General features: G+C 44.5%; 1 protein-coding gene across 3 annotated transcripts; it reads left to right on the top strand.

Moving 5' to 3' along the window:
* The first annotated feature begins 59131 nt into the window (after positions 1-59131).
* On the top strand, positions 59132-251797 carry GNB4 (G protein subunit beta 4). Of its 3 annotated transcripts, none has more exons than XM_082249000.1 (10): positions 59132-59225; positions 213053-213161; positions 215039-215077; positions 215165-215271; positions 223325-223388; positions 223831-223993; positions 240261-240327; positions 244548-244749; positions 249012-249228; positions 250607-251797. In XM_082249000.1, the coding sequence occupies exons 2-10, from the start codon at positions 213105-213107 to the stop codon at positions 250711-250713; spliced, it is 1023 nt and encodes a 340-aa protein (XP_082105126.1). In that variant the 5' UTR covers positions 59132-59225; positions 213053-213104; the 3' UTR covers positions 250714-251797. The 3 variants fall into 3 exon arrangements, with proteins under 3 accessions (XP_082105126.1, XP_082105127.1, XP_082105125.1); XM_082249001.1 differs by having other exon boundaries at positions 59162-59221; XM_082248999.1 differs by lacking the exon at positions 59132-59225 and adding an exon at positions 179414-179694.
* The last annotated feature ends 5128 nt before the right edge of the window (positions 251798-256925 follow it).

The following is a 256925-nucleotide window of genomic DNA, read 5'->3' as shown; positions in this document are numbered from 1 at the left end:
ACTGAGGACATGATACAGGAGATGATCAGAGACTGTGGACATGATCCAAGAGATGGTTGGTCAGAGACTGAGGACATGATCCAAGAGATGGTCAGAGACTGAGGACATGATCCAAGAGATGGTCAGAGACTGAGGACATGATCCAAGAGATGGTCAGAGACTGAGGACATGATCCAAGAGATGGTCAGAGACTGAGGACATGATCCAAGAGATAGTCAGAGACTGAGGACATGATCCAAGAGATGGTCAGAGACTGAGAAGAGCATTAGGGGGGCCGGAGAGCACAGGGCAAGCAGAGAGCACTGGAGGAGCTGAAGGGCGCGGGGGGGGGGGACTGGAGAGAATTAAGAGGGGTTTGAAAAGCATTGTAGGGGGGTTGGAAGGCGCAGGGGTGGAACTCACTGAGGGGGGAGGCAGGGAGCACAGGGGGGTGGAGAGCACTGGGGGAGCCAGAGAGCATAGGGGGGAGATGAAAAGCACTGCGGGGAGCTGAAGAGCACTGGGGGGGCTAAGGAGCGCTGGGGGGCAAGAGCACTGAGGGGTTAAGAGCACTGAGGGGTTAAGAGCAAGGGGGGTGTTAAGAGCAAGGGGGTGTTAAGAGCAAGGGGGTGTTAAGAGCAAGGGGGTGTTAAGAGCAAGGGGGTGTTAAGAGCAGGGGGTGTTTAGAGCAGGGGGGTGTTTAGAGCAGGGGGGTGTTTAGAGAAGGGGGGGTGTTAAGAGCAGGGGGGGTGTTAAGAGCAGGGGGGGGTGTTAAGAGAAGGGGGTGTTAAGAGCAGGGGGGGTGTTAAGAGCAGGGGGGGGTGTTAAGAGCAGGGGGGTGTTTAGAGCAGGGGGGGTGTTAAGAGCAGGGGGGGTGTTAAGAGCAGGGGGTGTTAAGAGAAGGGGGTGTTAAGAGCAGGGGGGGTGTTAAGAGCAGGGGGGTGTTAAGAGCAGGGGGGTGTTTAGAGCAGGGGGGGTGTTGTTAAGAGAAGGGGGTGTTAAGAGCAGGGGGGGGGTGTTAAGAGAAGGGGGTGTTAAGAGCAGGGGGGTGTTAAGAGCAGGGGGGTGTTTAGAGCAGGGGGGTGTTTAGAGCAGGGGGGGTGTTTAGAGCAGGGGGGGTTAAGAGAAGGGGGTGTTAAGAGCAGGGGGGGTGTTAAGAGCAGGGGGGTGTTTAGAGCAGGGGGGGTGTTTAGAGCAGGGGGGTGTTTAGAGCAGGGGGGGTGTTTAGAACGGGGGGGTGTTAAGAGAAGGGGGTGTTAAGAGCAAGGGGGGGTGTTAAGAGCAGGGGGGATGTTAAGAGCAGGGGGGGTGTTAAGAGCAGGGGGGTGTTTAGAGCAGGGGGGTGTTTAGAGCAGGGGGGGTGTTTAGAGCAGGGGGGGTGTTAAGAGCAAGGGGAGGGGGGGCTGGAGAGCACTAGGGGGCCAGCAAGTTGTATAGGAGAGAGGATGCGACAGCTGCATATAGATGATTTGATCTTTACATATTCCTCCTGCTGCCGCTAACTGACTGCAGGAGGGAGAGGAGAATCGGCCATTCAACGGCAGCAGGAGAAATATGGAAAGATGAATCCCTCTATATCCAGCTGTCCCATCTCCTCTCCAGTCCAGACAGTCACACAGACACACAGGAGGAGGCTGCTCAGTGCTCACCTTCTTCCCGCCGGCCGCCGCCCCCGCGAGCAGCGCAGACTTTAGAAACTGCAGCTCCTTCACACTGACTGATATTCCGAGCAGCCTGACACCCCCCCAGTGCGTGGCACCCGGGGCGGCCCGCCCCCCCGCCCCCCCCGTAGGTACGCCACTGCTTGACGGGGCCCTATTCTGTCTGCAATTCCACAGGAAGTTCTCTAACTGCCCCCTAACCTGTCTGCAACCTTCTGGGACATGCCACAGGTCTCAGGAAGCTGTGGGACCATTTACAAAGCGCATCACGGTCTGTGCATGCACAGTGGGGAGCTGGCTAATAAAGAGTCACAGCTGACTTCCCACACTAAACATGTTGGCACCAGGGACCATAAGACCGGTGAAGAACCGGCCCCCCTGATTGACACTTTTGGGGGGACCAGTGACAGTGACATTACTACTGTAATCAGTGCTAAAAATATGCACAGTTACTGTAATAATGACACTGGCAGGGAAGAGGTTAACATTGTGGGGGATCAAGGGGTTAAATGTGAGCCTAGGGGAGTGATTCTAACTGTGGGTGGGCGTGGCTTGTGAAATTACCATAGAGACTTGTGTTCCTATATAGAAGGATCCCAGGGGCTCTATGATCATTCCAGAGAGAAGTGTTTACAACAGCTGACCGTTCTTCTCTCTCAGCGGGGAACGATCGGGGGTGTCAGGAGGCAATCAGAGCCGCCTGCCCGCTGCATTGGTTTTGCGGCATCGGCTTCACGCTCTCCCCCCTAGCCTCCTGTTTGTGACCGACGTACAGTTACGGCGGTTTGCGCAGGAGCGGCTGCCTACATCTGGGGCGGGCGGTCATAAAGAGGTTAATGTAAATGTAATAATAATTTAATGGTAATGTAAATTGGTAGACAGCGTCAATTTGTTTTATTTTGTTTTTTTGTTTCTTTTGCAGGCTAGCTGGTAAGTGTGCGGAAAATTTTTCTGTTTGTGTGTACAGTGCAGTGCCCTTCCATGTGCACCTTACTTCAAAAGCTAGTTCTAAATTGAGGTGGTTGCAATTTTTGTATAGCTTTGATTGGTGGATTTGGTGTAAGGATGCACTGGTCACCTTCAGCTGTCATTATGCTCCTGTTGGGCTTGTACTGTAATATGTCCCTGTGCCTTTAGGGGTAATGGGCTTCCTCCTGGCATACCTGACATAAATTTTACACAGGAGCCTTAGCGAGGTAGTGCAGCCACATATATCTGCAAATGTATGCAACTAAAACCTCTAAATTGTTAAACAGGGTTCTTTTTTTTTTTCTTTTCTTTTTTGCAGGCTAGCTGGTAAGAGTGCTGAAAAATGTTCTGTTTGCGTGTACTATGCAATGCCCCTCCATGTGTATCTTACTTCAAAAGCTAGTTGTAAATTGAGGTGGTTGCCATTCTTGTATATCATGACATTATTGACCTATTTAGGTGATGGATGAGTCTGTGAAATCTCTATGAAGACTCCTTTCCAGGTAGTTTTTTTTTTCAGGTCTTTTCTTGCCTCTTTTGTACATCCCTGCTGGTGTGAGAAGAGCATTATCCAGATTGGTCACCTACAAGCCTGGGGCCCAGAATGACAGTACCCAGATCCTGCAATGGAGGTTCTGGGGCAGCCTGTAATGGGACCTTAAGGGCAGCCATAACTGGAATACTGCGTATTAGACAACCTCACTGGCTGGGTACTGCACAGGTCCAGGGTGGTAAACGCCTGCAAAGAAATCATGTCCCTGATGGCCCTTTAGAGCATGCTGTGGTGGTTGAAGTTTGGGCCCTATATGGCCCTGCAGCCAGATGGTAAGTTTCCCTACCAGTGGTGTAACTGTGGTGATTCCTGGGTGCTCCTTGTGTGCTGGCTGGTACATGTTATACTGTTGTTGGGTGGCTGTGCTGTCAAAGCAGTTCTATACAGCAGTAACAGTGTTTGAAAAAGACAGGGCTGCACCAGACATAAGCAGCTGTCTGACATCATCACGCCAGTGCATGCATAGGCACCATCTTGAGTATGTCAGACACATGTGTATTCCAGCGTGTCTTACTACAGTATCTTCTACAGCGACGGAAAATCCATCCAACACACAGGCACAGAGGCTGATAAGAGATCCACAAGTAGAACAGCTATAGTGGGGTTATGTTTAAGGTGTCTTGGTTCTTATTCTCAGCTGGGGGCTGCTCCTATATTGGGACATATGAATCTATTACCTCAGCAAGCCATGGCAAAGAGGTGGGAGGGAAGGACCAGGGGGTGAGCTCCCAATGAATGCCCTCTATCTGGTAGAGAAGTCCCTCTGTATAGTCTGCCCTGCAATGGCTCCTCTAAGGGTCAGCCTAATTCTGAATCCCTGCTCTTATTTCTTATTTCCCCTGTTTCATGGGCACAGTCATTCAGTTCCTTTATGTCTACAGAGGACTTTTCAGCAGCCATTTCTGATTTGTATAAACTAAACAGCTCTCATGGTTCTCACCGGGTTGGAAAGTCTGAAATGCAAGAAGAGGCACACTCCTTCCTCTCCCCTCCTTTTGTGGGAGAATGAGGTGTTAGGGGAACATCTGTTGGTTAATGAGGGTGTGGACACCGGGGAAGAGGATTTTTAAAGAAAAATGGGGTTCTTCATCTGTTGACCCAGCCATTACCTATTTGAAAAAGACTCTGATGGTCCCAGTGGAGGAAGTACCGGACTTAAAAGATGCTACATACAAGGGGTTTTAGGGCCCTTCTCTCTGGTGGGTGCAGTGCTGCCTCTGGCAGTGCTGCCTCTGGTGGTGCCCAAGCCCTTCAAGTCTGGGCAAAGCGTTTGTTTCATTCCAGAGAAGCCCAACCAAAAGGACCCACCCATTTGACAATACCTGGAGGAATTCCCAAAAGCTTTGAGTTTCTCAGTTTATGCCTTATAGGACTCCATATGGCAGCTGTCTAGCTTGGGCATTACGTCCATCCATATGAGGAGGATCCTGTGGCTCAAATGCTGGATGGCAGAAGTTCACTGTAAAAAGCAACATTAGAAGACATCCTTCGGGGACAAGGGTTTGTTTGGGCCATACTTGGATGCCTTTGTTCAGAAGGTGATTGTGGGCAAAAGAGTGTTTAATTTTTTTTTCTTTTGCATTTCCTTTTTATGGTTATGTGGATCCATGTATTATTATCATTATTATACTTTTTATTGTACGGCTAGAAGAGCAAATTATTTTATTAGTATCCGTACAAAAATATTGTATATCCTAATGGAATGGTGCCTAGAGACCCATGGCCATCCCCGTGTAATCTGTATAGAGACGCTAGGTGTGTATAACAGGGGCTTTAAAAGAGAAGTTTAGGAACTGAAAAAAAACAATTGTACTCACCTAGCTGGATCTGTACCTGCCCCTCTAAGACTGAACACTGAGCGATCAAAGACAACTGAATAATCAGTTCCCAATCTTCAGTGAGCACAGCACCGGAGACTGTCAGTTAGTGCCTTTCTGCTCTGCCTCTCCAGCGCTAACTGAAGCGCCAGGCTGTGGAGGGGGTGGGGGCATCTGGATCAGGCTCTCAGCGACTCTTCTGACATTAAAGTCAGGGATGACCCAGATCCTGGACCAACTGATTGACATTAGTCTATTTTTTTTTCTTGATGCGGCTAAAAACGAGTCACAGGAGTGAAGAATGAAGTGCACTCCTGTGACCTACAGGAGAAACAGGGCCCCAAGAAATTTGGCCTTACTTCTCCTTTAAGGTGGTAGTAAACCGCATCAAGAAAAAAAAGCAGGCATCTGCATTTTAAGTCATAATGTGCTAGTAATTCTGTGCAGGTGATGTCAGGGAGCTCCGCTCCCGCTGTGATTGGACACAGTGGGAGCCAATCAGCGGGGTCCGGCGGTTGCGATGGCTGCTGGGACCCGCTGAGCGTTCAATGGCATCACAAAACGGCAGTCTGCCTATGTAAAGAAGGCAGACCGCCGTTCTGTCACAGAGGAAGAGCGAGCTAAGCTGAAACACAGATCTCACTTTTCCTCTAGTGCATCCACTCCCCCTACAGTTAGAAAGCACTCCCTAGGAGCACACTTAACCCCTTGATCACCCCTGGTGTTAGCCCCTTCCCTGCTAGTAACAGTTCCTTTTTGTTTATAGCACTGATCACTGTATTGGTGTCATTGATCCCCAAAAAGTGTCACTTAGTGTAAGATTTGTCTGCCACAATGTCGCAGTCCCTCTAGAAATCGTTGATCACCGCCATTTCTAGTAAAAACAATTAAAAAAAATAAAAAGTCAATAAATCTATCCCATAGTTTGATGCTATAACTTTTACGCGAGCCAATCAATATACATTTATTAGGATTTTTTTTACCAAAAATATGTAGCAGAATATATATATATATATATATATATATATATATATATATATATATATCCATAGCGCGGTACATTTTTGTTTATATAGAATATATATTGACCTAAACTGATGAAAAAATTAAATTTTTACAATTTATTTTATTGGGAATGTTTTATAGCAGAAAGTAAAAAATATTTATTAAAATAAAAACCGCAGGGGTGATCAAATACTACCAAAAGAAAGCTTTATTTGTGGGGGAAAAGAGACGTCAAGTTTATTTGGGTACAGTGTCGCACGACCATGCATTTGTCAGTTAAAGTAACGCAGTGCCGTATCACATAAAATGGCCTGGTCATTAACCTCCCTGGCGGTCTGATTATGTCAGAATTTTTGTGCTAAAAGCGGTACATTGTTTTGCATGGAAATCTGTTGTTTTATATTTTAGGCCTGTAATTCTTAGGAATAACTCACTTAAATCTGTCCAGACAAGAGTCTAGTAGACATCCCGGGTATGATAAAGTTTGAAACACGAAATTATAACTTAGTGCCGGTTCACATTTGTGCGATGCGGGAACGCTGCGAATATGCAGCGTGATCCCGCATCGCATCCGCACCTCTGGCAGTTCACACTGCCATATGCGATACACAGGGGGTGTCAATTAAAAGTTAACGACACCCCCCAGTTGCGATCGCATATCGCAGTGCGATCTGCAAGTTCACACAGAATCGGATCGCACAAGTGTGAACCACTATGCGATCCGATTCTGCTGCGGATAAAAAATGTGCGAGTTTAGTGCGGATGCGGTGCGAATCCAGCCATACAAAGTGTACGGCTGAAATTTGCACCGCACATGAGATCGCATTTAATTTAGGAGCAGTGCGCTCAGAATTACATGCGATCTCCGTAAACGCACAAATGTGCACCGGGGCTCAACGTAATAATAAATTTCATCCAATTCTTCATTGTTTTCGAAGTGGAGATATTTCATTATGAGGGAGAATCTGTACTCTGACATGACCGTGCCAAAGAATGGAGTGGCAAGTAATGTATTGTTTGTCCAATACCACTTCTGCAGGGGTTTTCCCACCACTCCCTGAAGAATTATTAGGCCCAGAAATTTCCAAATGTCATCTTTGGTCACTAGTTCCCACTTTCTGCATCTTGAAAACTTCAGATGCGTAGCGCATTGTTGCTCTTTGTACCGGTTGGTCTCGGTAACTATTTTTTCAATTACCTCATCGGTCAGAAATAATTGTAGGTATGCCAAGGGGTTGTCATGGTTAACGTCAACTTTCATACCAGGTGCTCCAGTAAATGGGAATCTTGGGGGCCCTGCCTGATCCGTAGCGCAGTCAATGAGCACCAACTCCGCACATCGCTGAGCTCAGTCGCAGAATCGTCACTGTTGTCACTTTTAGTACCTGATGACGAATTTTCCCACAAATCGTTATCGCTCAGTTCTTCAAATATTTCCGATTCACTGTCGCTGTTTTCCAGTTCGTCCAAAAGCATTTTTGAGCTAAAAGAACGCTTTTTGGATGCCATGGACGTTATTCATTTTCCAGGCAAAAGTACCACAAAAAGTACAGGCAGGGCACTGAAAAAGCCTCTAGGTGAAATGGCATGATACAAAGTTGTAACCCTAACAGATTACATGGAATCATGTCGTTTTTTTTTTTTAATCTCTCGCTGGTTCCACCCCCTGCGACACGACGCTCACAGGGAAGGGAACCGGAAGAAGGTGCCGGCATCGGCCGAGCACACAGCAGGAGGATAGCTGGAGGATGGCTGGGGAGGATGGCGGGGAATCACAGGGGAAGGTGAGTTTGATTCTTGGGTAATCCCGAGTGTGGCTCGGGGTTACCGCTTTTGGAACTGAATATTGAACTGAATAATGAGCCACACTCGGGAATACCGCTAGGAAGGTTAAGGGGGTAAAACCTTCCAGAGCTGAAGTGGTTAAGCAAATCATGCCCTTTGGTGTTTAATTATTTCATGGTCAAAACATTAATTTATTCTGGCCATTGAGATGAAGTAACACCCAAGCATTTGACGCGCCTAGCGCTTAAGCTCATTTAGGTACTTTTACGTATGTTCAGGCGTGTCAGGTGGTTTTTCTGCCAATACGCTTCTGCTCCCGAACGAGTTGCCAGTTGTTTATTCTTTCTGCCTCTAAATGCCTTTGTGTGCATGGACACATAGGCCAACATTAAGGAGAGTTTAGAGGCAGAAAAAAAATGCAAGACGCCTCTAGAAGTAGCTTTTAAAATGCCCAGTGTACACAAGGCCTTAGGGACACCCTAAAGTCTTGGTACTGACACCCTTGTAGTTCTCACCTTCGTTGCCTTCTTTGGCCTCTGTAGTGGAATATACACGGTTTTATGCCATACCTTTTATGTGATACCTGTTATCTCCTGAAGAAATTGACCTTAATCCATGAACTGCTACTCCTCCAGGGGACCTTGCAAAAAAGCTATTGTGTATATTTGTGTGTGTGTGTGTAGATACAAAAGTATAAAATATAAATTTTACATATATATATTTCTATATATCTTCCTATATACAGTATATACTATATATATATATATATATATATATATATATATATATACATATATAGATATATAGATAGATAGATATAGATATATAGATAGATAGATATAGATATATCGATAGATAGATAGATAGATATAGATATATCTATCTATCTATCTATCTATATATATATATATATATATATATATATATATATATATATATACATACACAAAGTATATACTGTATATATTTAGTACGCTTTATTAATGTACTGTGGGATATTGTACTGTATGTATTGCTCTATGCAGACCACAAGAGGGCAGCATATTTAAATGTCTAAGGCAGCAGAGACTAGAGGAACACTGTTTACAGTCTATTATTACAGACTTATTTTCTTTATTGTTTTAGCTGTAGGATATATATCTCTTAACTGTCCTTCCTATGCAACCCAAACTCTGTTGTCCTTTCTTGTACAACTGTCCATATTTAGGATAGATAGATAGATAGATAGATAGATAGATAGATAGATAGATAGATAGATAGATAGATAGATAGATAGATAGATAGATAGATAGATAGATAGATAGATAGATAGATAGATTATGGGCACTCTAGACTATGCTCAGCTATGAAATTATTACATTGATTATATTCAGATGCTAAGGCCTCTTGCACAAGATACTCCTGTTTGAGCATCTTCCTTTTTGTCTTATTGAAAAGTGCGCATTTGTGCGTATTTTCGCGCATATGCGTTTGCGCAAATTCACGTAAATTGGCGCCTCTGAATATGCAAATTTTTCAGATCAACAGTATGATTGTGTGCGTTCATTTGATCGCATTTGTGCGTATTTGCGCGTATTTGTGCGCAAATGCGCGCATTAGGCGTAAATTACTTTCCAAAAATGCAGATTTTTCTATTTTGTTCTTACTGAAGAATACACGGCGCTCATTTACGCGCCTGTATGCATAGGCACATTAGAATGAATTGGCTCTATTTTAGCTCATAAAAAAAATAAGCTGCAGTGTGCAAGGGGCCTAATAAAAAATAAAAATAATTAGAGGTAATAGAAACACTTCTGTGTGTTTAATTAACAGCTTCATGCATCAACTAAAAGTATTCACTGAGCTATAATGGTATTCAGTAAAACCTGGGACTGATCAGCAGAATCAGGGACAACTATGCTCTTGCTGCTAAAGCAACATTTTTGAGGTTGCTATAACACTCCCACATGCCACCTTGGCTCTGCCCCTGGGAATTTAAAACGCGCATTTTATGTACTTTTTTGTTGCATCTTTCGTTTGATACACATAGGGCAGCCAATTGATTTCCATGGGCTGCCTTACATGGGACAAATGCAGGAAAAAATAGCTCATGGAGCTTTTTGCAAAGTCCTGGTTTGAGCAGTTTTACTACGCATTTTGCTGCATTTGTTGGATTTTTTTTTTTTCACGTGCAAAAATGGGATGTTTGACTTGCTGTAAAATCCATTTCATTGATGTCCATTGACGGACACAACTCCTGATATTCATCAATGGGTTATTCTTCCCCCTACAGGAGTAGGACACTAGGCAAGAAAAAAAATTCTGGCTACACCCATGGGCAGTCCCAGGGGATATACTCCCTCTTTTTGCTATACTCAGTTTTGTAACAAGCAGTGTCAGGAGAATTACAATTCCACAGAGGGGTGGGTGCTGTGTCTGTCAGGGATAATCAGAGAAATGGATTTTACGGTAAGTCAAAAATCCCATTTTCTCTTTTGTTCATTGCCAGACACAGCTCCTGATATTCATAACCATTGGGATGTCCCAAAGCAGTGTTAAACATGAGAGGTGGGAACAACCAAAAAATTCCCAAGGCAAAACATTAGACAACCAGGCAGCAGGGGCTCAACCAAACAACCGGGGCCCACCTGAAAAAACAATGCACCCTCAGAGAGAATCAGGTCCTCTTAAACAACAGCCTGCAAAACCTTGCAGCCAAAGGAAGCATACGCAGATGCCAACACATCCACTTTATAAAGCTTTATAAAAGTGTGCACCAACAAACAGGTGGCCACTTTGAAAACCTGCGTCACTGACCCCTGATGACAGAAGGCCCTAGAAGAACTAAGCGCCCTAGTAGAGCGTGCCTTGACAGGGAAAGGAGGAACCTGACCCCTGATGGAATAGGCCTGAACCACGTCCTTCTGATCCATTTGGAAATGATTGCAGAGGAAGTGGATAACCCTTTTCAAGGTCCATCAGTGAGCACAAATGGAGAGTCTGACTTCCTGAAAGACTCTGTAGCTGCTAGGTACACCCTAATTGCCCGGACCACATCCAAGGCATGCAAGGCAATTTCCTTCGGATGTTTAGGCCTGGGACACTGGGGTGGCAACACAATGTCTTCATTCATATGAAAGTCAGAGAAAGTTTTTGGAAGGAACGACGGACAGGGGCGAAGAACCACCTTATTCCTGTTAATCACCAGGTAAGGTTAACGACAGGATAACGCCGCCAGTTCCGATACCCTGCTTGAATAAGTGATAGCCAATAAAAAAGGCCACCTTCTGGGATAACGTAAGCATGGGAATCTCCCGAATATTTTCAAAAGGAGGCTTCTGCAGAACTGAAAGCACCAAACTAAGATCCCAAAGCGGCAAGGGGGCCCACATTGGAGAAACCAAATGTCGGACACCCTGAAGAAAGGTATGCACCAGGGAGTGTGTGGCCAAAGGTCGTTGGAAGAAGACCGCCAAGGCAGACACCTGGCACTTGATGGTACTCAAGGCCAATTTCTATTCAACCCCCCATTTAAAGGAAGGTTAAGATCCACGTAATGTATGTCTTCCACGTATGATGGTAGATCTTCCTAGAAGTAGATTTCCTAGCTTTCAACAGGGTAGGAATCAATGACTCAGATAAACCCCTATACTTCAGCACTTGGCGTTAAATAGCCAAGCTGTCAAAGCCAGTGACTGTAAATCAGGATGGAAGATTGGACCTTGGGACAGAAGATCCTCCCTGAGAGGAAGCTTCCAAGGAACGTCAGTGACCATCCGCACCAGTCGGCGTACCAAGCCCAGGGAGTCCAGTCCAGAGCCACTAAAATGACTGGAATATTCCTTCTGCCTCAATCCTGCATAGAAGTCTGGGCAAAGCTTGAGAGGAAGGAAGGCGTAAATCAGCCAATACTGACCCATGGGGACACCCGCGCCTGTGGAGTCCGCCAGAGGATCCCTTGACTAGCTACAAACCTCTGCATCTTTCTCTTGAGCCAAGACGCCAGCAGATCCACCTCAGGGGTGCCCCACCAGAGACACAGCTGATGAAATACCTCCGGATGAAGGGACCACTCCCCATGGTCCAGCGTCTGCCAACTGAGATAATCCGCCTGCCAGTTTTCCACCCCAGGAATGTTTACGGCGGAGAGGGCTGGAACTAACCGTTCTGCCCAGCTTAGAATGCCCGCTACCTCCAGAGCCGCCAGGACACTTTTTGTACCCCCTTGATAATTGACATAAGCCACAGCAGTGGCATTTTAGTCTGATTGAATGCACACTGGACAACCCTGAAGAATGATCCATACAGTCAGGGCCGGTGCTTCCACTAGGCAAACTAGGCAGCCGCCTAGGGCGCATTGCCACCTAGGGGCGCAGCCAGGAGTCAGCACTCTCTCTCCATCATGAATGATTATTGTGAGCTGAGGGGAGAGGTGGCGGTAGGGGAGGAAGAAGGGACAGAGAAAGATGCCAGGTGTCTTGGGCAGTGGCGGAACTATCAGGCCCTGGCTTTCCACCACTGTTGGAGGGGCCCCAAAAGGCAGGAATGGAGCCCACCAGAGTGCTGCCTGCATGATGATCCTCTTCAGCTGGAGCTGAACGGCGTTAACCCCAGGCAGGAAGTGACTCTCTGCACTGAGCTGGTAGGCAGCCGTTCATTTCCCTGGGTTGGTATTAAGCAGGGAGCGGAGGAGAGCTGAACCTGAGCCGGAGCTCGGCACTGGAGGGCGGAACCTTTACTGGGGCAGAAGCAACAAGGCACCGGAATGGTCTGAGGAGGTTGGTGATGAAGGACATGCGGAGCTCTCTGACTGCTGCTTTTCCCTCCACCAGGAGCAGGTTGGAGCTGTGGTGACCACTGTGGTCCAGGAGAGGAGCGTCCTGGGAGAAGGAATCAGCAGGATCACAGTGAAGGAGGGCAGAGTGGGAGCCACTCTCTTCATACGGCCCAGTTAGTGTCCCCAGAACAGGGGATCGAGGTCCCTGGGTGTTACATGGAGCATCACTGGTATGAAAGAGAATCGGGGTCACCAGGGGTGCCATGGGGAATCAGAGTCACCAGGTGTGACATGGAGGATAGGGGTCACCGGGTGTAACAGGAGTTCGGGGTCACCAGGTGTGCCATGAGGAATTGGGAATTGGGGTCCCTGGGTGTGCCATGGGGGATTGGGGTCCCCAAGTGTGACACGGAGGAACATCAGGGTCCCCAGGTGTGACATGGAGGAACATCAGGGTGCCCAACTGTGACATGGAAAAACATCAGGGTCTGACCTAGAGGAACATTGGGGTCACTGAGTATGACAGCATGACATGAAGGAACACGGGGGTCCCTGAGTGTGACATGGAGGAACATCAGGGTCAGTGGGTATGACAGCATGACATGGAGGAATATTGGGGTCCAAGGGTGTGACATGGAAAAACATCAAAGTCCCTGGGTGTGAAACGGAGGGACATTAGGGTCCCCGATTGTGACATGGGGGAATATGGGGGGGTCACTGGGTATGAAAGCATAACATGGAGGAACCATCGGATCAGGGTCACTGGGTATGACATAGAGGAGTTTTTAACCCCTTCCCTTTTTTTTTGGGGGGGGGGGCGCAAGTAGCTGGTCTTGCCTGGGGCGTAAAATAGTCTAGCACCGGCCCTGCATACAGTCTGATCGTTCGGAGTTCCAAGACATTGATCGGTAGTTTGGACTCTTCCAGCATCCAGATCCCCTGAACAGATCACTTGCCAAGGAGGCCTCCCTAGCCAGACAGGCTGACATCAGTGAAGACCACTGTCTAATACAACGGGAGGAAGGATTTTCCCAGCCAAAGCGCCGGAGAACGAAGCCACCATATCAAGGACTCCCCTGCTCCAAGACTCATGCGGAACTGATTTTCCAGAGACTTGGGAGTCTTGTCCTATTTGGTCAGAATCTCCCTTTGCAGGGACCTGTGCAAACGGAACCGCCTTGAAGGTAGACACCATCAGGCCCATCACCCACATGCAAGTCCATAGGGACAACCATCTGTTTCACAGCAGGAGGCGAATTGCAGCAGTTGAGGAAGGAGCACTTTGGCTAAGGCCGAGTCTAGAGTCAGGCCCAGATAGTCCAGCTTCGTGGACAGAACCAGAGCAGACTTCTGAAAGTTCTGAATACAGCCAAACTCCCACAGAGTTGTATTGTGATTTCCAGGTTGTCCACCAGAGCAGAGGGAGACTCCGCTTGCAGAAGAAGATCGTCCAAGTAGCCCAGTACCCCTTTTGGCGTAGTAAGGCTAGTACCAGGGCTAACGCTTTTTTGAAGACTGGAGGAGCAGAGGTGAGACCAAAGGGTAACACCACAAACTGATAATGCTCATCTTCCACAGCAAAGCGGAAAAAACGCTGGTGACTGGCACATATTGGAATGTGAATATAGGAATCCTTGATATCGATAGAAGCAAGGAAATATCTTTGACGCAGGAATGCCACCACCGTTTGAATGGACTCCATTTTGAACTTTTGTACCCGCACAAAGTAGTTTAGTGCCTTGAGGTCCAGGATTGGACGCACTTTGCCTTCCTTCTTGGGGACTGGGAACCGGTTTGAGTAAACATTCTGAAGTCGGAACCGGGACAATCACCCCTTGAAGGAACAGTTCTTGTACCGCCCCAAACAGGCCCTGTAAGCGGTCTGGGGACAGGCGCAAGTTGGAAGGAAAAAACCTTGCCGGGGGGTACAAGAGCGAAACTCGATCTTGTAGCCAGACCGAATGACTTTGTGGACCCACTTGTCTTGCACTAGGGAAGTCCATGGGTCCGGAAACCAGTGAAGACATCCCCCCACCCCTGATATGGATGAGGGTGCACCTTCATGCTGAAGGAGCCTTGTCCACAGGTCTGGAGAAGCCCGATCTTGGCTTGAGGCAAGGTTCGTTTGGATCCTCCTGAAAAGGGCCCTGAAAGGCTTCAAGCCCTTTTCATTCGACCCTGTGGGACGAAAAAACTTCTTATGAGCTGAAAAGTAGGGCCCACATCTATGACAAGGTTCCTTTCACTTAGGAGCATGCAGAAGAAAAGTACTCTTCCCCCTGTGAGACCTTTAATGATGTCATCCAAGGTAGCTCCAAACAGGCGATCTCCTTGGAAAGGAAGATCAGTCAAGATTTTTGAATTCTGATCCGCAGACCAACACTTGAGCCAAAAGGCAAGTCGAAAGACTACTGCCAAAACAGAGAGGTGAGCCATCAGGGGAGTTGCATCCAAAGAGGCATCCCGGATAAACTGCAGCCCCTAGACCAGCTCAGCAAAGGCAGGGGGAGCTGTTCCCCCCTCCAGGTTATGGCGTAAGAGCTCATCCTCACTATCAGAGGATTCCAGGCTCATGGTTGCAGACCCAACAGGGTGACCCACGTTCGCGGCGGCCAAATCAGATTCAGGATCTGATGAGACAGATGAGGCAGGGGAAGGCGGGGAGAGTGCTTTTTGCAAGCCAGTCGTCTGCAAGCCACCTCCACCCGGGACTCCAGGACACCCGTCAGTGCATGGATGGATGGGACCCGGAGGGCCCCACAGCCTCAGAGAGGGGATCAGGTGGGGAAATGTACTCCAAAGACTCCATGAGTCACCAGGGGGACCCCAAAAAAAGTGAAAAACACTGCTAAGGGACATCCCCCACCGTGTTGGCAGCACAACCCGGTCGCCAGGCACAAAGCACCAGCTATCCTCAGGAGAGGGAGAGGAACCCACCAGACTCACCACCCGCAGAGACAAGCACCTGCAGCCACCAGGATAATCTGCACTGCACTTGCGGCGATCAGGAAGTAAAATGATCCAGGAGTCAGCACCAGGGGATGAGGAGGTACTCCACTGTCATGACTGCCACTATTTTCAATGGCAAACCACAGCAAAATGGCCGCTGGACTACACAAACATGGCCGTCATGTATAGAACACACAGGCTACAACAAAAAGGCGGCCCTGCCCAGGACCACGAGGCTTACAGGGACCCAGGATTAGGAGACCAGGCCTCAAGAACAGATCCAGGCAGGCCGGGGGACCCTGGCTGGAGCCCCCACCAGGTACAACCCCCCCCCCCCGGTCGGCGTCAGCGGCGCACCCAAACAGCCCCAGTGTATGTGGAAGGGGGGGCAAGATAAGAGATTTGACAAGGGGGGTGCCTGCAGGAAGGAGGGGAACACGGGGGCCTGACCATCCCAAGGAGGGGCCCACGTCCACCCCAAAACCCTCCAGGAGGAGAAAGGGGACAGCTACTCACCATACCAGGAACCAGGTTGGCACCGCTCCAGACAGAACCCTCTCCATCGAAATGGGGGGGGGGGGTGCTGTCACCCAGAAGAAACGCTGCGACTCTGGCCGAGACCCGGTCATATGCGACCTTGTGAGGTATTTAACTCACAGGCCTGACCCCGTCCAGTGGGGCAATGTCACAGCCAAACTAGCGCAGAGCTGAGCCAGACTGGGGTGACCATTGGATCTAGTTATCCAGCCCGTCGCCCAGTCCCGCAGTTAATTATAGATCTCACAGGTAAAATCTAGGAGGAAAAAATTTCCTATCTTAAAAAAAAAGAACAAAGATCCCAGCAAGGAACTAGGTCCTTACTCCTGACTAGGCAGAAAGAAACGTGTGGCTATAGCAGAGAGAGGGAGAATACCCCCTGGGACTGCCTACTCCTGTAGGGGACAGTATAACCCAATGGTTATGAATATCGGGATGTATGAAATTAACGATAGAGAAAACACGTGTGCTTGCTGCATTTGGGAGCCTGAATCTTATTGGAGACTGAAGGAAACTTCTTATTGCTGACAATTTGACTTTAAAGCCCAACTCCAAGTATTGTGCTCTCACAACTCACCAACACTTGGCCTCTGGAGGTCTAGAGTAATGGCAGTTTCTAGCCTGACAGACTACCTATTAAAATATATTGTATGGTAAGGGTACCTGCACTTATGATAAAAATAAATTATAGAAATAAAATAAATAGTGTCTCAAAATTGTATAAATGATTTAAATCAATATAAAGTGCTCTAATGTGTCTAGAGCTGCTGCTAGACAAAAAGGGGGTACCTTTAGATGAATTATATAAAACATGTGTCTGCGCTGCTCTTAAAATGATAAAATATTTTAGTGTACCATGTGATTGTAATAAAGTGCAAAAGTGATATGTAAACAGTGATACTCAAACCATATATCATTGCACAAATATAAATTCAAATAAGTAAATCTCCAGCACAATTAGAATATGTAAAAAATGATATATAGTCTATAATCAGCAGTCTGTTATAGAAAAAAGTGCTCAGTGCAAGAAAAGTGCTTCTTATATTCTTCAGTGACTTCTTAAAAGTGCTCTGTGCTCAGATCCTTCCACTCAGTGCTCCCCTCTCAGTTCCCCACTCACCAGATATAGGAGGGGGAATCGCCTTTCAAAGCATTTAGAGATGGTGGAGGTTTTTGCACACTTCAATTGCAGTTGAGATCGTTATACCTATGTGGCTGAGGATTATAAAGATGGTCTCCCAAACGATTCACTCCAGAATAGCGGTGGTTGGAACGCAGGAAGCGGAAGCAGCATCCACCACCAGGAAGGAGTATTGGCGTTCTTATTACTTTGGTTTTGTAAGTGTTTTTTTGTCATTTATGAGAATAAAAATTGTGTTACGGTACTTCACTATGGAGATATCTTCTTTTATGCTTCTGGGGTGAATCGTTTGGGAGACCATCTTGATAATCCTCAGCCACATAGGTATAACGATCTCAACTGCAATTGAAGTGTGCAAAAACCTCCGCCATCTCTAAATGCTTTGAAAGGCGCTTCCCCCTCCTATATTTGGTGAGTGGGGAACTGAGAGGGGAGCACTGAGTGGAAGGGTCTGAGCACAGAGCACTTTTAAGAAATCACTGAAGAATATAAGAAGCACTTTTCTTGCACTGAGCACTTTTTCTATAACAGACTGCTGATTATAGACTATATATCATTTTTTACATATTCTAATTGTGCTGGAGATTTACTTATTTTAATTTATATTTGTGCAATGATATATGGTTTGAGTATCACTGTTTACATATCACTTTTGCACTTTATTACAATCACATGGTACACTAAAATATTTTATCATTTTAAGAGCAGCGCAGACACATGTTGTATGTAATTCATCTATTAAAATATATGTCCAGCTAAAACTTTTTTTTTTTCAGTTTTGAAAAGTATTAGCATTCGTTCACACTGAACCGATTTGTCATGTGATTTGACAGGGCAAATCGCATGACAAGTGGCATCCTATTGCCGGCAACGGCATGCTCCAAATGTGACGCCGACTTTGTGCCGCAGCACTTCTTTTGACGATTTTGGATGCAGCTTCAATAAATATCTGTGCATGAAGCCTCACAGATGTCTATTAAATTTGCACCCGAAGTCCCATGGACATGCTGCTTTGAAACCGTGCGGCTTCAGATGAAGTTGCGTGATTTCAAACCCATGTTCAATGTGAACGAGGGCTTAGGAAGGATTAGACACCCTGTAGGTTTTTTCTGCTCTCTGGGGCCTGTTCATCCTATGTGCGGTTATCTGTGTTTTTCCCTGTATGGAAGAACATAAGTAGGTAATTGCAATGACATATAGGAAAAAAAATGTATGTAATGTCTCTGGCATGTGCTGAAATAGTTGTACCAATAGTTGTGGTACACTGCAGCAAACTGAGGAGATTAAAATCTGTGCAAAAATATGGGGCTAACAGTGGCAAAGAAAAAAATGCCCCTGTGTTTTTAGTGTCACTGGAAGGAAAAATGTCCCTGAGTTGGTGGTGTCACTGGAAGGAGAAAGTGTTCCTCCATTAATGGTGTCACTGTAAGGAAAAAATATCCCTATATTGATGTGCCTAACAAGAAAAAAGTCACTGCACTGCTGGTGTCAGTCTAAAGAGGACTGATTGGCATCTTTGTCAGTGGGATGAAGAAGGGAAGGTGAGGTGGGCTCTGAGGGTTACTAAAGCAATCTAAAGGGCCTTTGAGTGTGGAAGGGGGAGTGAGGACTGGTTCACACCTATGCATTTTTTAGTGCCTTTTCAGTTTTGCAGAAACGCATTACAGTCCATTTAACATGGTTTCTTATGGGTCACGTTTACATCTGCATAGCTCCCAACTGTCCCTAATTTTGAAGGACTGTCCCATATTTGGAACAAAGTCCCTCTGTCCCTCATTCCCCCTCATTTGTACCTCATTTTGGTCTGATTTATATAGCTGTATATAAAATGCACTATTTATCTTTCAAAAAGTGTTTCGCAGTACTAAAACTTTCATCCAATTTCTAAATTGCTGCATTTGTAAATGTCAAAAGCCAATATAAAGAAATAGTAGAGGGGGAAAAAAGCACTTGTGGGTTTAACTAATCTTTTTTTTTTTTTTTTTTGGATAATTCCTCTTTAATGGGGCGTGGCATGGGGTGTGTCCTATGCCTACATACTGGTAGTCCCCCGTTCCCATGTCAAAAAGTTGGGAGGTATGCATCTGTGCATTTAATGGAAAGGGCCGGGGACCAGCAGGTTGTGTTTTTGGTTCCATAGATTGCAATGGATCAAAAATGTGTAGTGAATAATACAAAATGTGCCTGGAATTTGCATCAGCTGCAACCTGCATAGGTGTGAACCAGGCCTTAAAGGACTCTAAGGGCTTGTTCAGGCATGTGACTAAAATTGCTGCCCCTCTGAAAAACAATCAACAGCTAGTGGTGGGGAGGGGGGGGGGGTCGGTAAAAATGCAACTGAACTGCTTGCTTTTGCCACCCTCTGTCTGCCCATGTGAACGAGCTCTAAGGCCTTGTCTACACTTGCGGTCACTTGCGGTTGGGGTAGAGCAGTAACAAGGGCAGCAGTATTGGGATATTCACGTTTGGCAAAAATTATCCCCATCACTTTCCATGGGCAGTACTGCCTGGTAAATGCAACCCTTGCAAGTGAAAGAAGGCGAGCTGCAACTGTCCCACAATCGCATGCAATGCACACAGTTTTGGTGTGGTGGAGTGGGATTTAAGGGGTTAAAACAGGCATTGAAGAGGTGACATAATGCCTCACCACTGCCTGTCAAACTTTGCATTAGTTCGCTTTTCAGAGAGTCACTGCAAGTGTAAACTAGCCCTAAGACTCTGTTCACACCTATGAGATATTTTTGCGCAACACAGTTAGGACAGCCCATTCATTTCAATGAGCTGCCCTACATGCAAAAAATGTACCAAATTGCATGACTTTTTAAAAATCACGCCGCACTAAAATGCATGGTACTTTGTGACCATGCATCTTGGTGTGAGCAAACAAGCGTAAAAGTGAACATGTTAGCAAGGTGCGTGTGGGGGTTATTAATGTAGTTGTAAACTTCCCTTTGGCGTTTTTCCCTTTAGGTAAGCCTATAATAAGGCTTATCTATATGTACTGTAAATATATCTTAAATATGCACCGTTAGGTTTTATGTACTGTATACTGCACCGATGACGTCATCGGCCCATGCGCTCTGAAGGAACGGCTGCCCATGCCATTTCTTCAGAGCCCTGTGCCATGACCAGCATGTGCAGGAGTGATGTGACACGGAAGGCAGCAAGGAAGACAGGCGAAGATGGATGTGGCCTCCAGCGGGGACAAGTGCGAAGTGCACTTGATATCACTCTGCCTGTGAGCACTCCGCCTGTGAGCCGGTACTACGGAGTAAATAGCGGCTCCATTCTCACAGTCTTGACAGATGAGCTTTGACTCTGCCGCCCTCAGCCCTGCCATCATATCCACAACATACCACAGAGACTGGCACCACAGAGCCCAGCATACCACAGAGCCCGGCACCACAGAGACCGGCACCACAGAGCCCAAGGCCACAGAGCCCAGCATACCACAGAGCCCATCATACCACCGAGACTGGCACCACAGAGACCGACACCACAGAGACCAGCATACCACAGAGACCGTTACCCCAGATATCCCAGAGCCCAGCATACCACAGAGACCAGCACCACAGAGACCAGCATAGTCTGCAAAATAAGTAGAAAAGGTATGTGCATTAATGTGTGTAAATTGTTGCAATGTGTTTTTTAATACCTAGCTGTGTTCTGACATAATTAAATGTCATGTCCATGATCATACATGTATGAAGAAGGACATGACATTTTCTGTCCGCCTAAGTCACATGTGCTAGGAGTGCAACTAGCCCCCAGCACATAACTGTAAATATACCAACATGTGCAGTGTTTCTGTCTCCTGCCACCATGACCACTTCAAATCATTGAAGTGGTCATGGTGGTTAGAGTGTTCCTTTAATATCTCCCAGATGGAGTAAACCTCTGTATACTGATTACATTTCATTTTATTATTCTCTAGTTGTGTTAAATTGGGAAGGGGGGCGCGGCGGTGTGCGTGCGCGGGGGGGGAGGAGTTTTTGCAGGTTGGGATGTCTGAGTGCTGCACATTTGATGTGTTGTGTGTGTGTCGTGTGAATGCACGCGATTTATCACACGTTCCTGCAACACACAAATATGAACCTAGCCTAAGAGGGAGAAGGCTAAGGGGGTCTGAGGAGGAGAGGGGAGATCTGGGGAGTTCTTCCCCACCTTCCCCCTTGTAATCACAGATCACACAGTGACATGTGAAGCCCGCCGCGATATTTAGGTATCTTCTCCTTCTTCCCCTCTCCAATCATGTGATATGTCACATGACAAGGGGAGACAGGAATAAGGGCAGTCTGCCCTCACTCCCCAGTGGCACTGGGTCTTTTCCACCCACAGCAGGCAGGAGGGAGGAGAGAGAAGAATCCTCCCTCCTGCAGATATCAGCTTCTGTTTCTTTGACAGGACTAACGCTGCAGTCATTCCCTTCTGTGAGAAATGGGACAAGTGGCTGAATAGCCTAGCATGCACCCCCCCCCCCTCAAGTGCCTGGGGGGGAAATTGTCTCTCCTGCCCCCTCCTTTTGTCCTGGTCCTGACTGGCAGTACCTGATATAAGGGGAATTCTTCCTCCCAAAGTTTTAGTAACTAGAATCACTGTTACTGGACTATGCAAGTTTATAATGCATTATTATTGTTACACTCCCTGAATGCAGTTCCCCTTTCTCATCACAAGATGGAGTTTCTATGAACTTTGAGTTCCTGATCCTTTTAAACATGGAACACAGAATGCTGGGAGATATAGTTTGGACTAAGAGTGATGCCAACACCATTGCATGCAAAATAAACTACAGGATCCTGAATGCCTGGAGGCAAGGGGAGCCATATAAATAGAAAAGCCTGGAAAAAAGAGGTGCAGTTCACTGCCAGTGTGTGCAACAGGGAAGAACCCATTGGAGAGAATAAGGGAACTGGGTAGGCTGGTTATAGACTGAGTGCTGCATTGGTGTCGGGACCTGTCAGCTAACTGCTGTTGGTCAAATCCAACGCAGAGGCCTGTCAAATGCGCCGCTGGGGGATTCAGAGCATAGAACCCAGCCTAGCTGCCTGTACTACTGCCATGCAGAACTCAACCAGAGACCACTGCTGTGTCACAGAGTCCATTAAATATCAGATCTCTGCAGTAAGCCATCTGAAATCAATATCATCTTAAAGGGGGCCACCTCTTTCGGAAGAAAAGCTGCTACAACAGATACAGTGGAGCTGGTGAGTGTGTCATAGACCCATTAGTAACCTCCTTGTTGAATTTGTGCATATCTATTAAGATTATATACAGTATATGTAATATATATATAGATATATATATACATATACATACATATATATATATATATATATATATATATATATATATATATATATATATATATATTGTGGAGGTCATAGAGGTTGGGTCCTGGATGGGTGTTACATTTCAACAATATTTGGGCTGTGGTCCCTTTAAGGGAAGTATGGGATCACAGGAAGGCAAGGGTTTTAAGCCCTCTCCCAGAGAAACCAGCTCTTAAAAAGACAGGAAGTAGTGTCAGTGGGGGTGGAGAGTAGGAGCTGGAGATACACCTGGGAGACTGAGCTGCTAAAGACAAGTGTGTTTGTGTGCTGCATGGTGGCTGGAGACGACATACCTGGGGTAAAACCCCCTGCCAAAAGCCGGTATTGTTTTATAATTTCCATTTATGCTGAAGTTAAGCGGGCTTTTAAGTTATAGCTGTTTTCTGGACTGTTTGCTGCTTGAAGCTTTATTTCTGTTTTGAAGAAAATAAACCACTTCTTGATTAAGTTTACCCGGCTTGTGCACGTGATCCCTTGGAGCTTTTACCCCAAATATCACTATATATATTGTAAGGGATTAGCTCGGTGGTAGGCGTGGATGACCCCTTTGGGGGTGCGTTTTCACAGAGAGATAGCCGAGCAGAGGTTGAAAACAAGACTGATTTATTCATGCAATTTACTTCACACAATTGCAAGCGTCAAAACAGCCAAAATAAAATAAAAGACAAAATAAATCCTTGCCTCTGTGGGCGGCTACCTTCTCACGCTGGAACCTACCTAAGAAGTCTTTCCAACCTACTGTTGGGCCGACACTGCTGATCTTACAGCAGACACTCAAATGTCCATTTGTTTGCTTTTCACACAGCACAAACATTGTCCATTGAACATGTCCCTTTGTTTCTTTCACATCAACACATGTTCATTTATAACAGGATCCTTTACTCTTCAGATTCTTCACATGGAACACAGTTCATTTAACAGGTCCCTTTACTCTTCACACTCTTCACATGGAACACTTCTCTTCACACTCTTCACATGGAACACTTTGTCTTCTCACCTTTGAGACGTCTTCACTCGTGGTTACCCTCCTTAGCTTCACATCGCTGTAGGGGGTCTTCTCCCATGCTCACCAGCTTGTCGGGAGGCACACATCCGACTGTCCCCCTCTCCCAGCCCACACGGCGACAGGCGGCAGCAGTCCTTCTCCCATGCCCACACGGCGTCGGGAGGTACACGTATGTCTGTCCTCCTCTCCCAGCCTACACGGCGACAGGAGGCAGCAATCAATAGATTTTCTCTGGACAAATTATAGAGGCCTTGATCTCCTCATTCTGAACAGCTGAATGGTTTTCAACTTCCTGCTGGCTCTTTTTTGCAGCCAACACCCTATAGTATCAGTGAACTTTTCAAAGCAGGTGGGAATGTGTCTCCTCTCAGTGACTACATTCCCAGATTTACCTGACTTCCTGTCACATACCCCCCCCTCTTGTTTCAACCCTAGGGTTGGGACACATATTTCCAGGCACGCATGTGTCAGGCACTGCTGACTCACTGATAAGCCTCCTATTATCCTCAAGCTTCCGGATGAAACTGTTTCTGTCATCTTCACTGACAGATTTCTCATAAATGCCACACAGTTTGTCTCTCATCTCATATACACATTCTTCAACTGCATTTTTGGCATAATTTTGCTCCTTCTCGTTTTTGTCATCTTCATTGACAGCTTTCTCATAAATGTCAGACAGCTTGTCCCTCATAACCGTCTGTCCAATCCACCATGGAGGACCGTGATCCATAGGCAACTCAATTGGGCTAGTCTTAATGTCTTCAACATTCTTAAGACGCCTCTCTCTGCAATCCATAAATGTTTTCCACAAAACTTTGAGAACCTTTGCTTCACTAAGCTTTGTTCCAAGTAGGGACTCTTGACATCCCTCTGTGACTTGAGTTGCCTCTCCATACAGCTGTACACAATCATTGACTTTTTGTTGTAAAAGGGAATGATCTTCCTTCTTGAGCTTTGCTTGCTCTAAGATGCTGTGCAGAGGATTTTCCAATTGAGACAACAGGCTGTCACACATTTCTTCAAAGTGACCCCTGTTCCTTTTCCCAGAGACATCAATATCATTCACCAAACATTTCATATTCATAGGCAGATCTGAAGCATTTGCACTCATCAACTTCTTAAACTTTTCGCCCTCCTGAGCGAGTCGCAGTAAAGGCCTACTATTTGATTTGATATTCAGTTTATATTTCTTGCCAAACTCTTCACAGAAGTAGCCAACCAGAACATCATCAACTTTCCTTCCACCAACATAGGGGTTAAAGGCAACAACACAGTTGAACCCAGCGATCTGGGTGGTATCCATTATAGACCTCCTCTCTGCATCAGTGAAGAAGCATGGAACTGCAACACATTCTTTTACAGGTTTCTTCAATGCACTTTCTGCTGAACTATTTGACCGCTCAAGGTCACCTAGTTCTTTTTCTCTATCTGAATTCCACATGGAATGCATCTCAAGATCACGATCAAACTTCTGCCACCCGTCTTTCACCAGTTCCATTTTGGAAACACTCCCTGAAAGGCACTTATTCATTTGCTTCACGTTTTCACCAACAGCCTTAGTTTTCTCCACTAGGTGGCGTTTGCTTTTTTCTCCCAGATTTATATCACTTGCTTTAGTTTTCTCCGCTTTAGTTTTCTCCACTAGGTTTTCAGCCTGAACTGAGAAATCATCACATTTCTTACACAACTCTTTTGTTTGCTGAAGCTCTAATGATACATTTTCCAATGCTTGAAGTTTTTGAAGGAACGGTTTATTCCAAAGGGGTGATTCAAGCCACGTGTCATCACATTTCTGAGGCTCAATCAGGACAGACCCCAAAACACTGATCCTTTTAAAAACTGCATCAGGCACACTATCCCCTCTTTGGGACAGATCCTCTGTTGCCTGGAATTCCTCTTCCAGTTCCTGCAACGGAATATTCATCTCTTCTACTTGCTGTTCTAAGGCTCGCTTAGACTTTTCTAGCTCCTGAACGCTTTTCACAACATCATCCTTGGAGCTGACCAATTCTTCCATTTCTGTACGCAGCTGTTTGTTAACACTTTCTAGTTCAGCCTTACACTCTAGAGCTTCCTCCAAAGAGCGAGCCAAGAACAGGGCTTTGCTCTCGTTATCACGCACCTCCGTTTCTGCACGTGCGCGTTCTTCTGCATATTTTGCAGACACAGTCTTCTCTTCACCAAGCATCTGATCAAACTTCTTTTTCACATCTTCAACACACTGTAATGAACCAACGCTTTCTTCCATGCGTTTTTTCATATCCGCTATCTGAGCTTGCAATGTTGCGACTTGCTCTGATAGGTTTTTCTTTGCTTCCGCCTCCTCTTTTAATTGTTCCAGGAAGCCATTTTTCTCATCTTCCATTTGTTTGAGCTTTGTGCTAAAACTCAGCCTTTGACACCTCTCTTCCTGTAAGAGTTCCTGCGTGTCTTGCAGCTGCGATTCCAAGATAGAAAAATCTTCCGCAATTTCTCTAGATTTGCTGTCTGCTTGAGAAAGCTGATTTGTAACATTGTCCAACTCAACCTGCAATCGGGTTGCCTTCTCTGACAGTTTAGCACACACTCGGTCACCTTCTGACACCTTGACTTGCGATTCCTGCAGCTGTGCCTCTACTTTTTTTCTCTTGTGTTCAGAATCTCCTTTTCCCTGCATAAGAGCTTTCACCTCACTGGCTAGCATCTGGGAATAAGAATGTAATTCTGCCACACAGGCTTCTTTCTCCTTTAACTGCTGCTGGACACGTTGGGCTTCCCCTTTCCAACTTTCACAGTCCGCACGCCATTCATTTACCACATTGCTCAAAGTAGTGAGCTCATACACAGTACTCAGTAATTTAGCCTCTCTTTCACTTTTCTCTTTGTCGCTGAGAGACAATGTCGCTTTCAGAGCGACATTCTGTTCCTGCGACTCCTGCAGGTCTATTTTTGTAACTTCCAAACACTGAAGACTTTTTTCCAGCTGATTACGCAACTCCAACATATCAGCCATACTTTGCTTCTGCAAAGTCTGAATTTCACTTTCCTTTTCCATGAGGATGGTATCTTTCTCCATTATAGTCTCTCTGCGTTTTTGCAACTCGACCAAAAGAAGAGCAGTGGATTCTTCCCACTGTGACACATGAGACTTCAGTAGTTCATTCGTTTCCTGCAAGTTTCTATGCTCCATTTTAAGCAATTCCAAGGCTTGTTCCTTTTCTTCCATTTTCCGTTGCAAGGCATCCAACTCAGCCCTGCACACATACTCGGTTTCCTCCAAACCGATGGCCTCCATTGGCTGCTGGCGTCTCTGTTTCCAGCCTGCCATGCTCTCTTGATGAGCCTTTTGTTGAGCTGCAAAGCTCTGCTGAAAATCCGCATTTGCCTGCTGTTGAGCTGCATTTGCTTGCTGTTGAGCTGCATTTGATATAATCAGATGTTTCAACATCTCCTCCATTTTGAGCTTACTTTTCATCTGAGCACACTGCGTCTCCATAGCAGTTTCATCAGTGTTGCTAGGGACAACAACCTTCCTCTTTAGTAGACTCTCTTTAGGCATGGATGGGGCTGGTTCAGACGGTAACATCCCCTCCATCCATAGAATCCGGTCTCTCATTTCATCTATCTTTGCATTCTTCAGGCGTTTTGAACGCCCCATCTTCAATAACTCCACAAACAAATTTTTCACAGTCCAGCAAAAAATTTCAGACCACTGTCTCTTTAACACATGTAGTTTTTCTCTCTCTTGCAAGATCTCTTTTCCTGCACACACAGTTTGTGCAGTCACTTGCACCAGACACAACAAAGTTCATCAAATAATTTTGAGACCGCTGTCTCTTTAAAACACTTTTTTTTTTCTGTCAGGATCTTCTCTCCTGCACACATAGATTGTGCAATCTCATGCACCAGACAAAGTTCATCAAACATTTGCACTTCCTTGCAGGGATCTCTGCTTATGCCCACTGCATACCTCCACCATATGTAAGGGATTAGCTCGGTGGTAGGCGTGGATGACCCCTTTGGGGGTGCGTTTTCACAGAGAGATAGCCGAGCAGAGGTTGAAAACAAGACTGATTTATTCATGCAATTTACTTCACACAATTGCAAGCGTCAAAACAGCCAAAATAAAATAAAAGACAAAATAAATCCTTGCCTCTGTGGGCGGCTACCTTCTCACGCTGGAACCTACCTAAGAAGTCTTTCCAACCTACTGTTGGGCCGACACTGCTGATCTTACAGCAGACACTCAAATGTCCATTTGTTTGCTTTTCACACAGCACAAACATTGTCCATTGAACATGTCCCTTTGTTTCTTTCACATCAACACATGTTCATTTATAACAGGATCCTTTACTCTTCAGATTCTTCACATGGAACACAGTTCATTTAACAGGTCCCTTTACTCTTCACACTCTTCACATGGAACACTTCTCTTCACACTCTTCACATGGAACACTTTGTCTTCTCACCTTTGAGACGTCTTCACTCGTGGTTACCCTCCTTAGCTTCACATCGCTGTAGGGGGTCTTCTCCCATGCTCACCAGCTTGTCGGGAGGCACACATCCGACTGTCCCCCTCTCCCAGCCCACACGGCGACAGGCGGCAGCAGTCCTTCTCCCATGCCCACACGGCGTCGGGAGGTACACGTATGTCTGTCCTCCTCTCCCAGCCTACACGGCGACAGGAGGCAGCAATCAATAGATTTTCTCTGGACAAATTATAGAGGCCTTGATCTCCTCATTCTGAACAGCTGAATGGTTTTCAACTTCCTGCTGGCTCTTTTTTGCAGCCAACACCCTATAGTATCAGTGAACTTTTCAAAGCAGGTGGGAATGTGTCTCCTCTCAGTGACTACATTCCCAGATTTACCTGACTTCCTGTCACAATATATATATATATATATATATATATATATATATATATATTATCTACTGTTACTTCCCATCTGCCTGCTACTGGGCACCGTTAGACCTATTGGTCAGAATACACATCTCTACCGCAGAACTTTAACGCCAAAGGCTGGCCCTTTGCACTCTAGTGTTCAAAGAAATCCATTGTTTCCTAAAACTATTTCACTGAGTGCAGAAATACCCCACGTTGCATCTTTCATTAAGCACACCAATGTCTTCAAGGACCCCAATGTAGCTGGCAGAAGACTATATTTAGAACTGTACATATGTCACTTACTACTGAGGATAGTTACCGTTACGTTGCAATCTTCTTTTCTAAAAGGCCTAGCCTTAGCTCCCTCGTCACAAGAGCCCATTGGCAATTTAGTCTACAGTATAGCTGTGTTTGGTACTTATCTTGGTTGCCTTTTACTGCTCATTTAGTGAGAACAGCTGCAGTTTATGCTGGTCAGATATGAGTTTATTTCAGTAGCATAAATATCTCAAGAAACCCTTTGTGTATTGTGTATGGCGTTAAATGTTTTACTCTTACCTTTTTCACCTGATAATTATTTGTCAGTATACTTTTTTTTGCTACAAGATCTAGAGCTGCATTTCAGGATCACTGTAAGATATTAACAAAAAATAACTAATTTATCTCTAATAACATGCATGTTGAGGTGTAAGTGGTGCTGACGCACATGCCAAGGTCAAGATAAGGACAAAGGATCCAACGTAACCAGTGTCTTTAAGGGGGTGATGCTACATGTGGAAGCTCGTCCCGGATTCCTCTGTTCTGAGTTCCAGTGACCTATTCAACGAGCTAGACCACATGGAACCTACTGCAGCTTTTGAGTGGTGCCAAGAGCAAAATGGCCAACTAGAACTGTGTGTAATTGTTAATATGCCGGTGGGCGAATGGACTGAGGAACAAGCCCAACAGACACTAGTTGCTTTAGCCCTGGGCCAGCGATTAGTCTTTCTTGACATGAAGGCAAATCCAAATACTCCTCATACCTACAGTATGTCCTCACAGAATGGAAAAAATTAGTCCCTGCCCTTCTACAAGGAGACAATTTCCAGCTGACTGATAAAGTTGAAGTTCATCTAATCCAACTGAACAGGCCAAGATCCATTCTGGAGAGCTCTGAGTGAACTACACCAAACCCAGATGTAGTCACCATGGCACCGACAAATTCTTCTAAGGGCTCTAGTGATTGAGCTTAGGAAGCTAGTGGAAGGTCTTCTAAAGAATCCAGTCATGTCAACCAGCTATGATTACCGCAAACTAGAATTATTTTCTAGCAGGACCCCCACATCTTCTGAGGAGAATGACTTTGTACATGGATAAATTAGGTGGTGCAGGCAGTCAAAAAGTGGATAGTAGCTGATGCTGTCAAGAGGCAGAGAGTGATTGAGAGCCTATGGGCTCCAGCTTTAGATATAATTAGGAACCTGAAAAGAGACAAGCCAGGTTGCACCGGACCGAATGCCTAAAGGCTCTTTGAGAGATCTACGGGGAAGTTGAAAACTGCACATACTTATTAGAAAGAGAACGAGAAACTGTTAGACTATGTCATGCAAATACTGTAGATAAGATCCTTTATCAAGTTATTAATGGTGGGATAGAAGCAGAGCCTGCATGCAAGGCCCTATTATCTCAAGTCCAGAAAAGGGCACAGCTTTTAGACCCCATCGTGCTTAAACTTAGGGCAAGGGATCAGGATGATCCACTCACAAATTCCAAATTAATGAATATTATTAGAGAGGAGGAACCCCTAATTCTGCCAAGACCCAACATATTCCAAGGGCACAAGGTCAGTGTGGCCACTTATCTTACCCAGACAAGTGCTGATGCAAAGACTGACTTGAAAGTTGGTACTTCCACTTCTATGGATGTTTCGACTCAAGTCATAGCTCAGATAGCCCAAGCACAAACTACTTTACAGCAAGCTTTCTGTTAGGTTCAGAAGACAGAGAGGCAAATGGCATTAGCTTACACTAACATGCAAACGTTCCTGTTAAAAATTAAACAGACTGTATCCACTCTAGCAGTTAACAGAGGGAGAGCTTTACCCACTCCAGCAAGGGAAAATTATCATTGCAGGAAGTAGGACACTTCAGAGTACAGTGCACTAGCGGGGAGAAAAGTGGCAGATCTAACTGCAGAAGTTTGGAAAAGAGTTACGGAAGTTGTTCCTCAGAAAGCTGGACGAATACTCCAAGAAGCCAACTAAGGGTCCACAAACTACTAAGAGCTCAAAGACCAAAGAAACCCGAACACTGGAGCTGGGGGCTGGAAAAATGGCCCCTAGTTGCCCTTCTGACGAACAACCCAAATCTGTTCCCTGGAAAACAGGCATGGGAGATTAATGCACACCATTCTGTTAGGCCCAGTGAGAAATTTCGAAATTTCGAAAGAAGCAAGCATAAGGCAGGAAGGGCACACAGATATAGAATGCAGAACCTGCCCCAAACAAACTCCCTGATCAACTAGTGGGCCCTTCACCAGTAATTCCCATTGGAGTAGAAGGAGTCTACACTTAAATGCTGTTGGATATGGAAGCACAACTGGTATTATATTACTGAGTTTACTTATGATGGCTACATTCCAATTAAGTTAACCTTCGGTTTTACACTAGTAGGGAAATCTGAGACCTTCCACACTTTAGCAGTCGGATGCTTCCATCCTCCTGGGGGGAACAGAGCTCTCTATTGATTGGAATGAACACTGAAATTGTAAAAAGACTGCTCACTTCATGAAGAATGATGTGTCTGCAGGGAACATCCACCCTCAGCTGCATCAGGCTTATCAGTGAGTCTTACAGGGACAGAGAGCCCCTCGAAGGAGAAGTGGGGAAACTTGGCTTCTAAGAAAATGTACTCTAGTCTGGTGAAATAGCTTGTCTGGAAGCCACAGGTTAAATTAACTTGGGATCAACCTGGGCCATCATTGTCCTTAAGCCGACTCTCGGGGAGAGGACACTGGGGTTGAGGTGATCCCTGAAGTAGTCTCCACTAAGTCATTGTGCCAAAATCACAAAAAAATGCCTATCAGTATTCAAAACAATACAGAATTTTCAATCAAGTTAAAGCCTTGGCAGGGGAATATAGCAACTCCAGTAGACGCATCCAGTCTAGTAGGGGGAGCCTTGGAAGAAATATCAGAACACAAGATCTATCCTCAAGACTCCCCACTATCACCTAAGTGGAAAGAGAGGGTAAGGGAACGACTTTTGAAGTGGCGAGAAATGTTTTTAATAAATGTTTTTAATAAATGATTATGATGTTGGCTGTGCCAAGAGTGCTCAACAACAGATCCAGCTGAGGAAAGATAAGCCTTTCCGTGAGAGTGCTTGATGTATCCCACTGGCAGAAATAGAAGACCTCCGAGAGCAACTGGCGGAGCTGAGGAAACCAGGGGTTGTTAGGGAGTCACAAAGTCCTTATGCCTCCCCTATAGTTGGGGTGAGGAAGAACAACTCTCTTTTTCTGTGCATTAACCACTTTACCACCGGAGCATTTTGCTGTCTTACGTCTGGGCCACTTTTTGCGATTCGGTGCTGTGCGACTTTAACTGACAATTGCGCGGTCGTGCGATGCCGTACCAAAACAAAATTTACGTCCTTTTTTTCCCACAAACAGAGCTTTCTTTTGGTGGTATTTGATCACCTGTGCAATTTTTAATTTTTGCGCTATAAACAAAAAAAGAGCGTTTATTTTGAAAAAATAACAATATTTTTAACATTTTTTTTATATGAAATTCCCCCCAAAAAAGATGTAAAAACCAATTTTTTAAAAAAATTTTTGGCCAATTTGTTTTCTGCTACCCATGTTTGGTAAAAAAAAAATCACAATAAGCATATTTTGATTGGGCGCAAAAGTTATTGCGTTTACTAACTAAGGGAAAGATTTATGTCATTTTTGGTGTTTTTTATTTAACGTGTAATGGCGGCGATCTGCGATTTTTGTTTTGCAGGACTGCAACATTGCGGCGGACAGACCGGACCCTTGACTGACATTTTTGACACTTTTGGGGGTACCAGTGACATTACTGCAGTAATCAGTGCTATATATATGCACTGTTACTGTAAAAATGACACTGGCAGGGAAGGGGTTAATTTTATTGGAGAGGGAGGGGTTAATGTATGCCTGGTGCTTACTGACATGCGTGGGGGGAGGTGACTGAGTGACACAAGGACAGATCTATGCTGAACCCTGCAATCTGACCCTGCCTGTCACTTAGGAGATCCGCCCGCTTGTGTTTACAGGCGTATCTCCACACTAGATCCCCGCCGATCGGGGAAGAGCGGCGGCGATCGCCGCTGCTCCTCCCCTGGCCCGACTCCCGCTGTGACTGAATACAGCGGGAGCGAGCCTCCGGCGGCGTGTGCGCACCGCTGAGAAAGGGGAGTGTCTGACGACGTAGTACTATGTCGTCAGACGATAACGAGCCACTCTGCCGCAGTAATATTACTGCAGGCAGACGTAAAGTGGTTGATTAGCGAACTGAAGCACAATCCCTGACCAATACACAACGCTGCAAATAGAAGATGCACTGCGATGCTTGTCCGGAGCCAAGTGGTTCAGTGTGCTGGATTTGAAGTGTGGATACTACTAAATCCCCAGTTTGTTCCAAGCCTTGTATGGAACATACATGTTAAATAAAAAATCATATACATATTTAAATAAGCATGACAAAAAAATACCACAATAAAAACTAAAAGCTGGCAGTGCTGGAGATCAGCTGTTGCCAATATAACAGTTGATATACCTATCTACATTTAGTTCAAAAGGACCAAACATTTTAATAATATGATAATAAAGGTAATGTTTGGAGAGACTACAAGGCTTGGAACAAACTGCCTTTTTTTTAATTGCCATTATACCCCTCTCAAAGCACTGTGTAAAAATACACTCTGTCTGTGGCACATGCATAGTGCAGTGTATGTCCTGGTTTATCATGCAGGGATTGCGCAGAAGTTACATCAGAAGCTACCATCCAGTGGGAGGAGATGAGTGATGTTGCCTCTGGAAGACACAATGACAAAGTGGCAAGATGCAGATTTTATCTGTCACAGCTAGAGGTAGGTGAGTGTACAGCAATGAGAGAAAGTAGGTACGCCTGTTGGAAGTTGTTGAATTTTTCAACAAATAAAAAAAGGCAAACATTAGATGTCCAACCCAACAGTGCTTACAGATAATATACGTAACTAAAAACACAAGGAAAATATGCCTTATCAATTTTTTATTTAATAAAAATATCAATAGATGTAATGATGTACTGAGTTAAAAAGAAGCTGGTATTGCCCCTTTGTTAGGAACAACTTCTTGTACAGTATCTCACAAAAGTGTGTACACCCCTCACATTTTTGTAAATATTTTATTATATCTTTTCATGTGACAACACTGAAGAAATTACACTTTGCTACAATATAAAGTAGTGAGTGTATAGCTTGTAAACCAGTCTAAATTTGCTGTTCGCTTAAAATAACTCAACACGCAGCCATTATTGTCTAATCCACTGGCAACAAAAGTGAGTACACCCCTGAGTGGAAATGTCCAAATTGGGCTCAATTAGCCATTTTCCCTCCCTGGTGTCATGTGACTCGTTAGTGTTGCAAGGTCTCAGGTGTGAATGGGAAGCAGGTGTGTTAAATTTGGTATTATCCCTCTCACTTTCTCATACTGGTCACTGGAAGATCAACATGGTACCTCATAGCAAAAAACTGTCTGAGGATCTGAAAAAAAGAATTGTTGCTCTACATAAAGATAGCCTAGGCTATAAGAAGATTGCCAAGACCCTGAAACTGAGCTGCAGCAAGGTGGCCAAGACCATACAGCAGTTTAACGGGGCAGGTTCCACTCAGAACAGGCCTTGCCATGGTTGAGCAAAGAAGTTGAATGCACATGCTCAGCGTTATATTCAGGGGTTGTCTTTGGGAAATAGACGTATAAGTGCTGCAAGCATTGCTGCAGAGGTTGAAGGGGTGGGGTTAGCCTGTAAGTGCTCAGACCATACGCCGCACACTGCATCAAATTGGTCTACATGGCTGTCGTCCCTATAGGAAGCCTCTTGTAAAGATAATGCACAAGAAAGCCCGCAAACAGTTTGCTGAAGGCAAGCAGACTAAGGACATTACTGGATTACTGGAACCATGTCCTGTGGTCTGATGAGACCAAAAGTGTGGGTGGCAGCAACCAGGTGAGGAGTACAAAGGCAAGTGTGTGTTGCCTACAGTCAAGCATGGTGGTGGGAGTGTCATGGTCTGGGGCTGCATGACTGCTGCCAGCACAGGGCAGCTACAGTTCATTGAGGGAACCATGAATGCCAACATGTACTGTGACATACTGAAGCAGAGCATGATCCCCTCTCTTTGGAGACTGGGCCGCAGGGCAGTATTCCAACATGATAACGACCCCAAACACACCTCCAAGACGACCACTGCCTTGCTACAGAAGCTGAGGGTAAAGGTGATGGACTGGCCAAGCATGTCTCCAGACCTAAACCCTATTAGGCATTTGTGGGGCATCCTTAAATGGAAAGTGGAGGAGCGCAAGGCCTCTAACATCCACCAGCTATGTGATGTCATCATGGAGAAATGGAAGAGGACTCCAGTGGCAACCTGTGAAGCTCTGGTGAACTCCATGCCCAAAAGGGTTAAGGCAGTGCTGGAAAATAATGGTGGCCACACAAAATATTGACACTGTGGGCCCGATTTGGACATCGTCACTTGGGGGTGTACTCACTTCGTTGCGAGTGGTTTAGACATTAATGAGTTGAGTTATTTTGAGGGGACAGCAAATGTACACTGTTATACAAGCTGTACACTCACTACTTTACATTGTAACAAAGTGTCATTTTTTCAGTGTTGTCACATGAAAATATATAATAAAATATTTACAAAAATGTGAGGGGTGTACTCACTTTTGTAAGATACTGTAGGTGTTGTGCATACCTGTCCACTAGTCTCTAACATAAGCTAACTTCAAGACATCTGTGGGTTTTGGATGTGCTTTGGATCATTAAAGTGGTTCTAAACCCTTAATGTAAGTGAATGTAAAGTCTTATTTTTTTCCTATAAAAATAACAAACATGTTATACTTACCTCCTCTGTGTAATGGATTTGCACAGAGAAGCCCGGATCCTCCTCTTCTCAGGTCCCTTTTCTGTTCTCCTGGCCCCTCCCTCCTGTTCAGTGCCCCCAAAGCAAACAGCTTGCTGTAGGGGCAACCGAGCCGAGTCATAGTTCCCTATGTCCATTCAGACATGACCATGGCTCCGCCCCCTCTCTCTTCTGATTGGCTAGCTGACTTTGAAAGCAGCGATAGCCAGTGGTGCCACTGCTGTGCCTCAGCCATTCAGGAGGGAGAATCTCGGATGACTGAGACACTTGTGGACATTGCTGGACAGAGAGGGACCTCAGATAAGTGTTAGGGGGTGCTGGGGAGACTCCTGCACACAGAAGGTTTTTTTATCTTAATGCATAGAATGCATTAAGATAAAAAAACCTTCTGACTTTAAAACTCCTTTATGGCCTCATGCACACTGGACATTCAGGAGAAGAAAAAGCAATTTTGTAAATGTGTTTAGGTGCATCAAGTAATTGGGCGTTCATTCATTCCGTTGGCCATATTCTGGCCACTGGAAAAATTGAATGACTAAGCGCTACACACGCCTAGTGCTTAAGCGCGTTTAGAGTTTTGGCGCGTCAAGCGTTTTTACACTGAAATGCTCCTCTCCTGAACGTGCTGGCCCTGGGGTTATTGTTCTGCCTCTAAATGCCCCTGCCTCTAAACACCTGTATATGCCTATGTGTGCATGGACACATAGGTTAACGTACAGGGGCGTTTAGCGTTAAATGCCCTTAAAAGCGCTGTGTTTGATGACTAGTGTCCCTAAGGCCTAATGCATTCTATGCATTAAGGATAAAAACATTACAGTATAAGCTCCCCCCAGACCCCCTAAATGCCTATCTGGCTCCTCTTTTAATTCAGCGCTGTTCCCAAGAGCAGCATCACTGCTCTCTCTCTCTCCTCATAGGCACAGAGGCAGCAGCAGGAGCCATTGGTTCCCCAATCAAATCCTGTGGGGAGGAAGCGGAGGGGGGTGGGGCTGAGCCATGCTCTTTGTCCGGCTCGGGAGCGAGCCTGCACATCTACCTGCATAGTAAGCGTTTGCTATGGGGGCAGACACAGAAGAGGAAGAGCCAGGGGCGCCGGCAGGGGACCCTAGAAGAAGATACCATTGTACAGGGCAGGTGAGTATAACATGTTTGGTGCTTTATTAAAAAAAAAAAAATACTTGCTTTCAATAACGCTTTTTTTTGTGTTGAAAAATCAATTTTCTGTAAAACTTCATATTTTGAACAGATGGCCTTATATTCTCAGCTGGCTTAATGACTGCAAGCTGCTTAAACCCTAAAGCCATAAAGCAACCACAAACCATGATATTTCCACCCCATGCTTCACAGTTGGTTTTAGGTTCTTCCAAAATGCTATCATCGATTTTCACTAAACATGTCTTCTGCTACTCTGGGCAAAGAACTCTTTGCTTCAACAGCCCACAGAATATTGTTCAAGTAGGCCTAGTCTTTTCCTACATGTTCAGTGGCACATTGTAGTAATTCCCTAGTGTTCTTTGTGGACATAAAGGCTTTTACCTAGCATACTTCCCATGCAGGTTAAATCGGTGCAATCTCTGATTGACAACAACTGTTATTTGCATATTTGCAAATCTAAAATTAAATTTTAGGGGTTCATGGAGACTACTTTTAGCATCAAACTGTCAGCTCTTCAGCTAAATTTACTGAGCCAGCCAATCCTGGACAAATCAGCAGTTGTTAAAAAACACCACCACCACCACCTTACAGTGAAATTATTGATATTAGTCCTGTCTATTACATACATTATGGTTCAGTCTGGATCTGCCTGAAAAACTGACAGATCCAGACTGAATGCCAGTGTGAAAGGGCAGTGACACTAACAGTTGGGATGCATTAAATACGTGCGGTCGAGCTACGATTTCCTGCCCTGCAACCGCTCCAGCTTATGGTGAAGTTACACTGGAACGCAGTGCTTTTGACACACACAGTTCAGCTGTCAGGGATACAGCCATACTGGCATTTCTGCCAGTACAAGTCATGGACGCTCTTGGCTCAATCGACACAGCCCTCTGCTGGCCCGTCAGGGAAATGGCCGTAGGAGAACTGGCAACATTGCCAGTAATAGCAATGGTCGTTCTAGCCTCAATTGACACTGCCCTCTGCTGGCCTATAAAAGGTGGCCATAGGAGCAGACTCATTGCTGGATTATCTCTCAGCTTCCTGTGTTCTTGTGCTTCCTGTTTGGACTTCCTGTTGTGACCCGGCTTGTTTCTGAACCATCTGATCTCCTCCTGGTGTTTGACCCTCGGCTTGCCTCTCGGACTTTGCTCTTGCTACTACCTGCCTGTTTTCCCAGTGTATGACCCCGGCTTGCCTAAGGACTCTGTTTCTGCCTGCTCACCTGTGTATGACCCCGGCTCATCCCTGCTCTGCTACTTACCTTGCTCTTGGACTGATCACCGGTGTTTGACCCTCGGCCTGGCTTTTACTACTCCTCTAGTTGCCTGCCTTACCCAGAGTTCCTGAAATCATCTGGTGGTCACCACAGGCGACCTGTGCTACTTGGGACGCTTCACCTCCTGTACCACTTCCAGGGGTGACTCGCACTGAGCTGCAAGGGAAGCCCTCTCTGCACTTCGGCCTCCATCCAGATTGTGACATCAGCTCAGCCTTTTGCCCCACTTCCTTTCATACAGGATTTGATTGACAGCAGCAAGAGCCAATGGCTCCCAGTACTGCCTCCATGTCTGTAAGAAGAGGCTTGCTGTTCAGAGTTGTGTTTCTGTTCAATCCCGCCGGGACTTGGCGAATGCGAACGCACTAATGCGTGCACGCAAGTATGCAAGCACGCAACATGACAGATGCTGGCGCCAAATAGGCTATTTAAACCCAGCCTTTGCTCAGCTCCAGTGCTGCTTTGTCTTCAGCCTTGTTGACCTGAACCTACTACCTGTATCCTGTTTACCAGTACCAGACCCGGCTTGTCCTGACTATCCTCTGCTCTCCGCCTGCACCGACCTCGGCTTGTCCCTTGACCTCCGCTCCAGTCTGCTCCTTCTGGCTCCTGCAAGAGGGCTATAATTGACTTGAGGGACGTGTCCAGTCATTAACCCTGTCATCTCCTGCAGCTCCTGCATCTCCTGCTTCTGGGCGATCTTCTGCCTCACCGGCTGTAATGTTTTTGCCACCAGAACCCCGGGTACCAACCCCGGAAAGGTTTTCAGGTGATCGCAGCAAATTTAGATCCTTTCATAACGCCTGTGAGCTATACTTTGCCCTACAGCCCCATACCTTCTCCCTGGAGGCTACCAAAGTAGGCTATGTTATTTCCCTTCTGCAAGGAGAAACCCAGTCCTGGGCCCACCGTCTACTTGAACATAAGGATCCTTGCCTATCAAATCTGAACTTGTTCTTCGGAGCTATGGCTGAGTTGTATGAGGACCCTCAGAAGACCAATACTGCCGAAGCGGCCCTTCATACCCTTCAGCAAGGCTGCAGAACGGCAGAAGATTATGCGTCAGACTTCAGACGCTGGAGTGCTGACACCGATTGGAATGACGCCGCCCTCCGCTATCAATTCCGATTGGGACTCTCCGATCCTCTAAAGGACGAATTGGCCCGTGTGGGGGTGCCAGGTTCTCTGGAAGCTCTAATTAATCTGGCTATCCAGATCGATCGGCGCCTAAGAGAACGCCGTTCAGAAAGGGCTGGTGAGCAACTTCGACCTATGTGGATGATGCCGCGAGTCTTCCGCCCTTCAGGGCCTACACCCTCAGTCTTTGCCACACCTGCTGCTGACATTTCAGAGCCGATGCAGCTCGGCATGCTTCGGGCTTCTCTCTCCAGAAGAACGCCAACGCCGTCGGTTGAACGATCTATGCCTGTACTGCGGAGAGAGTGGACACTATGTAAGATCCTGCCCCGCCAAGAGCCGTAAGTGCTTAACTCTCTCTTCCATCAACCAGGAATCGAGTTCCCACAACTCCTCTCACCTGACTGTCCTTGTCTCCTTACAGCTTCCAGAAGGGGCTATCCGGGTACCCGCCATTATTGACTCTGGAGCCTGTAGCTGCTTCATCAACCAAGAATTTGCTAATCAATTCAAGGTCCCTTTACAGCCGAGATCTAATGGAATGGCAATCCATTTGGCAGATGGGTCACGTATTAAATCCGGGCCTGTCACTCAAGAGACTCTTCCCTTACCTGCCATCATATCTGACAACCACAAGGAACTACTACGCCTGGATGTTATCACCTCTCCCTTATTCCCTATAATTTTGGGAATGCCATGGCTACAGGCGCACAACCCCTGTATCAACTGGAAAAAAGGAGTGTTCCTATCCCCTTACTGTCGACAACTTTGCTTCTTCCTACAACCTCCTCAACCATCTTCACTGCTATGCATGGAAGCTCGTTCCTCTGTTCCTATGGTCTACCACGACTTCTTAGAAGTCTTCAGTAAGAAAGGTGCAGAGACTCTTCCTCCCCACAGACCATATGACTGTCCAATCGAGCTCCTCCCTGGAGCCGAAATACCTTTTGGACAAATTTTCCCCCTCACAGAGCTTGAACTCACAGCTTTAAAGGAGTACATTGATGACAGCCTAAAGAAAGGTTTTATTTGCCATTCCACGTCCCGGCAGGAGCAGGGATTTTCTTTGTGGAGAAGAAAGACCACTCTCTCCGACCCTGTGTGGATTATCGGGACTTAAATAAAATCACAATCAAAAATCTTTACCCCTTACCCCTGGTACCAGAACTATTCCAGAGACTTCGTTCTGCTACCGTGTTTACCAAGTTGGATCTACGTGGGGCGTATAATCTGGTACGAATCCGGGAAGGTGACGAATGGAAGACTGCATTTCGCACTCGTTTCGGGCACTTCGAGTACCTTGTAATGCCCTTCGGACTCTGTAATGCCCCGGCCACCTTCCAACATTTCATAAACAACATTTTCCGAGACTTTCTGGACTTATTTGTCATTGTATATCTTGATGATATCCTGATCTTTTCTGTTACCTTGGAAAGATCATCATGGGCATGTAAGGAGTGTTTTGGCCCGACTCAGGCAACATGGCTTATACGCAAAACCCGAAAAATGTGAATTTAGCTGACAGGACATTCAATTCTTGGGTCTGATTCTTTCTACAGAGGGCATCAAGATGAATCCGCAAAAGGTATCTGCCATTCTAGACTTTTTACCAGAAATTCATCAAGAATTTTTCCGCAATTATTTCTCCTATCGCTCAGTTGACCAGACAGGGTATTCGGTTCCAGTGGACTCCTGAAGCACAAACCACTTTTGAAACCCTGAAGACCCTGTTTACCTCCTCACCTGTGCTTCGACATCCTGACCCTGCTTTGCCCTATGTCCTGGAGGTGGACACTTCTGAGTCGGCAGTTGGAGCAGTATTATCCCAATGCCAAGGAGCCAAGGCCCTGTTGCATCCCGTTGCTTTTTTTTCACGCAAACTGTCTCCTGCTGAAAGGAACTACGACGTGGGTGATCGGGAACTCTTGGCAATTAAAGCAGCTCTAGAAGAATGGAGGTATCTTCTAGAAGGAGCAGCTCATCCAATCTTGGTATACACAGACCATAAAAATCTGGAATACCTGCGAGCTGCGAAACGCCTAAGACCACGTCAGGCCAGGTGGGCTCTTTTTTTCCTCAAGATTTTCTTTTCACGTAACCTATAGGCCGGGGTCAAAGAATACCAAACCTGATGCGCTCTCTCGCATGTTCTGTGAGGCGGAAGGATCTGTGATCCCGGATACAATCCTGTCTTCGGGGAACTTCCTGTTGTTACAAGAAGACCTTCTACTCCAACTCAAACAGGCATCTAGAGGAATGCCGCCTCCTCTTGGAACTACCCTACAAATTAAAGATGGACTTTTGTGGCACAACAATAAAATCTTTGTTCCTGAAGAGTTTCGGGTCAATATTCTGGGCCTCTGCCACGATCATACACTCGCGGGTCACTTTGGTATCCGCAAGACCACTGAGTTGCTCCAGCGTACCTTCTGGTGGCCTAGCCTGGAGAAGGACTGTAGGAAATATGTTGAGACCTGTGTCACCTGCATTCGAAACAAGACAACCAGGACTAAGTCTTGGGGTCTACTCAGACCTTTGCCGGTTCCAGACAGGGCCTGGAAAATGATATCCATGGACTTTATTGTGGAACTGCCCCCATCCGAGGGTCATACCACCATCTTTGTAGTAGTGGATCGGCTATCCAAGATGGCACATTTCTTACCAATGAAGGGTACACCATCAGCCGCAGGTACTACCAAAATGTTCATCAAGGAGATTGTTAAGACTCCATGGAGTTCCTACCAACATAGTGTCTGATCGTGGGGTTCAATTTACCTCCAAGTTTTGAAAATCCCTTTGTGAAAAATTGAAAATTCAACTATCTTTTTCTTCAGCTTACCACCCACAGACCAATGGCCAGACAGAAAGGACTAATCAGACCTTGGAGCAGTATTTACGCTGTTTTTCCTCTTACTCACAGGATGATTGGGTAACACTGTTACCACTGGCTGAGTTTGCTTACAATAATTCTGAACATTCTGCTATTAAGCAGACCCCGTTCTATGCCAATTATGGTTACCACCCTTCCTTCCTGGTCACCACAGTTCCCGAGGGCCCTGTTCCTGCTGTCCAGGACACAGTTAATTTTTTTACATCCAACAACAGATTACTGCAGGAAACTATGGCCAAAGCTCAGGAATACAACAAGAAATTTTATGACAGGAAAAGAAGAGGAGAACTGATCTTGGAACCCAGTGACAAGGTATGGCTGGCCACGACCAACCTACCCGTGCAGGCAAAGCGACGTAGTACTACGTCGCTCGCTCCCGCCGGTCTGGGGCGTGCTCCTACGCGCCCGCGGTCCCGCTGATGACCTGATTGGGTTCAGAACCAATCAGTAATCCGGTCCAGGCCAATGATTTTTGGCCTGGACCTGTTGATCGATCCTGCCCAATCAGATTCTATGCTGAGCCTGTGTAATGGAAACACAGGCTCAGAAAAGACCCACTCTCTCCTCCTATGATCCTTTTTGGATTCATCGAGAGGAGAGAGCACATCTAACTGTGAGTACTGCACCAAGCACATACATACACACTTAGATAGGCATATTTCACCCCCGATTGCCCCCCCCAGTTAACCCCTACACCCCCTGTCACAGCACACACTGTATACTGTATATAACATTTTCCTATATACCCGTATAAGTGTGACTTGTGACCAGGTTTAGCATTTGCGGCCCTTCCTTTTACACTTAAAATACCCGCCACCCCTCCCAATAAAGATTTAACCCCCTGACCCCCCCCCCCCCTGATCACCCCCAGTTAACCCCTTCCCCCCTGTCACATTGCACACTAATACACACGAAAAATTGTGTTTTTCTGTATTTTGTATTAGTGCGATTGTGACTTGAGCTAGCGCTAGCGAGTTCGTTTCTGTCACAAGGAGGTTTAGGGTCCCCGCCACCCCCCCCAATAAAGATTTAACCCCCTGATCACCCCTACACTCCCTGTCACAACACACACTGTATACAGTATATAGCATTTTCCTATATATCCGTATAAGTGTGACTTGTGACCAGGTTTAGCGCTTGCGGCCGTTCCTTTTATCCTTAGGATACCTGCCACCCCCCCATAAAGATTTAACCCCCTGATCCCTCCTGATCCCCCCTGATCACCCCCAGTTAACCCCTTCCCCCCTGTCACATTGCACACTAATACACACGTAATATAGTGTTTTATTGTATTTTGTATTAGTTTGATTGTGACTTGAGTTAGCGCTAGCGAGTTAGTTTTTGTCCCAAGGAGTTTTAGGGTCCCCGCCACCCCCCAATAAAGATTTAACCCCCTGATCCGCCCCGATTACCCCCAGTTAACCCCTTCATTGCCCTGTCACAGTGTCACTTTTATAGTGTACAGTTTTTTTTCTGATCACTATTATTAGAGACACAGGTGACATTAGCAAGTGTTAAAATAGCGCAGATCCCCGGCGCATAGTCAGAAATAACCCCTTGATTACCACACACACACACACACACACATACACACACGCACGCACGCACATACACTTCCATTACTAGTATAGTGTTTGAACAGATCAATATCTGATCTGATCAGAACTATACTAGCGTCCCCATAGTTTAGGGTTCCCAAAACGCGGTGTTTGCACGATCAGCACTGATTCCTGCCAGCACCTGCGTTTAACCCCTCCGCCCAGCCCACCCCACCCCACCCAGGCAAGTGTAGTAATCAATAGATTACTGTCACTCACAAAAAAAACAACAGACAAAACCGCTGTGTTAGCGGAGTCAGGCCTGATCCTTGCTAGCATTAGCATTTTTTTTTGGTAGCGGTTGAAATAGTCCTTGACAACCAGGTGCTTTTATTACCTGTGAGTCACACTACTGTACCGGAAAATTTAGTTACTAAAATGTCCAAACGTTGGTACAGTAGTGCAGAGGCTTACAGTGTACTGATCATGTCAGATGAGAGCAATGGGGAAGCCTCACTGGCAGAAATAGGGTCAGTATATGAACCTGATGACAGCAGCGGCTCCCTGACAGATAGCTCCGACGGCAGATGGGTCCCTGTTAGACCCAGGTGTACCCGACCGCATTCTGGAGTTGTTGAGATGCAGGAATCGCAGGGTGCTCGTATGGAGCAGAGTGTCGGTACTAGTGCCGCTTATCCTTCTGGTGGCCTGGCAAGTGCCAGCGGCCTAGTACACCCTGGACCTAGTACAACGAGTACTGCAGTAACACTTGGTGACGTGGTGAGTCCCATAAGTGCAGTTGAAGCTGGTGCCGTGGCTAGCACGAGTAGTGGCCCGCAGCCACCGCGTATTCGAAGACAGGCCCGTAGAGCCCATAGTGCCCTCCCTGATGCGCTGGCATATCCCAATTGGCAACCCACTGATTCTACAGCGCCAGTACTTCCCCCATTCACTGCCCAACCTGGAATCCATGTGGAGACAGCTGGTTTTACGCCCCTGAACTTTTTTGAGTTGTTCTTCGCGGAAGATCTTTTTGGATCTATTGTGGATCATTTAAATTTATACGCACAACAATTCATCGCCGCCAACCCAATTTCGCCCCTTGCCAGACAATTCGCCTGGAAACCTATAACGGTTGCCAATTTAAAAATCTTTCTGGGCCTTTCCCTGAACATGGGCATAACCAAAAAGAGTGAATTGCGGCTATATTGGTCCACTAGCCCACTTCACCATATGCGTGTGTACTCTGCCTCCATGTCCAGGGCGAGATACAAGCAAATTCTGCGATTTATGCATTTCAACGACAATGAAATCTGTCGTCCTCGGGGAGACCCTGGGGAGGCTCCACAAAATCTGGCCCCTCATAGACCACTTCAATCAGCGGTTTTCAGCCCTGTTTACCCCCCGAACAAGTTGTCTGCGTTGATGAGTCCCTGATTAAATTTACTGGCCGCCTTGCTATGAAACAGTACCTCCCCAGCAAGCGTGTCAAGTACGGGGTCAAGCTGTACAAGCTCTGTGACAGGGCCACAAACTATACAGTTAGTCTCTGGGTCTATGAGGGAAAAGATAGCTGTGTGAAGCCCCCCAACTGCCCAGACTACATAGGGAGCAGCGGCAAGATAGTTTGGGAATTGGTGTCACCATTATCTGGAAAGGGGTACTATTTGTACGTGGACAACTTTTACACAAGCGTGCCACTATTTAGTCACCTTCTCGATTTACAAATTGGCGCATGTGGCACCGTGCGACCTAATCGCCGGGGCTTCCCCCAACAGCTTGTAAATTCCCGACTTAGTCGGGGGGAGAGAGCCTGCTTGAAAACGGACAAATTGCTTGCAGTGAAGTGGAGGGATACACGGGATGTTTTCGTTCTGTCCTCCATTCACCCAGACATGACAGTCCAAATTTCTACGGCAACTAGCGTTATGGAGAAACCCCTCTGTGTCCACGAATATAACCTTAATATGGGAGGGGTGGACCTTAACGACCAGCTTTTGGCGCCGTATTTAGTTGCCCGTAAAGCCAGACGCTGGTACAAAAAAGTGTCTGTTTATTTATTCCAATTGGCTATGCTGAACGCCTTTGTCCTATACAGGGCGTCAGGATGAACTGAATCCTTCCGAGAATTCCAGGAAGAGATCATCGAAGCTTACCTGTACCCAGGATGTGTTCCTGTTCAACTTCCCCTTCCAGATGCAGTGAGCCAGCTGCATGAGAGGCACTTTCCACAAGTCCTCCCGCGTAACCCTTCCCAAACTCACCCCCAAAGAAGATGTTGTGTCTGTAGCAGGCGCGGATTTAGGCGTGACACCCGCTATTATTGTCCCACCTGTCCTGACCAACCTGGTCTCTACATCGGGGACTGTTTCCGTCGCTACCATACACTAGTAGAGTTTTAGTGTAGGGTACAGCACGACACAGTGTAGGGCACACAAACACAGGGTCTCGAAAGATGTTCGATGGCTATCGACATTTTGAGAGACCCAAGCTGGAAAATCGTAGTTCACAGAAAAAAAGTGTTAAGAAAAAATTATGAAATAAAAAACCAAAAACAGTTGTCGTTTCAGTTATTTTTATGTTCTTCTACCGTACTTTTACTGTACTTTGTTTTTCATTCTTTTGTTAACCTGTTTCTCTTGCAGGTACCCGTCAGCTGCCACACTGATTTTATATATTTTGACACAAACAGCGTTTGCGCTCAGCATATATGGATACCTCTGATGGCAGCAGCTGTGGTAGGCTGATTTCACCACTGCAGTTAAAATACCTTTAGGTATACGTGGAATATTGTCATGTATACCCACCATTAAATCAGTGGGTTTGGTTGTTGGGCGGTTAATGGTGTGTAATACTACACAATATTCCTGTGGTGATTTCTGTTAGGTTCTCTTTTTTTTCGTTCAGCCCACAGGCTGCATGAAAAAAAGAAAAACCTACACTATATGCCAAACAAGGACCAGCAATGTACTGGTACGTTGCATGGACTTAGAGTGGTTATACCAGGATGATGCCTGCAGATTTAGGCATCACCTTGGTATAGTTTTTTACAGCCAGCGGTCGGCTTACATGTAAAAGCAATCCTAGCGGATAATTGGCCGCTAGACTGCTTTTACATGCAGTGGGAGGGGACTCCCCCCCCCCCTACCGCCTCCTTCCGCCACCTTCCGTGGTTTTTCTCGGGCTCTCCTGTCCCACTGGTTAACTCGAGAGTGCAGCCGGTGGTTCAATTATCTAACCATAGAGTTGATTGGAGATGAGAATGGCTCCAATCATCTCTATGGCCTAAGATACCAATTTTGGTGTGGTCAGATGCGTTAAGGTCAGAGGAGAGATCTAGAGTCTAAAAGACCCCAATTTTTTTTAAAAAAGAGTACCTGTCACTACAGATTGCTATCATAGGGGATATTTAAATTCACTGTGATAACAATAAAAATGATTTAAAAAAAAATGAAAGGAAAGGTGTCAAAATAACATAAAAAAGCAAAAAAAAAAAAAAAAAAGAATCAAGCCCCCCCCTGTCCCCCCGTGCTTGCACGCAAAGGTGCACGCAAGCGTTGGTCTAGAGTCATATGTAAACCGCAATTGCAGCATGCATGTGAGGTATTGCTGCGAACGCCAGGTCGAGGGCAGTAATTCTTGCAGTAGACCTCCTCTGTAAGTCTAAAGTGGTAACCTGTAAAGACTTTTAAAGGCTTTTAAAAATGTACATAGTTTTTTGCCGCTGCACAGGCGTGCGCAATTTTTAAAGCATGTCATGTTTGGTATCTATGTACTCGGCATAAGATCATCTTTTAAATTTTACCAAACAATTTGGAATTATATAGTGTATTTGTGCATTAGATTTCAAAAAAAAATATTTTTTTTTGCAGAAATTGCGTTTGGAAAATCTGTGCGCAAATACCATGTGACCAAAAAATTTGCAACATCCACCATTTTGTTCTATAGGGCCTCTGCTTTAAATAAATATATAATGTTTGGGGGTTCAAAGTAATTTTCTAGTAAAAAAAAAATATTTTTTCATGTAAACAAAAAGTCACAGAAAAGGCTTGGTTTTCAAGTGGTTAGAAGAGTGGATGATGTGTGGCTAAGATTGAGCATGAAATTCCGGGACAGTTCAAACACCCCCCAAATGACCCCTTTTTGAAAAGTAGACACCCAAAGCTATTTGCTGAGAGGCATATTGAGTCCATGGAGTATTTTATATTTTGCCCTAAGTTTCGGGAATGTGACAATTTGTTTTTTTTTTTTTACAGAAAGTTGTCACTAAAGTATATATTACTCACGCATGCCATGTTTATATGTGAAATGACACCCCAAAATACATTCTGCTGCTTCTCCTGAGTACAGGAATACCACATGTGTGAGACTTTTTGGGAGCCTAGCTGTGTACGGGACCCCGAAAACCAATCCCCATCTTCAAGTTTTCTAATGGCGTAAATTGCTTATTTTACCTCTGCACTTCCTGTCACAGTTTCAGAGGCCCTGAAATTTCAAGATAGCACAAAACCCCCCCCAAATCACCCCATTTTGCAAAGTAGACACTCTAAGCTATTTGCTGAGAGGCATGGTGAGGCCATGGAATATTTTATATTTTGCCACAAGTTTTGGGAAAATTATTATTTCATTTTTTTCTTTTTTTTTACACAAAGTTGTCAGTAAATGATATAATGCTCACACATGCCATGGGTATATGGGAAATGACACCCCAAAATACATTCTGCTGCTTCTCCTGAGTACAGGGATACCCCATGTGTGAGACTTTTTGGCAGTCTAGCCGCTTACAGGACCCCGAAATCCAATCCGCACCTTCTGGCTTTCTAAGGACGTAAATGGTTGATCTCACTCCTTACTACCTATCACACTTTTGAAGGCCATGAAATGCCAAGATGGCACAAACCCCCTCCCCCCCAAATGACCCCATTTTGCAAAGTAGACACTCCTATCTATTTGCTGAGAGGCATGGTGAGTATTTTGCAGCTCTCATTTTTTTTGGAAAATTAAGAAAAATCAGGAAAATGCATTTTTTTCCTCTTTTTTTAAATTTCCAAAACTTTGTGACAAAAAGTGAGATCTGCAAAACACTCAACATGCCTCTCTGCAAATAGCTTTGGGTGTCTACTTTCCAAAATGGGGTCATTTGGGGGAGTTTTGTGCTATCATGGAATTTTAGGGCCTCCGAAACTGTGACAGGTAGTGCGGAGGTGAAATGTTCGATTTACACCATTAGAAAACCTGAGAGTGTTGATTGGTTTTCGAGGTCCCGTACACAGCTAGGCTCCCAAAAAGTCTCACACATGTGGTATCCTGTACTCAGGGGAAGCAGCAAAATGTATTTTGGGGTGTCATTTCACATATACCCATGGCATGTGTGAGCAATTTATCTTTTAGTGACAACTTTGTGTTAAAAAAAAAATGTAATTTTCCCGAAGCTTGTGGCAAAATATAAAATATTCCATGGACTTACCATGCCTCTCAGCAAATAGCTTGGGGTGTCTACTTTTACAAAATGAGGTCATTTGGGGGGGTTTTGTGGTATCTTGAAATTTCAGGACCTCCTAAATCGTTATAGGTAGTGAGAAAATGCAATGAAAAATGTACGCACTTTGAAATTCTGATGGTGGAGATTGGTTTTCAGGGTCCCGTACACAGCTAGGCTCCCAAAAAGTCTCACATATGTGGTATCCCTGTACTGTAAATTTTGTTTGGGTACAGCATTGCATGACCGCGCAATTGTCAGTTAAATTCATGCAGTGCCAAGTTGAAAAAAGGGGTCTGGTCTTTGAGCAGGAAAATCCTCTGGGGCTTAAGTGGTTAACCACTTGTCGACCGGGCCTTAGCCAAATGACGGCTACAGCATGGTTGGTTTATTCTTGGAGGGCGTACAATGACGTTCTCCCAGAATCGCACTTCCCACGCACCCCCTGGATGCGCATCACAAATCATGGTAAAGGGCCAATGACAGCGGCCCTTTACCACGTGATCGCTCCGTCCAATGACGGAGTGATCAGTTGTCAATAAACCGGCGCATGTGCGAGCGTGCGAGGAGAGGAGGGAGGCTGCAGCGGCGCTCATCCCCTGCCTCCTCCATGCCTCAATCATACCTCAGTCATGCCTCAATCATACCTCAGTCATGCCTCAACCATACCTCAGTCATGCCCATCCATGTCTCAATCATGGCCATCCATGCCTCAATCATGCCTATCCCTACCTCAATCATGCCCATTCATGCCATATCCATGCCTCATCTGTGCCCACCCATGCCACCTCAGTGCACATCCATGCCACGTCAGTGCTCATCCATGCCACATCAGTGCTTATCTGTGCAAAATCTGTGCCACATCAGTGCTCATCCGTGCCACATCTATGCCACATCAGTGCTCATTCATGCCACATCCATGCCACATCAGTGCTCATCAGTGCCACATTCATGCCACATCAGTGCTCATTCGTGCCACATCCATGCCACATCAGTGCTCATTCGTGCCACATCCATGCCACATCAGTGCTCATCGGTACCACATCCATGCCACATCAGTGCTCATCCGTGCCACATCAGTGCCACTACAGTGCTTATCAGTGCCCTACAGTGCCTCACAAAAGTGTAATGGGTAGTCAGGAAATGACGGTGCTCCCTGCATGTTGGGCCTCTGTATGTGGCCAGGCTGTGTAAAAGTCTCACACATGTGGTATCGCCATACTCAGGAGGAGTAGCAGATTGTATTTTGGGGTGTCATTTTTGCTGTGTACGTGCTATGTGTTAGAAATATCTTATAAATGGACAATTTTGTGTAAAAAAATAAATGCGTTTTCATTTTCTTTCCACATTTTCCAAAAACTTGTGGAAAAAAATGACATTTTTTCAAAAGACGCATTAAGCCTCATAGATTATGTGTTGGTGTATTTTCTTTCCAAAATTGGGTCATTTTGTGGGCGTTTCCATTTTCCTGGTGCTCTGGGGCCTTCAAAGTTGTGATAGGTTGTCAGAAAATGATATGTGAAATTTTTGCTCCTAGAACACCTGGAGGTGCTCATTGGATGTTGGGTCTCTGTATGTGGCCAGGCTGTGTAAAAGTCTCACACATGTGGTATTGCTATACTCAGGAGGAGTAGCAGAATGTATTTTGGGGTGTAGTTGCAAGCATGCTTATACAGTGTGTGAGAAATAACTTGGTAATATGACATTTTTGTGAATAAAAAAAATCTTCATTTTGCAAAGAACTGTGGCAAAAAATTACAACTTAAAAAAACTTACCATGCCTCTTACTAAACACCCTGGAATGTCTACTTTCTAAAAATGTTTTTTTTTTGGGGGTATTAGTACTGTCCTGGCTTGTTAGTGTCTCAAGAAATGAGATAGGCGTCAGTACATCAGGTGTGATCAATTTTTAATAATTGGCATCATAGCTTGTAGACTCTATAACCTTCACAAAGACCAAATAATATATACTTATTTGGGTTATTTTTACCAAAGATATGTAGCAGTACAACTTTCGTACACAATTTATGAAGAAAATTTTCGAAATGTAATTTTCAGTCTTTTTTCATTTATAGCACAAAAAATAAAAAAAAACCCAATGATGATTAAATACCACCAAAAGAAAGCTCTGTTTGTGTGAAAAAAGGATGAAAATTTCATATGGGTACAGTGTTGCATGACTGAGTAATTGTCATTCAAAATGTGAAAGCTGAAAAGTGGTTAATGCAGAGAATGAATTAAGGTTAAAAAAAAACCTTAAAGTGGTTGTAAAGGCACACGGTTTTTTACCTTTAGGAATTCTATGCATGGAAGTAAAAAACCTTCTGTGTGCAGAAGCCCCTCCAGCTACCCCTAATGCTTACCTTAACCCCTATCTTGACCCAGAAATACTAAGAGAGCCTTGCCTCTCCAGGGACTCGCACTACTGATTGGCTTTTGGCAACATCAGGTCAGGAGCCATTGGCTCCCACGGCTAGCAATCACAGCCAGTGAGCCAATCAGGAGATTGAAGGGGCAGGGCAAAGCTGCGGCTCCATGTGTGAATGGACACACAGAGCATTGCGGGTCAGGAGCATGCCTGCTTGGGTGCCCCCAGAGCAAGCAGCTTGCTGTGGGGATACGCAGCAGGAGGGAGGAGCCAGGAGTGCCGGAATGGGACCCGAGAAGATGAGGATCGGGGCTGCTCTGTGCAAAACCATTGTACAGAGCAGATAAGTATAAGATGTTTTTTTAAAAAACAAAGGGGTTTAATATTACTTTAAGCCTGTACAACCACTTTTATGTGGCTTTGAGGATCCAGTGAGTTCAATTTAGGAACCAGGAATAATGGACCTGTCATTAAATATCACACTTCACATGAATCAACAGGGAACATATCAGTTAGCATGTGAGCTAATGGTTTCATCTGGTGGGGATCTGCGGCATTCTTCTATATTGTGTAGTCCACTCCCTAAGGGGCCGTAAGTAACTGTGATCCTCCACCCTCCACAGCCAGGCACATCAAATTTTCACAGGCACTCCAGAGAACAGTCCACAGCTTTGTTTTTGTTGTTTATTGAGGGTTAATGACCTGGATGGGGATGGGAAGTTATGGGATGCCCACTTGACTTCAGCAACAAACTTGGCAACACTTCAGGGACATCTTTCCCATTGACAGTCTATATACACTCCTCCAGCCCTTCACCTGCTTGCAGTTCCCAGCTGAAACACTGTTTGTGGACCTAACAGGCACAGTCAGATTTTTAGCAATGGCCCTTTACAGGCAGGAACTCAAAGCCCCTTGCTGTGCAGAAATTACAGTGATCAACTTGCATTACTCCTCCTGTGGCTTCTGGTCCCCGCACCACCTCTCCAAGCACTGCCAACCCACCTGGCTGCAGTTGCCCCTTTCACTAGCCCTCCAGGCTAACATTCCTCCACAGTCCTTCTGACTGTCTCTCACCAGCCCACATGGCTGACTTTTCTCCAGCCCACCTGGCTGACTCTCAGGAGATCTCCCAGGGAAGTGATGGAAGATTTGGCTCAATGCAGTCTTCAGGGAGAACTGGCTATGTGTGGTAGTCTTCCCCGTTGTAAGACCCCAGTAGTGCTGCTGTACCCACATTGTCCTCATACGTGCTCCTGTGCCTCCAGGAAGGGCTTCCTACTTGTGTTATGGCAAGATCCTTCTAGCACCCAAGCCCTGACCCAAGGCAGTATTTTATCTCCATTTTTCACCTGACAGCCCCTGCTGGCTTGGCCCATGTCTATTTCTAGGGTAAGCTCTGCCCCCTGCCGGCCCATTGCTGTGGATTGGTTGAGGCCTTTTTATGAACTTCCAGACCAGTAGGAAGTGCCAGCGAGAGCTGTCAGATGAGTTACCCAGCCCTGCATCACTGGATCCTGACCCAGATTCACTGCTCAGGCTTAACTGAATTTTCCTACACTAACAAAACTACTCTAACAAACCTATCTTACACCTAGCACACACTAGAGCAGCCTTTCTCAACTATTTCAACACAGAGGAACCCTTGAAATAAATTTCTGGTCTCAGGGAACCCCTGCTAAAAATGAAAAATCTACAATTCATGACACATTAGTGTGACAGTCAGTGGGAAGAATGCTCCTTACTCTTGTCATCATTGGGGAGAATTACCCCCCTTACAGATAGCTAAAAGGAACAATGGTGTCATTGGCAACTTTAGAAATCTGAGAGGCAGAAATTGCCCATTGCTCAAAAAACCCCTAGCAACCTCAGGAGGAACCCTAGTTGAGAAGCCCTGCACTAGAGGGCAGAGGCGTAACTAGAACCTTCAGGGCCCTGATGCAAGTAACCATGAAGGGCCCCCCAGACCCCTGGCCGGGGCCCTTACCTTCAAGCCCAGGGCTCTTCCCACTAATCCTGGGGCTCTTTACACTCGTTGCATGGCCTTTTATTACGGTCCCGCAGCAGGATTCTTTCACAAGTTCTGCAGTGGGCCCCCTTCCTGCAATCTTGTGGGCCCACTTCCTGCAATCTTGGGGCCTCCCCACAGTGGTGCAATGCCAGGGTCCGGTCGCAAGTGTGACCTTTGCGATCCTGGAAGTTCACCCACTGGTTTGCTACCGGGCCCCCTGGAGCATGGGGCCCGGTAGCGATTGCAACCCCTGCAACCCCTGTAGTTACGCCCCTGCTAGAGGGTGCTACAATTGAAAACAGCCATGATCTATTCTATTTCACTCTAAAATAGAAACTGGCAGAGGTGGCACAGATAGCCCGTAAATTGGTATATCACTGGCACGAATTTCCTGTGCCATTATAACGGACCAGAAGTTTTGTTAATTTTCCCCTAATGTGTCTTCATTACGTACATATGTACAATAATTACAAACTGCAAAAAAGTGTTTTTTACACTAATACAATAAATAATAAAGTTCCTCTTCATATAGGCAGGTAAACTATGCTGCCATTAGCAACAATTGCTACATTGTAGCCCAAAAAAGGGCCTAAGTCCAAATCACTCTTGTCCAGCCTTTGTGTGGACTGTTGTTGGGTTCAGTTACACCCCTTATATGTAAAAAAAAAAAAGCCTCTAGGTCGCCTTGCTATGCTCATGCTACAGCTGTCTGGCGTCTGTTGAACAGAGAGGGCTAACACGGATCGCAATTCGGCCAGTTCCCGCTGAACTGGCCAATTTTGTAAGTGTATGCCTAGCTTTACCATGTGCTAAAGAGACACCTGTACATGCTCCCTTCCTCAGCCAAGCTGTAGAGTGTGGACAGGCAGGTAAGAAACTTTAATGTAGAAAAGACATAGTATGTCTCTTTTGCTAACAGCATGGCCATGATTTCTTTGGTTAGGGTGTCATGGTTTCCAGGTGTGCCTGCTGAAGGGGAAGTCTCCCCACTGGCTCATGTGAGAGGCTTCTCATAGGGCAGTGGAGGAAGCCCAATCAGGGGACACATTCAGGCTTGTAACTAACCCAGAAGGCAGATTATGCTGCAAAGGATTCTGGGAGTGGGTATAAGTTTGGAGGAAGCGCGTGACCCGGCGTCTTTGGCCGGAGCAGAGTCCCAGGAGAGAGAGGACGGCTGTCTCTCCTCCTGTCTGAGGAAGAGGATGTCTTGAGGTGTCGCTCGAGAATCCAGAGGGTGCTGAGTTGAGGTGAGGGGGATCCGGTGTGCCGAGAACCAGCGGAGAGCGAGAGGGGTTAAGTCCCAGGAAAGCCTACACAGGTCGTGAGTACTGAGGATTGCCCCTGGGGGTCTGCCTGGAGAGTTAGAGACCACTCCATAGGAGGTTCTGGTATCCAATGTCAGCTAGTAGCAAAAGGGGGTACCTAGGTTGAGGACCCTGAATTAGCAAAGGGGGTACATAGTCAGTGGACCCTGAAGAGCTAAAGTGTAAAGGGGGCGCCTGCGGTTTGGGCCCTGAATGGTGCAGAGTCCCAGTTGAGATTTGCGGCTATACAGTAATTCACAGCAAGCTACCTCAAGCCATTGCCAGGTTGGAGAGAGTGGTCAGTGACTTTGCAGTGCAGCAGTGTCAGTAGTTCTATGCTTCACAGTCCTGAGTCTTCTGGACCTAGAGTCGAGGATTCAGAACTTCTATCAAGTTACAGTGTGTTCTAAGCGCCAGTGAGCGCTGGCTAGCGTCGGCTGGGGGCAAGGCAGCGTTAACAGACATTTTCTTGGATAAAGTCCCGAATTGTATTTAGTTAAAGCGGAGTTCCGGCCACAGATTCGGTTTTTTTTTTAAATACCTCCCAAACAGTGATCCACCGCCCTTCTTACATCCGCTAATCCGATTTTATACAATTAAATAATAGATTGGCAATACTAAAATCTTACTTTATACAATTTTTGCAGAGCGCCGCCATCTTTTCCATGGTCCCCTGAAGCCGCAGTGTGCACAAATATGCCCTGCTTCCTGGTTGTAGATGGAGGGGGGCCGATCAATGCAGCGCGAAATCTCGCGCATGCCCAGTACAAAGGAAAGTACTGGCAATAGGCTGGCGCCGTCCGCGCTGTGCTCCGCCTCTCATCGCGTCATTTTCTGTTTGGAAATAACGTGATGAGAGGAGCGTCCGGCCACCTACGTCACTGCCCATTGCCTCCTGGGAGTGATCAGTAAGAGCTCCCAGGACGCATTGCGGGACAGAAAGTGACGGCGCGGGCCGCGGCCGCACAGGGAGGAAGTGGAAGGAAAGGTGAGTATATTTTCTGCTGAAACAAGGTAAGTAAAAAAAAAAAAAGAAAATCGGGAATATCCAATTCTTTTTCAGGGTACAATAAGGAAGCGGATGCCACAAAATCTAAAATAACGATTTTGCGGCCGGAACTCTGCTTTAAGCCTAAAGGAGTATCCCACTCATTCCCTTCTCCCATCCCCTTTATCCCCTAATAAAACCACAAAAACCAAGATGCTGGAGTTGTCAATGTCTCAGTTCTCACACCCAGGGTGGCAGCTCACATGAGCTGGAGAGGTAAACCGGTAACAATGGCAGACCCACATCAGGCCACAGGCCTGGAAAACCTGCTACACAAATATTTGTTATAAGGCAGCTTACCATTTCTTAGATGTGGTGGTTGCATTAGTTTTCTTTTTTAGATTTTTTTTTTGCCTTTATTTTCACCTGGTGATGCAGCCAGTAAGTCTATTGTTTTTCAGAGGAACAAGCTCTCCTGCAAATGTATCGGTTAGAGGGTTGAGACAAACCATTTACTACTGACAAGGGTGCTTAGAATGATCAGCTTTTATTTTGTTACATAAAAGCTTTATAACAAAAAAAAAAAAAAAACAGTTGCTCTAACTGCAGTGTGAGCTGGAGTTTGGCTTCAATTTGTTAGTGTATTTAAATCTGCTAGTACAGCTAACATTCCCTTTCCCCCAGACTGGCAATGCTGCTATCCATAGGTGCCCCTTCAATCCATCCTCCAGAGTGGAGGCACTCTAATACAGGAGGTGTGTTACTGGCCAGATCACCAGATGAAAATAAAGGGGAAAAAGAAAACGAATGTAGCCACCATTGATTGGTGCAGTATATTCCTATTTTGGTTTGGGTTTAAACACCACTTTAAAGTGGTTGTAAACCCTTAACTATACCCAGTTAAGTGGCCGGTGATACCCGGAAATGAAACAAACCCTCCTGCATGAGTTGCACCTGTTTATCTGCATCCCTCTCTTCTCTACATCTGTTCAAAGTGCTGAATTTTAAAGCTTTCCTGAGAGTTAAAAAAAGGGGGCAGAGAGCTGAAGCTACACGCTGCGGAGCTCATCGAGGAGAGCTCTGAGAGCTGATTGGAGGGAAGAGAAACACCCCCCTCTACACAGCACACAGGAACAGAGCTGAGGCTGTCAATCTGCTGGAGGTCCCTCCCCTGTCACCTTTTTTTCTCTTGGTGTCAGGAAAACTTGTCAGAAGTAATTCATGCTGATAGCAGAGGAATGAAGCAGCAGACAGAAATTACACTCTTAAAGGGGTTGTAAAGTCAGAAGGTTTTTTATCCTAATGCATTCTATGGATTAAGATAAAAAACCTTCTGTGTGCAGCAGCCCCCCTAATACTTACCTGAGCCCCAACTCTATCCAGCAATGTCCACAGGTGCCTCTGTCATCTGTGACTCTCTTTCTCCTGATTGGATGAGACACAGCAGCTGCGCCATTGGCTCCTGTTGCTGTCAATCAAACTCAGCCAATCAGGAGAGAGATGGGGCAGGGCTGAGTGGCAGCTCTGTGTCTGAATAGATACACAACACGGCTTGGGTGCCCCCATAGCAAGCTGCTTGCTGTTGGGGCACTCGACAGAAGGGAGGAGCCAGGAGAGCCGAAGAGGGACCCGAGAAGAGGAGGATCCAGGCCGCTCTATGCAAAACCACTTCTCAGAGCGGGTAAGTATAACATGTTTGTTATTTCTCGTGTCTCCCCCCTCGGGCGGACATCACTCTGTCGCCCTGTAGGTTGCGCATATCAGATGGAAACCAAGATGGGGACCATGCGGTGCACTGGGCGGTTTTTGCCTGTTCCATATCAGTTTATGCTAACTGGCCTGAGAGTACTGTACTCGACACCCCTTCCCTTGTTGGTCCCTTGATTTGGCCTCCTGTGGCCGACCTGGGTGCCATAGCCTTCTTTGTGTGGCTCTCTAGGGCTATCCACGGCATCGGTAAGGCGATCAGTGTCCTGAATTCACGGCCTCATTTCAATGAGATTCTATGTAACTTGTCCACCTGGGATGTCAAAAGTGGTCTTTGAAAAAGCTAGATTGCGAAACGCGTCAGACCCGTCCCTATCCAGTTGTGACTACAACAGTTACATGTATTATGTATCATGTCAGATTTGGACTGGTTTCAGTCTAAAACTTTTTAATGGTTTTTGATATTTTATTGATTATTAATAAATGGATGTTATATTTAATTAAAATATGTTGTTCAATTTGAACCCAGACTCACTTAATTAGTAACCCTCCTTACCATCCCATTCATTTTATTGGGACAGTTGGGGCCCTCCCACGGCTTGTGGTTTGGACCTCACCTCGCCCATACTTCATTTATCATGTTTGATATTTTAATAGAAAAATAAAAGAGACTTTAGAATCACTTTAATTGAGATAAGAACACACTATAGAGGAATATGCTTTGTTCATATTTCATGTCTGAGGTTTACATCTACTTAAAGTGGAGTTCCACCCTAAATTTATACTTACCTCCATCTTCTCGCTCCGGGTCCCCTGAAAAACAAATGGATAATCGCATATTTTTTTTTTTTTTACTTACCTCGTAAAGAAGTAAATATACTTACCTTACTTCCTTCTTCCTCCCTCTGCGGCCACGGCCCGTCGTCACTTCCTGGATTTGCAATGATTCCTGGGAGCTGAACGTCATCGCTCCCAGGAATCATTGCGCCTGCACCGGCCCGGACGTCAGTTCCGGGGCGCGCGCGTCATTCCCTTCTAAACAGCTTCTGGGCATGCCCAGAAGCTGTGGAGGGATGACGCGCGTGCACCGGAAGTGACGTTGGGGCCGGCGCAGGGCATCGTGGGACCGAAGAAGGCGGAAGAGGACGCCGAAGAGGATCGCTCTGGCTTCAAGCTGCCCACACCTGAGATGGCAGCGCTGGAGAATACTTTTTCAAGGTAAGTATTTCTCCTAAAAGGTAAGTGCAACCCGGGACAGATCAGAGGCTAGCCATTGTGGAATGTACTAGCCCTGACTGTCCCGGGGGTATTTTTTTAAAAAAATTTATTCCCAGGGTGGAACTCCGCTTTAAAAATGATAGAACTGCTTGCATTGCAGGGGGCTTCATTGCAAGGGTAGATTTAAAGAAAAATGTAATGCTGTAACAATACCTAATGCAAGTACAGATGGTTACAATAATATATAATATAAAGTGGAACTCCAGCTAAAATTTCTGTTTTGAGTAGTGTAGAGAAGGGATAGGACCGCAGGGTTTTATTGATGAGTCCCGACAATAAGCCAAATCATTGAGAATGCTATCAGTTGGATGATTGTAAGATATTTCACAATCCATCCTTGGAAGATAAAGGTAACATGCTAGGAATTTTGTGCAGCTTTCACCTCCTTTGTAAAGAAAACCATGTAGCTTTAGAATGATCAGTATGATGTGTCTTGAAACTACAAAGACCAGCATCCTTTGCAGCATGGGTGGGTTGAAGTAAGAAAGCATCCCCAGCCACAGCCTCCCTCCATCAGCTTCCCTTCAGCAGACAGGGAGACAGGACAAAAGGATCTCAGCTGGAAAAAATACAATTACATGCGATCCACAGCCCATCATTTAGCCTGTAGGTAAGTGCTTTCATTGCACTGCTTTCCTTTACAATCCTCTTACATTTTTAAATCCACTAGTGCTAATGAATCAACCATTTACTGATCATATCATAAGATTAACATTGATATATTTTTCATCTGATCCATGACAGTCTGTAGAGGTATATGGTGCTTTTTATTTATTTTTTCTATCTCCACCCTATTACTGATATTCAGATTACACAGTAATACTATCGATTGCATTGAGGCTTCAGGAAATGTTCTACAGGGAGGGACTGCAATGCTGGGTTTGATTTATGTAATGGGGAGGATATCCTCACTGGGGGGGGGAGAGGGAAGAGATCTTTCCTGCTGCTTATCACAGTAACACAGTGGCGACACATGAAGATGCTCTATATTTGTGTGTCGCTGTGGGTGTGCCTTATGTGGATGGTGCCACTTTAGGAGGCTGGAACACATCCCTGAATGTGAGATACATATTGAGTCATACGCTTATCCTTTTTGTTGCCAGGCTAACTAAGCACTAAATAGGTTAAGCTTTACGGTTCAGGATAACCATATTATTGGTGATGTTCTTCATTTCCCATTCAGTGATAAATATTATTGTATCATTATCTTGGTTCCTTTTTGTATTTATATACACACACAGCTAAAAATTAATTCTCATTGACTTTGATTTCATTTTTTTATATGAACTGATAATGCTTAAAGTTGAATTCCACAATGCTCGAACCATCTCCCCCCTCCCCTCCCCTCCCCTCCTCCTCGCTCTTATGCTGACTAACCTGTGTAAGAAAGATCTGTACACCTGCCTATTTTTAGCCGGCTGGGGTCTGGTCACGTGATCATTCCCTGGTGTCAGCCAGCAGCCGCTGCAGGGGAGAGGCAGGAGCAACGACACTGGATGGGCAATAGGAGCCTTAGGGTGATGTCATCTCTCCCATGCATAACCAGCTGTTGTCGAGTGCTCTTTCCTCTCCCCTACAGCCGCTGACACAGGGGAGATTATGGGACCAGACCAGAGCAAGCTAAAAATAGGCAAGAATACACATCTTTCTTAAAGCGGAGTTCCACCCTGGAATTTTTTATTTTTTTTTTAAATACCCCCGGGACAGTCAGGGCTAGTGCATTCCACAATGGCTAGCCTCTGATCTGTCCTGGGTTGCACTTACCTGTTAGGACAAATACTTACCTTGAAAACGTCTTGTCCAGCGCTGCCATCTCAGATGTGGGCAGCTTGAAGCCAGCGAGATCCTCTTCAGCGTCCTCTTCCGCCTTCTTCGGTCCCACGATGCCCTGCACCGGCCCCGCCGTCACTTCCGGGTCGTGCGCGTCATCCCCAGAATGACATGCCCAGAAGCTGTTTAGAAGGGGATGACGCGCACGGCCCGGAACTGACGTCGGGGCCGGTGCAGGCGCAATGATTCCTGGGAGCTATGACGTTCAGCTCCCAGGAATCATTGCAGAGCCAGGCAGTGACGACGGGCCGTGGCCGAGGAAGAAGGAAGTAAGGTAAGTATATTTTCTTCGCTACGAGGTAAGTAAAAAAAAAAAAAAAAAAAATGTGATTAGCCATTTCTTTTTCAGGTGACCCGGAGCGAGAAGATGGAGGTAAGTATAAAATGAGGGTGGAACTCCACTTTAAGCTTGCTACACATGGCTCAGTTTTTTTAGTTCAGAAAAACGAAACCGATTTTCCCCATCCACACATCGGGGGTGAATGCGGGAATCCTCCCTGCTGTGTCATTGTAATCTGAGAGCAGGGGAGTCAGCCTGCTGTCAGAATACACTGATCAGCACTGCAGTCTATTGGCTTAAAGTTTTTCAGCAAGCCCGTTTGTGAGCAGTAGATGAACTGCTCTCCAACAGGACCAGCCATAGATGAATTGAAATTTAGCTGGTCCCTGCTGAACTGGCCACATTTTGATCCATTTATGGCCAGGAGGGGGAAGAGATTGTCTTCAAAAGTTGTTGGGAGAAACCCGGAATTCTTCTTTAAAGCAAATCTAAACCTAAAATCCAAATCTGATAGCAGTGCAGCTTACCAGTTCTTGGATTTTATTTTTAGGCCTCTTTCACACGGAGCGGACCGTATTGCGATCCGCTCCAGCACTTTTTTTTTTTTTTACGGACACGGATGACACTTGTGTCATCCGGTCCGTATGTCCGCATATCATCCCATTTGTTTGCGGATGATATACGGACATAATGTATGTCTATGGGGATTGCGGATGTCAGCGGATGACACCGCTGACATCCGATTTTGCGTCCTTTCCGTTTTTTAAACGGAAGAAAAATAGGGTTCTGTTCCGTTCCAAAAACGGAACAGAACTGAAAGGAAGAAAATCAGAGGCAAATCATCCGCTGACATCCGCAATCCCATTGACATGCATTATGTCTGTATATCACCCGCAAACGGATGGGGTGATATACGGACATACGGAACGCCCGTGTGAAAGAGGCCTTACACTTTTTTTCCTTTATTTTAACCTGGTAATCCTGCCATTAACACATTTCCTTTCCTAGAGTGACCACTGTACTGATCAGTGTTGTCACCCCAGGACAGGGAGTATGGTAAGTTTACATAAGATCACCCTCTCTTATTCCTAATGGGGGGGGAGGTGTTTTGTAGTCCACAGAGATACTAGGTAATAATGCTAACTAATAACCATTCAGGGGAAGGGACTACAAGTTAACAGCACAAAGGATTTCCGGCTGAATGAACTCCCTTTTTTTTTGTACAGGTATAATAAAACTTTTTTAATGCCATGTTTACCAGAGCAAATAAGTCCCCGTTCACACTAAGGCGACCTGTGAGGCGACGCCTCCCATAGGGAAGCTGCGGACCCGTTCTAATAGGAGCGACACAAGTCGCTCCGACTTAGAAAAAGGGTCCGGAGCTTCTTTGGGGCGACCCGGAGCGACCGTCATAAACTTCAATGTTATGAAGTCCGTGGCGGCCGCTCCGAGGTCGCGGCGCGCTGCTCGCACCGCGACCTCGGAGGTCGCCCCCCCAAGTCGGATCGCCCCAGTGTAAACGGGGCCTAAGGGATTTTTTTTTCTCCTTGTTTTTTGTTTATTTGTTTGTTTTTTTACAATCTCTTTATTAATTTAAAGGCACAAAAACAGTATCAGGTGGCCCAGCACAAGCTGGTGCAGGCCATCCTGGACCACTGTTGTTCTCACAAACCAAATCCTAAACCAAAATAGGTGAATAAGAAAAACAATGAAAATGATGTCCCAAAATAAAGGAACAGAAGTATGTGTTGGCTCATGTTAAAAATTTGCTAGTTTACATACATTTTATTGCTGTTCTGTTGGGGGTGTGCATTTAAAAACCTAGATAATAAAATGTGAAATTAAAATCACTTTAGACTGTTAGCTAAATGCATTATACTATAGCCATTACCAGGAATTAATATTTAATGCTAAGAGTTATGTTGTTACCGGAAAGCAGGAGAATTCCTAAGAGAATCTGGAGGTTATTTAATTTTTCCACTGTATGTACAAGATATTTCACTTTTTTTCTGTACTGCACCATGGTGGCTAAATACAGTAGGTAGGACTCTTGTCTTGAAGCACTGAGGCCCTGGACTGATTTCTACCAGAGATATTAGTCTGCATGGATTTAGTATTTTCATGACTTGGATTATAAATTACATAAAAAGGGCAGCACAGTGGCTTAGTGGTTGGCACTCCTCCTTAGCAGCACTAGTGCCCCATGTCCAAATCCCAACCAGCATGCTACCTGCATGGAGTTTGCATGTTCTTTCTGTGCTTGCTGGGTTTCTTTCAGGTACTCGGGTTTCATCTCACTCTCTGAAAACATGCTGGTAAGTTAATTCGTTTCTGTCTAAAATTGGCCCTAACGTGAATGTATGCATGTGTGATAGTGACCCTATATTTTAAGTTCCTTGAGAGCAGGGACTGATGTGAATGTAAAATATGTAAAGCGTTCATAAATGGCTGGTGCTATATAAAAACCAGTAATAAATAAAATATGTAGGCCTTTTCTCGGATGAGTGTTTAAATTAGGAGTATGGCAGACAGTCTTGAACAAATGCAGGACCCTGCTAGAATGCGATGAACACAGGGTGACCAGTCATAAAAATATATTAATCCTGCGAGCTACTTGCTTCAATAAACAGACGAGCTGAGCTCCTGACAATGATCGCAATCCCATTTATGTGCTAAATTAACTCAACATACACTGTAATGGCGCCCTATTAGTGCTTAATATAAGTAGTGTCAAAAACTGGTGTTATAAATAATTGCAAGTGTCAAATGTCATAATAAGCCAATCCATATATCACAGATTTTTCCAATATACTAAAACAAGAGTGAGTGCAATCTAACATAAATATAGTGCAATCCAAAAAATGTTTGTTTGAGTAATCCCCCCCCAAAAAATATATATCATATATGTCCATGCAAACATAAAAATCCACAAATGGTGCTTCTCAACCACTCAACTTCTTTACAGTGCTTAAAAAATTGTGTTTCACCACGGAGAGCTCCCCCCCACCAGGAATAATCTCACCTGTGGTTGTGTGACCACCACAATCAAGTAGGGTCAGAAAAAGCCTTTTAGCCTATCAAGGGCTACATCCAGCTCCTCCAACTCTCTACTCTGTTATATCCTCATAAAGTAAAGCCCCGTACACACGTACCGATTGTCGGCCGTAAATATTCGGCCGACGACCGTTCGGCCGATTGTAGGCTTGTTAGTATGATGCTTCCGACAGCCGACAGCGCATTTTCGGCCGAACAGAATCTGTCGTGCAGACTTTAAAATTTTTGTTGGCCGAACCGATTTTTTGCTAGTCAGTACAGATTTCGGCCGACAGACAGCAGATTAGCAAGACTGGGCATGCTCAGAAAAGAAAGACAAGGAAAGTTAACCATCACATGACATCACTTCTGCAGTCGGCTGTTGTTGGCCGACAAAATTCGTGTGCAGTCTTTTGCAGTTTTCAGCAGACACGACAGCCCTGGACAAAAGACGGCCGATCGTTCGGCCGACGATCAGTACGTGTGTACGGGGCTTAAGAGGAGAGGATATATAAAGGTAAAAAGACCAATAGTGCTTATATCCTTCTAAAAGCTCTTTATTGAAACAACATACTCTGGGTACTCCACTTTTATCTGGTACTTCCAGCGCACCAGACTAAACCAGGCATATAGACTTTGTTTCTGGGAAGATTCTGTTGCTCTTATACAAAATCACAAGCCTCACAGACACTCTCTGGCATCCAGCTCCATGCTGGTTCCTGGTGTAGTCCCCCTGAGGAAGACACGTGACCCTGTGTCAAAACACGTAGGGGAGTGGCCAGGACAGTGACAACACCAGGAACCAGCGGGGAGCTGGATGCCGGAGAATGTGATGAGTACCCTGTGTATATTTTTTCAATAAATCTTTTTTAAATCGATATGAGCACTATTGTTTTTTTTACCTTTTTTATATACAGTATCTCTCAAAGGTGAGTACACCCCTCACATTTTTGTAAATATTTTATTATATCTTTGACAACACTGAAGAAATGACACTTTGCTACAATGTAAAGTAGTGAGTGTACAGCTTGTATAACAGTGTAAATTTGCTGTCCCCTCAAAATAACTCAGCACACAGCCATTAATGTCAAAACCACTGGCAACAAAAGTGAGTACACCCCTAAGTGGAAATGTCCAAATTGAGCCCAATTAGCCATTTTCCTTCCCCAGTGTCATTTGACTCGATAGTGTTATAAGGTCTCAGGTGTGAATGGGTAGCAGGTGTGCTAAATCTGGTGTTATAGCTCTCATTCTCTCATACTGGTCACTGGAAGTTCAACATGTCACCTCATGTCAAAGAACTTCCTGAGGATGTGAAAAAAAAAAGAATTGTTGCTCTACATAAAGATGGCTATAAGAAGATTGCCAAGACCCTGAAACTGAGCTGCAGCATGGTGGCCAAGACTATAGCAGCAGTTTAACAGAGCATGTTCCACTCATAACAGGCCTCACCATCGTCGACCAAAGAAGTTGAGTGCATGTGCTCAGTGTCATAGCCAGAGGTTGTCTTTGGGAAAAAGAAATATGAGTGCTGCCAGCATTGCTGTAGAGATTAAAGGGGTGGGGGGTCAGCTTGTCAGTGCTCAGACCATACGCCGCACACTGCATAAAATTGGTCTGCGTGGCTGTTGTCCCAGAAGGAAGCCTCTTCTAAACATGATGCACAAGAAAGCCTGAAAACAGTTTGCTGAAGACAAGCAGGCTAAGGGCCTGGATTACTGCAACCATGTCCTGTGGTCTGATGAGACCAAGATAAACTTATTTGGTTCAGATGGTGTCAAGTGTGTGTGGCGGCAACCAGGTTAGGAGTATAAAGACAAGTGTGACTTGCCTACAGTCAAGCATGGTGGTGGGAGTGTCATGGTTTGGGGCAGCATGAGTGCTGCCGGCACAGGGGAGCTACAGTTACTTAAGGGAACCATGAATGCCAACATGTATTGTGACATACTGAAGCAGAGCATGATCCCCTCCCTTCGGAGACTGGGCCGCAGGGCAGTATTTCAACATGATAACGACCACAAACACACCTCCAAGTTGACAACTGCCTTGCTAAAGAAGCTGAGGGTAAAGGGGATGGACTGGCCAAGCATGTCTCCGGAACGAAACCTTATTGAGCATCTGTGGGGCATTCTCAAACAGAAGGTGGAGAAGCGCAAGGTCTCTAACATCCACCAGCTCTGTGATGTCGTTATGGAGTGGAAGAGGACTCCAGTGGCAACCTCTGAAGCTCTGGTGAACTCCATGCCCAAGAGGGTTAGAGCAGTGCTGGAAAATAATGGTGGCCACACAAAATGTTGACACTTTGGGCCCAATTTGGACATTTTCTCTTAGGTGTGTACTCACTTTTGTTGTCAGCGGTTTGGACATTAATGGCTGTGTGTTGAGTTATTTTGAAGGGACAGCAAATTTATACTGTTATACAAGCTGTACACTACTTTACATTGTAGCAAAGTGTCATTTCTTCAGTGATGTCACATGAAAATGTATAATAAAATATTTGCAAAAATATGAGGGGTGTACTCACTTTTGTGAGATATTGTGTGTGTGTGTGTGTGTGTGTGTGTGTGTGTGTGTGTATACAATATATACTCTCTGGATGGCATACTCCCTTTATGAGGAGACAACAGCGGAGAAGGTTGGAGGAGCTAGATGTAGCACTTGATAGGCTAAAAGGCGATTTCTGATCCTACTTGATTGTTGTGGTCACACAACCCCAGGTGAGATTATTCCTGGTGAGGGGGTGGCTCTCTGTGGTGACACACAATTTTTTAAGCACAGGGAAGACGTTGAGTGGTTGAGAAGCACTGCTTGTAGATCATTATTTGGAGAAAGTTGCACATGTTTATGTTTGCATGGACATTTATGATATACATATACTGTGTATATATGTATATATATATATATATATTTGGGATTGCACAAACATGTTTTTTTGGATTGCACTATATTTATTTTAGAATGCACTCACTCTTGTTTTAGTTTGAGTATATTGGAAATATCTGTGATACAGTATATGGTTTGGCTTATGACATTTGACACTTGCAATTATTTATAACTAACAAGAACAATATATTTTTTAATGAGGAGTTTTTGACACTACTTATCATATTGAGCACTAATAGCATGGGATTACAGTGTATGTACAGGGTGACCAGTTCTCTGTACCTGAGGATATTGCCTTAAAGAAGAGCTCCAGACAAAAAAAAATAAAGATCATAAAAGCACTTTTTTTGAACATGATCCCTCTGCTTCCTGGGCTTTAAAACCAATGCAGAGCCAAATAACCTACATTTGACACGAGGACACCAAGGGACAGTCCACAGGCAGAAGTGAAGGGAGAAGAGGAGTGTGCCGTGCCATAATTCTCATTAAACCCTTGCATTGTGGGGCAGCTCCACTGCAAGGGAGGATCCCCCCCCCCCCCCAAAGATGGGCTTTAATCATATTTATTTATTTATTTTTTAAATTAATATTTTACATATTTTTATTTCTTTAGTATGTGCTTTACTCATTCTTTTATGAAAAAGGGACACTAGAAGGGACAAGGCTCTCTATTTGTATCTCTTCTAATGGCTAAGATTTCCAGCAACCACCTTTTTTATAATTTTTTAACAGGTTTATTTTAAAAAATATTTTCCTGACATATTTATATGCATTTTTTCTAAATGTATTTACAGAATAATAAATATACAATGTATCTACTTCTTGTGAGAAAAAGCATTAGGTACCTTTTTTTTTTTTTTGGACCTGGATCAGGTTGTCACACACATTATGGAGAACATACAGTAGATGCAACGTGAAACTTGCTATCTGTTGGTCATTAGGAGATCGGACAACAGTTGTGTGTTGCTAGCCAGGGGATCAGCTAAACCCAGTGGGGTGATAAGCATTTGGCTTTCCTAGAAAGTAGACAAGTATGACAAGCAGTATAGACTCTCTTTATATGCAGGTAGAGGCTGGTAGGACTCTATAGGGACTATCTATATACTGTATGCTGTTCGTTTTGCAATAAGTATCCATGAACAGTAGACCGCATGGATAGACAAGCAGTAGACACTGGGAGCTGATCAGCGGGTGCCCACGGACCCGATGTCTGTTGGCACCCGCTGATCGTTCTGTACACAGGCAGAATGACGATCTGCCCTATATAAACAAGGCAGATTGCCTTTCTGTCAGTAGAGAAGGTTTTTCCGTCAGTACAGAAGGCATGGATCCTGAGTTCTTGTAAAGCAGAAACACTGATCCATACCTTCCACTAGTAAAAGCACCTCCCCCACTACACTGAAACACCAGCTAGGCACACAGTAACCCTTTGATCACCCCCGATGTTAACCCCTTCCCAGCCAGTGTCATCAGTACAGTGACAGTGCATATTTTTAGCACTGATCACTCTGAATATTATATATAACCAGGGCTTTTTTCTCAGAGAAAAGGTGCAGGAACTCCCCTTTCTAAGTTACTTTGTGTCTCCACCCCCTACCCACCTTCGAGCACTAACCCTTGGTTCCACCTCTGAGCACCGACACTTGGATCCACCCCCTACCCAGCTTCCAGTACAGCCCCTTTAAGAGAATATAGAGCCAAGTATAATTTTGTAGTGGAATGTATGGAATTTGGTTATGATAACAAGAAAAGCAATAAAATTGATCCCTCACAGCCAACAACAATATACCCCCCCCCCAGCAGCAGCAAAAGATCTCCCAGCAGCCAGCATCAATAGACTCTCTAGCAGCCAGCAACAGTAGACCCCCTCCCCAAACAGTAGACCCCTTCCAGCAACAATTAACCCACAGTATCAAAAGATCCTCCACCAGCAACAATAGATTGCCATCCAAAAATAGATCCCCTCCAGCATCAATAGATCCAGCATCAGTAGACCCTCCAGCACCCCTTGCCATGGCATACATTCAGTGCTAGAGGTGCCGGAACTGCGTTCCCCCGCGTTCCCGCTGAAAAAAAGCACTGTATATAACAAAGTATAGACATCTTGTATATCAACACCTTTAAATGGCCATCAGACAACTACCCAATGTAATCATTTGAGAGTTTATTAGTAGATCCTAAGTCCTGGCTGAGAGCCTAAGCCAGCCACCCCCTCCACAGCCCAGCGCTCCAGTGAGCATGGGGGGCAGAGCAGAGAGCTGCTGACTCATAGTCCGCACCTTTTCTGCTCTGGGAAGTGTGAAAACCGAGTGATCGGCAGTGTTCGATCGCTCAGTTCTCAGTGTTAGAGGCGCCGGGGGACAGATGCAGACCGATGCTGCATCCACCTAGATTAGTATGAATATAAAATTTTGCAAAAAAAAAAAAAAACCATCAATCTCTTTTACTTTCTTGTTCTGCAATTATGTCATCTGCCAAATAAAGATATATGTGTGGTGCAACTGAACTGATTGCTAAGTTTAAGTAGTTCAGTGGCTCTGTAGCATCAAAATTCAAATCTTAAATGCAATTTAATGTGGTTTACAGCATCCAATGAGCTTAATCTTTGACTCCAGCTTTTGAGAAAACATGAATGCTTTAGGACCACTAGTGATTATAATGGCTTTCTAAGAAACCACAGTTTGCATACTTTATGAGAGACAAGGCATTGAACAGAACAGCATTAAAAAAAAAAGTGTGCTGTCTTCTACTGTGTAGAGAAGCTTGTCTCTTTATGTAGCCACTCCTTAGTTAAAGCGGTAGAAAAATCTAAAAAAAAAAAAAAAAGTTTCACCCTGAAGGCAGTATGCATCACATACTAGCACATTATGAAAGACTAACCTTTAAAACAAAGCTGTCACCGCTGCAGAGGCTTCCTTCTTCACTCGGTCTTCCTTTTGGGTTCGTGGACTCCACCCTTCTGTCTGGCCAAGCCGAGATGACGTCATTTCGGGAGTCTCGGCCGTGACACACAGCTCTGAAGGAACTGCACGGGTATGCCATTTCTTCAGAGCTTATGCGCCAGTGACGTCAGCGGCTGCTGCTCGATAGAATATCTCCTCAACAGTACACGTTTAGGAGATATATATTTTACCTACAGGTAAGCTTACAAAAAAAACTTGTTTACTACCACTTTAATTACATTTGTCAATTTTCCCCCTATATTTTCTGGCACTCTGGCCCCTTTAAAAAAAAAAAAAAAAAAGGAAGAAAGACCAATATATTTTACAATTATGGCTAGCAACAGGCAATCTGATTGTGCAGTCTAACGCAGGAAGTTGTGGTTTGCTATCCTGTTATAAAGAAAAAGATCTTAATTTTGGCAAATTTGTACCTTTTTTTTTTTTTTTTTTTTTTTTTTTTTTTTTTTTTTTTTTTACTAAATAAATCCATTTTCAGCTTCATATATATATATTTTTTTTTTGCATTGGCACCTGTTTGTGTGCATTCAGATACCCTCATTAGTTGACACTGTTAAGTGAACCTGTGCTTTGCCTACCCAGGGTAAAGCAGCAGGGTCATTTTAATGCAACCCCCCACCCCCACATGAAAATCCCTGTGTGATATGTTGCAAAAGTCGTAGCTTACACAGGGTTATGGACTCTTCCTGTGGCAGTGCTGATTGGCCCAGCGCTGTCACATGGACTAGAGGGAGAGCAGATGAATGATAAGTATATATTAGGGGTAAATGGGGAATAAAACAGGTTTACTTAACCACTTCAGCTCTGGAAGGTTTTACCCCTTTAATGACCAGGCCATTTTTTGCGATTTGGCACTGCGTTACTTTAACAAAAAATTGCACGGTCGTGCGACGCTGTACCCACATACAATTTTTTTCCCCACAAATAGAGCTTTTTTTTGTGGTATTTGATCACCTCTGTGGTTTTTAGATTTTGCGCTATAAACAAAAAAAGAGCGACATTTTTGAAAAAAAGCCATATTTTTTAACTTTCTGCTATAAAACATTCCCAATAAAAAAAAAAAAAATTAAAAATGTAATTTTTTTTTTATCAGTTTAGGCCAATTTGTATTCTGCTAAATATTTTTGGTAAAAAAAAATCCGTATTTTAGTTTGTGCAAATGTTATAGCCTTTACAAACTACGGGATAGATTTTTGGAATTTTTGTTTTTATTAGTAATGGACATTTTTGGGGGGGACCAGTGACATTACTACAGTTGTCAGTGCTAAATAATATGCATTGTTACTGTATAAATGACACTGGCAGGGAAGGGGTTAACACTGGGGGGTGATCAATGGGGTTAATGTATGCCTGTTGGTGCTTACTCACTGTGGGGGGGAAGGTTCTATGACAGGCACAGAGAGATCGGGGCTTCAGCTTAGCTCAAACTTCTGATCTCTCCCTGCCTGTGTGACAGAAGACTCGCCTGCTTTGTTTACATAAGCAGGCGGGTCTTCTGTCAGTTTCTCTGACTATCGCGGGAGGCCGGCGGCAATTGCGCGTGCCCCGCCGAGACCTTGTGCACAAAATCACATAGATCTACGTGATTTTGCACAGCCGAGTCGCGCTGCCGCAGTATATCTGCGGTGGGCAGTCGGCAAGAGGTTAAAGCCCTTTTTTCGTTTTGTGGCCAGTATGTAATGTGCTGAGCAGATATTTAAAAGATGGAGGTATCGCATACCAATCTTAGTAATATTACTCCTTCACAAAATATATAGCATGCTAATAGGTTAATTGGCTTCTGTTTAAATCGGCCCTAGTACGTGTATGTATGTGAGTCGGCAGCCTTAGATTGTAAGTGAAGGGACTGAGGTGAATGTACAATATAAGTATATGTAAAGCACTGCGTAAATTGTTGGCTCGACATAAATACCTGTAATAAATAAATCAATAAAGCTTGCTTTGTATGGATTTAAAAGACATATATATGTATGGGAGCAGCAATTGCAGGCCATTTATGAAGGTGTATGTTGCAAGATGTTATGTTATCATTTTTTCTCTTTTATAACAACTTGCAAGACACTCGCCTTAGGCCCCGTTCACATAGGGGCGACGCTACTTCGCACTGCGACCTCCGAGGTCGCGGTGCGAGCAGCGCGCCGCGACCTCGGAGCGGCCGCCACGGACTTCATAACATTGAAGTCTATGGCGGTCGCCTGCTGGTCGCCCCAAAGAAGCTCCGGACCCTTTTTCTAAGTCGGAGCGACTTGCGTCGCTCCTATTAGAACGGGTCCGCAGCTTCCCTAATGGAGGCGACCTGTGAGGCGACCAGGTCGCCTCACAGGTCGCCTTAGTGTGAACCGGGACTTAAACAAGCAAATGCATGTTAGGTGTTGAGATACCTAAACTACATATGCTTGGTCCACTAAACAGTAAATCAATTATAAAGATGTCAGTCCCAGAGCAACATCTACATGGAAAAACAAATCAGCTTATCTTGGCCTTAACTTTTGGCTGTTCTTCACAAATGGAAGCTCGGTGATGGCTTCCTTACATGGGTTCAAGCACTGCAACCACTAGTAAAAGATATATCCTCTCTAATGAAAATATCTGACTAGAAGAAGGTACTTCCCATAAATTGTCCTTATTAACTGATGACATTTTGGCATTCATCACTTCACCACATACCTCCTTGCCTAATCTTCTAGCTTAGTTATGTGCCTTTTGCATCTATATTGGGTTTAAAAATCAGTCAAGCGAGATCCAAAGCAACAAGCATTTATCTTGCCCGTCAAATCATAACGCACTTGAATCAAAATTGCTCCTTTACTTGGGTCACTTCCCCTTCTTATGTTGGAAACACCTTAACCTTCACATACTGCATCCTTTACCAGGTTTATTTTCCCCTCCTGATGCACAGACACAAGCAAGGTCTTTAAACCTGGATGGGCAGAAGCAATGCAGTAAAAATGACTTGGTTTATCTAAGCTTTTATATGTGTTTAGGGTTTTACCCGTCTATGTTCCATTTCATACTCTTTGTATTTTGCGGAGTGATGTTCTCAAATTTCTCAGGGGACCATCTAGATGAAGAGTAAAGCCTCGTACACACGCAACGATTGTTGGCCGTGAATTGTCGGCCAACGTTCGATCGGCCGATTGTCGGCTTGTTAGTATGATGCATCCGACAACCGACTGCGACTTTTCGGCCGAAAAAAATCTGGTGTGCAGGCTATAAAATTTTTGTTGGCCGTCACCACAACGGCCGATTTTCTGTCAGTCAGTACAGATTTCAGCAGACAAAAATCAAATGAGCAAGACTGGGCATGCTCAGAGAAGAAAAAACACACGCAAAGTAAACCAGCACATGACATCACTTCTGAAGTTGGTTGTTGTTGGCCGAAAAAATTTGTGTGCAGTCTAGAGCACATTTCAACCAACACAACAACACTGGACAAAAGACGGCCGATCGGTCGCCCAACAATCGTTGTGTGTGTACGAGGCTTTAGCAGGCAGACTATGTACCAACAGATTCAAGGAAAAAATGGTTATAGATATATTTTAATGTCTGGCATGTATGCATTAAAATGAATTATCTGTGTTAATCTGTTTATGTTGGAGATATGATCACAAATCAATAGTAAAGGGACAGAAATGAAAAAAGTTGAGAGATAGACAATGATCGATGTAGAAGTGGACATAGCTTCCCTTTACAAAAGAGGTTAGTCCCTCTTTTGACATTAAATCTTCTGTTTTATCTTTCCTGCACAACTATCCATCTAGATCAGCCTTTTTCAACCAGGGTGCCTTGGTGTGCCTCCTGGGTTCTTCAGGGGTCCCTTGGCAAAATGCCTAAAAATTGCAACAAATTGAAACAGGTTTTTACATTGCAGCATTACAATCCTGGGCACCATGCAGGTCAAGCCACTGGCATCCTGACAACCAATGACATCACTGGTTGATAAGGAGAATGACTGGTGCTTGCATAGAATCCTTGTTTATGCCTCCTCTTTCCCTCTCCATCAGCACTGGGGTCACGTTAGCAAGTAGAAGAAGAGAAACGAAGGGAGAAAAAACACGCTAGAATACTAGTCAGTACCAGTTTGCAATAGTGAAGGAATAAATCAGTTCTAACGTTGGATGACCCATGTGTATGGATGTTGCTGCTATATGTAAAACTATTATTTATTTATTTTTTTTACATTTTAAAATGATGTTCCTCGAGATTGTCCAGAATTTTAACCACTTCCCGACCGCCGCAAGTACATATACTGCGGCAGTCAGCCCCTCACAGGCAAAGTGACGTATGGATACGTCACTAGCCTGTGAGGCTCTGGGGAGTGAGCGCGCGCCGCCGGAGGCGCGCTCCCGCGCAGTCACGGACCCCCCCGCGCGTGTGACTGGCGGACCCGATGTCCACCGGTGGAGAGGGAGAAAGGCAGGCGGCTAGTGTAAACAAGCCACCTGTCATTCTCCCCTGTGTAGAAACAGTGATCATACGGTTCTACTATGTAGGACCGTTGATCACTGTTCCTACAGCTCAAGCCACAGCCAATCACAGTTAGAATCACGCCCCTAGGGACACACACCACCCCTCCCTCTCATATAAAGTTAACCCCTTCACTGCCAGTGTAATTTTACAGTAACAGTGCATATGTATAGCACTGATTACTGTAGAAATGTCACTGGTAACCCCAAAAGTGTCAAAAATGTCAGTCAAGGGTTCGATCTGTCTGCCCCAACGTCGCAGTCCCGCAAAAAAAATTGCAGATTGCCAACATTACGCGTTAAAAAAAACAACAAAAATGACAAAAATCTTTCCCTTTGTTAGTAAACGCGATAACTTTTGCGCAAACCAATAAAAATACGCTTTTTACGATTTTTTTTTTTTTTTTTTACCAAACATATGTAGCATAAAACAAATTGGCCGAAAATGTTAAAAAATTTTGATTTTTACATTTTTTTTGGGGGAATTTTATATAAAAAAATTTGAAAAATATTGTTATTTTTGCAAAATTGTCGCTCTTTTTTTGTTTATAGCGCATGATCAAAGAATCGCACAGGTGATCAAATACCACCAAAAGAAAGTTCTGTTTGTGGGAAAAAAAGGGCGTCAAATTAGTTTAGGTACAGCATCGCACGACCGCGCAATTGTCCGTTAAATTCACGCAGTGCCGAATCGCAAAATACCCCCTGGTCAGGAAGGGGGTAAAATCTTCCGGGGCTGAAGTGGTTAAAGGGTGCCGCAACTGAAAAAACGTTGAGAAACACTGATCTAGATCAGCCATTCTCAAACTTTTTTCCGCAAAGGAGAACCCTTTATCTACAACTTCTGATACATTTGTGTGATGATCAGTGGCATAGCTCCCAACTGTCCCTGATTTCGAGGGGCTGTCCCTGATTTGGAACAAAGTCCTTCAGACCCTCATTTTGATGTGATCTATATAGTTGTATATAAAATGTTTCAAATATTGTTTCACAATGCTAAACCTTTCAACCAAATTGCTGCATTTGTAGATTACAAAAGGAATAGTAGTGATTTAAAAAAAAAAAAGCACTTGGGGATCGGTTTAAATTTTTTATTTTTTTGGATAATTATCCTTTTTAAGGGGGTGTGGCAGGGGGTGTGTCCTATGCCTACATACTTTTGCTGATAGGTGTCTCTTACACACACTTGTGGTCATTGGGAATAATTATTTCCTGTAAGAAACCTAAAAAGATCAATAGTGTCAGTGGGCGCTTATCTGAAAGCAGAAATTGCTCAAGGAACCCCTGGAAACCTTTGGAGGAACCCTAGTTGAGAAACCCTGATCTAGATATATTACTTACTAATTATAGTGCTCTATATGTGATATCCAACCTCTAAACAACAGCTGTGTTTTTAGCCATGTAGCATTTTTATTTATTTTTACGTATCTCAGCACAGATGCTTTGTTGTTTATGGGACAATACACACGTAAAGATCCATAATGCAGCGATGCATTAAGAACCGCATTAAAAATAAAAAAGAAATCATTACACTTGAGTGCAGTAATTTGTGTGTATATGCAAGTATATGAGGTAATTTGCATGAATTGAAATCCTGGCAGCTAAAAGATGGTGAAGAAAAGGTCTTTAGAAAATATAGCTTGCATTTTTTTTTTTTTTTTTGGGGGGGGATCTTTCTGCCATTAAGATTCTGCATATAAACATCAGTAAATGTAATATGTCAGTGTACAAGGGCCCAACAGTGTGGCATGATAAAGATCTAAAGTTAAAGTTTTTTTTTTTTAAAGTGTTACTAAACCCACAACCGTAAAATCAGTGTGTATATGCAGTAAATACTTACTGTGGAAGGGGTTTATCCTCTGCATTGTAGAAAAAGGCTGCCTTATCCTGTCTTCTCTGATCCTCCTCTTCCACTGTCTCCAGAACATGTCTGGATAAGACGGAGCCTGTGGAGTCAGGCATGCTCAGTTTGGTGTGTATTGCCAGAGAGTTTTCATTTTGGGAGAGTGCATGTGATCAGCACATGGCCAATTGGCACTGTCCAGACAGAGGATCAGGGGCCAGGGATCCTGATAGGCAGAGTTGTATAAAGTACTCGAAACCCATACTTGAGTAAAAGTACAAGTGCTCGATCAAAAAGTGACTTGAGTAGAAGTGGAAGTGCTCGATCAAAAATTTACTTGAGTAGAAGTACTAAAGTATTCAACATTTTTTGTACTTAAGTATTGCAAGTAGTTTTTTAAAAAATGTTGCTACTCAAGTACTGAAAGTAAAAGTACCAGTAGTTTTGAAAAAAAAATTGCTACTCAAGTACTGAAAGTAAAAGTACAAGTACTGTGTTACGTAGTTATTAAAGAAAGAAGTCAAAAGTTTGAACATCATATTGTTTTTTATTATTTCAAATGCAGCTTTTATTTATACATACAGTAGCTTTTATTTTCGTATGTGCTGATAATACACATGTTTTGAGCTTCATGAAACCTGCCATCTACTGTTCTGGCAGTGGTAATTTTTATAATAGTAACGAGTAACTATGCAGCACAAAAAAGAAATATCAGAGTAGAAGTATTGAAATCATCGAAAAAATGTAGTGAAGTAAAAGTGGAAGTAGGAGAAAAAAATTCTACTCTAGGAAAGTACAGATACCGCCTTTCGGTACTTAAGTACAGTAGTGAAGTAGTTCTACTTAGTTACTATACATCTCTGCTGATAGGACAGCTCAATGCAGTATGAAAACTCCTCCTACAAGCTTCACCAGGATCTTATAGCAGTCACAAGACTGCTATATAATGCTGATGAGAACAGGTATTTAGCTGTTTATCTTTACTAAAATGATTGCATTTCTGTGTACTGTGGGAGACAGATATAGTGAATGCAGGGTCCTGGGTTTAGTAACAAATTCCCTGCAATAAGGTAAAAAAATGTGTCGTCCCCACCCCCTCCAAACACTTGAAGCATCTACAACCCGGCTTGGGAGCACGCCTGCATGTGTGCCCCAATAGTGTGCGGCTTGCTATTGGTGCACACACAGGAGAGCGGGACTGGAGAGCGCCGGTGGGGGACTCCAGAAGTGGAGTTATTTTAGATTTTTTTTTTTTGTGTTTTTTTTTATTTTTTTTATGTAAAAGCTTTTATAGCCACTTAAAAAAAAAAAAGTACTTGGTAATCCTACTTTGGTGTATTGTCACAAAATACAATTTCCCGTATAGGCAGCCAGTTTGATTTTGGTTTAGGTTTGATCATGAATTATGAACAGGAACATGGCATGGGTCCATCTACTGGTGCTAAAGCGTGTTCCTCTTTCCCATCCCAAGCAGGTGGAAGGTATGAAAGAGGAAGGAGTAGAAAAGGAACATAGACTGCTGCTGTTAGAACCTAATTCCAGCCAAAACTTTTTTTTTTTGGATAGAATGAGGAAGGATTAAAAAGTCTGTCACGTTTTTTATTGCTTGTGCAAAGTCTAATGAGAGTTTCAAATGAAAGGTCTAAGAGTTCAAAATCGTTTAAAAATTGATTCATAACAAGACAACCTGTTGTCTCAAAGGAGGTCTCAAAGAATGCGCCATTCTTCAAGGCAACAAATTAGATATGAAAATGGTTGCAAACATATGAATTCATGTATCGGTTCAGTAGAGATTAGGGTATGAAACACCTAGAAATTAAAGTACTAGTTATGGATTCAACCGGATATGGAAAGAGTCTAAATATGCAAAAATCTAAATAGCCAAAGCATTGTTTAAAAAAATTATTGTACACAAATGTTAAAAAGCAGTTTCTAAAATACCCCCACTGTACTACAAATAAATTCCCTGGTGCTAATTGTATTTAATATGGTCAAAATATATTGTTCTAATGCATTTGTGCATGTCAAGCATTTTTTCTGCCCAAAAGCTACTCTGCTGAACCATGGAACTGAGCACTATTTAATACGGAACTATACTCACCTTCTATCCAGTGCTGCAGTCTCTCGGAGCTCCCCACCAGCCGCTGTCCTCTTCAACCGAATCAGCTTCAGGGTACCGATCTTCGGACATTTTCATTGATCGGGCCAAGATTACATCACTCCTGCCCATTAGAAGTTCATTCATCTTGCCATTGCTAAAATTTACATTGAGCTGAATATGTGCAGCTCAGTGTACAGGGCATACAGGCAGGTTGCGGGCAAGTTGAACCAGTTATCTCGGCCGGGAAGGTGAGAGTTAATTTCATGTCCAGTTTCTTGGTCTTTTTGGCGGGTTCTGCTCTGGGTCCGGTATGAGTTTCATGGTCAGCCCCCAGTGGTAGTTGGGGAAGAGAGAGTCCCAGTGCAACTGTGGGTTGTGAGACCCATAAGAGATTGAGACAGAGGATGAGATCCAGAGGAGCAGGAGAATTTCGTTCACCACTGCCCACATGTAGAGACTTCTAACTTGGGGTTTGCCCTGAAGTCTCCAGTGCAGGAGAATGACTGACTCCAAAGGACCTACACTTACGTGAGAGAACCTTTGAAGGACTATGATTACTGGAATATGCTTTTGCAGGTATGCTGGGGCAGCACTTAGTCTGTAGTTATAATTTGGGAATGAGAAAAGAATAATGCCTTGCCTGTTGGAATGTAAAATGTCTAATTTGCACTTTCTAAGTAAAGTATTGAAACATTGTGCATGCCTGGTCAGAAGGGGTGTATTGCAAGTAATTGGCACACACCCAATTAATTAGTGTGTCTGAACACATTAGGGTATGAATACATCAGCGTGGAATGGTGTAGTGTGAAGGCACGTGTGGTTACCTAGAGTAGCCACACATAAGTGAGTAAGTAAGTGTAACAAGTAGCTTGTGAATAGCATGTACCTGTTATCGGTGGCATGGCCTCTAGTAGCGAGGGAAATGTTGTCTACACTCAAAAGGTTCTCCATCTTGTACAAAGGTACAGAAGATCAAGAGTTAGGTTGAGTGCACGTGTGGAGCCCTCGCAAAGTGCACACCGGGACCCATTCCCCTGCTTGGGAGTAGTAGTGGTAAATGTTGGACAGGTGGATGTGGACATTGACTCAGCGTGTCCCTCTAAAATGAAGATTACAGAGAAGGTGTACATTGTCATGGAGAACTGAGAGTTAACTGGAGAAAAGTTGCTTTGCCAGTGTACATGATGTACATTCATCTCCAAGAGCAGAGATCCGCCTTATGGTTTAGGTTTCGCTCGTGGCATCTTGAGCCTTGTCCCAGGGCACTGATGAAGAAAGCACAAAGTAAAGGTACCCCACGTGTAGTAAAGTAACCCTGTACAAAGTGCCTTATGTAGCCCAAAACAACCCACAATGGGGTAGGCCCCTCATGTGAGCCTTGTTTGGTGCCCAACGAGGACGTGACAAACGACCACCACCCTACCCTGCCCCCTTACAAGGTAATATAATTTTATTGCAAAATAGACATAGTATGTCTCTTCTGCATTAAAATCCTGGCTGTTTGCCAATTGTTTTTTTTTTTTTTTTTCTTACATAAACTTCTACTTTTTAGGGTACATAGGTTTCAATGGCTGTACTAACTAGCAGCCAAACAAATCAACAATACACACAACTTTAACCTGGAAGATGAAATTGCGAACTGCTGAATAATAAAACTATACAGTGACCAGTAATAAAACATACTGTAATTAACATAACATGATTGATAACAGAGGTTTCTGTGTAACTAAATTTAGAATACTGAAGATCATAGATATACAATACTTGCACAGAGTACTGTTAAATAACTAAAATCTATGTTGCAGCTATATATATATATATATATATAGTATAAATATGACAAAATTGCTAGAAATTAATCTAAGAGGAAGACAGGATCTAAATTTATCAGGACAGGGAGCAATAAACTACAAAATATGCACTGTTTGCTGTATAAAAATAGGCACATCAAGGACCATGCATCAGCAAAACCGCTGCAGGTCATGAGTGCAGCAGGCTTAAATTGGTAAATGTACACCATACTAATAGTGGAGCAGGACCGAGAACTGGATCAAGGGTTTGGGACGGGTTGGTTTTCAGTGACAAGAAGGTAATGTCAGAAAAAGAGAGGAAAACTGAGGACATATCTGAGATCTACTTGGACCCGCACCACTGTAGCCTTCAGGGTCCACTCCCCTACACGCAACTACTGCCCTGTGGATCGACCACATCTCTCTCTACAGTCACCACATCGGAAGAACTCTGTGATAGAAGTGCTGATCCGCTACTAACTATTGGTCTCCCCTGTGTGGCTTGAATAGTGGTGTGTATGCGGGTTTTGCACGTGCAGCTTGCTCATCCCCCTTGGTTTGACAACATTGTCATTATTTTAATTTAGGATTGGTGAAGGCAATCGTAGTTTGTTGCAATTTATTTTATTGGACAGCAATTTCAACTAGAAAAGCTACAATTTCTGGGTAAATTGTGTGAAGTGTTCTTGCCTCCACCAGTCATATTGTGAAAACTCAGACAATGGCTTAGTGGCAGCAGGGATAGCTGGACATTTTGATATAAGATTTGTGTAGGTGGGCTTGAAAATGAGGGAGTGGTGGCAGTTTAGAAATCATGTCCTGATTTTTCAGCTCACTCTAGCTTTTGTCACTCGACTGGTTGCTCACACACTTAGGTTCCTGAATGGCAACTCACTCTACAGCAAGGGCAGAGAAGAGCGGTTAAAAACAAACTGCTCCAGCTTGCTCACTTCACTGGCGGTTGCCATATTGAAATTGCCCTTCAAATTTGAGGTGGCTAGACTGGAGTTTCAATGAATGTCAATGGGCGGCGTGAGTTGCAAACAAATGGTCAAATTGTGAAAACTATCAGGACTATGGCTTAGCTGTGGGCATTTTTAGTGGCAGCGGGGATAACTGAACGTTTTGATATAAGATTTGTGTAGGTGGGCTTGAAAATGAGGGAGTGGTGGCAGTTTAGAAATCATGACCTGATTTTTCAGCTCCCACTCTAGTTTTGAACATTCCGCCATTCATTCTATGGGACCAATTTCACCACGAAAATGCAGATATTCGGCAAAACGTTCCACAAAGTAATAGCACACCAATCGGGAACAATCAGCACGTTTCGGTATATTACTGTCTATGTAGTGTAAAAACTGTGGGAGGAGCTAGGGTGGTAAATTTGGCTATAATAATAAGAATATATATGTGAGATAACCGTAAGTGGTCTTGCCATGCAAGAAGGAAATGTAGGAAAAAGAAGGCAGTGAAGGAAATGTAGGAAAAAGTTGCAGGGGAGTGGGTAAATTCCTGTTTTAAAGGCTAGGTTTAATAATAAAAAAAGTTTTTTTTAAGAAATCCGCACACGAAAATGTTACCTGGTCAATGGGAAGTGTCCTTTGTGCTGATGCCTGCAGAATTAGTTGAAATGCTATATCCTACAATACCCCCCTGCCCCCCATCCCTGGCAGTGCTGAGGGGGGTTCAGAGGAGTGGGACTGGTTATATGCACTCATCAAGAGTGCCAACTATGCTGCCCGTTCTGCCCACCTTCTCTATTCATAGAAGTTTTAGTATAGTTTTAATGAATGAAAAGCACTCTATGAATGGAAGCTGGGTGGATGAATGAAAGGTCCGTCTTCTCTATTCATAGATTGTTTTTCATTCATAGAAACTATAGTATACGATCTATGAATTGAGGAGGGGGGGGCAGAATGGGCAGTCATAGTGTCCATGTAACTGAATATAAAAATGCACATCTGACTAAGGCCCCTTTCACACTTGTGTGACTTGTCCTGCGACTTGGGACTACAAAGTCTCATGACAAGTCGTACTCCATTATTTCTAAAGAGTACCGTTCAAATCTGTGCGACTTCAAGTCGCAGCAACTTCAAAGTAGACCCTGCACTGCTTTGGTCTGACTTTGATGCGTTTTGAGGTCCATAGCCCTCAAGATTGCACAGGAATTGCTTCAAGTACAGTAAAAATTGCGGCAAAATTGTGTGACTTTTAGGTCGCACAAGTGTGAAAGGGGCCTTAGGAAGATGCACACCTCGAATTGTGAGATGCTAGGGGTTAAGATGTCTGGTATAGTAAATTCATAGATGTTCATAATGGTGACAACTTTAATTTGCTGTTTTTATAATTTAATTAAAGATTTAGGTTCTGTGCTGTAAATGTGTGCAAATAGATATGCCCACTGCGGGCACAGGAGTAATCAGCATTGTCACGTCCAATTCTGCAGTCCATGAGCGCTTTAGCTCTGTCTCGGCCTTCCACCTCTCCTAGCTGGCTTCCTAGAGTCCAGACGAGCGGCAGTGGCGTATAGCAGAACCTGCGGTGGCCTCTTGCTGGAGATGGATTAAACATGCCTATTTGTATCTACTGACAGGGCCGCTGATAGGGGGAGACCACTAGCCCTCTTGTAGGGGACCCGAGCACACAGGGGGGCCCGAGCACACAGAGTGGGGGATTTGTGATGGACAACAAATACAGAAATCTTCCTCCAGCACCTAAATCTGATCTCTGTCCCTCTCCCTGCTATCAGCTTTTATCTGTTGAGAAAGAGACAGTTGTCCCTCACTAATCCCCCTCCCTTGTGTGGGCCCCCCTCCCAGCACTTATCTCTGCTCAGGAGTTTATTTGTAAATTGTAACTTCGTTTCTCTCTCTCTGTCTCTCTGATCACTGAGCTCCAACTGCCCAGCCTGTATATTTTTCTCATCTCATCTTCTTTTTTATTTAACATTGTTTTTTTTTTTAGATTTAGCAGGAATTATGCGAGTTGTTATATTTGTGTCTGCTAATAGTGATTTTGTTGTAATTTTAGCTAAATATATCTTTAATATTTTCTTGGGGGGGCCCTGCCAGGTAGTCTGTATGGGGCCCCGCGATTTCTAACAGCAGCCTTGTCTACTGAAGGGTGAGTTGCCAATCCTATTGCACTTAACATTAAATTAACCTAAACCTCTACACTTAGGCAGGCCATAGAGAAAGAATAGTAAGGAAATTTGCATGATTCCCTCATCAACACAGACAGTGATTATTGCTAGCAGCTATAGCAGCCGCTAGCAATAACCATAAGTAAGTCCAGCAGGCTGGTTGTACCCAAGTTAATTGATCAAACTTGGTACATTCAGCCTGGCCATACATTGTTCGAGATGTGAACCGTCTATGGCCGGCCTTAGAGGTGCTTATGTTTTTTCCCTTCTGCCTTTTTTAGCTTAGCTGTTTAAAACGTGATGTTTATTACACAGATATTTGATGCTCATTTTCTTTTCTTTATAAATGCTTTTGCTTCAAGCTGCAGTTTAGGCCTCATGCACACATTTAGCCTTGGTGCATGAGACTCTGCATTTAGGTGCGAGCAGAAGGCACGTGGAAAGCAGACTGATTGCACTCTGGGCATTTTTATCCTTGGATACATATTGCCCTAAATATTAGTAGCATTTAATGCACCATCTAGCCCACTCCTAGCTGCAGCAACTGTCAGCCTCTCATCGAGTTTTACAGGCTGCCAGCAGGGCTTGATGGTGCCCTGTGTCTTCTACCAGCCCCTAGAACGTCTATGTCCATGAGGCTTAAATGTGCCACCAATTGTTACTTTTTATTTCTATTGCATTTTAAAGTAAATTCTTTAGTAAAATAAAATTGGCTACTGCATGGGTTATATTTTTGTCTACCTGTAAGCTTTCTTTTATAATCTCCGTACTTTAAACCACTGCCATTAAAACCCTTGTCATAACTGAGAGCCAACTCTACTATTTCCCATAGCCACCTTCACTGCTTGTATCCAGTTGGGGCAATGTGCTCCCAAAATGTCTATAAGAAAATGTATAAATCCATACAAACTATTAACTATACTCCCTGCAGTATGTTAATTCATTTTGACTGGGTTGCCAACAAACCACACAAAGATTTCAATGGAGCTACACCTAACAATGTGGTGTCCCAAAAAAGAGCAGATACTGCTATCTTCTGTCTGCTACAAAAAGGGCCCCATAATGTAAAAAAGCCTGCATGGCACCAAAAAAAGCCTCTACACGGTCGGTTACAGTTGTTCAGACGGTTGTGCGCTCTTTCTTCTTTATGTTGTTTCACCATTGGCAACAGGCCTGGTCAAAACTCGTCCTTTTAAAATCCATGCCAAAGTCTGATAACCAAATCTGATTACTTATTGTACTTAGTATCTCCTCATTCCCTGCTTCCATTATGCTCCTCTATGAAAAGCCACACTGGCGTTTATTTACTGAAGTTAGAGAGGGCAAAATAAGTCATTTCTGCAGAGAAACCAATCCGCTTCCAACCTTCCGCTTGTTTAAGCTTTAGCAGAAAAACCTGGAAGCTGATTGGTTTCTCTGCAGAATTGTGACTAATTTTGCCCTCTCTAGCTTTAGTCAATAAACCCCACTGACTTTACAAGTCTGGCTTGTCACTGAAAAACAAAGGAGCCGCACATTGATGAAGTCATCCCTATAATCATATTTTCTTTTCCTACATCACGGGACACAGAGCCATAAATCATAACATATGGATTATATAACCCCCTACAGGACACTGGCAACTAATCAGAAAGGATGTCCTCCTATATAACCCCTCCCACACAGGAAGTACCTCAGTTTTTTTCGCCAGTGTCTAAAGGTGATGGTCAAGGTGGAGAGTCTCTCCACATATTCTTTAAAGAAGAAAGAAGATTATGCTACATACCCTAATCAAATATCACTGAATTTAAGGGGTTCGCTATCAGATCCATATAAAAAAGGTCAGAAAACTAAAAAGATGGTACCTGAGCCTCGGGAAGCAGTTACGAGGTTTTGCCTGTAATACTGTCCTTTTTAGGCGCTGGACCCTGGGATCCGGACCCTTGGAATACCAAATTCCAAAGGCGCTCCGTGCAGGGTGCTCTACAGTTCCAAGGCCGTGGCCCCTCTAAAAACAAGGGGACCCAGTCCTTGAAGGTCGGCAAGACAAAGCTCACCATGATGGGTGAAGAATATATTCCTGTTTTCAAACAGAATCCTTTGACAGGACTGGTAAGTCCAATATAAACTATTGGTAAAAAATGTAAATATTTTATGCACCCTTTAAGAGACAACAGAAGCCGAGTGCCATGTGGGTCTCTGCATGAGACAATGGATGTTAAGCTATGCAAAATAAATCTTGTTAAACATTATTTCTTTTCTTGTTTGTTTGACACACTGTTTTCACCCTGTACTGATCACCTGAAAGGTATCAGCTGTGACAAACCAATTCGGCCTAAGCTGCTCTCACCTCATGTTGTTGTTTTCACCTTGATGCGAAAGCACCTGCGTGTTCGTCTCCTCCCTCGATAGCGTGTCTGTGGCAAAGGACCATTCGCGTGCGTGAACATTCGCCTTATAAAATGGGGGTATGCCGCGCAGGGGGCGTGTCAGTATGCGATTGACGTGTACATGGACGCCGCGTAGCATGCCATGCATGCGCAGTACAGCATAAAATGGCGTGATTTATAAGGATATGTTTACAACGCACAAGCCTCTGTCAGAGGCTAAAATGGACACAGAGCAGTAGCAGCTGGGTTGCGTGAGTCACTGTGGGTGTATGTTTACTGGCACAAACAGGTTCTGTATCTTTGGGATAGTTAGTGCTGTGTATGATAAGCTGTATAGCTTGGCAAAAGCCTTGAGTACACTGAAGTTAGTACCTCAAGTTTGGCTTGCTACAAAGCAATGTCTGCCCAAAAAAGGGCTGGGGGGGCACAGCTGGAAGGGGCACTGTGATGCCACCATTAGGCCTTGAAGGTCCTAGCCATGCTTCCACTGTGTCTACTCCCCCTGAAGAGCCAGAGGTCACTAGCAAATCTGACCCATTACAGTTGTCAGTCATAGTAGCTATTCCAGGTGCTTCTGTCGCAACCTATGTCACGAAGGATGATTTGGCATCGGCATTAGCCGGCCTTGAGGGTAACGTGGTAGAAAACGTGATGGATCCCCCACACCTGAGCCACCCCCTGAATCAGTTCAGACTTGGGCAGAGGATGTGGAAGAAGTAGCTGAAAATGACTCTATGGAAGGTCAAGCTGAGGTTTCCACTTCTGGGGAGTCGGGGTCGGAGAAGTCTTTGTCATACTCTTAAACCCAGAGTTTGTTTGTTCAGTCTCTTACTGAAATGGTCTGGATACAAATTTCTTCCCTTAGAGACGGCTAAAGTCTTTTTTCCTATCTAGGCTCACTGCACCCTCCTCATAGTCCTCGGTCGTTTCCCGTACATCGGCTCTTGGAGCAAGTAACGTATAATGATTGGGACCATCCTGATAGAATTTTTGTTCCTCCTAAAAGGTTTTCTCTATTGTATCCTATAGAGGAAAAGTTTACTAAGATATGGAATATACCTACTGTGGATGCTGCCATTTCTTCGGTTAACAAGAGTGTAACCTGCCCTGTGGATAATGCTCAGGTTTTTAAAGATCCAGCAGATAAAAAGTTGGAATCTTTATTGAAAGCCTCCTTTGCTGTTGCAGGATCTGCGATACAACCATCAGTAGCGGCCATAGGAGTTTGTCAGTCTTTCAAAGACTGTATAAAGCGAGTGTCCAAGACAGTTCCTTCTTAAGGAGAGTCTGTGGAAGATCTGTCAGATCTGCCTCGCACTTTGTTTTGCAGTTGATGCTGTTACGGACTCCATACGGCAAATGTCACAGTTTGCTCTGATGGCAGTGCATATGCACAGAATCCTTTGATTAAAGAGCTGGTCTGCTGAAATATCATGAAAAAGGTTGATCGCCGGCTTCCCTTTTTAATGGAGAACGCCATTTTGGTGATGATCTTGATAACTATAGCCAAAAGATCTCTGGGGGAAGAGTACGTTGCTACCTAATAAAAAGGAAGAGCAAGCATTCCAACTTTAAGGTGTCCAGCACTCATCTACCAGTGCTTTTAATTTTAATAAGATGGTGGCGACATCCTCAGCCATCCTGGGTCCAGGACCAAGCCTTCAGGGCAAGGACCAAAAAAGCCCTGTGCCCAAAGATCAGCCAAGTCTTCCTCTAAGCCTACCTTGTGAAGGGACGCCCCACTCACTTGGGTGGAGGGGAAGGCTGCTTTGGTTCTCAAACATTTGGGTGGAAACGATCCAGGACAACTGGGTTATCTACACCATCTCGCAGGGGTACAAACTGGAATTTCGGGTGTTCCGGCATCCTCGGTTTGTAAGGTCAAAAGCATATCGACCGTTCCCCTAAAAAGATCTCTTTCTGGCGTTGGACCAACTGAGGGCCCAAAGAGTTATAATGGAGGTTTCGGAGAAGGAAAGGTTCAGGTGTTTTTATTCAAACCTGTTTATAATCCCCAAACCAAACAGGGACATGAGACCTATTCTGGATCTCAAAGCTCTAAACCAGGTTCTAAACGTTTGTACTTTCTGTATGGAGTCAATTCCGTCAGTCATGGCCTCCCTACAGGGAGAGGAATTTCTAGCATCCATAAACATCAAGGATCCATATCTTCACGTGCCTATATTCCAGGCTCATCAAAGGTTTTTATGCTTTGCAGTGGAAAACCATAATTTTCAGTTTGTGGCCCTGCCCTTCGGATTAGCTGCGGCTCCAAGTGTGTTCACAAATATCCTAGCTCCAGTACTGGCTGCTCTAAGGTCCTGAGGGATATATGTAATAGGATATCTGAACGATCTATTACTTCTAGATCGATCGACTTTGGCTCTAAGCCAAAATGTCCTCCAGACAGTACAGTTCCTGAACGTCTGGGTTGGATTCTGAACTTGGCAAAGTCAGCATTACAGCCGGTCCAGCATCTGGAATATCTGGGATTCCTTGTGGACATAGTGAACAAGAAACAGTAGTAAGGCTGAGATATCCTTCTGTATGTCTTTGCATGAAGTTATTGGGGAAGATGGTCTTCACATTTGAGGCAATTCCCAATGCTTAATTCTATGCCAGACCCTTGCAGAACAACATTCTATCTACATGGACCCGAAAGGTTCAGTCTTTGGGCTGGTCCATGTCTCTGTTACCAAGAGTACGTCAGAGTCTGAATTGGTGGTTGTCAACCAGAAATCTGGAGAAGAGGAGATCCTTTCTTCCAGTGACCTGGAAAGTGGTGACTACAGATGCCAGTCTCTCTGGCTGGGGAGCGGTTCTGGAGGAAGCCACTGTCCAGGGGAAATGGTATTGGGTAGAGAAAGGTCTCCTCATCAACATTCTAGAAATCCGAGCAGTCAGTCGGGCTTTGAAATACTGGATGCACAGACTTCGGGGTCACCCTGTCAGGGTGCAATACGACAATGCCGCGGCTGTGGCTTACATCAACCATCAAGGAGGCACAAAGAGTTAGTCAGCCCAGAAAGAGGTGGATATCATCCTGTCCTGGGCAGAGAAGTTTGTGCCATGCCTGACAGCAGTTTTCATTCCAGTAATAGAGAACTGGCAGGCAGATTTTCTGAGCCGTAAACAGATGTTTCCAGGGAAATGGTCCTTACATCCCAAGGTTTTTCAATCAATCTGCCTACGCTGGGGGGTCCCAGGCATAGATCTGTTGGCATCCAGGTTCAACAACAAGTTGAAGAGATTTGTGTCCAGGACCAGGGATCCACTCAGTTGGAATGGATGCTTTGGTGACTCCTTGAGAGAAGTATTCCCAGATTCTTGCCTTTCCTTTGGTGCAGCTGATACTGCGTCTGTTATGTAAAATCCAGCTAGAGGGGAAACCAGTAATCCTGGTAGCTCCGGCATGGCCGAGGAGGGTTTGTTATGCACAAATCCAATGGTTGGCAGTGACAAGGCCTTGGGTCCTTCCACCGTGTCCAGACCTATTCTCTCAAGGTCCGATATTTCACCCTGCTTTACAGTCTCTAAATTTGACGGCTTGGCTAATGAAGCCTTAATCTTGAAGGAGCGGGGTCTATCTGGCCCTGCAGTTTCTACCCTGATAAATGTTAGGAAACCAGTCTCTGGAGGCATTTAATACAGGGTCTGGAAATCCTACATTACCTGGCCAGGAAATGGCATCCCCGCAAATACATCATTAGTCGAATTCTAGCTTTTCTTCAAGCATGCGTAGATATGAAATTAGCATGGAGCACTATAAAGGGGCAGATTTTCAGCCTTATCGGTTTTCTTCCACTAATTGCTTCCCATCCATTGGTTCAAACTTTCGTCTGGGGAATGTTACGTATGCTTCCACCATTGTGTCCTTGGGATCTAAATTTGGTGCTGGCAGTTTTACAAAAACAGCCTTTTGAGCCCATGGGGCAAGTTCCCCTGGTTCTTCTGACCAGGAAACTGGTCTTTTTGATTGCGATAACTAACTTCGGCTAGAAGGGTATTGGAACTAGCAGCTCTTTCTTGTAAAGAGCCAATCTTGATTTTTCATCAAGATAAGGTGATTCTACAGCCACACCCAGGTTTTTTTTTTTTTTACCAAGGTGTTGTCCGCCTTTCATTTGAATCAGGACATTATACTACCTTCCTTTTTTCCGGATCCTCAGACATAGAAGGAAAAGTTGTTGCATCCTCTTGATATAGTGCGTGCACTTCAAATTTACTTGGAAAATTCAGCTCAGATTCATAAGACCGATCTCTTGTTCGTGCTGCCAGGAGGGCCCAGGAAAGGGTTGGCAGCATCTAAGTCTACGATTTCTCATTGGATTCGCCAGGTTATTACCCAGGCGTATGGTTTAGAAGTGAAGTTTCCACCTTTTTCCTGTAAAGGCACATTCTACCAGAGGAGTAGGTGCCTCTTGGGCACTTCGCCATAAAGCCTCTATGGCTCAGATTTGCAAGGCCGTGACCAAGTCTTCAGTGCATACGTTCACTTGTTTCTATCGAGTGGATGTTGGGACCCAGGAGAACTCTGCGTTTGGCCACAGTGCTCTGAAGGCAGCGATGTAGTCCTTTTTGTGGTCTGATGGCGGTATTTTTGGTGTCCCCCCTCAGATGCATTACTTTGGGACATCCCATATGTTATCTGTGTCCCATGATGTACGAAAAGGAAAATTTTTTTATGAGTCCTTTTTATTGCTTGCTACAAAGCTGAAGACTTCCTGTGTGAGAGGGGTTATATAGGGGGACATCCTTTTCTGAATGGTTGCCAGTGTCCTTCACCTGAAGGTGGCTATATGACCCATATGTTATGATTTATGGCTCTGTGTCCCGTGATGTACTTCAAGAAATTGATTTTTACAGGTAAGTATGTAGTAAAAATCTATTTCTTTGTTAGGACTCGTTCACACAGGTTTTAACACTCCCTGGCCACTCCCCCTAAACCTAACACAGCACTCCGAGGTTGTGTTGTACATATGTGTGCTTCCAAACACGACAAATTCAATTGACTGTGGCCTTGACGCAACTTCTTGCCTGCACTGTGGCGTTCGCTTTCCAGGGTTAAAACAGGTGGTGAGGGGATGACGTATGGACTTCTATCAGCCCATCAAATGCCATCTGAAAAGTGATCTTAACACAGATCACTTTTCAAAGCAGTGGTAAGAGCTGCTGCCAGTGTAAACAAGCCCTAAGGTTGACAATTGCTGAACAAAGCAATAGAAACCTTGTTGGCTCAGGGTGCAGCCTTTGTCTTTTTCTATCTGAATATTTTAGTGCCGAGGCATACAGGAAGCTGATCTGAAAGATTCAGGTATGAATGCTAGTTATATGCAAACATTGTGCTTAATTAATACATAACTAGATTGACTGTTATGTTTAATTTTCATTTTGAGTTCGGGTTTAATTTTTGGAGATCTACAGACCTATGTAATTACTGTCACCAGCAATCCATGATTTAGGGAGCAAATAAATGTGTTCATTCAGATGTTTCCTTGGTGGATAATTCAAGTAAATAATTGCAGAATACAGGAAAACAATGTTGTTCCCTAAGAGAAATGCAGACTGGTCAGACATCTATTATTTCAAATTCAGCAAGATTTGCTGCAGAACGGTGACGGAGTATTGTGCATGAGGGGAAAAACAGGCAATTTAAATTCAGGCTGGGTAGCTTCTCTGGGCTGAAGAACTATTTTTAGACACAGCTGAGGCTTAATTTAGAAATCAACCACTTGAAGTTCTATTTTATTTCTAGATTTCACGTTCTCCCTAGAGGTTTAGAAGGAAAAAGACTCGGGTACATTCCCCTTGTACACTGTATATCTTTTCATGAGGGTGTGTGGCAGATAAGATGGGGGTGATGCACAGAAACATCTTTTTAATACTCTACTTGAGCAAACTGGGTAAATAAAATATGTTTTGCAGACTGATTAAAAATGCCAGTTCTCCCCAAGAATAGAAGAACCGTGTGGATCAATGATGAGTCAGACCTAGTATGCAGATAATCATAATACAGTATAACCGACTCCCACTGGCATACCAAATGACCAGAGTGCAGATAAATCCATTTTGTGTACAAAATCTAGACCTAGTCACAGGGTTCTATGGAGAAAATCAAATTCATTGCATATGTTTCTGCTGCTGGGTAAGCTTTAGGGCTCTTTCACACAGGCGGACCGTTCAGATCTGCTTGTTCGTTTTTTTGGCGGATCTGAACGGTCCCCCCATGCATCCCTATGGGGCATCGGATGTCAGCGGAGACATGTCCACTGGCATCCGATCCGTCAAATCTGGACGGATAGAATCCCTATTTTCCATCCGTCCAGCGGATCGGATCGGATGAGAACGGACCGACAGTCCATTCCCATCCAATTCCCCCATAGAGATGCATGGGGAACTGACAGCTGTGTCTCAAAACACAGCACGGAAACACAGCTGTCGTCCTCCTGCTCCTGCTTATCCCGCTGAGATAAACGGAGTCCGTCCGACGCACGGAGTGTGTGAAAGGGGCTTTAAGTGTAATTTTGCTAAGGCAGTCATACAGGCTCACCAATGATATGTAGCAGCTATTAGTTGTATAAATCCTAAATTAATAAACAAATACAAAGTATTGGGACGCCTGCCTTTACACGCACATGAAGAGAAGGCCTTGCTCGCAGTCTCCGCTCTAATTCATCCCAAAAGTCTTCTATCTGGTTGAGGTCAGGACTCTGTGCAGGGCAGTCAAGTTCCTCCACCCCAAATTCACTCATCCATGTCTTTATGGACCGTGTTTATGCACTGGTGCACAGTCATGTTGGAACAGGAAAGGGCCATCCCAAACTGTCACCATAAAGTTGGGAGCATGAAATTGTCCAAAATGTCTTGGTATGCTGACGCCTTAAGAGCTCCCTTCACTGGAACTAAGGGGCCAAGCCCAACCCCTGAAAAACAACCCCACACCATAATCCCCCCTTAATGAAATGATTTGGACCAGGGCACAAAGCAGGGTCCCTAAAAGCATACATAGAGAGCTAAGTGTATGATTGTTCTCAAGACCATCTCTCACATCCTTAGAAAAACAAGGAACCCCTCCAGAATGGGACTTTGTAGGCAGGAAAAAAAAGAAATAGTAAGAATGTAAAATCAATAGTTTTATTATACAAAACCTTAAAAATGTGACATAATCGCATTGCAAATTAGTAAAAACAATGAATCGTGCATAAAGGATTACATGTGTACCATACATTTGGTCAGGGAAGCCAGGTAGGTCATAGACTGTAGGTAACCAACCTAGCAAAATTTCAGCCTGACATGTCCAAATCCAACAGGTTTCGGAATATACAAATTCCTTCTTCAAGGGAGGATAGGAACAAGGTACTTAGGTCTATAAACACAAAATATGGTATCAGAGTATGTAATAATATCAAACAAATCACATGATACACCCAGATTTATATAAACTTAATGGCAGAATTACTGCTGCATACTCACAATCATGCAATGGAGTCAAAAAGTTGCAGGTGATTAATTAGGTGTATGCCCCATTGTTGCCACATAAAGATGTTGAGCCCCAAATGAAGGCCATAGGGGTATAGGCCAAACAAAGATGGACAATGGAGGGGGGGGGGGGTAGGGAATGCAGGAGCAAACCAATCAATCTCTGTCACTCTGTGCAACCACAAGGATCAATAGAAGCGGAGGCCAATCCTGGTGAAATAATATGAATACTAATGATTTGGAGTACTGACTGCAAATAGTGCCAAAGTAATGGCTAAAAAAATGGTGCCAAGGCTCCTACCTAGTCCATTAGATTAAACGCCAGCCAAAGAATAACATAGCATAATTCCCCTGTAGGGTACTTACGTGTGCATGTCTTCCATCCTAGAGCCTAATAGTCTCTAGGATGGAAGCTACATAAAGCAAGTGGGCTAATGCAGGTCCAAATAAATGTGTGCAAGTGTGGGTGCATATCTAATCACCACCAGTCCACCCCCTGACTTATCATTTAGAGAGTTTAGGGGTGAATGCATGTATGGCGGAAAAGGTTCCAATAATCTTGGCTGTGACTAAGAATCATACAAAGCTTCCCAGGTTGGCGTCCATAGTGATTATTGGATGCCAGATTATTGGAACCTTTTCAGCAATACACGCATTTTTTTTACTTTCATTTTCATTGATAATGGTAACCAGGACAAAGAGGGTGAATCTCCTTAACGAGGGCACAGACAGCAATAAAAACCGACTATCCCTCTGTACTCTATCCAAAACTAAAAAAAGAAAAAAGTTATACTTTAACCACTTGCCAACTGCTCACAGTAATCCTACTGTACTTCTAGTGATTTTGGCAGCGCACGCCCGCTGTGTTTAGACACAGCGGAATTCGAGCCGGAGGAGGATAGGCGGCGATTGCCACCTCCCCTTCCCCGATCGTCGGGGGAAACTGTGAGAAGACCCGCCTGCTTATGTAACATGACAGACACCCCCCCCCCCCCCCCCGCCACGTCAGTGAGCATGAGGCATACATTTAGCCCATTGATCACCTAGGTTTAACCCCTTCCCTGCCAGTGTCATTATTACAGTAACGGTGCATATTTTTAGCACTGACTACTGTAGTAATCTCACTGGTCCCCCCAAAAGTGTCAAAAATGTCAGTTAGGGGTCCGATCTTTCCCGTAGTTAGTAAACGCGATAACATTTGCGCAAACCAATCAAAATAGGCTTATTGCGATGTTTTTGGTAAAAAAAAAAAATGTAGCAGAAAACAAATTGACCTAAAATGTTAAATTTTGATTTTTCATTTTTATTTTTTTTGGGAATGTTGTTATATAGCAGAATGTGAAAAATATTGTTGTTTTTTTTTTTTTTCAAAATTGTCACTATTTTTTGTTTATAGGGCAAAAATTTAAAATTGCACAGGTGATCAAATACCACCAAAAGAAAGCTCTATTTGTGGGAAAAAAGGGACGTAAATTTTGTTTTGGTATAACGTCGCGCGACCGCGCAATTGTCCGTTAAAATAACGCAGTGCTGAATCGCAAAATAGGGCCTGGTCAGGATGGGGGCAAATCCTTCCAGTCTTAAAGTGGTTAAGTACCAGTCCTTTATTTGAATAAAAGGTCCACAGTCTCCTTCTTAAAGTTTGAGTGTTACCACCATTCAATATATGTAATTTAAAATCGCAATCGTGTCTAGTGCACTGAATTTATTAGTGCATTTTTCTGGTGAGTATATTTTTAATCTTCAGGTTTATACACTGGGGTTTTTTATGTTTTATCTTCCTTTTTGAGTGGAACATTTCCAGAGGTGCAGAGTGGGGAGAGATTTTCTTATATAATCTTGAAGGATTGATGCAGTAACTTGACCCAGGTATCTAGGACAGCCTTGGTTGACCTTACCATTGTTTTGATCGAAATTTGAGGTAAGAGGCGGCAGCAGAGACAGGTGGTGGGACACAGCAATGGGAACACCTTTGTTTTTAATCTCTATGGTTTTTCATGTTCTATTTGAAATGAAACACATCATTTGAATGGTGATATAAGACAGAAGATTGAGAACTTTTTATTTAAATAAGGACTGGTGCTTAATTTGTGATTACATTAGTAAATTTTAATATTTTTGGGCACTTTCATTTTTAACATATTTGAAATTGGGGAATGATACTTGTTTATGTTATGTGTAAAGCTTCTCATCCGTACCAGTAATTGTGTTGCGCTGCACTTTGGAATGGTAATGCATTCCAGGGTGCAGAAATGCATGTCAGTTACTAGCGACGAAAAAAAAAAATGTATACTGGTTTTGCATATTACATTTATATTTGTATTGGATTCACTATTATTTTTGGGTTTAGCGTGGGGATCAGGGGAGGACTGGGCCAGGAGGCAATTGCCCCCCGGGCCGCTCTGATGCCCCTTAAAAAGGTTTCACTGCTTCTGCCACAGATATGCCTAAAGGATTTCTGGTAAAGAGAAGTAAAAAGTCCCCACCGCTGACCTACTGAATGCATGAGGAAGACAAGGACAGAGCGCAGGCCTCCCCCCTAACATGGATGGTGTAAACTGTGTCTGAGCTGAGGCCGGTTCAATGCCCCACTGGAGACTCTCCTCCCCCCTAGCCAGCCCCGACTGAGCTGTCTCAGCTCCACCTTGGTGGCCAGGTCAGGAGAGTACCTGAGGGTAGCTTCAGCCTGGAATGGGGGTCAGAAGAAGGCCAGGAAGAGGGAGAGTGGGAAGAGGCACCATGGGGCTCTGGTTTGTACTTGCCCCCCTGGGCCGAACGTTGCCAGTCAGCCCCTGGCGGGAAATTCTAATATTAATTTGGTTTCTTACAAACCCAAGTGTGATTTGTATTATGCTCAGAGATGTATAGTAAATAAGTAGAACTACTTCACTACTGTACTTAAGTACCGAAAGGCGGTATCTGTACTTTCCTGGAGTAGAATTTTTTTCTCCTACTTCCACTTTTACTTCACTACATTTTTTCGATGATTTCAATACTTCTACTCCGATATTTTTTTTTTTTTTTGTGCTGCATAGTTACTCGTTACAATTATAAAAATGACCACTGCCAGAACAGTAGATGGCAGGTTTCATGAAGTTCAAAAAAATGTGTGTAATATCATGTGTAAATCAGCGCATACGAAAATAAATGCTACTGTATGTATAAATAAAATGGTCTACATATCTGCTGTTAAGGGGAAAGAGAACCTCCCCCAAGCAAGGAGAGTCACAAGCGTACATAGACATTTTTTCTGGTAAGAGGCTGATTTTGCTTTTTTCACTGTAAGTTGAGAGCACAGGTTTTGCAGTTTTGTTTCACTGGAAGAGTCTATTTGGATATTATTTTACACTTACCTTAATCCGCCGGGTAAGGGGGAAATCCACAAGGTGGTGGGAGTCTGCACCTATTATTTGGAATAGCACCTGTTTGATTCCTGCACCTTTGAAAATATATTCATCTTGTTTTGTCACATATATAAGGTATTATGGCATTATGGCATTATATATATGGACTTTTTATTGTCTTTAATTTCATAAACTCTTCCTTTATTTCATTATTGGAATGTATTGTTGTATATCACATTGGTTTATACATGATTTTGCGCACCAATAAGCTGTGGAAAAAAAAAAACATGCAGAGAAGAGAAGGAGGGATGCTTTAAAGGGGGAATGGAGGGACATACTTTATCTGTTTTTGTTTACAAAAAGTTACAGCCAAAGGAATTGTGATTGTCCTTTAGGTTAATCATTTGAAATAATAAAAAACAATATGATGCTCAAACTTTTGACTTCTTTCTTTAATAACTACATAACACAGTACTTGTACTTTTACTTTCAGTACTTGAGTAGCAATTAAAAAAAAAAACCTCTGGTACTTTTACTTTCAGTACTTGAGTAGCAAAATTTAAAAAAAAACTACTTGCAATACTTAAGTACAAAAAATGTTGAATACTTTAGTACTTCTACTCCAAGTCACTTTTTGATCGAGCACTTCCACTTCTACTCAAGTCACTTTTTGATCGAGCACTTGTACTTTTACTCAAGTATGGGTTTTAGTACTTTATACAAGTGTGATTATGCTGCAGTATGAAGTCATAACATAGCTTGCCTCTGCTGTCCACACGTATAGCCAGACCTGTTGCAGAATGAACCACATGACGTTTTGTGAGATGTACTCCTTGGTATTTTGCCAAATTCTGTTCCCGCTGTCCTCGTTCAACTGGATAACTTTTTTCTAGGATACATAGGGCCCATAAACTCAACACTTACATGGAGTATTAAGAGAGAAATGATTAGAGTATACTGCATTTACACACTACATTACCTTTATATCCTATAGGTACAGCTTCCCTGTAAATTAAAACATAATTTACAGTATACTGGTTAAACATTACACTGTGCCATTGTTAATCCTCCACAATTCTCTGCAAACATTTTTATAAGTCCTTTTTGCATCAACAGGTCATCATTTAAAATAGCCTTTATTCATTTCTGTATGGCTATGTAGAATTTGGATGCTGTTATTATTGTGTCGCAAACTAAAGCTAATAATACTGAAGATAATAAATAGTACAGTGCCTTGAGAAAGTATTTATACCCCTTTGAAATTTTCAACATTATGTCATGTTACAACCAAAAACGTAAATGTATTTTATTGGGATTTTATGTGCTAGACCAACACAAAGTGGCATATAATTGTGAAGTGGAAGGAAAATGATAAATGGTTTTCAAATTTTTGTTACAAATATCTGAAAAGTGTGGCGTGCATTTGTATTCAGCCCCTGAATCAATACTTTGTAGAACCACCTTTCAGTGCAATTACAGCTGCAAGTCTTTTTGGGTATGTCTATACCAGCTTTGCACATCTAAAGAGTGAAAGCTTTGCCCATTCTCTTTTGCAAAATAGCTTAAGCTCTGTCTGATTGGATGGAAAGCGTCTGTGAACAGCAATTTTCAAGTCTTGCCACAGATTCTCAATTGAATTTAGGTCTGGACTTTGACTGGGCCATTCTAACACATGAATATGCTTTGATCTAAACCATGACATTGTAGCTAGGGCTGTATATTTAGGGTCGTTGTGCTGCTGGAAGGTGAACCTCCGCCCCAGTCTAAAGTCTTTTGCAGAATCAAACAGGTTTTCTTCTAAGATTCCCTGTATTTGGCTCCATACATCTTTCACTCAACTTTGACAAGCTTCACTGTCCCTGCTGAAAAAAAGCATCCCCAGAACATGAGGCTGCCACCACCATGTTTCACGGTGGGGATGGTGTGTTCAGGGTGATGTGCAGTGTTAGTTTTCCGCCACACATAGCATTTTGCTTTTAGACCATTAATTAAAATTTTGGTCCCATTTGACCAGAGCACCTTCTTCCACATGTTTGCTGTGTACCCCACATGGCTTCTCGTGAACTGCAAGGGGAACTTCTTATGGCTTTCTTTCAGATATAATCATTTTTTATTGATGCACATGAAAATAACAAGACAGCTGATTACCCACGCAGGGGTTATACAACAATGAACAGGAAACAAGAGATATAGGCACAAGTAATATCTTGTGCAACTAAACCTTTTTAGTAGAGCAAAATGTCAACTAACCCACCATGGATGGAGCCGTAGGTCCACATAATTTGCCTAAGCTCGAAGGCCTAGGGGCATACCATGAGCAGATGAGAGGGGCAAGCCGGTCACTGAGTAAAAGAAAAAAGGAAAAAAAAAAGGTGGGGGGGGAGAAGGGGGAACTAGACAACTGAAGGGGGAAGGATGGGAGTAGTTCCCAAAGAGGGAAGTTGGGATTTAGAGAAAACGACAGTGAAAGTGGAACCTGCAAGCTTAGGTGGTGTTATCCATTATAGGATACCCAGAGTGGTTGGATGTAGAGGGCATATGACCACCAGGGAGCCCACACTTTCAGAAATTTAGCGTGGGGATCATGCAAGATACTGGACATTTTTTCATCAATCATCATGGTGGTCCGGTTGCTCTTTGCTGCTGCAAACTTTACAGATGGTGTATTCCAGGCTTTGGCAATTACTCGTTTTGCGGCTATGAATAGGTAAGTTGCAACCTTCTGTTGATACGAGAATAAGCCCTGAAACAGGCAGGCCAATAGTGCAAGTTTAGTGTCTTTACAGATAGGTTTATGAAATAGGGTTTATAGGAGCCGGAAGACTCTGAATTAAAATCCTGTTAGACACGGGCAGGACCACCAGATGTGAAGTACATCACTGTGTTGGCCACAACCCCTGAAGCACCTGTCGCTGTATGATGAGTTCAAACCTGCAATACTGACCGGGACCCAGTAACACCTTAAAGGACTTCAGAGCAAAAAAATTCAGCAGGCGGCACCTCATGAGTCTGCTGAATGGAGGACCACGAGGGAAAGAAAGTGATGGACCTGCGTGAAGCTGGTCCACCAGGAAAATGCTCCCAGTTTTTCCAGGCCTGGAGGGAAAAGAGAATTCTTGAGAAGAGGAAAAAGACATAGGAAAAGGGGCATTAGGCTACCGGAATAACAGACTGAGTCCCAGATTCTTAAACTATTAAGCATGAGGGAGCTAAGAGAGGAGGGACGGAGCCTGTGGGGGAGACACAGAAGGACCGTAATGGGGGTTTACGTACAATTGGGGAGTTCCAAAAGCACCCAGAAGGGGACATCTGTAGAGGCATGAAGCAAGGTGAGTTGTGTTGCCATGTAGTATTTTGTTACCTGCCCCAGACGATGTCCTCTTATGATGAAACACGTAGGGCAGAGCGATGCGCTGACGTCACGGCACTTCTCATATCGGAAGACAAGTTTCTGCTATCTGGCTGGCCAGGTTTTTGTTTCTAATGCAAGCTTATAATATTTTTGATGTAAGTGCAATATTTTTTATGCTCTGAATAAAGTTTTTAAGGATTTTATACTATGGCGAGTCTTTTGTATTTTGGGGATCTCCTGTGATAACATCACCCAGAAGATGGATCCTTGCACCCAAAGAGTTTCCTCAGATGGTAAAGGCCCTGGCTGAGTCACAAGAATCACTGACTTGTTGTGATAGGAGGTCATGCAAGCTGGTAAGCGAGCACTCTGCTTATGGTGGAGGAGATAATTCAAAGATCAAACACACCAAAAGGTGGCAAATGATGCGGATATCGTTTTAAGAACTTTATCATCATATTTGGATTTTCATTTTTATCACTAGTGTTCAGCGCAACTCTGTTTACGAAAGGGTAATTTGTTACATTGGGCACTCTGAGCCCCCGTTCACACTGGGGCGACGCTACTTCCCGGGGCGACCTGTGAAGTCGCGGTGCGCTGTTCGCACCGCGTCCTCGGAGCGGCCGGCACGGACTTCATATCATTGAAGTCTATGCAGGTCGCTCCGGTTCGCCCCAAAGAAGCTCCGGACCCTTTTTCTAAGTCGGAGCGACTTGTGTCGCTCCTATTAGAACGGGTCCACAGCTTCTCTATGGCAGGTGACCTACGGCGACCTGTCAGGCGACCAGGTCGCCTGACAGGTCGCCCCAGTGTGAACGGGCTCTGGAGACCTCTTCATAGTCTGTAAGTGTATAGGGAAAAATGAGATACTCTTGGGTGTTTGTAAGCTCAAATAAAGGAAAGGATTCTGTTCTGTAGTAGGTGTAAATAAAGGGAAGGAACGTGCATAGGCAGGGTTCTGAAGAAGTATAGGACTTCATTTTGACCGCATGAATACGGCTAATCCACGACAAAGAGGGAAACTGCCACGACTGCATGAGGGAGATGATGGCTCATAAAAGGGGGGTAGTAATTGGTTGCAAATAGAATTGAATACTTAGGGGTACCGGTAATTTGACTCCCAAGTAGTCCATAGAAAAGGTGGCTTGATGATACAGAAAGCATGCCTGGAGATATAGCACTGTAAAGGGAGGTAAATAGATATATTTAAATATTGTCTTTTTATGCTTATGGCTTTCTTTCAACAATAGCTTTCTTCTTGCCACTCTTCCATACAGGCCAGATTTGTGGAGTGCATGACTATTAGTTGTACTGTGAACAGATTCTCCCACCTGAGCTGTGGATCTCTGCAGCTCCTCCAGAGTTACCATGGGCCTCTTAGCTGCTTCCCTGATTATTCCTGTCTTTGCCTGGCCTGTCAGTTTCGGAGGACGGCCATGTCTTGGTAGGTTTTCAGTTGTTCCATACTCTTGTCATTTTTGGATGATGAGTTGAACAGTGCTCCCTGAAATGTTCAAAGCTTGGGATATGTTTTTTATAAATGTAAAACAAAAGGCAATCAGCGCAACCAAACAAAAAAAAAAAAAAAAAATATATATATATATATATATATATATATATATATATATATATATATATATATATATTATGTGTATGCTATATGACTCTCTAAAAACAATCAGGAGCACTAGCAATCTGTCACTTAAAGGAACATTCCCCCCCAAATTTGCCCTGTCTTTTTATAACCTAACCCTGCTTTAAACTTCTCCACAACTTTATCCCTGACCTGTCTGGAGTGTTCACTAAGATTCTCTAACAAACCTCTGAGGGCTTCACAGAACAGCTGTATTTATACTGAGATTGAATTACTCACAGGTGGATTTATTTACTATATTGGTGACTTCTGAAGGCAATTGGTTTCACTAGATTTTAGTTAGGGGCATCAGAGTAAAGGGGGCTGAAAACAACACTTTTCACATATTTATTTGTAAAAATCTTTGAAAACCATTTATCATTTTCCTTCCACTTCACAAGTATGTGCCAGTTTATGTTGGTCTATTACATAAAATCCCAACCACATTTTTATTTTTTTGGTTGTAATATGACAAAATGTGGAAAATGTCAAGGTGTGTTAATACTTTTTCAAGGCACTCTATGTGCTATTCATCATATTCACAGCATTTTAAAGTGAGATCTGTGACAACCAGTGCAGATTGGGAAGTAGAGGGGTTCTTAACCTGGGGTATCCCAACCTCTTGAAGGTATGTAGCCAAATGATGGGGGATGTAGGACTAGATTGCAAAACAAAAAAAATGAAAAACAAATGAAACTGGATGCTCTTGATTTTATTGAACCTAAAATCAACTTGATGGCTCCAATGCTATGCAAGTAATATTTTTAGTAACTGCACCTCGATTCCTTGTTTGATTGCACAAAAACAGCAAAAAAAGTCCATTGTTGCTACTAGTTTATGTATTTGTAATTTTACCTTTTTGTATAAATAAATATTTTAAAATCCTTGTGATTCTTTCAGCTGCTCTCTTTCTAGCTACCTATACATACCCCCCAGCTTTTTGAGATGTTAACGAGGAACACCTATTAGCAAAATGATGTAGGCATAGGACACACACCCTGCCACGCCCCCTTAACAGAGAATTATACAAGAAAAAATGATTAGTTCAACCCACTAGTGCTTTTTTACCACTACTATTCCTTTATACCGGCTTTTGATATTGACAGCAGCAATTTAGAAATTGGATGAAAGGTTTAGCACTGGGAAACCCTTTTTGAAAGAAAAAAAAGTGCATTTTATATACAACTATATAGATCGGACCAAAATGAGGGACAAATGAGGAATAAAGAGGAACAGAGGGACTTTGTTCTAAATCCGGGACAGTCCCTCCTAAATCCGGGACAGTTGGGAGCCATGCCTATATGTAAAGAAAAACTATTTAAGGAACCCTTATAGTCACTATGAACAAAAAGTCTACATTTGTTACCCATTTATCTTTTTTGTTTTTTGTTAGAATTGGTTACCTAATTAATTAACATTTTTTATGAGATTTGGGGGTAAAGAGTACCGTATATTGCTGGTTGATTAACAGTGGGGTCCCTACAGTTGAGGTCACAATTGCCAGAACAGGGCATCAGCTTGAAAGTAGTATAGAGAGAGAATTATCAATACACATAACCTGAGATAACATAAAAGTATTATTAAAGCCTTAGTGCAAACTCCTGTTTCTTGTAGGTGATTAGGGCATGCAGTGGATTCCTGTGGCAAGAATCAGTGGATTTTTTAGGCTGGAATCACTTGTATATGAAGCCGTGCAGCTGGGATATCTACATAATGGAATTGACAGGCTTGCAGTCTCAGGTTGTCTGCATGTAATCGCACATGGAGCGATTACCTGCGGTAAGGAACAAGTGATCGTCTGGATGAACCACTGGATGGTGCATATCTCATGGATGTGCTCACCGTAGTCCCCTAAGGCTTTAAATCTTAGAATAGAAAGAGGCCACACTTTTGAACCAGACACAGGGTGCTACGCTGTGATACCATTTTTGTGCCGCTGTACAAGCTTACTACCGGTGCATTCTGACTTGACCAGCGCAGTCTCCTTCTGGTTATTTGTATTTTGAACTACACACACAGACTGGCTCATTATCTCTTGTCAGCTGCTCCAACACCCTTATCCTCCAGGACATGATGATGCTCCCTGCTGTGTCCAGTGAAAAGTTACAGATCGTATTGGCACTTCCTGCTCTCGCAGTGTATCATAAGTACCCCTATCCCACCAATAGGCCGAATCACTGCCTGATTCCCTATCCTCTTTAAGGCCTCGTTCAACATACAGCATATGCTAGTGCAAGGGCCAGGTTTTCCTGCAATGGGATGTAGAGGTGTTCCCTTCATCTCCTTGCATGATGTCCCATTCATGTAAATTGGGTTGCATGGTCCCTGCTCCCAATCTGGCATTTGTGATGGTGCACGACCCCAAAAACATAGTCTGTGTTCAGGGCCAAGCACCCACATGAATGTCGTCAAATTGGGAGCAACACTGTGTCCGTGCACCTGCTAAGTTCCAATTAACATGAATGTGACTGCCTGCATGAGGGATGCATGGAACACTTCTGCATCCCTATGCGCAAAATATGACCCTTGCGTGGGGATGCACTGTAGTACACCTTGATGTGAATGAAGCATAAGAGGGGTGGCACCTTCCTTATGCTGATCCAGAAAATTGTTTTTTGTTACTGTATTTTAGTTTATAGAGACACAGGGGCCGCAAATGGGCCTTAACCACCTCTCCTCAAGAATCTCTCTGATTTTACTTTATCTGCAGCTGCTTCTGCACATTCAGCTGAGGAGGATGAGGACTAACTTTTTTGTTTTTGAAGACTTGGTACATGTGGAGTCTACTTATATCTCTACCAAACATAAGCATACCCATTTAGTCCTTATTGATGCACTGTGCTTGTGCCTTGACCTGTGTTGGCCATGCCAAGGTGGCGGGCCACGCGGGGTTTCTCCGGGCCTTCTTGCTCATCAGCCGTCACTACTGGTGGCCAAATCTCCGCTCGGAGGTCAAAGACTATGTCAAGGCTTGTCATGTCTGTGCTCAGTCTAAATCCTCCACACAAGCTCCTGCTGGTCTCCTCATACCTTTTCTAAGGAATACGAGGTCAGTCAAGTTCTGGATTCCCGACACTGTAGAGGTGTTCTTAAGTACCTTGTTCATTGGAAAGGCTTTGGTCCTGAGGAGAGGTCTTGGGTCCCTGCATTGGAGGTCTTTGCACCTCCTCTGTTAAAAAGATTTCATCTTAGGTTTCCCTCTTAACCCAGGCCCAGGCGGGGAAGGGGGAGGCCTCGTAAGGGGGAGGGTACTGTCATGGACATGCAATAGTGTCTGGTAGCTTACCTTTTCCTCATGTCTGCATTAGAGGCCAGACTCTTCCTTCTGGCTGCTTTTATCATCTCTCTTCCCTGTTTGGCTCCACCCCAGGCCATTCCAGGAAGTCTATATTAACCAGCTCACTGCAGGTCTGCTTTGCTGTTCAACAGTGTTGTTAGTTGTGTTCCTGTCTGCCGTGTGCTTGATCTACCTTTCTGTGTACCGACTTTGGCTTGTCTCTGACTACTCCTGTTTGCCTGTGACCCTGACCTTTGGCCTGTTCCTTGATTACCCTCGTCTGCCTGTTGTCCCGGCCTCGGCTTACCCATCACTATCCCTTGTGTCCTGAGTGGCTGCTTCCCCTCTCTCCTTATGGAGCGTGACCCAGGGGACCCCAGGGGCCACGACCTGGGCCCAGCTGCAGCCAAGTCCATCCTCACCACTAGAAGCTCTGGTGAACACCTGCTGGGTCGTAGACTCCGCGCCCTGGGGAATCTTGGGCTCACATTTCTGTCCATCCGCAGCAGTCAGCTACTGGGTTCACTACCTTGCGGTGCACCCCTGCCTCCAACAGGGTGCAGTCGTCACCTGGCCACAGGTGACCTGACAAAAGACTAAACACTTGATCTCATTAATTATTTTGGTGCAAGGATAGCAATTGTGTGGTGTTGGAACTAGTTGGGGATAATGTTTGAGTATGTTAATTTAATTAGGTCATGTATAATGATAAACTTTCAGGCTTAAAACCAAACTAAGGTTAATAAGAATCTTGTGTTGAGGCACTAGCTGTTAAACCAAATTTCTCTAGCGCTCATTGACAGACGTAGTCCTCGGTGATACACCACCTTCGGGTTATGTTGCCTCCACAGGAGCAGGACTAGACAGGAAATTAAAAAGCTCTGGCCACACCCCAGGGGCAGTCCCAGAGGGTATATCCTCTCTCTCTCTGCCTCAGCAAATCAGTTATTTTCTGTCTAGTTAGGAGTAAGGACCTAGATACCTTGCTGGGATCTTAGGTCCTGGCAAGAATTTTTTCTTAAAGGATTTTTTAGACAGCTTTTTTTCTCCAGTGTTCCTGTGAGATCTTCAAGCAAGAAAGCTGAACTGGGCGACGGGCTGGATGTTGAGATCCGGTGGTCACCCCAGTCCAGCCTACGAGCGCGTGCAGGCCATAGCTCCGCGCTGGGTCGGCCGCGACAAAGTCCCATTAAAGGACTGTCCACGCGAGTTAAACGTCTCGCTGAAACGCCAAAGACCATGAGTCACGGCGTCCGTATCGGTCGACAGCCCTCCCGCCCCGGTGGAGAGGGGTACTGTCAGGAGTTGGTGCCCGCCTGGTTCCGGTATGGTGAGTAGTATGTTCCCCCTTTCCCCCTGACGGGTTTTGTGGTGAACGCGGGCCCCTCTCTGTATGGTAAGATAGAGTCCCTTTCTATCCTACAACATGACACAGATCCTCCTACTTTGAGTGTGATTTATGTGTGCAAAAAGCCAGGAGGCTTGGTTTGGGAGCTAACAATCTAATTGTATACATGTTTAAAGATGTAATCTGTGGCATTCTGGGAATCTTATGGGTTAAGAATAAGCTACCTACCAGTCAGAAGCCACGGACATGTAGACTGCCTTCCTAATCAGATCTCCAGCTATTAGCAGGCCTCCCGAACGGCCATGCGGTCCGCCAGGGCCGGTACCGCCAACCACGCCATATCCCCATGCAGAGAGAGTGTTGTGTGCCCTGCAGCACACCGCTATTCAGTACGGGCCGCCGCCATTTTTTTTGCTGGATCGCATGAGCCGCCATTTTGGCGTAGCCTCGTGTCTCCAGCATGGGGGCGGCCATGTTTGAGGTGATCCAAACACCTCGTGGAGCTTGGGGGAGGCGCCGGAAGGCGTACAGAGGGGCGGAGCCGCCTCCTTTTTTCCTGGGCAGCCAGCCAAAAGACTTCCTGTTTGTTAAGACAGCGCTGTAACCTGTTGCAGTTAAACTCTGAGCATCAAGTGGTGAGCCTGGGGGTCTATCTCTCTCTCTCTCTCTCGATCGATAGGGATCCCTAGCAGGTAACACTAAGGGGCTTTTGTGGCGCTGGGGGTCGAAAAAAAAAAAAAAAAAAAAGTTTTATTTTTGAATTATATTATCCAGGAAGTAACTGGAATTATCATGGACCCTGCCACACATATTCCCCCACCTGTTTCCCTCGAGGGGGCCACGGGACCCGCCGGTGCACAGAGTGTAGAGTCATTTACAGCAATTTTGGAGTCTATGGTGGCTCGGGTGGAGGCGGCCTGTCAGGGACGGGGGTCAAGGAAGCGACCCCCGCCTACCCCTATACCATCTGACACCTCTGACTCAGATTCAGAGGTGGTCACGGCAATTGCAGGTTCCTCTGCAAGGGCTGTTATCCCAGGTAAAGCCCCCTCAGACAGTGAGGAGGACGCTTCTTCTCCTGCTATTATTCAGGAAGAAGCATTGGTGGACGCACTAGTTGTGGCAGTGCAGGAAACCTTAAAACTTGAGGCTTTACCGGCAGAGGCAACTGAAACAGAGATTCCTTTTGGTACTAATAAGCCCATCAAGACGATGAAGGCTTTTCCTGTACCTAAATGTTTCGGTAATCAGATTAAAGGAGAATGGGAGCATTCTAAACGTACCTTTACTATTTCCAAGCGTATTGCTAGACACTATCCGTTTGAGGAATCCATCATTAAGAAATGGACGGTACCACCAGTCGTGGATCCGCCTATTTCCAGGCTGAATAAAGCCACGGTTATTCCAGTGGAGGACACTTCGTCCTTTAAGGATCCGGTGGATCGAAAGATGGAAGCAGAGTCCCGCACCATCTTCTCTCTGATAGGGTCAGCTTTTAGACCAGTAATTGTTATTGGTCTAGTTTCCCAGACACTTACGGAATGGGCGAAAATGGTACGCCAAGACCTTAGGGGAAAAGATATTCCCCAGGAGACATCTGATTTGATGGAACAGATTATACAAGGGCTACAGTTTATCTGTGACGCAGCCTTGGACACTACTCCCTTATTAGGGCATGCATCTAAGACAGCGGTGATCCTCAGACGTGTGCTGTGGTTAAAATGCTGGTCAGCTGACCTAGGTTCCAAGAAGACCTTGACAGATCTCCCCTTTCAGGGGAATCGTCTATTTGGGGCCAACCTAGATGAAATCATTAGGGATGCCACTGGGGGCAAGAGCACTTTTTTGCCACAGGCTGCTAAAGCTAAGGGACCTCGCAACAAGCGAGGACCTTTCTTTACCGCCCATAAAGGACGCCCGGCTGGTACTAGCGGGAAAGGCAAGACTCCTCCAGGAGGGTTCAAGAAGGGGACCAACCCAGCCAAACCCGAAGCTAAGGAGTACACAGCCTGAAGGTGCGCCCCCACCCGGTTTCAGGGTGGGGGGACGTTTTCACCGGTATTCAGGACATTAGATCGAGCATCAACCACTACTACCGGTGCGATTCTTCCCTTCCAACATTTAAGTACTACAGGAAGCGGTAGTTACCGTTCCCTGAATAGATCTTTTCCTTTACCTTTTCCCAAGATTAGTCCCGATACCTCACAGGAATCAGATCTGGTTGACCAGATAGGCCAAGTAGCCTCTAGTCGGGTGACTTCGGTCCCTGAGGTTCAACCAGAAAAGATCACCTTTCCTGATAACTATCAGGTATCTGATAAATGTGTGGGAACAGAAAACGACCAGACTTTCTCGGATGGTCGGGGCCAGATACCTCTAGGGACGCCTGGTTCAGATTCAATCAGCGCCAGTGGTCCTAGAAATTCTAGGCTGGCCTCCTCAAGCCGGCCTGGCCGACTTGGACATGTTAGTCGTACACGTTCCGTGGGAACTTCGTCTCAGGGAGTGTCTGTGGTCTCAAGGACCAATTTACCATCATGCTTTACAGTCGCTGGGTTTAATGGCCTGGCCATTGAGACCCAAGTACTGAAGGACAGAGGTTTGTCAGCTTCAGTCATTCCTACCCTTATTAAAGCAAGGAAAGCGACTTCCAGCAAAGTCTATTATCACACATGGAAAACTTATATTGCGTGGTGCGAATCTTTAGGATTTCCTCCACGTACCTATTCGGTGTCTCGAATATTGGCCTTTTTGCAACAAGGGGTTGAGCAGAAGCTAGCCTTGAGCACCATCAAGGGTCAAGTTTCAGCATTAGCAATCTTCTTTCAGAAGCCTTTAGCTACCAAATCCTTGGTGCGGAATTTCATCCAGGGGGTGCGGCGCCTGGCTCCTCCAGTCCGCGCGCCCTTACCGCCTTGGGATCTTAATTTGGTTTTGTCGGTTCTACAGAAACCTCCCTTTGAAAACATCAGGGAGATTCCCTTGCTTACTTTATCCCAGAAGGTGGCCTTCTTGGTGGCTATTACTTCTGCTCGCAGGGTGTCAGAACTGGCTGCATTATCATGCCAGTCACCATACCTAGTGATTCATAGGGATAAGGTAGTACTTCATCCTAAGCCATCTTTTCTTCCCAAGGTGGTTTCAGATTTTCATCTGAATGAAGATATTGTACTACCTTCCTTGTGTCCTCAGCCCAAGCATCATCGGGAACATGCGTTGCATTCCTTAGATGTGGTTCGGGCAATCAGGGTATACCTGAAAGCTACGGAATCATTCCGTAAGACGGATTCACTTTTTGTGATCACGGATGGCCCCAGAAAGGGTTTGCCTGCATCTGCCGCGACCATTGCCAAATGGATTAGACAAACGGTGGTACAGGCTTATTCTATTAAGGGTCAGAGTCCTCCGTTCCCTGTTAGGGCGCACTCCACTCGAGCGCTCAGTACTTCCTGGGCCTTTCGCCATCAGGCGTCAGTGGTCCAGGTATGTAAGGCGGCCACCTGGTCGTCGGTACATACCTTTACAAAGTTCTATAAAATTGATGTGACGGCATCGGCGGATGCCTCATTTGGCCGCAAGGTTTTGCAGGCCGCAATTTGAGGAGACCGGTGGTCTACCTCGAGGGTTTTTTCTGTTTGAAAAAAAAAAAAAAAAAATTGTTTTCTCTTTTTTTGTTGAGTCTCATCATTAAGGATGAGCATTGTAAACTTCTAGTTGGCACCGGTTGGGCCTTCTAGATTGGGATTTGATTTCCATTTTCCCACCCCTCAGTTGTGATACTGCTCTGGGACGTCCCGAAGGTGGTGTATCACCGAGGACTACGTCTGTCAATGAGCGCTAGAGAAAAATGGATTTTTGTAAAATCTTACCGTAAAATCCTTTTCTCTTAGCTCATTGACAGACGTAGTCCCCGCCCCTCTGTTTTTTGAGTTGGGTTAAAATCTCTAAAGACTGCTTTTTCACATAACTGATTTGCTGAGGCAGAGAGAGAGAGGATATACCCTCTGGGACTGCCCCTGGGGTGTGGCCAGAGCTTTTTAATTTCCTGTCTAGTCCTGCTCCTGTGGAGGCAACATAACCCGAAGGTGGTGTATCACCGAGGACTACGTCTGTCAATGAGCTAAGAGAAAAGGATTTTACGGTAAGATTTTACAAAAATCCATTTATGTATCCACAAAAAAAAAAAAAACCTAAACGCCAAATACATAAAAATAAAACAGTTCAGTGCAGTTGATCAATTACAGCAGTGACAGTCCTTTGTCTCACAGCTTATATGGAATTCCTTGATGTTGGTATGGGCTCAGAATACATCCAGGCAATCTATAGTGGGTGCCGCTGTATGACACAAGGAAATGTGAGTTTACTGGCTTATGTTTTTATTGCAATTGTTTATAAATAAACGCATTGCGCGATTATCCGGTATTGTTTTTTCATTTTGGGATATCCATGCTAGTGACACTGGATGTATGCTGAGCCCATACCAACATAGAGGAATTCCATATGTAGCATTGTCCTCGTAGGGCTTGCTGTATGATGACTTGTTGGGCCTCCTCTGATCAGCACACAGTCACGCAGAATCAGATCTTCAAGTGTCTCCCCTTTCATTCAACTTCACAGGACTTCTGGGTTCAGTTCCTCTCTAGCTCTCTAGGCCCTCAGGTCGACTACCTGAGGCCACATGGCCCTTCTACAAGGAGGAGGCAGCTGCCCCCTCCCTCCAGGACTCCGTTATCCAGACGAAAGGCTCTGAGCACATGTGCTCCTGGCATTTATACAGTATCCCAGCATGCACAGAGGCACTTTTCCTCTGCTAAATCACCAGGACTGTACTAAATGCCAGTGCACTCATTTGTCAGGTTTCCTCCCACTGTCCAATATGCCTCCCTATAGAACCAGTGTGAAACACTCTGCAGATAGACTGAGTTACAACTGAGCACACTAGCAGATCCTGCTGTCTGGTAGGCAGAGAACAATCTATATGTACCTGCAACCCCTCTGGTAAGCAGACAGGATCCAAAAACAATACTCTCTCTCTAGCACCTACCTGGGAGGGTGCTACATACACCCTCCCCCCCCAAACTGAGCCATGTCTCACTGGCTCTGGGCATCCGCCCCTACAAAAATACCTGTACAAAATTTACAAGGAGTATCCCATAAACTTAGAAAGGGGGAAAATGGAAATAACATATGTACAGGGCCATGGGGCATACCCCATATGTGGCCAGTGAATACAATAAATTAAGTGAAAAGATATATATCTCTGCTGTACAAAATTTTCACATGGAAGATACCGGGTGCATTTGAACCAATGCACCCCCCGCCAAAAAAAAATCTGCCTGACCGGTGAAGGTAAGCATCCTAACTGACAAAACAACAAATGCAATTTTACATATGTACAAACATGGACAGTGGACAGCCTTTCCAAGGCAAAAAGATCCTTCGCAAGCCTGCAAAGGAAAAAGTAAGTACATCCTACATACTCGCCTTGAGACTGTCCTCTCTGTAGAGGCAAACTTCTCGCCCACAAAATCTCAGACGCTAGCATTCCCATAGAAATCTCCAACACTGCTGGCTCCCTAAGGGCACGCTTGACTCGTCGCTCTTTTGTGCACCTGTAATAGACAAAACAGAACAATTCCTGCCAATTTAACTAACAAACACATTATTAGAGGTTTCATCTGGGAACAATTTTTGACTAGCAATAGTCAAAGTCTCTCTCAGATACCAGGGCACTAACTCTTTCCTATTCTAGTCAGACCCACAAGTTAGGATGAAGAAATGTGGAGTCCCCCCGACTGGTGTTTAGTATCCTTTCCTTCTGTAACACCGAGGCAACACATCTTTTTCTGGCGGCAAGCTATTCTTGCTGGAGCCTGAGCAAAGCTTGCCTTACTTGTGAGTCTTTGTAAGAACTCTTCAAGGGATCCTTCACTCTGGCATCCCTCTCCCTGAAGAGGCAATGAGCCCACAACCCTTCTCTCACAAAGTTGCAACTCGCAAAAAGTTTTCTTCAGCATTACACTAGCCCACTGGCCCAAAGGATCTTCCAAAGCATACTTGCCCCATTGCCTATGCTCGCCCTAATCACAAAATATAATGCTAATGACCCCAGGCACAATGTGCATGGTAACTGAGAGAGGCTCAGCTGGGAGTGCACTCGTCGGGATGGCTCTAGGGAGACCTGCATAGTTACCTTCTAGAAGCAGAAATGAGTTACACTCAGCTAAAAACTTTTAACTATGCTTCAAACACAGGTTGAACACAAAAGGGAACTGAAAACAAGCAACAAAATGTATTCTGTTATATTTGACTTTCTTTGTGGAGAGTGTAATAAACTTTAATCAAATAATGTTTTAGCTAGTTATATTTAAAGTGCAACTCCACTTTCATCTACCCCTATGCCCTTCCCATCAAAGCTTAAAGTAAAATTTAAAGGAGTTGTAAAGTCTCAGGGTTTTTCACCTTAATGTATTCTATGCATTAAGGTGAAAAACCTCCTTGGTTGCAGCTGTCCCCCAGACCCACCTTTATTCTTACCTGAACCTGAACGTTCCAGCGAGGAGCATGAGCCCAGCAGCTCCAGTTGCTGTCTCTGGTTCTCATTGGATAGATTGAAAGCAGCAGAAGCTATTGGCTCCTGCTGCTGTAATTTAAATCCTAGTGACACGTGAGTGTGGGGGGAGGGGGGTGCGGGGCTAAGTCCAGCTGTCTGTGTCAAAGGACGCAGCAGCGGGACTCGTGTGCACGCCCTCACGGGTGCCCCCATGGAAAGTGGCTCTCCTTGGGGGCACTCGATGAAGAGGAGGAGTCGCCCCGGGGACCCCAGAGGAGGATCGGGGCTGCTCTGTGCAAAACCCTTGCACGGAGCAGGTAAGTAGAACATGTTTTTTATTTAAAAAAAAAAAAAAAAAAAAAACCTTTACAATCACTTTTAAGGAAGAACATTTTTTTTTTTAAATTTTGGATGGAGTGGAGATGGATTAGAACCCCTGACAGTTTTTATTGCTGTCTGGGACCCCATTAAGGAGATTTACCCTCTCTGTTTTGTCCTGTTTACCATTATCATTGAAAGTGAAAGTAAAAGAAAATCCCAATTTTGGCTTGTCTCCAGGAAAATAATAGAGGGGAAATTTTCCAATGGGGACACTAGTTCTGGTGACCTGGGGGTCCCCAAGAAATTCCCTTCTTTTGTAGGGACTTCCTCTCACTATATTATATGCACTCATTGGGACTTAAAAAAGGAGACATTTTTCCATCGTAGTTTGACTGATTTGATGAAACTACGTTGGAAATTTCCTCCTGTTGAAAGTCCTGTCGAGTGAGTGCACCTACTGCTTGGTTGATACTCTAATATTCTACTTACTTTTTTTCATGGATTGCACCCTGGCCAAATCCCTTCAAGCATGTACAGTGGCTCACCTCTACAATATATAAATAAACCAAATATATATATATATTATACACACACATACAGAGTAAACCTAAAATATATATATATACGGTGGGTACGGAAAGTATTCAGACCCCCTTAAATTTTTCACTCTTTGTTATATTGCAGCCATTTGCTAAAATCATTTAAGTTCATTCTTCTTCCTCATGAATGTACACATAGCACCCCATACTGACAGAAAAACACAGAATTGTTGACATTGTTGCAGATTTATTAAAAAAGAAAAACTGAAATATCACATGGTCCTAAGTATTCAGACCCTTTGCTGTGACACTCCTATATTTAACTCAGGTGCTTTCCATTTCTTCTGATCATCCTTGAGATGGTTCTACACCTTCATTTGAGTCCAGCTGTGTTTGATTATACTGATTGGACTTGATTAGGAAAGCCACACACCAGTCTATATAAAACCTTCCAGATCACAATGCATGTCAGAGCAAATAAGAATCATGAGGTCAAAGGAACTGCCTGAAGAGCTCAGAGACAGAATTGTGGCAAGGCACAGATCTGGCCAAGGTTAAAAAAAGATTTCTGCTGCACTTAAGGTTCCTAAGAGCACAGTGGCCTCCATAATCCTCAAATGGAAGACGTTTGGGACGACCAGAACCCTTCCTAGAGCTGGCCGTCTGGCCAAACTGAGCTATCGGGGGAGAAGAGCCTTGGTGAGAGAGGTAAAGAAGAACCCAAAGATCACTGTGGCTGAGCTCCAGAGATGCAGTCAGGAGATGGGAGAAAGTTGTAGAAAGTCAACCATCACTGCAGCCCTCCACCATTCTGGGCTTTATGGCAGAGTGGCCCGACGGAAGCCTCTCCTCAGTGTAAGACACATGAAAGCCTGCCTGGAGTTTGCTAAAAAACACCTGAAGGACTCCAAGATGGTGAGAAATAAGATTCTCTGGACTGATGAGACCAAAATAGAACTTTTTGGCCTTAATTCTAAGCGGTATGTGTGGAGAAAACCAGGCACTGCTCATCACCTGTCCAATACAGTCCCAACAGTGAAGCATGGTGGTGGCAGCATCATGCTGTGGGGGTGTTTTTCAGCTGCAGGGACAGGACGACTGGTTGCAATCGAGGGAAAGATGAATGCGGCCAAGTACAGGGATATCCTGGACAAAAACCTTCTCCTGAGTGCTCTGGACCTCAGACTGGGCCGAAGGTTTACCTTCCAACAAGACAATGACCCTAAGCACACAGCTAAAATAACAAAGGAGTGGCTTCACAACAACTCCGTGACTGTTCTTGAATGGCCCAGCCAGAGCCCTGACTTAAACCCAATTGAGCATCTCTGGAGAGACCTAAAAATGGCTGTCCACCAACGTTTACCATCCAACCTGACAGAACTAGAGAGGATCTGGAAGGAGGAATGGCAGAGGATCCCCAAATCCAGGTGTGAAAGACTTGTTGCATCTTTCCCAAAAAGACTCCTGGCTGTATTAGATCAAAAGGGGGCTTCTACTAAATACTGAGCAAAGGGTCTGAATACTTAGGACCATGTGATATTTCAGTTTTTCTTTTTTAATAAATCTGCAACAATGTCAACAATTCTGTGTTTTTCTGTCAGTATGGGGTGCTATGTGTACATTCATGAGGAAGAAGAATGAACTTAAATGATTTTAGCAAATGGCTGCGATATAACAAAGAGTGAAAAATCTAAGGGGGTCTGAATACTTTCCGTACCCACTGTACATACATACACACACACACACACACACACACACAGGCCCAAAAAATATGTATACATGCTTCGACATGAATAATATTTGCATAAAAATGTTATTACTAGATTTATATAAACATTTAAGGGTAGCTGTAAGTCAGGTTTAAATTATCAAAAATCCCATTAGGTGCTCAGAGTGGTCACCATTAGCATCCAGACACTTTTGATATTGGCAAAATATTGAATGAACTACTGCATGAGCAACTTTGACTACAGTGTCCACAGGAATTGCTCTGCATGATGGTTTTCTATGGTACACCACATCCTTAAGTGTTCCCTACAGATAGAAATCGTGGGGTGTTATGTCTGGGGAACATTAAGGGAATTCAACAGAACCTCTGCGTCATATCCAACGTCCTGGCAGAATGTCACCAAGATGGGCTGGGAGTAAAATTGGACATCCTGCATAAACTGCACGAATTACCGGTATAACGGATGTGCAAAGCATGTTGGGGTACACTGGACCATTGACTGTGCCTTCAAAAAATAATTATCCAATTAAACCCATGGATGACACAATACCACTTCAAAATGGTCTTGCGTTGCTCGAAAGTCAAAACGAGCGTACCTCTGCCATTTTCTTTGACTCTCTCCTGATAGTCACATGATGACCTCAACAATGGTGCGACTACTGACATCTTTAGGGGAAACCTAATACTACACATTGCTGCCATCATTTTAATTTGGGTTTTAAAAGAGGACATAGAATAGGTTGAAGTGTGTACATTTTTTTTTTTTTGTGCTTGTGTCTGTATTCTATATACTGGGCCCATCTATGTGACCTGGGCAGTGGTGAAAATAGTTATAATAGGGTGCTTTATAGGGTAACCTTGTGACAACTGGTCATTATTGCAATGATATGCAATTTTTTGTTTTATTTTCTGGTTTTGATTCTTCTGATCAGAAACAGATTCCCAGAGAGGAGAATCCCTGTTGTGTAGGTTCTTTCATTTTTATTTTAGCTTGCTTTGTTATAAAGCACTTTTTTCTGCTGGTTTCTTTCTTCCCCAAAATAAAGTGTGGTTGACAGCATATTTTAATAAGCAACCTTCCCATGTTAGCAGCTGCTTCTCTATATCTTGTTTGGTTGCCAAATCTCCATAAATGCAGGGTGCGGTGACATCACACTTCCTATGGTGCTAATTATCAGTTCCTAAGAATAGTATCATGTATAAAGAATAGAATATAGAATGTGCTTCCATCCTCTCGGCAGCAGAGATGCAGCTTTGCTGACTAAAATCATGCACAGAAGATTCTATAACACGTTTGTAGATCAGAAATGGCTGAAAACCTATACTTTATGTAGTCACAGATTAACGCAAGTAGGTATTTATTAAAAAAACATAAAGCCAGGCCCATTTTATTTTTCAATGTGGTTAGTCCAAACACCTGAGTGCCCTGTATAACAGTACTCAACCTGGGTGAGGCAGCAGTAGGAACCAATCAGATTCTGCTGCACTACACATGTGCTGAAAATGAGATGACAACAGATACAAATGTAGCCCTTGGGCTCTTTTAGGTTGGATGCCACGGTTATATGGAAACAAAACTATTAGGTTGAATAGTGCAAGGCTTGGTAAAGCTAATATCACATCTGATGAAACTATAGCAAGCTCAATGAATGCCTCCAAGCAGAGGCATGTCTTGTATAGAACACAAATATCAAAGAGCTAGTATTTCAAATGCAAGTTTAAAAGACCCATGGCAAATGGTTTTCTTCGACCCAAGCCAGCAGTATATTTTCATTTTTCCTTCACGCCCTTTCTGCTTCTTTCAGTGCTGGGAGCTGGTACTTCTGGGTATGGAGAAGCATGTGACTTGTTCCATGCGACAGCATCCAGCCAATTAGCTCTGTCACAAAAGGGGTCCAGAGTCCTTTGTAAGTTACATTCACTGGCGACTTTATTAGGTACACCTTGCTAGTACCGGGTTGGACCCCCTTTTGCCATCAAAACTGCTTTAATTCTTCGATCTCGAATGAGTCTGCCCATTCTCCTCTGACATTACCAAGGCATTTTCATCCACACAACTGCCGCTCACTGAATATTTTATCTTTTTTGGACCATTCTCCGTAAACCCTAGAGATGGTTGTGCGTGAAAATCCCAGTAGATCAGCAGTTTTTTAAATACTTAGACCAGCCCCCAGCCCGCCTGGCACCAACAACCATGCATGTTCAAAGCAATTTGTGTTACCAAGCAATTGAACAGGTGTACCTAATAAAGTACAAACAACAAAAACATAAGCGCTCTATAGGCTGAGAAGAGGAGGACATATGCAGGAGTAAGTTCTGGTTAAAATGTCCATAAAGTTTAAGCATGGACTGATTGCTGGACAAAGGAGAAATACAGGCTGTAGAAGGCTGCAGGCTCTGTAAAAGCTAGAAGGAACTCTGTGGAAATGTACAACAAGAGTGAAAGGAGAGCAGCGCCATCTAAGTGCAGTATAAAAGATGCGTTTAAAAAATGACAGACAAATGCAAACTCACTGGATGGGCATGATGCAATTATTGCCTGAGGAAGAAGCATGTTTGCTTCGAACGCGCGCACCTCCCACTCCCCCTTCTACCCGGAAGTGAAGTCAGCAGCTCTTCCCTGAGGGACACCGCGTACCCGGAAGTGCTGGGAGCCACCAGCACAGCCAAGACCAGCGAAGATTCCCCGGATCCCCACTGCTCGTCGTCCTACTGGAGTTTGCATTTGTCTGTTGTTATTAAACGCATCTTTCATACTGCACTTAGATGGCACTGCTCTCCTTTACTCTTTTGTTGTACCTAATAAAGTGGCTGGTGAATGTATAAATCCTGCCAATTACACAGGGCATTCCTTTCAATCCTAAAGGCTGGATGTCGTGGAAATGGAGCAAGAGGAAGGCAAGTAAGTGCCGTCTGTTGAGGTATGGTTTAAAGTGAACCTGTTGCTGTGGCTTTCATGGGTAAAGCACAGACTTTAAATGGGAAAATAATTCTGGCAGCTGCGCCCTAAAAATGAAGGCAGAGGGCAAAGAACTAGTCACCAGTACTATAAAGGAAGTGTCTCAAAAACCTTAGCTTTGTGTTGCAGAGGCATCTATCATTAATGTGTAGGAGATTAGTCATGAGATTTCTAATCTTTGGAAAAGAAATTCTTTATTGTACTGTACTGAAAAGAGCTGTTACGGTGGAGTTTATTGGGCAGGCTTCTAGAGGGGTGACATGGAAACAAAACTATCCAAATAGGATTGTATAGTGCAAGGATTGTACAGTCCATTTTTTGCAAAGCTATTTGCTACATCTTTTCCTTTAAATAGTGCCTAAACTGTACCTCGTTTTTAACATTGGTGACCTTTTTTTTTTTTTTGCAAAGTTAAAGGAGTTTTAAAGTCTCATGGTTTTTCACCTTAATGCAAAGTTTTTCCCATTCTTCTTTGCAGGTCCTCTCAAGCTCCCTCAGGTTGTCTGGGGAGCGTTGGTGCACAGCCATTTTCAGATCTCTCCAGAGATGTTCAATCGGGTTCAAGTCTGGGCTCTGGCTGGGCCACTCAAGGACAATCACAGAGTTGTCCTGTAGCCACTCCTTTGTTATCTTGGCTGTGTGCTTAGAGTTTTTGTCCTGTTGGAAGATGAACCTTCGCCCCAGTCTGAGGTCCAGAGCGCTCTGGAGCAGATTTTAAATAGGATGTCTCTGTACATTGCAGCAATCATTTTTTCCTCCCAATCCTGACTAGTCTCCCAGTTACTGCCACTGAAAAACATCCCCACAGCATGATGCTGCCACCACCATTCTTCACTGTAGGGATGGTATATGCCAGGTGATGAGCGGTGCCTGGTTTCCTCCAGACATGATGCTTCTCATTCAGGTCAAAGAGTTCAATCTTTGTTTCATCAGGCCAGAGAATTTTGTTTCTTGTGGTCTGAGAGTCCTTCAGGTGTGTTTTGGTAAACCCCAGGCGGGTTGTCATGTTCCTTGTACTGAGGAGTGGCTTCGGTCTAGCCACTCTACCATAAAGGCCTGATTGGAGGAGTGCTGCAGAGATGGTTGTTCTGGAAGGTTCTCCTCTCTCCACAGAGAAATGCTGGAGCTCTGCCAGAGTGACCATTGGGTTCTTGGTCACCTCCCTGACTAAGGCCTTTCCCCCCTAATTGCTCAGTTTGGCCAGACAGCCCACTCTAGGAAGAATCCTGGTGGTTCCAAACATCTTAATTTTACGAATTATAGAGGCCATTGTGCTCATTGGGACCTTCAATGCTTCAGAAATGTTTCTGTATCCTTCCCAAGATCTATGCCTCGATACAATCCTGTCTTGGAGGTCTACAGACAATTCCTTGGATTTCATGGGTTGGTTTGTGCTCTGACATGCACTGTTAACTCTGGGACCTTAAATTGACAGGTGTGTGCCTTTCCAAATCATGTCCAATTAACTGAAGTTACCACAGGTGAATTCCAATCAAAGTGTAGAAATATCTCAAGGATTATCAGTGGAAACAGGATGCACCTGAGCTCACTTTTGAGCGTCGTGGCAAAGGCTGTTAATACTTATGTACGTGTGATTTTTATTTTTTTTTTCTTTCTTTCACGTTGTCATTAGCAGGTATTGTTTGTAGAATTCTGAGGAAAATAATGAATTTAATTTAATTTTGGAATAAGGCTGTAACATAACAAAATGTGGAAAAAGCACTGTGAATATTTTCTGGATGCACTGTAAACCCTAGGACCCTTTCACATTGAAAAACTGAATAAATATCTTTATCTTTAAATCCTATGGGACTATCAACACTACTGTGCTGTGGGTGCAGTGTGTTTTAGAAAGTTCTGCATGCTGCAAATTTGGTGCGCTTTTCAAAACCACACCTAAAACACTGCCCACCATTGAAATGATTGGTAATGTGTCAAAAAATGCACTAAAAGCATGGTGTTTTGTTTCTTTTAGTCATATATCCGCATATGTACTGAAAGATTTGGACAGTTTCCCTTACACAGTCATTAAGCACACCTTTGATATGCTGCATAATTCATAGTGGAATTGATGACTGCTTAGATCCTGAAATTGCACAGCAACTCCAAACCACAACATCCCCACTGCCATGTTTTAGTTCGTTCTCCTGAAATGCTGTTTTTAGGTTGTCTCAAACCATGGTGCAATGTTTCAAAAGACCTGGTTTTTGCCTATACCTGCATGTTCAGTGGCAAACTGTATTCGTGCTGTTCTTTTCTACCCAGGCTGGTGTGATGTTGCACCCCTGGGGGTGTTGGGCAGGGTCCCTGACATTAGGACTCATACAATTTTGATTGTTCGATGCTATAACTTGAAATAGCTTCAGATATTTTGTAATGTAACTAAAAATCCCATTACCTGCTTGTATGCCTGATTAACTACTTTGATGATGATTTTTGGCATGTGACAACTTCTAGCAACTATAGCAGCTAGCAGCAATCATTGTGTTCTTCAAGCTGGGAAGGCTTCCCATGCTACTCCGCTGGCAGAACACAAAAGCGATACAGAGGAAGGATTCCCCCTGTTAATGGTTTTCTTTCCATTTTATTTCTTGCAACCTGTGCTGGGATATTGCATGCAAAAAATCTGACAGGCTCATTATACTGCAGTGGATTGATGGATCAACTTCAGTATAACCAGCCTGCCCATGCACAGACCGAATCTTGGCCAGTCCCTACAGAACCCGCCAAAATTGGACTCCCCTATGGCCAGCTTAAGGCTAGAGTCACACTGACCATGTAGGCTGGTGTGAACTGCAGAGGCAGGAATCTTGGGATCTCTGTTGGTGGCTAGGTGTGGCCACCGGCCCCATTTGCTATAATGGCAGGTTGGGGCCGGTCGCAACTATTCGGAGATGTATGCATAGCCAACGATTACCTGCGGTGATCACTTTGTGACCTGTCCTTTTAGTGAATGGGGCTGGATGCCACACCTAACCGCTAACTGCAGAAGAATTCCGCTGCTATTTGCACCAGCCTAAATAGCCAGGTTGAATGTACAGTGGGTATAGAAAATAATTGCCCCCCTTTAAAATAATCACATTTTGTTGCTTTGCAGCCTGAAACGAAGACAGACACAGTTTGTTTTGTTTAGTTTTTTTTTTAAATCTAGCTGTATTTACTCTTATAACATCCAAGTGACCTATATAGCACCAAAACAAAACAAAAAAACAAAAAAAAATCAAAAATGGAATAACTCAAATGACTTGTAAACTCAATCAGGTGTAGCTAATCATCTTCTCAATGGCAAACAGTCATTTGAATTTCAACTTTGATCAGCTGTAGTCAATTTGATTAGCTCAGCATGAAAAGAGCTTTCCTGGAGCATTTCAGTCCCTGCTAGTGCAAGTAAAGCAAATAATCAACTATGGGTGGGAAGGCACCGTCAAAGGACCTCTGGGATAAAGTTGTGGACTGCCAGGAGATGTATACAAAAAAATTCAAAAGCTTTATTAATGCCTAGAAGCACAGTAAAGTCTATTAATCAGAAGTAGAAGGTATTTGGCACAACACAGACCCTGCCTGGATCAAGACGTTGCTCTAAACTGGATGAAAGAGCAAGAAGGAAACTGGTCAGAGAGGCTAGCAAGAGGCCTATTGCAACTCTGAAGCAGTTGCTGTAATTTATGCACCTTGAAGATTCTGAGGCCGCATGGAAAAAGGGGTCAGATGAAACTAAAATTTAATTTTTTTTTTTTTACCCCAACACCAAACAATATATCTGGCAGAAATCCAATACAGCTCACCATCCAAATACCACCATCCTCACAGTAAAGCATGGAGGTGTTAATATCCTGTTATGGGGATGTTTCTCTGCAGCAGGGACTGGAGCACTTGTCAGGATAGATGGAAAATGGATGGGGCAAAATACCATCAAATTCTTGAGGAAAATCTGCTGCCCTCTGCCAGAAAGTTGTCAATGGGAAGAAGGTTTTTCTTCCAACATGACAATGACCCAAAGCACACATCAAAAGTGACCACACCGTGGTTGAAGGAGAAAAAAGGTGAATATCCTTGCATGGCCTAGTCAGAGCCCAGACTTAAACCCTATTCAAAATCTGTGGAATGACTTGAAGACTGCAGTCTGCAAAGGGTCACCATCAAATTTAACTGACCTTGAGCAGTTCTGCAAGGAAGAGTGGGCAAATATTGCAAAGTCTAGATGTGCAAAATTAGTAGAGACATATAAAATACGGACACAAGGGGGTGATCCTTTTTCCAACTCAGCGATTCTGTTTTTGTTTATTTTATTTTTTTTCTGATATGTTGGTGTTCTATCTTTGACTTGGATCTTATAAGTTGCACTTCTAGCAGTAAATACAGCTGGATGAAACAGAAACTGTGGCTGTCTTCATTTCAGCCTGAAAAGTAACTAAATGTGATTATTTTAAAGAGGGGGTGATTATTTTGTATACCCACTGTGGTCTAAGCTGATGGGGAGGTACATAGCTGCAATATTTGAGAACGGTCTGGGGTCACTAGCATGGTGATATTCAGTAATCGCCCAGATTGCAGGAGAGGATCTTCCAGCCCCCAGAACAGCAGGCTCTGGAAGGTGTAGTCGCCCTCTGCATGCTATTGAGCTTTATAGCACAGCAAGACGGGTTGGATAAAATGAGCGTGTTAAATGACAAATCATCTGGCAGTTAAAATCAAAGTGCTTTTATACTGGTTTCAGCTATGTATGTTGCTGTATGATTGTATGTGTGCTTTAATTATCTTATCCATAAAAATATGCAAAATATGTAAACTATTTAGGATCACGTGTGCATTCCTCACACTGACAAGGCTTGTAAGCTACTTTCATACAATGAAATACAGATTCAGAGAGAATAGAACATCTCTTCTGCAATAGATGTTATACTGCTGACACAGATCTATTCCCAGTATAGTTCAGTCAGCCAGTGCCAGCCTTCCAGGAGGGGCGATGGGGGCTTGATGAATGCTTAACCCCTTTGTCGCTTGGATGAAAATATACTCCTTAGCATAAATGTTTGTGAAAATCCAAAGCATTACCTAACCGATTGGTTTATGTGTATTTAATGGATTACTCATGTGGATTTGTAAAATAATAATGTTGTGCATCCATAGCAACCAATCAGTTGTCATCAAACCTTTTTCTGATTGTTTCTAAACTGTAAATTGGTACAGGATGCTGCAATCAACCATTATCATTATTTGTTGCATAGCCTTATGAAATCTATTAGAATTGGCTATCTGAAGATCACAGCGTAATTCATAAATTCTCTACTCTGTTGCTGAAAAGTAATACGGTGCCTGGTGTAAAGCATGATTCTAATCACTTCCTAGGTTTGTAGAAAATACAATGGTAAATTTAGTTGCAGAGGTTTGAAAATCTATCACAGTCAGGTGTCTGGGATTGTAGGCACAAGGATTTCAAACAGAGAAAATAAAACGTTGGGAAATATTTTGTTTTAAACGCGAGGTAGTCAGATATGAACTAGACAGGTGTATATGGGCCTGGGTTAGGCCAGGTTCACATTTGTCTGACTGCCGTGTGCATTCTGGGGTCTGATGCGTTTCTGTTCCCCGGTTCAGGTGCCAATTTGTGCCTGAATTTGCACCTGAACTGGACCCAAAAACACACAGGACCCTTTTGAATCCACACCGCGGAAGCCCCGAATATGCGTGAACCGGCTCCATTGAGATCCCATCACATTCACATGTCCAATGCGCATATATGTGAACCCAGCCTTATAGGGCTTTTCTTCACTTCAAGTGTTTTATTCCTATACAAGTCTATGGGAATGCAAGTCAGATGCACCTGTCAGTGTCAGTGTCTCAAACTAATTCCATTGACCTAAACCTCAATTATCATTAATATGCTTGATCACCTCACCATCAGTAATGGAGCATTTCCTAAAGGAAACCTGTACTAATGCAGAGACTGCCATTTGAAAATCCTAGACACCTAGCTATCTCTGACTTCATTACAATGACTAACCCAGACCAAGTGTACAGCTAGCAAAGTCATACAGACAAGGCCAAGCTTCTGTTGTTGGAGACTATAGGCCCACAGCCTTTGTGCCTGAAGCAATACCCCTATACTAGAATAAACCCCTTTCACACAAACCAGCTTGCGTTACTGATTTTAACCTGCTCTAGTTAACTTTGTGAGCTTAGATCAGTTAACTGCATTTTTACTAATGATGGGGAATGTGCGCCTGGAAACTTTACACCCAAAAGCCACTGCTTCCCCTATGCTAATTATAGGCACATGCCCACCATACCATAGGGTAAACACAGCCCTGCATACAGGTTGGCATTGTGGGGGGGTATTAGGTAGGAATGCCCTCCGCCCCAGTAAGGTTGCAATGCCGCCATTTCTTTTTTTTTTTAAAAAAGATATATATATATTAAGTTTTCCAAGGAAAAAAAAAAAGCAAAAACATAAAAGTTTAACATTAAAGTACAAGGTCTCACATGTCTCATATTAATTACACATAATAGGTAAATGTTACATACTCCATAACAAGCTTTACTGTAACCATAGCCATATGAAGGCAACATTAATGCTGTGGATCTAAAGAGGTTAACATGGGGTTTAGAAATCCATCTACCCCATATTTTATGGAACACTTTTTTGTAGGCCAATGTAGGTATGACCGACCCTTTCCAGGACAATAGAAGTATTTTCTTAGCATAAAAGTACAATATAAGTAGTGATCTTTTGGCATTGGAAGAGTGTCAGGTCCCCAAGAATTCCTTAAAGGCATTTTTTGGGATGTTAAATGTTCGGCAAGCCCAGTGTAGAGTAGATAAAGGAGCCTATTTCTTCCCAAAATTTTGTGAACTATCAGGCAGGACCAGAAGCAGTGAAGGAAGTCCGTAACATGGCCACAACCTCTGAAGCATTCGGGCGATTGGCTCACACCCATTTTCTGTAATCAAACGGGTAAGATGGGATTGATGGAAAATTTTACCTGTATAATTCTATCTTTGGAAGAAATAGGTGTCCCTAAACTCGGACCAGTCTGCATTTGTGAATGGTATATCCAATGGGGCTCATTTCCCTTGTGCAGTGCTGAATCTAGGGTTGGTGTAATGTTCCTGATGGCTGAGCCTGATGTGCAGAGGGAAGGCCTTTCGTACAACCCCGGCTCAGAAACCACTGATGTTGTAACAGTGGCCGCGAGAACATGGTGGTGTAAGGGTGCCTGAAACGTCTTCCGTGGGGCGGGTACTTCACCAGGGCAGACCAAAAAGCTATACAGCAGGCGTTGGCAGGCCAGTAGACTCTGGGCTGGTGGCAGCAGGCAGTGGGAGCCAGGTAGGTGCATGTAGAGCAGAAGAGACACAGGATGCAAGGTCCGATGAGCCGAGTTAGTAACAGACGGTCTCATGCAGGAACAGACGGCAGGCAAAGAACGGTCAAGGTAGAGGCAGAGATCGGCAACGTGAAATCCGGCAGATAAGCAAAAGATTAGAAGCAAAGTCCAGATACAGGCCAGGGTCAAGGTAGGAGAAGTTCAACGGAGTCCGAGGCAAGCTGGTTTAAATACAGGAACACAGGTACAGCTGCAGATCAGATAGAAAATTACTAGTGCAACTGCTGCACTTATACATGGAATTGTGCACCAGGGCACATTCATGCTTAGCACGATGGGCACTTGGGGGATTGCACCTGTGCATTTACGTCTGCCTGTGCACATCAGCTACGGTATGACCAGCATGTTCCTTGACAGTTGGACTCTGCTTTTCCAAGGGTGGCAATTGGATGGGATTATCTAGGGACCTAAATTGTGCACGAATTGCATGGAAGAGCTGATAATAATACAACATATAATTGGGGGTAGATTAAAATCCACCCATAGCTTTTTGGAAGGACTTAAAGCCTTTAGCTGTAAAAAGTTGACAGATATTTAACCCCTTGGGAAGGCACCATTTCTATTTTTACCGTTTTAGTATCTAATGCTAGCTCTGAAGTCATGAAAAGCAATATGATCCTGAATTTTAGTTTCAGGTCATTGAAAGCCTTTGTATTAGGGATTCTGTGGATCACCGTGGTTCTTGAGAACAGGATGTATATGAACATCAATTTTTGAACAGGCTCTGCCCCCTCCTGGCACTAAGCCCCATGCTGGTTTTTAAAACCCTCAAATGCCAGGACTTTAGAGTACAATATATATATATATATATATATATATATATATATATATATATATATATATATATACGCAATAATACAGTAATAGCTAGCAGACTTGGAAAAGCTTAGTACATGTTGTGTTTTTTTTTTTTACTGATCTAAAATGCAGCCTATTGTTTACAATGTGTCTGTTCACACAAGTGAGTAAGGGCTCTTTCACACGGGCGGTCCAATCAGATCCGCCTGTCAGTTTTTCCATCCGTCCAGGAATCGGATCGGATCGCGGATCGATCCCCTCTGAGCAGCACAGATCCGCCTACGGAGGCGGACCGTGTGAAAGAGCCCTAAATAAGCACTGCATATTCTTGAGCAAAAAAAAAAAACCTGCGTTCCTGGTCAGTTATTTGTGCTGGTGCACGCAATTACGCATATAGGAGCATAAAAATGATTGAATGTCACCTAGGAATGTATTGTACGTGCATAAATGCGCACGAATAAGAGCAAAACAAATACCTGAAATTACACCCAGAAATGCTGATGCTCAAACATCCAGTACCGTGTTCAAGAGGCCTTACGGAGTTGCCCTCCTCACTGCCTGCCCAAAGGTGGAAGCTAAAAGGTTAATATTGGACGAGGCCAAAGTGGACCCTAAGGCTGGGATCACACTAGTGTGAATTGGATGTGGGTTTCCCCGCATCCAATTCGCATTTCAGTAGACTGTGACTGGCTCTCAATTGAGCTGGTCCACACAGCTCCGGGACGGCTGCGGAGTGGATTGCAGAAGAGTCCTGTGCGTCTTTTGTTTCAGATCCGAATCCAGACAAAAATTTGGGCCTTGTTCGTCCCTGAAACAGAGAACAGGGACGCACCAAACCCCTGCTGTGAGCTGCTCCACACAGCAGTGTGAACCCAGCCTTAAAGGGGGGGAGCGAGGGGGTCACTAACCTCTTTGGAGATGGTCTTACCTTGCCAGTGATAAGCCCTATAAGTGCATAGGTTTGCTGGATGCCTGTCTGCAACTTACGGTAAAGGGGATGTTTGCACATGTCAGCAACTCAATGCATTTAGGCATCTAGACGTGGTGAAGATCACTTTCTGAAGTTCAAACCGAGCATCAGAATGAGGAAGAAAGAGGATTTAGGTGACTTTGAACGTGGCATGGTTGTTGGTGCTAGACAGGCTGGTCTGAGTATTTCAAAAACTGCTGATCTACTGGGATTTTTACGCACAACTATCTCTGGGGTTTACAAAGAATGGCCTGAAAAAATATAAAATATCCAGTGAGCGGCAGTTGTGTGGAGGAAAATGGCTTGTTGATGTCAGAGAAGAATTGGCAGACTGGTTCAAGATGAATAAAAGGCAACAGAAACTCAAACAACCACTCGTTACAACCAAGGTATGCAGAATAGCATCTCTGAACGCACAACACATCGAACCTTGAAGCAGATGGGCTACAGCAGCAGAAGACCACACCAGGTGCCACTCCTGTCCGCTAAAAACAGGACACTGAGGCTACATTTCCCACAGGCTTACCAATATTGGACAATAGAAGATTGGAAAAACGTTGCCTGGTCTGATGAGTCTAGATTTCAGCTGCGACATTCAGTTGGTAGGGCCAGAATTTGGCGTAAACAACATGAAAGCATGGATCCATCCTGCCTTGAATCAACGGTTAAGGCTGGTGGCGGTGTTGTAATGGTGTGAGGGATATTTTCTTGGCACGCTTTGGGTCCCTTAGTACCAATTGAGCATCATTTAAATGCCCCGGGCTACCTGAGTATTGTTGCTGGCCATGTCCATCCCTTTAGGACTACAGTGTACACATCTTCTGATGGCTCCTTCCAGCAGGATAATGCACCATGTCACAAAGCTCAATTCATCTCAAACGGGTTTCTTGAACATGACAATGAGTTCACTGTACTCCAATGGCCTCCACACTCACCAGATCTCAATCCAATAGAGCACCTTTGGGATGTGGTGCAACGGAATATTCGCATGATGCATGTGCAGCCGACAAATCTGCAGCAACTGCGTGATGCTATCATGTCAAAATCTCTGAGGAATGTTTCTGACACCTTGTTGAATCTATGCCATGAAGAATTAAGGCAGTTCTGAAGGCAAAAGGGGGTCCAACCCGGTACTAGCAAGGTGTACCTAATAGTGTTCTGTATGTGTGTGTGTGTGTATGTATATGTATGTGTGTATATATATATATATATATATATATACACTGCTCCAAAAAAATTACAGGAACGCTTTTTAACCAGAGTATAGCATCAAATCAGTTCAACTCCTGGGATATTGATCTGGTCAGTTAAGTAGCAGAGGAGGTTGTTAATCGGTTTCAGCTGGTTTGGTGTTAATGCAACTAACAGGTGCATTAGATGGGCAACAATGAGACAAACCCCAAAACCGGAATTGTTTTACAGGTAAAGGCCACTGACATTTTTTTCCCTACTCATCTTTTCTGACAGTTTTTCACTAGTTTTGCATTTGGGTAGGGTCAGTGTCACTACTGGTAGCATTAGGCAATACATGGACGCTATAAAGGTTGCACAGGCAGTCCCATTCCTCCAGGATGGCACATCCCAGAAGTTATGCTGTGTCTCCCAGCACAGTCTCAAGAGCATGGAGGAGATTCCAGAAGACCGGTATTTACTCTAGGGGAGCTGGACAGGGCCGTAGTAGGTCCTTAACCCATCAACAGGACCGGTATCTGCTCCTTTGTGCAAAGAGAAGCAGGATGAGCACTGCCACAATCCTACAAAATGACTTCCAGCAGGCCACTGGTGTGAATGTCTCTGACAACACATACAGAAACAGACTTATTGTGGGAGGCCTGAGGGCCCGACATTCTCTAGTGGGTCCTGTGCTCACTACCCGGCACCGTGGAGCTTGATTGACATTTGGCATTGAACATAATAATTGGCAGGTCCGACACTGGCGCTGTGTGCTTCTCACAGAAGAGAGCCGGTTCACCCTGAGAACATGTAACAGACGTGAAAGGGTCTGGAGAAGCCATGGAGAACGTTATGCTCCCTGTAACATCGTTCAGCATGACCGGTTTGGTGGTGGGTCAGTGATGGTCTGGGGAGACATAGCCATGGAGGGACACACAGACCTCTACAGGTTAGACAATGACACCCTGACTGCATCTGGATGAAATCCTTGGACCCATTGTCAGACCCTATGCTGGTGCAGTGGGTCCTGGGTTCCTCCTGGTGCACGACAATGCCTGGCCTCATGTGGCGAGAGTGTGCAACCAGTTCCTGGAGGATGAAGGAATTGATACAATTGAATGGCCCTGACGCTCGTCTGACCTAGATCTAATAGAACACCTCTGGGACATTATGTTTAGGTCCATCTGACGCCGCAAGGTTGCACCTCAGTCTGTTCAGGAGCTCAGTGATGCCCTGGTCCAGATCTGGGAGGAAATACCCCAGGACAGATCTGTCATCTCATTAGGAGCATCCCCCGACATTGTCAGTCATGCATACAAGCACGTGGGGGGCCTTACAAACTACTGAGTACCATTTTGAGATAATGCAATGAAATTTCAGCAAAATGGACTAACCTGCTGCATCATTTTACTTTGATTTTTGGGGTGTTTTTGAATTTAGCCCTCTGTAGGTTGATGATTTTCATTTCCATTAAACGATGTGACATCCTTTCATTCCTAACACAATACCCAGTCCATATCATTATAGATATCCAGCATGAGATTTTTCCCCAATGATTTTTACCCTTTTTGCAGTGTGTGTGTGTGTGTATATATACTGTGTGTGTGTGTGTGTGTGTGTGTGTGTGTGTATGTATATATATAAAAAATATGTGTGTGTGTGTGTGTATGTATGTATGTATATATATATATATATATATATATATATATATATATATATATATATATATATATATATATATATATATATATATACACACACACATACACATACATACATATACAGGCACACCATATATATATATATATATACATACATATATATGTGTGTGTGTGTGTGTGTGTGTATATATATATATATATATATATATATATATATATATATATATATATATATGGTGTGCCTGTATATGTATGTGTGTATGATGTGTGTGTGTGTGTGTATATATATATATATATATATATATATATATATATATATATACACACACACATATATATATATATACACATATATATGTGTGTGTATATGTGTGTGTGTATGTGTGTGTGTATATATATATATATATATATATATATATATATATATATATATATATATATATGGTGTGCCTGTATATGTATGTGTATGTGTATGTGTGTGTGTGTGTGTATGTGTACCTTTAGCCATATTGGTTAATAGCTTTTCAAACGGATTTCAGTCTCCATATACTTTTTTGCTTATTGAGCGAAGCACCGAAATGTACATTCCCTGAATGGCTGGATTTAATGCATCGTACGGCATTGTGGGCAAGGAACTGGTTAAGTTTCCTTTTTTAGTGACGCAGGCCTGTGAATCCCATGGCAACTGTCTGTCATGTGGGCTCAGCCTGTGTTGCAGAAGAAGAAGCTTCCTGCTGCTGGGAGTTGCTAGGCTTCAGTGTAAGTAGCATGGAAAATCTCTTACTGCTCAGATGACCTCCCCTATTTTGTCTGCATGTTTTCCCTTTTAGTGTAACATCCTGGAGGGGGTGGCTCGGTCCCTTCTAGTCATGACCCAGGGCTGCTTCTTGAGAACAGGAACTGAAGTGTATGGGACTAGATGGCATGTAACAGCTCCTGGAAATATTAGGAACATAAAAATGTGAACATGTTGGGGGAGGATTTTACAGGGAATTGTATCCAACCACAGCAATGCTGTTACTGGCAAAAGCCTTTTCCTTCATTTTGCATTACCAATCTCCTCCGTAGTTGTATTCAGCGTTTGTAATGGAAGCAGGTTTAACCCTTCCAATAAAAGGTTTGCTTTAATTTAAGCAATAAAGGCCAAGTTTGGTCATTGTGTCTGTAAGGAGAAATCTCACATTTGTAATCACATGACTGGGCCGCTTCGCCTCTTTGTACTTATTTGTGTATGGAATCTGCAATTCACAGTCTTTTACTAAAGTGCTGCGCTGTAGAATATGTTGGTGATTTTTATAAATGAAAGAATAACAATAAAAAAATGCATGTTTACTTGCAATCAAATGTTAATCCAGGCCAGCCGTCCGTCTTGTATGATCCTGCAGATGAACTCTAAAAACTTTACACAGACGATTAATCATGTGATTTAGAGCGTTGGCTATTTCTTGTGCTACTCAAGCAGCTGCAAGATTAATCTCCTGAAATTAGGCTTTCAGCTACAGTTCAATAATCGTCTTCAGTCCTCCAAACTGACTGTATGAGGTTTTAATTACATACATTTTCACATGCCAAATTGTAGCATTCCCCACACGCAGTAATATTTTCACTTCAGATTTCATCTGTCAAATTGTTATGTTAAAGTGGTTCTAAAGGCAGAAGGTTTTTAACATAGATAAAACAATCTTCTGCTTGCAGCTTTTCTGCAGACCACCAAATACTTACCCAAGGCTGATCCAGCAATGTGCACAAGAGCTGCTTCTCTCCCAGCTCTCTGCCTCCTCATTGGCTGAGACACCGCAGCAAGAGCCATGGTCTCCCGCTGCTGTCAATCACAGCCAGAGAGGAGGGAGCAGGGTCCTATAGACACACAGAGGCGGCTCCGGAGTGAGCACACTCCATTTACCGCATAGCAAGCAACCAGGGCTGGTTCAAGGATTTTTGTCGACTCAGATGAAGGTGCATTTTGCCGTTCCTGCCACCCCCTCCACAACGGCAGTCCTGGAGCCATTTTTTTAATTTTTACATTTTGCAAATTTTAAAAGTTATTTTAGGACTGAAGATTACTTAAACCTCCAAAATATTATTTTCATTTTTTTGAAAGCAGACACCCTAGAGAATAAAATGTTGGTAGTTCTAATAACACAACATTAGCGCAATTGTTTAGAGGAGGTAAAATTATAGTAACCAAAATATTAAAGGTAATTTCTGGGCACGATAATGCAATTTATTACGTATTTTTTTTGGTAAACTAGAAAAAATGAGGTTGTGCCAAGTAAATATATATCCATGTCAAACCTTAAAATTTAGCGCACTTGCAACACTTTAAAAGCCTCTACAGGTCATTGGTTTAGAGTTACGCAGGAGGACTTGTTCTAAAATGTTTGTTCTCACTCTGGTGTGCTCTCTGATGTATAATATGTGTAGGACAATTGACGTTTTTTTATGTAGGTGCCCCCAACGCACGTATTTTTTAGGTGTGCGTTTGTGTTGGAAGCTCTAAAAAAAATGTTAATTAAAAAAAGTTTTTAAATGTCTCCTTATATCAGCTACTCCTGTAGTGGATATTAATCCACTGACACAGCCACCATTGGGCAGCCCATGTTCTCTGCTATGGGTAGATTTTTAAGGAGCAGAGGGAGACAAATCTCTTTCATCCTGAGTGCTGGTTCCAGGGTTTTTGTAGAGTTTCCTTTCTTGAAGCTGTAGGAGACCTCACTGTGCATGAAGAAACAAAATTCTTGCAGGAACATGTAGATCAGGGCCGTCTTTATTCTTGATTGGACCCTGGGCAAAAATTTTCTTGGGCCCTCTTGAATCCACTTATCAACTATTTGGGGGCTCAAGGGGCAGCTGCTTTGGGCCCCACAACAATGACTAGACCCGGGGCAGCTGCCCCTTTTGCCCTGTGTTAAAGACAGCCCTGATGTAGATCCTCCACTGCAGCGTATCTTTCAACCATGCCCACCAGATAAGCCACAGATTTGGGGTCTCCAACTACTTCACCATTTATGGCTAAAACCCTCCTCGCGGGTCCATCAAACCCTCTGATGTTCCTTTTAAATGCGTCATAATCTAAATTATAGAGATATAGGCCCCTTAAAAAACTCCTTTAGGAAAAGGGAGCCTTGACTGCTGGAAGCATGGCATCATTGTGGGCGTGAACCTAAAAGGGAAGTTAAAGCGGAGTTCCATCCATTTCACTCACCTGTCCAACGGTCCAGCGATGCGGCCGCCCGAAGCCTCGATCCTCTCCCTCGGCGCCGGCATCACTGCTGTGGGCACCCGGCTGTGACAGTTTGCGGCTTCACAGCCGGGTACGCACTGCGCATGCGCGAGTTGCGCTACGTGCCGTGATTGGCCGGCAATCTTCTGGGACCTTTGACATGTCCCAGAAGATTGCAGGGAGGGAGGGGGAGAGGAGAACTTCCGCTCAGGGCGCCGCGGCGCTCCGAGCGGAAGTGGGAGCGGGTACCTGTCAAAACTAGGTACCCGCTCCCCCCCCCCAAAAAAAATGACATGCCAAATGTGGCATGTCAGGGGGTTAGGACCACCTAAAGTGGAAGTTCCACTTTTGGGTGGAACTCCGCTTTAAGTGGCTCCCTAGGGTGAAGCCTGAACTCTAGGAAAAGGCAACGCTAGGGCACATCCAACTTTTCTGAGGAGATTCAGCTGTCACAAGAGTTGCCCACCCCCCCTACCCATTGTGATTTTTTATCACAGCTTTATTGGTGGTTTTGACCTTGCCAGCAATTGATGTTGCTTTATGGGCTATGCCCTCAAGTTCAATTCTGGGGTCAGTCTAATGCCTGTATGGCACTGATGGTAAGCACCAGCATCTTAGACTATCTGAGTTTGTTTTATGGGTGCTCAAAGTAGAACTATGACTGGCGTTGTTGTTTGGTACATTTGGAAAGTTCAATAAAGCTGTGGCCTTCCCCTTTTTCCAACTTAATCAGCTTCTGTGTCTTTTTGGGGGGCAAGGTATTGGTTTATTAGTTGGACATAAATGAGCCTATGCTTTTCAGCAGTCATGTATTCTCCCATACATTACACATCCCTGGCTTCCTGTACAATACATAAAAACATGCAAATAGTAGGAATTATAACGCATTATTCAATGGCATAACAATCCGAAATAGAAAAACGATGTCCACAAACCAACATATCCTTTTTCAAGGAGGACTTGTTAGACAACATCTCTTTACCCTTTTGAAAGCACCATAGACTACTGCGGAGTCCATCTGAGACACGTTGTGTAACTCTAAGTGACCGTGGCATGCTGCTTCCAGTGCAGCAGAAGTCCTATAGCAGTTGCCAACCCCAACATGGTGGTCTAGCACAGGTGCTGAAGGGACACCAGGTGACAGCATAAAAAAAAATTAGCACAGTTCTTCATAATAGAGTCCATTGAATGGGAGGCAGCAGAGAGATGATGGGGGAGAGGACACAATGATGGGGGAGAGGACGCAAAACGCCCAATACTAAAAAATAACCAAAACAAATTAATATTATTATATTATACAGGATTTATATAGCGCCAACAGTTTGCGCAGCGCTTTACAATGTGAGGGAAGACAATACAGTTACAATACAATTCAAAACAGGAGGAACTAGAGGGCCCTGCTCGTTAGAGCTTACAATCTAGAATGCCATAAACCCAAAGAAAATAGCAGATAGGAATTGACAAGTAAATAACAGATGATGAAAGACGCATTAAAAACAATTGCCATGATGCAATTTGTTGGAAATCAGTCTCAATACAGCAGACTCAGTTTACAGAAAAACAGATAAATGACATTTAAACCTCGTACACACGCACCGATTGTTGGCCGACCAATCGGCCGTCTTTTGTCCAGTGTTGTTGTGTTGGGTGAAATGTGCTCTAGACTGCACACGAATTTTGTCGGACAACAACAACCAACTGCAGAAGTCATGTCATGTTCTGGTTTACTTTTCGTGTGTTTTTTCTTCTCTGAGCATGCCCAGTCTTGCTCATCACATTTTTGTCTGCCGAAATCTGTACTGACTGACGAACAATCGGCCGCTCTGGTGACGGCCAACAAAAATTTTATAGCATGCACACCAGATATTGTTCGGCCGAAAAGTCAAAGTCGGTTGTCGGAAGCATCATACTAACAAGCCGACAATCGGTCGATCGGACGTTGCCCGAAAATTCACGGCCAACAATCGTTGCGTGTGTACGAGGCTTTTAAGGCCCCATTCATACTAGACAATTTGGAAGCACAGGTGGAATCGCTGCAATTCTGCCTACGATTCCAAATCACATAGAAATGGGGCAAAATGTGCAACATCTGTTTGGGTGCCATTTATTCTTAATGGCATCTCAAACGAGGTGCGATTTTGCAGTGCGACAGAATTGCACTGCAATCGTGGCAGAACGTGACTTTAAAAATTGCGTGAAGCTTGTCGTTCAAAAAAGCAGCAGCAGCTCCTTTTGGGCCATAAACGCACATGGGCAGCCCATCTGAAGTGAACGGGCTTCCCTATGCATGATATGTGAAATAGCTTGAAAAAAGGGCACACAAAATTGCAAGTGGAAATGGTAGTTCCCGCTTCTTGAAGTGTGAATGGGGCCTTACTATTCATGCCCATAGGCGATAAGGTATCCAGTATGTACATTCATGTACTTCCTGCTGTTAGTCTGTCCAGAAAGTTTCCATGTTGTTGGCCTTCACTACCTTTTCCAGAACTATAAAATGTAGTTGTGATACAATATGGTATGCTTCTGCAAAATCTATTGTAACTGGTGAGGAAAATTCATATGTGCAAATGAAACTTCTGTGTCTACTCACCCAAGCTCCTATGTCCTGTATGGTTTGACCAACTTAATGGGCATATATCACATGGGCATGTAAAAGACATGTGACATTAATTAAATGACAATAGTAAGTTCTTTAACTGGATTTTCTTTGCCATGCATGGGTAAATAAAACAATTGCCTTTCATTATTAAATTGCTCTGTGCACCACACAGGATCATCCCTTTCAGAGATGGAAGTAATAAAAGCCTTGCGGAGTAATAAAAAACCTTGTGGAGATTTATCAGATTGAAATTTAGCATGGACCAGTGGGTTACACAGATTTTTTGACTATTTTATAGGCTAATAGCAGAGAATCACAGAAATGACTAGGCAAGCGGTTGTCACTGGACTGGGCCGGCCAAGGTTGGAATAGACATTCATAGAACATAAGGCAAAAGGTAATGCAACACCTTGGTTCCCAATTGTCCCTGATTTGAAGGGACTATCCCTCTTTTGGAACAAAGTCTCTCTGTCACTCTTTCCTCCTCATTTGCCCCACATTTTGGTCTAATGCATAAACCTCTATAAAACCTATACTATTTAACTATAAAAAGTACTTTACAATGCTAAACCTTTCATCCAGTTTTCTAAATTGTTGTATTTGTAAATTTCAAAAACCAGTATAAAGGGTAGTGTAAGCCCCCGTTCACACTGGGGCGACCTGTCAGGCGACCTGGTCGCCTGACAGGTCGCCGTAGGTCGCCCGCCATACAGAAGCTATGGACCCGTTCTAATAGGAGCAACACAAGTCGCTCCGACTTAGGGTCCGGAGGTTCTTTGGGGCGACCCGGAGCGACCTGCATAGACTTCAATGTTATGACCTGTGAGGTCGCCCGGCGAAGTAGCGTTGCCCCAGTGTGAACGGGGGCTTAAAAAAGCACTTGTGGGTTTACCTAACTTTTTTGTGTAATAATTCTCCACGTAATGTGGTATAGCAGGGGTGTGAACTTTGCCTAAATGCTTTCTGCTAATAGGTGTCCCTATTTCCCATCTCAGAAAGTTGGGAGATATGGAAAACTGTCAGCTACTAGATGGTTATTTCTATCCGTCGGTTTACAAAATAATTCAGTTGGAAAGCACCCATTGTGTTGGCTAATTTCAACATCAAGGAAATGTATCTGCTCTTGACTGCTATCCAGAGTAAAAGATTGTAGGCATACAGGAATTGAAATAGAAATGAAATGATGCTAGTTCCTCCTTCGAGCCCTGTCAAATAAAGAATATGTTGTTTTTGGATCAGAGCCTTGCCTATACACAGCTGAGATACATAGGATGTGTGTACACAATGGTACTTTCAAAATCTACCATGAATAGGTTCACACAGCTTGGTGGATTGTATAAAGCAAGTCATGGATGATACAATTTTCTTTCCTTCCACCACGGGTGTAAGAAAAAAAAAATTGCATGATTCCTCAATCAACACAGTCAGTTTTGATGGGGGAATCCCTCCCGGCAGAACGCAATGATCACTGCCGGCTGCTATAGCTGCTGGTAGTAACTGCATGCAAAACAAATCCAACAGGCTGGTTGTACTGAAGTCAGTCAATGAATCGACTTTAACCTGCCCATAGATGATCCTTGCTGAATCAACCAAGATTCGATCCATCTATGACTGGCTTTAGGAAGAAGAGCGAGACAGGGTGATGATATTGCTGAGATGAGGAAAGGGTATTTCTTTTCAAATTGTTTATTAATATAAATGAGTCAAAATGCCAACCGACAGGTTAGTGCCGGTCCACACTAGCGCGACTTGTCAGCCTGACAAGTCGTGCTCCCTCGCGGTCCATTGACCGCTACAGGACTCGTTCTAATAAGAGCGACACAAGTCGCTCCGACTTAGAAAAAGGGTCCTGTACTACTTTGGGGCGACCTCGGAACGACTTGCATAGACTTCCATTATGTGAAGTCCCTGCAAGTCGCTCCGAAGTCGTGGTGCATGGCAATGCACAAGTCGCCCCCGAAGTAGTACAGAGTCGTGTCGCCTTAGTGTGAACCGTCTCTTAGTAAACCATTGCAAGACATGTGTAAATAACATACAAATGCACGAGGAGGGGTTAACAGCCAAAATAGTAAACAGAATAAAATTAGGAGTGTAACCCATTCCCCACAAAGCAGTGGTTAGCAAACAAGGCAAAATGTGACCAGCCTGGGGTTCAGGAACCCACTGCTTAGGCTCTAGGGAAGTGCTCGAAGGACACCTAGTACTCTACACTAGTAGACGCCAAGAGATCCAGGAACCGAGCACATGCCGTAGTGCCTCCTAGTGGTAAAGTAGATGTGACTTACACCCTGCATTCAAATGTCTCAATAAAATCTTACCAGAACCTTATTAGGATGTCTCTTTATCAGAATCTAAAGCTGGATACACACTATCCAACTTTTGTGATTAGATTTCCTTCAGATTTACCTTTTCTATGTAGTGCAAGGGCCTGCCAGATTGCATACAAATTGAAAGTGTTTGGGTTTGACCTCATATTATATGGTTTTGGTAAGTCTAAAGGAAAAAGTCTTCAGAAAATCTTATAGTGTGTATGGCCCATTAGGCTAAGTGAAAGACAGACAAAAAGAGATAGAAGAGAGTAGAAGATAGATGAAGGGGGAGGGGTCAGGAAAAAATAAATAAAAGGGGTGAGGAAGAGGGGGTCCGGAGTGTTCGCCCATGGTCTTGTACGTAAAGGAGCCAGATCGGGTTTAAGAGAAAAGCACAAGGAGAGGTAACGGAAGCAGGAGGGTGTCCTCAAATTGAGGGGGGGGGGGGGGTGAGCACCTAGGGTTGCCATAATTTTGGTGTAGTTTTCGATCTTGTCCAATAAAACTGCCTCCAATTTAGCATGGATCATAGCTTTAGTGACCCTATTTTTAGTTTCCACAATGTTAGGAGAGCTAGTCTTCCAGGTGTTTGCAATGGTTTTCTTGGCGGCTTTGAGGATAGGGTATTTAATAAAAATGGGAAGGTTTATTTAAAAATGTCATTTTATGGTTTTATTTTATTTAAGGATAACTAGAAATAGAACAGAAAGAAAATCCTAAGGATTTATCATGCATTTACCAAATGCAGAAAACCACAAATACATAACCTGGCTACAAATCGCTACAAAAAAAAAAAATTTTTTTCTCTTTTTGTTCAATCAAAACCTGAAATCAAGGTTACGATTACTGTCAATGGTACTTACTTTTTGGTTACGATTACTGTCAATGGTACTTACTTTTTATCTGACACATCACGTTGATTTGTCCACTATTTGGGTTCAACATTTTCGAGAATCTTATTGTTTCAGCATACTCTCACAGAACACCAATCCCTGCTTGGACTCCCCAATCTGGGGTGAAAAAGATACCGGCTGTTGGAGCCCTTGTTCTGGTATGCTGCAAGTCCATACAAGAAAGGCTGTTTACTAATGATGTCAAGCATCAAAGATAAGTTTATTCAGAGCATTTATCCTTCGGCCCGTTCACACCAGAACGTTGTGAAGGAAATCCTTGTTCTGTGCGTATTTCGGCATCGCAGTGTGTTTGCCTGCACCGGCTTGCATTATACAAAAGTACAATACAATGCGATTGCAGTGAGTTTACAAAAGTAGTACATGCACTACATTTGGTGTGGTGTCATTTCAGCCCATTGAAAATGAATGAGCTGAAATCGCACTACACAGAATTGTGAATTGCAGAGGAACGCACAGTGCCTTCCTGTGTAAATCCCAATGTGAACCAGTCCTTACAGTCCCTGCCTGTAGCTATGCCCTTCTGATGTTTCTCCCTGGTTAAGCTCAGTCATAGAGATGGGAGTTGCCAGGTGGAGGGTAGTTATACACAACACACAATTAGAGTTTGTTCACGCCACAATTTTTGCATTCTTTTATGCATTTTTGAAAGCACATGAACAGGTGTTTATAATGTGTTTTTGATGCATTTCTTTCCCCTTTTTAGTTCTTCATCTCAATTCAGGACATGTGCGTTCCAGTGCATTTTCCATGAATTTTTCCACGCTCCAGATTTATCCAATACAGAAAAGAAAATGCATTGTGTTATAATTTTGTTGACTGCACTGGAACACACTGCACTGGTGGGAACTAGGGCCATTGGAATACTTGGAAAACACTGTGCCTGCCAGGGGAGGACTGGCAAGGGGGGCAGGGTGGCAATTGCCCCCCGGGCCACTCTGAAAAGTGGCAAGAACTAGTAAAAAGTCTGCACTCAGGGCTGGATTAATGTAGGGGCCAGACACTGTATACAGCTGTCAGTCCAAAACCAGGTGGGCATGGATGGTGAGCGGATTCCATGGTTCAATTGGCCACTTGACTGGACTTGCCCCCCAGGCCTTAGGCTGCCAGCCCTCCCCTGGTGCCTGCATTCTTGATGCAGAATAAAAACGCACTGGATGCATCTGGTGTGAACCAGCCCTTAACCCTCCTCTTGTGTTAGGGTCAAAACTGACCCGTTTTCAGGTTTTGAATGTCTATAAGTATCACATAAATTTGTTTATTGCATCAAGATTTTTTTACTTTGTCAGGAACCTCTATTTAAACAATGTAATAGAAAAATAATCCTTTTCACTAAATTATAAAATACTGTGGTGAAAATTAAGACGTTCATGGTGTTAGGGTCAATTCTGACCCAGTTATAATATAGGATTTTAGGACACTAATAAGTGCCAAAACTGAAATCATAAACACTCTCTCTGCTTAGTAACAGTGACAGCCAATCCCCTCTCAACCCTGTGAGCTGTAGTTAGGGAGGGGCCTATCTCTTTTCCTGCTTGTCTGCTTCTCTAAATAAAGTGAAGAAACATAGGACAAATTCATTTCAGAGTTGCTGACTTTATTTTACCATTTTTTAAATTTGACAATGAGAGGTATGCTATCAAAAGAAAGGTCTAAGGGGTCACACCAAAAATATTAAAACCAATCTTTTCAAGGATAAAGAAGCCTAACAAGGTAACCAAGAGGTAAGAAACAAATTTGATGATAAATAATTATTCAGAGGGTATTTTATGGCTGATTTAAAACACGGGTCAAAACTGACCCTAACATCATGGATAGTAACGGAATTCTAACATAAGAGGAGGGTTAAAAACACTTCAGACTGCTGTTGGTATTAACAGGATATAGTACATGGTAAACAAAACACTGTTCACATATTCGTAGAGAACGCACTTTCATAAATTGCGCTATATTGCACAAATTCCTAAAGGCAGCAAAAAATAACTGAAACCCAAAAAAAAAAAAAACAAGAAATGAAGAAAAGACAAAGAGGGTGGGGAGTGCTGAGGAAAGGAAGCGAGAAAAGAAAAAGGAGGGAAGGTCTTATTCTTAATGGTATGTAATTTCCTAATGTTTGGTAAATGGTCCATCATGCGGACATGTCATTATCCGAAATAAACGTATCTTTCAGAACTGATGTCATTAGTCTGTTGACTTTCTTTTATAGACTTGCATAAAATCTGTTTTAAATGTTTTTTTTTTTTTTTTGTTTTTTTTTTATATTTTAGATATTAAATGGTTTTTGTTACCCCAACCCCTCCCTTGTTAAAATCCCCCTACACTTTGCAAAAATTCAGTTTTGTTCTGACAAATTTTGAAGCAATATCTGATCATGAATAATCCTTTAGAGATTGCAGGTCTTGGTCCTACAAGTAGAAGGTTATTAAGAGTAAGTAATCTATTTTCCTATACAGGGTTATCAACCTGTTTGATTCTAATAATGCAGAATTTGCAGTTTATATATTGCTCAAAAAAACAAATTGTGAAATTAAATGCTGACCCTTTTGCAGTCTCTAGAGATATACATACTTTGACTCCTATTGTGAATTTTAAAAGCACCTTTGTGGACTTACATCCAATGTTCCTCAGCCATGTATTGGTGTGGTTGAGATACGTAGACAACATATTTTTATTTGGTAGGGCTTACAGGAGTAACTATCATAATTTCATTCCTATTTTAATGTCTGTATGCCCACAGTCTTACTCTGTATAGCAGTCAAGGGCAGATACATTTCCAGTTGAAGCTCTTGCATACTATATTGGAGGCCCATATACTCAAGGACACCCTGGAGTACCTGGATTGTTGGTAATGTGAATATGACTGGGGCAGGGGGGACCCTTTAGGAACATTTTCACATTAAATAGGCAAGTGACGGGGTTTATGAAGTTCTGGTTCCCTTAACCGCTTCACTTCCGGAAGGTTTACCCCTTTCCTGATCAGGCCATTTTTTGTGATTGCACTGCACTACTTTACCTGACAATTGTGTGGTCGTGCGACACTGTACCAAAATGAAATGACGTCCCTTTTTCACACAAATAGAGCTTTCTTTTGGTGGTATTTGATAACCTCTCAGGTTTTTTTTTTTTTTTTTTGCGCTATAAACCAAAAACTACTAACAATTTTGAGAAAAAAAAACAATTTTTTCTCTAAAACACATCCAATAAAAAAAAATATGAAAAATCAAATTTCTTCATCAATTTAGGCCAACATGTATTCTTCTGCTACATATTTTTGGTTAAACAAAAAACAAAATTCCCAATAAGCGTATATTGATTGGTTTGCGCAAAGGTTATAGCATCTACAAACTATAGGATATATTTTCTTTTTATTTACTTTTTCACTAGTAATGGAGGCGATCAGTGATTTTATAGCAGGACTGCGATATTGTGGTGGACAAATCGGACACCTGACACTTGAGACACTTTTTTTTGGGAACCAGTGACATTATTACAGTGATCAGTGCTAAAAAATATGTCACTGTACTAATGACACTGGCAGAAAAGGGGTTAACATCAGGGGCGGGGCGATCAAAGGGTTAACTGTGTGCCTAGCTAATATTTCAATGTAGTGGGGGAGGTGCTTTTACTAGTGGAAGAACTGGATCGGTGTTTCTGCTTAGAAACACAGGATCCGTGTCTTCTGGATTGACAGAATGATAATCTGGCTTGTTTACATAGGCTGACTGTTATTCTGTCAGGGTGCCGAACGATCAGCAGGTGCCGGCGGACATCAGGTCCACCCAAAACCCAGAAGTGCAGAATCACGTATAAATACGTGATTCTGCGCAGCGTGGCTGTCCTGTAGCAGTAAATCTGCTATGGGGCAGTCGGGAAGTAGTTAAGTAAAAAGTTAAATGTCTGATATGGTAGAACGTGTGTTGTCAGAGGACTGCTGTAAAGTAACATGAATATTATCTTCCTTTAGCATGCTAAATATCAATTACAGGCAACAAGTAAAAATCTATCAATAAGCTGCTAAGGTAAGCCAACAAACTTTGCAGTTGTGCTTCTTTTTGAAAATTCGCTTACATTATCTTAAGGTCAAATTCAACTAAGGCCCTTTTCACACGGGGCGGATCCACTCGGCGGACTCCACTAGCTCAGCTGGGATGGCTCCGTTGATCCCTGCTGAGCAGGTGGATGACAAGTCTGTCTCTGCTCGCTGTGCAGAGACGGACCTGTCAGAGTCCTTCTCTCCTCTATGGGGAGATCAGATGAAAATGGACAGCATGTCTGTTTTTATCCAATCCCATCTGATCCGACCCGCTGGACAGATGGCGAACGTATCGACATCCGTCTGTTTTAAGAGGATCTTGCCGGATCGGATGACAAACGGGTGTTTAGTGGACACATCTCCGCTGACATCCGACTCGCCATAGAGGAGAATGAGTGGCCCCATCAGGTCCGTCTGAAAAATGGACAGGCGGGCCTAATCGGTCTGATCGTGTGAAAGGGGCCTTACAGTTTAAATTAGCTAAATACATTTAAGGCGCATCAAAACAAAAGGTTTGTAAGCAGCCCCTCTAATACTTACCTGAGCCCTATCCCAAACAAGCAATGTTGCACGAGAGTGTCGGCTGTCCCTGACTCCTCTCCTCACTGGCTCCCGCTGCTGTCAAAGTCAATGAGTCATTGAGGAGAGAGAGGGGGTGGGGCCAGCCACGGCTCCATGTCTGAATGGACACACACAGAGCAGTGGCTCGGCATGGGTGCCCCCATAGTGAGCCGCTTCCTGTGGGGGCACTTGGCAGGAGAGAAGGACTAGGAATGCCAGTGAGGCACCCATGAAGAGGAGGATTTGGACTGCTTTGTGCAAAACCACTGCACAGAGGAGGTAAAAATAACTTTTTAAATGAAAAAAAAAAACCCTAAAAAAAACCAAGACTTTATTATCACTTTAACCACTTGCCGACCGCCGTAAGTACATATACTGCGGCGGACAGCCCCTCCTGGGCAAAGCGACGTATCGCTACGTCGCTCGCCCACGAGCCTCTAGGGGGCGAGCGCGCCCCGCCGGAGGCGCGCTCTCGCCCCCGCTCGTTCCCTGGCATCCCCTGGTTTTTACCAAAAATATGTAGCAGAAAACAAATTGGCCTAAAATGTTACATTTTGATTTTTACATTTTTTTTTTTTTGAGAATTTCATATAAAAAATTTTGAAAAATATTGTTATTTTTTCAAAATTGTCGCTCTTTTTTTGTTTATAGCGCAAAAAGTAAAAATCGCACAGGTGATCAAATACCACCAAAAGAAAGCTCTATTTGTGGGGAAAAAAAGGACGTCAATTTCATTTGGGCACGACCGCGCAATTTTCCGTTAAAGTCACGCAGTGCCGAATCGCAAAATAGGCCCTGGTCTTTGAGCAGCCAAATCCTCCGGGGCTTAAGTGGTTAATAGCTGGTCGAACCTACTTTGGCAGCAATGACTTCAAGCAAGCACTTTTGGTAGCTCTTGATCAGACCTGCACAAAAAGTAGGATTTTTTTTTTTACCATTCCTGTGCCCTTTTTTGCACCGTACATAGTGCTGAGTATTCTTTTTGAACAATTCCACTTTTGTTTCATCAGTCCTCAAAACAATTTCCCAGTAGCATTGTGGTTTGCCAATGTATTCTATGGCAAACTTCAGGTACACAGTAATGTGTGAGTAGCCAGAGGACTAAACTGCCTCCAGTTATAGACAATTTGTCTAACGGTCCACTGATGGATGCCTTTGTATCCCTTTCCAGCCTTATGCCAATCAACTACGCTTGATCGTATGTCTTCAGAGAGATCTTTAGCGAGGCATGGCTCACATCAGCTAATGCTTCTTATGAACAACAATCTTAAAATTTTTGAGTGTCTTTTATCAATCAAGGTAGCTTTAAACCACACCTCCAAACTCATTTCATTAACTGGACTCCAGGTGTGCAAACTACTGACTCCAATTGTTTATTGTTGACGTAATTAGTCTATGGGATCACATACTTTTTCCTCCAGCACAGTGATTGTTTATTGTGTGTTCACTAAAGACATGAGAAATTAGAACTATTTGTGTTATCGGTTTAAGCACATTGTGTTGGTCTATTTAAGTGACTTAGGGATCAGATTACACTTTATGGCAAATTACTGCAGAAAAACAGTTATTCAAAGGGGTTCCCAAACTTTTTTTTTTTGTAAACTTCTGTTTATCGAATTTTTAAAATCACATACTTCTCCTTGCCACTGAACCCTCACCAAGCCACACATGCTTGACACCATCTGAACCAAATAAGTTTATCTTGGTCTCATCAGACCAAGATAAACTTATTTGCTGAAGACAAACAGACTAAGGACATGTATTACTGGAACCATGTCCTGTGGTCTGATGAGACCAAGATAAACTTATTTGGTTTAGATGGTGTCAAGTGTGTGTGGCGGCAACCAGGTGAGGCGTATAAAGACAAGTGTGTCTTGCCTACAGTCAAGCATGGTGGTGGGAGTGTCATGGTCTGTAGCTGCATGAGTGCTGCCGGCACTGGGGAGCTACAGTTCATTGAGGGAACCATGAATGCCAACATATACTGTGACATACTGAAGCAGAGACATACTGACATACTGTGACATACTGAAGCAGAGTATGATCTCCTCCCTTCGGACACTTCGCAGGGCAGTATTCCAACATAACGATCCCAAGCACACCTCCAAAACGACCAATACCTTCCTACAGAAGCTGAGGGTAAAGGTGATGGACTGGCCAAGCATGTCTCCAGGCCTAAACCCTATTGAGCATCTGTGGGGCTTCCTCAAAATGGAAGGTGAAGGAGCGCAAGATCTCCATCATCCACCAGCTCTGTGATGTCGTCAATGAGGAGTGGAAGAGGACTTCAGTGACAATCTGTAAAAATCTGATGAACTCCATGCCCAAGAGGGTTAGAGCAGTGCTGGAAAATAATGGTGGCCACATAAAATATTGACACTTTGGGCCCAATTTGAACATTTTCACTTAGGGGTGTACTCACTTTTGTTGCCAATGGTTTAGACATTATTGCCTGTGTGTTGAGTTATTTTGAGGGGACAGCAAATTTACACTGTTATACAAGCTTTACACTCACTACTTTACATTGTTGTTACTTCCAGTTGTGTCTCTGAAACAGGAAGTGAAGTGATATCTTCTAACTTTTTAACAAACTGTATGGCTGATTTTGCATTGCATTCGGACCAAACTCATGCAGGACCCTTTTTGTTGTCTGCAACAGAATCGGATTGCATGGCTGTTCACACCCATGCGATCCTGGCTGAATTTGCATCGCATTCAGGCCAAACTCATGCAGGACCCTTTTTTTTGTCTGCAACAGAATCGGATTGCATGGCTGTTCACACCCATTCGATCCGATTCTGCAAATTGCGCTTTGGTTTGCAAACTGATTGTGGGGTGTCGTTAACATACACTTCACACTCAGTTTGCATGAACAAGTTGTGATTTTGATGTGGTGTAAATTTGCAGCGCAACTACTACGAACCGGCCCTAAAAGCTAATTTTGAGCCAACCAAAAAACCACGAAATGGTTAGTAAAAAGGACAGGTTAGTGGTTAGGCAGGTACTTGTGCACATCAGTTTTTACCTGGTAGGTCTAATAGACCAGACATCTCACATTTACTTGCCTGAATGTGTTCCATGCAGATGCATGATTTCTTTCAGTAATTTTACAAAGATTTGCACTGGATTTTTTCATGCTGTTCTGTAATTTTCTCTTTAGCAAGAAATGTGTGCATTTTCTCATCTGCACATAGTTTGCTATAGTCATTACATATAATTAAAGACTCTCTCCAGGCAAGGCTGAACCCCTCCCATAACCCACTCACACCCATTTACTATATTTTTAAAAATGAAATCGCTTCTGAAGCTAGCGGCATTTCTGTGAATGAGGACCAGTAGTCCAGTGCTGCAGTCTATGCCTTTACTGGCTGGTCACCTCAATGTGACGTCTTTACTGGAACTTGAAAGAACTTTGCTGTGGGATAGCCAAGTAAAATATGTGATATGGACACCGAAAAAGGACTCTCTGTAGTGAAGATAAGACTCGGGACCCAGTACTGTAATCATTATTAACATTAAGCACATTTTAAAAATGATTACTTGCCCACTGTGCCTTTCTTTTGCCAAAAGCTGATGCACCTCGGCTCCTCCAAACCCTGGCCACTATCTTTCTCAGGGAGCTCATGAGTGGGTGGTTTCTTTTTTTTTTTTTAATGTTTTATTATTTAAAACCCTTAATGTAACAATACAGTCACAATACAGTGGCACCCCCTTTTTTTTTTTTTGGTTACATTTGTGGGCATAGAAGTCCTACAAATATTGGTATCTATATATGGTCAGACCATTACATATATATCAGAAATTATACTATTTTAACTCAACCCAACCAATAATCCACAAGATGTGCAGCTATTGTTATGCAACTGGTAAAGATATATCGTAATTTTCTATGGTTTATTCAAAGATACCAACAATCTTTGAAGTACCAATTCCCATGGACTAAGTCCAGGGGTATCCAACCATGGGCCCCACAGCTTTTCAAATTTACCCTGACAGCCACGTCTTGTATAGATATGACGTTCTAAAAGTAGTGCTTTTCCCATAGCTGGACACCCATGATTTATGTGTGGGGGGATCAGCGGATTTCCACATTACTAGAATTAACTTCCGGGCATGGAAAAGGGCCCTTCCGACCGATGTCCTGGGGTCAGGGCCGGTGCTTCCACTAGCAAACTAGGCAGCCGCCTAGGGCGCATTGCAACCTAGGGGCGCAGCCATGAGTTGGCACTCTCTGTCCATCATGAATGATCCTTGTGAGCTGAGGGGAGGGGGCGGCAGTGGGGGAGGAAGCATGGACAGAGGAAGATGCCAGGTGTCTGGGGCAGTGGCTGAACTACCAGGCCCTGGCTTTCCACCACTGTTGGGGGGGGGGCCCAAGAGGCAGGAAGGGAGCCCACAGGAGTGCTGCCTGCATGATGATCCTCTTTGGCTGGAGCTGAGTGGTGTAAACCCTGGGCAGGAAGTGACTCTCTGCACTGAGCTGGTGGGCAGCCGTTCATTTCCCTGGGTCGGTATAAGGCAGGGAGCAGAGAAAGGCTGAACCTGAGCCGGAGCTCGGCACTGGAGGGCGGCACCTTTACTGGAGCAGAAACGATGAGGCACCGGAATTGTCTGAGGAGGTTGGGGATTAGGGACATGTGGAGCTCTCTGACTGCTGCTTCTCCCTTCACCAGGAGCCTGTGGTAGCACTGTGGTCCAGGAGAGGAGCATCCTAGGAGAAGGAATCAGCAGCATCATGGTGAAGGAGGGCCACTCTCTTCATACCGCCCAGTGAGTGTCCCCAGAACAGAGGATCAGAGTCCCTGGGTGTGACATGGAGGTTCCCTGGTGTGAAAGGGAATCAGGGTCACCAGGTGTGCCATGGGGGATAGGGTTCACCGGGTGTAAGAGGGTTTCAGGGTCACCAGGTATGCCATGAGGAATTGGGGTCCCTGGGTGTGCCATGGGGGATTGAGGTCCCCAGGTGTGACATGGAAAAACATCAGGGTCTCCGGGTATGACATGGAGGAACATCAGGTGCCCCTGGTGTGACATGGAGGATCCTCGGGGTCCCCTGGTGTGGCATAGAAGGACATTAGGGTCCCGAGGTGTGACATTGAGGAATATGGGGGTCACTGGGTATGACAGCATAACATAGAGGAGCCATCAGATCAGGGTCCCTGGGTATGACATAGAGGAGTTTTGAACCCCTTCCCTTTTAAATGTTATTTTTTTTGGGGGTGGGGGCGCAAGTAGCTTGTCTTGCCTAGGGCGTAAAATAGTCAAGCACCGGCCCTGCCTGGGGTACTCCTCCTCTATAGCACCTTCTAGGATGTTCAGTAGACAACATATAGGGTCTATTGGGATTTTTACTTTAAATACCATGTTTAGTGTACTTATGATTTGGCTCCAGTACTGGTGAAGTTTGGGACACCTCCATAGCAGATGGATCAAGTCCCCATGGTCTCTTTTGCACCTTTGTGGCTTCGTACCATATCCCATTTTGCTTAGCTTCAAGGGAGTATAGTGAGCACGTAAAAGAATAAACAGCTGTGACAACTTCTGTGCGACATTTAAAGAGCGAGTAGCTACCGCCTGATATGCTTCTTCCCATTGCTCAGCTGATATTGGCCCCAAATCATTCTCCCACCCCAAAGTCGCTTTACTAGGGTGGCCTTTATGAAATTCAGATAGTAACATATTGTAACATTGAGATATAAAACCTTTAGAGCTGTCTGTCCTTTGTATAAGATTAAATAAAGGAGTAGGAGACATCCGCCATTCCTGTATTTCCCCCTGCGCCCTGACTGCATGTTTTAATTGCAAGTAGTAAAACTGCATATGATCGGGTAGCGAGTATTCAGCTTGCAGGGGAGTGGGTGGTTTCTACTTCTTTTGCAGCCACCAATTACATCGGCACACAATCTGGTGCCGTTTTTGTTGCTACAGTGATGTAAGCATCATTGCGATTCTCAACAAATTGCCAAAGTCATAGCAATGTATAAACCAGGGTGTCCCCAAACCTTCTAAACAAAGGGCCAGTTTACTGTCCAGAGACTACTGACAGGTGCTGAGTTTTAACTTTTGCCAACAAACACGCCGCAACCGTGTGCACTGAATGCGTTTGGAGAGCGTTCACTTCTCTTCCCCATTGACTTGGCTGTGTAGTGTTCGGCAGGCTTTGCTAACCACCAATCGCTCCAAGTTAGGTCAACTTTGCAGACAACACCTTTGTTTTGATGCCTATTGCAGCATAAGGGGTGGGGGGGCAATTGGTGGGCAGCAAAGGCATGGCTCAACCACACATTTTTACCTTCCTCCAACCGCAAGTCTAAATGAGGCCTTAAAGTACCATTCAGCACCATATTGTAAAGCGATCATAATGGGAGTGCTAAATGCCACTTTAAACAAGTTGCTAGCAGCACTACTTGAAGCTTACTGAAAGCCTGCTATCAGCTTGTTTAAAGTGGCAATCAGCACTTACATTAGGAGCTGTGTTCATCATTCACAGACCGGAGCTGAATGGTACTTTTAATGGCTCTTTCACACTTGGGTTAAAATTTAAAGCGCATTAATGCACCTATAGCATTTAGGATGTGCTATACAGGCATTCATGTTGCGTCAGGCAACACTTCTCCAACACCCTGTGGTGTTATTTTTTTTTTTCAAGGCTAAAATGGGAAATCACTTTTGACTCTTTACAACCACACCGTAAACTCACTGTAAGCGCCATAGGTGCGTTTACAGTGCATTTAGGCTCGGTTCACACTTGTGCGAATATGCAGCGTGTTCCCGCATCGCATCCGCACCTCTGGCAGTTCACACTGCCATATGCGATACGCAGGGGGTGTCAATTAAATGTTAACGACACCCCCAGTTTGATCGCATATCGCAGTGCGATCTGACAGTTCGCACAGAATCGGATCGCACAAGTGTGAACCACTGTGCGATCCGGTCCTGATGCGGCTGAAAAAATGCCTCCTGTGCGTCTTTGGTGGTGGATGCAGTGCGAATTCAGCCATACAAAGTGTATGGCTGAAATTCGCACCGCACATCAGATTGCATGAAATGAAGGAGCAGTGCGCTCCGAATTACATGCGATCTCCGCAGCCGCACATATGTGAACCGGCACTTAAGGTGCGGTTGTGGTGCATTTCAATAGAAGTGAATTGAAGCAGTTTCAAGGCATCAACGCCTGCTAAAACTTTGCAGACAGTGTTTTTTGCCTCGAAGCAACGCTAACACTGCAGCGTAAATACCTACATCCGCGCCCTATTTTAACAATTTTGAGTAGCATGGATAGGGCATTTGGAAATTTAAAAACATGAACCAACCGCCTATTTTAAACGCCTGTGTGAAAGAGCCCTGAAAGCTTTATTAAAGCTTGTTGAAAGCTCTGCAAATGCTTCGTCAAAGCTTACTGTTCACACTGCTCTAATACAAGCTGAAGGCTGTTTGAAACCGGCCTAATGTGTTAATAGGATTTTCAGAGAAGTCTAAAGATTCATGATGGGTCAATGAATATAAAACCATCTCTCCTTTCCCTAATTTGTTGGTCCCTAATGTAGCAGTATAAAGCAGTTGGCTAGCTACCTCCAATAGCAAATTTTAGCATTCATATTTACTAAACTAATGTGTAACACAAGGGTTGGAGTTTACATACAGTAGAAGGGTGTCATCATTCATGTATACATAGGATACCATAATGTCTAAATACAACTCTGGGTGTGTGCATCGGAAAATCACTCTTGTTTGACTATGGATTTCGGCAATCAATCACTAAATATAGCAGCTGTTGCCTTCTATAAAAATCACGAGACACTTGTGTGTTGCCAAGATTGTCTGCAACTAATTAGACTCAAATGCAGCATTGCGCAGTAGTATCAGAGTAATGGCAGATGATCCTGGCAAGACGTGGCAGACAAGCAATCAGTAGAAAAGTTGATAGATCTAGTTCTAACAATTGATTGTAAGAAAAAAAAAAAACACACCGGTCACTCTACTGGTCTGGCAAAAAAAAAGAAATATTTTTGGTTAAAATCTCCATTTTTCTTTTCTATATTTTTGTACATGAGATCACTGTTGTCTTGCTCTGTGAGGTAAATTTTGTTGTTTACAATATTCTTTCATTTTCATCAATACTTTTAAGTCCTCATTCACATTTTTTGAATAGGGGTATATCCCCTACCTGGCAGGAAACCCTCCCCCGATTACATAAATTACAATTATTGTAAAAAAAAAAATTATTTACATAGTTACATAGTTAGTAGGTGAGGTTGAATAAAGACAATAGTCCATCCAGTTCAACCTGTGTAGGTGTGTGTGGCTGTAATCATCTCACATAGCCCTGAATGTTCTTATCTTTGAGATGTACGTCTAAGAGTCTTTTGAAAGCCAGCATACTTCCCGCAGAAACCACCTCTTGTGGTAGAGAATTCCACAATCTTGTAGCCCTCACAGTAAAGAACCCCCCACGTTGCCTGAGGTTAAAACGCTTCTCCTCTAATCGCATTGTATGCCCTCGAGTCCTCGTGCAATCCCTTCGACTGAACAGCTTTTTTTCTAAGCGGAGATCCCCATTGAGATATTTGTAAATTGCTATCATGTCCCCCCTCAGGCATCTCTTCTCCAGGGAGAATAAATCAAGCGATTGGAGATGCTCTTCATAATTAAGGTCCTCCAATCCCCTAATCAGTTTAGTTGCACTTCTCTGGACTCTCTCCAGCTCCAACACATCCCTCCTGAGGACTGGCGACCAGAACTGGACAGAATACTCCAGATGCGGTCGGACCAGAGTTTTATAAAGTGGAAGGATTATAGTCTTATCTCTGGAATACATCCCCTTCTTTATGCATGCTAATATTCTGCTGGCCTTGGCAGCTGCCGCTTGACATTGCATGCTATTGCCTAATCTATCATCAACCAAGACTCCCAGATCTTTCTCCATTTTTGATTCCCCCAAGGGTTCCCCTCCTAACGTGTATTGTGTTTTTATGTTTTTAGTCCCCAAGTGCAAAACCTTACACTTCTCCACATTAAACCTCATTTGCCATGTCGTTGCCCACTCCGTTATTTTGTCCAGGTCATTCTGTAGGATATCTGCTTCATGCTGTGAAGTTATTGCCCTGGCCAATTTTGTGTCATCTGCAAAAACTGATATCGAACTACTGACCCCGACCTCAATGCTGTTTATAATGCTGTGAATAAATTGAACAAGGTTGGTCCCAGGACTGAGCCTTGGGGGACCCCGCTTACTACCTCAGACCAGTCTGAGTATGCGCTGTTTATTACCACCCTTTGGACACGCCCTTTTAGCCAGTTACGTATCCAAGAGCAAACCCTGCTGTCGATACCTGCAGACCTTATTTTATAAATTAAGCGCTTGTGGGGAACTGTATCAAACGTCTTTGCGAAATCCAAGTACACCACATCCACTGGTATGCCCCTATCTAGCTCACAGCTCACCTCCTCGTAGAATGTTAAGAGATTGGTTTGACAAGAACGCCCATTTGTAAACCCGTGCTGATTACTGCTGATGATGTTGTTGTCTTTAGCAAACTGTACGATATAGTCCCTTATCATCCCCTCCAGAAGTTTACATACTATTGATGTCAAACTGACAGGCCTATAATTTCCCAGGATATGCCTCTGCCCCTTTTTGAATATCGGAATCACGTTGGCTTTCCTCCAATCCCCTGGTACATCTCCTGTCCTAATACTGTCAGCAAAGATCAGGAACAGTGGTCTAGATATAACCTTACTGAGTTCCTTGAGTACTCTCGGATGTACGCCATCCGGGCCTAGTGATTTGTTTGTGTTAAGTTTATCCAGCCTTTCCCTGATTACACCCTCTGGTAGCCATAGTGGCAAGTCCTGTGTATTACTACTAACCATACAGTCATGGTCAGTGTACCCCTCCTTTTCCTGTGTAAAGACTGATGAGAAAAAAGCATTCAGCACGGTTGCTTTTTCAGTGTCCTCTGTAACCATCCTCCCATCATCGTTAATTATGTGTGCAATATGCTCTGCCCTAGTTTTTTTGCTGTTGATATATTTAAAGAATTTCTTTGGGTTTTTTTTACTATCCTCCGCTATTTGTCTCTCAAAGTTGATTTTAGCCATCTTGATTTCGTGTTTACTTTTCTTATTTGCCTCCTTGTATTGTATGAAAGCCGATACTGTGCCCTCTGCTTTATATTTCTTGAAGGCCAATTTTTTCCCCCTAATAAGTTTTTTAACGCTACGGTTTAGCCAGCCAGGTTTGGCTTTGTCTCTTCTAAATGTATTTCCCATAGGAATGCACTGCAAGATGCATTTGCTTAATGTGGTCCTAAAGCATTCCCATTTTTCCTCTGTGGTCAGGGATCCCAGGGTTTGGTCCCAGTTTACCCTTTCCATCAATGAGTACAATTTTGGAAAGTCTGCCCTTCTGAAGTTTAGGGTTCTTATGTTCCCCACTTGCCTTGTTATATTGTTATTTATACTAAATGCGATCATCCTGTGATCGCTAGAGCCCAGGTTGTCCTGGACTCCTACCTCCGAGATTATGTCTGGCTCATTAGTGATCAATATATCTAGGACTGCGTTTTCTCTGGTCGGAGAATCCACCAACTGAGACATGTAATTATCCTGTAAGGTTTCTGTGAATAGACGGCCTTCTGTGAGTGTGTAGTCCCCTCTTCCCAGTCAATGTCGGGATAATTGAAGTCCCCCAATATGATGACTGGTCCCAGTTTTGCCACTTTACCCATTAGTGCTAAAAATTCCAGCTCTACCTCCTCCCCTTGTTTAGGTGGCCTATAGCAAACCCCCACAATTACTTTTACCTTTTCTCCTTCCCTATGGAGTTCTACCCACACAGATTCTAACTCCATACTCATCCCTTCCGTAATGTCACACCTCTCTATCACCTTTATATTGTTCTTGACATAGAAACATACCCCTCCCCCTCTTTTTCCTACCCTGTCCTTCCGGTACACCGAATACCCTTGGATATTGGCCAGCCAGTCATGTGAGGGGTCGATCCAAGTCTCCGTTATTCCCACAAGGTCTATGTCATCCTCATGTACTAACATTTTCAACTCATCCATTTTATTAGCTAGGCTCCTGGCATTAGCATATACCTCTCTTAGTTTTACGGAAGTTAAACGTGATTGGTGGTTATGTTTATTCCTGTTTAGTCTGAGCTTTTCCCGCACAGACCTACCAATTGACGTTATGTCCCTACTGTCACTGACCCTACCACTGCCTTCAGTCCTTTGCTCCCTCCTGACTGACTCTACTTCTGAGCCCTCCCCCCTGTCTCCTAGTTTAAAAGCCCCTCCAACTTGGTGGCCATCTTTCTCCCCAAAAGAGCTGTACCGTCCCCATTAAGGTGCAGCCCATCCTTGCTAAAGAGCCGGTAGCCGACTGAGAAGTCAGCCAAGTTCTCCAGGAACCCAAACCCCTCCTTCCTACACCAATTCCTCAGCCACTTGTTAAGTTCCCTAATCTCCTTCTGCCTCTCTTGTGTGGCTCGAGGTACAGGCAGTATTTCAGAGAAAACCACCTTGGAGGTCCTATTCCTCAGTCTCTTACCCAAGTCCCTGAAATCGTTCTTTAGGATCCTCCACCTTCCTTTTACTTTGTCATTAGTGCCCACATGCACCATGACCGCTGGGTCATCCCCAGCCCCGCACAACAATCTGTCTGCCAGATCTGCGATGTGCCGAACGCGGGGGCCCGGTAAACAACATACTGTTCGGTTACCAAGATCTTTTTTACAGATTGCCCTCTCTGTCCTCTTGATAATTGAGTCCCCAACTACCACAACCTGTCTAACCTTTCCTGAGTCATGGCCCCCCTTCTTCCTGGAGCCGCCTCTCCCCTGGCAGCTGGGGGAGGGCCTCTTCTCCAGCTCTGCTACCCCTGAGCTGATATCCCCCTCAACCTGCAACGTGACAAATTTGTTAGGGTCTACCAACTCAGGACTGGCCTCCCTGACACTCTTCCCACTAGCCTTCCTAACGGTCACCCAACTGCGTACCACTGATGCCTGCGTCTCCTCCACTCAATCCTCCTCTATGCTGGCCCCTGCCAGCGCCTGATGGGTCATGTCCAAGCTCCTTTCCAGGTTGTAGATGCCACGTAGTCTTGTCACTGTGTTCTCTAGATCCAGGATCTGGTCTACCAGAGCAACAAGTCGCTCACATCTTGCACAGCAGTATTCGCCCTTGATTGGTTCATCAAGGAATGCATACTGTACATGGCGCAAGAAGTGCACTGAGTGGCACTTCCGCAATCCTGTCGGACATTATTACCCACTACTCTATGGGGATATGTTAACGACCTGATCTTCCTTACCTACACTACCTCTATCTCCCCTGGTACTAAACCTGGGGTACTCACCAGTCGCTAATACACTCACCAGTCACTAAGATACTCACCAGTCGCAAGGATTTACAACTTTGTTTGGGGATGGGGGGGTTGGATGAAATATCAGGGGTCTAAACAGACCCCTAACATCTCACCTTTGAGACAGAGAAAAGAACTGAGGAAACAGATTCTTCAATTCCTGTCTCTATAGCCTCAGTTGCACTGACGATGAATGAACAGGAGAAATAAACTCCTGTTCATTCATAAACTGAAGCATAGTAAACACAGTTTAAACAGTGAAAAATGTTTACTAGGCTCAGTTATGAATTGACACAAAAGCAATCTGTACCCCCATTCTCCATCCGCCTGCAGCAGTGAGCGGGAGTAGGGAAGCCAGCCACGCTGCGGGGGGACAAAGGGGGGCCCGGGGACAAGGGGAATTAGATGTGGGCAGAACAGAGAGGGGGGATCAGTGCTGCGGGACGGGAGTTCAACTACAGAACAATGCACTGTGTCTGTGTCTCTCCCTCCAGCAGCTGAAAGCCAACATGTTCACTAGAACTCCCATACACCTTAACTCTCCTGGCAGTGTAAAAATGTGGCAAAAACTTCTGTAAATGCAATACTGGCCATAGAAATGAATAAATGCCGAGCACTAATCACTATATTGGTGTCTCTGGTCCCCAAAAAGTGTTAGGTGTCTTCTGCAATATCGCAGTCCTGCTATAAGTTTCTGATTGCTGCCATTACTAATAAAAAAAAAAAAAAAAAAAAATGAAGAGAAAAAATTCCATCGTTTCTAGATGCTATAACTTTTGCACAAACCACTCAATATACGCTTATTGGGATTTTTTTTTTTATCGGAAATATATAGCAGAATATATTATTATTATATAGGATTTATGTAGGGCCAACAGTTTACGCAGCCCTTTACAACTTGAGGGTATACAGTACAAATACAATACACTTTAATACAGTAGGAATAAGAGGGCCCTGCTTGTTAGAGCTTACAATCTAAGAGATATACTTGCCTAAATTGATGAAGAAATATGATTTTTTACATTTTTTTTTTCATTGGGTATGTTTTATAGCAGAAAGTAAAAAATGTTTTTTTTCAAAATTGTCGGTCTTTTTTTTTTATAGCTCAAGAAACAAAAAACAAGCAGAGGTGATCAAATGCCACCAAAAGAAAGCTCTATTTGTTAGAAAAAAGGCTATAAATTTTATGAGTACAGTCACCTGACTGCACAATTGTCAGTTAAAGTAACGCAGTTCTGTATTGCAAAAAATGGCCTGGTCATGAAGGGGGTAAAACCTTTTGGAGTTCAAGTAGTTAAGAAACAGCGGCTGCGCGGAAACCACTGCTACTCCCAATTTGACAGTTGTGTGGGTACACGACCCCAAACTCAGACAGTGTGCGTTTAGGGCCGTGTAGCTGCTGTGTTCTAATTGACTTGAAAGGGACTGTCTGTATGGAACACCTGTGCAACCCTATGCAGGCAAATACGGCCCTCGAGCGGGTGTATGCTGCAGTACTACCATGTGAACGAGGCCTAAAGCCCCGTACACACGCAACGATTATCGGCCAACCGATCTTCCGACTTTTGTCCAAGTTGTGTTTTGTTGGTTGGAATGTGCCTAGACTGCACAATTTTCTCGGCCAACAAAATTCTACTTCAGAAGTGATGTCATGTGTTGGTTTGCTTTCTTTGTGTTCTTTCTTCTCTGAGCATGCCCAGTCTTGCTCATCAGATTTTTCCCTGTCGAAATCTGTACTGACTGCACGAAAATCGGCCGTTGTGTTGACTGCCAACAAAAATGTTAGTCTGCAAACCAGATTTTTTTTGGCCGAAAAGTCGGAGTTGGTTGTCGGAAGCATCATACTAACAAGCCGAAAATCGGCAGATCGGACGTTGGCCGAAAATTCCCTGCCAATTTTCGATGCGTGTGTACGGGGCTTTAGAATGGTGTGTGTAACACATTGAAAGTGTTAATCCACATACAAATGTAAAGGGGCCTTAGGACCCATTCACACAGGAGGAGGCTACTGGTGAGAACTCGCAATTCTTTCTGGTGTTGGAACAATACCTATGCATGCACTCCAAGGCTGGCACAGCTGCTGCCCACATGGAACTGCTCACCTGCGATTTGGAACGCTGACCTGCCCTTAAGATTGCAACTAGGGGTGGAGCTTCTGGCTGCAACTAATCATCCAGTTTGTATGGTGCTGCATGCAAACAGAGCGTCCTGCCCACACCTATTCAACAACCCCCTTCCCACCTGAGCAAAATCCTGAAGGTAAAGAACTCTAGTATTCTTAATAGAAGAGGACGTTCACACCTGAGCGTTTTGTGTTACTTGTTGTGTGAAGCTTGAAAAAAAAAAACTATGGTCAGAATCGCATGCATTTGGCCCCAGAGGCTTTTAAATGGGAGCGCCAAAAAAAAAAAAATCATCTTCATGAGCATTAGGGCTCATTCACAAGTGTGGCAGTCTCTGCCCTTCCAGTGACCAATGCCTGTATTGATTTTTTGAGGTGGTTGACCAGCATTGAGGAGGTGATGTGTTGCCTCCTCACCGACTGATTTAAAATGTGATTGTAAGCCCTGGTTCACACCAGTGCGGCTTTGAAACCGTAATACTTCAGCAGGGTTTCAAAGCTGCAGATTAGTGCGATTCGTACCTCCTGATTTCATTGCAATTTCATTTAACAGAAGTCTATGCAAGTCGCAATGAAATCAGGAAAAAAGTAGTGCAGGAACCATTTTCAAAGTCCCTACGACATGAGTTGTGACAATTTTGAATGGTTCCATTGCTGGCAATGGGGTGTGACTTGTCATGTGATTTAGAACTGTCAAATCGCATGAGAAATTGCACCGGTGTTAAGCTTCAATGTTTTTTGTAAATTAAAATAATAAACATTGTATTATTACCTGCTTTGTGCAATGGTATTGCACAAAATGGGCATAAACCCCCTCTTTTGGCTTCCCCCGTTGGCGCTCTCTGCTACTCCCACTTCTGTGAGTGCCCCCATAGCAAGCTGCTTGCTGTGGGGTCACTCATACAGGTGCCCCCCCAAGTCAGGCTGTGTCTGCCCCCTGCACCCTCCTCACAAGATATGTCTGACAGCAGTAGGAGCCAATGGCTCTGCGCTCAGTAAAAGCTTGTGAATGTAGGAAGAGAGGAGAGCGGGGCTGCTGGTGGGGACAGTGCTGGATTGAGAGAGGTGTCAGGTAAGTGTTGGGGGGGGGGTGGCAGCGGGCACAGACACTGGATGGGTTTTTACTAGGTTCACACCCATGCATTTAATGCATCCTGCATTTGTATGGGCACAGCAGGGAAATGCAGGGAAAAACGTTTTCAAAACACAGGCACCATGCGATTTCCTTTACCCGAAAATGCACTGCCGTTTTGGATGTGTAAGGGTTCCATTATGAATGAATGAATGTGTGTATAAACGTACGATTTACACGCTGTCCTACACCCATAAGCACCCATACAAGTGTGAATTTAGCCTTATTACAGAGGATGCATTAAGTCAGAATCAAAAGTCCGCAACAGATATTTAATAAACAGCCGCTCACCTGTCCCACGATCCAGCTATATGCTCACCCTAGCCGTTTTCACCTCTCATCTTCTGTCTTCGATGCCCTCATCCTAACTGTGGGCACCCAGCTGTGACCGATTGTGGCTTCACAGCCGAATGTTCCATGTGCACGCGCAAGCGGCGCTGCTCATTGTGAACGCCCCGCAGTCTTCTGGGACCTGTCACGTGTCCCAAAAGACTGCAGGGAGGGAAGAGGAGAGCTTTTGCATTAGATTGCCAAGGTGTTTAGAGCGGAAGTGGAGCTGGTACCTTTCCTAAATAGGTACCCCCCCCCCCCCAAAGTGCCATTACTGAAACAGGGGCTGGAGAGGAGGCCATAAAGCTGAACTTCACCTTTAAGGGCCAGTTCACATTTATGCTGCAGATTTGCAGCAGATGCATTTTCCCCAGTGCGTTTTTGCTTTTTTTTTTTTTACATGCGTTTTTTGCGTGTTTTTTATGCATTTTGCATTTTTGGGAGGTATCTGTTGTCATGCAGGAGAAACCAGCAGAAACGCGTCTAAAATCCAAGCACTGCGTTTTTGATGCACTTCTACTGCATTTCTATTGAAGTCTATAGAACCAAAAACGCAACCTGCTGTGGGCAAAAAAAAAGCTGCTTGCACCTTTTTCATGCGGATGAGGTGCAATTTAAGCCATTCAAAATGATGGGCTCAAATTGATCTGCACAGAATCAAATGTGATTTGCACAGGAATGTGGTGCGGTTCCTGTGCAAATCACATGCAGTGTGCAGTGTGAACCAGGGCTTAGGCTATTTTCACACTACTCCGTTGCAAAATTGCAGTAAAATACATATGCGTTTTTGCCGCATTAACGGTGTTTCTTGTTTTGACCTGTGAAAAGACCTATAACGCAAAAACCGCAACAACAACTCAATGGTGGATGTTTTTTTAACCACTTGCCGACTGCCATCAGTAGATTTACTGCGGCAGTCAGCCCCTCACAGGCAAATTGACGTAAATTAACGTCACTAGCCTGTGAGGCTCTCGGGAGCGAGCGCGCGCCGCCGGCGGCGCGCTCCCGCTCGGTCACGGACCCCCCCGCGCGTGTGACTGGCGGACCCGATGTCCGCCGGTCACTCGGCGATCGGCGGGGGAGAGGGAGAAAGGCAGGCAGCTTGTGTAAACAAGCTGCCTGTCAGTTCTCCCTGTGTAGAAACACTGATCATACGGTTCTACTATGTAGAACCGTTGATCAGTGTAACTACAGCTCAACAGACAGCCAATCACAGTTAGAATCACGCCCCTAGGGACACACACCACCCCTCCCTCTCAAATAAAGTTAACCCCTTCACTGCCAGTGTATTTTTACAGTAACAGTGCATATATATAGCACTGATTACTGTAGAAATGTCACTGGTAACCCCAAAAGTGTCAAAAATGTCAGTCAAGGGTCCGATCTGTCCGCCCCAATGTCGCAGTACCGCAAAAAAATCACAGATCGCCGCCATTACGCGTTAAAAAAAAACAACAAAAATGACAAAAATCCTTCCCTTTGTTAGTAAACGCAATAACTTTTGCGCAAACCAATCAAAATACGCTTTTTGCGATTTTTTTTTTTTTACCAAACATATGTAGCAGAAAACAAATTGGCCGAAAATGTTAAAAAATTTTGATTTTTACTTTTTTTTTTTTTGGGGAATTTCATATAAAAAAAATGTGAAAAATATTGTTATTTTTGCAAAATTGTCGCTCTTTTTTTGTTTATAGCGCGTGATCAAAAAATCGCACAGGTGATCAAATACCACCAAAAGAAAGCTCTGTTTGTGGGAAAAAAGGACGTCAAATTCGTTTAGGTACAGTGTCGCACGACTGCGCAATTGTCCATTAAAGTCACGCAGTGCCGAATCGCAAAATACCCCCTGGTCTTTTAGCAGCCAAATCCTCTGGGGCTTAAGTGGTTAATGGGGTTTCCATTTATTTCAATTGGAAGGCTCGTTTTTGGTGCGTTTTTTACCAAAAAATGCAGCAGGCAGGATTTTACAAAATGCAGCGGACCCGCAACTGATCAGTGATCAGTGTGAAGAGTTTCATAGGCATTTATGGTTATGGGTTTTTTAAACGCAAAATGGAAGAAAAATAGATTAACGTGAAAGCAGCCTTAACCATTTGACCTCTGAACCCCCCTTTTGCTAAACGCCACAGCATTACTTAAACTGACAATTGCGCGATTGTGCGACACTGTACCCAAATAAAATGTATGTCTTTTTTCCTACAAATAGAGCTTTTTTTGGTGGCACTTGGTCACCTTTTTGTTTTTGCGTTCTAAACAAAAAAAGGCTGAAAAAAAAACAATATTTTTTACTTTCTACTTTAAAACATATCCAATTAACAAAAATGTAAAAAATCTAATTTTTTAATCAATTTAGGCCACTATGTATTCTGCTACATATATGTGGTAAAAAAAAATCCCAATAAGCGTTTATTGATTGGCTTGCACAAAAGTTATAGCGTCTACAAACTATGGGATACTGTATATACTGCAAATTTTATTTCATTTTTTTTTTTTTTTTTACTAGTAATGGCTGCGATCAGCCTAGCCAGTGTTTTAGTGTGCTGTAAGAGGTGCTTTTACTAGGGAAAGCAATAGATTTAATTCCCTGCTTTGTGAGGAAATAAAATCTTACTTCCCTGCTGACGGGACAGGGCTGTGTATATTCCTGATGACCGCCGGGTGCCGGTGGTAATTGTAACGGACCGTTTCAGCAGACAAGGGGTTAAAATCCGTTTAGGCGATATGCCCCTTTCTGAGAGACAGGCACAGCTACTGCAGAACACCAAACTCCCGAACTGGATACAAAATAGCACTCCAACCTGGAACCTCACAAATAGCTGCTAGCAGACGAACAGGAAAAGCATACATCAGCTTACACTCCTAGCAATCAGTCTCCAACAGCATACAGTGAATCCCCCCAAGAACGAGACAAAGCTCCGAGTTGAGGGTAAAACAGGAACAACAACAACATTTATTGGAAGAACACAGCACACTTTTATACAGGATTTGGAACATCCTTCCCCCCAACAACCGCTTTCCCATTGGTCAATTGCACAGTACCTGCAGTTCCCAATAAGGTCCTCTCCTAGCCATGTAAATGAGGGCTTGAAAATGACTCAGCAGTGATTGGTCAGATAACTTGACATGCAAATGAGGACTTGAAAATGAGTCAACAGGGATTGGTCAGATAGCTTTGACCAATGCAAGGAGACAGAAGCCCCAGGGGGCAATCAATGTAAACTATAGTCAGACACAGAACAATGGTTCCCTAACGAGCCCTCAATACACATTACTCTGAGTGTCAATACCTCCCTTAGCAGGCAACAGGTGAGGTCATTAGCACACCTGACAAAAGGTGAATGGGGAGTCACCTTAGACCAAAAGCAACATTTTCATAACTTCTAAAATATGCATCACATTCAAATAAATTACATTTTCAGAATCAGCATACTTCAAATGCAAACATAACCAAAAATCATAGAAATCCCTCCAGGGGTTAAAAAGTTAGACGGAAGTCCTTTTCTGACAGACCGCAGGCACATTTTCATGCCCAAAACAGTTCCATGGATTTGGGCTATGCGGTCGGTCTATTTCCCCATAGAGATGAATGGACTTCGAATGTCGAAGTACATTTGAACGGTCCAAATATACGAACGGCCCAGTTCGTACAACTAACCATTGTCAATGGGGCCGCGTTCGTTTGAATTAAAATGGCCGCTGCCGCGTGTTCGTTAGTCGCATGGCGTTCACTTCGACTACTTCGGCGGTCCGAAGTGCCAATACAAAACTACAGGTCTTTTCCTTAAAGGGCCAGAAGCATAGAAATACAGGCCATATATGCCCAAATACAGTCTTAAAGGGGTAAAAGCCCCTAGGTCCATAGTCATATTGCAGGAGGCGAGCAACCAGGCTCCTCCAATGCCCAGTGGCGAGGTTGGTCTCGTCACATTTCTCCCCTTTTCCAAACAGACTAACCGGGTATCTGACCTTCTGCTTGTCAGTGCCTGTGTTAGTCCAGCAGCCCACCCACAAAACAGAAACAGCAGTACAGCCCACCCACAATAAATGGTTACTACACCTGAGTAGCGGAGAATCTTGTCCAGGTCCAGGTGCCTCACCACGGCTGTGTGGGAGACTGGCAGACTGCCTTGGTGGGTTGCTGAGTGGGCAGAGACCAGCGGTACTCTGCCCTGGTGCCAGCGCTACCACAGAAGTAGCCTGGTTGGAGACGGGTTGTTGGAGGGGGGAGACCGACTGTCTCCCCTTTAGATACACCACCATGCTGCTGTGGGGGAAGACCGACTGTCTTCCCTTTGGCTAAACAGCCCTGTTGCTGTGGGATGGAGACTGGGCTCCCAATTCCCAATGAATCCATCTGCTGCTGGGGGACAGGACCAACTGTGTCTGCCCCCTGTAACTCAGCCTGCCGCTGGGGAGGGAGGACGCTGCTCTCCTCTCCTGTACTTCACACTGCCTTCCTGGCATATCACTTTGCTGCTGGGGGGCAGGAACAACTACCTCTGCCCCCTGTAACTCATCCTGCCGCTGGGGAGGGAGGACGCTGCTCTCCTCTCCCTGCACTTTACACTGCCGCTGGGGAATGGAGACTGGGCTCCCAATTCCCTGCAGGACCGGTGGAGAGACCTCGGTCCCATCTCTACCGGCCACCTGGGGTTCTTCCCAGTAAAACTTTACCATCTCGTCCCCTCTGGGTCTGTCCTGCTGAGCCTTCTCATAGTATTGGAAAGCTGCTGGTAGCCCTGTTCTAGCTCCATCTCTCGGGTCACCAGGTGGACCAGGTCTTGCTCAATTTCGTGAGTGTCATCCCAGTCATACCTGCTCTCCCTCCACTCCAAGAGATCACTGTATCGGGCTTGTGTAGGGCTCCCAAATTCTAGCTCTGAAAAAGACTCCCATAACAAGCCAGGGCCATCAAACTCCTCTCCCTCTGGCTTGTCATGCTCGGTTGTCCAGGGCAAGTACTGTGCCCCATACCACCAGAGCGCCTGGTAGGCATCCTCCAGCCACATGTCCTGCCATACCCGGAGCTCCAATTCCTTTACCCATTCCTCCAGGGGCTGCTCTCCCAGGAAGGGCATCCGCAGGGCTAGTCGCTTCTGCAGTCGCTGGTCTTCCTTGGGGAGTCTCTCGCCCCGTTGGTATTCCACCATACCCAGTGCCTGGTACCAGATGCCTTTACGGACTGCATCTCGGTCATCCATGGCACTCTCATCGAACTCCACTGCTGGTTCCATGCTGGTGCTGTCAGGGTCGCTGTACTGGGACATGCGTTGCCCTCAATTGTAAAATCCAGAGCAATGGTGTCTCCTGTAGCTGTCCTTCTGGCTGTAGGAACGATCCCGCAGCTTGCCACCAATTGTTACGGACCGTTTCAGCAGACAAGGGGTTAAAATCCGTTTAGGCGATATGCCCCTTTCTGAGAGACAGGCACAGCTACTTGCAGGACACCAAACTCCCGAACTGGATACAAAATAGCACTCCAACCTGGAACCTCACGAATAGCTGCTAGCAGACGAACAGGAAAAGCATACATCAGCTTACACTCCTAGCAATCAGTCTCCAACAGCCTGCAGTGAATCCCCCCAAGAACGAGACAAGGCTCCGTGTGAGGCTCAAGCAGTGGTCTGACTTAGAACTGTTTATTAAATCCACACAAACACATTATATACACTATCAGGTAATGTGAGTCTCATTGCATTAGCATATGCAGATAGATTTGTAAACAGACATAAAATAACACTAAACTAATTATCTAGCCACTTTGCCAGAACAATGCAAGGTCATTAGCATGTAAGAATGGAACAGGAATACTTAGCACACCCGACAATAGGTGAATGCAAAGCCACCTCAGACCAAAAGCAACATTTTCATAACTTCTAAAATATGCATCACATTTTCAGAATCAGCATACTTCAAATGCAAAGATAACCAAAAATCATAGAAATCCCTCCAGGGGTTAAAAAGTTAGACGGAAGTCCTTTTCTGACCGACCGCAGGCACATTTTCATGCCCAAAACAGTTCCATGGATTTGGGCTATGCGGTCGGTCTATTTCCCCATAGAGATGAATGGACTTCGAATGTCGAAGTACATTTGAATGGTCCAAATGTACGAACGGCCCAGTTCTTACAACTAACCATTGTCAATGGGGCCGCGTTCGTTAGAATTAAAATGGCCGCTGCCGCGTGTTCGTTAGTCGCATGGCGTTCACTTCGACTACTTCGGCACTTCATCGGTCCGAAGTGCCAATACAAAACTGCAGGTCTTTTCCTTAAAGGGCCAGAAGCATAGAAATACAGGCCATATATGCCCAAATACAGTCTTAAAGGGGTAAAAGCCCCTAGGTCCATAGTCATATTGCAGGAGGCGAGCAACCAGGTTCCTCCAATGCCCAGTGGCGAGGTTGGTCTCGTCACAGTAATCTATTGGCCAGCACCCGGTGATCGACATCTGCTGTGTTTTAATCGGGTTGCGGGTGGCGCGCATGCCCCCTACCTGGAAGTGTCATATCACGTACTAGGTATGTGATCTGTTTCAGCCGAGCCGCCTTGCCGTCATGTACCTAGGTTATACAAGTGGTTAATTAAAGGACACTTACCTGTCCAGGGTTCCAGCGCTGTTCTCACCTGGAATGCTTCCTCACCAGTCTTTGGGTCTCTTTGTGAATGGTACCAGAAGGTTGCAGGGGGGGGAGGAAAACTTCCGGTGGATCGCCACGCTAATCTGACCGGAAGTGGAAACGTGTGTCAAAACAAGGTACCCATTCCCCCCCCCCCCAAAAAAAGGGGGGGCATAAAGCGGAACTTACCTCTTCAGGGTGAAGTTCTGCTTTAACTTCTTGACCTCCAGAAGGTTTACCCCCTTAAAGCGGAATTCCGGGCACAAAAACAAAATTTCAATAAACATACCCCCGGGACAGTCAGGGCTAGTACATTCCACAATGGCTAGCCTCTGATCTGTCCCAGTTCGCACTTACCTGCAAGAAGAAATACTCACTTATAAAATTTCTTCTCCAGCGTTGCCATCTCTGTTGTGGGGCAGCTGAAGCCGGCGCGATCCTCTTCTGCATCCTCTTCCGCGTCTTCTTCTCCCAGAATGCACCTTCACCGGCCCCTCTCGTCACTTCAGGTGCGGCGCCGCATTCCTCCACAGCTTCTGGACATGCCCAGAAGCTGTTTAGCAGGGAATGCGGCGTCGCCCCGGAAGTGACAAGCGGGGCCGGTACCGTCGCATTGATTCCTGGGAGCGATGACGTTCAGCTCCCAGGAATCATTGCAAGCCGGAAAAGAGACGGCGCAGGCCAAGGCCGCAGAGGGAGGAAGTGACGAAAGGTGAGTATTTCTTTCTACGATTACAAGGTAAGTAAAAAAACAAAAAAACCTAACTATCCAATTCCTTTTCAGGTAAAGGAGACCAAGCGGATGGGCACAAAAAAAAAGGTTGATTTTGTGCCCGGAACTCCGCTTTAATGACCAGGCCATTTTTTGCGATACAGCACTGCGTTGCTTTAACTGACAGTTGTGCGGTCGTGCAATTCTGTAACAAAATCAAATTTGTAATTTTTTCCCCACAAATAGAGCTTACTTTTGGTGGTATTTGATCACCACTGCAGTTTTTGTTTTTTGCGCTATAAAGAAAAAAAAAGACAATTAAAAAAAAAAAAAAACATACATGTACATGTACATATATATATATATATATATATATATATATATATATATATATATATATATATATATACACACACAGTATCTCACAAAAGTGAGTACACCCCTCACATTTTTGTAAATATTTTATTATATCTTTTCATGTGACAGCACTGAAGAAATTACACTTTGCTACAATGTAAAGTAGTGAGTGTACAGCTTGTATAACAGTGTAAATTTGCTGTCCTCTCAAAGTAACAACACACAGCCAATATTATCTAAAAAGCGGGCAACAAAAGTGAGTACACCCCTAAGTGGAAATGTCCACATTGGGCACAATTAGCCATTTTCCCTCCCCAGTGTCATTTGACTCGTTAGTGTTACAAGGTCTCAGGTGTGAATGGGGAACAGGTATGATAAATTTGGTGTTATCGCTCTCACTCTCTCATACTGGTCACTGGAAGTTCAATATGGCACCTCATGGCAAAGAACACTCTGAGGATCTTAAAAAAAGAATTGTTGCTCTACATAAAGATGGCCTATGCTATAAGAAGATTGCCAAGACCCTGAAACTGAGCTGTAGCATGGTGGCCAAGACCATACAGTGGTTTAACAGGACAGGTTCCACTCAGAACCAGGGCCGGACTGGTTATGAAAACCAGCCCTGGAAAAAATGACATACCAGCCCCGGAAAAAATTACATACCAGCCCCGGAAAAAATTACATACCAGCCCCATAGCATTGCGTCGTCATACCAGCACAACGTTGAGTTCTTGTTCATAAAAAGGTAAAATCATGCATTTTAAAGCACATTTAATGAGAGCACTATTTATAGATAAGACCGATCTAAAAGCACACAAAGGACTTGCCCCCATTCATTGCAGAGCGCCACAGCATTGCCCCCTTTCATTGCAGAGCACCACAGCATTGCCCCCATTCATTGCAGAGCGCCACAGCATTGCCCCCATTCATTGAAGAGCGCACAGTTTTGCCCCCATTCATTGCAGAGCGCCACAGCATTGCCCCCATTCATTGCAGAGCGCACAGCATTGCCCCCATTCATTGCAGAGCGCCACAGCATTGCCCCCATTCATTGTAGAGCGCCACAGCATTGCCCCCATTCATTGCAGAGCGCCACAGCATTGCCCCCATTCATTGCAGAGCGCCACAGCATTGCCCCCATTCATTGCAGAGCGCCAAAGCATTGCCCCCATTCATTGAAGAGCGCCACAGCATTGCCCCCATTCATTGCAGAGCGCCACAGCATTGCCCCCATTCATTGCAGAGCGCACAGCATTGCCCCCATTCATTGCAGAGCGCCACAGCATTGCCCCCATTCATTGCAGATCGCACAGCATTGCCCCCATTCATTGCAGAGTGCCACAGCATTGCCCCCATTCATTGCAGAGTGCCAAAGCATTGCCCCCATTCATTGCAGAGCGCCACAGCATTGCCCCCATTCATTGCATAGCGCCACAGCATTGCCCCCATTCATTGCAGAGCGCCACAGCATTGCCCCCATTCATTGCAGAGCGCCACAGCATTGCCCCCATTCATTGCAGAGCGCCACAGCATTGCCCCCATTCATTGCAGAGCGCCACAGCATTGCCCCCATTCATTGCAGAGCGCACAGCATTGCCCCCATTCATTGCAGAGCGCACAGCATTGCCCCCATTCATTGGCAGCATGATGATATACTTACCAGGCACGCAGGACACTCCACACACCACACACACTCGACAGTCTGCCAGCATGAAAACGGCCAAACCGGACTGGAGCTGACCTCTGACCTGCGATCACATGCTGGCTGCTGGCGTGCGTGCAGTGTGGGAGACTGGGAGGGGGAGGGATCGTCGGCGCCAGACGATGCACCAGCCAGAGCCAGCACCACAATCCACCGCGCAGGCGCAGCCGGCCAGCCGCCCCGCCGTGACGTCATGCCGCTCACAGCGGGAGCGCAGAGGGGGCCGGGGCAGTGCACGCAGCCTGCACAGCATCAGCGGCGAGCGCGAGCGGCCAATCAGCGGCAAGCGGCCCCACTCAATGCAATCCTTAAAGCGGCACTCCGAGCGGCTGCCGACCGGCAATACTTAAAGCGGCGCTCTGCGGGCGGCCCTATTAAAGCGGCCCCAGGGCCGGCGGCCCACCGGGAGATATCCCAAAATCCCGATAGGCCAGTCCGGCCCTGCTCAGAACAGGCCTCACCATAGTCCACTAAAGCAGTTGAGGGCACATGCTCAGAGTCCTATCTAGAGGTTGTCTTTGGGAAATAGATGTATGAGTGCTGTCAGCATTACTGCAGAGGTTGAATGGGTGGGGGTCAGCCTGTCAGTGCTCAGACCATACACCGCACACTGCATCAAGTTGGTCTGCATGGCTGTCGTCCCAGTAGGAAGCCTCTTCTAAAGATGATGCACAAGAAAGCCCGCAAACAGTTTTCTGAAGACAAGAGGACTAAGGACATGGATAACTGGAACCATGTCCTGTGGTCTGATGAGACCAAGATAAGCTTATTTGGTTCAGATGGTGTCAAGCGTGTGTGGCGGCCAGGGCCGGCCTTTGGGGTGTGCGAGCTGTGCGGCCGCACAGGGCGCCATGGGCAACAAGGGCGCCGTGCGGCCATCACAGCTCGCAGAGGATCAGGCTGAGCTGTGTGAGAGATACACAGCTCGCCTCACTGCAACAATAGGTGATCGAGGCACGGCTGCACAACGGGAGGTGAGCGGCGACTGCGGCCTGGACAGGGTTAACACAGGCCGCGGCCGCCGCTTACCTCCCGCTGTGCAGCCGTGCCTCGATCACCTATTGCTGCAGTGAGGCGAGCTGTGTATCTCTCACACAGCTCAGCCTCCGATCCTTCCACGGAATCCACGCTGACTTCCTGCCCAGTGCCCAAACATCCCTGGGAGTGTGGGCGGGCGGGAGGAGGAGAAGGGGCGGGGCGAGGAGGAGCTGACGATCTCTCCTCTGGCGTCAGTGCAGGGAGGGAGGAGAGATCGTCAGCTCCTCCTCGCCCCGCCCCTTCTCCTCCTCCCGCCCGCCCACACTCCCGGGGATGTGTGGGCGGGAAGTTTAAAGAAAAAAAAAAAGCTGCAGACAAAGTAAAGTAAGTGACATCTCTCTCCTTCAAAAAATGTAAGGGGGGGGGGGGTCTGTGATGTAAGGGGGGGCTCTATGTGTGGGGGGGGCTCTGTGTGAGGGGGGCTATGTGTGGGGGTCTGTGATGTAAGGGGGGGCTCTCTGATGTGGGGGGCTCTGTGTGGGGGGGGGCTTTTTGTGGGGGTCTGTGATGTAAGGGGGGGGCTCTCTGATGTGGGGGGCTCCGTGGGGAGGGGGGGGTCTGATGTAAGGGGGGCTTTTTGTGGGGGGGGTCTCTGATGTGAGGATGTGAGGGGGGCTTTGTGTGTGTGTGTGTAGGGGGTCTCTGATGTTAGGGGGGCTTTGTGTAAGGGGGTCTCTGATGTGCGGGGCTCCGTGGGGAGGGGGGGTCTGATGTAAGGGGGGCTTTGTGTCGGGGGTCTCTGATGTGAGGGGGGCTTTGTGTTGGGGGTCTCTGATGTGAGGGGGCTCTGTGTGGGGGGTCTCTGATGTAAGGGGGGCTTTGGGTCGGGGGTCTCTGATGTAAGGGGGGCTCTGTGTGGGGGGTCTCTGATGTAAGGGGGGCTTTGTGTCGGGGGTCTCTGATGTGAGGAGGGCTCTGTGTGGGGGGTCTCTGATGTGAGGGGGGCTCTGTGTGGGGGGGTCTCTGATGTAAGGGGGGTTTTGGGTCGGGGGTCTCTGATGTAAGGGGGGCTCTGTGTGGGGGGTCTCTGATGTAAGGGGGGCTTTGTGTCGGGGGTCTCTGATGTGAGGGGGGCTCTGTGTGGGGGGTCTCTGATGTGTGGGGGGTCTCTGATGTAAGGGGGGCTTTGGGTCGGGGGTCTCTGATGTGAGGGGGGCTTTGTATGGGGGGTCTCTGATATAAGGGGGGCTTTGTGTCGGGGGTCTATGATGTGAGGGGGGCTTTGTGTTGGGGGTCTCTAATGTGAGGGGGGCCATGTGTGTGGGGTCTCTGATGTAAGGGGGCTCTGTGTCGGGGGTCTCTGATTTAAGGGGGGCTTTGTGTGGGGGGTCTCTGATGTAAGGGGGCTCTTATGTAAGGGGGGCTAAGTTATTAGTGATCATAAAAAAGAAAAGTCAAATAAAGTGCAAAAAAGGTGCAAGAAAATTTGCGCGGGGGGGGGGGCGCCACGGGATTAGCTCGCACAGGGCGCCTGATCACCTAAGGCCGGCCCTGGTGGCGGCAACCGGGTGAGAAGTACATAGATAAGTGTGTCTCTCCTATAGTCAAGCATGGTGGTGGGAGTGTCATGGTCTGGGGCTGCATGAGTGCTGCCAGCACTGGGGAGCTACAGTTCATTGAGGCAACCATGAATGCCAACATGTACTGTGACATACTGAAGCAGAGCAGAATCCCCTCCCTTTGGATACCGGGCCACAGGGCAGTATTCCAACATAACGATCCCAAACACACCTCCAAGTTGACCACTGCCTTGCTAAAGAAGCTGAGGGTAAAGGTGATGCACTGGCCAAGCATGTCTCCAGACCCAAACCCTATTGAGCATCTGTGGGGCATCTACAAACGGAAGGTGGAGGAGTGAAAGGTCTCTAACATCCACCTTCTCTGTGATGTCGTCATGGAGGAGTGGAAGAGGACTCCAGTGGCAACCTGTGAAGCTCTGGTGAACTCCATGCCCAAGAGGGTTAAGGCAGTGCTGGAAAATAATGGTGGCCACACAAAATATTCACACTTTGGGCCCAATTTGGACATTTTCACTTAGGGGTGTACTCACTTTTATTGCCAGCGGTTTAGACATTAATGGCTGTGTGTTGAGATATTTTGAGGGGACAGCAAATGTACACTGTTATACAAGCTGTACACTCACTACTTTACATTGTAGCAAAGTGTAATTTCTTCAGTGTTGTCACATGAAAAGGAATAATAAAATATTTACAAAAATGTGAAGGGTGTACTCACTTTCATGAGATACTGTGTGTATGTATATGTATGTGTGTGTGTATATATATATATATATATATATATATATATATATATATATATATATATTTAACTATGTGCTTAGCCAGTGTTTGTGTTTACTGGTGTGAGGTGCTTTAAAGCGGAGTTCCACCCTGGATTTGTTTTTTGTTTTTTTAATACCCCCGGGACAGTCAGGGCTAGTGCATTCCACAATGGCTAGCCTCTGATCTGTCCCGGGTTGCATTTACCTGCAAGACGAAATACTTACCTTGCAAACGTCTTGTCCAGCGCTGCCATCTCAGATGTGGGCAGCTTGAAGCCAGCGCGTCCTCTTCGGCGTCTTCTTCCGCCTTCTGTGGTCCCACGATGCTCTGCGCCGGCCCCGACGTCACTTCCGGGTCGCGCGCGTCACCCCTCCACAGCTTCTGGGCATGCCCAGAAGCTGTTTAGAAGGGGATGACGCGCGCGACCCGGAACTGACGTCGGGGCCGGTGCAGGCGCAATGATTCCTGGGAGCTATGACGTCCAGCTCCCAGGAATCATTGCAGAGCCAGGAAGTGACGACGGGCCGCGGCCGAGGAAGGAGGAAGAAGGAAGTAAGGTAAGTATATTTTCTTCGCTACGAGGTAAGTAAAAAAAAAAAAAGATATGTGATTATCCATTTCTTTTTCAGGTGACCCGGAGCGAGAAGATGGAGGTAAGTATTAAAATAGGGTGGAACTCCACTTTAAGTAAGGGAAGCAGGGAATAAAGTCCATTACTTTCACGCTGACAGGACGGGGCTCTGCCTTGTTTCCATAGACAGAGCCCTGTCCTGTGTGTCTTCCCAACGATCAGCGGGTGCCAGAGGTCATCCATTGGCCAGCACCTGCTGATCGGCAGCTGCAGTGTTTTAATCGCAACTACAGCCGGGTCGCCAGTGGTGCGCGCCCCCTACCCAGAAGTCTCGGATCATGTACCCAGTGCATGATCTGGCACAGGAGAGGGACCTTGCTGCCGTATATGTAAGTTATACGGTCAGCAAGCGGTTAAGGTAAAAGAACCACTATAATTCCTATACTACTGTGCTGCAATCATGTGTATTATACGTGGTTGTGGTACAGTTTTGGCGTTGCCCCATGGAACTGCATGTAGCCCCCCCCCCCACCTCATGTGTGAATGAGCCCTTGCTCCAAATTAAGGCTCCATTCATACAGAGAAGCGCATTTGGAAATGCACTGCAAAAGCGCATGGAATTGTGGTCCTAATAATTGTTAATGGCACCCAGAGCACGGGTAGCAGACACAAGTGTTTCCGCGCTATAAACATGCCACTTTCCACTCCTGAAAAGGTTCCGGGCTTCTTTGATGTGTTTGTTGCATGTAGAGCAGCCAGTGAATGAGCTGCCCTATATACAACGATGAGCAGAAACTCTCAAAACTGATACGTAAAAAAAAAAGGCCTTCAAATCACCCGACTACCTTCATGTGTGAATTGGAGCTTATTCTACACCTTCATGTGTGAATTGGGGCTTATTCTACACCTCCATGTGTGAATCGGGGCTTATTCTACACCTTCATGTGTGAATTTGGGCTTATTCTGCACCTTCATGTGTGAATTGGGGCTTATTCTACACCTTCATGTGTGAATCGGGGCTTATTCTACACCTTCATGTGTGAATTTGGGCTTATTCTGCACCTTCATGTGTGAATTGGGGCTTATTCTACACCTTCATGTGTGAATTGGGGCTTATTCTACACCTTCATGTGTGAATTGGGGCTTATTCTACACCTTCATGTGTGAATTGGAGCTTATTCTACACCTTCATGTGTGAATTGGGGCTTATTCTACACCTCCATGTGTGAATCGGGGCTTATTCTACACCTTCATGTGTGAATTTGGGCTTATTCTGCACCTTCATGTGTGAATTGGGGCTTATTCTACACCTTCATGTGTGAATTGGGGCTTATTCTACACCTTCATGTGTGAATTGGGGCTTATTCTACACCTTCATGTGTGAATTGGGGCTTATTCTACACCTTCATGTGTGAATTGGAGCTTATTCTACACCTTCATGTGTGAATTGGGGCTTATTCTACACCTCCATGTGTGAATCGGGGCTTATTCTACACCTTCATGTGTGAATTTGGGCTTATTCTGCACCTTCATGTGTGAATTGGGGCTTATTCTACACCTTCATGTGTGAATTGGGGCTTATTCTACACCTTCATGTGTGAATTGGGGCTTATTCTACACCTTCATGTGTGAATTGGGGCTTATTCTACACCTTCATGTGTGAATTGGGGCTTATTCTACACATTCATGTGTGAATTGGGGCTTATTCTACACCTTCATGTGTGAATTGGGGCTTATTCTACACCTTCATGTGTGAATTGGAGCTTATTCTACACCTTCATGTGTGAATTGGAGCTTATTCTACACCTTCATGTGTGAATTGGGGCTTATTCTACACCTTCATGTGTGAATTGGAGCTTATTCTACACCTTCATGTGTGAATTGGGGCTTATTCTACACCTTCATGTGTGAATTGGAGCTTATTCTACACCTTCATGTGTGAATTGGAGCTTATTCTACACCTTCATGTGTGAATTGGAGCTTATTCTACACCTTCATGTGTGAATTGGGGCTTATTCTACACCTTCATGTGTGAATTGGAGCTTATTCTGCACCTTCATGTGTGAATTGGAGCTTATTCTACACCTTCATGTGTGAATTGGGGCTTATTCTACACCTTCATGTGTGAATTGGGGCTTACTCTGCACCTTCATGTGTGAATTGGGGCTTACTCTGCACCTTCATGTGTGAATTGGAGCTTATTCTGCACCTTCATGTGTGAATTGGGGCTTATTCTACACCTTCATGTGTGAATTGGGGCTTATTCTGCACCATCATGTGTGAATTGGGGCTTATTCTACACCTTCATGTGTGAATTGGGGCTTACTCTGCACCTTCATGTGTGAATTGGGGCTTACTCTGCACCTTCATGTGTGAATTGGGGCTTATTCTACACCTTCATGTGTGAATTGGGGCTTATTCTACACCTTCATGTGTGAATTGGGGCTTATTCTGCACCTTCATGTGTGAATTGGGGCTTATTCTGCACCTTCATGTGTGAATTGGGGCTTATTCTGCACCTTAATGTGTGAATTGGGGCTTATTCTACACCTTCATGTGTGAATTGGAGCTTATTCTACACCTTCATGTGTGAATTGGAGCTTATTCTACACCTTCATGTGTGAATTGGAGCTTATTCTACACCTTCATGTGTGAATTGGGGCTTATTCTACACCTTCATGTGTGAATTGGAGCTTATTCTGCACCTTCATGTTTGAATTGGAGCTTATTCTACACCTTCATGTGTGAATTGGGGCTTATTCTACACCTTCATGTGTGAATTGGGGCTTACTCTGCACCTTCATGTGTGAATTGGAGCTTATTCTGCACCTTCATGTGTGAATTGGGGCTTATTCTACACCTTCATGTGTGAATTGGGGCTTATTCTGCACCATCATGTGTGAATTGGGGCTTATTCTACACCTTCATGTGTGAATTGGGGCTTATTCTACACCTTCATGTGTGAATTGGGGCTTATTCTGCATTCCCTCTCTACTAATTATTTTGGAACTCAATGAGATCAATTTAAAAAAAAAGTGTGTGTATGGTGTATGTATGAAAAAAATGAGGAACACTTTGAAAACACATCATATCTCAATGGGGAAAAGTATCATGCTGGATATCTATACTGATATGGACTGGGTAATGTGTTAGGAACGAAAGGATGCCACAACCTACAGAGGGCTGAATTTAAAGACACCCCGAAAATCTAAGTGAAAAAATTATGCAGCAGGCTAGTCTATTTTGCTGAAATTTCATTGCAGCAACTCAAAATGGTACTCAGTAGTTTGTAAGGCCCCCATGTGCTTGTATGCATGACTGACAAAGTTGGGGGATGCTCCTAATGAGATGACAGATCTGTCCTGGGGTATTTCCTCCCAGATCTGGACCAGGGCATTACTGAGATCCTGACCAGACTAAGGTGCAACCTGGCAGCATTGGATGGACCTAAACATAATGTCCCAGAGGTGTTCTATTAGATTTAGGTAAGGCAATGGGGACCATTCAATGGTATCAATTCCTTCATCCTCCAGGAAATGGCTACATACTCTCACCACATGAGGCCGGGCATTGTCGTGCACCAGGAGGAACCCAGGACCTACGGCACCAGAGTAGGGTCTGACAATGGGTCCAAGGATTTAATCTCGATACCTAATGGCAGTCAGGGTATAATTGTCTAGCCTGTAGAGGTCTGTGGTCCCTCCATGGATATGCCTTCACAGACCATCACTGAACCACCACCAAACCAGTCATGCTGAATGATGTTACAGGGAGCATAACGTTCTCCATGGCTTCTCCAGACCTTTTCACGTCTGTCACATGTTCTCAGGGTGAACCGGCTCTCTTCTGTGAGAAGCACAGGGCACCAGTGGTGGATCTGCCAGTTCTGGTGTTCAATGGCAAATCTCAATCGAGCTCCATGGTGTCGGGCAGTGAGCACAGGGCTCACTAGAGAACCTTGGGCCCGCAGGCCACCCTCATGAAGTCTGTTTCTGATTGTTTGGTCAGAGACATTCATACCAGTGGCCTGCTGGAGGTCATTTTGTAGGGCTCTGGCAGTGCTCACCCTGTACCTCCTTTCACAAAAGAGCAGATACCGGTCCTGCTGATGGGTTAAGGACCGTCTACAGCCCTTCCAGCTCTCCTAGAGCAACTGCCTGTCTCCTTGAATCTCCTTCATGCTCTTGACACTGTGCTGGGAGACACAGCAAACCTTCTGGCAATAGCACGTATTGATGTGCCATCCTGGAGGAGTGGGACTGTCTGTGCAACCTCTATAGCAGGGGTACTCAAATGTAAACTTGAAAGGTCCACTTACAAATTTTCCATTCAGTCCGAGGTCCGGAAAAGTGACCGTCAAATTCCAAATACAGAGCGCCAACAACAAAAAAAGGCATTCCCCAAAACTTGCCCCCATCCAATGCAGAGCGACCATTGTGCGTGCACCCATTAATGCAGAGTGACCATGTGCGTGCCCCCATTAATGCAGAGCGGCCAGTGTGCGTGCCCCCATTAATGCAGAGTAACCATGTGCGTGCCCCCATTAATGCAGAGTGACCAGTGTGCGTGCCCCCATTAATCTGGACCGCCGAAGCGGTCTGCTTCCTTATGTCATCAGCGGGGGGGGGGGGGTTAGAATTGAGAGGATCTGAGTGGCTGTGTTTTACACTTACAGCGCTGCATGATTACAAAAAGCAGAGTACAAGTTCTTACCCGGCGGAGAGGATGTCCTACAAAGTCCCGCCTCCTGGACACCGGCTCCTATGATAGACGTCACCAGTGTTCTGTCTATCATAGGTAAGAGCCGGCCCAGGAGGCGGGACTTTGTAGCACATCCTCTCCGCCGCAGAAGAACTCGGCTTTTTGTAATCATGCAGCGCTGTAAGTGTAAGACACAGCCACTCTGATCCTCCCGATCCTCTCAATTCTGCCCCCCTGCTGAGACAGAAGGAAGCAGACCGCTTCGGCGGTCCAGATTTAAGTCCGTGTGGGTCCGGAGGCGGCCCGGAGTCCGCCTATTGAGGACCCCGGCTCTATAGGGTCCAGGTATCACCTCATGCTACCAGTGGTGGGACTGACACTGGCCAAATGCAAAACTAGTGAAAAAGTCAGAAAACATGAGTAGGAGGAAAAAAGTCAGTGGCCTCCACCTATAAAACCATTCCTGTTTTGGAGGTAGTCTCATTTTTGCCCATCTAGTGCACCTGTTGGTAATTTCATTAACACCAAAACAGCTGAAACTGATTAACCACTTTAGGACCGCCCACCGCAGGCAGCCGCTCCTGGGCAAAATGACGTAGGTATACGTCACTCGCTCTCAGGAGGCTAGGGGGCAAGCGAGCGCCACCGGCTTGTCAGCGGGGAAGCCGATACTCCGATTGCTGCCTGACACCCGCGATCCTTCCCCGCTGAGAAAGAACGGTCAGCTGTTGTAAACACAGCTGACCGTTCTTCTCCTTGCAATGATCATAGAGCCCATGTGATCCTTCTATATAGGATTACATGTCTCTATGGTCCTTTCAGACGTCCCACCCCCCCACAGTTAGAATCACTCCCCTAGGCTCACATTTAACCCCTTGATCACCCATAATGTTAACCCCTTCCCTGCCAGTGTCATTAGTACAGTAACAGTGCATATTTTTGGCACTGATTACTGTAGTAATGTCACTGGTCCCCCCAAAAGTGTCAAAAACATCAGTCAGGGGTCTGATCTGTCCGCCGCAATGTCGCAGTCCTGCAAAAAATCTCAGATTGCCGCCATAACTAGTAAAAAAAAAAAAAACAATAAAAATGACATATCTTTCCCGTAGTTGGTAGACGCGATAACTTTTGGGAAAACCAATCAAAATACGCTTATTGCGATTTTTTTTTTTTTTTTTTTTACCAAAAATATGTAGCAGAAAACAAATTGGACTAAAATGTTAAATTTAGATTTTTACATTTTTTATTATATTGAGAATGTCATATAGCAGAATGTGAAAAATTATTGTTTTTTTTGTTTTTTTCAAAATTGTCGCTTTTTTTGTTTATAGCGCAAAAAATAAAAATCGCACAGGGGATCAAATACCGCTAAAAGAAAGCTCTTATTTGTGGGAAAAAAAGGATATCAATTTTATCTGGGTACAGCGTCGCACGACTGTGCAATTGTCCTTTAAAGTAACACAGTGCCGAATCGCAAAATAGGGCCTGGTCATTAAGGGGGCAAATCTTTCCGGTCTTAAAGCGGTTAACAGCCCCCTCTGCTACCTAACTGACCAGATCAATATCCCAGGAGTTTAATTGACTTGATGATATACTCTGAATAAAACGCGTCCCTTTAATTTTTTTGAGCAGTGTATATACAGTGTGTGTGTGTGTGTATATATATATATATATATATATATATATATATATACATATATATTTTATAGTATGTGTGTGTATATATATATATATATTATTTTTATATTGTGTATATATATATATATATATATATATATATATATATATATATATATATATTTTTTATTTAATGTAATTCGGACAAATCCCCTTTAGGCAGTTGCTATGAACACACACACGTCTTGCTCGCCAAGCTGATAAAGGAAGCGCTGTGTAGCTTGTTCTCCTCCACTCAGCGGTACTTGGTAGCGTCCTGCTCTTGGTACGGGCGATACCATTGGTGCGCAGAGGGGTGCTGAGACGTCAGGCTCCCGCGCCGCCTGTCTGCACTCGGGTTGGGAGCGGTGGAGGTGGTGGATCACGGACGGCTCCTAGAAGGCGGCAGAGCCGAGATGTGCAGGATTGGAGGGCGAGGCTGAGATTTCCTACAGCTAGCCATTGGAAGAGATCTTCCCCCTTTTCCCCGGTGCCGTTGGTTGGGGTCTGGGTGTGGCGGATCGCGGGGCCGTGTGATACAGGCTGACGGAGGCCGCCGCTACTAACGTGATCCGGGCACCAGAGGCGGCAGGGAGCGGAGGACAGACGAGGCCTCGGGCCAGGAGCGGGTAATGTGACATTGTGCTGGTCAGCATAGGCCTCATCCATACAGCCATTGCTTTCTCCCCCCCCCCCCCCCACTTCCTCCATCACCATCCTCCTTCCTCACTGCTGCACCCTGTCTTTTCCCACCATCCTCCTCCTCCTCCATCCTCACCCTCCACATCCCCTCATCATCCACCTCCTCCAGCCTGTCATCCCTCCCTGCCTGCACTGGCCAGATCCTCTCCTCCCCCCCTCCCTCCAACTTTCCATCCTCCTCAGTCTTCAGTAAGCAGATACATTCTGTGCATAGAATCTGCCATCCCACCATCCGGCCCCAGTCTGTTCTCCCTAGCCTGCCATTGTACACAATCATCGCTCTGATCATTGTACACTAAATCTGTCATTGCCAAATCGTCAGTCTGATCACAGGAGGTGTACACTGATCTGTCAATCATAGTCTGATCGCTGGAGGTGTACACTGGATCTGTCTATCATAGTCTGATCACAGGAGGTGTACACTGATCTGTCAATCCTAAATCATCAGTCTGATCACTGGAGGTGTACACTGATCTGTCAATCCTAAATCATCAGTCTGATCACAGGAGGTGTACAATGATCTGTCAATCCTAAATCATCAGTCTGATCACAGGAGGTGTACAATGATCTGGCAATCCTAAATCATCAGTCTGATCACAGGAGGTGTACAATGATCTGTCAATCCTAAATCATCAGTCTGATCACAGGAGGTGTACACTGATCTGTCAATCCTAAATCATCAGTCTGATCACTGGAGGTGTACACTGATCTGTCAATCCTAAATCATCAGTCTGATCACAGGAGGTGTACACTGATCTGTCAATCCTAAATCATCAGTCTGATCACAGGAGGTGTACAATGATCTGTCAATCCTAAATCATCAGTCTGATCACAGGAGGTGTACACTGATCTGTCAATCCTAAATCATCAGTCTGATCACAGGAGGTGTACAATGATCTGTCAATCCTAAATCATCAGTCTGATCACTGGAGGTGTACACTGATCTGTCAATCCTAAATCATCAGTCTGATCACAGGAGGTGTACACTGATCTGTCAATCCTAAATCATCAGTCTGATCACAGGAGGTGTACACTGATCTGTCAATCTCAAATCATCAGTCTGATCACAGGAAGTGTTCACTGATCTGTCAATCTCAAATCATCAGTCTGATCACAGGAGGTGTACACTAAATCCATACCAGGACATGGATGTACATTGAATCAATCCTAGGTCATCAGTCTGGGGGTTCACATAGAGCCATAGTCCACCTTTAAAAAAAAAAAAAATGTAATAAATCCTCCCACGGTAAAGCAGAAATCCAGCAAAAAATACTGAACTAAAACGAATAGCCTATTAAAAGCTAAATTACCAAAATTGTCTTCTGCTGTCATATTCATCTACAGTGCAGTGATTTCCTCTGCATTACTTGTTTCCTGCCAGTAGAGGTCCTTAGTCTGACTACTTTCTCTGAGCCCAGACTGTCCTGGACCCACCCCGGTCTGTGACTGGGCAGTGAAAATAGTAACAGCAGATCTTTATTTTTAATGTTTTTTTTACATGTTCAAAATAAACTAAACCTAACTAACCGTGATGAGCTCATCTCTCTGTCAGGAAAAACTTGGGGAGGAGTCAGACCTAGTGTCTGAATAGATGCAGACAGCTCTGTGTGAATGAACTACAAGCCTCGGTGCGGCTGTTGGCCTGTAGTTCTCACTGAACTACTATGGCGCTGTAGAGCGCTATGGTAGATTATTGAGTCTTCCTGTCAGTGTATAACTGCTTGCTCATATGATGTACGTGACTGACAGTCTACAGGAGATCTGCATCGCATCAGCAATCTACTGGTGCATGCTTTTCAGGCCTTAAAAAAAAAAAAAAGAAAAATAATTGTAAATTCTATTTTTTTCTTTACCTGCAAAAAAATTGCTATTTAATTTATTTATGTTTTTTTTTTTTTTTAAGTGAATCTATCCTTTAAAGGATACCATTGGTGCGCAGAGGGGTGGAACATGTTACATTTTCCAGCTCTTACCTCCTCTCCCCCCACTCCTCGCCCCTCTGCCCCCCCCTTCCTGTGACAGCGGGCAAGGGATCTTCTCCCCGCATTTCCTGTCAAATTTAAACAGAGTGGCTGTGTGGGGCTCCACTCACGGGGCGTCATTCATTCACAGAGTTCTGTGCATGAAACTACAAGTACTGTAAGCCACTGCGGCTAATGGCTTTTTGTTCTTAGTGAATTGCCAGGGCGGCGGTAAGATTCTTCCTGCCATACAGTAACTGCCTGCTCGTATCGGTGGTAAAGGCAGGCAATGTACTGAGTCTGCAGGCGTCAGGCATTGCACCTGTGATTTGCTGATTACAGGCTGCAGAGTAAATAAAAATTACACATTTTTTTCCTACAAAATTGTGTACCATTATTAGTGTTTTTTTTTTTTTAATAAATATATAAAAGGTGAACTTTGCCTTTAAATTAGAACAACAGACCTATACTGCAATGGAATAAGGGTGGCCATATCTAGGGCTAGTATGTCAGCAGAGTGGCAGCAGACATGAGCTGCCAATAGTGGGATGAACAGAGGGATGACTCATCACTATGCTACTGTTGTGCATTCACTGCCCAATCACAGGCTGTGGGGAGGGATGTGACCCAGCTGTATTGCTAAATAGACTGTTATTGGGAAGGAGAAAGGGTGGGGGCGGGCTGTTTAGGTATGACATGCCTGGTCTAGAGGTACTTGTTAACATACCTTCCAGGAAATGCTCTTTTTATTACTCCTTGCTAGGGCTGCACGATATTGGGGGAAAAAAAGTACATTGCCATATTTGTTTTTCAACGATATATATCGCGATATTGAACTGGGTGGAATGCAGAAGACACTGACAGTTTGGATTAGGCAGAGTCGGAACTCACAGTGGTGGTAGGAGGTAGAAGAACACAGCCTGACATGACATCTCTCCCACACGTTCAGTCTGCCGCCCTGGAGCTAGTTCTCTTGTCGAGCGTTGAGCGCGGCACAGCAAACCAATCACGTGAGAAGCGGCACAGGGAACCAATCAGGTGTGCAGGCACACGTGATTGGTTAGCTGTGCAGCTGCTCACCGCTGAACGTGTGGGGCGGATGTGTCGGCTGCAATCACTGTGAGTCCTCCTCCCCCCCCCCCCCCCCCCAAGTCCCGACTTCTCCCTGCCTAATCCTAAATATCGTGTCTTCGGCGATATGAATATCGCCCATGCCCGCAGAACGATAGTTGATATCACATCGACTATCGTTCAGCCCTACTCCTTGCCAACTACATAAGTAATGCATATATGTGACAGCAACAAAAAGTGAGCTTTAAAAGCGAAGTATGGGTTTCTATTTTGTTCCCCATGTATACTTAGCTAGGTGGATGCAGCATCAGTCTGATGCTTCATCTGTCCCCCGGCGCCTCTACACTGAGAACCAAATGATGGAACACCGCCGATCGCTCGATTCGGACAGCTCCCCGAGCAGAGAGCTGCTGACTGTCAGTCACCACTCTCTGCTCTGCCCCCTCCTTGCTCATTGGAGCGCTGGGCTGTGGAGGGGCGGAGCAGCCAGTTTAGGCGCTCAGTGGCTTGCTGAGATGCTGTGTCGGTCCAGGCACCTGGCGGATCCCGACTCTGTGGTTGTGATGACTCGCTGCCTGGACTGACATCTGTGACGTCAGCAGAGAGCGGACTTCAGCCCACTCTCTGCTGAAAATGGGTCACAGGAGTGCAGAACAAACTGCTTTTCTGTGATCCATAGGAGAAGTACAGCCAATCAAGCTTCTTTAGCTGTTCATCTCCTTAAACATCCAGCCACCTTGCATATGCATCCACAGTGCCTTAGGTTGAATGCTGAGAGTTTGCTCCCAGCACACTGGCCGAACTGTCAACCGTTACCAGTCACAGATTCTGATTGAGAGCCAGTGGGATGGGCTCCTGATCATGTGACCACAGAGAGCCAGCCACATCGGTCATAGGATATAGAAGCTGCACCACCTACTGGACATTAAATGCCACTTAAAGGGCTGCTGGGAGGTGACATTGAAAGGTTAATCAAAATATCCATAAGTCTGTCCTGTTGTGAGCCAGAGAGTCTGGAGGATGGAACAGTACTGCTGAATCTTGTAGTGACATAGGAGTCAAGGATGGAACCACCACATATGTGGGACTCTGGAATCTGACACTTCCAGAAATGTTGATGTAGAAGAGTCTTACAGAATTTAATCATTAACCACTACTCTGTGAATACGGTCTTTTAACCAGTTTTACATCCATTTACAAACTGATTTCTCCAGGCCTGTAGACTTTACCTAACATGTTATGTGGCCTTTTTATTAAATTCGCCAGTATCTTCCCAACCATCAAAGTTAAAGTAGTTGTAAAGGCAGAAGTTTTTTGATCTTGGGGCCTGTTCACACCACATACAGTCCGGTGCATTTTTCTTGTGCAACAAAAATGCATAGATGGGTCATATAATTTTCAATGGCATACATTCTCTCACAAAAGTGAGTACACCCCTCACATTTTTGTAAATATTTTATTATATCTTTTCATGTGACAACAGTGAAGAAATTACACTTTGCTACAATGTAAAGTAGTTGAGTGTCCCCTCAAAATAACTCAACACACAGCCGTTAATGTCTAAACTGCTGGCAACAAAAGTGAGTACACCCCTAAAGGCTCCTTTCACACACTCCGTCCATCGGATGGAGTCCGTTTTTCTCAGCAGGGGATCGATCCGTCGATCCCCCACTGAGCAGGAGGATGACAGCTGTGTCTCCGTGCTGTGTGTGGAGACACAGCTGTCAGTTCCCCATGCATCTCTATGGGAAAAATCGGATGGGAACGGACCCTCAGTCCGTTCTCATCCGATCCGCTGGACGGATGGAAAATAGGGTTTCCATCCATCCAGATTTGACAGATCAGATGTCAGCGGACATGTCTCCACTGACATCCGATGCCCCAGAGGAATGCATGGGGGGACCGTTCAGATCCGCCAAAAAACTGACAGGCAGATCTGAACGGTCCGCCTGTGTGAAAGGGGCCTAAGTGAAAATGTGCTAATTGGGCCCAATTAGACATTTTCCCTCCCTGGTGTCATGTGACTCATTAGTGTTACAGTGTCTCAGGTGTGAATGGGGAGCAGGTGTGTTAAATTTGGTGTTATCGCTCTCACTCTCTCCTACTGGTCACTGGAAGTTCAAGATGGTACCTCATGGCAAGGAACTCTGAGGGTCTGAAAAAAAGAATTGTTCTCTACATAAAGATTGCCTAGGGCCTAGGCTATAAGAAGATTGCCAAGACCCTGAAACTGAGCTGCAGCACAGTGGCCAACACCATACAGCGGTTTAACAGGACAGGTTCAACTCAACAGGCCTCGCCATTGTTGACCATAGAAGTTGAGTGCACGTGCTCAGCGTCGTATCCAGAGGTTGTCTTTGGGAAATAGATGTATGAGTGCTGCCAGCATTGCTGCAGAGGTTGAAGGGGTGGGGGGTCAGCCTGTCAGTGCTCAGACCATACGCCGCACACTGCATCAAATTGGACTTTATGGCTGTCGTCCCAGAAGGAGCCCTCTTCTGAAGATGATGCACAAGAAAGCCCTCAAACAGTTTGCTGAAGACAAGCAACTGGAACCATGTCCTGTGGTCTGATGAGACCAAGATAAACTTATTTGGTTCAGACGGTGTCAAGCGTGTGTGGCGGCAGCCAGGTGAGAAGTACATTGATAAGTGTGTCTTGCCTACAGTCAAGCATGGTGGTGGGAGTCTCATAGTCTGGGGCTGCATGAGTGCTGCCAACACTGGGGAGCTACAGTTCATTGAGGGAACCATGAATTTCAACATGTACTGTGACATACTGAAGCAGAGCATGATCCCCTCCCTTCGAAGACTGGGTCGCAGGGGAGTATTCCAACATAACGACCTCAACACACACTTCCAAGAAGACCACTGCCTTGCTAAAGAAGCTGAGGGTAAAGGTGATGGACTGGCCAAGCATGTCTCCAGACCCAAACCCTATTGAGGTTTAAGGTCTCTAACATCCACCAGCTCTGTGATGTTGTCATGGAGGAGTGGAAGAGGACTCCAGTGGCAACCTGTGAAGCTCTGGTGAACTCCATGCCCAAGAGGGTTAAGGCAGTGCTGGAAAATAATGGTGGCCACACAAAATATTCACACTTTGGGCCCAATTTGGACATTTTCACTTAGGGAAGTACTCACATCTTTTGCCAGCGGTTTAGACATTAATAGACATTAATGGCTGTGTGTTGTTGTTTTGAGGGGACAGCAAATTTACACTGTTGGGTCCCTTTGGCCCCTTTCACACAGGCGGTGCGCCTGACAGACTCAGTTTTGTTCAGCGGGGATCGATCCGCCGATCCCCGCTGAGCAGGCAGATGACAGCTCTGTCTCCGCTTAATTTGCAGAGATGGAGCTGTCAGAGCCCCGCTCTCCTCTATGGCAGATCCTATGAGAACGGACCTATGGGAGATCGTATGAGAACGGACCGCCTGTGGGATTTCATCCGATCTTATTCGATCCAATCCTCCAGACGGATGGAAAATAGGGTTTCCATTCGTCTGGATTTCACAGACAGGATCGGATAGCAGCAGGTGTCAGTGGAGATGTCACCGCTGACATCCACTGCTCCATAGGGCTGCATGGAGCTTCTGATCTGGTCCGCCTGATAAACAGACAGGCGGACCAGATCGGAAAGCCCGTGTGAAAGGGGCCTTTCACACATGCTGTCCGTTTTTCGTCCATCCGTTGATGGATTAAAACCGAACATCAATGCATCTCTATAAAAAAAAAAAGGATGTAAATGGATGATCATCCATTTACATCCGCATCCGTCATCATCCATTTTTTTTTTTTAAACTGATCAAAGCTCTATTTTTCTTCTGTTTAAAAAAAAAAAAAAAACCTGTTTGGACAAAAAAACGGATGTAAACTAACAAATGGTTAGGTTTTTTTATCCGTTTTTGCATTGGTAGTGAATGTAAAATAAACTGATGAAAAACTGATGACCACTGATGAATACTTCATCCATTTCACTACTTAACATTGTAGCAAAGTGTAATTTCTTCAGTGTTGTCACATTAAAATATTTACAAGAATGTGAGGGGTGTACTTACTTTTGTGAGATACTGTAGTTCACACTAGAGTGGTCAGTTCCAGAAAGAAAAAGTAGAACATGCTGCATTTTTTTCTGCACTGAACTGTACTGGAACGTGGTAAAATGCATCAAAAATGCACCGTAACACACATGTCCTTATTTAAGGTAAATAAGGGGAAAATATGCACTGGAAAGCATCAAAAACGCGTATGCAGAAAATAATCTGGTACGTATGGGCTCTTTCACACGGTCCGCTCCATAGGCGGATCTGTGTTGCTCAGCGGGGATCGATCCGCGATCCCCGCTGAGCCGGGCGGATGACGGCTCCGTCTCCGCTTGCAGAGCGGAGAGGGAGGTGTCTCAGCCCCCGCTGCCCTCTATGGGGGATCGGATGAGAGCAGACCGCCTGTCCGCTCTCATCAGATCCGATCCGCTCCAATTACTGAACGGATGGAAAAATAGGGTTTCCATCCATCCAGATTTCACGGACAGGATCGGATACGGATGGCAGCGGGTGTCAGCGGAGGTGTCTCCGCTGACACCCGCTGCCCCATAGAGCTGCATGGAGGATCCGATCAGATCCGCCTAAAAAAACTCACAGGCGGATCTGATCGGATCGCCCGTGTGAAAGAGCCCTATCAAGACTGTGTTTCTATGGTGTGAACTGGTCCTTAATGCATTCTATGCATTAAGATAAAAAATACCTTCTGTGGGCAGCAGCCCCTTTCAGCCCCCCCCCCCCAAATACTTACTTGAGGTCCCTCTCAATCCAGCTATGTTGGAATGTCTCAGTTGCTCGGGACTCCCCTCATTGTCTGAGACCGCCATTGGTTCCCGCTGCTGTCAATCAAAGTCAGTCAGCCAATGAGGAGAGAATGGGGGCCAAGAAAATGTCTGAATTGACACAGGGAGCTGTGGCTCGGATCGGGTGCCCCCAATAGCAAGCTGCTTGATGTGGGGGCACTCAACAGAAGGGAGGAGCCAGGAGAGCAGAAGAGGAGGACCTGGGCTGCCCTGTGCAAATCCATTACACAGAGGAGGTAAGTATAACATGTTTGCTATTTTTAACAAAAAGACTACAGTCACTTAAAAAGAACAGGTCTATAGTTACTAGGTAAAGATGTTTCCTGGAGGTCTTGGTAAATGTAGGCAGTTTTCCTTTTCTCCTTCTTTCTCTTCTTATTTCTGCTCATTCAGCAGAGTAGGGCAGTGCTGCTTACATTGAATGTTCATGGCAGGTGAAAGACCTTCCTATTTTTCCAAGCTTAGGCCTTCAGACCTAGTATGATCCAGCAGAAGAATAGACTATTCTCTGTGATTCTGTAGTTCAAAATATTTGCCCTTATTATTTTATCATCGCCTACAAATCAGACATTCCAACAAACTTCATTAAGGCTACGTTCACATCTTGGCATTGCTATTACAGGCGTTTTTATGGGCGTTTTTACAGGCGTTTTTTGTGCAGGCGTTTTTAGATTGACTAGAGACCAATGAAAAATGCCTGTAATCTGCCCAAAAAGAAGCTCATGTACTTTTTTGAGCGTTGGGCGTTTTGCTCACAGCGTCAAAACGCTCAGATGTGAACAGGGGCCATTGAAATGAATAGGATTTGTCTTGTTGGGCGTTTTGAGAGCTGATCCTAGAGCAGAAAAACTCCCCAAAACGCCCACATGTGAACGTAGCCTCACTTGGCAATACCTATGTAGCCAGCAGATGGTAAGAGTTTGTGCCATGCAAATTGTATCACCGATCTGTATTTGCATTTAAATGCAGCATGTACCACATACTGTATATTGTGTGTGACCAAACAAAATAAGCGTTTTACGCATTCCGTCCATCTCAAGATCTCAATCTCTAACATCATTGCCCTCTTTCTTCCCAGAGCCCATTCATTTTTTTTTTTTTTTTTTATACTGGCAGAGATATAAAATGATTGTTGTTTTTGGGATGATTTATTGACTTCACAAAATCTACATTTTTCTTCCCCCAAACCTGTCCTTAGCATGGTTACTTTATTTACTCCCAGGAAAACGTGCTCTGCATCATCATCATCATCATCCTCCCTCTAAGACACCTTTATCTTCTCTTCCACTATGTGTCTTCAGTGAAATCTTCTCCACTTCTAAAAGTCTTCTTGGTGTCCCCTCCATAAAATCTCAACCTAAAAGGGATTATTCAGATATTCTGTGTTGCAGGTATTTATCCCTGAGTGCATAGGCCCTGGGGTACCAATCCTTCAGCCTTGTGCAGCCGCCGTGCATTTCTGGCTGCCATAGACTGACAGGCTAGAGGTAGTGGGGCTAATGCTACACCTGTGCCTCCCAGATGCAGTAAAATGATTGAATCGTACGCACAGCAGCTAGATGCCCTTTTTTCCAAGTGGCCTTACGCTTCGTCATACACTAGCCGAAAAATCATTCAAACTTTTTTGTTTTTGAATAACGAACACTCGGCCTTGAGATCTAACGATTTGCCATCATGTATTGACCGAATTTTGATTGATAAATCGTTCAATTGTACATAAATCAGTTTTTCATTCGTTTTGTCCTATATGTCTAGTGCAAACAGTTTGGGCGAGAAACCCATTATCGTTCGTTCAGCAGAATTTTTCCATCGATTTTTCAGCTCTGAAAAATTACAACCAATTTATTGTTGTGCCCATTAACTGGACAAAAAAAAAAGGAATGGAACAAATGACAGATTTTCTAACGATTTTTTTGGCAGTATTAGGTTGGTTATACATGTGCAATTTACTTTTAGATTTACCTTAAACTATGTAATGCAAGGGCCTGCCTAATTGGATACTATTGAAAGTGGTTTAGTTTTTACCTCGTATTATATGGTTCTTGGTAAATCTAAACGAAGATTGTACAAGAACATCAAACCTGTATGGCCAGCCTTTCAATTAATGCAGTGGTACCCTCTCGCCACCTCCAGCCAGCTGATTGGATAGTGAAAGAGAAGCAGCAGACTGATAAGACCATCCCACAGTTTTCTTTTTCTATAGCATGTTCTTCTACACCCAATACACACAGCTCACCTAATTGGCTTCCAGGCCTGCAACCTCCTTCTCCCGATCTGATTGCTGCTCTTTAGGGGCCTGTAGGAGGCTAGAAAGTCCAATTCAGATTCTAATGGAAAAAAATAATACAATAATTTATGAATGAATACTTAGCTGCAATTTTTTTGTCTTTGTTTCTGCCTTAAGCCCAGCTTCTGCAGATGAAACATTTGATTAGACCAGACCTTTTTATCACCTTTGATCATTGGCAAAAAAATTCAATGCCATACATCTGTTACAGTGGTGCTCACTCTGTTGTATCGATTACTGGTTCCTCACTGGTTGGGGACAAAGTAATGCAAACTAAAGTACTAACCAGCCAGAAAGTGTCAACTGGCCTTAGTGGATGTATGCTGTTGCTTAGCAGTAGTTTTGAATGGTGCCCATGGGGATTTTAGGGCAATGTCTGCACTACCCTAACAAAACCCAAAGACTGTTTTATCAAATACAAAGAGGGCATCTGCAACTGTTTGTTAACCCTTACATATACCCTATAAAGTGACTGGCCTCAGATTATACACAGAGATTAAACAAATCATCCTGCGCAAGTTGTACCTGTTTATCTGCAGTCTTCTCTTCTCTACAAAGTCCAGAATTTATAAAGCTTGTCTGAGCTGTCAGAAAAAAGGGGGTGGAGAGCTGAAATTACAAACTGTATCTGATTGTAGGAAAGGGACACACCCCCTTTCACACAGCACACAGGAACAGAGCTCAGGCTGTCGTTCCTAGTCACTTTTTTTTTTTTCTTGAGGGTTTATTTACTAAAGCTAGAGAGTGCAAAATCAGTCACACTACTACAGAGAAACCAATTGGCTTCTAACCCTTAGGGCTCTTTCACACTATCCGTCCGTCTGACGGACTCCGTTTATCTCAGCTGTCAGTTCCCCACATATCTCTATGGAGGAATCGGATGGGAACAGACCGTCGGGCCGTTCTCATCCGATCCGCTGGACAGATGGAAAATAGGGTTTCCATCTGTCCAGATTTGACGGATCGGATGTCAGCGGACATGTCTCCGCTGACATCTGATACCCCATAGGGATGCATGGGGGGACCGTTCAGATCCGCCAAAAAAATGGACAGGCAGATCTGAACGATCTGCCTGTGTGAAAGGGGCCTTAGCTTGTTTGGCAATAAAACCTGGAAGCTGATTGATTTCTATGCAGAAGTGTGACTTATTCTGCACACTCCAGCTTTAGTAAATAAACCCCTTGGTGTCAGGAAAACTTGCCAGAAGTGATTCATGCTGATAGAGGAACGAAGCAGCAGACAGAAATGACACTTAGTGCTCTGGATTGAGACAAGTACACACTATAGAGGTTCATGTTTGAGATTTACAACCAATTTAAGCTGACCATACACTAGTAGATTTTTGTACCAACATTAGTACAAAGTTTCTCATCCGTACATTCAAATGACAGAATGAATGTTGTTCAAAAATATCTGGAAGTTTAAAAAAAAAAAAATTAACATTCAATTTTGGAGTGAATGGACTTTCCGAAATGAACACATTGTTTGAGAAATTTTTTAATTTGAGAAAAATTTTCCATTCTGCGCCTTCCAAACGAATGTTAATTTGACACCACTAACCATTGGAAAACAAAACAAACATTCTTAACCCCTTCATGCCAACTGTACGCAAATATGCGGCCCCACTGGACTGGGCTTTTTGTCATAGGGGCCGCATATTTGTGTATTTCCCTTTTTATCCTGGGAGCGCACTACAAGGCATGCTCCCAGCACAGAGACTGGGGTCTCATTGAGAGCCCCGGGCCCCGTTCTCATGATGGGGACATAATAGCTGTGATAGCCTCTGGCTATCCCCCATGTTTTCTGTGTCTGTGAATGGAGGAGATGGATACATTGTATCTTTTTCTGTCCTTGCAGAGATTAAAAAAGAAGAAAAGAACTAGATCAAGGTTTGATCTAGGGTTTAAGGCTGCATTCACATGTCAGCTTATAATCGCGGGCAGAACCGCCGCGGTTCTGCCCGCGATTCGGTGATTTATTGCAAATCGCGGGACGCCTAGCGTTGCCCGTTGATTTGCAATAGCCCCCCAAACGCCGAGCGATGTTGCGATTTTGTTTGCGCGATGTTGCCGCGATTCGGCGGGCGTAAATCGCGGCAACATCGCGCAAACAAAATCGCGGGACGCAATACGCTCCAAAAAAGTACAAGAGCTTCTTTGGAGCATATTGCGTCCCGCGATTTTGTTTGCGCGATGTTGCCGCGATTCGGCGGGCGTAAATCGCGGCAACATCGCTCGGCGTTTGGGGGGCTATTGCAAATCAACGGGCAACGCTAGGTGTCCTGCGATTTGCAATAAATCTCCGAATCGTGGGTGGAACCGCGGCGGTTCTGCCCGCGATTATAAGCTGACATGTGAATGCAGCCTAAGGTAAGGGTGAGTATTTTTTTTGGGCAGGATTTTTATTTATTTATTTTTACATTTGTTTCAGTGTCAGTGTGTTTTAGGCAGGATAAAAAAAAAGGCAAAATGCCGACTTTCAGGGCTGTGCTACGGCTACAAACAACAACTAACGTGGTATCGCTGCTATTGTCCGGAGCAGATTTATTTTGGGTTGTTCTTTGGTGGTAGGTTATGGTAGTAGCAAGAATTTTTTTTTTTTTTTACTATTTTGGGCCAGTTTTCAATAGATCAAAAAAACAAATAGGAGATATCTACTGCCATTTACCACCAAATGAAATTTAATAAAATGTTTTCCGAACACATGTTAAAGTTGCAAAATTGGGCTTAGGCAATACGATTTGTTAGCATAGAAAGACTCTGACAGCCACAAACATGACACCCATAGGCAGATGCATGATGGGACTTGTAGTTTTGTAACAGCTGGAGGGCCACAGTTTGCATATCCTGGCCTAGGTAATCTAACCAAAAGTGAGAGTGGGTACCTAACTACCCCCCCCCCCTTTCAAAACATAATTAAATAAAATGTCCACAAGTGTTAGAGGAGGGAGGGAGAATGACCTAAAGCAGATCTTCCCTTTTTAGTGTTACTAAAGGCATTTTTGTAAATTCAAATGTTCTATTCACCTGCTCTGCGAGTATTGCAGAGTGGCCCAGATCCTCCTCTTCTGGGGTCCCCCACCGGTGATTTTGGCTCATCTTCTGTGTGTGCCCCCTTAGCAAACTGCTTGCTACCAGGGCACACGTGCATGCTCCCTCCCTCGGTTGGCCCTGCCCCCGAGTCCTTATGTGAAGAGGAAGAGAGGTGAGAAGAGATCCAGCTGTAAAATGTTTTGTACCTATTAAGGTTTAAAGAGTGTTTGCTTTAGAAACAAGTTTTATGGCAGGAAGCCTATTCATTTTAATTGATTGCCTATGCATCAATGCAGACCAAAACCTGTACTTTTATTTCCTGATGTAATACACCATACCTTGTACTAGTGCGTTATTGTGCATTGTGCTGCATGGCATTGCTTTAGTGTGTTCACTTGAATGGTGCACTGCAGTAATGTAACCTTAATTACTGTTTACATGGAGTAAGTGAAAGAACTGCAATCCTTTTTACAACTTTGGGCGCTTCTCCAGCTTTTTGCCCAGTTCAGTTGCTAGGTGTAATAGAAACAAATATGCAAAGGAATTCATTCAGTTACACTGTTGTCAGTTTTCCCATTGCATCTTCAGTGTTTCATGGGGAAACTCATGTAGTAAAATGTTTTTATCTTCTGCATGGAAGGTGGTGACAGCCTATGATTTTATCTATCTAGTGTGCTTAATACCGGATTGTAATAATGATAGTAGTTGAATAGGAAAAAAGTGTTTTAAGGGATAAGTTTGCCTTTTGATACATGTTGCATGCTCCACCCGTACTTAGGTTGGAACAGAACGTGTTCCAGCACCCGCAGCCATTCTCCCCTCTCTCCAGTGACAGCTGGTAGGCATCTTTTCACGGCGCCTGTTGTCATTCTTTGAAACTAACTTGGCCGTGCAGCCTCTGTGGCTGTCTGATTGTAGTTCTTAATGACCTACAACGGCGCTGTGGTAGTTAATTTATTCTTCCTGTCAGTGAGTATCTGCTTGCCCATAAGGGGTACGAGCAAACGGATACACTGACAGGTCTGAAAGAGTCTGCATGGTACCAGCAATCTGCTGATCGCTGGTGCAATGCTTTCCAGGCTCCCAAAACAAAAAATAGTAAATGTACAATCTTTTACCTGCAAAAAAATGTACATTTTATTATTTTTTGTTAAAAGGTGAACTTCTCTTTTAAAGTGTATTGCAAGGGGTTAGCAACCTTTTCTAAGTTAAGTGTCAATTTACAAGCATTCGACAACTAGCATGGCAGTGAACAATAGTTCACCCTGTACGTCAGATCATCCCCAATTATTACACCTTCAGATCTTGGGTCGGCCACAACTCAGACCAGGCCCAGTTTCTGCACCTCTACTGAATGGAAAGAAAAGAAGGCGCACCAACCTAGTGCATTATCCCACATACGTTAATTGAAGATAAAAGGTATAAAAACTACTCACAAACATGAGATACAAATATGCTAGAAACAGCCAGTCACTTTAACGCCCTGGAATCAACAGTCTCCAGATGTTGGGGGGACCATGCATCCTTCTTTTTCCTGAGGAAGATATGCCAAAGACACCCTCAGTCCTAGAGGGCAGCAAGGCATGAAGCATTACCCCTGGCGAAGTGGACCTCAGCTTTTACCTGAGCTGGGCCATCATACTTATGCACAAGAGTGTGTTGTTTTTTTTCCCAGTTTCTACACCTTTATACCTTAGAGCAGCCCCAATTTCTGCACCTTCAGATCTTGGATCACACCCAATCCATGCATCTTCAGACCTTATAGCAGCCTCAATACCTGCATCATCAAAAACATTACATTTATACTAGGGATGCACCGAAATTTCGGCCACCGAAATTATCGGCCGAAAATGAGCCTCTCTCATTTCGGCCGATAATGGGTTAACAGTGCCGAAAATAAAATATGGCCGCCGTGGGGAAGGAGGAGGGCGCAGCGCAGGGCAGGTTTTAAAAGTCCCGCCTCTGGCCGGCCGTCCGCCTCTCAGTGACGTCCCTACTACAATCTGTGCATTATGAATGGACATACCAGGTCGGGGGGCGGGGCGAGCGGCCACTATAGAGAGAACTAATGTGATCCTTCCTGTCAGCTCAGCACGTCTATGTGTGAATGAGAACAGAACTGAGCTGACACCGGGGGCGGGGGGGCGGGCGGAGCGGCCGCTATTAGCTGTAACTATGTGAGAGCTTCTCTTCACTGACAGGCATGTATCTCCGCTGACAAGGAAGAGAAGCTCTCACATAGTTACAGCTAATAGCGTCCGCTCCGCCCGCCCCCCCGCCCCCGGTGTCAGCTCAGTTCTGTTCTCATTCACACATAGACGTGCTGAGCTGACAGGAAGGATCACATTAGTTCTCTCTATAGCGGCCGCTCGCCCCGCCCCCCGACCTGGTATGTCCATTCATAATGCACAGATTGTAGTAGGGACGTCACTGAGAGGCGGTGCCTCCGGCCAGAGGCGGGACTTTTGAATGCAGGACACCCGAGGAGGAGGACGCTGAGGCAGTGGGAGCGGGGGGGAGATGGGGGGGGAGCTGAGGCAGCTTACCAATGATATTAGTATTATGCAGCATGAGGGGGTTAATGTATTGTCACTGCAGGTCACTCATCTATTAGTGACCGACCAGGCAGGTAATTAACCCCTTTGTGCTGCATTAGTGCAACCAGTATCAGTGTTAATTAACACTGGTTGCACTAATGCAGCACAAAGGGGTTAATTACCTGCCTCGTCGGTCACTAATAGATGAGTGACCTGCAGTGACAATACATTAACCCCCTCATGCTGCATAATACAAATACCATTGGTAATTAAATTAACCTATTGCCAACCCATCACAGTACATATACTGTGACAGGGTGGCAGCGACAGGTGTACGTCGCTGCCTGTTTTTGGTGTATGCCCCTGTTCTATCCATTTTAAAAAAAATTTTGGGGGAAAAAGTCATTTTCGGTTTCGGTTTTCGGCCAAGGGCATCCTGCATTTTCGGTTTCGGTCCAAAATTTTCATTTCGGTGCATCCCTAATTTATACATTTACAGTTTTCCATTTTTAGTGCTCGGCATAAATGAGTACACCACCCCTTTTGAAAAGTTAGATTTTAAGCAATATCTCAATGAACACAACAATTTCCAAAACTTTGGCAAAACTGCGTTTTATAGAACATTTGTATAACTCATTACATTACATTGTCATGGGCTTTAGGGGAGGCTTCTTTCGTGGATGACACCATGCATGCCATTTCTCTGCAGTGTACACCGTATTGTATCACCTCAGTTTGGCCTTCTTCTTCTTTAGCAAACTGCAGTGGACTTACATGGCGATTTTTCTTCAACGCTTTTCATCAGAAGATGCTTCTGTCAAGGTGTTACCTTCCCTGGATGGGTTGGTCGTCTGTGAGATGGTTGCAGTTCCATCTTTGTTAACTTTTTATATTACTTTTGCTACAATATTCGGACTGAGAAGTAAAGCTTTACACAGGAAAGGTGAAGGCTTCATTTCTCAGCAAAGAAATCATTTTGTTTCTCAGGCCTTGTGACATTTCTCTTCCATGTGGTGCCATTGCAGACAGCATGAAATGGGTAGGGGTTTTCTTTGTTAAAGCAGAGTTCCACCCAAAAGTGGAACTTCCGATGATCTGCGCCCCCCCCCCCCCCCCAATCCAGTGACACATTTGGCACCTTTCAGGGGGGAACGGGTACCTGTTTTTGACAGGTACCTTTCCCCACTTCCGGGAAACATTGTCGCTGTACCGTCCCTCGGAAGTTCGACCCCCTTCTCCTTCCTCCGCCGCTGGGCCAATTGGAGGAGAGTGCAGCCCGCATGTGCAGTAGGGAACCGACTGTGAAGCCGAAAGGCTTCACTGCTGGTTTCTCTTATGACAAATGACGACAGCACCTGACATGGTGCCGACATCGCAGGGCTCCTGGACAGGTAAGTGTCTATATATTAAAAGTCAGCAGCAACAGTATTTGCAGCTGCTGAATTTTTATTTTACTTTTTCTCCAGGCGGAACTCCCCTTTAGTAATGCCCTTTTATAATCAACGGTCTACTGGACAAATGTTTAATGAATAATTAGTCACCTATAATCGAATTCTTGTTAACCACTTAAGCCCCGGAGGATTTGGCTGCTAAAAGACCAGGGGGTATTTTGCGATTCGGCACTGCATGACTTTAAATGACAATTGCGCGGTCGTGCAACGCTGTACCCAAACTAATTTGACGTCCTTTTTACCCACAAACGGAGCTTTCTTTAGGTGGTATTTGATCACCTGTGCGATTTTTTTTTTTTTTTTTTTTTTTTTTTGATCATGTGCTATAAACAAAAAAAGAGCGTCAATTTTGCAAAAATAACAATATTTTTCACATTTTTTTTATATGAAATTCCCCCCCAAAAAAATGTAAAAATCAAAATTTTTTAACATTTTCGGACAATTTGTTTTATGCTACCTATGTTTGGTAAAAAAAAAATCGCAAAAAGCGTATTTTGATTGGTTTGCGCAAAAGTTATCGCGTTTACTAACAAAGGGAAAGATTTTTGTTGTTTTTTTATTTTAACGCGTAATGGCGGCGATCTGTGTTTTTTTTTTTTTTTTTTTTTTGGCGGTACTGCGACATTGCGGCGGACAGATTGGACCCTTGACTGACATTTTTGACACTTTTGGGGTTACCAGTGACATTTCTACAGTAATCAGTGCTATATATATGCACTGTTACTGTAAAATTACACTGGCAGTGAAGGGGTTAACTTTTTTGAGAGGGAGGGGCTATGTGTGTCCCTAGGGGCATGATTCTAATTGTGATTGGCTGTGGCTTCAGATGTATGAACAGTGATCAACGGTTCTACATAGTAGAACCGTATGATCATCATTCATACACCAGGGAGAATGACAGGCGGCTTGTTTACACTAGCCGCCTGACTTTCTCCTCTCCCCCGACTATCGCCGAGTGACCGGCGGACATCGGGTCCGCCGGTCACACGCGCGGGGGAGTCCGTGACCACTCGGGAGTGGGAGCGCGCGCTAGCTCCCTAGACCCTCACAGGCTAGTGACGTAGACCTATGTCACTCTGCCTGTGAGGGGCTGACTGCCGCAGTAAATAGTCGTGCGGCGGTCGGCAAGTGGTTAATTAGAGTTTTGTCTAAAATTTAGCTTTGCTCCTAAGACTTTCATTGGGGTGTATTCATTTTTGCAACATGGTCTTGAATGAATTTGTTAGGAAATACGTTTTTGTGTGTACAAATTAACAAATCTGGTTTGCAATCAATGGCCCACATTTGTGAGAGTAGTTTGTAGTATAGTGTCCCATTGAAAATGTTGTTTCTGAAAGTAAAGGTTTTTAGACAAATCTGTTGGGGTGTACTCATTTGTGTTGAGCACTGTATACCTGCTGCAGCTGACTGTTCCAAAAGAAGGAGAAAAAGGTGGCAAGCAGGTTTCCAAAAGTAACGATGTCCGCAGCTGCCGATAGGCCTATGCTATTTCTGGGAGGACCGAAGGCAACAACGTCATAGAGCTGGGTGGACCATGGGCAGGCCAGACTTTTTAATTACAGCCTTTGAAATCAGAGCTGTATTGTAGGAAAAAAAAGGGCCTGCCGGACGATCCAGTCCGAGCGTGCATGCATGCCACATGACTAGGGTTGCCACATCATCCCTTTAAACCAGGACACATATTAAACCAGTTCTGAGGCTAATATAATGCACATAAGACACTGAGTTTAATGACCACCTTAATCAGCCACAGAGCCTGTGTAATTAATGTGTCCTGGATTAAAGGGATGAGGTGGCAACCCTACACATGACTATTTTCCAGATGCCACTGAAAATGACATTGTGTGCCAGCATTGGCTCCTGTGCCTTGGATTGACTGGTGTATGTAAACCTTAGCAGTGAAATTCTCATGGAAGTGTTATATCTATGTGAAGAGTACAAAACAAAACAAAAAATCTGTTAATCTTGTCAGAAGACCAGAGGCGTCTTGTGCCCTGTGTTATCTCAAGAAGCCTGATCAGCCCTATAGATCAATTAGTGCACATGAGAAGAAAAGGCGTGATTCAGCAGTTAAAAAGAGGAAACCTGGGCAGGGCTGGCACCACTCAATCCACAGTGCTATGCAGAACGAAATCCATCATATCCCAAAACACTTAGGCTCCGTTCACATGTAGGCGTTTTGGGGCGTTTTTGGGGGTGTTTTTCTGCTCTTGGATCAGCTCTCAAAACGCCCAACAAGACAAATCCTATTCATTTCAATGGCCCCTGTTCACATCTGAGCGCTTTGACGCTGTAAGCAAAACGCCCAACGCTCAAAAAAGTACATGAGCTTCTTTTTGGGCAGATTACAGTCGTTTTCCATTGGTATCTATTCAATCAAAAAACGTCTGCACAAAAAACGCCTGTAAATCGCGGTAAAAAACGCGTGAAAACGCTACGCTCAGGTGTGAATGTAGCCTTACATTCAGTGTATGCTGTGAATGATAACTGTCAGTTGCTTGTGCTCTCAACCAACCTTTCAAGCCACCGAATGGCTGGTGTCATAACTGATCACATGTGCATCACCATGGCAACTGCAGATCAAACAGAGGCTAAGATGGCAGCTTCCTTTTCTGCAATAGGAAGGTTTAATTCCGCTTTAAAGAGGTTGTAAACCTCCGAATTTTATTTAATTTTTTTTGGAAAAAAAAAAAAAACACCTGAAAGACAAACACATAATGAGCTAGTATGCATCGCATACTAGCTCATTATGAAATACTTACCTTAAACGAAGTGCCGACCGCTCACCTCTGTCGCCCTTCTTCCGGGTTTGTGGCATCCGGCCATCTGATTGGCTGGAGCCGCGATTACGTCACTCCACGGCACGGAGCTGTGAAGGAACGGCACCAGCGGCCGTTCCTTGAGAGCGCATGCGCCAGTGACATCACTGGCTGCATTTAAGGTAAATATCTCCTAAACGGTACATGTTTAGGAGATATTTACAATACCTATAGGTAAGCCTTATCATAGGCTTACCTATAGGTACAGCTTGCAGAGGAGGGTTTACTTCCTCTTAAACAGACCAAGCTATACAGCAAAAGTAGAAGTTAGGTAGTTGAGCCAAACTATTTACTACAGGTGGGGGTGCTTACAATGGTCAGCTTTTATTGATTTATTTAAATTCTTAATCCCAGAAGAGAGAATAAAAATTGTTGCCATAACTACTGTTATCTGGAGGTCGGCTTTAATTTGTTAAAGTGGTTGTAAACCTCAGACGTGAAATATGAAAAAAGCACATCCCATACGGCCTACTTGTCTCTCTCCAAAGCTCTTTGTGTAATTTCTGTCTGCTGCCTGGTTGTCCTGTTATCAGCATGACTCAGTTCTGGCAGCTTTTACTGACACCCAACAGTTAAAATGGTGATGTGCAGGGAGCTGCAGCGCACAGCCTGTGACTGTTATCCACAGCTGTGCTTGTTCTCTGTACTGTGTGAAGGGGGTGTCCCTTCCTCCAATCAGGGCTCAGAGCTGTCATGTGAAGACTTCAGATCCCTACCCTCTGCTGATGGAACTAAAGAGAAATCCTTACTGCTGTGTGTTTTTGAAGGAATGGCTGCAGATAAACAGCTACATCTTATGTAGGAGGATTTGCTTCATATTTGTGTATCACCCAATGCTAGTCACATCACTGGGTACATGTGAGGGTTTAGGCCGCCTAGTACACACTATGAGCTGTCTGCTTCGGTTGGAACTGCTGTACTAACAATCCGATGTTAGTAGAGCTATCCCCCCCCCCCCCACTGAGCTGTTGTGTTCCTGACAGGGGTACGGTCAGTGCTCTCAGCCGGTCAGCTGTTGATTTCCCAGCATGCACTTCTGACAGAAGCTGGCTGAACTGGCTGGCATACACACGGGCTGAATGTCGGCGTTTTTTTTTTTTTTTTAAACCACTTCCGGAAAGTTTACCCCCCTTCATGACCAGGCCATTTTTTGCAGAAGAGCAACCTTTCACGTAGTGTAGACTGTAGAACACAGTGGGGTGAATGTACTAAAGGCAAGTAAACTGTATATTCTGCATCTTTTCACTAGAGCTTAGTAAATGTAAAGCTCTGGTGAATGCCATCAGCCAATTGTGTGCAAGTAAAACATTTCTTTTTTTTTTTTTCCTTGCACCTGGTTGGGTATTTTTTGCAAAGGTAAGCTTTACCACATTACATTTTACCAGTAAGTCCTGCAGTGATGTGGGGGTTGAACAAAGAAACCTATACGTGAAAGCCCAATGGTGGATGGGAAAGGAGTTCAAGAAACTTCCTCCTTTTGGATGTTGTGTAGTATTGACTGACTGCATAATGAGGAAGATTTTTTTTTTTTTTTTTTTCTCTTGCCTTTATTTTTTTTCCTAACGACTAACAAGTTAGGGCAATCTAGAGCAGTTGCAGCAACATTTCATAATGTGAATAAAAGTGCAAGCCCTTGCAGGGTTCTATATTATCCCGACCCCTGTCACAATTGCTGGTCAGCTTAGTTCACATCCAGGTGTTTTCTATAGTGTCTGTTATTTTACATGCCTTTTATTTATGGATTTAAACACTTTCATGACAGGTATTAACCTAAAGTTATCAAAAATACAATTTTAGCAGTTGTGGTCGTTTAAAGTAGTTGTTAAGGTGAGAGGTTTTTTTTATCTTAATGCATTCTATACATTAGGATAAAAAGCCTTTTGTGTGCAGCAACCCCCCCCCCCCCCTCTAATACTTAAACCCCCTCTCTATTCAGCAATGTCCAATAATGCCTCAGCCGTCCAGCATTCTCTCTTTTGATTGGCTGAGACACAGCAGTGGTGCCATTGGCTCCCACTGCTGTCAATCAACCCAAGGAGAGAGAGAGAGGGGTGGGACCGAACAGCAGCTCTGTCTGAATGCTCACAGGGAGCTGCAGCTTGGCTCGGGTGCCCCCATAGCAAGCTGCTTGCTATGGGGGCACAAAACAGAAGGGGGGAGCAGGGAGGAGGGACCCGAGAAGAGGAGGATCCAGGCTGCCCTGTGCAAATCCACGGCACAGAGGAGGTAAGTATAACATGTGGGCCTCATGTACACTGGGTGTTTGAAAACCACTTCTGAATGCTGGAACTTGACAGCTAGTAAACAAAGTTAAAAAAAACCCATCCATTTGACCACTTTTACGTGCCACGTTTACCGACGTTCATGAGCCTTTTTGTTTGGAAGCGTTTTTGCAGATAACTGATTTTACTGATCCCAAATGCCTACAATGCACTCTTTCTCTTTGAAAGTCTATTTTCCCTATTGCAAATGGTCACCAATGTTTCCCTATTATAAACGAAAATGCTTATCAATGTTACTACCGCTTTTAGACACATTTGCAAACTGTTAGAAGCATTGGTGTTTCAAATGCCCAAAAACTTCCATCCTGAACGCATTTTTTTGTTTGAAAAAAAAAAAATTCTTCTAAACGACTATAAACGTTTGTGTACATGATCAGATAAGAGAACATGGAGGAGAGTTCAGGGGCTGCTAAAAAAGAATGCCCAACTGCTTCTAAACATTTGTTTATCAGCAGCAGTGTACATAAGGCCTAATAGGAAAAAAAAAAAACAAGACTTTACAATCACTTTAAAGCTTTGTGTACACAGTATGTTGTAAAATGGTCAGAAATGTATCCCCATTGAAAACACCCTTGAACGAAATGCTTATAAATGCGAGTTACGGCTTTTAGACATGTTTGCACGCTGTGGCAAGCATTTGGCGTTTCAAAAATCTGAATTATTTAGGCCAAATTGTATTCTGCTACGTATTTTTGGTAAAAAAAAAATCCCAAAAAGCGTATATTGGTTTGCACAAAAGTTATAGCGTTTACAAATTATGGGATAGATTTTTGTACTTTTTTATTTTTTTGTTGTTTTTATTGGTAATGGTGGCGATCAGTGATTTTTAGCGGGATTGCGGCAGACAAATCTGACACGAAGTGATACACTTTTTGGGGACCAGTGACCCCAATACAGTGATCAGTGCTAAATACGCACACTGGTACTGTATAAATGACACTGGCAGGTAAGGGGTTAATACTGGGGGTGATCAAGGGGTTAAGTGTGAGCCTAATTGTGCTTACTAACTTTGGCGGGGGGAGGGCTCTGTGACAGGCACACAGAGATCGGTGTTTCAGCTCAGCTTAGCCACACAATCTCATTGTGCCTTTCTGACAGGAGAGCCACCTGCCTTGTTTACATTGGCAGGCGGCTCTCCGGTCAGTTTCCCCGAAGATCGCAGGAGACCGCACCCACTCTTTCTGCGATCTGGCTCCTGCTGTCTAATCACAGCGGGAGCGCGGCTGAGACCACATGCACATAATCACGTAGATCTACGTAACTATGCGCAGCCGAGCCGCCCTGCCGCAGTAAATCTGCATGGGGTGGTCAGCAAGTGGTTAGAAAAAATGCCACTAAACTGTCTGTAAACGACTATAAACAACAACAAGATACCATAGAGGAGAGTTCAGGGGCTGCTGAAGAAAATGCCCTACTGCTCGTAAAAGTGCGTTTATCAGCTACAGTGTACATGAGGCCTTAGTGCACAAATCCTGGTCTGACAGCAGGGCTCCTAAACAGTGCATGTAAAAGGTTAGCAGAGGCAAGCAAAGTGGTCTCCAAGGGTGGCCAGTACAACCACACAGGGCATGTACCAGGACTGACCAGGATGGCAGAGGGCTGGTTTTGTATGACTAGTGGTTTCATCCCAGTATTAAGGCCCATTTCACATGGCCGATCAGTTTTTCAGGCGGACCAGATTGGATGCTCCATGCATACCTATGGGGCAGCGGATGTCAGCGGTGACATGTCCACTGACACCCGCTAGTCTCTGCTACTGTGCGTGAAATCCGGATGGATGGAAACCCTATTTTCCATCTGTCTGGAGGATCGGATCGGATGAGAAAGGACAGGCGGTCCGCTCTCATCCGATCTCCCCATAGAGGACAGCAGGGATCTGCCAGCTCCCTCTCCACACACAGAGAGCGGAGAGGGAGCTATCATCCGCCTGCTCATCGGGGATTGGCGGAATGATCCCCTACTGAGCAGAACGGAGTCAATCCCGTGTGAAAGGACCCTAATAGGTAAAGATGCAGATCGTATGGTTTGAGGATAATTCAACTGTGCCTGTCTCCTAAAATCTGAATATCTTTTTATCATTGTGTCTTAATTACCGACTTAGAGAATTCATTTGAAAACTTACAGATCAGCAAGAGCGTTTGCTTTGCAGTTGTCATAACGCTGACGTGTGTCAACAACGTATTACTAAGTAACCCTTTTGTGGAGCCTCTGGAAGTGAAGGGTAAACTAACATTTACTTCCTTACCAGAGGCGTGGTAGACGGTTTCCTGTTTTTGTGCTAGATGTCTAGTGGAGGCACCTCTGTTTTAAACACTTCCAGAGTTGCAGAAGGGGGGAGACAATAGCTGAATGACCTCAGATCAAGGTTGCACCTAAGATAGTTTCCTGTTTTGCCTCTTGATGGGGATGATCTCGTACATGTGCTTGAGCAACTCTTCTAGTAAGTGTATAGTCAAAAAAACCTTTTGTTTGAATAGTAAAGATTAATGATTTTTTAGTCATTTCAGTTTCACTTTATTACAAAGTACTATGGAAGTTAACAAAAAGAAAAAAAAATGAGATCCATGTTAAAAATGGCCATTTGCAAATAATCCTAATAGTACATGTTAACCATTTGAAAGCCTTATATTTGCATGGTTTTAAAGCTGAACTCCAGGAAATGCTGCAAGTATTGTCACTTCTCTTAAGGCACAGTGAGGTTTCAGCATCACAAATGTAAATATATATATATATATATATATATATATTCCTTTCTTCTTCTTTTTTTTTCTCCCAGCTCTAGCTTCACATAGAGCTAACAGATGGGTCGAGACCTTTTCTTTAACATGCATCAAATCCTATTGCAGTCTGTGCTAACTGAGAACTATATTTCCCATGATTCTGCAGCTGTTGGCCATCTTGTGGGCAGGGTTACAGGAAGAATATGTCACTAGCTGCAAGGAAGTTATTGCCTTGCATTGTACTGGGTGTGGAGTGCACAGAGAGACTGGCCCTAATCACTGCCGTACCACTTGGACTTGAGCCAGCATGATGACTTTCAGTGCGCTTTGTGCATAGAAAGGGGATGGACAAAGAGTAGGAGGTGCAAGGGGCCTGATTACCTTTTTAGTTGAAGAGGAGCTTTTAGGGTCCCTATAAGACTTCAAATGTTGATTTTATTGCATACTGCTAAAGAAAAAGTGGTTTCTTATTACTAAAAACACTATTGGGAATTGTGATCGTTATATATGAAACGTTTGTTGTATGGCACTCGGTGATTTAAAGACAATAAATCATCACAGCCAGGTAGAGGAATCCATGTAGTTTTTCAAAATGTAATTTATAAATTAAAAATACTTAAAGTGATTGTAAACGATCACTTTGTAAAACAACCTATTCAGTTTAAAATAGAAATGAAGTGCAAAATATTTTGTATAGAGAGATATATATATATATATATATATATATATATATATATATATATATATATATATATATATATATATATATATATATATATATATATATATATATATATATATATATATATATATGTGTATATATATATATATGTATATATAATATACAGGGCTCGACAAACCCCGGGCGCCAGGTCGCATTGGCGACTAGAATTAGCGACCTGGCGCCTGAGGTGCACTACAGGAGGTGTCCTGTTCCTTTTGTGCCCTCCCCCCCCCCACTCACGGAGTGCACGGACTACTGCTCCATCCGATAATTGAGGCCGCGGCTTTTCGGCCTTCTTCAGTGAGAGAAAGAGGAACTGGCGTCGTCCTTGTGGTGGCCGGGAGTTTGACAAGCAGTCACTAATGAGCTGTTTCCCCCTGCCTGCCCTCAATGCCTGTCCATCTCCTTCCCAAGAGGAGATGAGAGGGAAGTTTTTGCAGGCTTAATCTCCCTGTCCACTTACCTCTTGCTTAAAGGTAAGTGGACAGGGAGTGTGGTTATTATTATTATTATTATTAATAATAATAATAATAATAATAATAATAATAATAATAATATTTATTTTTTAAATTATTAAAAAAATATTCTTTTTTTTTATATTATTAAAAAAAAAATATATAATTTTTTTTAATTATAATAATTGGAAAAAAAAGAAACATTTTTTTTTTTTCCCTCATCGCCATGCCACACAGCCGAAGGCCCCTTTCACACGGGCTGTCTGATCGGGTCCGCCTGTCAGTTTTTCAGGCAGACCTGATTGAAACCTTCAGTCTCCTCTATGGAGCAATAATCTGCTGCCATCTGATCCCGGATGGTGGTTCTATTTTCTATCCATCCCATGGATCGAATCAGATGGCATCGGATGAAAAGAGACAGTCTGTTTCCATCCCATTGTGCTATAGAGGAGAGTGGGGTTCTAGTCGTCTTTATGTGTAAATTTAGTATGTTATTTTTTTGGAAATAAAGCTTGGTTGTTTAAAAAAAAAAAAACTGGCTCCTAACTTTTTTAGCTGGCTCCTAGATTTCAGGCAAATTTGTCAAGCCCTGTAATATATAAAATATATGTGTGGTGTATGTATATGTGTATATATTACACTTTGCTACAATGTAAAGTAGTGAGTGTACAGTTGTATAACAGTGTAAATTTGCTGTCCCGTCAAAATAACTCAACACACAGCCGTTAATGTCTAAACCGCTGGCAACAAAAGTGAGTACACCCCTAAGTTAACATTTCCAAATTGTGCCCAAAGTGTCATAATTTTGTGTGGCCACCAATATTTTCCAGCACTGCCTTAACCCTCTTGGGCATGGAGTGCACCAGAACTTCACAGGTTGCCACTAAAGTCCTCTTCCATTCCTCAATGACATCAGGGAGCTGGTGAATGTTAGAGACCTTGTGCTCCTCCACCTTCCATTTGGGGATGCCCCAAAGATGCTTACTAGGTTTTATGTCCGGAGACCTGCTTGGCCAGTCCATCACCTTTACCCTCAGCTTCTTGGTCAAGGCAGTGGTCATTTTGAAGGTGTGTTTGGGGTTGTTCTCATGTTGGAATACTGCCCTGCGGCCCATTCTCCGAAGAGAGGGGATCATGCTCTGCTTCCGTTTGTCACAATGAACTATAGCTCCCCAGTGCCTGCAGCAATCATGTAGCCCCAGACCATAACCCTCCCACCATCATGCTTGACTGTAGGCAAGACACACTTGTCTTTGTACCTCCTCCCCTGGTTTCTGCCACACACGCTTGACACCATCTGAATCAAATAAGTTTATCTTGGTCTCATCAGACCACAGTACATGGTTCCAGTAATCCATGTCTTTAGTGTGCTTGTCTTCAGCAAACTGTTTGGGCGCTTTCTTATGCATCATCTTTAGAAGAGGCTTCCTTCAGGGACGACAGCCATGCAAACCAATTTGATGCAGTGTGTGGTCTGAGCACTGACAGGCTGACACCCCCCTTCAATCTCTGCAGCAATGCTGGCAGCACTCGTATGTCTATTTACCTAAGACAACCTCTGGATATAATGCTGAGCATGTGCACACAACTTCTTTGGTTGACCATGACGAGGCCTGTTTTTAGTGGAACCTTTCCTGTTAAACCGCTGTATGGTCTTGGCCACCATGCTGCAGCTCAGTTTCAGGGTCTTTTCAATTTTCTTATAGCCTAGGCCAGTGATGGCGAACCTTGGCACCCCAGATGTTTTGGAACTACATTTCCCATGATGCTCCACTACACTGCAGAGTGCATGAGCATCATGGGAAATGTAGTTCCAAAATATCTGGGGTGCAAAGTTTCCCCATCACTGGCCTAGGCCATCTTTATGTAGAGCAACAATTCTTTTTTACAGATCCTCAGAATTCTTTGCCATGAGGTGCCATGTTGAACTTCCAGTGACCTGTATGATAGAGTGAGAGCGATCATATCCACCAGTATGAGAGAGTGAGAGCGATGACATCCAATTTGATATACCTGGTCCCCATACACATCTGAGACCTTGTAACACTGAGTCACATGACACCAGGGAGGGAAAATGGCTAATTGGACACAATTTGGACATTTTCACTTAGGGGTGTACTTACTTTTTTTGCCAGCGGTTTAGACATTTATGGCTGTGTGGCGTTATTTTGAGGGGACAGCAAATTTACACTGTTATACAAGCTGTACACTCACTACTTTACATTGAAGCAAAGTGTAATTTTTTCAGTGTTGTCACATGAAAAGATATAATAAAATATTTCCAAATATTTGAGGGGTGTACTCACTTTTGTGAGATTGTGTGTGTGTGTGTGTGTATATATGTATATTATTTAAAAAAAAAAACCTTATAAATTCCTTCTTTCTCTGATCACATTCCCTCTGTTCTCAGCTGCATAGGAGCTAGGGGGAAGGAGAAGCAGCAGCAACAAACTGAGCTTCCCAGTGAATGGCTGTGCAGCGGGGGGGGGGGGGGGTCAGGACACGTCTGATCATTGGAGGAGAGCAGGCTGAATTCCCAGCACAGCTAAAGATCTGACCACGGTGATCTGACCTCAGTGTGGTCAGTTTTTAATAGGAAAGCAGAGGGACTAGCAGGAACACCTGGGGCTTTCTCACAAAGGAAGCAATACAAAGAGAATAGGATACTTTTTCATACAAGTACATGGTACAGCAGGCACATATCAGAAATATAAAGTGCTGAATTAACAAACGCTTTAAAGGATAAGTTAACCTTTTGTTACATGTTACATCTTTATTCAGATGCAACAGCCCACCGCACCCAAACCTAATTTCCGCGTTTGGATCTTCTTCTCCCGCTCGCTGTTGCAAGCTAAAAAAAAAAAAAAAACCCTTGCCGCCTGGCCACATCATTTATTCAGTGTTCAGTGAGCACTTTAGTAGTTCATTAAGTCTTCTGTCAGAGTGGAACTGCCTCCCCATATCGGAGGTATGGCCAGACAGCTACACACAGTCTGCAGGACCATGGCATTACACCCACCATCTGCTGATTGTGGGTGCAATCCTTTACAGGTTCCTTTGTGGAAGAAGACAGAATCAAACAGCCTTATAACACATTGTTAACCCCTTAGGTTCCACAGTGAGTATAACCAGCATGCTTTACTGCATATCAGATTGATTTTACTGTTGTGGGTTTAGTAACACTTTAATGGCTTCTCTAGATTAAGGTAAAAAAAAAAAACGTTCTTTTGTCAGCTTCCCCTCTCCAGTCCCCCATATACCTACCTAATCCAAGTCTCGATCCAACACTGTGGCTGAGAGCAGCTGGAGCCATTGGCTCCCACTGCTGTCAATCAAACCCAGTAACGAGGGACCCAGCCACACATTGTGTGTCAATGGAGGCACAAGAGTGCAGCTCCGGATCGAGCCCGCACGTGTGCCACCAAAGGAAGCTGCTTCCTACGGTGGCACACAGAAAAGAGGAGGAGCCTAGAAGAGGAGAATTGGCATTGTGCTGTGCAAAACCATTGCACAGAGCATTTAAGTATGACGTTTATTATTTAGGAAAAAAAAAAGTTTGAACTTTACAATTTCTTCAAAGATTCTTCAAAGAGGTGATGGCAGGTCTACTGATATTTGTTCCAGCATAGTACAAATAAGTCCCAGCCTTTTTATATTACTCTATCTTTGCAGAGAGAAGCACAGGGTCTCTATTGCTGCCCCTCCTCTTCCTTTCTATTACCCCAGGCTTTGGCATATTGTGTTTGTTCTGGATTGTACCTTGCAAATATGGTACAGGTTGCTAGGCAATGCAGTAAACCAAGGACAAGAGGAAATCCTTTATCTAGAGCCATTGCTCCTTTACCCTTTAAAGTGACAGGTCACGTGACGGAAGGTGTCAGGGGCAGATCCACGTGACGTCAGCACCTACATCCGTAACTGGAAGTAAACCTATTTTTGTATGCAAAGAGGTTGATGCTGACCCTAACGAGGCAATGTTATTTGTGCATTGGCTTTTTAGTGCCAATGGATCCACCCCCCCCGTGTTTTATTAAATATTTGGTGCATTTGAATATTACGCTATGAGAGGCTGTTCTCTTTTTGAGCGAATATGAATGAATAGAAAGCTGACCATTTTTAAAAACAGGAGACCACAGATGAATAAGTTTGAACATCGGAAAGAAATACTAGCCCAGGCTAAAGGGCAAGACGTTAGTGTTACTTAGTGAGTGGTTCTAAAGTCAAAAGTTTTTTTATTTTTTTTAAAGTTTTTTTATCAATGCATTCTTTGCATTAAGATAAATATCCTTTTGTGTGCAGCAACCCCCCTAATAATTACTTGAGCTTCTCTTGATCGATTCTGCAATCTTGCACAAGAGTGTCGGCTGCCAGGGACACTCCCTTCTCATTGGCTAAGACAGCAGTGGGGTGTCATTGGCTCCTGCTGCTGTCAGTCAGTGGACCAATGAGAGAGTGGGGCAGGGCTGAACTGCAGCACCATGTCTGAATAGACACAGGGAGCTAAGGCTCGGCTCAGGTGGCCCTATTGCAAGCTGCTTGCTGTGGGGGGCACTCAACAGAAGGGAGGGGCCAGGAGCATGGGCGAGGGACTCGGGGAGGAGGATCTGGGCTTCTCTCTGCAAAACCAACTGCACAGAGCAAGTAAGTAGAACATGTTTGTTGTTGTTTTTAAAAGAAAAAAAACTGAGACTTTAGTATCCCTTTAACTTTTTTTTAGTGGGTCATATGTGTAGGTAAGCAGCTTGTTCGGATAGATGGTAGTGGCACAAAAACACTGGTAAAGGCGGCAGTAACAGTCTCACTTCTTCGGATTTAATAAAAACTTTGATGGAATAATACTGCACCATTTAATGATTCAGCATTTTTTATTAATAAGCACACGGACACTTTTTTGGGTGGTGTACTGCGCGGTCATGCTACGCTGTACCCATATGAAATTTTTATCATTTTTTTCACAAGTAGAGCTTTATTTTGGTTGTATTTAATCACCACTGGATTTTTTTTCTTACTGAAAAAAAAAAAGACAGAAAATAAGAAACTTTTTTTTTTTTTCCCCAAAATGTTCTGTCAGTAAATTTTGAAAATAAGTCATTTTTCTCCTTCACTGATGGGCACTGATGAGGTGCCACTGAGGAGGAGGTAATATGCCACAGTGATAGGTGGCACTGATGGGGGCGGCATTGATGAGCACTGAAAGATGGCAGTGATGGGCAGCACAGATGAGCAGGCATTGACTGGCAGCATTGTGGGCACTGTTTTTTTACTTTCCTGTAATCAGGGCACTGATGATCAGTGCCCTGATTACCTATCCTAGACTCCCCTTTGAGGAGGAGCCGCTGATAAGTTCTTCTCGCCACACTCTGACTGGAGAGCCAATAAACGGCACTTCCTCATTTACATGTGACTGGCTGTGATTGGACACAGTCGATCACATGGGTAAAAAGCCACTGCGTTGGGTGGCTATTCCAGCGCAATCCCACCAAAAGACAAGGCAAAATGCCTTGTCTTCTACATGCCTGGGTCACACCACTGCGTTGTGGTGTGTGATGGGAAAAAAAAAAAAAGTTTGGCAGGTCATACTACTTTTCATAACCGTGCAGTGTAATGCAATCTACCGCCTTACGCCGCCAATAGAAATTTACTAAATGACATTCATTAAAGTTGGGGGGGGGGGGGAGGGGAAAAATGGCACTGCAGTTGTCCTACTGCATCTCAATGTGCACCAGTCTTGTTGGTGTGAATAGACCCCAAGTATCCTTTATAAACAGGGCAAATACAATATTTTATGCAATTTTTTCGATAATTGTAGTTTATTAAACCAACATTGATAAATTTGTGTGTGTAATGTACAATATTACATTTTTTTTATTTAATATATATTTGTTATGGCCAGTGGGCTACTTGTTTAGTGCCGGTTCACACTAGGGCGACCTGTGAGGCGACCTGGTTGCCTCACAGGTCGCCGCAGGTCGCCTCCCATAGGGAAGCTGCGGACCCGTTCTAATAGGAGCGACACAAGTCGCTCCGACCTAGAAAAAGGGTCCAGAGCTTCTTTGGGGCGACCCGGAGGCGACCGCCATAGACTTCAATGTTATGAAGTCCGTGGCGGCCGCTACGAGGTCGCGGCGCGCTGCTCGCACCGCGACCACGGAGGTCGCGGTGCGAAGTAGCGTCGCTGCAATGTGAACCGGCGCTTAGGCAAGTGTTTGTGTTTTATTTATTTTTTTACTTTTTTCTAATCCAATCCACCTGTGCATGAAATGGTAATTAATTTTGCTTTGGCCTTGTTCAGACAGCCGCTAGCATCCGTACTGCATGCAGGCTACTTGTAATTTGCCATATGCATCCCCGGAGCTGCGTGCAGGCAACTTAGAGGTCAAAGCAACGCAGCGGCTGGCGAACAAAAAATCTAAATTTAACTTCAGTGCAGGAACAGCTACACAGTCCCCAAACAGTGTACTGGTTTAGGTCTACTGTTTAAATATATTACATGATATATTTGTTATTAAAGGGACTGTCTCCTATGTATTATCTTGTATTTATGGTAAAAGTTTTTTTTTTCTTTTTTTTTTTTTTGAGATTCCTTCTTTTCTTTCCATTTGTTGGTTTGTTTTATTTTGAAATTTGGCACTGCACACCATAAGTATACCATTTTAGAGGTTTGTGTATATTGACCTGCATTACTAGCTGCCAACATTCTTCACTCTAGTGCTGACTTCTACTTTGCATAGCTTTTTCTTTTGCCTGGATTTGGGCTTTAATATTCTCTTCCTTTTTTTTTTTTTTTTTGTCCAAAACTGATAAATCGTAGTATAGTAACTTCCAAAGCTGTTGTTAAATTGGTTACTTATAATCTTTTTATAGACAGGATTGTCAACTGGGCATGATATAGTATCTAATGGTGCCTCCCTTGCAAAAAAAAAAAAAAAGCTTTTTTCTTTTACCTTTGTCTTTGCCAAAAAATAAAAAGTTCTGTCGTTTTTTAGCAATGTTTTCTGTTTTCAAATCTATCTTTGCCTTGCAACCATTACTGATCCATTAATAACAGATAGATAAGAGTCTTCTTAAAAATGTCATAATTTTCAAAATGCTGTTTTTCTCTTTTAGACCCGTTCTTGCAGTTGGTGGCCAAGGTGTGTAGTTGTTGCACATCATCAAAATGAGTGAGTTGGAACAGTTACGGCAAGAAGCGGATCAGCTGCGGAATCAAATCAGAGTAAGTCTTTGGTCGGGTTTGTTTGAGTTTGTTGCAGCACTCTGCTAACCGTGGACAAAGCAGGACTTGTGTATGAAAGGGAAGTGGGCTTGGGATTTACAAAGGAGAAGGGCTTGGGTTGGGATTAAGTGTCAGATATTACCTCCACTGCCCTGTTGCTGCAGTTTGCTGAAGACTAGATTGCCCGTTTAAAATATGACCAATGATTTCACCAATAAAAACTACCAGCCAGCAGACAGATATGATCTGATCTTCATACATTATATCCTCTGCTAGATAAAACAGAAGATCCATGAAAACTGAACCACAAAAAAAAGATTGGGCAAATATTGAATATGCATTAGTCATGCACACGTGTAAGAGGACCTTAGTTAACCACTTGCCTACCGGGCACTTTCACCCCCTTCCTATCCAAGCCAATTTTCAGCTTTCAGTGCTCTCACGCTTTGAATGACAATTGCGCGGTCATGCTACACTGTACCCATATGAAATTTTTATAATTTTTTCACACAAATAGAGCTTTTTTCTGTGAGTAAATTTTGAAAATAAATAAATTTTTCTCCTTCACTGATGTGCGCTGATGAGGTGGCACTGATGAGATGGCACATATGGGCACTGATGAGGTGGCACTGATGAGGTGGCACTGATGAGGAGGTACTGAGAGGCGGCACTGCTGGGCACTGAGAGGCGGCACTGCTGGGCACTGAGAGGCGGCACTGCTGGGCGGCACTGATGGGCAGCACCATCAGTGCCCACACTCAGTGCCCATAGTGCTGCCAGTCAGTGCTCATCAGTGCCTAGATGAGCGGGCACTGACTGGCAGCACTATGGGCACTGATTGTGGGCTAGAAAGTAGACCGCACTCAGGAAAAGTAAGATGAAAACAATCCTCCTTTATTCTTCTTCGGTACAGCAGACAGACAGTACAATGCACATAACAGACGTGCCGGGTTAACGCATTTCACGAATTAGATCGCTTACTCATAACCATACACGTGTATGGTTATGAGTAAGCGATCTAATTCGTGAAACGCGTTAACCCGGCACGTCTGTTATGTGCATTGTACTGTCTGTCTGCTGTACCGAAGAAGAATAAAGGAGGATTGTTTTCATCTTACTTTTCCTGAGTGCGGTCTACTTTCTTGGATTCTTCATTGCTTGGACGGCGGATCTGACCAGCACCACCCATTGAACTGACACCTGAGCGGCTCTGCTCTTTGTTGTTACACTGATTGTGGGCACTTAGTGTATTTTATTTACTTTGTGTAATCAGTGCCTTGATTACATTCCTCTGTGTCCCCTAACGGCTGATCGGCTCTGCTCCTTCCTCACATGCAGTCTCTGTGTGAGGAAGGAGAGCTGGCGATGAGAGATGATCTCATATGTTTACATATGAGATCATCTCTCATTGCATGGGCCGCTGTGATTGGCCATTTACCACGATCTGTGATTGGCTGTGTCCAAGGGACACGGCTGACACAGATTTTCCCCGATGCGGGAGCACGCGAGGAGCCTGTCTCTGGGAGGCCGTATAAAGACGGCCTCCCGGAAATTAGAGTCCGCGCTGTAGCCGTACTTCGGCTATAGCGCGGACCGGAAGAAGTTAAAATTGACATGTCAAACATCTATGATTTTTTGGTGATGTTCTTGAAGAGTGTGTTTCTCCTAAATATTGATTCTTTCCTGTGTGTGGTTCAAAGGGTAGTTCAAAACCACTGAAAATATCAGTGCAATGTAAAAATATTTGACTACTTAGATGGTGATGCGTCTGTTTGCATGGTCCTTCTGTTAGGCAGCATTATTCCTTTAGATAAGCAAATTATGTCCATTAACAAATCCTATTCATTGATCCTCCTTTTTTTTCCCCCTTCTCTTAGGATGCCAGGAAGGCATGCAGCGACACAACTCTTGTTCAGGTACATAGACAAATTGCAGTGTTTTATTCATGCATGTGAGTTCTCTAAACTTTTTCATCTAACACTGTACATTGCTCTTTACATTAGATCACGACCAGTTTGGACTCCGTAGGTCGGATCCAGATGCGAACTCGACGCACATTGCGAGGTCATTTAGCTAAAATTTATGCCATGCACTGGGGTTCAGACTCGAGGTATGTGTGTTTTTAAGAAGATGCTCTACTGCAGCTCATTAATAATACAGTATATTATAAAAAGGTACTTTTATAGTATAGTAAAGTTGTCATTTGCACAGGACTAGAGGTATCTTCAACCCCTGCATGCCACCTCCTGGCAACTCTTTAAACATTAAAGTGGTTATAAAGTCTCACATATTTTTACAGGTATTATATCTTGTAGGTATAGAAATCGTTCATCAATGATCCTTAAAGTAAATTTCTAAACCTCATATATTCTGTTCTGTTTAGTTTGCATCCTCGTCAATCTTTTTTCAGAACTTCCTAGAACTACATCACCCTGCTTTTGGTTGGGACTACATGTCCCAGCAGCCTTTGCTTAACACGCATGCATTCCCCATACACTTGTACACAAGCTGAACCTGAGGGCAATTACAGTGCCTTGAAAAAATATTTATACCCCTTGAAATTTTCCACATTTTGTCATGTTAAAACCAGAACCGTAAATGTATTTTGTTGGTTTTTTTTGTGATAGATTTTGTGTTGGTCTTTCACTTAAAATACCAATAAAATACATTTACGTTTTTGGTTCTTGCATGACGAAATGGAAAATTTCAAGGGGTATGAATACTTTTTCAATGCGCTGTAGATGCATTCAGCTGAAGAGATCCCTGCCTCCCATGCACACCTATTCCCCACCTCGTCTGTGCTTCCAATACAACCAGAGCTGTCAGACACTACAGAGGAGGCAGGGCTTCTGTTGTAATAAAGACAGAGGCTTTGCAGGGAGGCAGTGCATGTGGTTTTAGGCATAGTTAGGATGCTAGGATGTAGTCCTATGCCTGGGAGCACGCGCGCAATCATAGGTACCCCCATCAGATTGGTGTAGATAGGGGGCCCTTAGCTAAGGAGACTGCCAGGAGTTGAGAAGAAGTGGCCAACAAAATACTATAAAGGCATGGCTTCACAACAAAAGGTTCGGTTAATTGCTTATACGAACAGAAGGAACATGTAAAATAAGTAGGGTTTCTCTGTCGCTCATTGACAGACGTAGTCCTTGTTGATTAATAACAACTCGGGTTATACTGCCCTCTACAGGAGTAGGACTAGACAGGAAAGAAAACGTTCTGGCCACACCCTAGGGGCAGTCCCAGAGGGTATATCCTCTCACTTCCTGCTACAGCAAATCAGTTTTTTTCTGTCTAGTTAGGAGTAAGGACCTAGATTCCTTGCTAGGATCTTCGGTCCTGGCAAGATTTTTTTTTTTAGAAATACTTTTTCAGACAGCTTTTTTTCTCCAGTGTTCCTGTGAGATCTTCAAGCAAGTACGCTGAAACTGGGCGACGGGCTGGATGTTGAGATCCAGTGGTCACCCCAGTTCAGCCTACGAGCGCGTGCAGGCCATAGCTCCGCGCTGGGTCGGCCGCGACATAGTCCCACTGGACGGGGACTGACCCTGCCAGTTAAACGTCTCGCCTGGACGCCAATGACCAACAGAGTCACGGCATCCGTATTGGTCGACAGCCCCCCCACCCCGGTGGAGAGGGGTTCTGTCAGGAGTTGGCGCCCGCCTGGTTCCGGTATGGTGAGTAGAATGTTCCCCCTCTCCCCCTGTCGGGTTTGTTGGTGGACGCGGGCCCCTCTCTGGGATGGTCGGACACTCGGTTTTCTGGGTCTCCCCTCTATCCTATAACAGGTCACAGATCCCCCAATTTGAGCGTGATTTTTGTGAATAGAAACCAGGAGGCTTGGTTTGGGAGCTGACTATCTAAAGTCACTATATGACTGTAAGGGTGACTGAAGTCAGTGGCAGACTACTAAAAGGCATTACTATTGAGGTATAGAGGTATCCTACCTGTCATAGTGTGTACACAGGCCGATGCCTATGCCTGAGTTACTGCAGCCACAGATCGCCATCCCTCCAGAAAGCCGGTCACTTCCACAGGCCGCACAGCCTCCCGCAGGCCGAGGCACTTCCGCAGGCCGCACAGGCAGAATGCACACATCCCGCAGGCCGCTGCTAGCTTGCAAGCCGCCGCTATCCTACACAGGCCGCCGCCATTTTCCTGCAGATCGCACGAGGCCGCCGTATTGGCGTAGCCTCGTGTCTCCAGTATGGGGGCGGCCATGTTTGAGGTGACCAAACACCTCGTGGAGTAATTGGGAGGCGCCGGAAGGCGTGTAAAGGGGCGGAGCCGCCTCCTTGGCCCAGGGAAAGCAAGCCAAAGACTTCCTGTCTGTAACAGACAGTGCTGGAAGCAGTTTGATAAGAAACTTCTGTGCATCAGGTGAGCCTTGGGGTCTCTCTCTCTCTCTCTCTCTCTTTCTGAGGGGTCCAAGCAGGTAGACTGAGGGGCGCTACTGCGCTGGGGGACTAAGTTAAAAAAAAAAAAAAAAAAAAAAATTTTGTCTTGCAATTATTTTTTTTTTGTGTTTGCTGGCAAGTGTCTTGTTACATGAACCCTGCCACTCATGTATCCCCACCTGATCCCCTCGGGGTGGCCGCAGGACCCTCCAGTACCCCACTTGTAATTGATGCATTATCAGCAGTTTTGGAGTCTTTGGTATCCCGGGTGGAGGTAGCCTGTCAGGGACGGGGGTCAAGAAGAGCGACCCCCGCCTACCCCTATGTCATCTGATACTTCAGATACGGATTCTGAGCTTGTCATTGCCGGGAAACCTTAAATCTTGAGGTTACACCGGCAGAGGTAGCTGAGTCTCATATTCCTTTTTTGGTACTAGCAAGCCTACCAAAATGGTGAGGGGTTTCTCTTGCCCAAATGGGGTCATCCGTAAACGAGCCCCTGCTATTTCCAAACGCATTGCTAGGCGCCATCATTTTGAGGAATCCCTCATTACAAAGATGGACGGTACCACCAATAGTGGACTCACCGATTTCCAGACTAAATAAAGCCACTGTTATCTCGTTGGACTGACAGAATGGGCCCCACCCATCTCTAGGGTGGGGGGACGTCTTCACCGGTTTCTGGATCCAGGGCTTTCCAGAATCCCGGATAAAGGGGTTCGCAAGGTCCTATGGTCGGGATACAAGATCGAGTTTCAATCACTTCCACCGGTACGATTCTTCCCTTCCAATATTCGACATCCCTGGGTCCCTTTAAAAAGCTTTGCGGGGAACAGCTTGATGCAACAAGCAGTGGTAGTTCCCATTCCTTGGAGGAGTTCTAGTTGAACCTGTTCACAATGCCCAGGAAAAAGGGCTAGGTGCGTCCAATTCTGGTCTTGGAAGAGATGGAGTCCATCCATACAGTGGTGGCCTCCCTGCATCAGGGGGATTTCCTGGCGTCCATAGACATTTAGGATGCCTATCTTCATATCCCCATCTTCGCAGGACATCAGCGTTTTCTTTGCTTTTCCCAAAGATCATCCCTGGTTCCCACCAGGAGACTGAACTATCTGGGCCTAATTTTGGATACATCCTTGGCAAGAGTGTTTCTCCAGGCGGAGAAACTCCAGAAGATTCAGTCAATGATTCGGATGTTGCTGTCCATCAACTGGCTGGGATTGATGGTCGCCTCCTTAGAGGCAGTACCGTTTGCCCAGTCTCATACCCGAATTCTCCAAAGAGGAGATTCTTCTCGTATGGAATTGGAATCCCGATTCCCTGGACAATCGGATCCGATTGAGCGAGCAGACCAGGGAGGCTCTGGTCTGGTGGCTTCGGTCTCCGATGCTCAGCCAGGGGAAGTCATTTCTTCTGATAAATTCCAGGTTACCGATAAAGGTGTTGGAACTGAGAGCGATCAGACTTTGTCTGATTTACTGGACCGAGCAGCTCCAGGGCAGTCCAGTTCGGATCCAATCGGACTATGCCATGGTCATGACTTATGTCAATCACCAAGGGGCACCAAGAGTGCCCTGGCGGCCATAGAAGTGGCCAACATTCTTTATTGGGGGAACAGTTGTTCCAGTTCTCTCCGCGATATTTATCACTGGGGTGGACAAGCAGATTATTTCAGCCGTCAGATTCTGGATCAAGAGGAATAGTCCCTTCATCCAGAGGTATTTCACCAGCTGTCCCTTCATTGGGGCACCCCGGATATGGATCTGTTGGCAGGTTGGCTGAACAGGGCTCGCGTCCGCGATCCTCTAGCGGACGCAGCAGACGCGCTGAGCGCCCAGTAGGGGGAAGTATCAGCTACTGTATGTCTTCCCCCCCTCTCAAGTTACTGCTGAGATTTCTCCGCAGGATAGAGGTGGAGGGAACTCCAGTTATCCTGGTAATTCCGGGCTGGCCTCGTCAAGCCGGGTACGCCGACTTGGGCAGGCTAGTCGCAGGCGCTCCTTGGAGACTTCTTCTCAGGGAGGATCTGCGGTCTCACGGACCGATCTTCCATCGTGCTTTACAGAGAGCCTGGATAGCTCAGTCGGTAGAGCATCAGACTTTTAATCTGAGGGTCCAGGGTTCAGGTCCCTGTTCGGGCGGTGGCTGTCACCTACCTGTGAGGTCTTTGAGCTGCTGATCAGACCGTCTTTATACACATCTGCCCTAATGCTCACTGGCCCAGAGAGTTGAAATGTCCTAGGGGACATAAGCTTCCCCCTTGGAATCTGCGCCAGAAAGAAAGGTGGCTGAAGGTGATTGCTTGACCAACAACCCTCGTCTAAAGCAGCTTACCTGGGCTCCAGTTTAATGTCAGCTTCAGTTTATTTTCTACTCTAATTAAAGCAAGGAAAGCGACTTCTAGCAAAGTCTATTATCGCACGTGGAAGACTTGTATTGCGTGGTGTGAATCGTTGGGATTTCCCCCACGTACCTATTTGGTGACTCGAATTTGGGCTTTTCTGCAAAAGGGGGTTGAGCAGAAACTATCCTTGAGCACTATCAAGGGTCAAGTTTTCAGCGTTGGCAATCTTCTTTCAAAAGCCGCTGGCTACTCATTCCTTGGTGCGGAATTTCATCCAGGGGGTGCGGCACTTGGCTCCGCCAGTGCGCGCGCCCTTACCGCCCTGGGATCTTAATTTGGTTTTGTCGGTTCTGCAGAAACCTCCCTTTTAAAATATCAGGGAGATTCCCTTGCTTACATTATCCCAGAAGGTGGCCTTCTTGGTGGCTATCACTTCTGCACGCAGGGTGTCAGAACTGGCTGCATTATCATGCCATTCCCCATATCTTGTGGTTCATAGGGATAAGGTAGTTCTTCATCCGAAGCCATCCTTTCTTCCTAAGGTGGTTTTAGACTTTCATCTGAATGAAGATATTGTGCTACCTTCCTTGTGTCCTCAGCCCAATCATCCTCGGGAATATGCGTTGCATTCCTTGGATGTGGTTCGGGCAATCAGGGTATACCTGAAGGCTACGGAATCGTTCCGTAAGCCGGATTCACTTTTTGTGATCACGGATGGCCCCAGTAAGGGGTTGCCTGCATCTGCCGCGACTATCTCCAAATGGATCAGACAGACGGTGGTACAGGCTTATTCGATTAGGGGTCGGAATCCTCCGTTCCCTGTTAAGGCGCACTCCACTCGAGCGCTCAGTACTTCCTGGGCCTACCGCCATCAGGCGTCAGTGGTCCAGGTGTGCAAGGCAGCTACCTGGTCGTCGGTTCATACCTTTACAAAATTTTATAAAGTTCATGTGATGACATCGGCGGATACCTCATTTGGCCGCAAGGTTTTGCAGGCCGCAATTTGAGGAGACCGGTGGTCTACCTCGAGGGTTTTTTTCCATTGGAATTTCAGTTGAGTCTCATCGTGTGATTGATGAGCCTTTAAAACTTCTAGTTGGCACCGGTTGGGCCTTCTAGATTGGATTTTGATTTCCATTTTCCCACCCCTCATTTGTGGTACTGCTTTGGGACGTCCCGAGTTGTTATTAATCAACGAGGACTACGACTGTCAATGAGCGACAGAGAAAAATGGATTTTTGTAAAATCTTACCGTAAAATCCTTTTCTCTTAAGCTCATTGACAGACGTAGTACCCGCCCCTCTGTTTTTGAGTTGGGTTGGGTTAAATTCTCTAAACACTGCTTTGTGACATAACTGATTTGCTGTAGCAGGAAGTGAGAGGATATACCCTCTGGGACTGCCCCTAGGGTGTGGCCAGAACGTTTTCTTTCCTGTCTAGTCCTACTCCTGTAGAGGGCAGTATAACCCGAGTTGTTATTAAAGCGGTTGTAAACTCGTTAAAAATTTTTTTTTTTTTTTTTTACAACCTGCAAGAGAAACACATAATGAGCTAGTATGCATCGCATACTAGCTCATTATGAAATACTTACCTTAGAACGAGCCCCCGCCATGCTGCTCACTCACCTGTATGATGAGCGACATGTTCAGTCGCCCGTCTTCCGGGATCGCGGCATCCGGCCATCTGATTGGCCGGAGCCGCGGTGACGTCACTCCCGCGCACGCGCGCGGGAGCCGACGGTCACGGCACGGGGCTCTGAAGGAACGGCACGATCAGCCGTTCCTTCAGAGCGCATGCGCCAGTGACGTCACTGGCTGCATTAAAGGTAAATATCTCCTAAACGGTACATGTTTAGGAGATATTTACAGTACCTATAGGTAAGCCTTATCATAGGCTTACCTATAGGTACAACTTCCGGAGGAGGGTTTACTTCCTCTTTAATCAACGAGGACTACGTCTGTCAATGAGCTTAAGAGAAAAGGATTTTACGGTAAGATTTTACAAAAATCCATTTTTAATTATATCACCTAAATCAAATTCAGATATACCGTAGTTGTGCATTAGTTTTGATTTAATGGATGGGTCTTTTGATAAGTTGGGCTTTCAGGATCACAAAATTGCTTTTCTCTTTTGTTCATTGATGGACACAGCTCCTGTCATTCTTGACCATTGGGTTATGCTGCCCCCTACAGGAGTAGGACACTATGCAGAAAAAACCTCTGGCTACACCATTGGGCAGTTCCAGGGGGTATACTCCCTCTCCCTGCTATAGTCACTTAGTTTCTGTCTGCCTATTCAGGAGTAAGGACCTAGTTCCTTGCTGGTATCTTTGGTCCTGGCAACATTTTTTTAGATAGAAAATGTTTTCCTCCTGGATTTTTCCTGTGAGATTACTATCAACTGCCCGACTGGGCAACGGGCTGGGTAATCTAGATCCAGTGGTCACCCCAGTCTTGCCAGCGAGCGCATGCAGGCCTCAGCTCCGCACTAGGTCGGCCGCGACATAGCCCCACTGGACGGGGGCTGGCCTGCGAGTTAAATGTCTGGCGAGGTCGCATACGACCTGGCCTCGGCCTGAGTCGCAGCGTTCCTCCTGGCCGACATCCCCCCCATTTCAATGGAGAGGAGGTTCTGTCTGGAGCGGTGCTCGCCTGGTTCCTGGTATGGGGGGAGTGAGCGGGACAGGGAGGCTGCACTGGTGGGTGCCATAGCAAAGCCACTGGAAAAAAGCCCAGGTGCTAGGACACAGTTACTAGTCTACCTGGCATCTGGGATTTGTTGAGCCCTGGTGTACTTGTAAACTTTTACTCTGTCTGGATCTACTACATCATGCGTTTATTTATATCTGTAGTAACTATGAAAAAGCAGATGCCTGCCATTTGTGCCATGGACACAGACCCAACTCGCTGTTCTCTATGGGCAGTCATGGAAGCGACCGTTTCCACCCACCTGTCCTCGGATCCGCCAGATGGATTGGGATGGGGTTGGGTCCCCATCCGTTTGTTTTTGGCGGACAGGATCTGATGCCGGCGGGTGTAAACACACAAGTCTGCCTCCCCAATAGAGCAGAGCGGTGGTCCAATCAAGTCCACCTGAAAAACGGACAGGCGGACCCAATCGGTCTGCTGGTGTGAAAGGGGCCTTGACTGTCTTTTTCTCCTATGAACTTATGAGGTTTTCCAAAATAAGTTTTACATAGATAACCGCGTAACATTTTGACTGTTCAGTATTTTTCTATCTGAAAGTAGAACTACAGATAACATTCAAACGTGCCTGTTCGGGATGTTGGATAATGCTTCTTAGTTAAACCAAAGTGATTTTGGTGAACTGCAAATATTTAAACTACTGAACTTCCTGTATCCCCTTTTTAATTTCGATTCAATGTTTATATTTTTTAAAACCTGTTGCCTTTTTGTCTTTAGGCTATTAGTCAGTGCATCTCAAGATGGAAAATTAATTATCTGGGACAGCTATACAACAAATAAGGTAAGGTACTTGCTAGATTCTAGACTGATATTGGTTGCTTTATAAATCTTTTGAAGTATGAGTAGTAATACTGTAGTATGATTGTGTGTAGCGAACAATGATGCAGTTCTTATGCTGTAAATGAGAGTGCATACAATTGGTCATCACCACCAATTTGCAACCTTTTCTTTTAGAACTTCATCATATGAAGCCGCTGCTTCCATTGGGAAGGCATCTAGTGCAGCCGTTGCCATTTTTGCCGTTGCTGTCTTGCCATTTAAAAAATGCTGGCAGTTGTAGTTGATGCAAACTTTACACAGTACTGTTATCAGTGTGCTTCTCTATTTGGTTAAGTCATTTAATTTATGACAGTTGCTGACCTGTCAAATGTCTTGCCTTGTAAACTTTGAGTATTGTGTTCCGATACCATTTAATGCTATTGTCCACTTTTTGTACCTCCTAGATGCATGCTATTCCTTTGCGGTCCTCCTGGGTAATGACTTGTGCTTATGCTCCATCTGGAAATTACGTAGCTTGTGGAGGTCTAGACAACATCTGTTCCATTTACAACCTGAAGACGAGAGAAGGCAATGTGCGAGTGAGCAGAGAGCTGCCAGGACACACTGGTAAGATATATCAGCCTAGGTAATGACAACAATGTTTAAACAGGTATTCGAATACTAAAGTAAGTTACCTGGGTCATGGGCATCATGGATCTAAATGCTTTAAATAAAAAAAAAAGATGTTCCCTAGTATACCTGAATTCAAGTTGACCTGCCAACAGTTGGCTAAAAGTACAGTTAAAAAATGTTAATAGTACTCTCTTGCCCCAGAAAACTTAGTGATACTAAAGTCTCTTTATTTTAACTAAAAAAAAAAAAAAAACAAACATGTTATACTTGCCCGCTCTGTGCAGTGGTTTTGCACAGAGCAGCCAAGATCCTCCTCTTCTCGGGTCCTTCTTCGGTGCTCCTGGCCCCTCCATCCTGTTGAGTGCCCCCACAGCAAACAGCTTGCTATGGGGGCACCCGAGCCACAGCTCCCTGTGTCCATTTAGACACGGTGCTGCGGCCTGCCCCTGCCCCTGCCCCCTTTCTCTCCTCATTGATTGACTGACTTTAACAGCAGCAGAAGCCAATTCTGTCTCAGACAATGAGGGGAGTCCCAGGCTGCTGAGATACACCTGCAACATTGCTGGATCTAAATCAGCCTTTTCAGCCAGGGTGCCTTGAGACTTTTTCATGGATGCCTTGGCAAAATGCCTAAAAATGAATCAAAAATTCTAACAACTATTGATGTTATCAGTTAATAGGGAGGATGTCTGTCACCTCCACAGCATCCTTGTATGAACCTCCTCTACCTCTGTCCCTTAGCACTGGGATCACATTAGGTGACTGATGGAGAGAAATTGAAGGAGAAAAGAAACATTGGAATACTAGTCAGTACCAGTGTGCAAAAGTGTATCTAATTTGGAAGAAAAAAAAATCACCTCTAATGTTGGGTGTCCTACATATGGACGTTGCTGCATTGTGTAAAATTATTAGAATAGTTTTTCACGTTTTAGAATGGGGTGCCTCGAGACTGTCCATAATTTTCAAGTGTGCTTTGAGATTGGCTATAATTTTAACCGGTTGCCGACCGCCGCACGACTATATACTGCGGCGGTCAGCCCCGGCCAGGCAGAGTGACGTATCGGTACGTCACTCGCCTGTCACTGACTTGCGAGCCTATAGCGAGCGGGCGCGCGCCCGCCGAGGCGCGCGCCCGCCGCGGCTCGTTCACAGGCAAGTCAGTGCGTGTGACCGGCGGACTCGATGTCCGCCAGTCACACTGCGATCGCTCCTGTGAAGGGAGAAAGACAGAGCGGCTTGTGTAAACAAGCTGCCTGTCAGTTCTCCCTGTGTAAAAGTAAAGATCTGACCGTTCTACTATGTAGAACGGTTGATCTTTGCTTTTACACCAATAGCCATGTCCCTACACAGTAGAAAGCACGCCCCTAGGACACACTTAACCCCTCCCTGTCCAATAAAGTTAACCCCTTCCCTGCCAGTGTCATTTTTGCAGTAACAGTGCATATGTATAGCACTGATTACTGCAGTAATGTCACTGGTAACCCCAAAAGTGTCAAAAATGTCAGTCAAGGGTCCGATCTGTCCGCCGCAATGTCGCAGTACCGAAAAAAAAATCGCAGATCGCCGCCATTACGCGTTAAAAAAAAAACACCAAAAATGACAAAAATCTTTCTCTTTGTTAAGTAAACGCGATAACTTTTGCGCAAACCAATCAAAATACGCTTTTTGCGATTTTTTTTTTTACCAAACATAGGTAGCATAAAACAAATTGGCCGAAAAATGTTAAAAAATTTTGATTTTTACTTTTTTTTTTGGGGAATTTCATATAAAAAAATGTGAAAAATATTGTTATTTTTGCAAAATTTACGCTCTTTTTTTGTTTATAGCGCGTGATCAAAAAATCGCACAGGTGATCAAATACCACCAAAAGAAAGCTCTGTTTGTGGGAAAAAAAGGACGTCAAATTCGTTTAGGTACAGCGTCGCACGACCGCGCAATTGTCCGTTAAAGTCACGCAGTAAAAAATCGCAAAAAAACCCCTGGTCCTTTAGCAGCCAAATCCTCCGGGGCTTAAGTGGTTAAAGGGTGCTTTGACTGAAAAAAGGTTGAGAAACACTTATCTGAATGGCCCTAAGGTAAGTATTAGGGGGGCTGCTGCACACAGAAGGCTTTTTTTTCTTCATGCATAGAATGCATGAAGATAAAAAAAACCTTCTGTCTTTACAACCACTTTAAGCCTCAAACAAGAAAAACTTCATCTGAAGCCAAGAAAAGTTAATTTTGTTTCTCAGGCCTTCAAGTCGAGGCCCCATCAGCAATAGCAGATCCTGGTCTTCCAAATCCACTGACAAAGCCTCTTTGCAATTAAGTGACACCCCCACTTTCCAAAGGGGGGGGTGGGAACTCTTACTTTTGCAAACGCTTGGACTTAATGCACTTCATATGAATGGGTAAAGGACATGGCGTCTAGAAACTACATGCTGAAGATCTCTTCTTCCAACCTGCCTGTGTCGTCACAAAGGCAAACAGACCTCCATTCTGCCATTGTTCTAGATGTTTCATGGTTTCTACTCCAACCAGTTCACTGTTCCCCAAGTCAAATGGGGCTTTGAGCCACTCTTGGATCTGAAATCGCCCAACGTTTTAATCCTAGTTAAAAAATGTGATTCAAGTGCAAATGATGGTGCCTCTAGAGGTGATTATAATAAGTGTAGCTGGCTGCCCCTTTAAATTAATGAGTAAATACTCCTCTAGTGACACACAAACCAAATGTAAAGTTCAAAAATGTTTGCATGGAATCTTATCAGGTCTGTCATTGTCTCTCTTCATAAAGGAGACTTTCTAGCCTCTCTGGACATCAAGCATGCATACTTGTATTTCCCTATCTTTTCAGCACATCAGCTCTGCCTGCTTTTTGCTTTGGACGCACAAAATTACCATTTTGAAGCCTTTCCATTTTGTCTGTCTTCCAAGTCCTGAATGTTGACTAAAGTGCTAGCCCTCCTGCACTCCCAAGGCATTTTTATAGTGTGATCCCTAGGCAGCCTTCTGTTTAAAAACATTTTGGCACCGACTGCTGGAATGGATTTGTGTATCTGGGTTTTATTCTGGATACTGATCAGTCCAGAGTGTTTATTCCCAAATACAGATTTCAGATTCTCCACTCCCAGATTCTGACTCGACAGTTTAGGAATCATCCTGATTCTCCACTTCTGCATGAGAGTTCTGGACCTGATAGTCTCATTCAAGGTCCCATTTGCCAAATTCTTCTCCAGGTTGCAATTCAACATTCTGGTTGCTTGGGAAAAGAAGGTGCAATCTCTAAGGCTGGCCATACACTATACAATTTTCTTGTTCAACTTTTCTTTAGACTTACCAAAACCATATAATAGGAGGTCAAACCTAAACACTTTCAATGTGTATGTAATCAGGCAGGCCCTTGCACTACATAGTTGAAGGTAAATCTAAAGGAAATTGAATAGGAAAATTGCATAGTGTATGGCCAGCCTAAGCCAGTCAATGCACCTGAAGCCCAAAACCAGGTTATTCCTGGCCTGATGGTTTAACAATTGAACTCTGGAGTAAGGGAATCCTTCCTTCCATTCTCCTGAAATATTGTCCTGAAGAATGACTGGCTGCAGTGGAGTCCTAGACACCCTGACCGTACAAGGGACTTGTCTGCCGACAGAAGCTTCTCGTCCCTTCAATGCTGCAGGACTTATCTGATCAGGATTCAGTTGGACAATTCTACAACAGTGGCATAAATCAATCATCAGGGAGGAACCACGGGTCATGGTGCAGAAGTAGAAGCAGAAAAGATTCTGTTGTGGTCAGAACTTCATGATCTCTCCTTAATCACTGTCCAGGCGTGGACATTTGGCAAACAGACTTTCTGATCCGATAGCACATGGATTCAGGGCAATCCAAGGACACGCAGAGCCCAGGTCTGGAGCAAGCCTACACATCTGCCCCCAAAGCAAGCCGCTTGAGTTGAGGGCAGATACAGAAGAGGAGCCAAAATTGCCAGCGGGGGACCCCAGAAGAGGAGAGGTTCAGGGCCGCTGTTTGCAATACCAGTTTACAGAGCAGTTACCTTTTTTTTTTTTTTTTTTTATTTGATGTAAAGAAAGATATAAACTGTAGAATCACTTTAAGGATACGTTTCCACCCTTCATGCCAAGGCACTCTACCAGATAATTAAGTGCTTCCTTCTGCATCAAGCATGTTTTGCAGATTTGCAAACCGACCATTCAAGTCAGTGTGCTGAGTCTTTAGTTCATACATTCTCTAAGCGCTCCCAGTTGGATTTTTAGACCTTAGCCAATGCAGGCTTAAGTGTAAGGCTCTACAGTTAGCTTGTTGAGCTGCAGACTGACCCCCCCCCCCAGTTTTACACTTTTTTTTTTTTTTTTTTTTGCTGGGTTGCCAACACCTCTTGTCTCTGATTTTTACTTTTAATCCTGTAAACGTATATTATCATATTGTACAGGACACAGGCAACCTATTCCTAAACCATGAGTTTATCTGCTCGTACCTTCAGGTGATTGGACACTGGCAAGCTTTTGAAGACATTGCTGTGTAAAATTAGGTCTATGTTTGGAAATGTATTCACTTTACATTGTAATCTTTTCAAGCTTGGCGCTAAAATTTATCCACTCAGAGCTCAGCCTCATATGTGTTAAATCTCACCACTGGTTGCACACAAGCAAGCATCATGCCACATGCTTACCAATGTTGAAAAGCTCATCGCCTCTGTCTGTTCCTGTGGTTGACCCTGCCGCTTCTGTCCTAAACAAACATCTCACTGTACTTATTGAAGATGTTCCTCCTTTCAGAGATTCTGCTGATAAAAAAATTTCAGACTCTCCTAAAATCTTTCTTTAACCTAGGACTCAGTCTGGCAACCAGCTTTTCCTTCTATTTCTGTATGTCAAACTACAGCTAATGATGACAAATTAACAAGACCCTGTATTTCAGGACCATATTGTTGCTGAGCAATTACAGCAGTTCCTTTTTGTGTAAATGCCCTGGAACACGTCATGAGACAAATATCCAGAATGGCTCTAATCCAGTGTTTCTTAGCCTATTTTTAGTCAAGGCACCCTTTAAAAATGATGGTCTCCAGGCACTCCATTCTAAAATGTAAAAGCTATTCTAGAAGTATTACATAATGCAGCAACATTCACAAGTCCATATAGGACACCCAACATTAGATGTGATGTATTCTTCCAAAGCAAATACACTTTTGAAAACTGGTACTCACTAGTATTCCAATGCTTCTCCCTCAGTTGTTCACCATCACTCAGCTAATTAATGGAGAGAGGCAAAGGAGGGTCAAACAAGGATGCTATGCATTGGACTGACCTCCTCAACTGACTATGCCATTTTTCATTAGGATGCCGGCAGCTAGATGGTTGTAATGGTGCATAATGAAAACATGTGACTTGGTGTAACTATAAAGGCAGCCTGTATCCACACGCTGGCTTGTATACAATTTCTGGGCAATTTTTAGGCATTTTTGCCAAGGCACTCCTGAAGAAACCTCAAGACACCCTGGTTGAAAAAGGCTGCTCTAATCTTAATTTCTTTCGTTCGACGGACACAGCGCTCCATAAATCATAACTACTGGGTTATATTGCATCCTCCAGGAGTAGGACTAGGCAGAACAAAAAACGCCTGGCTACGCCCATGGGCCAACATCAGCTTGGTATATAACCCCCTCTCTGCTCTAGGTAATCAGTTTTAATCGGTCTAGTCAGGAGTAAGAACCTACAGTGAATACAAAGTCTACACACCCCTGTTAAAATATCAGGTTTCTGTGATGAAAAAAAATTAGACAAAGATAAATCATTTCAGAACTTTTTCCACCTTTTAATGTGACCTATAAACTGTAAAACTCAATTGAAAAACAAATTGAAATCTTTTAAAGGGGGGGGGGGGGGTGGCGTAAAGATAAAAACAAAAATTTGGTTGCATAAGTGTGCACACCCTCTTATAACTGGGGATGTAGCTGTGTTCAGAATTAAGCAATTGCATTCAAACTCATGTTAAATCGGAGTCAATACACACCTGCCATATTTTAAAGTGCCTCTGATTAATCCCAAATAAAGTTCAGCTGTTAGTAGGTCTTTCCTGGCATTTTCTTAGTCGCATCCTACAGCAAAAGCCATGGTCCGCAGAGAGTTTTTATATCATCAGAGGGATCTCATTGTTAAACTATATCAGTTAGGAGAAGGGTCAAAAATAATTTCTAAGGCATTAGATATACCATGGAACACAGTGAAAACAGTGTTCATTAAGTGGAGAAAATATGGCACAACAGTGAAATTACCAAGAACTGGACGTCACCCCAAAATTGATGAAAAGACGAGAAGAAAACTGGTCAGGGAGGCTGCTAAGAGGCCTATAGCAACATTAAAGGAGCTGCAGGAATACCTGGCAAGTACTGGCTGTGTGGTACATGTGACAACAATCCCCCGTATTCTTCATATGTATGGGCTATGGGGTAGAGTGGCAAGATGGAAGCCTTTTCCCATTAAGAAAAACATCCAAGCCCTGCTAAATTTTGCAAAAACACATCTGAAGTTTCCCAAAAGAATGTGGGAAAATGTGTTCTGGTCTGATGAAACCAAGGTTGAAAGTTTTGGCCATAATTCCAAAAGATATAATTGTCGCAAAAACACTGCACATCACCAAAATAACAACATACCCACAGTGAAGCATAAGGGGGGCAGCATCATGATTTGGGGCTGTTTATCTTCAGCTAGAACGGGGCCTTAGTCAAGGTAAAGGGAATTATGAAATGTTCAAAATACCAATCAATATTGGCTTAAAACCTTCAGGCTTCTGCTAGAAAGCGGAACATGAAGAGGAACTTCATCTTTAAGCATGACATTGACCCAAAGCATACATCCAAATCAACTCAGAAATGGCTTCACCAGAAGAAGTTTTAAGTTTTGGAATGGCGCAGACCTGAATCTGATTGAAAACCTGTGGGATGATCTGAAGAGAGCTGTGCACAGGAGATGCCCTCACAATCTGACAGATGTGGAGTCCTCTCTTTTGAAGTCAAGATGTGTCACGCTGATACTCATACCCAAAAAGTCTTGAGTGCTGTAATAAAATCAAAAGGTGCTTCAACAAAGTATTAGTTTAAGGGTGTGCACATTTATGCAACCATATTCTTTTTATTTTACTTCCCTCCACCTAAAAGATTTCAGTGTGTTTAAACTAAGTTGTATGTTATAGGTCACATTTAAAGCGGAGTTCCGGTCACAAAAACATTTTTTCAATGAACATACCCCCGGGACAGTCGGGGCTAGTACATTCCACAATGGCTAGCCTCTGATCTGTCCCGGTTCGCACTTAGCTGCAAGAAGAAATACTCACTTATAAAATTTTTTCTACAGCGTTGTTATCTCTGTTGTGGGCAGCTGAAGCCAGCGCGATCCTCTTCTGCGTCCTCTTCCGCGTCTTCTTCTCCCAGAATGCGCCTGCACCGGCCCCTCTCGTCACTTCCGGTGCGGCGCCGCATTCCTACACAGCTTCTGGGCATGCCCAGAAGCTGTGTAGCAGGGAATGCGACGTCGCACCGGAAGTGACGAGCGGGGTCGGTGCCGTCGCATTGATTCCTGGGAGCGATGACGTTCAGCTCCCAGGAATCATTGCAAACCGGAAGTGACGGCGCGGGCCGCGGCCACAGAGGGAGGAAGTGGAAAATAGGTGAGTATTTCTTTCAACAATTACAAGGTAAGTAAAAAAAAAAAAATAATCCTAACTATCCAATTCCTTTTCAGGTGAAGAAGAGCAAGCGGATGGCCACAAAATCGATTAGGTCGATTTTGTGCCCGGAACTCCGCTTTAAGGTGGGAAAAGTCCAAAAATCATCTTTGTCATTTTTTTTTTTTTACATCACAGAAACCTGACATTTTAACAGGGCTGGGATCTCTGGTCCTAGCAATTTTTCTCCTTCCTTACATCTTTTTTTGTTTTTTTTCTCTTGTGGATGCGGCTCGTCCAGGGGGACTTGATATCACGCCCCCAGATCCATCTAATAGTGAGGATGATTCCTCCATTTTCACAACAGCGAATGGAAAAAGCGCTGGTAGACGCACTTATCACTACAGTGCGTGAGACTTTAAAAATGGAGGCTGCGGCTGATGTAGCGAAGGACGTGGCTGTGTCGTTTGGTACGTGTAAGTCACCTCGTACTCCAAAGGTGTTTCCTTAGTGTCTTATTTTGACAGGTTTTCCTGTAAGGAATTGGAACAACCAAAATGACCCTTTGTGGTTCCCCAAACGTTTTGCTAAACGTTACCCTTTTGAGGAGTCCCTTTTTTAAAAAAGGTGGTGTGGACCCTCCTGTTTTCTTGTTGAATAAAGCAATCGTGATTCCCAGTAGAGGAATCCCCGCCTCTTTAACCACTTAAGGATCAGGCCTCTTTCTGACACTTGTTTACAAGTTAAACTCAGTATTTCTCTTTTGTTCACGGACACAGCTTCAAGTCTTCAGACCATTGGGCTTATGCTCTCGCTTTCTAGGAGTAGGACTAGGCCGAAACCTTTTTGATTACGCCCCTGAGGCAGTCCCAGAGAGTATACCATCACTTCCAGTTGTAGGACTTCAGTTTTTTTTCTGCCTAGTAAGGGGGGGGGGGGGCGGTTCACTCCTGGGGACTATGAATTATTCCCTGGGGTCCAGTGTCCCGTGCAGCGCCACGTAGTGCTGCCATTTTGCCGTGGTCTCTGTATTCCCAGCTTGGGCGGCCATGTTTGTGTAGTCCAGTTGCCATGTTTTTGGTTCCCCATAGTTTCATTGGCGGCCATTTTCTTGTAGTCGGATGCAATGCTGAGGCTGTGGGGGTCTCTAGTGTAAGGTCACTGTTTCCTCTTCCTGCAGTGTGGCAGACCGTTTTTGGCGCTCTCCAGCTAGGGTGGTGAGTCTCTGGGGGGGGTATATATTCCTTTTTCTGCTGTATATAGTGCTGCGGGTGCACTGATTGCTGTGGTACCCCAGCAGTGCACAGGGGGGAGGGGCCTCCTGGTTAAAATTTTTTCTATTTATTTTCATTGCTGAGCAGCGCGGTTCTGTTTTTAACCCTTTGTGGTCATAGAGCCTATGGAGCAGGTTTCACTACCCGATCCACTCCTGGAAGTTGCGGGACCCTCTGGGTCTCAGTCTGCCCTGGAGGCCATGACGGCAGCCCTGCAGTCGCTAGTAGCCAAAGTAGATATGGCCCTGCAAAGGAGACCTGGCAAGAAGCAGCCCCCGCCTTCACTTGTATCCTTTGCTTCCTCAGAGTCTGAGATGGATTTGGCCGCCGCAAACGAGTCAGCCAACTGGGTCTGCGTCCATATGCATGCTGAGTGCTCTAATAGTGAGGATGAGTCGTCCTCTGTAGCAGCACGTGAGAAAGCACTGGAGGAGGCCCTGATTGTATCAGTGTGGGAAACTTTAAAGTTGGACTCAGTTGCTGCTGAGTGGGATACACAAGATTGTCACTAGGCAGTGGGGTTCCTTAAAACGCATGGTTGGTATACCTAAACGTTTTGCTAAAAGATATCTCTTTGAGGAGTCTCTTTTGAAGAAACAAATGGTTTCCAGGCTAAATAAGGCCACACTTTTGCCGGTGGAAGATTCCCCGTCTTTTAAAGATTCTGTGGACAAAAGAGCTGAGGCTCTGGTCCAGTAACTCTTCACCGTGGCCGGGTCAATTTTTAAGACTGGTGTTTGATATCACCTTGGTATCCCAGACCTTAACGGAATGGGCTAAGATTTTGCGCCAGGATCTGGAGGGAAGTCGACACCATTCTGAGCTGGCGGATCAGTTACATTATATATGTGATGCATCTCTGGATGCGGCCCCCTTGTGACGGCGGTGATCTTTTGCCCCATGATCTGGTAGTACTGGTCAGCTGACCAGGCTTCTAAAAAGGTGCTGACTGATCTTCCTTTTGTAGGTGACCGTCTGTTCGGTGCCTATGTGGAAGAAATCATTAAGGGTCTTACGGGAGGTAAGATTACTTCCTCAGGCTGCTAAGGGCAAGGAACCTTGACGTATGCGGGGTCCCTTCTTTTCAGCTCACAAGCGGTCCTTTCGTCCGGCTGGCTTGCAAGAAAAGGGCTCGAGATCCACCCGTAACGTTGCGTTAGGCTCCAAGAGACCCTGGAATGGTAAGTCCAAAGCTGGTGCTTCTGGTTCCACAGACAAGCCTTCCCCAGCCTAACGGAGCGCCCTCCTCTGCGTCTGGTGTAGTGGGACGTCTTTGCTTCTTTCTGGGTCAGTGGACTTTGCTCATTCAGGACAAATGGGTCTGATTCGGTTCAATTATAAGATATAAGATCGAGTTTCGGTCTCCGGCAAGGTTCTTTCCTTCGAACTTACGCCTGTCTCCAGAGCAGCTACAGCGCCTCTACGGTGCAGTGCAGGACCTGTTAGCACAAAGGGTTATTGTGCCGTTTCCAGAGTCTCAACATTTCCAAGGTTTTTATTCATATCTATTTACAGTTCCCAGGAAGGAAGGCAAGGTTCGTCCGATCTTGGATCTCAAGGCTCTGAACCACTTTATGCGGGTTCAGAAATTTCGGATGGAGTCCATTCATGCAGTAGTAGCTTTCCTGCATCAAGGAGATCTGCTGGCCTACTGTTGATCTCAAGGACGCTTACCTTCATATTCCAATATATGTCGGGCATCAGCATTTTCTTAGTTTTGCCATAGGCGAGGAGCACTTTCAGTTTATGTTACCCTTTGGTCTTGCTTCAGCTCCTCGAGTGTTCACAAAGGTTTTGGCCCCAGTTCTGGCCTTGCTACAGGAGAAGGGGATTGCGGTACTAGGTTACCTGGACGATTTACTTCTGCGTGCAGAGTCTTCCTCGGCTCTAGAAGCTGACTTGGACGTTTCGGTGCAAACTCTGCAGGAGTTCGGATGGACACTGAATTTTCAGAAATCAGCACTATCTCTGTCTACAAAGCTGGACTGCTTGGGTCTGATGCTGCATTCCGCATCAGCCCGGGTGTTTCTTCCTCAGACAAAACTTCTGAAGCTACAGGATGCTGTTCGGCTCCTGTTGTCCAACCATCAATTGTCTCTCAGGACTTGCATGCAAGTGCTGGGTCTAATGGTATCCACCTTCGAGGTGGTTCCGTTTGTGCAGTTCCACACCAGAACTTTGCAAAGGGGGATTCTGATCAAATGGAAGAAGGATCCTCTGTCATTGGACAATCTGATTCTGTTGAGTCAGGGTTTGAGGCAATCTAGCCTATGGTGGCTCCGTTATCTGGCTCTACGTCTGGAAAAATCCTTTCTTCCCCTGTATTGGACTGTAAATACCACAGATGCCAGTCTGTCTGAATGGGGAGGTGTCTCAGCTCAAGGTGTCTGGACTCGGGAGGAGTCCAGCTTGCTGATCAACATCCTGGAAATTCAAGCGATCAGATTTTGGTCTGTCTCAATGCATGGATCATCTGCAAGGACACCCTGTGCGGGTACAATTGGACAATGCTACGGCTGTGGCATAGGTCATTCATCAAGGGGGCACAAAGAGTGTCCTGACAGCCCAGGAAGTGGCCGGCATCTTGAGGTGGGCAGAACGATATGTTCCTGCCCTCTCTGCTGTGCACATTCCGGGGGAAGAGAATTGGCAAGCGGACTATCTCAGTTGGCAGATGTTGGATCTGGGAGAATGGTCTCTTCACCCGGAGATTTTTCGTCTGTGTCTTCGGAGAAGGACCCCCAATTTGGACCTGGAAGGTGCAGAGGTTCGTGTCAAGGTCTGGGGATCCTCTGGCCAACGCCGCAGACGCCCTGGTGGCCACTTGGGGTCAGTACTGTCTGATTTACGCTTTCCTCCAATACAACTTCTGTCGAGACTCCTATGCGAATCAAGGTAGAAGGAATTCCAGTCATTATGGTGGTGCCATACCTCGCCGGTCTTGGTATGCAGGCCTGGTAAGGCTGGTAGCCGATGTCCCTTGGAAACTTCCTCTCAGGGAAGATCTTCTGTCTTGGGTGTAGATTGTAGATCGTTTGGTTCTGGGCACCAACAAGGGCCAGATTTCCACCTTGGCTATTTTTTTCCCAAAGACCGTTGGTGGCGAAGTCCTTGGTTCACGCTTTTGTGCAGGGAGTTTGCCATCTGGCTCCTCCAGTGCGACCCCCCCCCCCCCCCCGGTACCTCCGTGGATCTCAATTTGGCTCTGTCGGTGCTTCAAAGGCCTTCCTTTCAAGAAATATTCCATAAATACCTCTGCTCACTCTGTCGCAGAAGGTGGCTTTCTTGGTAGCCATTACTTCTGCGTGTCAGAGTTGGCTGCATTGTCCTGTCGGTCACCTTACCTGGTGATTCTTAGGGACAAAGTGGTGTTGCAAACCTGTCAGGCGTTCCTTCCCAAGGTTGTCTCTGGGTTTCATTTGAATGAAGACCTTTTGCTACCGTCCCTATGTCCTAAGCCTAAACCTCCTAAGGAAATTGCTTTGCATTGTTTAGATGTGGTAATGGCCATTCGGTTGTACCTGGCTGTGACTAAACCGATTAGGAAATCCGATTCCTTGTTTGTTCTTACAGATGGACCTCGTAAGGGGCAGGCTGCATCTGCTGCGACCATTTCCAAGTGGATCATGCAGACCGTGGTGCAGGCCTACATCATTAAGGGTCAGGTTCCTCCTTTCCCTGTTAAAGCGTATTCTACGAGGGTGCTTAATGCCTCCTGGGCCTTCCGTCATCAGGCGTCAGTGGTTCAGGTGTGCAAGGCAGCTATTTGGTCGCCTGTACACACATTCACCAAATTTGATAAGGTGGATGTACTTGCATTTGCAAATTACTTTGCAGTGTTTGGCCGCAAAGTTTTTCAGGCTGCAGTTGCGGAGGCTTCCCCTTCTTGAGGGTGAAAAATTTTCCTGGTGGTGAGCTACAGTTGTTGCTAGTTAAGCTCCTGTTATCTGGTTGGCTATGTTTAGCCTTGTTGGGAATTCTGCGTTTGCGGTGTTTTTTCCTACCCCTCAGATTGACCCCGCTTTGGGACATCCCAATGGTCTGAAGACTTGAAGCTGTGTGTGTATATGTATATGTATATGTGTGTATATATATATATATATATATATATATATATATATATATATATATATATATATATATATATATATATATATATATAGTACAGACCAAAAGTTTGGACACACCTTCTCATTCAAAGAGTTTTCTTTATTTTCATGACTATGAAAATTGTAGACACACTGAAGGCATCAAAACTATGAATTAACACATGTGGAATTATATACATAACAAAAAAGTGTGAAACAACTGAAAATATGTAATATTCTAGGTTCTTCAAAGTAGCCACCTTTTTTCTTTGATTACTGCTTTGCACACTCTTGGCATTCTCTTGATGAGCCTCAAGAGGTAGTCACCTGAAATGGTCTTCCAACAGTCTTGAAGGAGTTCCCAGAGATGCTTGGCACTTGTTGGCCCTTTTGCCTTCACTCTGCGGTCCAGCTCACCCCAAACCCTCTCGATTGGGTTCAGGTCCGGTGACTGTGGAGGCCAGGTCATCTGGCGCAGCACCCCATCACTCTCCTTCTTGGTCAAATAGCCCTTACACAGCCTGGAGGTGTGTTTGGGGTCATTGTCCTGTTGAAAAATAATGCAAACCTGATGGAATAGCATGCCGCTGCAAGATGCTGTGGTAGCCATGCTGGTTCAGTATGCCTTCAATTTTGAATAAATCCCCAACAGTGTCACCAGCAAAGCACCCCCACACCATCACACCTCCTCCTCCTCCATGCTTCAGGGTGGGAACCAGGCATGTAGAGTCCATCCGTTCACCTTTTCTGCGTCGCACAAAGACACGGTAGTTGGAACCATAGATCTCAAATTTGGACTCATCAGACCAAAGCACAGATTTCCACTGGTCTAATGTCCATTCCTTGTGTTCTTTAGCACAAACAAGTCTCTTCTGCTTGTTGCCTTTTTTAGCAGTGGTTTCCTAGAAGATATTCTACCATGAAGGCCTGATTCACACAGTCTCCTCCTAACATTTGTTCTAGAGATGTGTCTGCTGCTAGAACTCCGTGTCCCATTGACCTGATCTCTAATCTGAGCTGCTGTTAACCTACGATTTCTGTGGCTGGTGACTCGGATGAACTTATCCTCCGCAGCAGAGGTGACTCTTGGTCTTCCTTTCCTGGGGCGGTCCGCATGTGAGCCAGTTTCTTTGTAGTGCTTGATGGTTTTTGTGACTGCACTTAAGGACACTTTCAAAGTTTTACCAATTTTTCAGACTGACTGACCTTCATTTCTTAAAGTAATGATGGCCACTCGTTTTCCTGTACTTAGCTGCTTTTTTCTTGCCATAATACAAATTCTAACAGTCTATTCAGTAGGACTATCAGCTGTGCATCCACCTGACTTCTGCACAACACAACTAATGGTCCCAACCCCATTTATAAGGCAAGAAATCACACTTATTAAACCTGACAGGGCACACCTGTGAAGTGAAAACCATTTCAAGTGAGTACCTCTCTACAATGTTCATAGTCATGAAAATAAAGAAAACTCTTTGAGAAAGTGTGTCCAAACTTTTGGTCTGTACTGTATATATATATATATATATATATAATATTTTTTAGCAAAGACTGGGGAATAAAATGGTGGTCGTTGCAATATTTTTTCTTTTTGTCACGTGGTATTTGCGCAGTGATCTTTAAAAAGCACAATTGTTTTATGGAAAAATAAATTTCGCTGCATTTAAAAAAACTAAACAGTAAGGTTAGCCCAATTTTTTTAATGTGAAAGAAAATGTTATTCTGAGTAAATAGACACCCAACATGTGATTTTTCAAAATTGTGCACGCTCGTGGAATGGCGACAAACATTGGTACTTAAAAATCTCCATAGGTGACACTTTAAAAATTTCTACAGGTTACCAGTTTAGTTAGGGAAGGTCTAGAGCTAGAACTGCCCCCGCTCTATCGATCACAACGATACCTCAGATGTGTGGTTTGAACACAGTTTACATATGTGAGCGCGACTTGCGTATGCGTTCGCTTCTGCGTGCGAGCTCAGAGGGACGGTGCGCTTTAAATATTTTTTTTTCTGATTTTATTTTACTTTTTTCTATTATTTTTTACAAAAAATTCTGAAAAAAACAATATTTTGCACTTTCTGCTATATAACATTAGCAAAAAAAAATTTTAAATCACATTTTTTCATCATTTTTGGCCAATTTGTATTCGGTTACATATTTTTGGTAAAAAAATCCCAATAAGCGTATTTTGATTGGTTTGCACAAAAGTTATCGCGTCTATAAACTAGGGGAAAGATTTGTCATTTTTTTTTTCTTACTAGTAATGGCGTCGATGCCAGGAAGGGGTTAACCCTGGGGCGATCAAAGGGTTAAATGTGAGCCCTAGGAGGTGTTTTCTAATTGTGGGAGGATGAGCTTGTGAAATCAACACCGAGACCTGTGTTCCTAAATAGGAGGAACATAGGAGCTCTGTGTTGACAGCTGAGAGAACAACGGTCTGCTGTGTTAACAACAGCAAACCGCCGTTCTCTCTTCACAGGGAGCAATCATGAGTGCCCGCCGGCAATCGTGGCTCCATGAATCAGGTTCCCCGCTGGCAAATGGGCATGTGCCCGCCCCCAGGATTGCTCCCTCGAACCGTCGTACAGGTACGGTGATTCACGGGAACCTGCCTGCCAGTTGGTTGACACGTGGTTAATGGGACCTCAAATATGCCTGGTTTACTGTTCATGTGAGTTAGGATGCTGGTCTAAGACATCTGTAGCAGTGTAATTCTAATACTTTGTATGTAAACTGACCTGGTAAACCAGATTACTGAGCTTCATTTCTGTCTTCAAGTCCATTTGTGCTATGCTTAGGTAATACACTGCCTTTCACATTCATGTCACGTAGCTTTCTTGTCTACAGAACGATTCCACTTTAATGCAGCATGTTTTGCTCTGTGTAATCAAGGAGGAGCTTAGTAAACCCATTTTACCACCATGAACAACACCTTTACACAAAGTAGTAAATAAAGAGAGAAGCTCCAGTCTGAAAAAGGAAATGCCTGGCAAAATACCTTATATGTAAATACAGATGCTTGTAACAGTGTGATAGGCCAAGTATGTACGTATGTTGGTTTACTGTGGATCAAGTCAAGCTGCAGGCTAGGTGGCTGTGTGGACACACAATGATTTCAGTATGAAAGGTGTGTATATCTGTGCATAGAAGTGCTTGTCATTGTGATTCGTGCTTTGTAAAAATCTGCTTCTTTGGATCCTTTATCTATTCTTTACAATTTTTTTTTTTTCTCTTCTCAGGTTACCTCTCATGCTGCCGTTTTCTAGACGACAACCAAATTGTTACAAGTTCCGGAGACACAACTTGGTAAGTGATCCTGTTTTATTTTATCTTTAATCATTAAAATCTGATTGTATTGCATTATTTACTTCTGTAAATTAGAATTTAGTAGTTATCAGTGTTTCAGCATTGCAGAGTATATGCCAAACTGCTTGCTTGTATACACAAATGCAAACCATTTACTATGCACCTTTTTAAAGTACAATACTTGGAACACTGTCCCAGTTATAACACTGTACATAAGCAGAGTGGGTAATGCTTCTTGATGCTGTTCACTTCATCGGAGAGGAGGAGTGGGGGGGGGGGGGGGGTTCTGAATCCTTGCAGTACCTAAAGGGCAAATGCACTTTCACTTTTTTTTTTTTTTTTTCACTTTTTTTTTTTGTTAAATTTTCAGTACGGACGGCATACATAAAACAGGCAAACATATGAGTGGTTAGCATCACAGCCCATAGATATAAGTAACAAAAATAAAGAAGTTCTACAAAAATGTTGTCACATTATATGCATGATTCTAGCACAGGTACAACAGGATTTAATAAAGATCTAGCACCAACCAGGGGAGAACCCCAAGATTACATGAAATGCAATGTCTCAGCAACATTAAACGTCAACAGAAGTGCCGTGGAGGGAGTATCTACCTAGCTTGACCAAACCTTAGGAATTTTCCTGGTATAGAGGTAGGGTTAGAGTTTACCAGCTGCATCCAGAAGTGGGTTGTGGAGGCAGAGGATTTTTTCCAGCACATAGTAATAGCATTTCTAGCATAAAACCTCAATAAGCTTAGCAGAGTCTTCGCCACTATTGAGTTGGCTAGGTTTTCTGCCTGAAGTTTGCTAAAGAACACCTTGGCAAACCGAAAAACTACTGGGAAAATGTGTTGTGGGTTGATAAAACAAAAGTGGATTTTTTGGGGAAGAATATTCAGCACTTAGTATTGCTTAAAAAGGGCACAGCTCATCAACATCAAAACATAATCCAAACGATGAAGTGTGGAGGAGGGAACATTATGCTTGGGCTTGCTTTGGCCTCGATCACTTGCAATTCTAGAGGGAAAAATTAATTCCCAGGTTTACCAAAATATCCTACAGAATGTCAGGGTGGGTGTCTACCAGCTGAAGCTTAGCAGAAGTTGGGTGATCCAGTAGGACAAGTGCTGAAGTAAATCTACCACAGAATGACTTCAGAAAAATAATTTGCACCTTTGGTGTGGTCCAATCAGAGCCCAGATCTTTTAATTTTTTTATTTTTTTTGTTATATGTTTAAACATATTACAATAGGCCACTTACAAAGTGACAAGATAAAAAAGAAAGAAAAACCATACAAGAGTCCTACAGCAGCACAAGTGGTCAGCATGGCCATCACTTAACAGTATAGGACTAGCTCAGGAGAAAAGCAGATTACATTGCCACATAAAGAATTTTTTCTTTCGTTCATTGACGAACATTGCTCCTGATATTCCTAACCATTGGGTTATACTGCCCCCTACAGGAGTAGGACACTAGGCAGAAAAAAGTCTGGCTATGCCTATGGGCAGTCCCAGGGGGTATACTACCTCTCTCTGCTATAGGTACTCAGTTTTTTTTTTTTCTGCCTAGTCACGACCTAGTTCCTTGCTGGGGTCTCCTGTGAGATCTACAATCAGCTGCCTGGGCGACGGGCTGGAAAATCTAGATCCAGTGGTCACCCCAGTCTGGCCAGCATGCACAGGCAGACTTTAGCTCCGCGCTAGGTGGGCCACAACATAGCCTCACTGGACCGGGGCTGGCCTGCAAGTCAAACTCCTCGCGAGGTCGCATACGACCGGGTCTCGGCCCAAGTCGCAGCGTTCCTTCTGGCTGACAGCCCTCCCATTTCAATTGTGAGAGGTTCCATCTGGAGTGGTGGCTGCCTGGTTCCCCCCCCCCCCCCCCCCGGTGGGTTTTTGGGTGGACGAAGGCTCCTCCTTGGGACGGTTGGACCCCCGGGTTCCCCTCGTCTGTTCCCCATCCTACACCCCCCCCCCTTTCCACTAATGCTGGGGCTGTAAAGGTGGTCTGGCACGCACCTCCTGGGTGGGAACAGGGTGCTATCCTTGTGATAGGGGCGGGGAAAGTTGGACGATCGGCTGTGCGGGGGGGGGGGGGAGATGGTACCTGGTGGGGGCTCCTGCCAGGCCCCCCCCTTCGCCGTGCCTGTCCTAAGGCCTAGGGAGCCTTCCTGGTGCCGCCATTTTCTTGTAGTCTTTGTGCTGCAATGCACGGCGGCCATGTTTGTGTAGTCCAGCGGCCATTTTGCGATGGAGCTGCCATGACAGTGGAGCCCTATGGGCCCCTCATCCCCTGGTGCCGACTCCCTGGATCTTTTCTTTTCCTGATTATTATTATTATTATTATTGTACAGGATTTATATAGCGCCAACAGTTTGCGCAGCGCTTTACAATGTGAGGGAAGACAATAGTTTCAATACAGGTGGAATTAGAGGGCCCTGCTCATTAGAGCTTACAATCTAGAAGGGAGGGTCAAGTGAAACAAAAGGCAATAACCATGGGGGATGGGCTGATGGAGAAAATGGAAGTATAGTTGTTAGGTGTGGGTAGGATAGGCTCCTCTGAAGAGGAGGGTTTTCAGGGATCGTCTAAAAGCTAATCGGACAGATTGGGATAAGGAGTTCCATAGGATTGGAGAGGCTCTGGAAAAGTCCTGGAGGCGAGCATGGGAGGAGGTGACGTGATCGTCGTATGCGCAGTGCAGATTCTGCTGGTGGCTGTGGTGCCTTGTTTCTGTCGGGTGGAGTCCTCTCCCTCTCTGCTGAGGATTGGTTGGGGCTCTGTGACTGGCAACTGGGTGTGCTGCCAGAGCGGTGGGGGTGTCCCTTAGTAGTGTTTTTTTTATACTTTTTTTTTTTTTTTGTGGGGTCCCCCTGGTGACTCATGGAGTCTTTTAGAGTAGATCTCCCCACCCGATCCCCTCTGAGGCCGCAGGGCCCTCTGGGTCCCAACCATCCGTCGACGCACTGACGGCGGTCCTGGAGTCCTTTGTGTCCCTGGTGGAATTGGCTTTTGGGTGATGGGCAGGCAAAAAAGCGCCCCCTGCCTTATCTGACTGGTATTCTGGTTCTTAAACCACTTCCATACCGCTGAACATTATATGACGTCCTGGGCTTTCAGTGGAGATATCAGAATGATGCCTGCAGCTACAGGCATCTTCTTTTTTTTTTTTTTTTTTCTGCCGGTGATTCCCTGCACTGTAAAAGCAATCCTCGTGTTCAAGCGGCTGAACTGAACAATCAAGCAGCTGAACTGCATCCTGCAATTTTTTTTCTTAACGTTGCGCTCGGCCTCCGAGAGTCATACCGTGTTTCCCCGAAAATAAGACCGGGTCTTATATTAATTTTGGCTACAAAAAAACACCCTAGGGCTTATTTTCAGGGGGTGCCTTATTTACGGTACGTACAATAATTTACATTTATTCAAAAACAGTCATGTCATCATGACGCTCCTAAAGTGGTTGAAACCCTAACAAACAAAAAATCCTGATCCTTTAGGGCATGATAGACAGCACAATGTACTGTCATTTACCCCTCTCTTTGTTCTAAAAAACCTGGAATAAAACAATAAAATGTTTTTAAAAAATGTCATGTGTCCCATGATACTAGAAGCTTATAATGTAACCCTTTAATTAGCTTAGTTCTACTTGTTTTGGTCCTGAGGATGATGGGAGGTGAGGACGACCCGTGGCTTGGTGACATTGTTCCCCTAGGGGTTCTGAGTCGGGGTGGTTCGACGCCTCTCTTCTCCTCCCTGCATCAGAATAAACTGTGTTGACATTTACATGCATGATGCCTATGCACTTGTACGAAGTTTATACTAGTGTTTGAACACTGTATCATCCACTTTTGGATACCTTGTTATGGTTATTTTCCTATTTCACATTCTGTTAATGTGATTTTCTGTTTTTCATCTGTATTTGAAAATTAATAAAAATTGATTGAAAAAAAAAAAATGTCCTGTGTCCCCTGTCTTCCCTGTCAGCTCAGGAGTCAGCCAGCATTAGGACATTCTGTAATCCCAAAAATAAACCATAGGGTCTATGCTAAAAATATATATGTAATGTTTGGGGGTTCTGAGTAATATTTTTTAGGAGAGGAATGCTGGAATTCGCCCTGTATGGAAGCGGTTAATAGGCAAAAAAATTAGAACTACCAAGTGTTAATGATTGTAGTTTTAGGATGTGACAAATGTTCACTTTTTTTTTTTCTTTTGCAGTGCACTGTGGGATATAGAAACAGGGCAGCAGACCACAACCTTCACAGGACATACTGGAGATGTGATGAGCTTGTCTCTGAGCCCTGACATGAGGACTTTTGTCTCTGGCGCTTGTGATGCTTCTTCTAAGCTGTGGGACATCCGCGATGGAATGTGCAGGCAGTCATTTACTGGACATGTGTCTGATATTAATGCAGTCTGTGTAAGTTGAACATAAACTGTAGCAACATAGAACCAAGATGAGTATTAAAGCAGTATTGCAGTATTAAAATCACAAAGGGGGGGAGATAAGCTTGAAAAAAAAAAAATACAGCTATCCCATTAAGAGGTTAAGTTCACCTTTAAAATCTTTATTTTTCTGTAAAAGTGGCCTAAGATACCACAAAGCATATTATTCAGACCCCCCTTTATTTTACTCACCCACTGCAAAGTCGCAACTTCTGCTCTATGTCAGGTCTGTGTCCTGATCTAATGTGGGACAGATGATATGCTGAGTGCTGGTGTACCTATTACCATTATGCCTTGAGCCCATTCTCTCCTCCTTCCTTGTGCATGCTCTGCAGTTCCACCCCCCCCCCCCCCCCCGATCACTTGGATGAGCGTGTCGCTTGCTCACAACCAGTGCAGTGTTACCCTGCGCCTGTTCTCTTACCCCTTCCTTGTGCGTGTTCTGCAGCTTTGGGGGAGAAGCTAAGGGTGGGATGCTCAACCCTTGACACCCGAGCACAGGGCACACAACATTCCCTTTTAATTGCTCCTTACAATAATAGAGTAGGTGATGCATTAGGAGGGTAACATGCCATCATGGTATTTTTTTCTGTTGGTGCACAACTAATGTATCTCTATATTACTACATATATTTATTGCTCTAATAGATATCTATCTATCTATCTATCTATCTATCTATCTATCTATCTATCTATCTATCTATCCATCTCTATGTGTGTGTGTGTGTATGTGTGTATATATATGTGTATATATATATATATATATATATATATATATATATTACACACACACACACACACACACACACACACACACACACACACACACACACACACACACACACACACACACATATATATAATATTTTTTTTTAGTGTTTATAAACAAAGGTGTGTGTGTGTGTGTATACAGGTGCATCTCATAAAATTAGAATATCCCCAAAAAGTTAACTTTTCTCTTTCGTTCATTGACGGACACAGCTTTTGACTCTTCTTAACCATTGGGTTATGCTGCCCCCTTTAGGAGTAGGACACTAGGCAGGAAAAAGCTTGATTATGCCTATGGGCAATCCCAGGGGGTATACACTCACACTCAGCTATAGGCACTCAGTTTTTTTATTTTCTGCCAGGAGTAAGAACCTAGTTTCTTGCTGGGATCTCTGGTCCTGGCAATTTTTTTCCTTTTTAAATGTATTTTTTGTCTTTGGTATTTTGTTTCTTTGAGAATCTATTATCAACTACCAAACTGGGCAACGGACCAGATAATCTAGATCCAAAGGGTCCCCCAGTTTGGCCAGCGAGCGTGCGCAGGCCTCAGCTCTGTGCTAGGTCAGCTGCGACTTGGTCCCACTGGACGGGGGCTGGCCTACGAGGTAAATGTCTCACGAGGGCGCATACGACCTGGCATCGGCCTGAGTCGCATCGTTTCTTCTGGCTGCCAGCACCCACATCCCGATGGAGCGGTGGTCTGTCAGGAATGGTGCCCACCCAGTTCCTGGTATAAGTAGCTGCCCCCCCCCCCCCCACCACCTCTACCCCTGGAGGGTTTTGGGGTGGACAGGGCCCCTCCCTGGGACAGTGGGACCCCTGATTCCCCTTTGCCCCCCCCCCCCCCCCGCCCTCTAAAAATGTGGTTACTGTGCGGGGGAGGCCCCCCCACTCCCTCTCACCTGGGTGAGGTTATAAGCATGGCTTTTGCCACTTGCTCTTGAGGGTTAGGCACCTCCCTTGGATGGGATGGAGCTGTGGGGACAGTTTAATTTTTGATGGCAACCATGCCGCCATTATTGTGGAGGGTACCTACCCCTTTTAGCGCTGCGGGAACATCAGGATACCCTGCCTCTGCATCACGGTAGGTGGTACCCTTTGAAGGGGGCTAATTCCTATTGTGCAGGCTTCTATGGAGGGGCTCGGAGGGTGACCCCCTTGTCTTTTGCGGGGTCCAGTAGGTGATCCATTCGTGGACCCTGGGTCAGCATCCCTCTTGCGGGATCGCAGTCAGCGACCCTCCCCTGCTTGTTATGTTTTTCTGGGTGACCTTAGTATATAACGTCCACCGCTCTCCCCTGCCTCATCTGTCCATCAGATCCTGAATCTGTTTCCGCTGCCATGGACGCGAGTCAACCTACTGGGTCTGTGTTCACACACCCTGAGTTCTCCGACAAGGAGGATGTTTCCTCTGCCCTTCCTAGCTGTGCATGAAAAGGCGCTGGTGGATGCACTGATTGTGTCAGAGCGTGAAATTCTAAACATGGCAGAGATGCTGGATCGGAGGCACTGGTCCCTTTTTGGTACCACAATCCTCCACTGGGGTTCGGGTGTTCCCCTTTCCCGCTTACTTTGACAACATTGTCACATAACAGTGGGGTTGTCCAAAACACACTCTTGTGGTCCCTAACCCTTTTGCTATGCGGTACCTTTGAGGATTCCCTGCTTAAAAAGTGGACGGTCCCACCTGTAGTGGACTCGCCAGTTTCAAGGTTAAATAAAGCTACCTTAATTCCGGTTAAGGAGCCCTTGGCCTTTAAAGATCCAATTGATAGGAGAGCGAGTGAAGACTCTGGCTCGCCATATGTTTCACTATGGCTGGTTCAGCTTAGGCCGGTATTTACTATTGCCCTGGTGTCACAAACTGACGAGTGGGCTAAACTTTTATGCCGGGTCCTGGAAGTGAAACTGCTTCCCCCTGCCTTTGCGGAGCTGGCGGATAGTTGATCCAGGGGCTACAATTTCTGTGATGCCTCTTTGGATGCGGCTCCTTTGATTTTAGGCTGTCTGTATCAGCAGTGGTCCTTGGGCGTCTTATCTGGCTGATAAGGCTGGTCTGTAGACCAGACTTCTAAGAAGGCCTTATCTGATCTCCCCTTTGTGGGGGATCGCCTGTTTGGAGTTTCCTTGGATGACATCATTAACAGTCTCACAGGGGGGGGGGGGGGGGAGAGAGTACTTCAGGGCCTCCCCCCGCAGGTTCCAAGAGGACCTGATCTGGCAAGGCACGAGGGGCTCTTCCAGACCTGCAGACAAGGCTTCCTCTGCATGAAGGGGCGCCCTTACCCGTATCTGGGGTGAGGGGACGTCGTCGCTTATTTCCGGATCCGTGGACCTCTCTGGTACAGGTCAAGTGGTTCCATGAATTCATTCGATCCGGCTACAAGATCGATTTTCGATCTTTTCCTCCGGAAAGGTTCTTCCCTTCCAACCTGCACTTGTCCCCAAATTGTTTGTGGGGTCACTTTGGGGCAGACTTATTACTTCATAGGGTGATTGTCATGGTTATGGCTTCAGGATGTTTTCAGGTGTTTTACTCAAACCTGTTTAGTTTCTTGGAAGGAAGGCAAGGTACGTCCAATTCTGGACTTCAAGACGCTAAACTGCTTTGTGCAGGTACAGAAGTTCCGAATGGAGTCCATTCGCATGGTAGTGGCGTCTCTACATCTGGGGGACTTTCTCACTTCTATCAAAATTAAGGACACCTACCTTCACATTTCAATATGTGCCGGTCACCAGCGCTTCCTCTGCTTGTCGTGGGCAAGGAGCAATATCCGTTTTATGGCGTTAACCTTTGTTCTCACATCTGCTCCTCGGGTCATTCTTGGTGGCTATTACCTCGGCCTGCAGAAGATCTGGAGCTGTGTCTGTCAATGAACATCAGAGAAATGGATTTTATGGTAAGTCAAAAATCTCATTATTTGGATGTGGAAAAATAGGAGCACACAGTTGCAAATTCCTGGCTCTTGCTGCAAAGTTAATGTTTTTTGACAAGGGGCATTTTATATTTGGATTTCTAGGTGATGTTCCCACAGAGTTACCCAAGTGTACCCCCGTTCAAAGGCTGTATTTGCTCAGTAGTCCCAATTATGTCAACCAAAATGCAGTGGCTGCACACACAGCTGCTGCTCCCAAGTTGACATCTGTGCTGGTGTGTGCCCCTGAACTCGCAAACTCTGCGTTTGGGGATAGGCACTCGCACAGATGTCTAATTGGGAGCATTGGCTGTGTCTGTGCAGCCACTGCATCTCTGTTCACATGAATGGGACTGCCTGCATATGGATGTATGAAAAACCTGTGCGTCCATGCAGGCAAATACGATCCTCGCACAGGCATACGCTTTTGTACGTCTCTGCGAGTGAGGCCATAAGTTGTGTTGCAGACCCAGATGACCCTGTCAGTAATTGGGGAAAGGCGAGCGTGTATCAAGTAGCTCTGCTATTATGATGTCCATTTCATTTTGTTTCAGTTTTTCCCCAATGGGCATGCCTTTGCTACCGGGTCCGATGATGCAACGTGTAGGCTGTTTGACCTGCGTGCAGACCAGGAGTTAATGATGTATTCGCACGACAACATCATCTGCGGTATCACATCTGTAGCATTTTCTAAAAGTGGTCGTTTGTTACTAGCGGGATATGATGACTTCAACTGCAACGTATGGGACACTTTGAAGGGTGAAAGAGCAGGTGAGTGTTTTGTTTAAACGAATAGAGCATGTTTGCTTTTTAGATGCTAATATATAGAAATAGTTTAAATATTTTCACTAGGAATTGTGTAGGTCTTAATTGTATATAGAGCCAGATTAGGAAGGTTGCTCTAACCCGATCAGGTTAGTTTTGTTTTTCTCTTTACTGCCTGTGTCCTGTGGGGTATATTTTACTTCCTTCTTGAAGGCACAACAAAAAGTGATAATCCCTCCAAAGTGTGTGGAATTCCAGTGTTATTTGTCTCAAGAACAGTCCTCCCCATGGGAGGATTTTCCCTTACCTCTTGTTCTGGTGACCACTTTACAATTTTGAATTTTGTCTCCATTTCTATCTCTGTGACACTGTTTTTTATGGCAGAGGTGTAACTCTCCCCAACAGAGACAAATGGCAAAATCACTTTGAGAGAATGGGTCTAAACCTACTCTATCCCAAAAAAAAAAAAAAAAGCATTGCCTACACACATTTTAATAAGCACGCACATTTTTTTTGCTTTTCTATATTGTAGTATTTCCCACAAAAACTGGGTTGGCTTTTATCATTATCCAGTTGGATAGTGGTGGATGCTTCTGCTCAACTCACGCACTTTTTCCTCCTAAAAATGGAGGTCAAAACAGCAGTGCGTTTTTTATACGCCGCTATATTTAAAAAAAAAAAAAGCAAGGCAGAGGGGGGCGGGCCGAGCAGAAGGAAGGACGAGCAGTCGCTGTCATGGGAAGTCCCGCCTCCTATGATAGACAGCACAGTGGCCCAATGCCGGGACGTGTGACATCTGACATAGGCGCGGGAACTTCAGATAACGGGCCACTCGTCCTCCCTTCTCCTCAGCATGGCCCGCCCCCCCCCCCACTCTGTGCAATGGTGCTGGCGAGGCTGCATTGCTGGACACTGCGCTGGCGAGGCTGCATTGCTGGACACTGCGCTGGCGAGGCTGCATTTAATTAAAAAAAATAAAGTTCTGAGGTCAAAGCTGTTTTATATTCAATTTAAGCTTTTTTCCTAAAATTTCCCTCCTAAAATTGAGGTGCGTGTTAATAAATATGGAAATAGTGGAAGTCTATATTAGCCTTGGTTCACACTTGTGCTGTTTTGAAATCCGCATGATTTTAAGGCTGCACACTGCACCGCCGATTTCATTGCAGCTTGCGACTTCATTTAACAGAAGTCTATGAAAATCTCAATTAAATCTGTAAAAAGTAGTGCAGGAACCTTTTTTTCATAATCGCTGCGACATAAACGCTTCCATTGCCGGCAATGAGGTGCTACTTTTGGAGCTGTCAAATCGCATGACAAGTTGCACTGATGTGAACGGGCGATAAATAGAATTTTAACCTTATTTTTGTTTCCCTTTTTTTTTCAGGAGTCCTTGCTGGTCATGATAACCGAGTGAGCTGTTTAGGTGTAACCGACGATGGCATGGCTGTAGCTACAGGGTCTTGGGACAGTTTTCTCAGAATCTGGAATTAACTTGGGCAAAGATAGCTGATCTTGTTAATTCTCCACCGAGATCTGGAGAGGTCAATGCTGCAGCCTATAGCTGTGAAATAACATTTCTACCTTGTATTTGCAGGTGAAGTTTTTCTATTCACTGATTATTATTACACAAAAAAAGGCTTTCTTTAAACTAGTAAAAAAAAAAAATCAAGTTGAGGTCATAAAGGGTTCAAAGGGGTAAAGAGCACTGGTGACTATTTCAAAGGGGCTAGCACACAGGATCATGGTGACTGAGAGCCTAGGAGCCAGTCTTTATTTTGTGGCTTGGTTAAGTTGTTTTAACCCTTTTGCTGCTAGAAATGTCAGTTTTGCATTGTAGACCTTTACAGCAGCCACACGGTTAAAGGATTTCTGCTTTGTGCTCAAAGTCTGCTGAGTCTGTACTTTTTTTTTTTTTTTATTATTATTATTATTATTTTTGTACATACCTGAATGTACACACTATAGCAGCCGATCATGCAATGTTTGTATGTAAAAACAAAACAAAAAAAACTACAGAAAAAAAGAAATATTGCCTTTTTTATTTAAAGAATACGAATTGTAGCTTTTTTTTTTTTTTTTTTTTTTTTTTTGAACGCCACAATAGTTTAGTGATAAATATACTTGATTGTTGTGTTATTTTTTTTTTTCTTTGTTTTTTTCGTTTTTTTTTTTTTTTTATTCTTTGTGAACTTGCTGTGGATGAGATGAATCATTGCTCTGTGTTTGTATCCATACAGTTGTAGTATATCTTCACATTTAGATAGGCCAGTTTGTATATCTGCTCGCACTATTCCCTCACCTTTTCCTTCATACGGCATAATGCTCATGATAATTTGCTGTACTGATCCCATTGTGCAGTACATATGCAGGAAACATGTAACCCCCATTAGTCTAATTCCTAACTCGTATGCACTAAATGTAAATTGCTAAAATCCCCATCTACCTGCACTGAAAAAAAGACTTGAACTTTTTTTTTTTTTTTTTTGGGTCCTTTTTTCAAAGCATCGCGTACATTTTAGTGATTTTTCTTTTTTTTTTTCCTCCATCTTCTCACGTGACAATCATGGATGAACAAATCGGTCCTATTAGCCATTTTTATGGAAAATTCTATCTTAGATGACCCATGATTCTTAATTTCTAATTTCAAATGACTGATTGTCATTGCTTAATGGAAGCTGGCCAGAAATTTTATTAGAACTACTGCATTTCCGCACAGTTGCATAGTATGCAATAGAAGCACACATGTCGCTATGAAATCACCTAACCTTTTGTAATTGTCTTCTTTTTTTTGTTTTTGACTTGCATTCTGTCACACTTTTGGATATTGGCGTGTTTGTTGTAGTGTAGGACAGTAGGATTTTTAGACTTATAGGAAAATGAAGACTTCTGAATCTAAATTGATGTGGCCAAGTTAAAGTGCACTTTTTCAGTAAGAATAAAGTTCATCGCTTAGCTGTAATGGACCTCTTATTGTTATTGGAAATAGAATTACATAAATGATGACACTTCTGAGGATAGCTGCTCATCCAGCAGCAAAGTATAGTGGTGTCAGGACCGTGGGCTGGTCTTACTCGCCTTGCTGAAAGCTGCTATTCGAGTTTGTATTCTAGCTTTTGCACCTGTCTAGAAACTCTCGTACCCTCTTATGACATGACATTTTAGACCTGTGTTCTCCTCACACAAGCATTTTAAGCTTGTTTCTTCAAAAATGACATACTTTCTACTAAGAATACATCCATGTTTACACCGGTGTAGGATAACTAATTGACTTGTGTTGACTCTTTTATTGACCCTCCCCCCCATCCTCAGGGTAAAGCATTCCAGGTGAAGATGGGATGCAGGCCAAGCACAGGTGCCAAATGATCTGCTTCTGCATCCAGCTGCCATAAAGGTCTAACCTCAACTAGGTGAAACCCATGGAGAGCTGCTGATCTTTACCCTATTCTAATGAATGTGGGTGACCTCGGTTTGCTGCCTACACCCCAGGAAGTTTAATTTTAGTGTGAACATTTATTATATTGTGCAGATACACCTGCTAATCCATTCAAAAACATGGTAATATTGCACACACTTGTTCATCCATTGTTTAAATTGAACTGCCAGCCAGTGAGGGGGGCTTGATCTCGTATGGCAGATGTGCAGGTAACTAGTTTATTAGAGGTCAGGCAGGCACCTCCTTCTTTTTTTTTTTTTTTATTTTTTTATTTTTTTTTTTTTTTATAAAATACTCATATCACAAGCATGCATTTCATTCCTGTAAAGCAGAATGGAGGAATGTGGTCAGACACCAGTGGCGCTAGCTTAGATTGAGTATACTGGAGAAGATAAAAACTAGGCCCAAAGATCTGTATAATGGTGTTTTACTTCTTTAACTGGGTTTGTGCTATTGTCCTAATAATACATAACCAGTAAGGTTTACCATATACTTTACATTCTGGTAAAATGTTGTACAACTAACTATTACGTTGCCAGTTTGCTGTCTTGCGAAAGACCATAATGTTGAAGTTCACAGTTGCCATTAGGTGGCCATTTCCATTTCCATTCCAGAAGTAATTCACTTTATAAGCTTGTTTGAGGGGGCTTCACTTTGGCCCCCTCCTGTTAAGGTGCCAATGGTATATGCTTCAGGGCTCTTGTTCACATTCCCTAGCATGTCAAGCGAAGAGATTCAGAAGGGAGGTGCAAAGATTGTTGAAGTGGACAGATGGAGATCTGATTCTCTAGTACTCTTATATCGGCCGATAACGACGTGTAGCTTTTTCCAGAAATTGCCATCAAAGGCTCATTTCACACATTTACGATACGATTTTTGCAGTGATTTTTAGTGTGATTATGATGTAGTACCACTTTGTTGTGACTTGGCTGCATTTTTTGCATATTCTATGGGGCCAAGTAACACTATAAACCACACCAAAGTAGCGCACAGGAACCTTTTCCAAAATCGCAACATGCTAAGTCACATTGATGAGAACTGGCACCATTGAATATAATGTGATTTCCCTGGTCATGTGACTCAAGTTGCCGCAAAAATCGCACTGGTGTAAACTAGCACTAAGAACCAAAACTATTTTAAATAGGTACAGTAGTTTTATTTGAAGGATGATCTAGGTATGTAACTTGTAGGAAATAAACCATAGTAAAAACATTGACTTTTATTGGGTTTATTCAGCAAAGAGATATGAAGAGCAGGGATGATGTTTTGAGTGCAGACATTTGTAACAAATCGCAACAATCAAAGGTAATTACTAAATGCTGTTGTGAGGTTACAGTAATTTGCACATCTTAATTTCACTTTATGCCTCATTAATGAATAAGCACATCGGTTGAAAAGCACCTAGTTGTCAGTTGGTGGAAAGAAGAGAAAAATGCCACTTTTAGTGCCAAAACAGCTTGCCCTTTGCACCCAGTGCATGGTCAGAGCGGAGGAAACTTATAGGGCAGAACCACAAGTATTGTGAAGGCGTGCTGTGACATCAATGTTAATTTGTCTGTACCTCAATGATGTCACTGGTTTTTAATGAAGTTTTTCTTTTTTATACTGTTTGAGCCAACAAAACATCTTACTTTCTTGTGTGATTGTTAAAATTATTATTTTTTCATTATTATTATTACTGTGCCTCTCACCATGTTTCTAATGAAGAAAGTGCCAAGCAGCCAGACCAATCTCTACATTCTAGAGCACTTTTCTGCCGAAGTATTCTAATTTAGTGTGAAGGACCAATAAGGTAATGGTCACAGTATTGCAGTGCACTAGCAGTGTTGCTTTCCCTTTTACTAAATCACAGCTGTTATTTTTATTATGCTTGATCTAGATTTGCCAAAGCCACTGAAAACTCCTACAGAATAGATTATAAATTTTCATTAAGGCTGAATTCTTAGTTTTACTGTACTTTTAACTAGTTCATTTGGGCCAAGGTAGCCCAAACAAACTTGTCCACAACAGTGGTCTTCAAACTATGCTCCAGGGGCCAGAGGCGGCCCTTTGCTTGCTTTTTTCTGGCCCTTGGGGCAATATTCCACCCACCCATGCGAGGCACTATTCCTCAGACTGACACCAACAACGGGGCATGATTCTTACTACTGACACCAATGATTGGGCAATATTCCTTCCCCCGAAACCAACAGGGCATTTACTACTCGCACTGCCCCCCAAAAGTCTGAAGAACATGTCTGAAACTGGCCCTTTGTTTAGAAAATGTGGTGACCCCTGAGCTACACTAACCTGTGTGCCATCTGGGCTCCCTGTATAAACTGTATGTAGCCTCAGTGTTGTGTTTGGCTGTGGGATAGGCATTTTCGTCCCACTTCTGGAACAAAATAGAGTTGGGCTGAGCACTGCTTAGTCATTCATAAGCAGCTTTGTATTCTCTGAATACGAAGCTTCCTCTGATTGGCCCAGTTGGAGATTGACATCTGTCCGCTTAGCCAATCAGAGGAAACTATTCATTTAGAGAATGCCAAGCTTCCTATGAATGGCTGAGCTCTGTCCATCAAGACTCTCATCTCACTACTGGAACACAAGACTGTATATTGTGTAAGTTCAGTTTATACAGCATGCCCAGTGGGCACATCTGTTAGTGTGCAAAATCTTGCCCAAGCAAACTAGTTAAAGGGACAGTAAACCTGGAATTCAGCTTTAAGGTCCCCATTGAGAACAACTTTGAGATCATACTGACTAGATACAATAATTATAATTTAAAGCAGAGTAAATCATTAAATAAATGGTTGACATACATATATTTATATGCAAATCTGGGTTCACCAATCCTGAAACACACCTGACACGCAGGAACTGCTAGTTAGGTGACCTCTTTATTTCAGTGTTGCAGCTGTTGGTTTAATTTGCCAGCCTGTAGGACAATTCATCAGACTTATGCAGACTTTCTGTTGAGCCAAAAGGTGATACTGGAACCCGCAGAGCTGAGATAGGAAATGGCGATCTCACCTTCTTGGCTGTGCAGTGTGGTATTAGACTGTAAACCACAAGGTCAGCTCAACAAAATTTAAAAACATTTTGGTGGGTAAAAAGATTGTGTTAAGTGTTTTTTGGAGTTCTACTGTAATGTGACTAGGAGTTTCACCCTTACCTCATAATTTTTTATTTATTTTTTTCTTTTGCTCCCCTGCTTGCTTACCTGATGCTAAGCTGGCCACCCACTTCAAATACTCACCCACAAAGATGATCCAGTGTTGTCTTGCTGAGATCCTCTTCTCTGCAGCTGCCGCTGGGTGACACGCTTCCAGTCGTCACTGGGAGACTGTGGCCGCTCATCCGGGTTCTGGCATGGCCTACCGATGATGCGCTGCTAGGCCCGCCCCCTGTCCTCTGTTATTGAATGGGATGAGGTGCAGGGCTCCTGGGATATGTGATGTGTCGGGGGGGGGGGGGGGGGGCACTGACATTTGCCAAAAAGTAATTTTAAAAAAAAAAACCCCCACAATATATGAGCAGCGGATGGTGGGTGGAATGCAGAGGAGCCAAGTCAGTGGAGTGGGAGAAGATTCTCTTCAAGTATACCGAACTACACTGCAGTGCCATTACCTCGTCTTTATAGCCCCCAACCTTTTAAGATTTCTTACAAAAAAACGTGGATGTGTTTCTGTAGAATATCTGGGTCTCGGCCTGACCGGGCTTTGTACAGTGCTAATTGGATATCCAGAGCACTATAAATACTGTATGTAACTTTGGCTTGTGATGCTGTGAAACGATTGAGAGTAGTAAGCAGGATTTTCTAGTATTTTATGAGTACATGTGAAGTTTGCTATGAATAGACACAAAATGACGGTAATGGTAAAAAACATTTAATTCACATTTCTCTAGACACTATCTGTGCCAGTTGTGTAGTATATGTCGGTTATTGCATCCTTGATTTTACTTCCTGATCACCAGGGTGCCCACATACTGATTTTGTGATATGGTGATACCTAAGAATCATTAATATATTTGTAGCTGATGTTAGTTTGGTTCTTCTGATGAGGAATCCACAATGTGCCAATATCTGAAATCTGTTATGATACCAACTGTAGTGACCGACTTTTCATTCTATGCGTGTTTCGCGCCTGACATTTGGGGTAGATGCTGCCAACGTGGTTGCCCATCCCCCCCCCTCCCCTCTATGTGCACCAGGGGTGAGGCTCCACATTGCCAAATTGTAGCAAATGGCAGCATCTGACACTTAAAATGTGCATATAAACACAGCTTC

The sequence above is a fragment of the Pelophylax lessonae genome (genome assembly GCF_965119305.1).
Source record: "Pelophylax lessonae genome assembly, chromosome: 3".
Classification (NCBI taxonomy): domain Eukaryota; kingdom Metazoa; phylum Chordata; class Amphibia; order Anura; family Ranidae; genus Pelophylax; species Pelophylax lessonae.
Note: the sequence above shows the minus strand (reverse complement) of the source record. Positions and strands in the feature narration are given on the sequence as shown.

What these genes read in the sequence shown, in the direction of transcription:
- GNB4 (XM_082249000.1), top strand. Translation starts at nt 213,105, where the DNA reads ATGAGTGAGTTGGAACAGTTACGGCAAGAAGCGGATCAGCTGCGGAAT. An exon ending in AGCTGCGGAATCAAATCAGA is followed by an intron (nt 213,162 to 215,038) that starts GTAAGTCTTTGG and finishes CCCTTCTCTTAG; the next exon opens with GATGCCAGGAAGGCATGCAG. An exon ending in AGTTCCGGAGACACAACTTG is followed by an intron (nt 240,328 to 244,547) that starts GTAAGTGATCCT and finishes TTTCTTTTGCAG; the next exon opens with TGCACTGTGGGATATAGAAA.